We start from the raw sequence: 251,975 nt of genomic DNA, 5'->3' as shown, positions 1-251,975 counted from the left end.
AATAAACTAAAAAAAAAAAAAAAATTCTAGAGGGATGTCAAACTAAGTTTTTATGTGATTGGCATACATTTTTTAAAATTTCCGATTTAAATATAATATACATAACACCACTTTTTTGAAACCTGAGATTTCATTTTCTTCTATTGTTGCTGTAAGAATTTAGTTATGATAATGAGAGTTTGTGTTTTTTTAATGTTGGGGGGGGGGGGCTTTTCTGCCTTTTAAGAAATACCTGCAGTTACAGGATTGAAAATAAGGTGAATATATTAATGTGGAAATTCTTAAAACCTATCTTTTTTTAACTCTGTAAATTTAATTTATAAATCTGTTCTTCTGTTTATAAATCTGATAGTTTTATATGTAAACAAGCAATTTTTCTTTTTAATTTGTTGATTTTAAATTACATTTGTACATTTAAATATGTTTGATTTTCTTACATGTTTTAGTTACCTGACAGTAAACACAACACTTTCATAAGCAAAAAGCTTACAAAGTATTTAAACAACTTTTGAACATCTAATACCTTCCTGTATAGAATGCCTCTAAAGTCTTGTAACATTCAATGCAGTTTCTACATTGAATCAAATTCTCATGTCTTTTAACTTACAATTATGACAGACTGACAGATTCTCTTAAACATTGTAGACACACACAGATTCTCTTGAGTTAAATGAAAGTATTAATACTATGTGTTTAATTTAATTTATTTTCTCTGTAGTTAATTATAAATCTTCCCAGGACTAAAAAGCCACTCATCTAACTGAGGAGGGTTGTTTTAGCTTCTCAGGGAAGCGGAAGATACCGGGTCAAAAATTCGGGACTAGGAATCAGATGCATACCAGGGTTTGAGGACTCGGAGGTGCTTCCATGAGGATTCATGTCACTTATGTATATGCTAAGCAGTCTGTTACGGTCATGATGCCACTCTGTGTACTGGGGATTTGCTGGTCCATGCCTCTTAGAAACAATTTTTGTTGCCTAATTTGCATTACTAACTAACTTCCATCACCTGATTGTATTAAGACTCTGCTGCAGTGCTGACAATTTATATTCCTCTCATATTTTTCTCAAACTCTTGGCTTGGTAGCAACCCCACCATGGTTCTAAAAATAGGTTGTACCTAATTGACATATTTTCTGTTATACAGTTGACTTATTTTATTTGTTTTTTAAATGTTTATTTATTTTTGAGAGGGAGCGTGAGCCGGGGAGAGGCAGAGAGAGAGGGAGACACAGAATCCAAAGCAGGCTCCAGGCTCTGAGCTGTCAGCACAGAGCCTGATGCGAGCTCAAACTCACGAACCATGAGATCATGACCTGAGCCAAAGTCTGACACTTAATCAACTGAGCCACCCACGCACCCCAAAGTTTACTTATTTTACAAATAATTTATGCTCATTGTGAAAAATTTACAAGTACAGTCAAGTAAAAAGAAAATCAAAATTTACTGAAAGTAAAAAGTCTAAGCCAAATTAAACAGTTATGAATATCTTTATTGTGTTCCCATCTCTTTCTCTCTCTCTCAATATGTGGGGAGAGAGAGAGAGAGAGTGTGTGTGTGTGTGTGTGTGTGTGTGTGTGTGTGTAACAGGACGTTTTTGACTGTTTGAGGCCAGCAGTGACCTCACTGCAATTTCCCACCATCGTGTATTTGCATTATTGCAATGCTGAGGCTTTTATTTTGGAACTAGAGGAGAACATTTGGGTCGGAGGCAGGGTGAACAAAGACAAGGGAAAACAAAAGGGAACAGGATGGCACGTGTCTCATCCTACCCACTAACCTGGGAAGAGACACTCTGATCAGAGTCAGAAATAGAACAGACTGTTTGTAGTGAAGTCAGGTCTCCATCATTTTCCCCATCGCTTTTCACTAATGGGGGCATAGGAACAACCGTAGTTGGGAACTCATTCCCCAAAATAACCAGAGGACACTCCGACTGGGACTGTTTCTGCGTTGGGGAGGGGTGGCTCAGAGATACTGTATTTGGACATACATATAAAGCAATGATATTTTAATGTTTATTTATTTTTGAGACAGAGAGAGACAGAGCATGAGCGGAGGAGGGCAGAGAGAGAGAGGGAGACACAGAATCGGAAGCAGGCTCCAGGCTCTGAGCTGTCAGCACAGAGCCCAATGCAGGGCTCAAACTCACAAGCTGTGAGATCATGACCTGAGCTGAAGTCGGACACTCAACCGACTGAGCCACCCAGGTGTCCCTAAAGCAATGATATTTTAAATTCATTCAACCCTCTGACCCATACTTTCTGCACTATGTTAGTTTCCTATTGCTATTGTAACACATTACCACAAATCTGAAACAAACACAAATGTAATCTCTTACAATTCTGAAGGTCAGAAGTCTGTCTTATGGACCAAAATCAAGATGTCAGCAGAGCTGGTTCTTTCTGGAGGCTTCAGGGAAGAATATGCTTCCTGATCTTTTCCAGATTCTAGAGGCTGCCCACATTCTTGGCTCATGGCCATGTATCACATCGCCTTTTCTTCCCTTCTTCCATCAGCGCATCATTTTCTTCCTCCTTTAATCTTCCTGCCTCCCTCTTATTAAGAGCCCTTGTGATTACATTCAGAGCTCACCAGGGTATTCCAGGATACTCTCCCTGTTTTAGTCCATTGGGTCTGCTGTAACAAACTGTCATAGACTGGTGGTTTATGAATAACAAACACATTCCTCACTGTTCTGGAGTCTGGGAAGTCCAAGATCATGGTGTTGGCAAATTTGGTGTCTCGTGAGGACCAGCTTCCTCATTGATAGCCATCTTCTTACTGTAACTTCAGATGGCAGAAGGGCAAGCCAGCTCTCTGGAGTCTCTTTTGTAAGGACACTAATCCCTCTGCCCTCATGACCTAATCACCTCCCAAAGGCCTCACCTCCTAATACCATCACTTTGGGGGATTAGGGTTTCAACATATGAATTTTGGGGGCACACAAACATTCTTATCTCCTCATCTCAAGGTCCTTAAGTTAATTACATCTGCAAAGTCTCTTTGCCATATAAAGTAACATAGTTACAGGTTCCAGGTATTAGAATGTGGATATCTTTGGGGGCCATTATTCAGCTTACTACAAATATCTACTATTTGTCAGGCACTACTGTAAGTTCCAGAGAGATAGCAGTAATTAAAATAGAAAGGTCTGGGGCCCCTTGGGTGGCTCAGTCAGTTAAAAGTCTGACTCTTGATTTTGGCTCAGGTCATGATCCCAGGAGAGGTAAATAACTGACAGCAAGGAGCCTGCTTGGGATTCTCTCTCTTCCTCTCCCTCTGCCCCTCCCCTACTTGTGTTTTCTCCCTCTCTCTCAAAATAAATAAGTAAACTTAAAAAATAAAATGAAATAGAAAGCTCTGAGCCTGGACAGAGTCGGAGCTTAATGAGTATGTGGGGAGAGTAAGCAGGCCATGCAAATCTTATAAGCCATAACCACATGATTCAATTTTACTCCAAGTGCAATGGGAAGCCAGGAGATAGCATTCTTCAATTTGTGCTTTTAGGGGGAGGGTGGGTGATGCGTATGGAGGAGGGCACCTGTTGGGATGAGCACTGGGTGTTGTATGGAAACCAATTTGACAATACATTTCATATTTTAAAAAATGTGCTTTTAAAAGACCACTCTAATCGCTATAAATTGAATGAAAATTACTGGCAGGCTCCCCTTCACTATCTACCTTCTATGGCCAGCTGAGCGCTCAGGGCCATCTGACAGCCGTTAGGTGGTAGTATAGGAAGCAATCAAATGAGCCCGAGAAGAAGAGTCTGTGAGGCAGGAAGAAAAGTTGGATGCTGTGATGGCATCATTGAAACCAAGAGAAGGTTCTTCAAGGAGGGATTAATTAATTGTGTCAACGTGTTAAAGATGAGGACACAACATGGATTAGCAAAAAGGCTGGAGTCTACTATGATGCTGAATACAGCAGTCTCTCAGTAGTGTTGGGGGTAGAAGCCAGACTGGAGAAAGTTCAAGAGCAAATAGAATAAAGGCAAAGTCAGTATAAGGGATGAGTGGGTGAGGAGGTAAGAGCAACTGAATGTTGGAGAATGGAAAGCAGCTGGAGGCAGGGGACAGTGGAGATGGGCTGGCTGTAGGTTCTGCTGTGGTTCCTGACAAGACACTGAACTAGCCCCACAGCTGGCCTGTACCTCTCCCTGTGGGGACTCGGGGCTCTGGCCCAGATGTCAAGATTACACAGTGGGGCCAGAGTCTTCTGTGTGTGAGGAGGAAATAGATGGGATTGACTCCCTCTGAGCAATTACTTTCCCACCCTTCCCCTTCCAAACTCCAGGACCAGTGAGCAACAGTTTTGAAAGTATCTCTCCCAAATGCTTTTCACCCTGGGAGGAAAAGTTGGAGCTTTGACCTGAGAAATTATTTTGAAAAGTGAATGTGATTAGCTCAGACGTATTTGGTGCCAGGGCTCTCCACTCATTTCACGGTAACCAGGAGCTGACATGAGCACTGTCCTTCTCCCTGGTATGTTGCCTGATACGTACACAGGGGAAAATAAGCCCACAGGCCAAAATAACATGACATTGGAGAAAAATAACTATTTCAATTTTTTTTAATGTTTTATTTATTTTTAAGACAGAGAGAGATACAGCATGAGTGGGGATGGGGCAGAGAGAGATGGAGACACAGAATCCGAGCCCTGATGCGGGGTTGCACCCATGAACTGTGAGATCATGACCTGAGTTGAAGTCGGAAGCTTAGCCAACTGAGCCACCCAGGCGCCCCAGAAGAATAACTATTTCAAAAGAAAGACATGGACTTCTGGGTGGCTCAGTTGGTTAAGTTTCTGACTTCAGCTCAGGTCATGATCTCATGGTTTGTGAGTTCAAGCCCCACATTGGGCTCTCTGCTGTCAGCGCAGATCCTCTGATCCTGTCTGTCTATTCCTCTTGTACTTACTCACTCTCTCTAAAAGATAAATTAAACATCAAAAAACAAAAAAACAAAAACAACCAAAAGAAACCACAAGGAATATGCTGGATTATAAATTCTATCACAAGGTAACAGAGCAAATAGACCAGCAATTTTAAAGTAGTAAACATACTACTTTTAGTAAACATACTAAAAGAGATAAGAGAAGATGTTAATATCAAAGAAGAAGAAAATGTAAACAAAAATGGAATTAAGGAGAAATATTAGGTATGAAAAATAGGTGAAATAGCAGAATGGATAAAGCTGAGGAACAGCAGATTGAAGTTTTTCCAGAAAGCAATAAGAAAGGACAATAGAAAAGAGAGGTATGCTAATAAACTTTTGCCTGCTGCTCATTTTGTGTCCACTACTTCATTCTTTGAAGTGGGAGCAATGAATCCTGGGTATGGTGGTAAAAAAAATCCTGCAACAACATTGGGTTGGGGATCGCATGAGTTTTGGGGGGGACACAATTCAGTCCATAGCACTGGGTTGTTGAAAAGTGTTGGTAATAAAAATAAATAAGTAAATAAAAGGAGAGCCTGAGTGGCTCAGTCTGTTGAGCGTCTGAATCTTGATTTCAGTTCAGGTCATGATCTCACAGTTCGTGGGATTGAGCTTCTTGTTGGGCTCTGCGCTGCCTAGAATCCTGTTTGGGATTCTCTCTCTCCCTCTCTCTCTGCACCTTCCCTGCTCGTGCTCTCTTTCTCGTGCTCTCAAAATAAATTAAAAAGAAAAAAAAGGGGCGCCTGGGTGGCGCAGTCGGTTAAGCGTCCGACTTCGGCCAGGTCACGATCTCGCGGTCCGGGAGTTCGAGCCCCGCGTCGGGCTCTTGGCTGATGGCTCAGAGCCTGGAGCCTGTTTCCGACTCTGTGTCTCCCTCTCTCTCTGCCCCTCCCCCGTTCATGCTCTGTCTCTCTCTGTCCCCAAAAAATAAATAAACGTTGAAAAAAAAATTAAAAAAAAAAAAAAAAAAAGAAAAAAAAAGTATTGGGTAATGGACACTTCTTCCATCCTCCCCTCTGCAAGGGTAAAAACAGCCCATAACTTTGGAGTAAAATACAATAATCTCTTAACGAATCACCATCTGAGGGATCAAGAGAGTGCCTGTGTGCTGGGAATAGGACCACCTTTCAGCAAGACTCCACATCCATTTGCAAGAGGCAGGTGGGAGCCCAGACCTCTGTGTCTCTTAGCAAGACTCCAAAGTGACATTCTTTGAAGTCATAGTTTTGGACCTCCAGCACTGCTTATCCCTATCCTTTGGTCATCCAGTGGATGCTGTGGTGTGCGGTCGACATAATAGAGATCAAAATTATAAAAATATTAGTAATGTAAACATAGAATGTCACATGGCATAGAAACGTAGAAGACCAATTATGTGACTGTAACAGACACAACGTAGCTTTTTAGGAGAGTATGAAGTGAAGGGTGGCTTCTCTGAAAATTTGTGACTCTATCAGCTCTCAAGATTGCTGGCTCCCTGGACTAAAGCCACAAGCATGATCTGCAGAAATCGTACAGAGGGCATAACATAGTAGGCTCGGTGATCTGGGGAGAAGACAGAAGTGTGGGGAAGAAGAAAGACGTGGCAATGCTGAATGTCTATGAGGGAGGGGAAAGCTGAGGACAAGAGGAGGGAACTCTTTTCTGCAGAACACTCTCAGTCAGGCAGGGCTGGATAGCCTCACTCGGGGCAGTGTTCTCAAATGTGTCCCTAAGGGGGGCATAGTTAACAAAAGTAAGAACTTGCATTTCCAGAGAATTTTCCTCTGGAGATTCTGATTCACTAAGTCTAGAGCAGGGGCCATGGAACCTATATGCCTTATAGTTGACAAGTGATGTCACACTAGATAAAATACTTGACTAAAAGTAAGTATAAGTAAAGGAATTATGTTTAGCACACAAATAGCCCAATCTAGAGTTCGTGGAATATTTGAATGCATAGAGATAAAATAATAATCTTCTAGCGGAGCATTTGCAGGGAGCATAGACAAATGGTAACTAAAAAATCCTAAGCATCTTAATTTTGTCCTTCAGGAGAGCATTAAGCTCACCGTAAGTAGTTGGCCAGGTTTCTAAGAGTGAAATTGAAGATGTGACCAAAGAGTAATACAGTAGGGTACTCGGCAGTGAAGCTTTAGGAGACAAACTGGGGATCAAAGCATGTCACCTGCTGCCACCTTGTGGCAGAATTGTGTAGCTAACAAAGACAGGCCATAGGACAGGATAGCAAATGCTGGTCTACTGTTCATGAGGGCCAAACTTATTCTTCTAGGACTATTCTTTTCCCTCTCGATTAAGATGTTGATCAGGAGGTTGCTGGTTATAAATAGGGAATATGTTCTTTGAGAGAGGTCTCTGCCATCCTCCACTTTATCTATTGCGTATTCCCAATTCTTTATGGTGAGGCTACCTGTTTGAATCAGGACACCTACTTCAGATGTAAAGTAAAAAGTCTTATTCTCAAGGTGTCAGATGGCTGACTGGGACTTTCAGAAAAAGTAGTTTACCAGTAGCTGGAGGATATGGTTATCTACATGATTAGAATTGAAAGGTTCTACAAAGATGTGCCCTCTTCTCAGTTTTTCTCCAAAGTGTGCGTTGAAGTGAGGAGTGTCCTCACCACTTCCCTGAGATTCTCTTAGATCTTCCCACCTCTGTGTTGGCTTCATTATTAAGCTTGTTGGCAAGAAGGCTCCAGCAGTTTCAGTTCTCACACAAAAAAATTCAGAAATAAACTGCTTTGGTTGTAGTAGTCTAAGCAATTAACCCTGATTAATTGTCCACTGTTAAGACTAGGACTTTGTTGGGACGCCTGGGTGGCTCAGTTGGTTAAGTGTCCGACTTTGGCTCAGGTCATGATCTCGTGGTTCACGAGTTCGAGCCCCGCATCGGGCTCTGTGCTGACAGCTCTGTGGAGCCTGCTTCCGATTCTGTGTCTCCCTCTCTCTCTGACCCTCCCCCCATTCATGCTCTGTCTCTCTCTGTCTCAAAAATAAATAAACACTAAAAAAAAAATTAAAAATAATTAAAAAAAAAGACTAGGACTTTGCATGGGGCATGAGACTGTTTATATTAAGACAATCTTTGGAGATGAAAGTGAAGTTAGCTTTCTCTAAAACATAGGGAATGAAGGGGGCTAAATGGATACTTGAATAGAATCCTGCTTGTGTTCTATTAAGAAAGTGAGGGGGGGGATGGATTCTGGGTAGGCAACCAACAATGTTCATTTACAATCAGCGATTGATTTGTCGTAGTACGACACACAAGTGACGACACCCAAACGAAACTCAATTAGTGTGAGGGAACTGGTATTAGTGGGGATTACAGTAAACAGAAATAAAAGAGGAAGCACAACTCAGCCCTAGTCAACGTGACCACAGAATATAAGAATATGAAGATGCTAGAGTTTCAACATTTTCAAGAGAAATTGATAATCTGCATTTTTATGTCAAATATCCTATTTTAAATGTTGGATTTTGGGGGTGCCTGGGTGGCTCAGTCGGTTAAGCGGCCGACTTCGGCCTAGGTCATGATCTCGCGGCTTTGAGTTCGAGCCCCGCGTCGGGCTCTGTGCTGACAGCTCAGAGCCTGGAGCCTGTTTCAGATTCTGTGTCTCCCTCTCTCTGACCCTCCCCCCGTTCATGCTCTGTCTCTCTCTGTCTCAAAAATAAATAAACGTTAAAAAAAATTTTAAAAAAAATGTTGGATTTTGTTTTTAACCACAAAGGACAGCCAATACTGCCCAAAACAAACAAAGCTTAAACCATTGCTTGTCATTTAGTGGTTCTCTGAATGCAAGGCTTGCCAATAGAAGAGCAGCCAAAGGAGGAAGATGGGAGAATCAGTGTCATTATCTCACACAATACATTTCAGCAGGTGGGTCTGATGCCAGTAGGACCCCAGAGGGGTCCCTCAGGACCAGCCAAGAGGATCCTTGGCTTCTCAAAGGATGGAAATCAAACTCTGAGCTAGCAGGGGGTGAGAGCAGAGTTTATGAGGATATAAAGAGAGCAGAAACAGATGGAGTATCTGCATAGGAGATACCAGGAAACTCAGAAAGGAAAGGAGGATGAATCTTGTCTTTGTTTGGGGTCTGGGGGTTTTACTGGGGATTATTTATGATCTGGTGTATGTGTGCTCTTGTGGTAGAGCCCCTTCCTAAGGGATGTGGTGGAGGTCTCCTCAGAACAAAGTAAGGCAACGTGGCCCGATCAACTATACACATGTACATAGCTGTGACATGACTCTGTAACTTGGACTGTGTCCAGTCAGACTATATGTCACCCCATATGGGAGACAAGTAGAAATTGCATAAAAGGCTATACCCTGCTGCGCTTGGGGCTCAGTTTTTCAGGTAAGAACCCACTGAGCTCATGCTGGCATGACAAAGTTGCTTCCCGGACAGAAAAGCCTGTTTCCTGTCTCTCTGTGCGAGAATCTTGCTACACTCTCAGGCATCCAGGAACTAGTTAGAACAAGACAAGGTCCCAGGTGTTATTCCTTGGAGCTAGGGGGTCTTGGTGTTCAGATGTTTAGCTCTGGTGGTCTGGAATACGTATATCATAGCCTCTCCCAGTCATTCTCACTCGGTCCTTCCTTAGTAGTTATCTATACTAGAGAAATCCTTAACTCCTGGTCCCTTACAAGGAGTACATATGCTATTTGCATTACAAAGCATATGTAAAATGGGATGGGATGCAGGTCCTAACAAGAATAGAAGCAGAAAATAAGCAAAAAGCAGATTTTTATGGAGTCCTTCAGTTTCCTTATCTCAGGCCCCCAAACACAGTCCTTAGCCTTCTGCTTCACCTAGTAAAATCTGAATTCTATTGGAGCCAGTTACTCCTTTCCTGACCAGGCAAACTATTCTAATAACCCGAACCACAAACACTTGTTTACTTTCTCACTTCGTGCACAGGTAAGACCCTGTGGGTACAGGGACCAAAGTCTTCATACTACTAGAAATCCAACATGGACTAGGTTTGATCCTTTTTTCAAAGCTGCCTAAATCCCACTGGGTCTTTTTCCCTTCCTTCCTTCCTTTCTTATTTTTTTAAAGATACTGTAAGGATAGGGCTAACTGTAGCCTTAAGAGATAACATCTTTGTTTTAACACTATAGGTTAAGAGATAACAGCCTTATCCTATCAATCAAGGGATGGATTATCGCTTGATTGGATTGGGGCAAGGGCCTGTTTGAACTGTTTCCACCTGGGAACTAGTCCTTTGTTCTGTTCCCAGGTGATAATAATACGATGTGGTCGGCTATAAAAACAATGTACCCTGGCTGTTCGAGACCGCACTCTGGTCAAGAGTGTCGTCCTGATCGATCGGTTTGCCTTGCTTTTCATTGCAATAAACTTTGTTGTGACTGTCACTGGTGCCCGTAGCATTCTGTTTCAGGAGTCGTGTGGATACAACATTTGGTGCATTGGCCAGGAAAGTTAAAGGTCTGAAAGAGGGCCCTTTCCTCGGATTGCTCCACTGACCCCTGGAAGGAGGCTCGGGATTGGGAGAGGTAAGGATTGGGGCGCACCATTTGAATGACTCAAGAAGGGTCTGCTGGACACGGCTATAGACCCAGAGTCAGGGTTCCTACAGGGATGCCGGTGGATCCCATTTGGCTTGGTTTTTGTTAGAAAAGATCCTATTTTTATGTGGCTGCCGCGGCCCACTGGCTTTGAGATCTCGAACATGTGTTCTGTTCATGTCTTAATTATTTTCTTTCTGTTGATTGTGCATCCTACTTGGTTTTGCCTAATTGTTTTCTTTCTGTTGATTGTCTGGGCATCCTTCTTGGTTCTGCCTATCTTTGTCATGGGTCAAAATCAGAGTACCCCCACCTCTCAGAGTCTCATACTAGCCCATTTCCAGGACTATGGAAAGCTGCCTCAATTCTCGGCTTCCATGTCAAGAAGCCAGTCCTTCGAACTCTCTGCGAGGTGGAATGGACCAGCTTTCAGGTTGAATGGCCTCCTCAGGGGTCCTTTGACCTTACTCTGGCACATAAGGTTCATGCTATTGTCTATTCTAGGCACGAAAAGATCAAATCCCATACATTGAGGCATGGAGAACCCTCACTGAAAACCCTCCAGATTGGCTAAAACCTTTCCTTCCCCCTCACCTCCCTAAAGCACAGGTTTTGCCACTTAAAGGCCGTCCACCTGATAAGAATTTTGACCGGACTAAGCGGCCGCCCCCTTTACCATCTGCACCGGAGGAAGAAGAAGAAACTTGTAAATGGCCCTATAGTTCTCGCGCAGAGAATACGAGGCAAGCCCAAGTCGGGACACTCCCCTGAGCCTGTCTCACACCCAGTCAGGAACCTCCTTCCATCCCCCTCTCGCTGCCTTACTGCTTCGGCCAGGGCCACCCCTGCAGGGTGATGTCCGACCCTTTATGATTTATGTATCCTTTTCCACTAGTGGCCTTTATAACTGGAAGCTTCAACCCCCCCCCCCCCCGCCCCGTTCTCAGGAAAACCCCAAGCATTAACTTCTCTCCTTGAAACGATATTTGTGACCCATCAGCCAACCTGGGATGACTGCCAGCTCTTGCAGGCTCTCTTCACTACCGAGGAATGGGATAAGATCCGTACGTGAGGCCTGGAAATTGGTGATGGGGCCAAACGGGCATCCCACCGAGAATCCCGCCTTACTCAAGGAAGTCTTTCTTTCCTCACACCCTGAAGATTGGGATCCAAACACTCCTCGCGGTAGGCAATCATTGACCCTATTTCGCCAGACTCTACTGGGAGGTCTCCGAGCGGCCGCCCGCCGGCCCACAAACAAGTCTAAGGTAACTGAAGTAGTTCAAGGGACTGAGGAGAGCCCCTCAGCCTTCTTAGAAAGGCTCATGGAAGCGTACCGTACCTTTACCCCTATTGACCCTGAGGCACCTGAAAATAGAAGGGCATTAAACCTGGCCTTTGTCTCACAGGCAGCCCCAGACATTCGGAAGAAATTGCAAAGATTAGATGGGTTTGAAGGGAAAAAATTTATCTGAGTTAGTTGAAATAGCCCAAAAAGTTTTTAACAATAGGGATTCTCGGGAAGAGACAGACAAAAAAGTTGACTCGGGTGGTAGCGGCCGTCCTGGATGCCCGCGAGGGAAGGGGACCCCAAACACCCAAAGAATTCTGGTCTGGGGAAAAAGAAAAAAGACACAGGGTTAGAGTGCCACTAGGAAAAAACCGATGTGCATGTTGCAAGCGAGAGGGACACTGGAAAAAGGATTGCCCCAATAGCCTCACGTAAAACTCGGCCACCCCAGGTGTCTGTAATGGAAGCTGATTCCGACTGACATGGCCGCGGCTTGGTAGCCCCTTCTGAGCCGTTGGTTACTGTTAATATAGGGGACCAGCCGAAGACCTTCTTGGTGGACACTGGGGCAAACTTTTCCGTTCTAAAACAAGATCCTGGCCCCACCAGGCGAGGAGCAATCCTAGTGCAAGGAGTGACTGGGTCCCAAACTTGTAAATGAACCACTGAACGACAAGTAGACTTAGGCCGTAAAACAGTTACACATTCTTTCCTAATCATGCCTGAATGCCCCTACCCTGGATTACTGGGTAGAGACCTATTAAATAAACTAACTGCCTCTTTGAGATTCACTGAAGGGGGTATGCATGTTAAATTCGGCCAGGATGGCCCAACAATAGTAATGGTGACTGTGCCACTTGGGGAAGAGGGCCTATTTACCCCGGTGCCCAATGAAAATGTTCACACAGTCGATCCCCTGCTTGAAAGTCTCCAGGCAGACTTTCCCCAGGTATGGGCCGAGATCAATCCACCTGGACTAGTGATTCATCAAGCCCCGATAATTGTGGAACTTAAGTCGTCTGCGCTTCCGGTAAGACTGAAACAATATCCTATGTTCCGGGAGGCTAGGCGGGGAATCTCTGTTCACATCAAGCGTTTGCACACCTCGGGCATTCTGACCCCATGCAAGTCATCATGGAATACTTCACTTCTCCCTGTCTAACTCATCCCATTTTCGGCCAGTCCATGACCTGAGATCAGTAAACTCCAGAGTAGTGGATATTCATCCCACTGTACCCAACCTGTATACTCTCCTTAGTCTGCTTCCCCCTTCTCAGGTGTATTATACAGTTCTGGACTTAAAAAACTCCTTCTTTGCCATCCTGCTGGCCCCACAGAGCCAGCCACTGTTTGCATTTGAATGGACCAATCCTGAAGAGGGAAAAGCAGGACAGTTCACCTGGAGGCGACTTCCCCAGGGATTCAAACTCCCCTACTCTTCTTAATGAAGCCCTGCACCAGGATTTAGAACCATTTCAAATCTCCAAACCGCAGGTAACTCTGTTGCAGTATGTTGATTAGTTCTTGCTGGTGGCCCCCTCTAGTTCAGAATGCCTGAGTCCCACCAAGGAACTCTTGAGTCTTCTGCAAAAACTGGGATACTGAGTATCAGCCAGAACGCAGATCTGTCTCACTGCGGTCACTCATTTAGGTTACAACATTAAAAAGGTAAGTGCTATCTCGGTGACTCTATTTCTCATACTAAAACTTGCAAACAAGTTCGTGAGTTCCTGGGGGCAGCAGGCTACTGCAGACTATGGATACCTGGCTTTGCTGAACTGGCAGCCCCTTTGTATGCCACTCTCAAGGGGTCTCCGGAGTCCCTCACATGGGGGGAGACTCAAACTAAAGCCTTCCAAGCTTTGAGAGACTCTCATGACCCCACCGGCCTTGGCCCTGCCAGATCTCACTAAGCCATTCCATTTGTTTGTAGCCGAGAAAGGGGGGTTAGCCAAGGGAGTTCTGACTCAGGCCACTGGTTGGCGCCAAGGTCCCAGGCACTATTTAGCCAAAAGGCTAGACCCAGTTGCTTCCCGGTTGCCCACGTGCGTTCGACAGATTGCTGCCACCATGCTACTATTAAAAGACGCAGATAAACTAACCCTGGGACAGATGTTGTCTGTTACGGGGCCCCATGAAGTGGAGGCCTTACTGCAGGCTCCCCCAGAACTGTGGCTATCAAATGCTCAGATTACCCGGTATCAGGCATTGCTGCTTGACCAGCCCCGGATACATTTTTGTGCCCCTGCAGCCTTAAACCCAGCTACTTTGCTGCCCGAAGGACTAGGTCCCCCTCTACATTCTTGCCCAGAGACTTAGCGACAGTTTCGTCCCTCTGCTCTGATCTCACAGACGTTCCCCTACAGGATCCTGATATCAACATGTTTTCAGATGGCAGTAGTTTTGTGTTTCAAGGGCAAAGGCATGCTGGTGCTGCAGTTACCACAGACCACAAGGTTCTATGGCAACAGACCCTTCCCCTGGGAACCTCAGCCTAGCTCGCAGAGCTCATCGTGCTAACTAAAGCCCTGAAACTTGGGTAAAAAAAAGTCGGTTAATGACTCTGCAACTGTGCATGTACACGGTCCATCTATCAAGATGGACCTCACAGCGGAGGGCAAGGACCTCAAAAATAAAGCCGAAATTCTACACCTTCTAACAGCCATCTGGGAACCTGCGAGACTCCTGATCATTCAGGAAGTAGGATACTGGGACGAAAGTGGGTTCAGGATCCTGAAGGTAAGATACTCTTACCTGTTGTACTTGGGCGATGCATGGTGTGTCTGCTCCACCAAGGGACTCATCTGGGAAAAGCAAAGATGGCAGAATTGGTGCGGAAAAAGTTCAGGGTGCAAGGGCTGGGAAAAGAGATTGAGAAGACGGTTGAAAGATGTGTAAGTTGCGCCCAAGTAAATGAGGTGCAAATAAGGTTTCAGAAGCTAAAAGATAGAGGAACTGAGCCAGGCCGGTTTTGGGAAGTGGATTTTACTGAAATTAAACCAGGGAAATACAGAGACAAATATCTGCTTGTTTTTGTGGACACCTTTTCCGGGTGGGTTGAGGCGTTCCCCACTAAATCAGAAATGGCTCAGGTGACAGTTAAAAAAAAAAATTATTAAACGAACTAATTCCTAGATTCAGGCTGCCTCTGAGCATAGGATTGGACAATGGCCCAGCCTTCAGGGCACAGGTATCGCAGGTCTAGCCAGAGCATTGGGAATAAATTGGAAATTACATTGTGCATTATAGACCCCAGAGCTCGGGTCAAGTCGAAAGGATGAATCAGACTCTAAAGGAGACCTTAACCAAATTGTCCCTTGAGACTGGCGAAAATTGGCAAAATGTTCTACCTTTTGCCCTTTTGCGAGCGCGTTGTACTCCATTTCTCAAGGGATTGTCCCCTTACCAAATCTTAATTGGCAGACCTCCACCTATCTTGCCGAGGCTAGGGGACGACATAAAAGAACAGCTAGAACAGGACCACTTGTTGGCTTCACTCCTGGCCCTGCATCTTGTACAAAAGGAAATAACCAAGGCCCTGAAAGAAGCCTTTGCCCATCCTCCTGTACTTCCCTACCCTTTCAACCAGGAGACTTAGTTTGGGTGAAGAGGCATGAACCTAAAACCCTGGAGCTGCGCTGGAAAGGACCGCACACCGTGATCCTGACTACACCAACGGCTGTGAAGATAGACCGTGTCCGAACCTGGATTCATCACTTTCAGGTTAAGAAAAACTGCACGGAGGCGGAAACACCCAGGACTGATACGGGACCAGAGAACGAACAGTGACGGAAGGTCAAAAAGCACCCAGAGGATCCTTTAAAGATAAGACTGATGCGGGAATAACAGTTGTCTGGGTTTGTATAATAAGCTTGGGAGACTGTGCAGAACTGCACCCCTTGTCTTATTGGCCATACCTGTGACACTGTCACAGGGAAGGTGGTAACATCTAAAGCCTCGAGTACTATGCTTTGTTTCTTGTTCGACCTGTGTGACCTGGTAGAAGAAGAATGGGGGTTGCAAACCTAGGCAAGAGCTCTCAGGAACATTGGGGAGAACAATTGTGGATGAGGAAATAGGGCACTAGAGCGAAATTTGGCTAAGATGCAGATAGAAAAAATGGGAAGGAGAGGGTTAATACCACGGTGCCAAATGGGGTTGTGAGATGCTAGCCCCTTGGTTAACAGGACGGGACCTTGACCCCCTAATTACTCTCCTTAGAACCCCGAACCCCCAATGTGTGGCCCAAGGAAAATGTAACCCAACACCAGCTCATCTATTTTCTCATCATTCTGAGATACTGGGCAACTTGGGGCCTCCGAATGTATGATGTCATTGTGCACTTGGGGTTCACGACCAATTTTAACCCTATGGGGACCTCCAAGGGCAGGGTTGGTGCATAGTGTCTCATGCCAACAATTCCAGAGTAATTCGAGACACTGAGTTTAGTAAGGAACAATCTTAGAGCCAGGGAACATGCCAGGGAGGCCAGCAATAATTAGTATCACTCTTGGTCTGCCTGGCTCACATCGCTGCTCACCACCATAGCTGGGCCACTGCTATTGTTACTTCTCGGGTTAACTATTGGCCCATGCACTATCAATTGGTTAGTACAGTATGTCAAGAGGTGAGTTGGTGAAATAAAAATTTATGATTAGGTCTCACTATGTTGGCTTAGTTCCTAATGATGAATCAAGGGATTGATTCTCGGACAAGAAAAGGGAAATGTAAGGATAGGGCTAACCTGTAGCCTTAAGAGATAACGTCTATTGTTTTAACACTATAGGTTAAGAGAAAACAGCCTTATCCTATCAATCAAGGGATGGATTAGCGCTTGATTGGAGTGGGCAAGGGCCTGTTTGAACTGTTTCCACCTGGGAACTATTCCTTTGTTATGTTCCCAGGTGATAATATGATGTGGTTGGCTATAAAAACAATGTACCCTGGCTGTTCGAGACTGCACTCTGGTCAAGAGTGTCGGTCCTGATCGATCGGTTTGCCTTGCCTCTCATTGCAATAAACTGAATGTCTCTGGTGCCCATAGCATTCTGTTTCAGGAGTCGTGTGGATGCAGCAGATACAGTAATCGTTCTTGATCTCTGGACCCCTATCTGATGTCATTGGGTAGTTCATAGTTGTGTGAGGCATACAGCTTTTTATTGGCAAGTTACATTAATTACTTTTCCATCATTAAAAAGATAGGCATTTAGTTTAATTGAACGTGAAATAATTTATTGAATAAAAAAAATCAATGTCTAATTAGCTTAAACTAGACTAATGTTGATCAGAAACTACTTACTGATTTATGTTTCTTATCTTTTCTCTGGTCAATGTCTTGTTCCAAAGAAGCGAAAAAGCAGTAGCTGTCAACCCTGTTGCACCTCAGAATCATGGAGGTGGAAAAGGGATAGAGGAACGCTTTAAAAATTGCCCAATGCAGGCCCTAACCTAGAGGGACCAAAGTCCCAAGTAATTCTAATGTGTAGGGAGGGCTGTATATAATTCCCTGTAAGAAAAACTACAAGCCCCGAAACCCATCAAATAGTTTGGATTTTCTCCAGAACGCTTTACTTCTGCATTAATAGGCGCGGAGTAACATTTTCCTGAAGTGCCTGAGGCTAATGCTTTCGCGGGGAGATTGACGGGACCGTCAGCCAATCGGCAGTCTTAACGAGTCTCGACGGTGCCAGTAAGAGGCAACAGAGCAATGCACTTTTTTTCAGTAAAAACACTAGATCGTAGTAATAGAGGCCAACAAGCCGAAAATGTCAGGGACACTCTCACCAGCGACAGCGCGGAGGGCCGGGGGCCAGGGACTGGAGAGAGTGGTGTACACCCGGAGGTACCAGCCGCCTCGCGTTGCTACAGACGCTATTCTTACTTCCGGGCGCTCGGCGCCCTCGCGGTGCGTCACTTCCGCCCGGCCGGGTCGAAGCGACATCCTCTTTTCTTTCCCTTCTTCCTTTACCTGGCCCCGCCCCCCGGAAGCTTCTATGGGTCCTCGCCTGCGGGTCAGGGGTGAGAAGTAGTGCTGCAGAACGGACCCTGGTGAATAACTTCCCTGAGTTCCACTCCCCGGCGGCGCGAGTTGGAAGAACCTAGGTGAGATCTCGGCTACCGGCGCTGCGGGACTGTGCGGGTCCTCGGCAATCTCCGCCGTCTCTGGCTCTGGGGTTTCTCTCTCCTGGGCCTGCAGTTGGGCGCGCGGGAGGCTGGGGTCCTTGTCTTGCTCCTTAGTCTCCTCTCTCTCTAGGTGAGGTCCGACTCAGGTTACTGCCACCGATACCCTTTCTCCTGGAGTGTGAATTGGAAGCAGAGTAGCGTGTACTCTTGGTGATGGCAGGGCTGCTTTCTAAAGTAGCAAAGTGCCTTAGCGTTCGTTTCTCCTCCGTTGAGCTCTGAAACCCTTGGAAGCAGTTTAGGTAGACAGAATATTTGTTTGCCTCCACTGTACATATGAGGAAACTGAGGCTCTTGGAGAATTCCTTGAGGGCAACACAAGGCTCCCTAAGAGGTAGAATTGTGATTCACACTCAGATCTAGGTTCTGTAGCGTTGCACAAAATCACGAGGAGAACATTTGGAAATAGGGGAGAAACTAAATATGAAAAAGAGAGCTAGTATTTGAGTTCTTCGTGTCAGGCATTATGGTAAGTTCTTTCTAGACGTATTAATTCCTTGTAAGAGGCACAGTAATTCCTGGTTTAGGAAATTGGGTCTCAGAGATGATACATGACTTATTCAATATTAATGATTTAGCGGATATTTCCCAAGTGCCTTTCAGCTCTGTGATTTTTTCCAGCACAATAGAATTAGGTCCTGTCCTGATCAAACTATTTTTCTGATTCTGGCATTTCAGGAAGTGAAATTTCTGGCATTTTCCCTGGTCTCTTCATCCTTTGCCCATTGTCTTATTTGTTAGTATTCTGTTTAGAAATTGGTAGTTGTGTAAATTCAGCCCTGACTCTTACTCGACAATTTACTTTTTTCTTTCCAAGAGGAGTTTGGGGATTGTATTGCTTGGTATGAAATGAATGGATTTAGGTTTAAAAAGGCTGGCTGGAAAATTGCTAGGTTTTACATTATAGATGGTCTCTTTATTGTTATTCTTTTTGTATATCTTACCTAAGTTTCTGTTGGTTTGTTTGTTTGTTTGTTTGTTTTCCCCCTCTCCAGGAAAACTGCTTTCATCTGGCGCCAAGATGTCCGGAATTGGAAATAAAAGAGCAGCTGGAGAGCCTGGCACATCCATGCCTCCGGAGAAGAAGACAGCTGTTGAAGATTCAGGGACCACAGTGGAGACAATTAAGCTCGGGGGTGTCTCTTCAACGGTATGTGGAAACAGGGCTTTGAGAGTGTGCTTTTTTCTGAGTTGCAACCTGAAAGTAATAATTTATGGAAGCTTTCTGGAAGGCATTTTATGGAAGAGAAAACTTACGGAAGAGAAATTTATGGAAGAGAAATTTATTTGAAAAGAGGGAAATAAAAGAGCCAGAAGTAGGTGACGTGCTATGGTGGTCAGTTCTGAAAAGAGAAATATTAACATTTGATGTTTATTTTCAGAGGTGTGCTTCTAATCGCTGGAGAGTGTGGTGCTTGATACAAATTGATTATATGCATTTATCAGCGGGAAAACTGTACATTCATTCTTCATTCACTGAAAAGTTCGGTGCTAGTTACTAAGAGGCAGTGTAGTAAAATCACTGAAGGGTGGTGAAGGATAGGAGTCTGAGGCCAGACTACCTGGAATTGACTCAGCTTCACCACTTCCTAGCTGCATGGCCTTTTGTTATCCTCCCTGTGCCTCTTCTCCATGTCTGTAAATGTAATTCTAGTGCCCACCTATTGGGTTGTTGAGAGGATAAAATGAAAGAGTCTCTGCTAAGAGTTAAAACATTACCTCTACTTTAGTAAGTATTCTATATATGAGCTATTAATAATTATTGGGCTAGATATTATGAATATAACGGTGAATAAAGTAAGACACTGTCCTTGCTCTTAGGGAGTTGACCGTTTCATTAGATTGTTATACATCAGAAGCTTATAGTAATGTTATATTCCATTAGACATCAGAAGCTCACTATAATAGGTTTGGATCTAGATCAGGAGTCTATTCTGGAACTCCGCAATGGGGGTATGGTGTTAAAATGCTTTGCATTTGCATAGCTTATAAAACCACATCTTACTTTTTTGAATTCAGGCTCAGGATAGAATAATGGGAACATTCAGAGTAAATTGTTGATGAAGTGTCATTTCTGAGTCTGTCAGCGATTCAGGTACTCCATACTGCTGCCAAGAGGTGATTTTGTCTAAGCACTGTCTCACATCATGCATCCCAAGGACATTAGTTAATTCAATAAATATAAGTATTTGTTGTGTATCTGTGATTTGCCAGACAGTATGCGTTACCCTGAGGACAGCTGTTGGGCTTCAGTTTGTAAAGTGGCACAGACCAGAGAACAGAGTGTTCTAGTATTTATGAGTGGGATATGTGCTGTTCATAGGGATAAATAGCCACATGCTCCAAGGGAAGCTGAGAGGATACATCCTAGTTTGGACTTTATCCACAAGGCATTCAGGAGTCATTGGAAGGTCTTAAGTGGGAGAGTAACATGCTCTGACTTAGCTTGGAGAACAGATTGTAGAGGAGCAAGGGCTAGAAGTTCAGTTAGCAGAATTGTTCCCTTGTTGCTTCTCCCTCTTCTTCCCATTTCATCTCTCTAAGTGTGGGGAACTGGGGCTTGTCTCCACTGATTCCTGCCCCAGTTGGTTGAAGGTTGCCCTTAAAGGCAATAACTCTTCCTCTGCACTTCAAGGTTGCTGTAGTGAGCCAGCTGAGATCGTGTGGAACAAAAAATGAAGACTCCAGGTGTGCTTTAAGTCGGAACACTGGTGGTGCTAATGGAGCTGTCCACCACGGCTGTGCTGAAGTCTGGCAGGCTGACAGGACATGACATGAGACACAAAAGTGTCCACTATAGAAGGCTGTTGCAGTCATTTTGCTGAGGGATCATGGTGCCTTGGGTCACTGTAGTGTAGAGGTAGTATTGACAGGATTTACTGATGGATTGGATGAAGTTTATGAGATTCCAGAATTTTGGAAGTACAGACTGTTCAGATATTGAGCTAGGAAGTAGTATGAGAGAAGCATAGTTTTTGGGAGGCTGCAGAGGATGAATTAGGAGTTTGATTTTGGACCTGCAAGTTTGGGATACTTAATAGACCTCTGAATGGGTAGGTGGTTGGATACAGTCATCTGTAGTCTAGGGAGAGGTCTGGGCTAAAGCATTTGGGAGTCATCATTTTGTAGGACGTATGTATGTATGTATTTTCATGTTTATGTATTTTAGAGAGAGAGAGAGAGAGAGAGAGACAACATGAGTGGGGAAGGGGCAGAGAGAGAGAGGGAGACACAGAATCCAAAGCAGGCCCCAGACTCCGAAGTGTCTGAGCCTGATGCGGGGCTCAAACTCACAAGCCATGAGATCATGACCTGAGCTGAAATCAGATGCTTAACTGACTGAGCCACCCAGGCACCCCATGTAGGAGGTATTTAAATCCATGAGACTAGAGGCTCTAGGCTCTGAAAGCAGAGCCCTGGAACACTGATATTTTCATGTCAGGGAGATGAGAAGAGACTAACCAAAGAGACAGAAAATGAAGTAGGAGAACAAGAGAGTGAGGGCCCAGAAGCCAAATGAAGAAAAGTATTTCAGGAAGGAGTTACTCAGGTGCTGCTGATGGCTTGAGTAAGGGGAGCACTGGGTAAAGGGAGGACTGAGTCATTAGGTTTAGCAGTAGAAGGTTCTCAGGAGCCTCAGTGAGAATCTTGTTGGTGGAATGATGGTGCTAGAAGCCTGAATGCAGTGAGCTTAAGAGAATAGGAGAGGAGAGGAATTAGGGAAAAGGGGACAGAGCCAATGATTTGCAGGAGTGTTGATAGAAAACAAGACAAAGAAATGGGGCATTAGCTAGAGGGAAATGTGGGATTGAGGGAAGCTTGTTTTGATTTTAAAATAGGAGCTATTAGAGCATGTTGATTGAAATGATTTGGTAGAGTAGATTAAGCTGATGGGGTAGCAGAGGAGACTGTTGCTGGTGCGATTTCCACCAATAGGGGAGGGAGCATGTGATATAATGCACAACAGGAGGGCTGGCCTTAACTAGGAGCAAGGGCAGTTGATCCGTAGCAACAAAGAGGAAGGCAAAGAGTTCAGATGTAGGTAGGTTGGTAGCTGCATTTGTGGGAGATAGATGTGGACATTCTCTTCTGATTGCTTCTATTTTTTTTTCAGTGAAATCAGAAGCGCCTCATCTGAGAGTGAGGATGGGGGAGGAAGTGTTGAAGGTTTGAAGAGACAGGAGAAGGTATGAAGTAGTCATCTTGAAGAGGGAACGGACTAGAAAGATAGAGTATTGTTGCTGGGCAGTATTGTTGCTGAGGACTTACTTGACTCTGTGATCATGAGTTTAAAGTCAGCCCAGGCAGCATGGTGCTTTGTTTTTCTATTCATGTTCAGCTGCATGGATGTAGGCCTGGAGTAGTGGAGAGTTGGATGTTACCAGGGGTGGGGCTTTTCCTAGGCAAGGGTGAGGAAGGAGGAGGTTATGGAAGACATGATATTGACTGATTGTGGAATTCAATGCCAATAAAGAAGGGAGTGAGGAAGTGAGAGGAGTGAAGGACAGGAAAGTTTTATGGGGCAATGGATTGTAGATCCTGGGGGAGGTGAAGAATTGTGGGAGTCAGGAAACTAGAGAGCATGAGCTAGAAAAGTAGGTGGTAATTGTGGAGAAATTGAGTTTACAGAGAGCATACACATACAGATCAGGCGAAGAATAAGAATAACTGGGAGTTTGGTGGCCAAGGGAGGTAGAAGACAAGATCATTGGAGGAGAGGAGGTCAGTGACTTGATTTGAGATACAGGAAGGATCATCTATATGGGAATTGGAAATCAGTGAGGACTATGACAGGAGTAACATTGGAGAGTGATAATAAGCTAGGTGCTAAATCTTCAGGAAACGTGGGGAAGTGACCTGGGCATTTCTAGACAAGTGCAGCAAGGCAGGGTGGCAGGTGGGGCAGACCAGTGGCACGAGCTGCAGAGCTAGGAGGTTTTAGGGGGGAAGGTGGGATAATGGGTTGAAAGTGGCAGTGGAGAGCGAGGGGGTACCTACCTGCCTCTAGGCCCAGAGTGGTACTGGAGAAACTGCAGGGAAACAGTATTCTCATCCCGCTATCAGAGCAAGAAGAGGAAAGGAGTGTTCAGTGAAGAGATCGAGGATTTCATTTATTAATAGTATTAATGAACTGGTACAGTTGGGAAACTGTTGACTCTTTGGGCGTGTCAAGAATATTTTAATCAAAATACAAGAGAAAATAAAAGCAAAACAAGAAATTGGTGTTCTCATAAACAGTTCTTACTTTTTGAAATACTCATTAATTCCTAGGTAAGATAAAAATGTAATCCTCTCCAATCCTGTTTCTTTGCCTGGGGTCCTCCCCCACCCTCCCCCACCCCCACTTCCAGACTCCAACTTGTCCTAAGGAAGGAGCTAGGGAGAGAAATTAAAGATCCTGAGAGGGGTGTGGAACTATTGATGGAGTTCTATTTTTGCGGAAACAGAAGAGAATGGGATCCTGAGCGAAAGTTGAGGTCAGGGTGTGGAAGATAGTGGAGATAAGGGACCAACGAGGAAAATGGAGAGAATTTAAAATTCTGGGAGATCCAGATGAAAACTGGTATATGGGGATAAGGACATGAGGTACCTGGAAAGATAGGGTTTCATTTGAGGAATTTAAGATTTCAGTTGTGGCACAGTTGCGGATAATGACAGAAGTCCAAGATGCGGCTTTTGAAATGGGTGGCTGAAGCACAGGGAGTGAGATAATCACCAGAGTTAAGGGATTCAGAATGCAGCCTGGATGCTGGAGGATTAGATGGTTTGTCCGCATGTTTACATGTCCGTGTGTGTATTGTCACTGGACATAGTGGCAGGGACTGGGACAGAGAACAACCCAGGTGCCAAGGTCTTGAATGAGTGAGGGGCAGTGCTGAGGAGATAGATGGCAGTGTTGATCCGGGCAGAAGCTGGACAGTGGAGCCTTACAGTACTTTGTGGATATCCATGTGAAGAAAACAATGAGGTGGGTGAGGTCCAAGTTCTAGCATATTAGTGTCATTCTTCCTTCCCATCGTCATCATAGACTCTTTATTTCTTCTGTTCCTACTTTTTATCCAATTACTTGTTGTAAGATTTAAGAAATGAATAGCTTTGGTCAGAGGAAATATGACCTGGTAGAGTTTAACAGCTGGTTTGCCTAATTTCTTTGTGGAGACTAATAAGATTGGTTTTGTGGGGCAGGAGGAGCTAGACATTCGAACACTGCAAACCAAAAATCGCAAGCTGGCAGAGATGCTGGATCAACGGCAGGCCATTGAAGATGAACTCCGTGAGCACATTGAAAAACTGGAACGAAGACAGGCCACTGATGATGCCTCACTGCTGATTGTCAACCGGTACTGGAGTCAGGTAGCTACTTGTTTGTTTACTCAGATTTTCTTTGGAGCATTTTAGTTCTCCTTTGCATTCTCTTCACTTCCAAAGTTGTGTTCTGTTTTCTCATGACTGTACCTCCCCTTCTTCAGTTTGATGAAAACATCCGTATCATCCTTAAACGTTACGATCTGGAGCAAGGTTTGGGAGATCTCCTCACAGAAAGAAAAGCCCTTGTCGTGCCGGAACCAGAACCAGACTCCGATAGCAATCAGGAACGGAAAGATGACCGAGAGAGAGGCGAGTGTTTGTGGTGGATTCTACCACTGCATGCTCTGGGGTTTTAAAATAGATCTTGGCTTTCAGGCTTTCCATTTGAGGAAAAAAGGATTTTGATACTTCCACTTTTATAATGCTGACAGCTGCTTTTTTTCCCCCCTGTATCCTCAGGGGAAGGGCAAGAGCCAGCTTTCTCTTTCCTCGCTACCTTGGCCAGCAGTTCCAGTGAAGAAATGGAATCTCAGCTGCAGGAGCGTGTGGAGTCCTCCCGCCGAGCCGTGTCCCAGATTGTGACGGTCTATGATAAATTACAGGAAAAAGTAGAGCTCCTGTCGCGGAAGCTAAACAGCGGAGGTGAGGCAAGAATCAGACTGAGGACAGGGTGGGAGGAATAAGAGCTCAACTTTGCATGCTCCTTTGTAGTTTGCAAACTTATGTATTTAATTTTAATTAAATTCCTTGGAATCTAATCTCCAGTATTACCAGTAATACCAGTAATGCCATTGCTGTGGCAAGTTAGTATTTTACAAGTGTTTCATATTTTGAGCCGTGTGATAGTCCTGTAAGAAGCTGAGGAAAGCTTCATTCTGATACTTTCTATTAATAAAACACTTAAAAGTAGTAGAATTAATTTGATTTTTTAAGGAGTAGCTCTGTTTCTGGCTATTGATTTATAACTGATAGTAATTTAGTTTAAATATTTTAAATATTGGTAATCATATTTAAAAAATTTTTGTTTTAGATATTGAATTAAAAAAATTTTTTTTAATGTTTATTTATTTTTGAGAGAGGGAGAGAGTCAGAGTGCAAATGGGGGAGAGGCAGAGAGAGAGGGAGACACAGAATCTGAGGCAGGCTCCAGGTTCCGAGCTGTCAGCACAGAGTCTGATGTGGAGCTCGAACGCATGAACTGTGAGATCATGACCTGAGCTGAAGTCGGATGCTTAACCAACTGAGTTACCCAGGCGCCCCTAGATAGTGAAGTTTCACTTCAAAGAGTCAGTTTTAATACATTCTTTTTGTTGGTTTTTTTCTGTTATCTCTAATATTTTCAAAAAGAGTTGGCTTAGGTTTTAGAGTTGTTAGATGATCTGTGTTTAAAAAGAAAAAAGAGAATATTGTTGGAAAAGGGTCCATTTGAAATAATTATGTTACTAGTCAGTGTTAATGCAGAGACTTGTACAGTATAGTAAAGTATTTGTGTAGCTAGGTTGCATCTCCTTAAGTGCCCTGATTTTACATTTTCAGTAATAATCTTGGTCTAGTTGTAATACCTTAATTTATCTGATTATTATTTTGCTTTATTTTATTTCCTTTTTTTAATGTTTATTTTTGAGAGAGAGACAGAGCATGCAAGTGGGGGAGGGGAAGAGAGAGAGTGAGAGGGAGAATCCCAAGCATATCCCACACTGCCAGTGTGGAGCCCAACATGGGGCTCAAACCCATGAACTGTGAGATCATGACCTGAGCTGAAATTAAGAGCCTGATGTTTAACTGACTGAGACACCCAGGCACTTCTAATTCATTGATTATTATTAAAGGTGTATAGTGTTTCATTTCTGAAAGTAATGTGTTGAATGTAGTGGATGCTGAGCGATTGGGCAGGCAAATAAGAATTTTATTACTTTGTAATTTTTAAGGACACTTGGGCTAAGTTATCAACAATTAAAAGAGGAGGCATGTAAAAGACTTGTGAAAATTTGGGAAAGGGTTTCTTTTACTTTCCCATAAGTCTGTGTATGTATTATGTATTTTATTATTTGGGTAACAGTTTTAGAATACACAAATCAGAAATTATAGAAGTCTTCCTATCTCCCTTCTCAAAGGTAACCATTGTAAACAATGTGGTTCATGTCCTCCCAGACTTTTGTATTCATATATTCCATCTACTTTAGCTATATTCCAGCTAGACTTTGTCTCTTGGTGCAGTGCTTTGGCTTACTCTTCTTTGTTTCTCCAGTGTCTGTCTGGCACTGTATCTGGTATTGGTTACATACCTAATGTAAACTGAGCTGGGTGCTAGTTTTTTTCTCCCTTGGCTGTAGTTGAGTAGTTGGATGGTATGATTGAATCCTAATAATAGGCCACACCGGTAAACCATATATATATGCATGATGGTGCATACCATATGCGTGTTACATGCAGATAATATGCCATATGGAGAGCTTATGCCAGTGTTAAACTTGACTTTGTGAATGAATGTCAAGTAAAATAATTGCTGTATTTAAAAAGGAACTAAAATGAGTAGTATATTAAGCAGTACTTTAAAATTATTTTTGTTGGCATGCATTTTAAGGTAGAGTTTAAGTTAAAAAAAAAAATTAATTGTAAGTGGGCTGCCTGGGTGGCTCAGTTGGTTAAGCATCCAACTCCTGGTTTTGGCTCAGGTCATGATCTCACAGTTCTTGAGTTCGAGTCTTGCATCGGGATTTACACTGGTGGTAGAGAGCCTGCTTAGGATTCTCTCTGCCCCTCCCTTGCTCATGCTCTGTCTCTCTCAAAATAAATTTTTAAAAAACATTAATTATAAATTACAAATTACTGAGCTATTGATATTATAAAAAGTAATTGCCATTGATAAGCTGAACTTTCTAAGGATAAAGATCCATAAAGTATGAATTGTAGCATGAACTATACCTTTTTGTCAGTTCATTTCTCCCCATGTTTATTTTATCCTTGATTCAAAGGAATTGCAATTGTCAGCTTGTTAATTCAGTAAGTGTTTATCTAGCTCTTACTGTATTCTAGGCCTTGTTCTAAGTATGTTAGGATATTAAGAAGAGTAAATTTCAGCCTCTAGTTCTTAACTTCGGTTATGAATCAGTTCACTTTGAGAGCTTTTGGAGCATACTTTTTTTTTTTTTTTTTTTTTTTTTTTTTGGCCCTGCCCATGGGTATTCTTATTTACTATGTGTGGGATGGATGGGCCTTAGTGAAGTGTCTAATCTTTAAAGTTCCCAAAATCATTATGGGGCACCTGGGTGGCTCAGTCGGTTAAGCGTCCGACTTCGGCTCAGGTCACGATCTCGCGGTCCGTGAGTTCAAGCCCCGTGTCGGGCTCTGGGCTGATGGCTCAGAACCTGGAGCCTGCTCCCGATTCTGTGTCTCCCTCTCTCTCTACCCCTCCCCCGTTCATGCTCTGTCTCTCTGTCTCAAAAATAAACGTTAAAAAACAAAAAATTAAAGTTCCACAGGTGATTCTACAGGCAGTCTTGGTTGAAAACCACAAAACCTACCACATGACCAGCCTGTTCTGTATGGTGTTTCTGAGTGATGCCAAGGGGTAGGGAGTAGGAGAAAGCACAATTTTTCCTCCTGTTAACTGTCTCCAAACATGTTAATTGGTATAATAAGTTCTATAAATTTATCTACTTTCTTGGTAAATTGTAGTGTACCTTTTGGCTTTTGAGCTTTAGGAGTGCCCCTAGCATAGTATTCCAGAACATGGTAAGTAATTCTAGGCTCTTATCTTTATTCTTCATGATTCTATAGGTACTCATTTGAACAAGGAAATTGCTACTTTCTGCCCCCTTCTTCCTCCCAACAGAGATGCTTCATGTTGGTGTTCACTAATAGGAATTTGTGATAGCCTTATGAGATAGAATTTTATGGCTGTTAAGTCTGACACTGATTACAGATACCTCTATCTTGTCTACAATTCTAAAATGCAGTTTTTTAGTGATTGTGTCTTATCTGAATAGAGTTACAGAATCCTTCCATTTCTTCTCTCAGTACATTTGACTTTACAGAAAGGATGGGAGTTAGGTAATCTTGGCTCTGTGTCATCCTCTACTGAAGCACAGCTTTGGCTCATTTCCTTAAGCAAGTCATCTAACCTCTGGGTTCTTAGTCATGTAAAGATAATAAAAACCAGCCTACTTCTTAAAGGTTTTCGGGAAAATAAAGTGAGGGAGCGTGTTCATATTTTGGTGGGATGCACAGTTTTAAAATTGGACACTATAGATGCTAAACTAAAGGGCAGTTCTTTTCCCTCAGATAATCTGATAGTGGAGGAAGCGGTGCAGGAGCTGAATTCCTTCCTTGCTCAAGAGAATATGAGGCTACAGGAATTGACAGACCTCCTTCAGGAGAAGCATCGCACCATGTCTCAGGAGGTACTTGACCAGAAAGGACAGATGGTAGTTTCTAGTAGCCTGTGGCACACATTGACTCGGAATTTTGAATGCTTCAAAGGTTCATCTGACTCTAGAAAGCCTATTTTTATATTGAAGAGCATGAAGGGCAGGCCAAAGCAACCAGTTCTGAGAAATCAAGAGGAAAGATTAAGGGGAGAAAACAATTGAATACTTCTCGATTGTGCCTCTGTTAAACAGATACTACAGTGTTCGTTTTTAAGAAGAAATACCATCATATGAGGTTTTGTGAAACAATGCACCAAATTCCCAAATAAAAAAGATCATGTGCAATGTTACTGAGGAATGGGTTGGTAGAAATTCATCTGAGAATGGACAGTACGAACTACTATATTGATGGTATCCTGGGAGCTTGAGAAATGTGGATTTTCCAGCCAAACTTGGGTACGCGTAGTGCCATGACCAAACGGTGTCAAGATTTGGGTATTTGTGTGTGTGTGTGTGCGTACGTACACACACACACACACACACACACACACAGTGATTGAGGTAAAGAGATAAAAGGCCTTAAAAGATTTTTCTGCCAGTCCTGATTATCATTTTGGTTTAGTTCAAAGGATATTCTGCTGAAATTTGACCTACTTTAGTTTGACCACCCAATTCTTTCGCTTGTCGGTAGGTTAGTAGTTACCATCTCCTTAGTGACTAGCACTTAAGCACTTGATGAGTATTATCTATCTCTGATGGTCAGACAACTCCTATCTTGCTCTTCAGGGAACAAATTCAAGGAGGTTGGTAACTGTTCTGAGCACACAGACAAAGTAATTGAACTGTGATTCGGATGTAGGTCTGTTTTTATTTCAGAGCCCGTGTTCTTTATTATACCCTTGTTTTGTAAACTCCATTGCCAGGGTCCGTGCTGGCTGCTTGTATGAGAATCGTCTGGGAAGTTTATCGATACATGTAGATCCTCATCAGCCTTCAAAAGGGTTAGAGTATAGCAGTGCTTATAAATTAGATTGGAGTGTAGTGGAGAAATAGAATAACTTTCTGTCATGTTTAAGGTATAAACTAGGTACAACCAAAACGAGAAGGTCCACCTCTTCTGGCCCTTGACCAATCTCCTTTAGCATTACTAAGCTGGAGAGAGACAGTGCTTTGCTCAACTGAGCTGATGTCCACAGTGGCTCTTGTGGCTGGCTGCTATTACCTGCCAGCTGGGTGGGACCCCACCTTAGGCTCTTCACTGGAACATCTGCATGTTGCCTCTCCCATGTGGCAGTTTCAGGGTAGTGGGTCTTCTTACATGGCAGCTGTCTTCTTCCAGAGAATGAATGTCCCAAGAACATAAAGCAGAACCTGCATGGCCTTTCAGATGTAGCCTCTGCATCATTTTCATTGGGTCACTAAAGTTGACCCAGATTCAGGGGGAGGAGACAGTGCCACCACCTCTTGATGGGAGGAATATCAAAGATTTTGGGGGACGTATTTTTCAACCAGTACAAAGGTTATGTATAGATTAACGTGAGCATGTGATAGCATTGTAATTAAAGTATTAAATAGTGTTAGCTGTGGGAATGCAAGCTGGTGCAGCCACTCTGGAAAACAGTATGAAGATTCCTCAAAAAACTAAAAATAGAACTACCCTATGACCCAGCAATTGCACTGCTAGGTATTTATCCAGGGGATACAGGTGTGCTCTTTTGAAGGGACACATGCACCCCCAATGTTTATAGCAGCACTATCAACAATAGCCAAAGCATGGAAAGAGCCCAAATGTCCATCGATGGGTGAATGGATAAAGGTGTGTGTGTGTGTGTGTGTGTGTGTGTGTGTGTGTGTGTGTGTGTGTATATATATATATATGTATATATATATACACACAATGCAGTATTGCTCGGCAATCAAAAAGAATGAAATCTTGCCATTTGCAACTACATGGATGGAACTGGAGGGTATTATGCTAAGTGAAATTAGTGAGAGAAAGACAAATATCATATGACTTCACTCATATGAGGACTTTAAGAGACAAAGCAGATGAACATAAGGGAAGGGAAACAAAAATAATATAAAAACAGGGACGGGGACAAAGCATAAGAGACTCATAAATATGTAGAACAAACAGGGTTACTGGAGGGTTTGGGGAGGGGGGATGGGCTAAATGGGTAGGGGCATTAAGGAATCTCCTGAAATCATTGTTGCGCTATATGCTAACTAATTTGGATGTAAATTAAAAAAATAAAATTAATAAAAATAGCATTAGCTGGTGCGAAGTGCCCAAATAAAGAAAAACAGGTTTTTGTATCTTTAGAGTGTCTGGTTCAAGATTTCCTTGGGGTCAGCTTAAAGAGAATGGCCATTTTCCTTTCTTTCCCTTTGGTTTATCATTTGTGGGAATATGGAAAGGAAAAGTTGGGAGCAAAGATAGCTGTCTTCTGAATATATATTTGAATTTTTATCTCTGAAAATATTTGGTAAAAGCAAAGAAGTCACTATTTGCTTTTTTAAAGATAACATATTTTCTGATGGTTTGTGGTCTATAGAAGGAACTGGTGCTTCTCAGAAGTAGAAAAATTGTTGCATCCCAAGTGGTCTTTCTCTTATGAGAGTGAGAGTTCTTAGAGACCTTTACAGTTTTCATGATTGTAACTGACCCGGAATGGTTAAAGGAATCTATGATTTCATTTTTATACTCCTGCATTGGAAAGAGGGTAAAACATCCTCTATTTCAGTTTTGTCTATGATGATACATAAGCAGGGGTTAATTTTGTGAGATTTGGGATGTACAGTAGTGATGTAAGGCATTCCTTTCCTAACTTGGTCTTTTTTTGGCTTTATTTTTCTGAATGCCTGTCTATGGGATGTAGTTCTCCAAGTTGCAGAGTAAAGTGGAGACAGCTGAGTCACGAGTTTCTGTCCTGGAGTCCATGATCGATGACCTGCAGTGGGATATTGACAAAATCCGAAAGAGGGAACAGCGACTCAACCGACACTTAGCAGAAGTCCTAGAACGGGCAAGTGCTCTTTCAGTCATAGTTTAGAGACTAGAATCATTTTTAAGGAGTCTACTGAGAAAGGATGGACTTCGGGGTACCTGGGTGGCTCAGTTGGCTAAGTGTCCGACTTCAGCTCAGGTCATGATCTCACATCTGGTGGGTCCGAGCCGTGCGTCGGGCTTTGTGCTGACAGCTCAGGTCCTGGAGCCTGCTTCGACTTCTGTATCTCTGTCTCCCTCTGCCCCTCCCCTGCTTGTACTGTCTCTCTCAAAAAGGAATGTTAAAAAAAAAAAAAAAAAAAAAGGGGTTGATGGACTTGGGTAGTAGTACCTGGGGACACAATGGACTCTTTTGAAAGTGCTTTGATTATCAGACTAAAATCTTAGGGTCTCTCACTAAAGAATCTTTGTCCTTCCTATAGGTGAATTCGAAAGGTTATAAGGTCTATGGAGCGGGGAGCAGTCTCTATGGTGGCACAATCACTATCAATGCCCGGAAGGTAAAATCAATGACTCACTCAGGTCACATTTCCTACCTAGTGTCAGGTGTTGTGCGAGGTACTTAGGAGTTTACAAGAGGCAATGGGGTTTTGCTAGAAGAATGGATCAGTGAAGGTGGAAGCTTAGGAAGGGGAAGGATTTAAAAATTCTTTGTTTTTTATGCTTATTTTGTGACTTTCCTCTTTTCTCCAGTTTGAGGAAATGAATGCAGAGCTTGAGGAGAACAAAGAGTTGGCTCAGAACCGTCACTGTGAGCTGGAGAAACTTCGGCAAGACTTCGAGGAGGTCACTACACAAAATGAAAAGCTGAAGGTAGGAGACGCATCTCTGAAAGGCAGTACCATGAAACGTTTTGCTGGTCAATACACATACGTACTAGTGAGCTCTCATAATTTATGAGGGAAGAGGAAGATGTAAGTTTTGTTGGTGTGTCTACTTATTTACTTACTATTTGGCCCCCCCCCCGCCCCCCCCCGCCCCTTGGTCTCCAAAGGATTTCAAGCAACTTACAAAGATACATAGACTGAATCAGAGTGCTCTAACTTAGGAATTGTTGAGAAAAAAGACGAGTAGGGTAAACTAAAGTGATGATCCAAAATGGAGTTTACAAAATGGGGCTTGTATACAAGATATATGTAAGGAGCATGTACATACTGTAGTAGGGTAGGCTGCTCACGTGTTAGGAATTGCCAAATGTGGGTCACACGGTTTGCCTGTGCAGTTTCTAGCCGCCAGAGCAGAGAAACGATCAGTGACCGATTCTGTTGGTTTTTGAACATGCCTGTTAAAATTTTCTCTCCCCAGGTTCTTGGGGAAAGAAAGTGAATTCTAAGAGTCTTCCTACCCCTCTTTCAGTCATAGACACGTGTCTTTTACAATTTGATTTGTTTCTAGGTAAATATATGAATAAAGATGTTTGAAGTGAAAAAACAAACAGAAAAAAAACAACCTGACTTAAATTAATTGAAGTGTTTGGGTAATTCAAGCAAACCATTGCTTAAGAGAAGCCTAACTATTTTTGATACAATGTCAAAATATATCTCTCAGAGACTGTTAATACAGAGAACAAGTTAATGACAGAAATTCTCAATTATGTGTTAAAAACAAACATCCTGGGTTTTCCGTGTCTCTACATCTGACAGATTTCAGAGAGCTCTTCTAGTGTCCTTGGGTGTAGGCTGACACACAGTGTAGAACACATATCAATTAAAACAATTCTTGGGTGGAGACTAGAGGTCCCTGGTTTAATTTGATGCAGATTTTACAGAACTAGAAGAGTGGAGATATAATCCAGAATCTTCATAAAGCTTGTCTCCATCGCACAGGACATCACTATAAGGTTTTGTTTCCTGTCTAGTGTGTGGGGCACAGACGCTAGATTGTGCTTCTGACTTGTCTTCGGGCCCCTCAGGTGGAATTGCGGAGTGCGGTGGAAGAGGCGGTTAAGGAGACTCCGGAATACCGCTGTATGCAGTCACAGTTCTCCGTCCTGTACAACGAGAGCCTACAGTTGAAAGCACACTTGGACGAGGCCCGGACTCTGCTGCATGGCACCAGGGGGACCCACCAGCGCCAAGTTGAGCTCATCGAGGTAGCAGCCCAGCTTTGTCTTTTGCGCATCAGCTTTCCTGCCTCATAAATTTTATAATTTTTCCCCCTTGCAAGCAATTACTGGTCCTCCAGCAAACATGTATAGACGGGCCATAGGTCTTTACTCTGCCAGATGGTGGGCATCCTGCCATGAGAGATCATACAGCCTGGTGGGGAGAGTATAGTCCATTAGAATGCAGGTACAACAGAGGCATGGCCAGGAGAGGCAGTGATTAAGGAGACAGAGCATCTCATTTGACTGTGGAGACATCCTGATTCCACTTGCCAAAGTGAAGTGTGAATCTTAAGTTTGCTGATAAGAAAAAAATAGGAGAAGGGCATTTCCAGCAGTGAAAAGAGCAGATTTAAAAATAGTGTAGAATGGCTAGAGCTGTATGTGCATGGGAGAGAGAAGTGGGTGGAAGCTGCCTCACTTTACAAGCCCTTGTAGCATGCAAGGGCCAACGTACAAGCCGTTACGACATGCAAGGGCAAATGTGAATGCTTTTTTTTAAGGCAGCTTATTCACGTGTTCGCTTCTGTATCTTCCACAGTTGTTAAGGTAATGTTTGTAGTAGTTGGTCTTTTACTCTGTTTGCCAAAAGAATCGAATTTAATATGTCTTACCTTACATATGTTTATGTACTGTTTTATTGTTTAGTACTCCAAGTAAATGACTATGTTCTCAGAGTGAGGAGGCATGTCCTTTATTTCTTTAATATCCTGCCAGTCTGCAAATCAGTCTTTGTAGCTGCCTGGTGCTCATTAAATATCGACTGAATTGGAACTTTTCAGAGTAATCCCTTCTAGTAGATCCTTTTCTTCTTAGATCGGTCAAAATTAAGAAACCTAGTAACAGGATATGATGTCTTCACATTTTGACAAGAATTTTTGATTGGGTCCTTTTTCTGGGTGTAGCGAGATGAGGTTAGTCTTCATAAGAAGCTGAGGACTGAAGTGATCCAGCTGGAAGATACTCTGGCCCAGGTCCGCAAGGAGTATGAAATGCTGAGGATAGAGTTTGAGCAGACCCTTGCTGCCAACGAACAAGCAGGTATAATTATTCTCGCTCCATCCTGCGGTTTGCTGCAAGCGCCTTCCTTCAAAAACACAATGTGGTTCCCTGGATTTGTTGGTATGAATGGAGCTCGGGTGTCCCAAAGAACCTTAAATCACTGTAATTCATTTTGGCTCACAGCCTGGGTGTTTGTTTTTTAAGATTGGCCAGTTTTGTTTTCCTCTTCTGAGAAGGAATCTTGCTTTTGGTAATTTTCCCAGTTTCTCAGAGGTCCCTGATGGGTACTGCGCTTTCTATCCTTGTGCCTTTTTCCTTATCAGAGTTCTTCCTAACATTGCTGTTGCTGTATCTAAGGCCCCATAAACCGGGAGATGCGCCACCTCATCAGTAGCCTCCAGAATCACAATCACCAGCTGAAAGGGGAGGTCCTAAGGTATAAGCGGAAGTTGAGAGAAGCCCAGTCTGACCTGAACAAGGTAACCAGGAAGTGCAGAATGAGTGTGATTTGCTGTTGAGTTTGGAGACCTGGTTTTGAGTGAGGAGAGGAGTGTGGCTGCCACAGGTGATGTGCTGCTTTCTGCCTCTGTCCCCCAGACGCGCCTGCGCAGCGGCAGTGCCCTCCTGCAGTCTCAGTCTAGTACTGAGGACCCGAAGGACGAGCCTACGGAGCTGAAGCAAGATCCTGAGGACTTATCTGCCCAGTCCTCTGCATCGAAGGCAACTCAGGAGGAAGTCAACGAAATTAAGTCCAAACGGGATGAGGAAGAGCGAGAACGAGAAAGGAGGGAGAAAGAGAGGGAGCGAGAAAGAGAGCGGGAGAAGGAAAAGGAGAGAGAACGAGAGAAGCAGAAACTGAAAGAGTCAGAAAAAGAAAGAGACTCTGCTAAGGACAAAGAGAAAGGGAAACATGATGATGGAAGGAAAAAGGAAGCAGAAGTTATCAAACAATTGAAGATTGAACTCAAGTAAGAACAGAATTTAAAGTATCTGTTTCTGACTCAGAAGCTAAGGTTAGGACATCACGCATGAAATGTTGGGTTGATGGCCTGGCTTACAGATCATTGTAATATTTTGGGTGTAACTAAATGCACAGTTAATTATGATCTCAGTTCTTGATCAAGTGTACAGCCCAGATGGCTTGCATGGGCTACCGTGTAGTCTGGTTCAGTGGTCGGGTCTCCGTAACACTGCAGCTGTAGCCTCATTCTTCATGATTCCAAATTAAGGGGCAGTGTGTCATGACTTAAGTAATACTCATGAGAATTATTGAAACTAATTACTGGCAGCTTGCCGGCATGAATTTTAATTTAATTATACTGGGTTGAGTTTGTATCACTGTAACTTGAGCAATATTGATCTGTTTGCCTGGCAGTTAGCTGGTTTGTGTATGTATCAGGTCATTTAAGAGATTTCTTAGGAGGTTTACTCCTGCAGGCATTGAAATGGTAAGACGAACCTTGTGGTTAATGAAACACCCAACGTAATGTCACATACTGCTCCTTCTCTTCCTGCATAACCAATACTTTCTGTGGTAGATCTGGTTATTTCTTGCCTCCCAATGGTCGTGGTTGTGCCTTTATTGATACTTGGATTTGAAGGACAACTGTGCTCAAAACATTTGAACTTCTTTGGTATATAAAAGTATAGGTAAGAGGCCTGATAATTTAGTAAGAGATGGAAGTTTCAGCCTTAAGCTGATGGCTGATGACTCCACTATCAAATATAGTTTTCTCCCCTTTTTTTTCTTCCTTCCTCTTAATTGCTTTAAGGCAAATATTTTTTTTTTTCAAGTGTGGTATCGGAATCACCTGGATGACTTCTTTTTAAAATATGTTCCTGGACCCCATCACAGACCCACTGAATCTCAGTTTCTAAGAGTGGGGCACCAGAATTTTGCCTATTTAATTAGGGCCACGGCATGTATTTTATAACTTTATGTTGGAGAACGTGGTGTGAAGGGAGAAATGACTCCATTATCCAGCTTGCTTTTCTGTAGTTTCTGAGTGTATCCACAGGTCTCCTGATGGTCTGTGTGAAAGTTTTCTTTTAGATCTGTGACATAAGGTGTACATGGAACTGTTGTAAAATATTTTGCTCAATTCAAAATTCCCTTGCTCTGATGTCCTTTGTTTTCTCATTGCACCATCCCCCTCCCTCTATCACCCTCATCATAGGAAGGCACAGGAGAGCCAAAAGGAGATGAAACTATTGCTAGATATGTACCGCTCTGCCCCAAAGGAACAGAGAGACAAAGTTCAGCTAATGGCAGCTGAGAAGAAGTCTAAGGCAGAGGTAATCTAGTCTGCCATTACCTGTCATTCTGGTTAAAATCTTCATTTGTGGGATTTTCCTTCACATTTCTGAAGGATATAGTTTTCTTTCTTCATCTTTAAAGTTAGTGTTTAAAACTCAGGATTTTCTTCCCTTTCAGGGACCATCTAAAATAAAATAGATTTCTGTACTCTCCACTAGGTGGTAAGGTATATCACAATTTCTGGGAATAGGAGTAACCTTTTCAGACTTTTTTAGTACCTCTTTCCCATATAAATCATTGTTACGGTGAGTCTCTTTTCTGGTTATTTTTGGGAAGAGTGTCTTATTCTCTTAAAATTTGGGGGCCTTAAAAACAAATGGTGAGAGCCACCATCCCGAAGGAAGGTGCATGTGCGCTCCTCACCAGAGGTGCGTGTACAAGTGTGTGAAGTGTGATGGGTGCACTAGGATACCCTTTGTCTCTTCCCGGTTTGGCCAAGGTTTTCCTGGTTTGGGGCCCTCCATCTGTGCACAGGATTAACTGAACTTTGACATTATATCATAGCCTCTTCTTTTTGTGTGTGTGATTCCTTACTTTCTCTAGTTGGAAGACCTGAGGCAAAGACTCCGGGATCTAGAGGATAAGGAGAAAAAGGAGAATAAGAAAATGGCTGATGAGGATGCCTTGAGGAAGATCCGGGCAGTGGAGGAGCAGATAGAGTACCTGCAGAAGAAGCTGGCCATGGCCAAGCAGGTAGGTGCACTCTTTTGAGTTAGGTTTTTCAGTAAATGTTGCTTGACAGCTAAGTTATTGACAGTGAAATTTGCGCTTTCATTCTAGTCTTTTCTTTCTGTGAATGTCTTTTACCCTACACATATGTTTGTTTTTACATTGAAGTCTTTCATTCTTCAGTTATTTTGTTTCACATATTTGTGAGGCAGGAAATTTCCTGTTATTTTCAAATGGATAGCCAGTTGTTCAGACATGGTTTATTGGGGCATCTGTCCTTCCTCTGCTGATCTGGAATCAGGGATATAGTGAGTATTAATGAAAAAATATATAAATTTTTATATGCATTATGATTACAAATATCTGAAAATAAGAAAAACATGCCCCCAAATAGGTTATAAATAAGTAACCAGTATGTTAACTGTGGTTGTCCTCTGGGCCCTAGAACTGGAGAGACTTTTCCCCTACTCACCATGAACGTATATTTATTTTTAAGTCTCAGGGAATTATATTAACTTTGAGTAATAAAGATAACCAAAGATGGAAAAATGTATGTTCACTGTGAGGAACAGCTTCACTGTTTCTAAGAAATAGCAAAATGACAAAGTGAAGTGGTTTTAGTGGTGACTTGATGAAGTACCTTGAAGATGAACTTTATTAGAACATATATGCATTACAAAATTTTTGTAATGTTTATTTTGAGAGAGAGAGAGTGAATGTGAGTGGGGGAGGGGCAGAGAGAGAAGGACAGAGGATCCAAAGTGGGCTCTGCTCTGACAGCAGAGCCTGATGTGGGGCTCAAACCCACGAACCGTGAGATCATGACCTGAGCTGAAGTTGGATGCTCAATTGACTGAGCCACCCAGGCGCCTCCCCATATGCATTTCTTCTATAAAAAGTGGGGTTTTGGCTTTTAATAAATCCGTTGATTGCCAATTTGTCTCCATTGCTCTTTTTTAAGAAAAAAACTATCAGGAAATTGTACTGGTATAGGTTCTAGTACAAGTGGAGAGGCATACTGTGTTTTATATAGAATACCTTATCTTAAAAATGTTAATCGTGTCTAAGTTAATGTGTAAATTTAATATCCCAATAAAAATACTAAATTTTTGGTTTTGTTTCAGTATTTTTGGTTTTATTTTGGTACTAGACAGATCATATATGTTTATTTTTTTAAACAGTGATTTAAAAGTGTGGAAAAGTAAACAAGAAAGGTCAGGAAAAGCAGTGGGGTTGATGGGTGGCAGTTCCTATCTCTATCAGATGTAAAAATAGGAAGTTTCAGTAGATAAAGTACCTTGAGACTAATAGACTGTTCGAACTGAATAGAAAGTCCAGAAATAGACCAGAGTAACATGGCTATTTCATAAAAATGTGCCAAAGATACAGTTTTATGTCAGTGGGGGAAAAGAAAGACTACTAAATGTGGCAGGGCAGAAAGAAGCAAAATAATACTGGGAAAAAGTTGGATATATACTTGAACACTGTATACTGCGGTAATTTCCTGATGGATCACAGATAAAATATCAAAGAAATTAATCCATAAGAGTTAAAACAAAACAAATTCCTTTATAAATTTGGAATGGAAGAGACCTTTTTAACTATTAATAAAAGTCAAAAATATGAAAAAAATTGATAATTTTGACTTATGAAAACCCATGAAACTTCTACGTGGCAGAAACCACTATTAACAAAGCCAACAGATATATGATAAACAGAGAAAACATATTTCTGATTCTTAGCACAAAAGAGCTAATCTTTCTACTATATAGAAAAGACTCCAAAAATGATAGAGAAGAAAACCCAACACCCTAGTGGAAGAATAGGCAAAAGATCTGGCTAGTTCAGAGAAAAGAATACAAATAGTTCTTCAACATCTGAAAAGATGTCCAGTCTCATTTATAATAACAAATTAGGGACACCTCGGTGGCTCAGTCGGTTAAGCGTCCGACTTCGGCTCAGGTCACGATCTCGCGGGTTGTGAGTTCGAGCCCCGTGTCGGGCTCTGTACTGACAGCTCAGAGCCTGGAGCCTGTTTCAGATTCTGTGTCTCCCTCTCTGCCCCTCCCCTACTCGCGCTCTGTCTCCCTCTGTCTCAAAAATAAATAAACATTAAAAAAATTTTATAATAAATTCAAGTGAAAAATATTTTTAGAGACTGTTATTCACCTGTCAGATTGTTATGTGGTACTACTGGAAAGTCTCTGTAGTTAAAATCAATAACAGTGGTGGAAAACTATGAGAAAATGTGAGGTTTCATCATGAGAGAAGTTCTTGTAACCAACTGCTACTTGATCAGTTTGCTAGATTGTAGTATGTATAGTTTTTGTCTACCTTTTTTTTCTTAAGTTTATGTATTTTGAGAGAGTGAGTGAGCATAAGCTGGGGGGGGGGGGGCAGAGAGAGAGAGAGAAAGAGAGAGAGAGAGAGATGATCCTAAGCAGGCTTCATGTTGTCAACACAGAGCCCGATGCAGGGGTCGATCTCACGAACCATGAGATAAAGACCTGAGCTGAGATCAGGAGCTGGTGGCCCAACCACATGAGCCACCCAGGCACCCCTGAAGATTTTATTTTTAAGTAATCTCTGCACCCAACGTGGGGTTCAAACTCACAACCCTGAGATCAAGAGTCACACACTATACCGACTGAGACAGCCAGGTGCCTCTAGGTGAATTTATTTCTTAACGAATACTGGGAAAGTTTAGTTTCCAGTGCTCATTTCTTTGGAGTTAAAAGATTGTATTAACATAAGGGTTCTTTCTCTGTGTTTTATGTATGTATTTATTTATTTAGAGAGTTTATTTTTGAGTGGGGGGAGGGGCAGACAGGGGTGGGCAGAGGATCCGAAGTGGGCTTTGTGCTGACAGTTGAGAGCCCAATGTAGGGCTTGAACTCATGAATTGCAAGATTATGACCTCAGCTGAAGTCAGAAGCCTAACGGACTGAGCCACCCAGGTGCCCCTTATTTATTCAATTTTTTAAAGTTTTTATTTGCTTATTTTGAGAGAGTATGAGTGGGGGAGGGACAAGGAGAGAGGGAGAGAGAGAGAATCCCAAGGAGGCTCCATGCTGTCAGTGCACAGCCCAACACAGGGCTCCATCTCAGGACCTTGAGAATGTGACCTGAGCTGAAATCAAGAGTCTGATGCTTAACTGACTGAGCCACCCAGGCACTCCTCTTTCTCCATATTTTAGGAGGAAGAGGCTCTCCTCTCTGAGATGGATGTTACAGGCCAGGCCTTTGAAGACATGCAGGAGCAGAATATCCGTTTAATGCAGCAGTTGCGGGAGAAGGATGATGCAAATTTCAAGCTCATGTCAGAACGTATTAAGTCTAATCAGATCCACAAGTTACTTAAAGAAGAGAAGGAGGAGCTGGCTGACCAGGTTTTGACTCTAAAGACTCAGGTAACTCAGCTTTCCTGAATTCTGTTGAAGTAGGGCACTTTCTACATGCATTAAAGAATGATTATTGTGGCATTTTTTTAATAAGAAAAAACCCAACTTAATGTACTTTGTTAGCATTCTGGTAAATAAATTATACATCCCTGCAAAGGAGTACGGTATAGCTGTTAAAACAGATGTGGATCTGCTAATATGGAAAATGTTGTTGATTTGTTTTATTTTCCTTTCCTTTTGTGTTAAAAGTGTGTACATCTTTGTATGTACTGTGTATTTTATAAATTTTCTGGAAGGCTGTGTGAGGAACTATCACTGGTTACCTGACTACCTCTGGATGTTGGGATGAGGGTTCGCGGGTGTGTGACTTTACTTCTTACCCTTTGGTGTTTATTCTATTTTGTGCGTGAATTTCAAGAGAAAGACTACTTTAGAACTTCTAGCCATTCTGAAAACGATACACCTGGGCTTTTGTTTGAGCTGTAGTTTATGTGTTCTGATATGAATCGCTAGGCATGGAGAGTTAGTATGGCCGAAGGAGATGAATATCTAGAAATGTAATTTCCTTTGTTCTTGGCAATTTGGAGAGGGATATTTTCAGTGGTTTCTTAGACTCTTGCTTGAATCATCAACAGCATTTTTTTTTGTGTTTTGGTTTTTTGCATGAAAAGTGAAGCTTTTGATTATTGTAGTCTTTCATGTTTTTTGAAGGGTTCATGGGTAAAGACAGTGATGGCTTGAGATTTCTAACAAACTCTTTTCGTAGGCCTAACGGCACCTAGTCAGTTAATTTTTTTTTTCGTATTTGTTAAAAATCTGATTTTTTTTTTTTTTTCTTCAAAGGTTGATGCTCAGTTACAGGTAGTAAGGAAATTAGAAGAGAAGGAGCATCTGTTACAAAGCAACATTGGCACAGGGGAGAAGGAACTGGGTCTTAGGACTCAAGCCTTAGAGATGAATAAACGCAAGGTATGATTGCTTTACTCTGTAATCTAAAGTGATGATTGGTCTCAGGAGCAAATAAGTAGGACACTGATGAAATACAGGTTCACTTTCTTCCTTGGACTGGGTTAATGTTTTGCCTCACTAGCAATGAAGTGATGTGATTTGTACGTCCTGCCTAGGCGATGGAGGCAGCCCAGCTTGCAGATGACCTCAAAACACAACTGGAATTGGCTCAGAAGAAGCTACATGATTTTCAGGATGAGATTGTGGAGAACAGTGTCACCAAAGAAAAGGACATGTTCAATTTCAAACGAGCCCAGGTAAGAGTGATTATACTTTACATTTCACCTTTTAAGGTGTTTCCTGAGCTCTGAAATGACCCATGTTATGAAGAGTCATTGGTCTAATGTGTGTTGTTTCCTACTTGATTGTAAGTTCCTTGAGTGAAGAGACCAAGTCTGTTTTCTTCACTGTCATATCCCCAGAGCCTGTCATGGTGGGATGAAATAAATATTAAATGAATGACTTGGTGAATTTGTAAAGTAGCAGTGTATCAAATTAGAGGATTTTTAAATTCTATAATTTTTCTATATTTGGCATGTCAAATGATTCTAATGATGACTTCCTATCCTTATCCATATATCTGTAATTATTTTAATCCAGTCTACCTTCAGCTTGAAACTAATTACCTTAAAATTGACTTATCAAGTTATTAATTTTTTTTTTAATTCTTAGACTGTATTTTTATGGAACTGAATTGATAATAGGTGCAACTTAGGTTTGCTAATAGATTATGGTTTTGGGCTCTGGAACAAAAGATGATGGTTTTGTGTTCTAGGTTCAGTTCTCTGCATACCTATAAGATAATTGGACATAAAAGGACAGAAAATCCTTTCTTCCCACGCAGAAAGTTCAAGTTGAAGCAATTTTCTCTCCAAATTGGCAGGTCTTGGGGAGTGTGTCTAATGGGTATGCTGTCTTACCACAGGAGGACATCTCTAGACTTCGAAGGAAGCTGGAGACCACAAAGAAACCAGACAATGTACCCAAATGTGATGAGATCCTGATGGAGGAGATTAAGGATTACAAGGTTAGGAAAACTGCCACAGTGATTTCTCTGTGTTTTGTCCAGGCCTGAAGTGGCCTGCTAATAGAGTGGGAGAATAAATACTGGTCTTTACATGAAGGTAACCAGAGGATGGTTTATTTTATTTACTTATTTTAAAGTTTATTTATTTATTTATTTATTTATTTATTTATTTATTTATTTATTTTTTCAACATTTATTTTTGGGACAGAGAGAGACAGAGCATGAACGGGGGAGGGGCAGAGAGAGAGGGAGACACAGAATCGGAAACAGGCTCCAGGCTCTGAGCCATCAGCCCAGAGCCTGACGTGGGGCTCGAACTCACGGACCGCGAGATCGTGACCTGGCTGAAGTCGGACGCTTAACCGACTGCGCCACCCAGGCGCCCCTAAAGTTTATTTATTTTGAGAGAGAGATTGGGGGGGGGGGTGCAGAAAGAGGGAGAGGAAGAATCCCAAGCATGCCCTGTGCTGTAAGCACAGAGCCCAACATGGGGCTCAGTCTCATGAACAATGAGATCATGACCTGAGCTGAAATCAAGGGTTGGACACTCAACCGACTGAGCCACCCAGGCGCTCCAAGGATGGTTTACTGTACGTGTGTGGGGAAGTGGCACTCTTGGCAGTGGTTAGTGGGTTTCCTGGTTGGTTGTTTGCTTACATATGACAGCCATTTAAACTTTTATAGTTGATCAGATTCTGGCTTCTTTTTTTTAGGCACGCCTGACCTGTCCATGTTGCAACATGCGTAAAAAGGATGCCGTACTTACCAAGTGTTTTCACGTGTTTTGCTTTGAGTGTGTGAAGACACGCTATGACACCCGTCAGCGCAAATGTCCCAAGTGTAACGCTGCATTTGGTGCCAATGATTTCCATCGCATCTACATTGGTTGAGCCAAGCCAAGAGAAGAAGAGGGAATGGCTAGACAGGCACCTATTCAGTAACCATCAAACCTCTACCTCTTCTCACCTTGACTGTCACCTACGGGGCAGTTTATCTGTCAACTACCTTTCCTTCGCAGACTTTACGTCCAGGTTCTCCTCCCTAATAGCTACATGACTTCAGGGAAAAGGACTGGTAAAGGCAAGTCTTGGGTTTTAGAATGAATTAGAAACCTCTTATTTGTCTTCCCCACCAGCTTGTTTCTTTCCTGCTTTTAGATTTTTCAGCATTTTCTTCTTCAGGCTTAACTGCATAAATAATCGTGGATTGTTCATTCCTCCTGAAGAAGCAAGTTGGTACTCTTGACATGGAGAAGGGAACAAAGAAGAGTGGAGACACATGGCTATTTTGGGGAGTGAGGGTGATCTTTTAGAAATAAGCTATCCATGGGCACAAACATTTCTTGATTTGGGTAGTAAACTTTTTGTAGACTCGGATTATAAAATGGTATAATTGTGCTTTTTCCTGGATGGTTTGAAGCCTTAATGAAATTATGTCCAGGATGATTCAGTTCATTTCCTATTCACTAACAAAGTAACTTGTTAAGGTCAGCTGGTTTCCATGTTGAAGTTATTTAAGTTTTGAATGTTTGAAAGGTCTTTAAATTTCTTGAGGCCAGAATAATTTCAAATGCAATCGCCCCTTTTATCTTATAATGAAATCAAGATTGGAGAGGATGGGGAACAGGACTGAGATGGTGAAGAGATCTTCTGGGTATTCTGGGAACTTGATTACAGGGAGGTCTTGGTGAGCCATGAATTACTCTCATCTGCCTCTCTACAGGGATTCTTGTGATCCCTGTTCCCCAGAAGATTCTCTGTAATGTTTCTGTAGGACTTTATACTCCATAAGCTTCAATTAAAGCAGGATTCAATTTGCTTTAGTGTTTGTGTTTTTCTTGGGCAGTAGGTGGTTTGGGTTTGGATATTGACTGTTTATGACACTCGGCTAGGAAAGCTGGCCGCCCAGGATTGGGGGACTGCAGCCTGTGGAACATGGTGGAGGAAACCACTAGTCCCATGGGAAGCTGGGTTTAGGGGAAGGTCCTTTAGCTGGGAAGAGCAGGGAGTGCCTAGTCCCAACTAGTTTGAAGTCCTGGCAACATGGAGAGCTCTTATATTCATTTTGAGATAATTATCAAAAATGGTGGTGGTTTTTGGACAGTCTGGCTTCTTTTTACAGACAAAGCCAATGAATGGACTTCAGGGATACCCATAAATTGTGTACAAAATTTTGTTTGTGTTGTATGTACATTATTCATAGCTTTTTTCAGATTCTCAAAGGAATTTTGAAACTTCACAAATCCCAAAGAAGTTCAGACTTATTGGTGTAGATCCATAAGGAACTTTTTAGACAATTTCTTTAATGCCTAAATAGAATGCCAATTTCAAAGATTATTGGAAAAGTACTGGAGTCTTCTCTTTTTCTTTTTTCAGGTCTTATGGGGGATGGTCTCTTTTTTTCTTGACTTTCCTTTGTTATCTTGGAAATTGTCTTGGTAATTTGGACCAAAGTCTGGGTTGATCTGCTTTAAGGCATGTGTCTTTACATCTTACCCTCTAACTTCTGTAGGGATCTTTTTCAAAGGTGCTCAGCCATTTCTGCTAGTTGTGGCATTTGTACATGAATTTCCATTGGGATTCCTTATTTATTTTCTTAATCTCAATCCAGATCCAAAGGCATATTTTTCCTTTGAGGGCCATTCTGTGCACGTAGTACTCTATGCGTGTCACTTGAGTAATGAATGTGATTTGATCTTGTGGCGATTCAGGGGGAGCTTCTGGACAATAGAGAAGTGGTCATCGGGCTTCTTTTAGACCTAACTGGGATGGTGATGCTCACTTCTTGAAGGAAGCTGTGTGCTGCTCTCATCAGTTTCATGGTCGTTTGCTGGTGTGGAATGCCTTTACGCTTTGGTTATTAATTTTGTTGAGGACTGTCAATTGATAGATAAAGCCAAGTACCAGTGAGTCTGCAGAAAAATTTCGACTACTTGTTAACCATGAAACCTGACTTGAGACAATAAGACAGCTACACTGAGAGGATGTAGACACTGGTGGGTGGGGTGCATGTTGGATTGGTTTACACAGTAGGAAACCCCTGGTGTAGAAGTAACCTCAACATTTCCTGGATCTGTCATCGTCCCACCACAAAGAAAAATTGAGCTTTACTTTCTGGAGGTTTCTGTTCAAGTTTGGTCTCTTCCTAATAGTAGATATCAAGGTCTTATTTGTAGCATACTTCACAGATACTAAAATAAGGACACGGAAAGAACAGTGTCTTAACGTAGGTCCCAGTCCCCAGCAGAGGGCCTGGCACATAGCACTCCAGGAAGGTCCACGTGGTAGGTTAATTCAGCTCCTTGCTTCTGCTAACAGGTCCTCTGAAGTCTGCTGAATTGGACCAATGTGTAATTCAAACCCTACTCACGTTTTTTCACTGTCCAAGTGGAAACAATTTTTCCTCATATATATTGAAGTTACTCTTCAAATTTGATTTTCCTAAAATATATTACTATATTTTTAAATTTCCTTTTGTAGTGATAACAAAAGGAATTATTATGAATTCTAAAACTACTACCTCTGTTCAAGGCAACCCATGATAGCTAGGGTGTCTTCTGTAGGTTTAGTCTTGTTTTGAGGGAAATTATAGATAAAGTTGGAAGCAGTACATTTGCATTAATAAAATGCTATGCTTTGAGGATTCCAGGTTACTAAACTCTATGGAGTAGAATGATTGGAAAGATAGGATGTGGGAGCTGAAAGGAACTTTAAATAAACCATGTCCTTATTTTAAAGAGGAGGAAAGCGGTCCCAGGGCCACTCAGTTTAGTAGTAACAGCAGAATCAAAATGTGGCAATCAGACCTCTGTTTTCTTTTACCCTAAGTGGAGACCTGTACAAATAAGAGTGCATGTTATCAGGAAGATAATAAATTAAAATACTTTGAGTCTTCTTAGTCTTTTTGAAGACATACACGAACCTAGTATATTTATCTTTTTTTTTTTTAAGTTTATTTTGAGAGAGCGAGAGTGCGCACAAGTGGGGAAACAGCAGAGAGAGTGAGAGGGAGAGAGAATCCCATGCTCACAGCAGAGTCCAGTGTGGGGCTTGATCCCATAAACCATGAGATCATGACCTGAACTGAAATCAAGAGTCGGACGCTTCGCTGACAACCACCCAGGTGCCCCAAGGAAGACAAAGTTTTAAATATGCTAACATTAAAAAAGTCTTAGCTAGGTCTCTGCTGTGGACTGAATGTGTACCCCCAAAATTCGTGTATTAAAACCCTAATCCTCAACGTGATGGTATCTGGATATGGGGTTTGGGGGAGGTAATTAGGTTTTAGTGTTGAACTCTCATGCTGGGATTAGTGCCCTAACAAGAAGAGATGGGAGAGTGCTTGCTTCCTCTCTGCTTTACACACACACATGTGCGCGCGCGCGCGCACACACACACACACACACACACACACAGACGGTAAGTGTTTTTGTCTCCATAGTACCTGATGTGCATTTATCGGAATATACACCACATTGTTTTGCCAGTTTGTATCTCCCCACTGGACTGAGCTCTGTGGGGTCAGAATCTGCTGTTTGTCTTTCTCTTTCCAGCAGCTAGCACAACATCTGGCTCAAAATACGCATCCAATGAATGACTGAATGATGCAAAACAACCTTGGGTAAGCTGGTGGTTGAATTAGATTGCCATAGATTTGTATTTGTATGATATTCAACTTGGTTATATTCCCAAAGAATGTGTGTGAAGAATGCATCCTGCTAGCAGGTTCATGATGGCAAGGTTGCCAGCCACGAAAAGTGCGGGGTGTGTCACAAACTGCAGAGTGCCTGAGACTGTGGGACTGCTGCCTGATTTTCAGCTGTATTTGTACCAGTTTTTGGTTGGGCCAGAAAGCCAGAGATGCCTAAAACAGCTGTTTCTGTGAGCCTCGGGGGCTACAGTGTTGAGTTCAGTGGTGCAGTTAGTGCATTGGCTTCCTTTTCTGTGGAGCTGGGGACCAGGCTGAGGCAGGGGCTGGGGGAGCTGTGGGGGTTGGAGGAAGGAGAGGAGTTGTAAGGCAATGATCAGAATCCTGGCAATGGACAGTGGCTGTTCTGGAATTGTACCACCTGTGTGTCAGTCTCATCCTGCCACTACTCTCACTAGCTGTGTGACCTTGGGCAACTTCCATAATGCCCCGAGTTGTAGTTTTGCCATCTGTAAAATGGAGTTTACTTTAAGTTTTTTAAGTTTATTTTTGAGACAGAAACAGAGCATGAGTGGGAGAGGGGCAGAGAGCCCGATGCAGGGCTTGAACCCATGAACTGTGAGATCATGACCTGAGCCAAAGTCAGGCGCTTAACCAACTGAGCCACCCAGGGGCCCCATGGAGTTTATCTACTTTAGACCAGGTCTAGAGAACCTGTGCCATGGGGTTCTAACGAAGATTAAATAAGTGCTCAGTAAATGTTAGCTATGACAGTATTGTCTGTTCATAGGTAGGGAAAAGGGCAGATTATGAGAAGGTCTTCGAGCTTAGAGAGCATGCCCATCTTCTTCACTGCTGTGTCTCTAGCACTTGGCTGTTTAACAAGCAGAAGGCTGTTGAATTACCACACGAGGGTGGTCCGGGCAGAATTTTTTAGAGATCTCTCAATGTTGTGGATTTTCCTAGAATGTCTTTCAGACGAAGTCACTTCGATTCTACTTTGTGATGCCTGGGCTCGAATTTTCTCAGTATGTTTTGGGACCATGTTATCTCAACTAGGTAAATGTATAAATCACAGCATGATTGGGTCTCCTATGAGGAAGGGGCTGGTACCATGCCTGTATTTGAATCCCCAAAGATAATGCCAGCAGTACATTGGAAAATGAAGTTTCTATCTGAACATTTATTCCACAGTCATAGAAACTGAAGATGGAAAAGACCTGAGGACATCTAGTCCATCCACATGATTGTACAAGAAAAGTGGCTGGAGCAAAACAGCCTGTTCACTTCATGCTCACGAGACAGCATTTCAATTCTTCCTGGAGCGGAGCGATTGCGCGCACACAGTACAATGAAGACACAATGCAAACACTCTTTACAAACCTTAAGAAAATACTTCTAAATACGTTATTTTCATAAAACGATTGGGGACTAAACTGAAAAAGTGAAGGAGTCCTGGATTAGATGGGTGGTGTTGGTGAAGAAAGGAACAACTCAACAGAGCAGGTCGTGAAGCGGTTCTTTCCGTGACTACTGGATTTTCTGGTTTGCCTATCAAAAATGAGTTGGGAGGAAGAGAGGCTCTAAAGTACTTTCTTTCCCCTTCATTCTTTATCCACACCTAGGACGTGCGTATTAGCTCCAAGACTTTGTTGGACCCAGCACCAACACTGGAAGCCCCCAGCCTGGAAGAGACGGCTCAGTTTTACTTGGTGGCTGCTCTGGTTGGCACAGAAGCGGAAGCTCCCAGATAGGGCTTGTGCAACAGCAGGATCCATGAATAATGGAGAGTCCCCTCCAGGCATGTTGAAGAGCTCAACTGGTTGTATCCCTGTGGCTGCCTCACTTGTCTTCCCATTCTTCCAACTCCTCTTTAATGGCTGGAAGGATCCCCTTGCCTCTCCACCTCGAGGCATCCACACCCTGGGGCCCTTATTATTATTGACAGGAACCAAAGTGTAGCCCTATCAGTTCCTGATCACCCCAGTTCCTGATCACCCCTGATCACCCCGTCGTACTTGACTGTGTGCTTCCTGTGCCAGAGGAATTTCCCCTTGGGACACGGGATGGGGTGTGTAACACAATCAGGCTGTCACGTTCCAGGTTTCACCACACCAGAGCTTGGATTGGAAAAGAACGGGCCTTCCTGATCTCATGAAACAGAAGCCCAGAAGAGGAGGCAAGGTAGCATCCCTGATCTTTTTTCCTTATTAAAATACCACCCTCCACCTGAAGATTTTGATCTTTGTGGTTTTTGAGCCTAAGGGGAGCTGAAAGAACAGAGGTGGTGAACAGAAAGGAGGGTTTTCAAAGGACCCTCCATTTCATGAACTCTATAAAACACAACACACTGTTTCACACATTGCAAAACACTGTTCAATTACTACCGATAAAAACAATCATTGCTACTTAAGACAGCTTCATCTCACCACAAGCAATTACGCTGTTTCTTTTTATCCAGAAAATGGAAGCATTTTAAGCAATGCTGACAGCAGTAAGTCTGCTTTCAGCCCCTGCTGCTGCTTGTCGCATCCTGGCCACCATTTTGGCCAAGAAGTTCCTCAGAAGATATTCGAGAAGCTGTGCACTGGCCATCTACTTTGTGGATAGGCAGGGCCGTCTGGCATGTTACCACTGCTCAGAACGCCCCAGGAGAGAAGCTTAAGGTAAACCCGTTATACAAAAATCCAAACTTACAAAACAGATACGTTAGGGGATAACTGCATTACAAAAGGATTTTTTACAAAAGAATTCACCTCTGGGTTCCTTTAAATAGCCAGCTTCTCAAGTACAGTCAGAATATGAGCTGAGTTATAAAAATGTCTATGTACATTAGGAGCATGGCTGTTATGTGAGTTGAGGTACACCTGTACATCAGCCTTCCAGGCCGCGCAGAGGTTTGGGGAGCGCAGAGCATGATGGCAAGAGTCTACAGCATCATCAGCTGTTGCAGATGGGTAGGGATGGCTACCAGGCATAATTTTCCAAAGACAGTTGCAAACCTATTTCTGGGCCTGGGGCGAGAACATGGGAGGATAGGGCATTTCAAGGCAGAATTGTCCTGTTTCCAGGGCTCCCCATTCTGTTTCATCTGTGAGGCTGAAGTCCAACTAGACCCTTCCCACCTCTCATCAGTATCTCTGTGCCTACATCCACCCCAGGGCTTTCTCGGACAATTAACTAAAGTGTTATCTAATTACAGCTTAAGGAATTATCTTTCCCTGGGGACGGGGTAGTGCTTGGCAGAAACACAGGAGAAATTTTGTGATTGAGGAGACTTTCCAATGATGTGCAGCTGTTAGAGCACAGTGCTTTGGGACAGTGCTGTGAATTCATTGTGGGCGTTCCATTTGATATGAGGGCGGAGCAAAATAACTGGTAAGTAAAGCAGTCTAGTCCTGAATGGTGCCCTGGGGTGGAAGTGGCTGTATGGAAGGTCAGTCAGCAGCTGTGTGCTGCAACATAAACTCAAAAAGGCTCTTACTTCTCCCCAGGCCTGGAGCAGCCATACTTCTTGAAGTGTTTCTTGAAAAGTAATTGTTGGATCACACCTGTCAATCACCTGGGAGAGTTTGTTAAGAAGTAGGTTTCTGAGCTCCCCTCCAGACTCCCCAGCTCACCCCATCTGCTGGGGAAGGCCCTGGCAATCACGTTCTAATGGGTTCCTAGATGCTTCCTACCTACACTAGCCCTGGGAACTGATGTTCCATAGTTGGCCAGGACTTTCCCTTCCTGCACGCATGTCCACATCATGGCAACCAGGACAAGGATGCCGGCACAGAGGGGAAGCCAGGGTACTGGTATCACTTTCTAGGGGCATTGGGTGGGGCCTGGGGGAGAAGGGAGGGACCACACCTGGTCACAGCCCCTCAGGCATGAGTGGGTATGGGGCTGGGAGACGGACTTGGTAGTGACCAATATAGCTCTGGACAACAGGGGACAGTCCCAAATGTTAAAGCTTGGTGTTTGCAGGGGAGGTTTGATTTTGGGATTCCTAGAGCTGAGGCAAGTGCTGATTTGAAAATGGCCTGGAATGTGGTTTGCAGAGCATTTTCACTTCACCCACAGTGCCAGCTCACATGTCCCATACAGGCAATAAACAGGGATATTCCAGTATCATCCTAAGGCCACATCCGTGCTTTGCTTTTCTTTATAAAAGGCACACTCGAGTGGAGATGCTTAGATTGGAAGTACAGTCCTATTCATTCCTTAGCCAAAGAGCTTTTCTGGCCTGGAGCTTTTGTTCTTCAGCATGGTGTACATTTTTAATGTACTCACCTCTTCTGTCCTGTTCCCACTCACTCACCACATCCCTCTCCCCTTTCATAGTCCTACTAAATGTGGGTCAGGATGGTGTCGGAGATCCAGGACCCTCTCAAAAACATGGCTGTTGCCTGATCCAGTCAGTCCTTGGTCTGCTGTGATGCTAATGAGTTCACTTAATGTTTTACATACCCGCCTCACTGCCCTAAGTTTCTCTGGCCCTTATCTGGCTCTACATTCAGAATGCAGGAACAAATGCAGATGGGAGACTTGTATCAAAAGCCCCAACCCTGGATAATCCTGTTCTATACTAAGATTAAAACCAGGTATGAGGAACAGTTTTATCTCCTGTTGGTGTTAGGGCAGAGAAAGGGCTAAAACCCAGAACTATGTGTGTGGCACCTGATGAAAAGATTTTCAGGAGCTGGGGTTACCTGGTCATTTACAGACCCTTTACCACGCAGTTTACTCCTGACTAATTTACGATCCCTGCTCTTGAAATACCCCTACCCTGGAGAGCTAGAGAGCTTCTGAAGAGCTGTGGTTGCGTTTTAGGCTACGGGATGAGCAGACTTGACCTCTAAGAAGACTTAGACCTCACCTTCCCCACACTTGTGTCAGTAGTTACAAAAGAGCATTACAAAGTGTCTCAAGGGCTCAGAGGAATGCCAGGAACTGAGAAGGGGAGCAGCATGGTCACCTAGGACTCACAAGTCCGGTTTGTCCTTTGATACTCTTCCAGCTCCGTTTTCCTGCTCACAGCCAGCTGCAGCTCCTGCCGGATCACCTGAATCTGCTTCTCGAGCTCTGAGAGTTCCTGCATCACTGAGTTCCGAGCTCCATTTAGGGAGTCCGCCTTTCCATTGGTGGTCAGTGAGGCAGGGAGCTCTCTTCTTCTCGGAGGGAGTGGGATGTCCTGGTGGGCCTGGATGCCCAGCTGGTTTTGTCCTCTTTCGTCACTAAAGATGTATTTCCGTCGGTTGTCATGACTCAGACTGGAAGTATTCCACACACTGGAATGCTGACGGGGTCCCACATTGGACCTAGGAAACAAAGACACATCAGATTTACCTTCCATTCTGCAGCTCTTAGAGTGCTGTCCCCCGACTGTTGGCCATTTCAAACTGCAGCCGTGGAGTTGGTTATGCATTCAGAGGTGAAGCCACAAAGCCAGGGACAGACTCCTGCTGGAGTGGCACAGGGACAAAAAGAGTCAATACAGTTCTTTTTCAACTGCAGTTCAAGGTCTTACCAAATCGGAATGGGTGTGTCATCTGGAGGGCTGATGGACCAGGGTGTGGCATATTTAATGAAGTACCTTGGATGTCTTTCCATTCCCTTCCTGCTGGTGAGGCTCAGAGAGCAGCAGTGCCTTGAAACATTCTCTGGCCATAAAGATGGTGCTTTAGGAAAAGGGAGAATCTGTTGGACTCGAAGCAGCGATACTATAAAACGGCTCATCCTTAGTCCCACAGGACTACTCTGATGTTTACTACTTGAGTTTGAGGGGAATAAAAACATACAAGCTGCAGGTTTCAGCAAAAAGTTTTCCATTATAGGGATGACTTTACATGGGCTGAGAATGACAGCTCGTGTCTGAAGCTTAAAAAGAAACCCCAAGAAAGCCTCAAATTCTTGCTGGAATAAAGAAAGTCAATAGAAATAGATTCACAATCCTCCTTTAGGCTTCCATCAAAGCAACTACCCACCCCATCTCAGAGAGATGGCTGTAGACAGGAAGAGTGACTGTCGGACAGGCACAAGAGGAGGGGGATTTGGTGCCTGAAATCCACTGCCAGATGCAATGAGAAGAGTTTCTTGCTTCAAGAACAGACTGGAGCCCTAAGCAGGATAGCTTCTGCTTTCTTCTAGCCGGGGAGGAGGATGGCGGCGGGGAGGAGGAGGGTTATGACCACTTTTGCAATCTACCACAGGGCAAACCTAAGTAGAAACACTCTATTATAAAGTCCTTGTGTTTTTGTTCCCATCCATGTAACTGAATCAAGACTTTATTTCTGGATTCTTACTTTCCAGAAGAAGGGGAGGACCTCCAGAGGCAGGGGAACAGGGAGGGGTAATAAAGTCTTGATTCAGTTACATGGATGAGAACAGAAACACAAGGGCTTAATAGGATGATTCTGCTTCATCTTGCCCTGTGGTAGACTGCAAAAATAGTCACAATCCTTTGTTCCTCCTTTCCATCCATGTCCCTCTCTAATGTGACTTTGCAGCTCATCTTTATCAAGGGGGATTCAAGGGCAGGGGGGAAGTCTGGCTTTCCCTCCCCCTTGTGGTTTCATGACTTGTTTTGGCAACAGAAAATAGCAGAAATGGCACGTGGCAGTTCCAAGCCTAAACTTTTAAGAAGCCTCGTGCACCTTCACTGAGGGTCCCTCTCAGACCCTGCTGCTACAGTGGGAACCAGTCCAGACTAGTCTGCTGATATAACAGATCATGTGCAGAGAGTCCCCAGTCTTCCCAGTTGACCCAGCCGAGGCCATAGACCAGCCAGCTTAGCTGCTTTTCCCCTCCCCACGAGCTGGCTGCAGCCATGTGAGCAAATGTAGCCAAGCTCAGCCCAGTCTGGCCCAGATCAGGAAACTGCACAGCTGACCCACAGATTACTAAGCAACTTGCTGTTGTTGTAAAAAAGTTATTAGATCATTTTCTTACACAGCAAAAACTAAGAGATACATGCCCCAAGCCATTAAAATACATTCCAAACTACCCTGCGGTTCCTTTACATTTCTCATCTAAGTCTCATGTCAATGAGCAGGTGGCACCAGAGTTTAGCTTTCATGGGTCCTTGGCTGTGAAACAGCTCCACTGGCTTTACACCTAGATCAGACGTGCAGTTACAATTTTACTTCCAGCCCTACGGATCCCTTGAATTTTTGCTTCAAATCTTTTCCAATTGAATTTGAGAAATTTCAAGACCGTCTCATCTGGTTTACAGTTTTTGTGTATCTGGGGGTGAGGAGAAAGGGGAAATGGGGGTGTATTGGAGACCCAGTGGGGTGAAGTATAAACCAAAACTTACATGAAATCCCAGGTTCGATAAACCAAAGACTAGGCATAGTCTCTTGCAATATCTACTTTTTTTCTCTGCTTTAAATAGAAAAGGAACAACATCTACTTTAAGCCTTTCCTCAAATCCACATGTTAGTAATTCGTTCACCTTTCTTTTTTAACTCAAAGAAATCTTTATTCTCCAGCAGGTACACACACAATCCACCATCCCCGGTCCTCGGGGCCACACTCATCTGCATTCACCCACTAATTTATTGTTTTATTCAATAAATATGGGGCACACTGGAGGGACGCCAAGGTGTAGCAGACACAGGCATTTGCATAGATATTCTTCCAAGAAAAGAGGGAAAAAGTTTTCAACCCAACAGACCTAACTCTGGGACCACAGAATGATTCCTAAGGAAAACCTAGGAGAAGGGTGTCTGCAAATTCTCCTGGTATGTCTGGGCAACCACAGAAATCAGGTAAGTGGAGATAGCCCATGTGGCTTTCTCCAGAGCTTTGTACAGATATCTGGGAGTATATATAATACGGAAGAATAAGCAAAAGCTGGCTTCCATGACAAAGGCTGGTTGCCAGCATTTACAAGTGCCCTGGTAATCGACATGGGGCTCTGGGCTCCCTATGAATAGAAGATGACAGATACTGGTGTCTAATTGGAAGCCTCTACAGGGTTTAGGTTATGTTTTGTACTGAACCTTCCTCAGCCTTAGAGTGTAATGTGACCTGTGGGTGAACTGCATTTGACACTAAAAATGAGCAAAACGAGCTTCCACAGACCAATTATGCAACACTGAAGTTCAGTACTCCATGAGACTATTCCGAGGAGACGTGACAGCTGGGGGAACCTCAAACACTCAGGGCATCTGAAAGGTTACGTACAGCCGGGTGTAGGGAGGCGGCACAGCGAGCGTGGGCCCAGGATAGGCCATGAGGGCATGTTTTGTCTTAGCTCCTCAAAATAAGGGGCTCCAAAACAGAATCTGCCAAGAAAAATGGATCCATTGAGTGGAAGACACATTTGGTTCTCAACTGAGGTGAGAGAGAGGTGACTAGGGATCACGTCACGGTTGGAAATGGGATCACTGGGCTTCCTGTTTCTATTGTGGCTGGTAAACAAATGCTTTGTCATGAGATAATGTCTGTGCTGCTACGTCTTCTTGTGTTCCTCTAGTTAAAAAATTTGTGTTAAAAATAATTACAGAAAAAAAAGCCTATGTAACATGACATAGAACAGCTGTGACCTGATTAGTCTACAGCTTGTCGCTGACAGGGCTGCAATATGATCCAGGAATACCACAGACTGAGAGGGTGGGAGGTGCTCACTGACTGGAAAGAGGGGCTCCGAGAGATAACGGAAAGGATTCTGACAAGCTAGATGCAAACTGGAGACAATGGGATGGCAGCAGTCCCAGAGGAGGTACAGACGATGAAAAAAAATCATGCTTTTTCACCCCTTTTTCCTTCTCTGCTATTATGAGAAGCGTGAGTGGCAGATTTCAAAATTACCCAGAAAGCTGAACTTTGAGCTGAAGCTCTGCCCCAGAGCTGCCTGGAGGGGGTGCCCTGAACTGAGGCCTCTGGGCCTGAGAAAGAAGGAGGTGGGCGGCCCCAGGCAGCAAGCAGCAGAGGCCAGCCAGGAGCTGGGCCAAATGTTACCGGCATCTTCAGCCACAACAGCCATTCCCAGGCTGGATGTGGGGAAGGTGTGAAGCTTCGGTTTTCAGATGTCATCTATGCATTTAATGCTTTTTACTTCCTATTAACGAGATGCTTTTTCTAGGGAGTTTGTAGGAAGAGTGCCAGGAAATGGATTAAGCAGAACACGTCTGTTGCATATTTCAAATATTCCTAGGAGTGCTGGAAAGGAGTAGGGAGCAGAAACATGCCAGAAAGGCAATACTGTGTGAAACGAATTGCCTGCAGTACTCATGAATTAAGTCTTATGTGTACTCTGTGCATGATAACAAGAGCTAAAATGGCTTTGTTTTCAGGGCTTTACATGTATTATCTCATTTAATCCTGACAGCATCTCTAGGAAGTAGGTACTGCTTTTATCACAATCACAAATGAGGACACTGAGGCACAAAGAGGTTAAAGAAGTAACTTGCTCAAGGCCACATGTATAGCAAGTGTCTGTGACAGGATTTGGATCCAGATGCTTGACTTTAGAGACCACAGCCTCATTGCTAACCATGACATATATTGCCTATACTGCATTTCAGTGTCCATGTACATACAGATATATTTTTTATTCTCTGTTCTATTTCTGTTTGAAATCACATATACTTTTACTGAGGGTGCTATCATTAACTTGGTCCTGATTTGATCTGAATTATTTATACATTATTTCCCCTTGGAGCAGGGAGTCTCAGTTACACCTCTCCACTTGTATTATCTTTTAGAAATTTTTTTAAATGTTTGAGAGAGACAGAGAGAGAGAGCAAGCACACAAGTGGGAGAGGGGCAGAGAGACAGGGAGGGAGATACAGAGTACGAAGCAGACTCCAAGCTCCTCACTCTCAGCACAGATCCTGACATGTGGCTCAAGCTCACGAACCATGAGATCATGACTTGAGCCAAAGTCGGATGCTTCACCTACTGAGCCACCCAGACACCCCAACATCTCTCCACTTTTATTTTAACCAACATAAAGACACCTGGCGCTGGTCTCTTACCTTTTTTCCACACGTTTAGTCTTGAAACGCTGCTGCTTTTCCTCTACAAATGATGTGTTGAGTGCTCTATGTAATCTCTGGCAGAAAGAACAGATTCACGCATTAGAAACACACAGTCTGGGGGGCGCCTGGGTGGCGCAGTCGGTTGAGCGTCCGACTTCAGCCAGGTCACGATCTCGCGGTCCGGGAGTTCGAGCCCCGCGTCGGGCTCTGGGCTGATGGCTCAGAGCCTATGGCTCAGAGCCTGGAGCCTGTTTCCGATTCTGTGTCTCCCTCTCTCTCTGCCCCTCCCCCGTTCATGCTCTGTCTCTCTCTGTCCCAAAAATAAATAAACGTTGAAAAAAAAAAAAAAAAAAGAAACACACAGTCTGGGACAAAGTACCTCCTGAGATTCAACAGTGTATCTTGTTGTTACTAATATTTTAGCCTCTTTAAACACATTTCCAGGGATGCCCCAAAACAGATCAACAACCTTCAGCCCTAAATCTCAAAAGAACCAAATTCTGAGTTGTTATTCTACCTGGAGGGAAAAAAGTAATTTGATAGGTAGCTTAGAAACACTCTGGGTTGGGGGCACCAGGGTGGCTCAGTCGGTTGAGTATCTGACTTCAGCTCAGGTCCTGATCTCGAGGTTCGTGAGTTTGAGCCCTGCATCGGGCCCTGTGCTACCAGCTCAGAGCCTGGCGCCTGCTTCGGATTCTGTCTCCCTCTCTCTCTGCCCCTCCCCTGCTCATTCTTTCTCTCTCTCTCAAAAATAATAATAAAGATTTAAAAAAATTAAAAAAAAACACTCTGGGTTGTAAAAAGGTATGTGACAGAAAGAAGAGCTGTCACAACGTGTGTGGCAAAAGGCCTTGTGGAACTGCTAAAGGTGAGTCAGAAACTTAAGTCTGAACTTCTTGCCAGCCAAAACAAAGCAGGCAAGCATTCAGAATGAATGAAGCCAGTCACATTAGCACACAATGAAGGTAACTTGTCTGTGGAGTTCTCCTGAGGAGACCAAATACTTTGCAGGATGAAGCAGGAAGAACAGGGTTCCAAGTGAGGAAACCAAAGACAGTGACTTATCAAAAAAAAGGGGGGAGGGGAGGGGATGGTATTAACACAACGGAGAGGTTGGCATCTGGCCTGACAGCCAGACAGCCCAATGAGGCCCAGGAGGCTGGAGGGAGCCCCGAGGGAGCCCTTGGCAGGAGATCAAGATGGCACCGTGGGCCTCTGCCTCACCAGGGTCAGCTGATGCTGCTGCCAGACCTCTCCCCTTCTGATTCTCAGTACCCTTTGGATTCTTCTACTTTGGCCCTCCGTGCCAGCTGCCTTCAGGGGGCACTGTGCAAGGGAATGTGCCTGAAGGGCTGGTTGGCCTGGCGGTTTCAGTCCTCCCGTGAATGAGCGTGCTGGTGTCTGCCTTACCCGGCCGGCCTTCGATCCTGTGTGGCTCTGCCTTGGCACCAGTGGACTTGGCCCTTTGGGACTATTGAAAATGGGGACAGAATAGAGCTCAGTGGGTTCATCTAAAGGGAAACAGGGACTCGAAGCTCATTTAATGAGTTTCAATTTTAGCTAGAATGGAGTCTGTAGGAAATAAATCTTTCACACTATCTCTTCAGATTGTCGCTATTAAGTGAAATCAGGTTAAAAACAATTCTGTTGCTTCCAATGTGAGCAACAGTGGAAGTTTATAGGAAAGGACAGGTTGTTGTGGGATAGGCTAATTCAAGGGGAAAGTGAATTAATGGGATAGAAGAACTCCATCTTCTACACCGTCTAGACCACCCTAGGTCTCTTGGGAACTTGTCACCTGTCATTCTGACTTGGGGCTCTGGACTCTCCCACCACTGGGAATTCTGACAGTTAAGAATATTGGAGCAGGACACCTGTGGCACTCACCTGGCTGGTGTGGAGCCAGTACTGCAGCCTAGATTTGTTCTTGATTCGTGGAAGCAGCAGCCTGTACACTATGTGCTCACCAATGGTGGTCAAGATGGACAGACCAAATCCAACGCACAGCAGCACGAAGAGTCCAGAGAAGTGTTTGATGCCCATTTGCAAAGTCTGTGGCAGAACAGGAAAGGAAAGGCCATGAGTGTGATTCTCCTCCTGGCCCCAGGCTTGTTTAAAAAAAAATTTCTTTTAATCTTTATTTATGTATGAGACGGAGACAGACCGTGAGCAGGGGAGGGGCAGAGAGAGAGGGACAGCTGTCAGCACAGAGCCCGACGCGGGGCTCGAACTCACGAACTATGAGATCATGACCTGAGCTGAAGTTGGACGCTCAACTGACTGAGCCACCAGGCACCCCTAGGGTTGTTTTTAGATGCAGATACTTTTTCCTTGGACCCAAGCAGAGTAGGAGAGCATCCCTCCCTGCGAGCTCGGCAGCCTTCACCATACTACACGTTGTGAGAGGAACCCAGCCAGGACCAAGGGCTCCTGAGCAGCACACTTTCCAGGGAGCTGCACACACATAGTTCTATTTTATGAATGGTTCCTGCGTCTGGAAGGCCCCACAGTCACTACAGAGAGACTGAGAGAGCAGGAGAGACCAAGAATTGAGACAATTTAACAAACTAAAGCACTGAACAGTTATCAAGGAAAGAACCTTTCTCAGGGACACAGAATGAGAAGGTTTAAGGGAAGAGATGATGAATTCGATAATTTTGACATTCAGATCTGCAGGAACATAGAGATCATCTAGTTCAATGTCCTCATTTTTTATTTTTTTAATTTATTGTTTTTAATGTTTATTTTTGAGAGAGAGAGAGAGAGAGAGAGAGCGAGCACGCACAGGGGAAGGGCAGAGAGAGGGAGACACAGAATCCAAAGCAGGCTCCAGGCTGAGCTGTCAGCACACAGCTGATGCGAGGCTTGAACTCACAAGCTGTAAGATCATGACCTGAGCCAAAGTCGGTCACTTCAACGACTGAGCCACCCAGGCACCCCTCAATGTCCTCATTTTACAGATGAGGGACCTGGGACCAGGGAAGTGAAGTAAAATCAGGCAGGTCACAAAATTAGACAGCCACAGAGGAGAAAAAGGAAGGACCTAATATTTACCGATTGCTTACTTTTTTGCACTGAGATAGGCATTGAAACCACAATTCACAGTTGAAGAGACTTAAGTCCTTTCAGGTTTTAAGTGGCAGAGCTATTCTATAATTCCATGTTTGTTTAGCTGCAAAGACTGGGTTCTTTCTGCTGTACAACCCAAACAGCAGCAGTTACATAACAATAGTTACAACGACTATATGGGGCAGGCACTGTGCTAAGTGATTTACATATGAGATCTAACAAAATCCTCACAAATTCTCTATGAAATGGGTATTACTCGGTCACAGACATCAATGATGACAGTCAATCCTGCAGAAAGACTGACACACCGAGTGCCTACTACGTGTCAGGCACTCTTGAAGTACCATGGGATGAAGACAGGAGGGTTATGTCCCTGTTTGTTTTTTTTAACGTTTATTTATTTTTGAGACAGAGAGAGACAGAGCATGAATGGGGGAGGGTCAGGGAGAGAGGGAGACACAGAATCTGAAACAGGCTCCAGGCTCTGAGCTGTCAGCACAGAGCCCGACGCAGGGCTCGAACTCACGGACCCTGAGATCATGACCTGAGCCGAAGTCAGACGCTTAACCGACTGAGCCACCCAGGCGCCCCACGTCCCTGCCTTTAATCAGCTTGAGTCTAGGGAGGAAGCAAACATTTATATCCCATGATATGTACGCTGATCCAGGTCTCCTCAGTTTTGTAGAGGAGGTGGCTTGTGAGATAAGATTTAAAGTAAGAGAGGTAGAACGTGGAGGCTTGGTGAGAAAGTAAGCACTCTGAAGGCGGAAGAAACAGAGGGAAAGAAGTGACCTCTGGTGCAGTGGTGGAAGAGGTTGTGAAACAGACCAATATGGCTGAGGGGGAGAGTGCAGCAGGCGTGTGTCGTGAGGGAGAAACAGGGCCCACTTAGCATGTCAGTGCTAAGGAGCCTGGTGTCATCCCTCTGCTGAGGGGTTTTGATCACCATCATTGTCATCATCAATAATTATTTAGCAGTTAATTGTGGAAGGTGTAGCTCTGAACACTTTATCACTGTAGCAGCTTGCTTACTATTCATAACAACCTATGAGGTAGGTACTTAGGAACAAAATAGCTTAGCTATTGTCCAAGGTCCAATATACTTGTCCAAGGTCACATAACTAGCAAAGGTTAGAGCTGGGGTTCAAACCCAGGCAGTCTGGCTCCAGAGCCAATACTGTTAACCACCTCACTTGACTGATGTCAGTGTCCTCCCATTTTCTTTTTTTTTTTTGAGAGACAGCATGTGAGTTGGGGAGGGGCAGAGGAAGAGGGAGACAGAGAATCCTAAGTAGGCTCCACGCCCAGCATGGAGCCCAATGCAGGGCTCGATCCCATGACAGTGAAATCATGACCTGAGCCCAAATCAAGAGTCAGATGCTTAACCGACTGAGCCACCCAGGCGCCCCTTTTTTTTCCTCCCATTCTCTTCAGGGGTTTTCCTTTCTTGAATTCTCTCCATTTCTACCTCCAATCCTGAAGAAATAGCTAGCCAGATGTGATTCAGGCATGGGTCTGCCTCCTGGGTATACCGGGAAGTCCATCTGAGGGCAGCAGAGGTAGAGCTTGGGGATTTCAGATTCCAGTGGAGTCTCTTTTCTTCCATGACAGCACCTGCAGCAATGGCTCTGTATCAATGACAGCTTCTGGGATCCCTGGAGAAGTAATGGCTCTAGGTGAGCCAGGGCACAGAGCATGCCCCACGTATAGGAGCTTGAGCACAAGGCAGGACTAGGGAGACCACCTGAGATTGAGGCAGATGCCCAGCCGTAGGGAATAAAAGAATGCTGGTCTAGGAAAGGCAAGAGGTGTATCAGGTCCCGAGAGCTACACAGGTCCCATGGATTCTCCTGGGACATCTCTGTACCAGTGGTGACCACCCATATAATGCTGACCCCCAGAAAGTAGATTATGAATGTGTCTGAAAATAGTCCTTGGGCTAGACCTGTCGTAATGTGTATGGTATGGCTATTATATAAGGATTCAATGAGTTGTTACTACTACGGTAGAAGAATAAAATGGCGGAATTCATTTCCAACTTTAACACTAACATCGTCAAACATTCAGCAAAACACTTAACATACTGGCACTGCTTTCTTATAAGTTGCTGCCAAGATGAGGGTGACAAACATAACTTATGGCGAAACATCACATCTTGCCTTTGCACGCGTGGCTTCCCCCTCTTGTGCATGACAAGAACTGGTCTCATTTTCCTCTTATTGCCTCAATAACAAATAGGCTATATTCAGTTTATTTTACACATTTTTCTTTCGATTTCTGTTGTTTACCCCCACATACATTTAATAGACTAACAGATAGTTACCATCTATTGGGCGTCTAATGTGTGTGCCAGACATCATACGTGCATATTATGATCTTATGATAAACCTATTAGTATTATTATCCCCATTTCACATTCAAGGAAACTGAGTCTCATAGAGATTAACTACCTTACTCAAGATCTTACAAGCTAATAAACGAAGGAGTCTGGCTATGGATCCAGGACTGTTTGATGCTAAAGCCTGTGCTGCTTTTCAAGTGAACACTATTTACAGGTATCCCTTGTGATCTGAACTCTTAATATTTATTCCCTAGAACTTGCAGATATTTTAATTCAAAATCCACCATCTGAATTGAAAATCCACTATAATCTTCCTGTGAGCATCACTGAATGTGTTTAAATTGGGCCTGAGTCTGAGTGATAAGATGTCTTGCTGTTCTTCTCCCAGGATATTCAGCTGTTCTTCTCCCAGGATCATGTTGAATGAATGTGCTGTGCATTAGCTATGTGCATCTGCTCCACATATCACGCGAAAAATTTCTTTCTAATAAAGTGGAACTTGCTCAACTTCACATTTAACATTGGCCAGAGGAAGAAGAAGAGAAGCAGTGGATATTCAACGTCAAATCTTGACAATAAATTTAAGCAATGCAGACAAAATGATGGCGGTTGCAAGTGACGGGAGTATGGACATCACTCAGAAGTGCAGTCAGGGCCCAGGGGTGTGTTGTCAAGAGCTGCATAAGTGACGGCAAGGCAATGCCAACAGACATGAGGTTCGTGTTTTCCTCATCCCATTGCTTCTTCTGAAGCTTCATTTGATAGCTTGCAGCCACACACATCTGGGGGCTCCAGTGCCAAAGAGAGAAGACTGTCCTAGGATTTAGCCATGGGCAAATCTCACGCATTCGTGGCTTCACCTAGTCCTTCACATGCTCCTTCTAGGCCATCTGATGTCACTGAGCTACCTCTTTAATCAATAAGTAACCACTCAAAAATTTGCCTTGCTTGCTTATTTTATTTTACTAAATATTATTTGTATTTGTTATGCTTTTTTAACATTTTATTTTAGTATTTACGTTAGTATAAATTCATTGCATTGTGGAGGGAAAACATACTCCGCATACCGCACCTGTGAATATCCACTAATTATGCTTTCAAGAAGCGGTATTATAAATGCTTTATATTATGCAGAAATCGTTGATGGATTGTCATTTATAACAATCCATGCATCATGTCTAAGCTATTAAACATTTACATGTGTCTAAGACCGCTTTAGACAATTTAAAGAAATTGACTGGGGTTTTGGGTGAGGTGGGAATGCTTTGTGTCCTTTTTTGTTTTTGTTTTTCATTTTTCATTTAAAACAATGGAAAGGACTCCCACCATCTGGAAATTCACTAGCCAACATATTTCTAGGAATGGACTAGAATCAGATAAAGGGAGATGCCTGTACTGTCAAATGTCCTGAGTGGTCTCTGCCCACACCATCAGTGCTCCCAGTGATACACAGAGGCCAAGACCACCAATTTCGTTGCTGCCTAAACTGTGCTTTGCATCTTGCTCAGATGTGGACATTTGAAACATCTGACAGCTGGTTAGATAACTGACTAGTTCTGAAACCTCCAGCAGGAAATGCACTGAAAGTATTTCATGCACCATTTGCCTTAGATGTGACTAAGTCCCGAGCCCCCAGTGCACATCTCTCAACACACGACAACTACCACTTTCTGTATCCTCTAAGGAGTTGTCTATACTTGTTTTCAAGTCCTCTGTCCTCATTCTCTTTTGGATTCACTCCAATCAGGCTTTTTGTCCCAACCTATAACCTCGATGATTCCTGACGAAGCCATCAATAACCTCCACATTGCCAAGGCCAGATCAGTTTTCACCTTATTCATGTATCAGGTTGGACACCACTGATTATTTCATCCTCTTTCACATATTTTCTTCACTGTTTCAAGGATACCTTTATTCTACTTCAGTCTTGTTTACTGGTCCCTCCCCACCTTTCTGGTCATAAACATTGGCATGCCTTTGATTCTTTGGCTACGTTCACTTTCCTATCCAGACTCTTGGCTTTAAATACTACCTATATGTCAATGACTTGTACATTTACATCTTCCCCAACTCTCTATTCAGTCTCTCTACTTGGATATCTAATGGACATCTCAAACTTAACACGTTGAAATAAGCTAACTCCCCCCCCCCCCCCCCCCACGCACACACACTGGAAACTGCTTCTCATAGTCTTTCTCATCAAAGAATCTCCATCCTTGAAATTGCTCAGGCCAAAAACCTTAGAGTCATCTTTGACTCCTCTTTCTTTAGTCTTCCATACCTAGGGTGGCTGCAAATATGGTGGACCCTACCTTCAAAGTTTACCCAGAGTCTGATGGCTTTCCACCACCTCCACCGGCCACTCTGGTCTATGCCACCATCATCTCTTACCTAGCCTAATGAAATAGCCTTCTATTTGATTCCCTGACCCCCTCAATCTGTCTTCTGCACAGGATTCAGCTTAACCTCCTCAAAATACCATGTCATTCAATGACTGGTGACAGTATTCCATCTCATATAGAGTAAACATCAGAGTCCTTACAATGGTCTACACGACCTTCCATGATTTAGGCCCACACTTCCTGACTTCATATCCTTCTCTCACTTGTTCATTCTGCTTAGCTACTTGGGCTTCCTCATGCTTCTTTAAGTCTACAGAGCAGGCGAGGATCTTCGTTTTCTGTTCTCTCTGCCTATAACTCTTTAGCCAGTAATCAATACTGTTCCTTCCCCACATTTTCTGCAAGTCTCTATTTAAATGTTATTTATCAGTAAAGTCTACCCTAACCGTGTGGTTAAAAAGGCAAATCTTGGGGCCTCTGGGTGGCTCAGCCGGTTAAGCATCTGACTTCAGCTCAGGTAATGATCTCGAGGTTCGTGAGTTGGAGCCTTGCGTCGGGCTCTCTGCTGACAGCTCCAAGCCTTGAGCCTGCTGCGGATTCTGTGTCTCTCTCTCCCTCTCTGCCCCCTCCCCTGCTCACACTCTGTCTCTCAAAAATGAATAAATATTAAAAATTTTTATTTTTTAAAAAGACAAATCCTGCCCTTCTCCCTTTCTTTCCTGGATACAACCTATCCCCCTCGCTGTTCTTTTTCCCTACTGAGATAATATATATTAGTTTATTGCCTATTTTGCTCCTCAAGTAGAATGTAAGCTCTAAGAGGCCAGGGATTTTGCCCATTTTGTTCTGAGCATACACTAATTGCCTAGAGCAGTGCCTAGCATTTGCTAGGTGTTCAATTAATATTTTTTGAATGAATGGAGGAAAGTGTATGAAAACTGGAATCTTTTTTTTTTTTTAATAACGTAAATGTACACAAAATTTTACCCCAAACACTTTCGTATATCTCAGGAGATTTTTAGAATAATTCTGTGAAGGGAAAGACAGAGATGGATATTCTCAATTGACAGATAAGAAAACAGGCCCGGAGACCTTGGAGAACTTGCCATCCTGACTTCTAATGCCAGTGTTCATCATTCATCACTCTGGGGACCTCACTGGGGGGAAATATATTTACAATTAAAAAAGTAAAAAATTGGAGACAGAATGTAATGATTTTAGCTGGCTTGTGTATATTGCACTGATTTTATTCCCTTCATGTAGTTTGGTGGGTCTACCAATCACAGATTCCCTGTTCTTTGGTCCCCTAATGCCAAGCATGTGACCCAAGGTAAAACCAATTTGCATTTGAAGCAGAGACTTTTGGCATCAAAAGTGGGTGAGGCTGAGTCATTTCCAATGTCAGTGCCTCAAAGGCATAGGCCCCTATATCCTGCCACTAACATCCCTTGAATCCCCTCTCATCAGTTACTCTCTTTCTTACTCCAAAACGTCGAGTTCCCCGCTATTCTTTTGATAATCCCTTCTTTTCCCCTTGCTTAAATTAATCTGTTGCTTGCAACCAAAGAATCTGAGCTGACAGACTGCTTAAAGGATTAAGCTCCTCTAGCTCTGAGGTACAAATACTATCTCTCTTGATATAGACTTTATTTCTCATGCAGAACGCTGAAATGAATGGGTAAGCCTGTTCTAGGCAGATTTCTCTGACAGGGCGAGGCTTTGCTTTTCTCTGCCTCCAAAAGCTGTGTATAGTAGGTGCTCAATAAATAGCTTATTAAATACAGTATATATCTGAAAAGAAACTTAGTTATAATTACTCTCATGATTTCCAACACCTTGTAAATATGCTTCTCTCAGAGCAAAATAACTACAAGAACCAGGGGAGATCATTTCATATTTCAGTGATTTAGTGCTTTAAACTTTGCATGGTCTCCTCTTTGAGTCTGCAAAACCCAATCCTGGTGTTCACAATAATTTTCGTTGTTCTTAAAAAAATTTTTTTTAATTTATTTTTTGAGAGAGAGACAGAAAGAGCAAGCAGGGGAGAGAGAGCGAGAATCCCAAGCAGGCTCCACACTGTCAGCAGAGCTAGCCTAGATGTGGGGCTTGAATTCGCAAACCATGAGATCATGACCTAAGCTGAAATCAAGAGTTGGACGCTTAACAGACTGAGCCACTCAAGTGCCCCTTTCGATTTTCTTTCATAAGAACAGCTCCTACTCCTGTTCTTATTAAAGAAAAACAAAAGGGGTGCCTGGGTGGCTCAGTCGGTTAAATGTCTGACTTCAGCTCAGGTTATGATCTCACGGCTCGTGGATTTGAGCCCCGTGTCAGGCTCTGTGCTGACAGTGGAGCTTGCTTCAGATTCTGTGTTTCCCTCTCTCTCTCTCAAAAATAAACATTAAAAAAAAAAAAAAGAACAGGAGTAGGTGGGGGGATAATGGTTTTAGTGAGAGGTAAAGAAAAGAAAGGCTGTGGAGCTTCTGAAATATGGATGACTCCTAGATACTTGGAAGCAAGATGAGTAGGAAGCAAATGCTGTTTCTAATTTAGAAAACCTGATTTTTATATATATATATATATATATATATTTGCCACCCACTCTTTTGACCAGAAGAACAGCAGCTCAATAAATTTGGCAGATTCATTGTTGCGTCTATACATACTACCTCTGAGGGTAGTCTGAGCTGTCAGCACAAAGCCTGACACGGGGCTCAAACCCACAGACCACAAGATCATGACCTGAGCCCAACTGGGCTGCTTAACTGACTGAGCCACCCAGGAGCCCCTACCTCTGTCTTCTTTAACCTGGAATCTGCTTAATGGCTCTGTCACCATGGCACTGCCCATGCTGCTGAAGAAATTCTCTCTCTGTTGCTTACATTTCCCAAGCCCCTGTTCCTTCTAGGCTTTGACAACCATTTTTCAGCTTTGGACTTGGTGCTCAATTTGCCACATTAGCTCCATTGTGCAGTCTTTTGAAAATCTAAATTTATTATTAAAACAACTCAGAAAAATATTTCTAAAACTTAGAGATGATTAACCATAATCCTTTTCCTATACAAATACTTTCTTGTTTAAAAAAATATTTTAGGGGCACCTGGGTGGCCCAGGGGGTTGAGTGTCTGACTTCCAGTCAGGTCATGATCTCTCAGTTAGTGAGTTCAAGCCCCACATCAGGCTCACTGCTATCAGCCTGTCAGTGAAGTGCACTGCTTTGGACCCTCTGTCCCCCTCTCTCTATCCCTCTGCCTCTTGCACTCTCCCAAAAATAAATACAAAAAATTTTTTTAATTTTTCAGTAATCTCTACAACCCAACATGGGGCTTGTGAGAAATAAGCCACTGACCCAATCAAAGGAGGGACACGGATACTAGGAGCACAGTGAAGTGAGGCTTTAATCAACGTTCTTGCAAGAGTGTGTCTGATGGCCAGGCACACTTGGGGCAGTTACAGCAGACTATCTCCTAGCTTGCAAGTCCCTCCCCTGGCTCCTCATTGGCTGAGTACTACAGAGGTTACAGCCTTATGCAGACATCACCTATGTCCTATGCCTACTAAGGCAAAAAGTAGTCTGATTGGAACAAATGTACATTCCCTGAGGTGATGCAGAGACTTTTGGTCCCTCTCCCCTTTGTTCTTTGGTTCATGATTATTGCAAAGGCCATGAAAATAAGCCTGGTGAAGCAGAGATGGGAAGAAGAACCAGAAAGTGAAGGGCTCAAGGGTTTGGGACTCCATTATGGGGGAGGGAGAGCTTCATATATATATATATTTACAATAGGTTGTAAACCTACTGTTAATTAGACAGCACAGCTTTTGTTTGCTTTTTCTAAAAACGAATCATCTCCCTTCCTTCTCACAGGGCTCAAACTCACAAACCCAAGGTCAAGAGTCTCATGCTCTCCCAACTGAGCCAGCCAGACGACCCTACAAATACTTTCTTTCAATTCTTCATTTTCTCTTCTGAACTGCATATGAACCATACACATATGTATTTTCCAGAGTTATGTAACCATAACATATAACAATCATCCTTTTTAAAAAACAATACAATTTTTTAAAAATGTGAGTTTAGTCGTTTTATTAATTTTAATGACTCTATATTATCACCTATTATTTATCATAATTGACTTAACTAATCTCAAACTGTCAAGTGTTTCATTTTCTTTAATATTATTCATTATACATACACGATAAATATTGCTGCAACAAAAAATAATTTGTGTATAGCATTTAAAAATTGTTTGTGCTTCTCTGACATACATATTGCAATGGGTGATATTAACAGGTTAGAGAGTATAACCATTCTGATGCCTTGTAGTGTGTGAAACAGCCCTCACAAAATGTGAAGAAAATCATTCCCAGGGCTGCCACAATGCACAGATTGCTCACATTCTTGCCAAGCCTGTTTCTTTCTTTCTTTTTTTTTTTTAAGTTTATTTATTTTTGAGAGTGAGAGAGAGACAGAGTGTGAGTGGGGGAGGGGCAGAAAAAGGGAGACAGAATCTGAAGCAGGCTCCAGGCTCTGAGCTGTCAGCATAGAGCCTGATGTGGGGCTCGAACCCACAGACTGCGAGATCAAGAGCTGAGCCGAAATTGGATGCTCAACTGAGCCACCCAGGCACCCCAAGCCTGTTTCATAATTAATCATTTTTTCCTGTTTTAAATGTTCTGATTTGTATTTATTTAGTGAGGCTAACTATTTTTTGATGTTTGTTTTTCCTATCTCCTTTTGTATGAATACTGTATTTGTATCCTTTGCCAATTATAGATTTCAGACAAGGTGAGGCTTTTTACTAGAAAAAGCTATTAACCTCTTTCCAAACATGTTACTTATGTTTCTCTAATTTTTAAGTTTTACCGTTAGCTTTGTTTTGTGAGATTTTATTATCCAGAAGTTTGAAATTTTATATGGTACATTTATTTTGACTATTATAAATTCTTCTATTGTTTCTGTTGTTACAAGAGTATCAGTTGGGATACATGTTTTATGAGCAGTTGCTGTATTTCTGAAAAATAACAAGCACTTTAATCCATCCTGAGCTTTTGTACTAAAGAGTGGAACACGTTATTTTCTCTTTGTTGAGACTTTGCATTTCAGCTCCTTGCTTCAGAGGTGCCTTAGCCAATGAAAGCTCACACTCATCTCGGGGTGGCATGCATTCCTTTATGATATGGGCTTTGATTTAAAATTTTCAGATTTTAAAAATATTGGAAAATAAAAAAATTGTGAGGACGGGGACGCATGGGTGGCTCAGTCAGTTAAGTGTCCAAGTCTTGATTTTGGCTCAGGTCACGATCTCATGGCTCGTGAGATCGAGCCCCACATCAGCCTCTGTGCTAACACTGTGGAGCCTGTTTGGGATTCTCTCTTTCCCTCTTTCTCTGCCTCCCTCCTGCTCGCATGCCTGTGAGCTCTCTCTCTCTCTCTCTCTCTCTCTCTCAAAATAAATAAACAAACATTAAAAATTTGTGAGGACAAACATCATGTAAAGTGAACAACAAAAAATTCACTGCTGGGTCAGAGTAAGCCTCTGAACTGTCGGGTTGTATGCAGCTTTCTGGCTGCTGGTGTCCCTTCAGTGTTCTGTTTTTTCATTGTGAATCAGCTAATGCCTTTAAAGCTGACACATGATTTGCTGCTCTTCACACAGTCACCAGCCTTTAGGATAGCTACAGTAGCAAATATGAAAGGAGAGGGGTCCAGTTCTGATTCTCAGTCTAGTGGCCTGACTTTTATGATGTCACCTTGTCCTTAAAAACACCCAAACCTCTTCCTTTTTGAGGCATGCAAAATAGACAAAACACAGTAGCTGTACCAATGGCCTCCTACATGCTAACAGAGAGAATCAATAGCATAGAGAAGTGAAGAATAGAATTTGTAACTAAACAACACAAAAATTTCCTGAGTGTTTTCCCTGAGAATGTATCTAAAGCATGATAGACTTAAGAGGATAAACCAACAGTGCTAAGGCTGTATTTTCTCCTGTGTTTAAAAAAAAGAGGTGTTTAGTGGTTTGGGATTACAACATATGGTAGAGAGCAGAGACAATTCATTAATATAGGATTCCTAACAACATATTGTTACTGATCTGTACAGCTGCGGAGTATATTGGTTGCTGTTATCAGTTTAATCTAAATACTGTCACTTATTTTTCAAAATGAGATGAAGGTAGAAGATAAGACTGTCTTGCTTAAATGACATGTCAGATAAAGCGCTAGTATCCAAAATCTAGAAAGAACTTCTCAAACTCAACACCCAAAAAATGAATAATCCAGTGAAGAAATGGGCAAAAGACATGAATAGACACTTCTCCAAAGAAGACATCTAGATGGCTGACACATGAAAAAATGCTCCACATCACTCATCATCAGGGAAATACAAATCAAAACCACAATGAGATACCACCTCACAGCTGTCAGAATGGCAAACATTAACAACTCAGGCAACAACAGATGTTGGCGAGGATGGGGAGAAAGAGGATCTCTTTTGCACTGCTGGTGGGGATGCAAACTGGTGCAGCCACTCTGGAAAACAGTATGGAGGTTCCTCAAAAGATTAAAAATAGAACTACCCTACACCCAGCAATTGCACTACTAGGTATATATCCAAGGGATACAGGTGTGCTGTTTTGAAGGGGCACATGCACCCCAATGTTTATAGCAGCGCTACTGACAATAGCCAGAGTATGGAAAGAGCCCATAATGTCCATCGGCAGATGAACGGATAAAGATGTAGTATATATGTATACACACACACACACACACACATACACACACAAAATGGAGTATTACTTGACAATCAAAAAGGATGAAATCTTGCCATTTGCAACTATATAGATGGAACTGGAGGGTATTATGCTAAGCGAAATTAGTCAGAGAAAGGCAAATATCATATGACTTCACTCATATGAGGACTTTAGGAGAGAAAACAGATGGACATAAGGGAAGGGAAACAAAAATAATATAAAAACAGGGATAAAACCTAAAAGACTCCTAAATATAGAGAATAAAGAGGGTTGCTGGAGGGGTTGTGGGAGGGGTGATCGTCTAAATGGGTAAGGGGCATTAAGGAATCTACTCCTGAAATCATTGTTGCACCATGTGCTAACTTGGATGTAAATTGAACAATAAATTAAAAAACTTTTTTAATCTTTTCTAAAAAAAAAAAAAAAAAGAAAAAGGACTGCCTTGCCTAACTCTTCCCACCCGCCGCCCGCAATGTGCAGAATGAAAGTGGAGGGGGCTGCTTGCTTCTTGACAGTTCATACCTTTGGTGAAAACTGAGGCTTGATTACATTAACAAGACTATCAGAGGGGCGCCTGGGTTAAGTGTCCGACTGCCTGGGGCAGTCGGTTAAGTGTCCGACTTCGGCTCAGGTCATGACCTTGTTGTTCGTGGGTTCGAGCCCTGCATCGGGCTCTGTGTTGACAGCTCAGAGCCTGGAGCCTGCTTCAGATTCTGTTTCTCCCTCTCTCTGTCCCTCCCCCACTTGCTCTCTGTCTGTCTCTCAAAGATAAATAAATGTTAAAAAAAAAAAATCAAAAACAAAAAAAGACTATCAGAAATAATCTGAAGTGGGTAAATATATCTGAAGTGGGTAAATACAAGAACTATAAAAAATAGGTGGCAATGCGGTGAGGTGGAAAAAGCTCAGTGTTTGGGGTCAGAAAGCCTGGTTTAGGTTCTTGCTTTGCCGTTCACCAGCTGGGAGACCTTGGAGAAGATTCTAGATCTCTCTACAGCATCATCTGTTAAACTGAATGATGGCACCTACTTCACAGTGTTGTTATGACTAAATGATATAACAAATGTAATAATACCTGGGACAGGTGTTCAGTAAGTGTTAACTACCATTATCACCCCAAGAAGCTGTACAGAACTAGATTTGTTGGCAACTGACAATTAACAGAAAAATCAGAGTATTCTAACTTGGAAATGAATGTGATCTTTCTTCCCAAATATCCATACAACCAAACACCTATACAGTCAGATCTTTCCAATTGCTGAAGTTAGGAACAGGCTCTCAGTTCAAGGTCATTGCCATAAAGCCCTGACTGATTGAGCAATTAGCTTGTTAATTCTAGCCAGTCCAAAAGCTGAAATATTTTTCCTCTTCTTGTTAAATTTAAACATGTAACCCAACATGTTTCAAACCCTTGGTCATAATTTAAAATTTCTGTATTTTAATGTGCACATTGCAGAGTACATAAATAATGTCTCCGAGAGGCCTTCTTGGCTAACACTACCATGCTCGCTTTCCTCATGCAAAGTTTCCTCCACAAAAATCAAACAGGTTGGGCTTGAATGAGAATCTTTTATTTTTTAAAAAAAATTTTAATAGACTATTTGAAGAACAGGTTTACAGAAATGTGTAGAAAGTATAAAACGTTTGCATATATCCCTTCTTGCCTACACAGCTTCAGTTAGTAACTTCTTCAAGGGGTGCATTTCTTTCAAGTGATGGACCAACTTGATAGGTTTATTGTTAACTAAATTGCGTCATTTACATTAGGCCCACTCTTTGTGTCGTGCCTTTTATGGAGTCTTCCAAAATGGGCAATGTCATATATTCATCATTAGAGTATCATCCAGAACAGTTTTGCACTCCTAAATATGCCCTGTGCTCCACCTGTCATCTTCCTCTCCTTCGGGGCTTCTGGCAACCTCTGACCTGATCTTTTTATCAGAATGAGGGTCTTTCATTTTAACTTTCTCCAGTCAAGAAGTCTTTGTTCCTTCTGCAAATGAGAGGGTGGGAAGGACTATGACATTGCTTCCTTTCTGGATTAGGATTACCCAAATGTTCAGTTAATTTTAGAGTGGTGTGGCTGAGTACTAAGTAAGGGTTCAAAAAGAACCAATAGGCCTCCTGTTTCATATATATATATATATATATATATATATATATATATATATATGAATGGAATGGAAGGGAATTAGAATGAACCCATTGTGTTCTAGGCACTTTACATGTTTTATTTATTTTTATTTATTTTTTTAGTAGGCTCTACACCTACTCACAACGCCTAGATCAAGAATCGTATGGTCTACTGACCGAGACAACCATGTTTTATCTTTTCGAATCCTCTAAATAACCATAGGAGGGATCCTTGTTTTAATTAGGAGAAAGGACACTGAGAGGTTAAGTAACTTGCTCATGCTCACACAGCTAATAAGTGACTGTCATAAAAACCCAGTTGTAAATGAATCCAAACCCAGTTGTGTCTGAACCTTTGAATGATGTTATCCTGCAATAGGGGTATGACTCATAACACTACAGGGTTGGTACCATTTACTAACCATTAATACATTAGGACCGCACAGGAATTAAGGGGACAAAGAGTCCTATCTTTTGTGGTTCCAAGATAATCTACTAAATAAAAAGTAGGGGAGCCTTTGGCAGATGGGTGCCCTGACAGTAATTAAAATTGTGGACTTATTTTTCTTACTTTTGTTTTTTCAAGACTAGCTACTCTCTTCTTCAAAACATAGGAATGATAGTATCTTTCAAATAGATCTTCCTCATCCTGAGCAACGTCACCTGAGTTTTGTCCAGTGTAGGGAGAGTATGTCTCATTGTCCTGGTGTTTTGAGACCAGGGGGAGTGTCCACTCTGAGGAAGAGGATTGGTGGGAAGTGGCAGATGCTGGGACCAAGGACAGCTTGTTTTCTGAGAACTGACAGTAAGTGGGGCCTTGGAGAGCTGGTAACATCTGGTAGATTTACTGGTACGATGGTTCTCCAACAGAACAAAACAAAAACCTTTTGCTCCTTTCTGTGATATACTAGTTCCACCACAACCAATTTCAAACTATCGACATGACATCACTGAACACAGGGGTAGGAAGAGATGCATACACACTGATCCAGTGTGAACAGGCTCTGGTACACCCTTTGGCTGCAGATTTGTTAGGGTGTGAGGAATGAAAAGTCCTCCCTTCTCTCAGTTTCCCTGCCAGGCCCCAGGTCTTATGTTTAAAGCTAAGTTTTAGTCAGTGCAGACAGCATTCCCCCTGCCTGCTGCCGAGATATGTTTGCCCATCTCTTCATCTTTTGAGTACCAGGAGCAACACCACTTCAGCATCCCAGGGGAAGCCCGCTGCAGCTGAGATCTTCACTGACTCTGCCTTGTGGGAAGAACGACTCTGAATCTGTCCCCTTCCCTTTAATTGGGGGTTGGCGGGTGGTGGTGAGTTTTGGAGGTGAGAGCTTTCTAAGAAGGTCCCTGCCCTGTCTGTCTGGAAGCAACCTTAACCAAACTTAATATTGGGGGCGGGTAGTCCATCCTGAAAGACTGACCACCACTGAGGCTGATAGTTGGGCTGGGCATTCAGTCCAGGCTTAGTATTTCTTGCAAGAGCCCTGAGACCAGCCTCTGGGCAGGAGCTGGAACAATGAGAGAGGAGGAGCCCTTCAGACATGCTCAGGGATTTCTGGGTGAAGATGGGAAGGGGGCTGCAGCCTGGGAAAGGGAAGGATGGGCTTTCCCTATCCAGAGAGAGCTGCTTAAAAGGTGCTCAGCCAAGAGAAATATATTTATTCCTGTTGCCACAATAGGAAGTTAACAACCTGTCAAAAAATACCTGGATACCACAGATAAATGAAAGTAGTTCACCTAACACCTGACTGAAATTGTGCAGTTTTCTCCATGTACAAGCATGAGAAGTAGAGGCAAAGAAGTGTATATATTCTTATTTTTGAAGTTTTCAACTTCTTCTTGACTCTTTATAGTTTGGTTTCTGGATCAAAGCAAAGAAAAAGACGTTTATAAAAGCCATTTGTTTTTCTTTCCCCACCACGCTCCTCTAGAGTGTTACCCTGAATCACTGAGAGAGGAATTAATAACACTGAGCTGGTCATGAGGTTCACGTTAGACAATGTGGCTTCACAAAGAGAAACACTTCCAAATAAGTCAAGAGAGACAGGTGCTGGGCTGCCTGGAGCTCATCTTGAAAGAGACAGGTTAAGTGAGAGTTGGTGGGTGGTGCTCTTAAAAAAAAGCCTCACACAATTACCACCAACTTCTTGTGGACCTCCAGGTTTCCGACCACCGCACTGAATTCCTCGAAGGATATTCTCCCGTCGCCATCCCTGTCCAGGATGATGATGGTTTTGTCCACGATCTGCTGTAACTGCCAGTCTTGCAGGTTGTTCCCCACCATCATCTTCAGCACCTGGAACAGCTCCCCGTTGGAAATGTAGCCGTCTTTATCCATGTCATAGATGCTGAAGGCAAACCTCAACTTCTGCTCCTCGTCCCCCCTGACGCTGAACTGGGAGGTCCCCACGACGAACTCCTCAAAGTCCACCTCTCCATTGCCGTCGGTGTCGAAGACGTCGATCACTCGCTGCACCAACGGGTTCTGCCGCAGCTCGGGCAGGGACAAGAACTCGTCCACGCTCAGAGAGCCCGAACAGTCCAAGTCCAGCTTCTTAAATCTCTTGCTCAGCCTTTTAATTTCATCGTGGTTGAAGTGGGAGCACATCTCCGTCGGGTAACTAGCTTCATTTCCCATCGTGGATGCAGGCACCAGTTCGCAGGGGCGGTGGGCGCGGGCGGGTTCAGGCTGGACAGTTGCGCGGTGGGAGGGCGAGGCTGGCTTGGAGGGCTCGCGGGACACCCACGACCAGACGGAACAGGGAGGGAGCGGGGAGGGAACACGGAGCGGAGGGGGAGAAATCAGGAGGATGGGTAGGAGAGAGTGGAGGGTGGAGCGGGGTGGGGATAGGTGTGGGGGTTTGGGGGTGGTGGTGGTGGATGGATGCCCAGCACAGCAAGGCTGAGAGGATGCCACGCCCTCCTTCCTTCCCTCTGCCACTGGTGGTTTTCTCCCTAGCCCCCTTGCTAGTATTTTATCTTCTCACTTTCTCTCTTTTCCTTAGAAAGTAAATTCCAACGGGGCAGTATCCCCAGCACAGGGCCTGACATGCAGTATGTACTTAATAAACATACATATCAAATAACTGAGTGAGCAGCAGTCAAGGGCTCTTTATGCAAGCCTCGTGTAAGGTCTAAATGAGATGATACATCAAAGTCTTGGTGGTTATACATACTTCCTAAATTCTCCAGGGGAGGGGAAGCCACAATTGACATCCTTCCTTCCTATGGTGGTCACTGACCTGTTTCAGGACATGGGGTTCAGGGTCTTTGTAAGAGACCACCCGGATGTCACACATAATTTCTCACATGGATCACTTATAGGCAGTAACATATTCCTGAGGAGTACACACAATGCTGAACTCAGGGCATTTTTCAAGAAGACACAGTTCCCAAGAATACAGCCTTGGTCGTTCTATTACTTGGAATCCATCATCTTGGCCTTCATCTTTGTTGAACTGGTGCCTGGTGGCTCTCCTGCTTTGGGAATGGCTGTAATGTGCCCAGAGAAGCCTTTTGCAGGTTTTGAGAGTGACAGTGGCCCTTACACTGTCTCTTTTCCCTTTGCTTAAACTGGATTTGTCCTTTCTGTTAAAGATTAATCTCACACGCTGCCCCTCCCTCCCCATATTCCTTTTTCCTTTAGGAGCACATCAGTTATTCCAAATACATAAGAAATAAACATGATTCCAGAGCAAATTTGATTCAAAGGGACTAGGGGGAACCCCAGACCACTAAATCAAACTGAAGGGGGCAAACATTCACTTAAAAAATGTTAGCACCTCCTTTGTGCTTTAAGTAAAGCCAAAATAACACTCTAAAGGCAAGCATGCTTAAACTGGCACAAACAAAGCCATGGGATGAATACCTCACCACAAGATCTAGACAACTTAAGGAAAAGAAAGAAAAGGTCTGTAGGCTAAAATATTTAACTTACTAAATTATTATCCCAACTGATTGAATTAACGACATCTGAAAGAAACATGATAGGGTGGAAAAAAAAAAACATCAAAGAACCAACCAGCATCAGATCTGAAAACTGCCCACTTGGTAGCAGTAAATCCTTACACCTTGAAAAACATCAGTTTTCCCATCTGTAAAATGGGGCTAATAATACATTTTGTACAGCTGGATGAGGATTAAAGCTGATATTACCCAAAATTATAAAACATTATCGTTGTTGTTATTATTATTATTATTATTATTATTACTAATTTCAGTACTATTTAGCCTGCGGGTAGAGATAAGTTCTTAAAGAACAGCGGCGGCCTGGGCACTCATGTGTATGGATGTCATTTGATGAGCACCCTTGTGCGCCTTTTACAGTATGCTACTCACTGCTCTCACACTTTATCAGCAGCAACTTTGGCTTCCCTGGTTCAGCACACTCCTTGAGGACTGCCTGTAGACCTCCTATCTCAGGCTAGAGGAACACAGCGACCGACCTCACTGGCCCATCAAGCACCCTTACAGAGCCCTCACCAACTTTCCCCTGGTGGGCATCACTTGGAAAGGAGTTATTCGTGTGGGAAACTTTTAGTAAGCGTATTCCTCTATGTGTCTTATTAGGAAGTAGTGAGGGGTCGTGGAGAGAGCATAAGAATTCAATAGACCAAGTTCCAGTCTTTATTCTGCCCCGATTAGCTGTGAGCCCTTAGAGGAGCCATTACTGTCCCAGCCTCCGTGTCCTAAACCGTACAACGGTGATAGTAATTGTAACTGCCTTCTCCATTGCATGTGGTTATTCTGAGAGGAAGATGATGGAGTGCATGTAGAAATGTTACATAAGAGAAGTATTGTCACAAGAGTTACCTAATGGTCAAATAGACGGTATCAGGAAGATGGTACCACTTCACTAATTCAGTGTGCACCCAAGAAGTGCCCTACTCCTGCCTTGCAGAGGATGTAACCTCATGCTGATCTTAGGTGTTAGTCAATGTGCAGTTGAGTTCCCCACTGCGCCACTGTCCTCGAGCATTATTATGGGGCTCGGTGCCATGGTTTCAATTTTCTCTGGCTGTTATCCTCAGTCATTTTCACTGTTACTCTTTCTGTTTATTACTGTGGAGGGATCTGGACTGTCAGACATTCATTGCAGTAAGTAAATTAAAAGGGTTGACTGATTGTTTTGGAAGAAATCAGGAGCCTGATGGCACTTCCATTTCAGCAAGCCATTTCCCCCCCCCCCCCCCCTTCAAACGTTCAGGTAAAGAACTAGGAGATGGTTGTGTGCAAAAATAACGGACATTGGGAAGTAAAACCAACAGAAATGGAAGTGAGGAGTCCTGTGGCTCACTTAAACCTTCATCTTCCAAGTTAGTCAGGAGAATGGGTTTCCAAGCAGTATCACACAGCCATTCTGGGAGCTTCACAGGTGGTTGTTGACCTTGACCTGGAAGCCTTCACCTATCTGTGATGTTGCCAATCACCATACTGGCCCATCCTTACAGACTGTGGAACCACTCAGCCCTGAGGTTAAAACCTTTTCTAAGCATCAGATTTCTCATCTGCAAAAAGCAGGAATAATATAATGGTGTCACGGTGTTATTTTAGGTTTAGGTGAGAGAACATCTACAATAATAAAGCCATCTACATTAGCACACCAAAACACAGTAGGTGCTCAATACCTTTTGTACCCTATCTCCTTTCTTTTCCCTTTCTTCCTTCTTTATTTGCTTTCTCCAAAGCAGATGTTTGGCCCTGGCTATATGTGTTTATTTTTCACAAGGATGTGACAAACTTTTTTCAAGTATGTATCGAACACCTACCGTGTGCCAGGCCCTGTGCCAGCTAATGGGTCTTTAGTTGGTAAACAAGATACAGTCCCTTGAGAAATATACAGCTTTGCTACTGAGAAACCTACACTTTAATAAATAATGTGACTGCAAGGATGTAGCACTATCTGGTCAGTCTTTTATGTTTATCATGTGTATTCAAAAGGATCAAGGGTATTGTTTGATTTTCTTTTGTAATTCTGGCATGGTTTTAATATGGGCAATGGTTTTCAATCACCGTTTTGCTATTTAACAACTCTGTGATCTTGGGCAGAATTACTTATTTGAATCACTGCCCATCTCTAAAACAAGGACAATGATTGCTAACTCATAGCGTCATTTTCAGGATTCAATGAGATAGAGCACATAAAGAATTAGGCTCAAGGTCTAGCATACAGTAGGTACAAAAATTATAGGTGCTATAATTATTGCCTGCATTAGGTTTGACTGGAAAATTTTAATAGATTATTTGCACAAATGTAAATGCAGCTATACTCATCATTTGTTTTCTCCATGAATGTTTATTGAACACCTACTATAGGACAGGCATACAATAGTGATCTAAAGCAGATAATTTTCCAACTGTCTCTGTCCCCATAGAGCTTGTAGTTTTGCAGGGAATATGGACATTAACCAAATTACCATGACCAGAAATGTTAAAGGGGTGCCTGCAGTGAGTGTTGCAGGTAAGAGGTAACACAGTAGGAATTTGTGGTGCTGCAGGAGTTTACACAACAGGAATTTGATCTGGTCAGAAAGATAAACTAAACCTTTATTGGGGAAGTGATGGTCGAGCTGAAATGTCAAGGATTAGAAGAAATTAACTGGATGTTCTAGGCAGGGATGAGTGTTCCAGGAAGAAGGAACTACATGTACAAAGGCCCTGGGGCAGGGGGAGCATATCAAGTAGGAGACCTTAAAAAAGGCCACTGTGGCCAGAACAGGGAGGTCAAAGGAGAGCATGGTATTAGATGAAGTGAAGAAATGTCTGACTATTCCCTAGACACTGAAGAAAGTGCAACATTTATTCAATCATTCCTTACAGGGCATCATGTATCCAATCATGTTTCTTCAACATGTAGAGCATTGAGAGCATTCAGGGATGGTCCCTACTCAAAGCTTACTGACTGCTGAGTGAACGGAGGCATTAGAGTTATACTTAATTATAACACAAGATGGAAAAGATGTCATCAGAGGTATAAGAGCCAAGAGCTGTAAGAATTCAGAGAATTGAGAAATTGTTGGGAAATTCCTAGCATCCTTGCTGGGAACAAATGGAGGAAGACTTTTCTTTGTAAGAAGTATTGTTTGATTCTGATGAAGGCAAGGGGGAAAGGTACCCTAACCACACGAGTGGGAAAGGGAGGAGTGGAGTTAGTAGCAACCTGTGCAGTGTGGCTGAAGGACTTGAATAAAATATGAAAGTGAAATGGACAGAACCAGATCAACAAGAGTTCTGAACGTTTGGCCAAGACATCTGGTTTCTATAGGACACAGAAAGAGTAGCTGAAAGCACAGAAGAATGACTGAATCAGAATTTTGTTTCAGAAAGATTAATATGGCACTGTGAAGGGTGAGCTGAACAGGGGAGAGACCGACAGCTGGGAGAGCAGCTAGCAACCAAGGACCACTACATGTGCTTGTCTGGAAAATGAGAGCTTGTGCTAGGCTCTCGGCTCAACAGCTCAACAGCTAGGCTGAAAGAGGCGCTGGAGATGAAAGGAGAGGTGTATTTGTCTGCTCGGCTGTCACAGCAAAGTATCACAAACCGGGGGCTTAAGCAGAAGTTGATGGTCGCCCAGTTCTGGAGACTAGAAGTCTGAAGTCAAGATGTCAGCAGGACTATGTTCCCTCTGAGAGCCATAGAGGACTCCTCCTTTGCTTATTCCGAGCATCTGCCATTTTAATGGCAATCTTTGGCATCCCTTGGTTTGCAGCTGCATAAATCCAATTCTGCCTCACGGTCATGGTGTTCTCGCTGTGTCTATCTCTACAGAGGAACTGTCTTCTTATAAGGACATGGGTCATGCTGGATTAAGGAGCCATGCTTCTACAGTATGACCACATCTCAATTTAACTAACCGTGTCTGCAGTGACCCTATTTCCAAACCAGGACTTGTTCTGAGGTACCAGGGGATTAGTTCTTTAAGACCTCAACGTGTCTTTTTGGGGGACACAATTCAACCCATATCACCAGGCCTGAAGTCTTACTAGATAGAAGAATGAAAGGAGGGAGCAGAGGCGAGGCTCCAGATGTGATTGTATGGGCTTCTCTGGCTGACTAGTCCTGTGCTAAGATGTTGCAGGAAGCCATCTATAATGTGTGATAAGAGGGGCACATTTATGAGTCCCTGGGCTCCCCAATGATGCTGCCTTGTCATCTAGCATGTCCTGAAATCCCACCAATTCCTACAGCTGTATGGGGATAAAGTGTCTTCAGAGGCGTTGGATATGACAGAGGAAATGTGAAGGCATTTGTCACATTGTTAGACTTGGGAACAAAGGTGAGGAACAAAAAAGATGGCTTTTCTGATAGTTGGTGACACTTCACATCATAGCCACTAGATGGCAATCTTCACACATTTCCAAGCTTTCTGTTTTTTTTCCAAGCCAGAATCTTTAGAGCGTGGAAGCAAATACTTATTAGCACAGGGAATAATTAGGGAGGAGTCTCATTTCATGTGATTCGCCTATAGATTTCAGTGTGTGGAAATCTTAAAAAGTGGAAGGAAGACTCTCTCACAGTAGTCTTAACCAGTTTGAGCACTATTCATACCTTTTGGTTGCATAGTAAATAACTATTCATAAATATTCATGAGTCTACGGAACATAACCAGGGGAAAAGCAAAAACTGTTAACGGTATTTGGTCCCAGCTATAATTTATGCCCAAGCATCTCTGGTATATAAAGGAGGAGACCCTTATTCTAAGAGCTCTGTTTACTTGGTCATTAGCAAGGGTGAAGAGGGCACTCGCTAGAATTAGTTTTTCCTTGTAGTAAAATTCAAAACTTTTGTCATATATTGTAAGCAGAGAGCAACAGAGAAACAGCCCTACCTTTGTGAAGATGTAGCATGAGAGGAAAACAACACGGGAGAATGGTAGGTCTCCAGCCTGTCCGCCCAGCAACCGCACTTTGAAAAACCACTGACCACATTTAAAGAAAAAGAGTTCCTGCTGTTGGTTTAAACATCTGATTTCAGTGCATCTTAATGATCTGCATAAACTACCTTCAGGTTTCCCCACTCAAGTCTAGAAGCTGGTTTTGAAGAAAGGAATACTATGATATAATAGCTGGTTAATCCAGCACTTACAAGGTAGAAAATTCCAGAATCATGTCTTTCTCAAGTCCTCCAGTAAAACAGTCTTCAGTTTTATAACGTATGTAACTAATACATAAGAGTCTTTATGTTGGGATTGTAAGATGCTTGTAATTATAAGATGCTTATACTTCCTGACACTGCTTTTTTGGAGATGGGTCCAAAAGGGAGGGTGCACCAACTGGAATTTCTTGCATGTGCTTGTTATTTACCACATATTTTTTCTTCTGCACACGTAGCTCTATACTTAGGGAAAGAGGAGCGAACATTTATTAAGCTAAGTATTCTTCTGAAAATAGCTCATTAAATATATTTCACTACTTGTAAGTAGATTCTACTACTATCTATCCCCAGTTTGGGGGTAAGGATCTGAAGTTTTAGAAGTCGCATGGCTTGCATGGATACACAGTGATGGAGCAGGGCATCAAACCTCAGTATGTCTACTTTTGGAGCTGAAAGTCTTTTAGTTATTTCAGACTGCCTTCCATATGGAGATTTTAAAAGATGCCCGTGCTCTCCCGGGGGTAGCAGGGGGGCTATGAGGCAGAACACAAGGAAAGGTGGCCATCTGTGATTTCAGAATCCCAGAGGAGGGCACCACTAAAAGGACATAAAGTCGTGTCCATCCAGCATGATTGGGTGCAGTGTCTCTGGAGGATGGGGCCAAACTGCATTGCTTTCCCAGGCCTCAGTGCCTTGCTCATGCTCAGACTAGAAGGTTCCTCCTGCTACAAGGGTTACCTCCTCCAGGAAGCCTTCTCAGATTCCTTCTTCCTCTTCCATGAGTGATTCACAGGCTTGCCTGTGCTACCTCTCTCTCTTATATCTCCTGCTGCTGCCGCCCCTGTGACGGTGTCGGGTAGGGGGTTTGTTCGCAGATCTGTCTCCCTGCCTCTGGCTTCTGTATTCATCTCTGCATCAGCTGCACCTCGTGCAGGGCTGGCACACAGGAGTTCAGTACATGTTTGCTGATGAATGGCTGGCTGGCTGGATGGATGAATGAATCCGTTCTGGTAGCAGAGTAAAAGAAAGTGAGGCCTTTCGGAGACTGGCCTCCCTTTCTTCATGTGCAATCCCACTCCACATCATAAAAGGACACACGTAGAGCTTTGTGCTTCTTCAGGTTTCCAGAAAGCACTACCTGGATAGGTTCCATCTGACCTTATGCTTGGCTTAAATATTAAACTTAATTACTTAGGCTATTCCAGGGGAAGCACTCAGCTGTCAAGGTGGCTCCCGACATACACGGGTTTTCAATTTAAAGCAATCTACAGTCATTAACTCTCCTTGCCTCACCATAACTTTCATCAGGTTGAATAGCAGTGACATTTTAAATTGAAAAAGGAAGGGGTAGGGATGAGAGGGGCAGGAGGCTGTTGAGATGTGACCTAGTTGTCAAGAGCAGAACAGACTGCATGGAAACTCACCCCTCCCCCACCCCCATACTATTTCCTTTGGGTTTTTAAAGATAAACTGGAAAGAAAATTGACCAGTATTAAAGCTTCTTTTTCTTCTTTTTAATGTTTATTTATTTTGACAGAGAGAGAGAGGGAGAGAGAGAGAGAGAGAGAGAGACAGAGAGAGAGAGAGAGAGAGAGAGAGAGAGAGAGTGACCAGGGGAGGGGCAGAGAGAGATGGAGAGAGAGAATCCCAAGCAGGCTCTGCACTGTCAGCACAGAGCCTGATTGATGTGTGTGTGACCATGAGATCATGACCTGAGCTGAATCAAGAGTTGGGACATTTGGGGTGCCTGGGTGGCTCAGTTGGTTAAGCATCTCTGACTCTTGGTTTCAGCTCAGGTCGTGATCTCACGGTTCGTGAGTTCAAGCCCCACATCGGGCTCCACGCTGACACTGTGGAGCCTGCTTGGGAATCTCTCTCCCCCTCTCTCTGCCTCTCACCTTCTCACTTTCTCTGTCTCTCTCGAAATAAATAAATAAACATAAACAAATAATAAAAAAAAAAAGAGTTGGTATGCTTAACTGACCGAGCCACCCAGGTACCCCGGCACTGAAGCTTCTTGATGTGACCCATGCGATTTTTTTGGGTTTCAGTGTTCTAGTTGACTAACCCTTTCCTCTTCCCCCACCCCCAAAATTAATAGAGGGAAGAATGTATCTATCATGAGAAAACTGTTTTCTCCGTTAACAGTATTAGAAAGTTTTACATGGGATGCACGTTTTGGTGGTCTGGGGTAGTGGTCAGAGATAGAGAGCCCAGACTGGAGGCCAGTCAGTTCCCTGTCCTTCTTCCAGGACCCATCTCTTCAGCTAGTTAAGTCAGGATCCCTCTAAATGTATCAGCTTGAGAAGCACAGCATTCTCTAAGCTGCACAAGCTACGCAGCTCAATCTTAAGATGAGGAAACAAGCTTAAGAGAACCTAAGTGATTTCCTTATTAGATGACGTTCAGGATTGGGAAGGCCATGGATGGAGAAATTTCAGGGATGTAGTGAAAGTCAAGTTGAGGATGAGCTCAGGATGGAATGGTGGCAAGTTTCTTTTGGTGCACTTTCCTTGGTATTCAGAAACACCGAAAAGTACAATGATTTGCTTTTAGACTGCTCCAAAATTTACTTCTCCTTTTCCTTATACCATGTGTTCAAGGCCTCTGAATTCCTGAGATGGAACTCCTTTCATGGCAATGTCCAACTTCCTGCTTAGTATGTATTTGTTTCCCACATATAACAACACAAGGAGACACCTGGATTCAGAGGCAGAAAACCTTATAACAATCCGGGAAGATAGGGCTTCGACTGAGGTTGAGACACGTTAAGTAACTTTTCCAGACATAAAGCTGTTTCCTTGTAGTAATGGCAGAGCTAAGATGGTCTGGCTCCCAAGACCAGTGTTGTTCCAGTGGACCTGGTTGTACTCTCTCCTTTCTGACCAGGGCAAGGCATGAGCTGTCTGCCTGCAGGCTGGACCTCTGTGTTCTGGTACAGAAGCTACACATTCTCAGATGGTCAGGCTGCAGGCACTTTCCCCTAGCTATTCCATCCCCATCTTTGTCTGCTACCAGGGGCTGTGCCGTACATTCTTTTGGCCTTCCAGAACACTCTCCACCTTTTCCCACTGGGCTTTGTGCCCTGAGGAGGTCCTCTGTGGACCACATTGACAGGCTCCCTTGACCTAAGGCAGTGGTGGAAAATGAGAAGGTGGGAGGAAACTAAGGTCAGGTATTTATTCTCTGGCCATCTTCCAGCCAGGTCACCATTGGTTGGCTATGTCCCTCACCAAAGGCTATAGCTCCTGTTAGAAAACCCCCTTTGATCCCTTACTCCTGAGTTCTAGGAATGGCTCTCTCCATTTTTTCCCTTGAGCCTAGATGTGGTAATGACTCCTCACTTCACCTGCTCTGGGACACTACTATTTCTGTTGGTTTCCTTAACCCATACATTTGCAAATGTCTTCTTAAAAACTTTTCTCGGATTGTTTGAGAGTGCTATCCATTCTCTGCCAAGATCACTATTTCCTCTTCCTTCTTTACTGTTTCCATTTGGTTAAAAGGTAAAACCAATTATTTACTCAATCCATTATTTAAAAGAGACTTCTTTGGGGAGGGCACCTGGGTGGCTCAGTTGGTTGAGCATCCGACTTCGGCTCAGGTCATGATCTCACAGCAGCTTGTGAGTTGGAGCCCCGCGTCGGGCTCTGTGCTGACAGCTCAGAGCCTGGAGCCTGCTTCGGATTCTGTGTCTCCCTCTCTCTCTGCCCCTAACCCACTCACATTCTGTCTCTGTCTCTCTCAAAAATAAATACACATTAAAAAAAACATTTTTTTTAAATAAAAGAGACTTTTTTTTTTTTTTTTTAATAAAAAGGTATCATTGGGCGCCTGAGTCTCAGGTAAGCATCTGACTTTGGCTCAGGTCATGATTTCGTGGTTCATGAGTTTGAGCCCCACATCAGGTTCTGTGAGAATCCACTTTGGATCTTCTGTCCCCCTCTCTCTCTGCTCTTCCCCCGCTGAATCTCAAAAGAAAAAAAGGTATCATTATACACCTTAATAATTTCTTGGAGAATTTTGGGAGTTTGCTAAACTGTGATCTGCTGACTTCCTTTTCCTAGTTTGCAAATAACAGATTTTACAAAACTGTTGCCCTGGAACTCTAAGTTCACTCAGTGACTTTACCAAAAAATTACATTTTTTTCCTGAGTCAAAGGAAAACGGAGGAATTTAAAGTCTGCCATACGTTTTCCCCAGTGGAACTGATGGACAATAAGTTTACTGTGAGCGTAGGCACAACGGTGCTAGGAGCATCGTGAAGAAACATCTGAGGTCATTTAAAGTTCCTTTGAGAATTGCCGGAGTCTGGTCGGCAGAACTGGACGTGAGATTTTCTAGGTGACTCTGGGGGACCAGATAAAGCCCTGAAGTTCAAAAAAAATGAGTTTATCCTCCAGAGAGACTGCAGCTAGACAGCTCTGGGGTTGCCAAGAGATGGGAGGTGAATAGATCAAAGTCCTCACAGGGGATGAAATACTAATGTCCAATTACCAGATAGGAAGAAAACGCAGCTTTCATATAGTGTTACTAGGTGACCATATCGCTTACTAGCCAAAGTAGGTTATTTTTTCGGAGTGAAAGGGTGTTTAATTACTCTGTGGCAACATATGTAGACTAGGACTGGACATGGAAAATGGAGAGTCGGGCCAGAGATAAACGAAGGAATATCCTCCTCAAGGGCACCTGTCCGGAGAGGTACTGTGCAGAACTCCTCCCCCTGGGTGGTGAAGGAGGTGGGACACGTTCATTAAACCGCTATTTTATTTACTCCACCCAAGAAGCCCCTGAAGAGATGAAGAAGCTAAGATTGAGCTGAGTTAGTGATTTGCCCTAAGCAAGCTGATGGTAGATGCAGGCTTCTAATCTGGCTTGTCCGATTTCAGGGCTGGTCCTGGTTTCCACACTATCACAGCCCAGCAATGCACGGCATTTGAGGCAAAAGGTATGGGAAGCAAAGCACTTACGTAAATGCTTCCTTCTTCTGACCTTTTCTGAAAGCTTGGGGAAAAAAAAAAGCAGGTGGAAATTCATGGATTGAGCCAAGGGAAATCCAGCAGGCAGAGGGCCTTCACAGAGGAGCCCAAGCTCAGCCAATGAGATAAAGACTGGTTTCATTTAATTATATTCTGCCTTTGGGTCCGGTGAGGGAGACATCCTGAAATTCTGTCATAGGTTGTTCAAGACAAATGTGCCGGCTGGTGTACAAGGCTACGCACTGCTGTTTAAATGCACACAGGTGAGCATCATCATATGGCAGTTTGCTACTGCACAGACCAGGATGCACCATACTGCAGAGCACCGTTCCTGAGAAAGAACAGCTCCATGCGTGTTCAGAAGATTCCCCGAGGCTGGGGGCGGCCTGCTTACCTCTACACACACAGAATTTTTTTTTTTTCTTGTCTGAGGTTCCAATTAATGATACACTTCCCTTCCATTCTCCTCAGTCCTACCTCTCTCCCCCTTCCAAATTCAGCTGACCAGGAGAGAGGGCCCAGGGTGGTCTTAACTATAACTTGATCCTGATGTCAGTCTCTTATCCAACTGCTTCTAATTCACTACATCCAGAATTTCCCAAATGCTTCTCTCCTGAATTTGACCTGCTAAAAACCATGGTTAGAAAAAAAAAAATTTAGTGTATTTTGTATGCATGACCTGAACAGTTTATGGCTTCTAATGATTATTTGTTATTCAAAACTTATCTTCTTACTTGTCCACATGTAATTTGGTTTTGTTCAAAATTGCTGCTAAATTCATAAAAATCCTGGAACATTTATAGTGAAACCTCAAAATCCTTAACAACATAAGTGATCTTGTGGCTACCATATCTGGGCATAGTTCAGTATTTTACAAGCACTATCTACCTTAATTTTCACCATAATCCTATAAAGTAGATATTATCATCCCCAATTTGCAGAAGCTGAGGCTCAGAATGGCCAACTAACATGTCCTGTACCACATAGCCAATAGGGTTCAAATCCAGAACGGTCTCTGAAGCCCATGTTTTGAACCATTATGCTGTACTGTAAAGAATATTAATATTATCTCAGGATGATCCACTGGATCAAAGCTAGGAGGGCTCTTGCAGATGATAAAACCCAAACACCTCATTGTACAGATAAGAAGTGGTTGGGATGAGAGAGGAAGCAACTTTTCCATTTATGGAGTGGGTATGGAATAGGTGAGTGATTGCTTATTTGGCATCCATTCTCCCGTGTCCCTCTTCCTAAGGGAATGCTGCTTTTGTTTAGGTCTTCTCTATGTGACCATGTATTTCAAGGGAAGCCGTCCCATGATCAGTCCTAGGGGATGAGTCATGGTTGGTCTAATCCATCATGATGATTTCATTCTCCCTGCACTGATTGTATATTAATATTTCCATCATTTGCTACTTGTGTCAGGTTTCTTTTTTTTTTTTTTAGTTAGTTTATTTATTTATTTATTTTGAGAGAGAGAAGAGAGCGGGGGGGGGGAGAGAGGGGGAGAGAGAGAGAGAGAGAGAGAGAGAGAGACAGAGAATCTTAAGCAGGTTCTGCAATGCCAGTACAGAGCCTGACATGGGGCTTGAACTCAGGAACCGTGATCGTGACCTGAGCTGAAATCAAGAGTTGGATGCTGAACTGACCGAGCCACCCAGGTGCCCCTGTGTCAGGTGTCTTTCCATAAATGATCTCCTCTTCTCAGAACAAAATAGCAAGGCAGGTGTTATCATATTCATTCATGGATGAGGAAACTGAGACTTAATAGCAGCTAAGTCATTCAGTTGTTAACTGGTAGAGTCAGGATACAAGTCCAGAAATATATGGCTTCAAATTTATCATGCTTTGTGGTAGCTCTTTTCATACTGGAATAAATAGATTTATGTTAGTCTCCAGAAGGATGTTTCCCTCTATGTGCCTGGTGGAGTTAGGTTCTGAGTCTGCAGAGTCCTGTACCTCCAGTGGAGGTTTGTCCAGTGCAGTCAGATGGTCCCTCCAGCTGGTATCTCAGTCTGATGGTCCTCTGAAATGGCAACAGCCTAGAGGTGTTCATGTGATCAAGCAGGTTCAGATCATTCCATATGGCTGGCTTTGGGGACATGACTGAGAGGCTCCTTTTGCCTTGTCTAAGGTCTTTTTTGTCAACTTTGAATCACTTGGAAGTTTTGGCATGAGTTAACCACGGTCACAGCAAATGGTAGAAAACACCAAGTGAACTGCTGCTTTGCACAATTTAAGCAACTGTTTTTTTTCCTTTCTCGGCTGACTTAATTCAGCTACCAGTATCAGCCCAATTTTACTTCATTTAGAAAATGCCATGCAAACCTCTCCAAATAACGATAAAAATGCCTGCCTAACAGGGTTGTAGTGAGAACCAATGAATTAATGTCCCCAGTACAGCTTTTGTCACATAGTAAAAAACCAGAACATGCTAGTTCCCTAGTTCCCCATTTTCCTCTTTGCTTCCTTTAAATCTTTGTTCTATGACTATCTTCTCAGTGAGATATAATATGAGGTTAAAAAGGAAGATATGACTCAGATTGGCACAGGGATTATAGGCAGGCTCTGGAGAAGCAAGATTTCAGCTGGGAATTTATAATGAGAAGGCATTAGCTGGTAAATGCTAGGCGTAAGACTTTTGGGGAAGGAGGATGTAATAGCATGTGCTGAGATGCCAACGCACAGAAGCCACTGGCGTATCTCTATCTCAAATGGCCACTGTGGTGGGGCTGTAATGAGCCAGGGGAAAGTGGCATGAGACGAGGCTGAAGCTGTAGGCAGGATCAAGTCCCACAGGGCACTGTAGGCCATGTTCTGCATTTCAGATTGTTCCCTAATTAACACGGGAAGCCAATGCAGGCTTCTAAGTTGAAGAGTGATCTGCCACATGGAGAATAAATTGGAGAAAGGCAGACATGAAAACAGACAGCAGTTAGGAGGCTTTTGCAGTGGCCCAGATGAGGGATGATGGCTTGAACTAGAGCCATGACAGCAAAGATGGCAATAAACGGGCATACTTGAGACATATTTTATAGAAGGAAAAAATATGGCTTGTTGATGGATACGGAAGGTGAGATGTGGGAGGCATTAAGGATCCTTGGCAGTTTCTGGAATGGACAGAGGCGCCATTACCCAAGACGTGAAGCACAGGAGGAAAAGCAGATTTAGGAGAGAAGATCAAGGGTTCAGTTTTTGACAAGTTAAATGTGAGATGCCTGTAGGATATCCAAGTGGGGATGTCAAACGGGAAGGTAGACATATGGTTCTAGAGCTCAGAAGAGTCTGTGTAGAAATACAAATTTGGGAGGTGTTGATAAATAGAGGCTATATGAAGCCATTATTGTTGTTGGCTATAGTTTTTTTTTTTTTTTTTTTTTGGAAATGTCTGGCTGACCTTGTACTGATTTATTTGGCTTCTCTTTTAAATACCTGAACCCATGGTTCTTGTTATATCTTTTAGTCTCCTATCTTAATTATCCACTTTGATGGTTTCTTCCCCATTACATTGTAAAAGCAGAGCACTGCAATAGAAAGATGTAGATTCTGACTATTTGTTTGCCTTGGGCAAATCACTTAGGACCTTTGGGTATTAGTTTCCATCTGTAAAAGAAAGGTATTGGCTGTTTTCAGTTTAAAAAATCTATGATCCAGTAATGAAGAATTACTGGGTAAAGTGTGTCTATTTTTGTAAACCCACAAAGGATTCATCTTTGGACTATCGGGAAAATAGCTTTGATTGGATCTTGAAGGATAGTCTGAAGTCCACCTCGTGACCAGCAATTAACACTTAAACTGAACACTGTTTTTTTTTTTTATGTTTACTTTTGAGAGAGAGAGAGAGAGAGAGTGAGAATGGGGGAGGGACAGAGAGAGAGGGAGACACAGAATCTGAAACAGGCTCCAGGCTCTGAGCTGTCAGCACAGAGCCTGATGCAGGGCATGAACTCACGGACCGCGAGATCATGACCTGAGCCGAAGTTGGACGCTCAACTGACTGAGCCACCCAGATGCCCCTAAACCAAACATAGTTAATGAGAATCTCAGATACTATTGCTGTAATTTGAACAGCATTTCTTCTGCACTTGAGAATACTGCATATAGAAGAAAATGGAAATTCAGACATTTACTCATCAAAATAGCATCACATTTAAATATAAGACAAACTTGTGTTATTGCAAATTCCTATAGGAATGGGCACTCTTCAAGTGAAGGTAGGAGTCATTCAAATATCATGGTGAGTTCTAGTAGAGGTATGGCCTGGTTTGTACCACAAGACACATGTAACAGTGCATTTCGTCACATCCTTCAAAGTAAGGCTTTACGAAGCATCAACATTATCAGCACTTTTTCCCTTACCTCAGTGACAGCAAAGCTTCTCTTTCCACAGGGAACCACCTTGTACCACTTGTCATGCAGCACATCCATGAACCCATGAGACTTGTATTGACTGATTAGCTCGGATATATTGGAGGTCAGTGGAGAGTTGGGTGGAAGACCAATGCCATATCCTAGAAGAAAATATAATCTGAGATCAGCTTTTCGCCTGAGAGGTACCTAAGAGGTTGCCACCACAATTGTGTGATGCTGCCATCAGACCTGGTAACAAGGGTAGGGTGAGCTTTCACTATCTTTCCTTCAAAGGACTCAGAGATGTCCAAGGTATGATTACCTTGGATCTGCTGCCTTTCTGAGAAGGAGAGGAGTCTGGAAAGGAGAGGAATGGGCTGCACACTGTGTTCTAGTGGCACATTGTATTCCAAGGCCTTCTGCCCCTGCCTTCAAGGTAATTTTTTTTAATGTTTATTTATTTTTGAGAGAGAGAACAGGAGAGGGGCAAAGAGAGAGGGAGACACAGAATCCAAAGCAGGATCCAGGCTCTGAGCTGTCAGCACAGAGCCTGACGTGGGGCTCGAACTCATGAACTGTGAGATCATGACCTGAGACGAAGTCAGACATTTAACTGACTGAGCCACCCAGGCACCCCTACTCTTCAAGGTAATTTTGAGAAGCTATCTTTGAGGCCTTTACCAGGGCTAGGATTCCCTATCCACCTCTCCTAAACCCCTCCTCTGAACCTTGAACACACAAAATTGGATTAATTACTATCTCTTGTTTATGGCATTTTCTTATCATTGGTCACTTTTGTTAGTTTATTAATAATGAGACCATGTAAGCATAGAATATAGCATGAGCATTGAAACACCCACAAAAACATGTCAAAAAAAAAAAAAAGAGAGAGAGAATCTGGTAATACCAAGTGTTGGAGAAGATGTAGGTCAGTAAGATGTAGGTCACTTACATGTTGCTTCTGTGAATACAAACTGATATAACCATTTTGGAAAATAGTTTGCTATTATTTTGTATAGTTAAACATTTACATGCTCTAACATGAGCAATTTTAAGTACATTCCTAAAAGCTCCTCCACAACCACATGGGAATATGTACCAGAATGTTCCTAGAGGCACTGTATGTAATAGCAAAAACTGAAAACAACCCAAATGTTTTTTAAAAATATTTATTTATTTTTGAGACAGAGGCAGAGTGCTCAAGAGGGGGAGAGGAGCAGAGAGCCAGAGGGAGCCAGAGGATAGATGTGGGGCTCCAACTCACGAACAGTGAGATCATGACCTGAAGGGAAGTCAGACACCTAACCAACTGAGCCACTCAGGTGCCCCCCAAATTTTCTTTGACAAGAGAATGAGTAAATAAATTGTGGAATGTTTACACAATTGTAGTATTATACAGTGTGAAACATATAAACTAGAACTACATGGGATAATATGGATGATTTCTAGCAATAATGAATAAGAAAGATCAGTCCCAGAAGATTCCAGCATGATTCCATTGTGTAAATGTAAACACATTCACAACAAAACAGTCTATTTTTAGGAATTCGTATGTATGTGGCAAAAGTATAGTTAAAAGAAAATCAAGGAAATGATAAGCCAAATATCCAGGACAGTGGTTATTTAAGGCAAGAGAGGCAGGGGGGAAGACTAACGAGGAGCAAAAAGGTGGATGTAATGTGTTGTCAGAGTTTTATTTATCAGCATGGACTCTGTATTCTCACTCTGTGCGGCTTTACTTCCCTTCCAAGCTATTAATTCACTGTTCTTTTCTTTGATGAACCATGTGAAAAAGCTAATTAACTACATTTTGTCTTTCACTATTGGACAGCATGGTCAAAAAAAGATGTTTTGCCCTCAGGATGATTGAGGAAGATAAATTAAAGGTACAGCTAGCTCTTTTTTTCACCGATAAAGACTAAAATGCTGTCAAGAATTCAAAGATGCTTCATGAAAACAAACGCTCGCTATAATTATTCCATCCTACAATTTATTTCCAAGGACATTAGCTTTTGTTGTTGTTTTTTTATTGTGGATACACAAATCCTTTTTTTAAAAAATGAGGCTTGAGATACGTTTATAACCAATAAAAGACAAAAAAAAATAATGCAGAAAAAATTTGAGTTTTAAAGAGCTGTATGGTGTTTTTCCCTTGATAATTTTGTTTGTTCCCTAACAATGGCAAGTCAAGGAAATGATGACAATGTCAAGAGCATGATTAGAATTTTCCATCCAAAAAAAGCTATTTTGAGTGCCTACTTTGTGCCTAGTAGTTTAGGTTTGAAAAGCAAGACTGACAAGAAAAGACTTTAAATAGGCAGCCTGTTCTTCTGCTGATGTTATCATTAAATAACATTTTTTATAATAGGTAACTATAAGGAAGTAAGCAGTTTTCTTTAGAAACTTTTATTATAATGAATGCTATTGACAACTCAGTTGTACATTCACTCATTCAGCCCTTATTTACATGTCAGACACAATAATGGTCAAGTGTCTAATAACATTCAATGACTGACTGACTCATGCAATCATTCATTCACTGAACAAATATTTGAGTGAATAAGCACTGTGTTCAGTGGTCAGGATTTAGCAGTGAGCAAGGTAGATATATAGTCCCTGCGGTCATTGAGTATGTACCTTAACAGGGAGATAGTTTTCACTGCACCATGTAATGATTATACCATTACAAGTGAGATAAATGCCATGAGAGAGAACTGGGGCATATACAACATATAGCAGGAGGAATTGGAACTGTCTGGTAGAAATGGCTTGATGGTCAGGGTAAGTAGGCCAGGTTTGCTGAATATTACTGTATTTTCCCTGAGGCAGTAATTTTCCATGACAATTTCTAATGTGAATTGAGAGATGACTATATACCATGTTCTCTAATAAACTTTTTACGTACCTTACCCCATTTTGCATTTCATGCACTAGATGAATACTGTAGACTATGGTATACAGTTCAGTTAAATCACTCTGGAATTTAATAACAAGAACTAGAACATATTAAGCCCTACTGTGTACCAGATAATATTCCATATGTGTCTAGCCCTTATATGAACTTACGGCACAATACGTATTAGAGACTTAAAGATTGAGTAAGTAAACTGCCCAAGGTGACAGAGCTCATAGTTGTCAAAGCTAGCATTTGAAAGTAGGTCTGTTTGAGTCCAAAACCAATGCTCTTTCCATTGTGTCCAGGACAGCATGTGAGCAAGACAAGAGAATACATGGCTTATTTCCTCTTCAACACAGGCCCTATCACTACAGTCATATTGATGTCAACTCCCCAAACCAGGCAATTCAGTAAAAAAACACAATCATCTAAACTGGTGGTTTGTTTTTAGCAGACACGAGTATATATTATTCATAAGCAGATTTTGTTTATAAACTTTTCAATAAATTGTGTAAATATAGCATAAGCACAGCCCTAATAGGTATGTGATTGTACCTATATGAGGGAATTAATTAGCAAGGACACTCCCTGACTATATTGTTTCTCCTAAAAATCTTCTCAAAGCCAACAACTGCAGCCTAGGTTAGTGTAATAATGGCAGAACTGTTTTCAGTTCTCATTTGATAAGCATTTGTTGCACACCTATTCATCTGTTCATTAATTCCACAAATGTGTTGAATGCTTATTCTGTGCCGGATATTCTGCCAAGGGCTGTGGAGACTTCCAAGTTAAGTCAGACACTAATTCTATCCTCATGAAGCTCATGGTGGTAAGGGGGAGAGGAGACAGACATAAATAAGTACATAATGTGGTAGAAAGTTATAGGACTTTTCTGGAAGACAAGGTAGATGATGCATAAATTCAACAAGGTAAAGTATAAAAACCAGATGCGATGAGGAGGATGGATGAAACTCTATGGAGTTCAGAGGAATGCGATCTTGCTACCAGATGAGAAGGGTAAGAGGAGGCATCTTAGACTGATTATTGATAGTGGCATTTGGGGTAGATGAAACAAAATACATGATGTAAAATTTAAAAAGCTGAAATTAATACTTACGATGAATCTACATATTTTAAGAATAGTTTTTTGGCACTACAACAGAAGTATTAAAAACGCCTTGGGGAAAAAGCTATGTTGAATTTGCAGAGAGACATTTATAAAAAATTATCACACAGGAAATAATAAATATTAAATCACCCTATTCCATCATGTCAATTTGCAATTGACTGCTAAAAATAGATTACTGTCCTTTTTAATTTTCTATTTTAATATGTATATTGAGTATTGGCATTTAAATGATTATTGGCATTAATAATAATTACGAACCAATTAAAACAAACTATGCATACAGAACAAAGGGAGAAATAGGAAAAAAGTTAGTGGTGACTAGAAGAGGTATTTGTTAAAAGACATAAAAATCCACTTTATTCAGAAACATAAAATAGTAAAACCTTGAAGGTTTCATTTCTGTCCTTTTTATCAGTTGCTTTTCAAATTTGATTGTGTTCATTGGTCAAAGAATTCTGATTTTTAAATTGCTGACTCAACCTAGCAGCCTGAGTTGCTTTCATTATCATTAGAAACGTGGCTTCGCAATAAAGACGAGGTTGACTATTTTGTGGTTGATGGATGAAGCAAAATGGAATCCTTCAACCCTAAAGAAGAAGGCATCAGGCACCCTGGAAATTGGATACAGCTTAATAGCCCAAGAGAACAATTTTCAGAACAGAATCCTGATCTTTTCCCCATGGATAAATCAGCTTTACTCAGCTAAGAGTAGTAGAAATATATTTTGGCTAGGAAATGTATAGTTAGAAATTCATAGACTAAAAGAATCTTCCTGAAATATAGTTGGGAAATAGATATTTTGAAAATGAGATCTTAGATAGGGTTAAAAAGACTTCAGGAAGAAAGGTTAATTCATTTTTGCTGTCTGTCCTTAGAATACTGTATTTAGCTACGCTGGGGCAATGGCCATTGAGAACACATTGTAATAGCCCCAGGTATAAGGAAGACTTTAAAAATAGGTTTCTCTTACCCCCAGAACATCAAAGTGGAGAGAGAAGTGTGTGGGAGAAGTTGAGATATGTGAAGGCTATCTATCCGGAATAATTTTATAGGGAATTGGTCTCAATCTATGAATTCAATATACCGGATGATAATAATTTATTGGGCACTATTTGCTTGTCCATGCTTTACCTGTATTATTTTACTTAACCTTCACAATAGCTCCACTCTAGATGTACTATTCATAAACCCATCATGCAGATGAGGAGCCTGGAGAACAGATGAAATGACCAGACCAATGGGGCACAGTTAGTAACAGCAGCTCTCTTCTAACCCAAGTGCTCAGACTCCGGCACTATATTACGTATCAGCGGAAAGCAAGTAAAGGAACAAACTCAAAAACAGGCAAAGGTCTTTGGCAGAAAGGTCACAAATCATTACTGTGCAGTTCCATTACTCTTTCTTCTCATTTGACCTTTATTGTCAGCTAACTCCAATGCATAAATTTGGGACATGTATTCATTTATCTCAACACTTTCTTCTTTTCCAGAGCACCCTATATGTCTTTGTGTCCCTGATGTGTGGTATTTAATATGACGAAAGGCTTTCCACATGCTTCTGAATTCATAATAGTTTTGGTTTGCTGTGCTGAGTCCTCAGGAAAAGGTTTCAAAATCAAAGTGAAGCCACTGGCTCACATTTGCCTCAGTTTTACCTTTTAAGCCTAAATAAATGCAGAATGGTGAAGCTGGGAGGGGGAATCAGTAGTCACAAGCAGTTGGTGTGATATCAATACTATATAAAGTGAAGGTACATTCAACATGAAGCAATCCAAGGACTGTTTTCCCTCTTAAGTTCTCAAAGCCATTTAAGCACTTGGGAAAGTAGGTGCAGACTCTCAGGATCCTTTGACGAACTACATCAGTAAGTGAATTAAGTACTTATTTCAGATTTAACCTAATGAGTTACATCATAGGTAATACATCGTCTATTACATACCTGCTATAACACAGTTGATACAGATACATATATATAAAACATTTCTGTAAGCTAAAAGGGTAAGAATTGGTCATAAATTGCTTTCATGACATTTTTATATAACTATAAGGTCTGATTAATTAATAAGTCCACATCTTTATAAGTTCAAGAAACATATATGTTCTTAAAGCATATAATATTTTTTAAAATTGCATTGAGAGAAATATTCCCTAAAAAGTTAGGAGATTAATTTTTTTTTTAAAGCACCAATCAAGACTTTTACTAGTATCTCGATCACACCGTTTTTTGTAACTCATAAGTATCCTTCCTCCCTTTGTGTTTTACCAAGTTCTGTTTGTAAGCTGTGAACTTGTTGGCAGGGGCAGTACTGAATTAAATTTTCTGATTTGCACCTTATCCAGACTAAACCAGCAATGTTTTTTTTTTTCCTTTTAAAATAAACCAACAATGATGAGAATGTTTTCTATTCAAATTTGTAGTCTTTCTGTTCTCTTGCAGAGAGAGCTCTTCATGCGCCATTTTGTCCTCATCCCCTTTGAAAACAATGTGGTATGTGGAGATGATGGGAACTGTAAGACACTAAGTCTCAGGAGCACAGATGGAAATGTAAACAGGAAACCAGTGGGGAGTTAATTGTGTGGCATCTGGCACTGGGGTCTAGCAGAGGCAAAAAGCCATCTCACCACTGTCTTTTGACAAGATAGGGTTGCACCCTGAAGACAAAGGTGGAGAATGGAGTCCCTCATTCTTATGCCCGCTACAAATGATTCATTGTTAGTAGCTGCTAAAGGCAGAAGGGACCTCAATTACCCAGTGCATCTAGGACAGAAAAAAAAATCTAACATCTCTTCCATATCCCCAGATGCCACAAAAAATGGGATTTTTTTCCATTGTTACATCAAAATGGGTTTATATAATAAATGTTTTTGGTTTCTTGCTTTTCTTTTTCTTTTCTTTTTTTTTCAGACTTTGCTATTTCAGGTTGTAGTTTTAAGAGAAGACAACTACCACTAAATCTCTCTCTTCTTGAGTTCTATCCCTGGTTCAGGTGGAGGTCATTTTGCTTGGAGAAAAGATTGATTTCTCTTAGGAGAAGCTTGAAGAAACAGCATCAGCTCTTACATTCTCATTCATCACAAAAACAAAGACTGAAGTAAAAAATTTGCTGATACGTTTAGGGAAGACAGAAACCAACTGTGGCTGGGAAATTGGAATCAGAATAGTTTTGATACACTAGTTAACATATAGGAAAGAAGAGTTTTCTGGAAATAGGGCTTGTGCACCCCCATGGGACTGTTTCAAGTCAAAGTGTTTTCTGACAAGTGAGCATGGCTGTCTTGACAGCCAGCATGTACTGTCAGAGAAGGGAAGCTGGGAATTGGGAGATGTGAAATTTGCTGGTTCAAACTATCAGCTCCATGTATCAACTGCTGTCCAGAATGAAAGGAGAGACTGACAAAGCAATCCTTTGGTTCTGAAGTTTGACTGATTGGTTGATCACGTTGTGAGCCAAAATTTGCTGCCAGTGGGGAGAAAGGCAAACCTGAGGTCCCAAACAAGGTTTTGTTTAGGACTCTTAAAGGTTCCTAAGGTATAGAAGGAGATTTCTTTTTCTATTGTTTTCCCAGCTAGTGGAAAAGCATGTGTTTAGGAACCAGGAGGTTTAGACGATTATTCCAGGATAATCATCTAATTGTGTGATTATGTAAAAACGATGTAATGTCCCTGGATTTTCTTGTGGATAAAACAAGTAGATTGGAGTAAATCAACACTGAGGTCCTTCCAGTTGTAGAATGCAATCATTCTAGTTTTGTGCCGGATTCATTAAAGGATTTTGGTCATAAGAAAAAACAGGTTAAATGAAAATTGTTACACTGTCAGCTTGCCACCCCTCTCAGATAATCTGAAGCAACATCATTTGGGTAACAGCAATGTTTTTTGTTGTTGTTTTTTTAGTAATTGGGCAAATAAATTTTTGTGGGGTAGGTGAAAAATAAATTCCTAAGTTCAGCAACTTAATAGCTAAGTGCTTATGAGTTGAAAATGAAAACAGGGGAAGATGAATAGCATTTTGCCTCTGACTTTTGCGTTTCTGACTTGCGAGGTTGGCAAACTGAGCACATCCTGTGTTAAAGGGAATCGACAGTGACTGGCTAATACCTTCTATAGCAAATGGCTTCCCCACTGTTAGAAGTTTGCAGTCAGCATCTATTGACACTTCATAATCCAGAAGGGCTTTGTCCATGATGAAGGCGTCTAGTTTCTCTGGATCATTCCTATATTTAAGACCAAGAGAAGAAAAGAGAAAAATGATTTATTAATGGACAGAAAGGTTGACAGCTGGTTTTTGTTTAGGGGACAGAAACCTGGACACAAAGGGCAGCCCAATCTAGGTAGCTGCTGACTCAGCCTGTTGACAACTCCCTGACCCGTAGAGAACAGAGCAGGGGAAACAGATACTCTTCTAAGACAGCATGACATCTTTCCAATGGTTTATCTACCATTTCCTTTTATTACTACTAAATCCAACAACAAAGCCAGAGCGACTGTGAATTAAAGGGAAAGGTTCATTTCTCTCTCTTTTTAAAATTAATTTATTTACTTTGAGAAAGAGAGAGAGCACAAGCAGGGGAGGGGAAGAGAGAGAAAGAGGGAGAAAGAATCCCTAGCAGGCTCTGCACTGTTAGCGTGGAGCCTTACACAGGACTCAAACTCATGAACCTTGAGACCATGAGCTGAGCCAAAACTAAGAGCTGGACTCTTAACTGACTGACCACCTAGGTGCCCCACGGTTCATTTATCTTACATTAATTGAATGACTCCTTTGTGCGAGACATGGTATTTATTATTCTCTGCACCCTATATCACTCATAATGACTCTGAAGTGGTTGGTATTATCCCATTCTAGCAGATGACAAGGCTCAGAGAGTCAAAGTACAGGTTGCATGCAGGTTGATCCAGGTTACATAGCTAGTAAGTGTTGGAACCAGGTGGTCTCATTAATCAATATATGGAAAATTTTATTTCTTTCTGTTATGATCACTATCATATTGTTCAGAGATCAGACATCATGTCATATTTAGGAATATATATTAAGGAAATACAAATATGAGATCTGGCACCCCTAGGGAAAAGATGGTTGAGGTCTCTTTAAAGCCCATGAGCTAGCATTCAATAAATAGGGAGGGGAAGCACAGGTAATAGATCTCAGTGATCTGCTTTATTAATATATCTCCAGAGAATCACGTTTCACTCCCATCCTAGGAAGTGGTTCAGGCAAGAATCATTTAAGGTAGGTGTCCCTGGCCTGTATCAGTGAATCAGACGTGGACTGGGCTCAAGATGCCAACATATGCCTTGTGCGTTCTTCATGTGTTCTCCTCATTTTTTTGAATGTAGGCACAGAGATGGTGCAGAGGAAGAGGAAGATGTTTGAGCATTGGATGAGTTCCCATTTAGAAAGGAGGCAAGGAAGGAGGAGTTTCCAAAGTAACTATTTACAGTGTATGCAATGACTCTTGTTTTCAGCCACCTCAAATCCTTTTTGGAAAGTTGTAGGACATACATCCATTTGAGAAAGGCTTTCCGACCCTCAGGGCTGTCCAACCATTTTGGCAAAGAGAACAACCCTTCTCTATTCCATCTGGGCTCAGTCATTCCTCTCTTAGAGCCAAAGATGAGTCTATTGGAATTCGGTACAGTGGAGTGGCCTCAAACTCAGAATAGAACATGGCTAGGGCCCATCAAAAATCTAAAAGCAAAAGACATCCATAGACCCCTCTAAGATGCATCAGTGGGAAGGAAGTACATATTTACATGGACACAGAGTAAACAGATAAACTTCCCTTCTTAATGCTGCTTCCTCTTTTTACTCTTCCAGGATTTACTCTTCCAGGAAGTGAACAGCTTATTCAAATGCATTCCCTTTTCCAGGGGTATTGGATTTAAGTCGCAATGAGGACTGTCTTTAACGTTAACCAAAATAAAAAAACATCTCTCAGCTCCACAGCTGTGGGAAGCTTCAGAAAGGGTTGAGGATGTGAACTGTCTCCTAGGAGCTGATGATGAGGAACCTTAATGTAATCTTGGCAATAAAATAAAAATCAAGCTGAAAGATGTTTCTTCAATAAAAGTTTTACTGCCACAGAAACAGAATGTACCTTGGGAGCTACACAGCAACAAGTTACCATTTACCAACACTCTGCAAATATTTGAGGTAGCAATAACAATAGAAAAAAATTGGGGTTCAGTTTTTCTAACCAGTAATTGCTGAGGTCCAGTCTCAGTGGTATCCTTAAATAATTACTCTTGATTTTGGACTGCAAAGTGGAGTTAGTTATGACAGGTGTCTATGGCACAGGAAGGCAAGAAGCAATTAGCTCACAGACTCCCATGGGGCCCTGAATCACTGTGAGGATGTGGCTGGGTGTGATCCAGGTATAAGCAGCTTCTAGACTGGCTGAATCATCCTTACAGTTGGCAGGGCCCCTGGTTGTTTTTCCCATTATAGAATCCTGCTGTCTTTTTGAGAGTTCACTTAATAATACCCACGCCACAAAATAATACATACACGACAATAATACATATACTATAGGTGACTCTAGAGGTTGTGTTCTTCAGGTCAAGGCTCTGGGATATTGGGGCGGGGGCGGTAATACAAGGACTGTGGTTTCTTGGAGTCATGGCCGAGAGCATACCCAGTGACTGGGCCAAAAGTGGAGAGAGAAGCCCAAAGATAAGGAGTCAGAGGGCATTAATGGTAAATTCTGCCTGTATAACAATTTCACCTACCTCCATCAGTGAACCACCTGGGGAGCTTATTAAAATGCAGTTTCTGAGATGGGATCTGACTGTCTGCATTTCTCACAAACTCCCAAGTGCTAACTGGAACATGGATGTTGCTGGAACATGGACTATTCTTTGAATATCAAGGACCTGCTTTTCTGTTATGGTTCCTAGACTGGCCTGCAGCAGTGATTGGATTCTAGGCACCTGGTTCTAATCCAGACTCTGCCACTTGCTAGTTAGATTACCATGGACAAGTTGCTTCTTTAAGGTCTCAGTGTCTTCATCTGTGCCTGCTTTTCTTTTATTTATTTATTTATTTATTTATTTATTTAACACCCAAATCAGTTAGCATATAGTGCAACAATGATTTGCTATATATAATCTATATATATAGATATTATATATAATTACACATAATATCTATATATAATATAGATATATTATATATAGATTATTATATATATAGCTATATATAATCTATGAGTAGATTCCTTAATGCCCCTTACCCATTTAGCCCATCCCCCACCCACCCCCACCAGTAACCCTCTGTTTGTGCTCTATTTAACAGTCTGTTATGTTCTGTCCCCCTCCCTGTTTTTATATTATTTTTGCTTCCTTTATGTTCATCTGTTTTGTATCTTAAAGTCCTCATATGAGTGAAGTCATATGATATTTATCTTCCTCTGATTGACTAATTTCACTTAGCATAATACCCTCTAGTTCCATCCATGTAGTTGCAAATGGCAAGATTTCATTCTTTTTTTAATTTTTTTAATGTATTTTTATTTATTTTTTGAAGGAGAGAGAGAGACAGAGCATGAGCAGGGGAGGAGCAGAGAGAGAGGGAGACACAGAATTAGGAGCAGACTCTAGGCTCTATGCTGTCAGCACAGAGCCCAACACGGGGCTCGAACCCACAAACTGTGAGATCATGACCTGAGCTGAAGTCGGATGCTCAACTGACTGAGCCACCCAGGCGCCCCAAGATTTCATTCTTTTTGATCGCCAAGTAATACTCCATTGTATATATATACCACATCTTCTTTATCCATTCATCCATTGATGGACATTTGGTCTCTTTCCATACTTTGGATATTGTTGACAGTGCTGCTATAAACATTGGGGTGCATGTGCCCCTTCGAAACAGCACCTGTATCCCTTGGATAAATACCTAGTAGTGCAACTGTGGGGTCGTAGGGTAGTTCTATTTTTATTTTTTTGAGAAACCTCCATACTGTTTTCCAGAGTGGCCGTACCAGCTTTCATTCCCACCAGCAGTGCAAAAGAGAGCCTCTTTCTCCACATTCTTGCAACATCTGTTGTTGCCTGAGTTGTTAACATTAGCCATTTTGACAGGTGTGAGGTGGCATCTCATTGAGGTTTCGATTTGTATTTCCGTGATGATGAGTGATGTTGAGCATTTTTTCATGTGTCAGTTGTGTACCTGCTTTTCTAACGAGTTCATCTCTCCAGACTAGAGTGGAGACGACCCTGAGCACCAGGGCCTTCTCAGGTGAAGCTTCCAGAATAAATGAATAGCTTGAGTCAAGTGGACCTGGGGACTGCCACAGTAGTGGCTCATCTTGCTCTTTCACACTGCCAAAAGAGCCCAGTTTGTCAGATTACTATCTAGCTGGGAGCCACTGCCATCTCCCTGACATCTTACTCTCTCTCTCAGCCATGAATTTTCTTGAAGTACAGAAGAGTACTGAAGAAGGGCTGGAAGGCAAAGGAGCACTACACTCTGTGTTACAGATGGACTCTAACATTTTAGTGTTCTTGCAAAACTGATAGTGCCATTTCCTAGTGCTTACACACCTTACAGAATGTTATAAATCTGAGAACCCAAGGCTTCCTCTCTAGACTCTGTAAAAAGTCTGTAACTAGTTTTAGGGGCCTGTCACCAGAGTTCTTGAGAAACATAAAGCCCTTATGTCCCATGGAGCTATTTATTTATTTCTCTTATTTTTTTATAAAATTAATTTATTCTGGGGGGGGAGAGACAGAAAGAGAGAGAATGAGCAGGGGAGGGGCAGAGGATCTGAGGTGGGCTCTGCACTGACAGCAGAAAGCCTGATGTGGGGCTTGAACTCACAAACTCTAAGATCATGACCTGAGCTGAAGTCAGATGCTTAAGTGACTGAGCCACCCAGGTGCCCCTATTTCCCTTCTTCCTTAAAAGAGAATTTGAAGTGGCAAGTCCCTTCATCCATTGGGAGGATTACTGTGGTTGACCATAGATAAACCAGTTTCCTGGGCAGCACAATTTTAGGGGTTGGAGGCTTGAATGTATGTCATTGTCCTGAGACCATCAGGCACAAGGGAGATGGGACTGCTCACCCTCATGCTGTGGTGCCTATCAGGAGCCATTCATCCCCTTCTCCCAGGCAGACTACATGAGCGAATCCCTAACTGCACCATCCTCCTTTGCATTCAGCTTCGTTGAATTACAGGCTCTGATAATCTGCCATGGCAATGTGATTGCTCTTGATTGCTTCTCATAAATTCTGATGAGAAGAATGCAGGCATGGGAATCATTGCCTTTTATCTTATTTCCTTTCTACAGGAAATCTCTAAGATAAATTCCATTTCCTTATGGCCAAAGGAGACAGTCCATGGGCTTAGAGATTCACCGTGCAGGGAAGGGTTGCCTTGGGACACTTTATCCTCTGGCCACATTCCCTGACTGTTTGATCATTTCAGCACCATTGTTTCCTCGGTGATGTCAAGCCAACATTTACTTCCCCCACCATCTGCTACGCTAATGACCCCACTGGCACTTTGAGCAAAGCTACTGCCAACTGGGGACTATGCAGGTAACTAGTAATCTAGGTCACATAATTAAATGCACACTATTCCATACTGCCTTCTCAATCTCACACATTGTGAGGCATTACTGAACACAAAGTGGGTATATTTAGCTGTCATTTTAAAAAACCAACACATACTATATATATTGGTAGCTAAGACTTCTCTTTCAGTGAGAACTTTTTGAACCCAAGAGGTTGACACTCACTTCAAAAACTCCACTCCATCAGGGGTAGCTGGGACGTTGTACCTTCTCATATACTCATGCATCTCTGGGAAGCTTTGCCTCACATAATCTTCAGCACTGCTTTCCCGGACAGTTCCAAAGCGGAAGCCTTGAGAGGGATGATGTAGCTATGAGGGAAGGAAAAAAAAAAGGATATTTAATATAAACTGTTCTTAGAATTGTTTTCAAAATTTTCTTCTTCCATCATTCTTTGGGACCTAATAGTGATTTAGAATTTTCCAAACACACATCGTCATTAACATGTACATAGAAATGTGCAGATACGTACCTGCTCTTTCATATCCTAGCTTTCACGTAAGTAATTGTTCCAACTTCAGAAGCAAATGTATGGAAACAACGGACATAAAACAATTTTTTACTTTATGTTGAGAACCTATCAAAATTCTTCAGACACTGTATAAACTGGCATGTGGAGTCAGCCTATTATAAATTGCATATCAGACAAAGGTATAAAGATAATAAATTAAAGGTTGTGCTCCTTGGTTAGAACTACACAAAGGCCAAGATAAAACCTTGCATCTTGAGGGGTGCCTGGGTGGCTCAGTTGGTTAAGCGTCTGACTTTGGCTCAGGTCAAGACCTCACGGTTCGTGGGTTCAAGCCCTGCGTTGGGCTCTGTGCTGGCAGCTCAGAGCCCAGAGGATGCTTCGGATTCTGTGTCTCCCTCTCTCTCTGGCCATCTCCTGCTCATGCTCTGTCTCTCTCTCAAAAATAAATAAATGTTAAAAAAAATTTTAACAACAACAACAACAAACCCTTGGATCTTGAGATTGAAATATGCCCAATCCAAAGCAGTGAATACATCTGTTTATCTGTTTTATGCTATATTTTAGGTTTGTTGAATTTATATTTGGTATAATTATGAAATTATCTCTTTCCTTTAGATAACTGTATTTTTCAGTGCTGAATCATGCTGTATACTTGCTCAAATGGAATGGGATGTGGGACAGTTAGGAGCCACAGAGGAGAAGGGGAGCAGGGGTAGACACACTATTAATAGTTCTCACACTAATATAGTGCACAACCTTGCAGTGGGGAGAAGTAGCACCCTGGGAGCTCTGCAGAGGCTTTCTGTCACCAAGGATAATAAAGATACAGCACATGCAACACTATTTTTCATGAAAGTTGTACAGAAGTATTAATGTGGCATCTAAATTTAAGATTATTTCCAATATAAGATTGAACTGGGATTGGGCCACGTTATAAAAATAGTTGAATATCCTGTAGTCAGCAGTATTTTAGAGATGACACTTCTCCACAACTGTTAAATTATAGTTCCCGTACTTTGTGTTCTGCTTCATGTTAACATATTTGATATTATTGATTCTGACATGAAGTCCTGGGACAGGAATCCATGGTTGGGCTTCATGAAGTTTATAAAACTCCTGAAATTGTAGGCAGCATTTTATTTTATTTTTTTTTAATATTTTTTTTAATGTTTATTTATCTTTGAGAAACAGAGAGACAAAGCACTAGTGGGCAAGGGGCAGAGAGAGAGGGAGACACAGAATCTGAAGCAGGATCTGGGCTCTGAGCTGTCAGCACAGAGCCCAACATGGGGCTCGAACCCACGAGCCGTGAGATCATGACCTGAGCCAGAGTTGATTGCTTTACTGACTGAACCACCCAGGTGCCCCAGGCAGCATTTTATTTAAATAGGTAATTTTCTTTGATGATGAAAATAATACAGTTTCTTTTTTTTTTTTTAAGTTTATTTTGAGAGAGCCAGAGAAAGAGAAAGAGAGAGAACACAAGCAGGGAAGGGGTAGAGAGAGAGAAATCCCAAGCAGGCTCCACATTGTCAGTACAGAGGCCCACACGGGGCTTGAACTCATGAACCATGAGATCATGACTTGAGCCGAATTAAAGAGTTGGACAGTTAACCAACTGAGCCACCCAGGCACCCCTCTTTTTTTTTTTTACAGTTTTATTTATTTTTTAATAAATTAGGTTTTCAAGTTGTCAATAATGCCAAAAGGTTAAGGACTCACTAAATATGGTAACAACTTATATTTAAGATGAATTAGTTTTGTAACATGATAAAAATCTAACAATATGGCAATAAAATAAATAATAAATAAATTACATGGCCATCCTTATAGGATATTATGCAATGTATAATCATGTTTTAAAGCATATATATATATATATTATTGGAGAGAGAGATCATGAGCTGGGAGAGGGGCAGAGGGAGAGATAGAGATTGAGATCGAGATTAAGAAGGAAAGAGAGAGAGAGAGAGAGAGAGAGAGAGAGAGAGAGAATGAATATCTTAAGCAGGCTCCATGCTCACGGAGTTTGACATGGGGCTCAATCCAATGACCCTGGGATCATGAGCTGAGCCAAAATCAAGAGCTGGATGTTCAACCGACTGAACTGCCCTTGAACCACCCAGATGCCCTTGAAGCATATTTAATAAAACAATACAAATGCTCATATGACAAATGGAGAAAAAGCTTTTGTATGGTATGATCAAATTAAATATCTATATAGTTACTTTAAATGTTGTGATCCTCAACATATATCATATATGTTACACACACACATACACACAGACACACACAGACACACACACACTTTGGAAGAAAATGTATCAAGATACTAACAATGGTCGTCCCATTGCTGGTGAAATTACAGGGGTACTTATTTATTTATAGACTTACAGAAGTATGCCTCATGTCTATAACTAGAGAAAAGTTTATTTTATGATCAGTGAAACAAATTCCTCACTAATTTATTCAACATTTATTGAGGGCCTACTTTGTATGACTTTCAAAGTTATTGGGGCCACAGAGGTAGAAACCTGCAATCATTCCCACATAGGGGAATGTGGTGGTTTATGTTATATTTTGCAGATCCCACTGTTGAGTAGGTGATAAAGCATAAGGCATGTGTTTAATGTAACTGTCCATACACTAAACAAATTCTAATGTTCTCTGCCAGCATAACCTTAATGAGGCACCAACAATAACAGTAGCTAATATTTACTGAATATTTATTATGTGCCAAACATGTTTTACATGCATTATCTTGTTTATTCCTCATAGCAGCTTCATGAAGGGGGCACTATTATTACTTCCTTAAAAAAATTTTTTTTAACATTTATTCATTTTTTAGAGAGAGAGAGAGTGGAGGAGGGGCAGAGAGAGGGAGACAATAGAATCTGAAGCCCAGTTCTCTGAGCTGTCAGCACAGAGCCTGACTCAGGACTCAAACTCACAAACCGTGAGATCATGACCTGTGCTGAAGTTGGATGCTTAACCAACTGAGCCACCAAGGCGCCCCTATTACTTCCTTTTTAAAGATCAGTGATATGAAGCTTAGAGAAGCAAAGTAACTGGCATAAGATCACACAGTTATAAGCAGAAGGGACTGAGTTAGAACCCAAGCCTGTCTGATCCCGAAGCCCATGCTTAACCGACTGAGCCACCCAGGCGCCCTCCCCCCCTTTTTAAAAATTTTTTTAAATATTTATTTATTTTTGAGACAGAGAGAGACAGAGCATGAACAGGGAGGGTCAGAGAGAGAGGAAGACACAGAATCTGAAATAGGCTCCAGGCTCTGAGCTGTCAGCACAGAGCCCGACGCGGGGCTCGAACCCATGGACCGCGAGATCATGACCTGAGCCGAAGTCGGATGCTTAACCGACTGCTGAAGCCCATGCTATTATTAACCTGCCTTGTGGCTCATGGCAGCAACTGGAGAGAAGATGCTTATTACAATAAACTCACTAGTCTTTTAAAATATTCTCAGGGCACCTAAGCATCTGACTCTTGATTTCGGCTCAGGTCATAATCTCACACTTTGTGAGTTTAAACCCCATGTCGGGCTCCTAGCTGACAGCACGGAGCCTGCTTGGTATTTTCTCTCTCCCTGCACCTCCCCCACTTGCATGCATGCTCTCTTTCTCAAAATAAATCAATACACATTTAAAATATTCTCCTTAAGCCTTAGGCCCCTCTTGGCATTCTCACAGTTGCAAATTGCAGCCCTGTAGCTTGAGCAAGGCAAAGCTAACAGCATTCTGTCTGCTCAACACCTACTCATTTTTTAAGGCCCAGACCAAGTCTTTCTATCTGAAATCTCTGGTCTTAACTAGCTTCACCGTCCTATCTAGAACAAAACCATAAACAGTTTACTCTTTATCTGTGCTGGTATAGCACCTTGCATGTATATAATATGTAGTCTAGCTGTTTATTTAACCATCTTCCACTCTTCTTGTGCATTACTTCCTTTGGTTCTCCCAAGAAACTTATGAGGCATTTTTATTTTCTTCCTTTTATAGATGAAGACACTACTGATTAGATAGTTTGTCATTTGCCCAAGGTCATAGAGCTAGTAAATTTCAGACATGGATTTGAACGTAGGCAGTCTGATGGAAAACAGTGACTTTTTGAACAATGTGAACACTGCTTCTGATACTATGTCATACTGACTCTTGTGTGGCAAGAGTGTGGTCATTACAAAACTTGTGACTTAAGTGCCTGGCTCTAAATATTTTTAATTCTCGCAATAATCCTGCAAGATTGATGTGATTTTCTTGTTTTACAGATTAAGATGCTGAGGTTTGGGCAGTTAAAGTGACAATCTAATTCTCACAGCTAGCAATTAGCATGACTCAGCCCATGTTCTTCCCCCCCCCCCCACGTGCAGACTGAGTTTCATTCATTTGCATATCACGGTGACTTATATGACACTTGGCACCCAACAGGTGTGCTATACGTTTGTCAAATTAACTTGCTCTATCACTTCTCTATTTCTCTCCACCTGCCTGACATCTCAGTTCATTCACTTCCCTAACTAGGGAAGTTCATTCACTTCCCTAACTTGCTGCATGCACCACACCCTCCTTCTGTAAGCCCTCACAGCACACAGAATTTTCTTTGCTAGAATCTATCACAGTAGATCACTTCTTAAATTAAATTGCGTGACAGTTTAGTGTCTAGACTTTCAGCTTCTTCACTGGACTGGAAGCTGTGTGTGATAAACATGTGATTAACCACTGTATTCCAATGACTTTCATTGTATAGTTGCTCAATTAAAATGCTTGACCAATGATTGATAACTCTTCTTTGAACCCAGAGTGAAGCGAGGGCTTTGTCGTCCTACTTAGCACAAGAGGGGCTAACGATCTAGCTTACAACTCCAGCTTTCAAAATGAACCCTCCTTTTAAGGTAAAGGGATGTTAGGTCAGTAATTCAATACTTTTGTCTTATATATGAAAAGAATCCCTTTCAGAAGTTCATTTTCGCACATCACTCCGTGTGACAATACTTTTATGGCCTACAAACTGTTTCCAGACAAACTGAGCACATCAGTGCTTCTTTCCTTCCCATGTTGTGGGAAAGAGTCACAAACCAGCAGATCCAAGCTCATATTCCAGCGGAGAATTAGCCCTTTGTGTTTCTTCTTTTCCATGCCTTTGGGTTGCCTTTTGCTAATGGGCTCCCGAATCTGCCTCACGGGGCTCTAATGCCTATGAAGGGAAAGTTCCTTCAACACTAACACAAATAACCAGACTCCAATGGGAGGAAGCATTTTATTAGCCCAACAGAGGCCCTACTCTACTTTGGAGATGTTTTACAAATACTGCCACCTCTCTGGGCCAAGCCACCATCATTTCTGCCCCCTGCATACTTCCTCTCTTCCCCTGCAGTCCAGTCAGAGTAATCTTAGAGCCCAAAGCTGATCATATTACTCACTTGCTTATTAACACCTATCAGTGGCTCCCCATTGCCCTTGGGATAAACTGGCCTCCTCATGAGAACTCCGAGATTCTGCATAACCTTTCTCTGCCTTCTCTTCTCCAGTTTCATGTCCTCACTCTCTTCCTGGTCCTCTAAGCTTTAGTCAGTTCTCTCGGTTCTTCCAACATATACTTTTTGCTTGATCAGAGCTCTTGTCCATAGTCTTCACTCTGCCCAGAATGCTCTTTCTCCTCAACCGTTCCTTTGTGTAGCTAACTCTTAAACATTGCTTCCCCACAGAAGCTTTCACTGACCCTTAGTCTAGATTCTCCCACTATACCCTGCCATAGTACTGATAACACTTGGAATTATTTGTTCATGTCTGCTTTTCCTATTAGCTTGTAAGTTCCCACAAGGGCAGGGCCCATGCCTATCTCATTTGTATGGTCACAAGTCATCAACAAATGTTAGCTACTATTACTGTCATCATCATTATCATTATCATCATCATGGTTATGCAACAAACATAGTGCTTGGCACATAGCAGATGCCTGACAAAGAATGGTGTCATAAATCACCATTATTAATCTAACATTCTCTTAGGTTAGACACATTACAACTTGATACTTTTGTCACATTTCATGTTGTCTTTCCCCATAAAAATTATTTTTTTCCTTTTAATTCTTATCTTAATTCTTCTGAAACAATATATTCTTTTTAAATTTCTCCGTGTGCGATTCTAAGGGGAAAACGCAATGGGCTATTCAGCAGTCACAGAATAACGGAATAAGAAAAGGGATCTAAGAATGGATGCAACCGATGGGCCAGCACAGTCCATCCTGTGTGTCCATGTGGTGTGTAATTCAAACAGCCAGGGATGTCAGAAAGCCTGCATCAAGGAGGGAAGATAGAAGTATACAAAGAGCTGGAGCAGCTGAGCTGTGTTACAGCCATCACCGGGAAGTCCCAGAGAGAGAAAAATTTCTTTAAAGTTCCAGCTAAATATCTTGCCAGCTCTTCTAGTTCTGTTTATACTTGTTTCAACCTCTTCAGGCCTTGGGGAAATATTAAAGGTTAAACTATCCATCTGTATGTGACCTATTCAGCATTAATGGAACTCTATGCAGAGCACCTGCATGGAGAATAATCAGATACGCGTTTTGGAGAAAGCAGAGAAGGGCTCAAAACAAAATGGAAGTGAACTCAAGGAATAATCAAGGGGCTATGTTCAAGAAGATATGATGCTTTAGACTGAAAAACAGTCTTCATGGTGGGTATTTTCATTTAAGGTCTACATTGGTATTCTTCTGAGATTGTACTTTAATAAATGGCAGGTAGTCACTAGACTTGGTTTAATGTCCTTTGGAATTGAGTGGAGAGGGGAATTCTTAACCTGCCCGGTGGAATGGAATAAACTAGTTATTGAGACCATAGCTCCTCCCCATGCCATAATTCCATCCACTTAAAACCTGTGGCCTCTATAATATGGAGTGATCTCAGAGTTCAGAGGGGCTTTAAAAGTCACCTACTGTAATCATCCATTGATTTCTGAATCCTTTATAGCAAAGCTAAGCACACCACCTGGAATTACTTTAAGATGTAGATTTTGATTCACTATGTCTAGGTTGGAGCATGAGAGTTTGCATTTCTTTTTCTTTTTTTAATTTTTTTTAACATTTATTTATTTTTGAGAGAGGGAGAGTATGCGCGCACGCGTGTACACACACACACACACACACACACACACACACACACACGAGCGGGGGAAGGGCAGAGAGAGAGACAGAATCCAAAGCAGGCTCCAGGCTCCGAGCTGTCAGCACAGAGCCTGACACGGGGCTTGAACTCACAAACTATGAGATCATGACCTGAGCCGAAGTCAGACGCTTAACTGACTGAGCCACCTAGGTACCCCTACCCTTCAAGGTAATTTTGAGAAGTCATGAGATCATGGCCTGAGCTGTGATCAAGAGTCAGACGCTTAACCAACTGAGCCACCCAGGCACCCAAGAGTCTGCATTTCTAACAAGATCCCAGTTGATGCTGACCCTTGGTTCATGGACCACAGTTGGAGTAGCAAGGCTTTATTTATAACATCACTATTAAGTGCCTATTAAGTCTCTGCTTGGAAGTTTTCAGAGAAAAGGAAATCACTCCTCTTGAAGCCTATCTTCTGTATAGGAGAGATGACTCTATGCCCCACCTAATCAATCTACCCATTCGAATATAATAATGATAATAATAATAATAATAATAACAGTGAATATTTTCATATACTTACTGTATGCTAATACATTTAAATGTAATGAGATTGTTACTTTTATTATTTATTATTACCTCTGAAAGGTTAAGATTCAGGGAGATTCTGCATATTGTGTAAGACCAGCAGAAAGTGATAAATTAAGATTTGAATCTGACTCTGTATGACTTGCAGCTCTCACCCTGTCTAGTACTACATTCTGCTTTAATAGACTTGTGTTATTGTCCAAGTTTTAATTTTAAATAACACATGGAGTTAAAGCTTAACTTTAAATAACACATGCTACAATTTCAAAATCATTTTGGTTATTATAGGTGTGGCCATATAATGTATATTGCAAACCGGACACTTCTTCAAAAGGGGTCGCTACTGATTATTACAAAGGAAGAGCACACCCACCAAGACTCCTCCCAGCAAACAGGGATATGTGTTCACGGAGTTATTACTCATGCTCAGAACATCAGAATACAGAAAACTGAGGCTGGAAACAATGTTCCTGAGCCCCGCTCAGTCTCTCTCTAATGTGAATTACTGAGCACACTTTATGTTGTAATTCTTTTTTTCCATGTTAATCCTATTTTCTTCTACGAAAGCTGGGCTCTCCATTTAAATGTAAGGATTTTACTTCCTCTCTTGATTTTTAGTCTGAAGCCATCTATGTTAGGTCAGCTAATCTCTAGTCAACATCATTCTCTGACATCATGTTTAATTTATATGAGGTTTAGTCCAGATCCTTCTGACAACCTGAGTCATTGCATCCAAACCCTAACTAGAGGTTAGCAAACTATGCTGCATGGCCTAATTCCGGCCTGCTACTTGCTTTCGTAAATCAAGTTTTATTGGAACAAAAGCCGTGCCCTTCATTTACATATTGTCTATAGCTACTCTTGTTCTACAACAGTGGAGTTGAGTAGGTGTGAAAGAGACTATGGTTTCACAAAGCCTCACATATTACTATCTGGCCCAAACAGAAAATGTTTGCCAGCCCAGGGTATAGATAATATTGATCTATTTCATTGATTCCCGTACTTGAAACTTTACTCCATTCTAAAACCCCATCGATCATTTAAGGGATGCCACATTCACAGGTGAATGAACAGAAGTGGGGATGATAAATCTCTGCAGGCTTCCTGGCGCTGCACAGATTTAGGCTTTAGTTGGACAGCACATCTCACTTCGAGCTGCTTGGAGTATCAATGTACCGACAGGATGTTCCCGGCAACTACAAGTCCTCTGTGTCTTTTTAGGGCCAGTAATCGAAAAGCTCTGGTCACAGAATTCCAAATTGAAGCATTCGTATGATGCTGGGACTAATTCTGAATTAAATCTTAAATTCCAGGGCAGGTGCCATTGAAGCCGTCTGCACAGGCCTGAAGTTGTGAGAATTGGCCAGTGACACACCCGATCACTCTAGCGGAGAGGTTTCCTTCATTTCATTCTCTTCTTTGCCACGTGCCTCCAGTCCTCATCCTTTTGATGAAGACTTCATGTAGCTGCTGTTTCATCAAAGCTGCAGGTATTTATGAGTTCTATATTATTCCCTTCATTATTTTAATAATGGTAACAGCTGACCCTTATTGGGTATTTCCTTCATTCCAGGCATTGTGCCAAAATCTTAAATTCATCACCTCATGTAATCCTCACAGTGTCTTTTTGTGCTACATATAATCATTATCCCCATTTTAAAGATGAGGAAGGGGGTGGGGGAGTGGGAGGATGGGTGGACACTGAAATTTAAAGCAGTTTAGCAACTTGCCCCAGGCCATATAACCAGAAAATAGCAGACCAAGGAACTGAATCCAGAGAACCTGTGCTCTTAATCTCTAGTTTATACTGCCTTCAGGAAAGATTCGTCTTCTCTGAGAAACTATAGATATGATAGGCACTCCTCAAGACTTGTTCAGTTTAATGTGAACAAGTGCCAGTTTAAAGACATAAGACCGAGAGCCTATATACGCTTTGGGTTTTTAAACCGTATTTATCACGGTCATAACAACAGCAGCAAAAACAACAACATTTGAACTATGCTGTTTACAAAACTCATTCATGCATATTATCCCATTCACAAGGTGCAAGCAGTATGATATTTCTGTGTTCTATTCATAAAAGGCAAAAAATAAGCTAGATGATTTGGCCAAGCTCCCAAAAACAAGCACATTCATCCTGTATCCCACGGGGCCCAAATGCTTGTGCTCAATATCTAGCAGTCTTGGGGTGGCTGTAGAAGGACCGAACCCTGATCCTTCCCCTGCTTGCCAGTGTCCCCACATCTTCACACACACCTCTGCTGCCACAGCGGCCATCTTAATGCTCCTGTCACTGTAACGTGAGTTACAGGTGGGGCCTAGGGACTGAACTTGGAAAGAGACGCCAAAGTCGGGAAGGCTATAAAACTATGGAGTCCAGGCTGGAGGACATGCTACAGATCATTTAGTCCATTTACTTATTTTTATAGCTAACAATATAGGTAGCTTCTATTTATTATGCACTCTCTGTATGTCAAGCATTATGCTAAAACTTTATATATTTTAAGCCTCATAACAACCCTATGAGGTATTTATTCTCATCTCCAACTTTCATACAAGAACCTAAGACTTGCATTTAAATAAACTGTCCAAGATCACTCAGCCAATAAGCATACAGGAGGATTCTGAACTTAGTTAGAGTCCAGAGTCTTTGTATTTAAACATTCCTGATCTGTACCATAGGAAGATTTAGGCTCAAAATGAGAAAATGAAGGGACTTGCTCCAGGTCCCACAAATAAGGTAAAGGTAAGCTTGAAAAACCCTAACTCAGGCTCAAATATAATCCTGTTAAATAAATAATCCCTTCCCAAATGAATATGGCTGATAAAAGTAATTGTTATTTCTTCTTTTTGGTGTGTCATGTTCAGTAACACTTCCCCATCTACTATTTATGAAACTGTAAGTTCCCAGACTTTATTTCCTTCTTTAAACAATTAAATTTGTTCAGCAACACGCATGAAATGGCATTGCAGTACTCATTTACTAGGCCTCTGGAAGTCTGTGGTATATTTCTGAGTCATGTACAGTAAGACAAGGGAGGGCCTATTATCATGGCTTTTATAGTATCCAGCCTTTAAACACTAGAGAAAGTAACCCAAAGAATAATAGGATTTCTATAGGGGAATTATTGCTGTTGTGCTACAAATGTTCTACCTATGTGTTTTGTTTCCTGTTCCCTTTCCTTCATATGAGTCACTTTGTTGGTCTTTTCTGGCCCTGGTCTCAATGTCTTATGTATTCATCTGGAACTGCCTATCCTATTTTTTTGTTTGTTTTGTGTGTGTGTTTTGTTTTGACATTAGTTGATTTATTTCATTTATTTTCACCCCCCCTTTTTTTTTTTTTAATACTTTCACATTTTTATTGAAATTCCAGTTAGGGGGCGCCTCAGTGGCTAGGTCGGTTAAGCATCCGACTTCTGCTCAGGTCATGATCTCGTGGTCCGTGAGTTCAAGCCCCGCATCAGGCTCTGTGCTGACAGATCAGAGCCTGGAACTTGCTTCAGATTCTGTGTCTCCCTCTCTCTCTGCCCCTACTCTGATTGCGCTCTGTCTCTCTCTCAAAAGAAGAATAAGTAAGTAAATAAATAAATATTATAAACAAAATAAATTCCAATTAGTTAACATATAGTGTAATAATACTAGTTTCAGGAGCACAATTTAGCGATTCATCACTTACATATAACACCCAGTACTCATCACAAGTGCCCTCCTTAATACCCATCACCCATTTCATGCATCCCAGCCTATCCTATTCAGTTCACTGAGATCCTTCTGATTGTCTTATTCAAAATCCCCTTCAAACCCCATTTTACACTCAGTGATCTTGTGGAGCTAAGTCCATTTCTCCCTCATATGCCAGATGAATGATTTCACTACTGGTACTACCACACTAGTGGTGTTTCAACTGAAGAAGCATGGAATAATCATAAACACGATGGCGGTGATGATGATGACAATGACAATGATGATATAGCTCACCAAGTGCCGGGCATTATTTCAACACTTTAGACATACCAACTTTTTAAATCTTTACACCAGTCCTAAGAGACTGATTCTTTCAATCTGTCCATTTTATAGAAGAGAATCCTGAAGCACAGAGCCACTGACTTGTCTGTGCTTATGGAGCCAATGAATGACAGAGGTGGGTGGTCTGTGTGGCTCCATTTACGCTCTTGACCACTGTGGTTTTACCAGCTATCCCCTTAACTGCTGTGACTCAGTTCCCTTATCTGCAAAATGGTTAACTGAAAGAGTTCAGCCATTGTACACAGAGCTCAACAGCTGATTATGGGAGCTTAATTAGCTCTTAACAATCTGCTAATACCCATAGCTATCATTTACTGTGCTGATTATATATATATATATATATATATATATGCCCACATGCATCATCTCATTTCAGCCTTCCTATACCCCTACGAGGTAGCTTCTGTTAATAACTCCAGTTCATGGATGGAGAAGGAAGCTCAGAGCTATGAAATCACTTTCTTCAGCCCATAGTGCTAGAGTCGGTTGGTATGCATACTGATCAGCTGACACTAGAACCCAACTACATGTAAGATATTGTCTTAATGGGATTTTCAAAGGTAAATATGATCATAATGCAATAAGTCTAGAACCATAATTCCTCCAAAGATGTGATTCTACTGTAAGTGGCAGAACTGGGGCATGAACTGGGTCAGCCGAGGCCAGAACCAACGTCTCTGACGGAAAAGGGGAGGATTTCTTTAAGCCCGTGGCATCAGAATAACCCTGGCTTTTTGTTTATGTAATTGAGTGGCTATCCAGCCAACCTTCAAGGTGAAAAATGACCTTTGGACTGTGGAACTCAAACTTCTCACTTGAGTCATTGCCCATCACCAGTACTGTACCCTGCAGACTGAGCAGGCAGGCAGGTCCTTGCTGAACCTGGAGTCAGCAATTCTGGGCTGATTAAATGCAAATGAATGAAAACAGCAATGAATTTATCTCCAGGCTATGTGATGTAAGCTTTTTGGCACAACTCCACCCAAATCCTTGTGCATAGGAACTTGTTTTAATGCCAGTTTTTATTTAATTATAAAATTCAGAAGATTGAAATATTAAAGTATGTCCAATTTGGTCTTCATTCGGGGGGGGTTGGGTGTAAAACTACAGTAGGAGGTTTAGTGGAAAGGTCAGTAATCCCACAGCATGGACCGCAGGAAACCAGCCTCTTGGAGAAGCTGCCAAAGGAAAACATCAAACAAAAAGACACGCTCTGAGTAACAGTAAAAAGAGAAATCCTTTCCTTTTGCTTCATTTTTTTTTTTTTCCTAGGCTAGTTCTCGGGGATGACTTGGGCTGTATCCAATAATTTTATTTGCCATGGTTGAATAGGCAATCCGTCTTTGCTCTGGAGCTCAAGGGAGTCAGGGATTGAGCCCTTACGATGGAGGGGCCCTCAAAGATGCAAGCATCTATTCTGACTAAATGTATCCAGGAGACGATGCCTCTCCTCCCACCAGGGCGGCTTCCCTATACCATGGCTCCCAGCTTTTCTTTCCACTTGAGACCAACTTCCAGTTTATGACTGAGCTGGTGTTTGCTTATCTTTCTTTTCTGTTCAGCACATTTGCTCCTGTTAAATGAATCACAAAGTAGCGTTTTGCTTTTTGAGCTAAGCATCAGAGGGCAGCAGTCAGCTGAGATAAAAAGGCATTTTCTTTTTCCTTCTTCTGCAAATTTGAGAAAATTTTCATGTAGCAGTAAAAAAAAACAAAAACAAAAAAATACCAAAAAAAAAAAAAACCACATGCAACGATTCATAAAGTTTAGAGTTGAGAAAAATGAGGATCAGCAAGATTAAGCAATTTGGCCAAGAGTATGAACAGCTAGGTGGAGTTATGTCATACACGCATTTAACACAGTAAACTTGTGTGGTGCCTCTGGAATTGAACCTGAATGTAGGCTCTGATTCCACTACTTTAAGTAATCCTCACAGCAAACAAATTAGGAGAATGAAATGAATTTATAATTCATAGGCAGAAACTGGCTTGGTGCAAACTGGAAGAACAGATCCATGAAGTGTCTCTAGTGACTAGACAGTAGAAGTAAATGCTTAGTAAGTGATGAATTAATATACCCATAGTGCAGAGAATGAAAAAACAAAAGCTGACTCAGAACTGAAAATAAACTTATGATAATTAATCTACACTGGGTTTAAAAAACATACATTCTGGGGGCACCTGTGTGGCTCAGTCGGTTAAGCATCTGACTCTTGATTTAGGCTCAGATCACAACCTTGAGGTTCAGGAGATATGGAGCCCCACATCAGGCTCTGTGCTGACAGCAAGCAGTCTGCTTTGGATTCTCCCTCTCCTCTCTCTGCCCCTCCCCTACTCATGCTGCTCTCTCTCAAAATAAATAAACTTTTTACAGAAAATAAGCATATGGGTGTGCCTGGGTGGCTCAGTCGGTTAGGGATCTGACTTAGGTTCAGGTCATGATATCGCAGTTCGTGGGTTTGAGCCCCACATCAGGCTCTGTGCTGATAGCTCAGACCTGGAGGCTGCTTTGGATTCTGTGTCTCCCTCTCTCTCTGCTCCTCTGCTGCTCATGCTCTGTCTCTCTCTCTCTCTTAAAAATAAATGTAAAAAAAATTTTTTTTTAAGTAAAAATAAAAGCATACATTCTAAAACAAGTTAAATATGTTTCATCAGTTTAAAAGTAATTGTAAGTGGAGGGGTGCCAGGATGGCTCAGTCGGTTAAGGAGCCGACTTCAGCTCAGGTCATGATCTCGTGGTCCATAAGCTCGAGCCCCACATCAGGCTCTGAGCTGACAGCTTGGAGCATGGAGACTGCTTCGGATTCTGTGTCTGCCTCTCTCTCTAGCTCTCTGCCGTTTGTGCTCTCTTTCAAAAATGTGTAAATGTTAAAAAAAAAAGTAATTGTAAGTGGAAGCTATTTGATTATTTGAAAATCATCATCTGTTACATCAGTATACATTAAAAAATAATGAACTATTTGTAGCTAAAAATATTGATTTAAAAAAACTGTTTACTTATCAAACCCTGAATTAATACTTCCTCTTTTAAAAAAATTTTTTTTTTGGTTCATATACTGGCTGGTAATATTCAGATGAGCAGGCTTATTTGCAAATGGACCATTTCTTTCCAGAATTATAGAATGGTAGATCTAAGGTTATATTAGAACCATTTGATTCATAATCCTTAATTTGCAGATGAAGAGACTAGAGTTGACCACAGTTAAATGAATAATCCAAGACCACAGACTTGACTATGGCAAAGTTGAGAGAAGAACCAAGTTTCCTGGACTCTTGAGAATCCATGAGTCATACAAATAAAAATAAAGTGTGCATACACAGATATTTCAGAATGGAAAGTGAACAGAAACAATCCTGGATATCTGGATTAATGTTTAAACTGTTGAAATGGATATGATGGAAATACTTAACTAGTTTCACTTTATGAAAAAATTTCAAACACATATTCATTGGTTTAATGCTAAAAGTAATACATGAATCTATTCTCACTGTAAAATGCAAACAGAACTTTCATAGCATAAAACATTATAGTATCTCTTTTTCCTCCCTGATTCTATTGCTTCCTCTAGAAGTAGCTGTTACTGATATTTTAGGGGTTATCATGAGTATTCTTGTGCTTACCTTAAGCTCTAAGGGGCTGAATTTGGTATTTAGATGTCTTTTTTTTTAACTTTTTAAATATTTTATTTATTTTTAATAGAGAAAGACAGAGCACAAGTGGGGGAGGGGCAGAGAGAGAAGGAGACACAGAATCCAAAGCAGGCTCCAGGCTCCAAGCTATCAGCACAGAGCCCAACGCGGGGCTCGAACTCACAAACTGTGAGATCATGACCTGAGCTGAATTCAAGAGTCAGATGCTGAACCGACTGAGCCCCCCAGGTGCCCTTACTTGAATGTATTTCTTAAGGGAATATGAGTTTCCTTGAACTTCTTTAGGACCACCATAGTGCCTCATTATCATTTTAGGAATTCTATTAGTTGCTAGAAAGAACATGTAAGAAGAAATGATTTCTTTTTTTAAAATTTTTAATATTTTTATTTTAGAGAGGGAGATAGTGTGTCTGCGAGTGGGGGAGAGGGGCAGAGGGAAAGAGAGAGAATCTCCATGTTAATGTGATCTCACAACCCTGGGATCATGAGCAGAGCCCAAACCAAGAGTTGGATGCTCAACAGACTGAGCCACCCAGGCACCTCAAATGATTTTTTTTTAAAATTTTTTTAACGTTTATTTTGGAGAGACAGAGAGCGTGAGAAGGGGAGGGGCAGAGAGAGAGACACACACAGAATCTGAAGTGGGCTCCAGGCACTGAGCCATCATCACAGAGCCTAATGTGGGTCTCGAACCCATGAATCATAAGATCATGACCTGAGCCCAAGTTGGATGCTCAACTGACTGAGCCACCCAGGCACCCCCACCCCAAATGATTTTCTGCTAAAAGCTTTCAAAAATAGGGACGCCTGGGTGGCTCAGTCAGTTAAGGGTCCAATTTCAGCTCAGGTCATGATCTCACAGTTCGTGAGTTCAGAGCCCCTCATCAGGTTCTGGGCTAACAGCTCAGAGCCTGGAGCCTGCTTTGGGTCCTGTGTCTCCCTCTCTCTCTCCTTCTCTCCCACTCGCGCTCTCTCTCTCTCTTTCAAAAATAAATAATAAACACTAAAAAATAAAAAAAAAAAATTAAGGCTTTCTAGCATATTTCTGATTTAGTCTTTCCTACCATCTGAGTTAGGGCCCCTGGGTCAGGTGAACAAGGAACTCTTTGATTCAGCACATTTATATCATATATACTGTGTACCAGTTGATGATCACCATGAATAACATAGAAAATGTCTCTACTCCTATAGAAAAAAAAATAACAAAAAGCAAACCAGATAATTACAGATTAGTGATAAATTGAAGAGAACAAGAGAAAAAATGGTATAATGAGATAGAAAGTCAGGTGGGGAGGCCACTTCTCATAGGGCGGTCAGAGAAAGGGATATCCTCACTGGGTACTTGATGGTGAACACATTCCCTTCCCTAATTTAATGCAGTGTTGTTGTTTTTTTAAGTTTATTTATTTATTTTGAGAGAGAACAAGCAAGTGAGTGAGTACGGGAAGGGCAGAGCGAGAAGGACGGAGGAGAATCCCAAGCAGGCTCCACGTTGTCAGTGCAGAGCCCAATGCAGGGCTTGAACTCTCCAACTGTGAGATCATGACCTGAGAAGACATCGAGCCTGACATGTAACCGACTGAGCTACCCAGGTGCCCCTTACTGCAGTGTTTTAATCTCGACTTGATTACACATTTTCTGAGGACAAAAATTATGTGCACTGTTCTTTATGTTTTACTCTAGGCATGGAGAATAACTTGCTGGCTGATTTATTAATCTGATAACGAGAGGGCACAATAAGTTCATCGTCTGCGTGCACGCGCGTGTGTGTTCCTTTCAGATTTTAAAATTTATGCTATTTGCTTGGAGGGTTATTATAAGTCAGTAAATTCTACAAATAAATTTCATATTCCTTGGTAATACTTCTGGGCTTCTTCTGAGATTTTCTATTTAAAAATGGTCACTGGCTTTGCTTTAAAGATGTATGTCAAAGCATAAATCTTGAGTGCCATGAATGTTGGCTGTAATTCTGCCTGGAGAAGTCAAGGATGCATTTGGTCTTGGCCCGTTGTTAGATGTCTGAGAAAAGTACTAGAGTGATTCCTCAGCCTTTATGTTAGATATAATTTGTCCTTCATTCACCTGGTCATTTACAACTCTGGGATTATGGTCATCTATAGCTCTGGAGAATTTAGATTTAACAAATTATCACAGAACATTTTCAGAGGCCAGCATTGTGTTCAGGGATTTATATGCATTATCTCATAACTGCCTAAGGACAGTGCTATGAGTAGGAATTATTTTCATTTCTATTCCTTAGGTAAGGAATTTGAGGCTTAGACTTTAAGTACCTGGCCTAGGATCACAAAGCCCAGTTACACAGCAGAGATAAGGTTTAAACGCACATTTTCTGACTTGAAACAGAATTTAGAGATTTTTCACTTTTTTTTTTTTTTTTTTAAAGCAAACGTTTATCAAGTGCCACACTCTGCACTGGAAATACATAGATAATCAAAATGGCATGGGACAATTGTCATCAGATATTTTTTTTTTTAATTTTTTTTTTTCAACGTTTATTTATTTTTGGGACAGAGAGAGACAGAGCATGAATGGGGGAGGGGCAGAGAGAGAGGGAGACACACAATCGGAAACAGGCTCCAAGCTCTGAGCCATCAGCCCAGAGCCTGACGCGGGGCTCGAACTCCCGGACCGCGAGACCGTGACCTGGCTGAAGTCGGACGCTCAACCGACTGCGCCACCCAGGCGCCCCTTTCATCAGATACTTTTATGTCACCCTATGATCCTCAGAAAAGAGAAACCAAAAGAAACAGGAATGGGTTTGAGGTATTCTCTGTAGCAGTTTGTCTATTTAGAAGAGCAACTTTTGCACTGAATTCCCCGGAGAGCCAATAGATGCCAACGTTTCTTCTCCCACTCAAGGCACTGTCCCTTAGTGATGGAATTGACCACTGGTGCGTTGATTATGGACGCCAGGTAGTAAATGCTCTACAATGCCCAGGGGCTGGAATTTTTTTTTCCTCCAACCTCCTTGGACCAGGGCACTTGGGGTTTGGGAAGAAGGTTGGTTAGCTTTCATATTTCCCTTCACTGCAAACTAGTCAAGTAAACGTGTCTTTTACTGAGGCTTGATTTTCTATCAGTATTTAGTTTTTATGCATTCAAACTTTCTTCTAATATGCATAATTGCTGAAAGAAAAAGCTGTAGAACAGCCATGAATTATGGCTTTTAGGGGAATGAACATTGCAGTTAATGTTGCAAGACAGCTTCCATTATAATCCCGTTTTCACATCCTTGTGATTTCTTAGGGGGGAGGAAGAATTTTCCTTTGAGCTAAAATTTTCCATGGTTTGACTCAGCCCAAGGTGATTTTAAAAAATGAAACATTTGTACAAACGTTTCCATTTATTCTTGAGTTATTGTATTTGGAAAATGCTGTTCATTTTTACTCCAAGTATTATTAATGCATAAAAAATTCCAAGTATGAATGGCTATTAAAACTTCAGTCATTATATGACACTTGTCTTGGATGTCGGCTAGATTCTTTATAAAACTATATTATACCATTTACTGCAAAATGGTTAAAATATTTGTTTTCAGAGTTTTATTGTAATGCTTGGTTGACACACAGCTTTTCAGAGAGGAAATAAATATTTAGGTTACTTTCACTATTTTTTAATTTATGAAGAACTCTAAAGTAACAAAATACATTTAAAATAATTTTTATGCTTCTTGAATTATATTAATCAAGCTTCCAATTTTTTAGCCCAGGTCTGTTTTAAGGGTGCTTCTTGTAAATGTCACATTGTTGAGACTTTTTCTAAAAATGTCACTTTCTTAGTGAAACCAACTTTCAGGGAGAATTACCAATAGTTACCATAAAACCCAAACCAGTTCTTCCTATATCTAAGGATATCTACTTAGAGCGTGGGGCATGTGTTTAAGTATTTTGTCCTGTTGGTTTGTGTCTTTAATTTGTATTTTCCTTCCACCTATTATTTGATATTCTGAAACATAATCTTCATTGTGTCTACTTTTCATTTATTTTTTTTAATTTTTTTTTTTTTTAACGTTTATTTATTCTTGAGACAGAGAGAGACAGAGCATGAACGGGGTTGGGGCAGAGAGAGAGGGGACACAGAATAGGAAGCAGGCTCCGGGCTCTGAGCCATCAGCCCAGAGCCTGACGCGGGGCTCAAACTCACAGACCGCGAGATCGTGACCCGGGCTGAAGTCGGACGTTCAACCGACTGAGCCACCCAGGCGCCCCTCTACTTTTCATTTAAATGTGTATGACTTTAGATCACTTGTTTATATTTAACCATGCTAAAACTTTACTGTCAGTGTACCTCCTCACAAGATGAGGAAACATGTATACATAAAGTGTGATAACAAATGCAAATTATATTATCACTGAAAATAATAATAGAATTTAATTGTTTGAAATGATACTGAAATACTACTGAGAGGTGACCTGTGCAGTCAGTAAGTCTTGGGCCTTTCCCGTTTGGTGGCGATCTTTATATTCTCCAAGTGAATCACATGTGACATCTTCACTAGGTAACTGTTTCACATTAAATGACCTCTTGGTCGTCTCTCTTAGAATCTTGTACTTATTGTTCCATTCAACACAACCTTTTATTTATTTATTTTTAAATTCCAATTCCAATGTAGTTAACATACAGTGTTATATTAGTTTCAGGCAATACAGATTTTATGATCTTATCTGATTTTGTCATCCTAATTACTTACCCATTGAATATTGTCTCCCTAGTCTTTGCATCTTATTCTTTCCTTTTGTGACTGGAAATGAGGCATTTTATAAAAAATGGCCTGGTGTTGGGGCGCCTGGGTGGCTCAGTTGGTTAAGCATCTGCTTCGGCTCCGGTCATGATCTCGCTGTTCGTAAGTTTAAGCCCCACATCGCGGTCTATGCTGACAGCTCAGAGCCTGGAGCCTGTTTCTGATTCTGTGTCTCCCTCTCTCTCTCTGCTCCTCCCCTGCTCATGATCTGTCTCTCTCTCTCTCAAAAATAAACATTAAATGTTTTTTTTAAAGTGGCCTAGTGTTTTCTCATTGCAAATTCTGCTCTGGTGCACAAGCCTGTACATATATACATCCATACACACATATAAAATGTACATAATATATGTTATATTATATCTACTGTATACTTCTCATATACACATATATCACATACACATGTTATTACATTACACAGTATATCCACATAATATTTGTAACAGGTGTGTATATTCTGAGAAACGTGTATATACATTTTACTATACTGTATTCTTTTTCTTTTTTTAGCAAATATATGTAACATATAACATTGTGTAAATTTAAGGTGCACAACGTCTTACTTTGATACATTTATATATCGTAATGAGTGCCGGTTGTAGTGATTTTTATCACATTGCATAGTTATAGTACAATATTGTTATCTATACCATTATACTGTGCATTAGATCTCTATGGCTTATTTATTGCTTGTTGCAAGTTGGCATGCTTGAACAACATCAATTTTATCCCCCTAGATCCCTCTCCTCTAGTAACTACCATTTTAGTCTGTTTTTTACAAGCTTGACTTTTTAGACACCACATATAAGTGATATCATTCAGTACTTGTCTTTCTCTCCTGACTTATCTCAATTAGCACAATGTGCTGAAGGTATTATTTTCTGATTCCATTTCACTTTTTCCTCTAGCATATCCACCTAGTTGTTCCTACCATTTGGAGGGAGGTCAGATCACTGTATCTTACTCTCAATATTTGCTTGTTAAAGCTTCCCCATCTTCCTACCCTTTAAAATTCTGACTCATCATACAGAGTTTAGTTCTGCTTACTTCCTGAAGGAGGCCTTCTCTGACAGTGCCCCTCTTACCCCAGTTGGTCAGGCTCCTGTTAATACATTGGCATACCATTCTATTCATCATTATAACATTAAAAAATTTTTAATGATTTATTTTTGAGAGAGACAGAGATAGAGAGAGAGGAGTGGGGAGGGGGACAGGGGATCCAAGGTGGGCTCCACACTGACCTCACCAAACCCGATGCAGGGCTCAAACTCACAAACCACCAGATCATGACCTGAGCCAAAGTTGGACGCTCAACCGACTGAGCCACCCAGGCGCCCCTCATTATTATAACATTTATCTCAGTTATGGTTATTTAATGTCTGATTCCCCTGCTAAAATGAAAGCGCTTTGAGGGCAGGATTAGGGATCAGACTTGTCACTTGCTGTAACCCCAGCCCTTGTGTTAGAGTGGCAGACATATGGTGACTTATACATATTTATGGAATGGATGGATGAATGAATTGCCTGCCCAACATTCTCATTTTAAAAAATAATTTCTATATTTGAAGTCATTAGTCAATATGACTAGGCATTTAATATAGTTTTTCCTATAATTGCTATAGAGAACAGGCTAGTTATGGTACTCAATGGCTGAAAGCATTTCAACAACTCTTGCCCATGGGGAGCTATAATTTCACCTTATGATATCATAAACCACTCAAGGATTTCATGTAGTTACCAGAACCTTGGGCTAAAATTATAACCCTGAAAGCCCCTGCTGCCTATTAGTCATTTGGTACATGACACAAAGCAAAATATATTGTGCATTCTTGGACTTCAGGTTGCCTCTCAGTATATTGGCTGCTTGATTTTATATTTTACCTGTAAAATATTCAGCTTCCTGAAAGTTTAAACCATCTGAAAACCTAAGGTAATTCACAAGTACTAGATCTATATCAAGCGGTAAATAAATATATTATGAATTTCTTATTTGTTCTGATAATTACTTTCCTCAAATTGCAAAGCAAACCTTTGGGAGCTGTGAGTATTCCTTCCCTTGTATGCTTAATAAGTTTTTGAATATGGCTTATATGAGGTAGCACATTGTACTGAAATGATGACGGGTCTGAAATTAGGGGGCTTGGGTTTAGGTAGCAGCTTGAACTTTGGAAACAAGTCACTTAACTTTTCTGAGCCTTGGTCCTCTCCCTGTTTTACTTATTTACTAATTTCTTGCTTTAATGTTTATTCATTTTTGAGAGAGAGGGACAGAGACAGAGAGCAAGCAGGGGAGGGGCAGAGAGAGAGAGGGAGACACAGAATCCAAAGCAGGCTCCAGGCTCCAAGCTGTCAGCACAGAGCCCGATGCAGGGCTCGAACCCACAAACCACAAGATTGTGACCTGAGCCAAAGTCGGACATTTAACCGACTGAGCCACTCAGGTGCCCTGGTCTTTTCTCCATTTAAATGTCTTTTCTGCTGCAGAGATGCAGGAGATAAACTGAGGTGCTGGACTGCAGCATCTGGGAAGCAATGGATTGCTTTACAAATGGTTCACGTCGTTCTTATCTGTCATATTAGTGAAACAAAATGGTCATTTTCTAACAGTGTGTAAAAGTGAAAAGAAAAATGCTGGATCAGGATAAAAGCTTGAATTTCCTACATGTAATACTTCTTCTCTCAGTACTCAGTTGTAGCCAAGAACCTGTTACCTGCCTGCAGTTAACATGATGCAAAAACAGGGCCAGCACCCTTCATTCCTCCTGATGGGCTGGAAACCATGGCTTGTCAAGTGATTCACAAGATGTGAAGCGCAGGGTGAGAAATGGTTTAATAATGGTTCAAAGAAGAAGCTGACTGACTGGTTCCTATCTCCAAAGAGGAAAGAGCAAGAGTAAAAAGGCTTAAGAAGCAACATGAAGAACTTCGCACTGAGGGTAGAGTGGTGACAGAGACCAGGGATTCTTCTCTGAAAATTTTTTTTTTTAATTTTTTTAACGTTTACTTATTTTTTGAGACAAAGAGAGACAGAGCATGAACGGGGGAGGGGCAGAGAGAGAGGGAGACACAGAATCGGAAGCAGGCTCCAGGCTCTGAGCCATCAGCCCAGAGCATGATGCGGGGCTCGAACTCACAGACCACGAGATCATGACCTGAGCCGAAGTCGGACGCCCAACCGACTGAGCCACCCAGGCGCCCCTTCTCTGAAATTCTTTAGGTGGTGGACTGCTGTGTTGCTGGTTTGCCTAGAAGGCACGAAGTAGTATAGATCCGTTTGATGGTGACGCAGGTGGATGATGGACAGAACGGTATAGGTCCACTATCCAAGATGTTTACCAGCCGGGCTAAAGTTGTAGTTGGTGAGCTGGGCTTCTAAGTGAAAGCATCTCTCAGGTGTTGGGAGAGGACTGGAGCTAGAAATCACTGGAACTCTGAAACTGTCAATAAGGCATGATGCTAATTATAAGATGCCTGTGGAGCTTAGTCCTGGAACATGTCACTGCTGGAGGTGAAAAGTAAGAGTGGAACCACCAGCAAAGTAACCGGATGCTGGGGCAAGTGGGAACTGACTTGGCGATGCTTCTCCAATTGTCCTACAGAAATGAAACAGCCAGGGTCTCATTAATATGCAGATTCTGGTTCAGTAGGACTGGTGTAGGGCCTGAGATCCAGCCTGAAATTCTGCATTTCTAACAAGTCCCTGGAGATACTAAAACTGCTGGTCCTTGGACCCCACTTCTGAGGAGAAAGGATCTAGACAGGACATCTTAAATTCTCCCTGAATGAGAATGAGATTGGTTTCTGAGCTTCAGGGGCCAAAGTAAGGAAGAAGCCTGTGTCTGAACATGAGGCAAAAGTGTCCTCAACTCTGAGAAGTCGAGAGCGAGGGGGAGCTGGATCTTGGAGGCAAGCTATGCTGGCTGCCTCCTCCTTTGGGCTCTTGCACAGATTTGATGGTTGGTGTCTTCTCCCTAAAATTCATCAAGTGGTCCAATGCTACATATTTTCCTTGCTGTTTATGTAAGCAGAACTATCTAGTCTAAATTAATAACCCATACAGGAAACTAACAGAAGTCTCCCCTTCGTCTTATCTTGAAATGTATGCAGTATATATAGGAGCTACCTGGAGGAAAATTTCCTAATACAAAGAAATGGCTGTTGGAAGAATTTCAGGACCTGTGCCAGGAAGAAAGAGTTGAGGCGTCCCTGATACCACTGTATTCTAGTGGCCAGCAACCCTTGTACATAGATGCCAATTCAGTAAAACTAAAAATGTTAGTTTTTACAGATGGACTGTTTTATTTGATTTTTTAATGTTTACTTATTTTTGAGAGAGATAGAGAGCAAGCAGAGAAGGGGAGGAGAGAGAGGGAGACACAAAATCCGAAGCAGGCTCCAGGCTCTGAGCTGGCAGCACATAGCCCGACATGGGGCCTGAATCAGCGAGCCGTGAGATCACGACCTGAGCTGAAGTCGGACGGTCAACTGACTGAACCACCCATGCATCCCAGGAGTATTTCATTTTATATGCTTGTTTTGTATAATCTACTTTTTTTTACTTGACTATGTATCTAGCTCATTTTGTTTTCTATACAGCAACATTATATTTCAGGGAAAGAATGTACCCTGCTTTAGCCAATCTGTTAATGGCTAGAAATGATTTCTAGACTTTCAATAGTATAAACAATATCCGTTTTTTTTTTTTAAGATTTTATTTTTTTAGGGGCACCTGGGTGGTTCGGTCAGTTAAGTGTCTGACTGTTGATTTTGGTTCAGCTCATATTCTTATGTTTTATGAGTTCGGGCCTGGCATTGGGCTCTGCGCTATCATTGCAAAGCCTGCTTAGGGTTCTCTCTCTCCTCTCTCTGCCTCTCTCTCCTCTCTCTCTCCTCTCTCTCATGTTCTTTCTTTCAAAATAAATAAATAAATAAGCTTAAAAAAAAGATTTTATTTTTTTAAGTAATCTCTACATAGACCCAATGTGGGGCTTGAACCCACGACCCCCAGATCAAGAGTCTCACGCTCCACTGACTGAGTCAGCAAGGCGCCCCTCAGTAATATAAACAATATCTTGATGAACAGAGACTGATTTAGTCTCTCTTCTCTCTGAACAAAATTTATGTGAGTTGAGTAGTGCTCAGGGAGAGTGGAGTAACAGTTTGAGAGGTTTCCCAGAGACTAATTAGCACCAGGGTTCATACCTGGACACTATAGCTTCGTTTGGAGACTCTGAACTGTAGCCAAGAGGAGAGAAAGTGCCATTTTATAGGAGTGGTGTCAGGGGAGAAGGGCGGCATCTGCGACTGTGACAGTGTGCCACGGTGGTGCTGGGGAGAAGATACTCTGCAGATAAATAACCCCTCCTTAGTCTATGAGGTGCCCGGAAGGGCATATTCCTGCTGCAACACTTCCCTGGGTAGGGTGTTAGTGATGATGATGGGGAGGGTGGGGTGGAAGTTAATCTTTCCTGGATCTGTGTCTCTCACTTCTTCATCCCATACATACTGTGCGCACAAATTCAAATGTCACAGCCTCAGCAGGGGTCTCTGCCTTTGAATCACCTTTGTGTGTGAGCAGCTTTCCCAGACTAAGTCCAGGGGTGGGGAAAGGGCTACTTCAAATACACCAGGTTGGAAAGAACATTCTTACTACACGTGTAAATGAAATACTGAGTAGGAGTAATCAGTCAGATTTTGTTGGGTATGAATCCTGCCTCTACCATTCATTGGCTGTATGGCCTTGGACACGTTTCCTAATTTCTTTTAGCCCCATTTCCTCATCTGTATGGATGCAGTAAAATTTAAATGAGAAAAATCCATGTAAAGCAGTTAGCACAGTCCCTGGAACATGGCTGGTATCCAATAAATGTTATTATCATTATTACTTATTGATATTGTTTTCAGTTCCTGTCCCTGAAACTATATCAGTGGTCTTATTATGAAGCTAACATGTACATACATATGAAAGTTCATATGTATGACCCTCAGGGTTGATCATCACTTTAAATACGTAAATCATGGGAGATACATATATTTATATGCATATATTCACTTATATTCTTATTTGCCAATAGATTCACCTCCATTAATTTTATATCTTCAGATCACACATGAAAAAACCTCTAATTCAAACATAATTTAAGGAGACGTTGACAGGTCTTGTTTTGGCTGGATGAGAATTTTCTGTCATTTGGCATTTTTTAAGCAGGAGCTTCCTAATAAAATGCCATGGTAAGTGCAGTTCTTGAGTTTGAAAAATATTAATGGATTCTGAGAAACAAAACATCTTTCTGAACTCAAGCTATAAATAACATCATTTATGTTATATACATTATATATGATGTATACATTGCACATATACACACCTAATATATACATACATACATTATATACACAGTATATGTAATATACAACATATTTTATATGTGTGTGTGTACACACACACACACACACACACACACGTATCTGTGCATTTGGCTGGAGCAGGCTTGTACGCAGTTGCAGTTGGGAAAGTGAACCCTAACTTGGCTGAATTTCCCAGAGTTCACAATGGAGCTGAGCTCACAGTTAAGCCTCCTGACATGCCACTGGATGGATACCAAGGGTGGTTAGATCATGCTAGCTCCTGATCTGATTAAGAATCAAAATGTGAAATTGATGCTAAATCATAAAAACACAGCCCTCATCTTAATTCACACTGTGAGGAGCTAAAATGTGTATTTTAGACATAAAAGAAGCCCCTCAGGGGTTGCCTGCAACTTCTTAGGACACACAGAGATATTTATTAAGCATGAAAATGAGATTCTTCACAGGGCAAACCCTCAAACCTAAGATGCATCAAACTTTTATCTATCCAACACCAGGACTTTGTCCTCTGAATCATCCTACATTACCTCCTATTGGGGCTTTCCTTTTATTCATTCCATAGCATCTAATATGAGAGTGGTTCAAGTGCTTCTAAGACCAAGATGTGGCCAAGACATGTCCAGCAGGACAGAGGCAGAGGGTGGGAGCCCCTCTCACCTGCATTTGGAGGGTGTAGCCACAAGATGTCCACATTATGTCCAAAAATGACTTGGAGTGACTTAGCTCTCCCTAATTACAAATGTTATGTGTCCATTTAATATGTGTTTAATGTAAATATATGTGTATGAACACAGAGTTGGTAGATATCTGTACCAATTGTTTATAATTAATATGTGAATAGTCATAGATGTCCTATGATATATTTATTGGTACAGAAGTGTCTATGCATACAGATAGTGCTTGCTAGGCAGGCTAATAATGTAAACAAAGTTATAAGCCAATTTTCGCCTAATTTAAGAGAAACGTTTGTAAAAATTTGGCACATTCTCTGTATTCAAATGAAGGAAGTGATCTTAGACATTCATGAATGCAAACCCAGCAGGGTGTCTAGTTGAAGACACTTTGCTGCTGTTAGTATGAGTTACTGTATCTATTTGAAAGTAACAAAGCTGCAATTATTTTAAAAAATTCTGTAAAGAGGCTTTGTCAAAAATATTTTGGAAGTAGGTGAGGAAATAAACAGATGACATGCTCATTTGTTCAGTTTTCTATTTATCAATCTGAATTAGTAAAATCTTTTTGGTGTTCCAAAGTTTTTTGTATTGAAGAACAGGAAGGGAAGGGAAATAACCCAATTTTTCAACTCTGAATAGGTGTCAGGTACCGTGTGTCTGATCTTTACTGGAACACTAAATGTTTCTAACCCAACTCCATAATCTGCCACCAGGGACCCAGAACCACCCAGGGGAGGGCCCTGTGACCTGGCCTGGCTCATGCTCTCATTCGAGGATCCAACATCCCTGATCCTTGGCTCCAGTACAGGCATCATGGTCTTAGGTTTTCTTTGCTTTGATGATCTGATTAAACCAATCTCATGGCTCAAACACTCCAGGTCACTCTTGGATACAACTTGGAGTTCACTTGGGTATACTTTCTAATTGCAAGTGAGAGGTCCTCCTACCTTCTGCCTCTCTATTCTCCTGGACACATGTTGATCACTTCTGCTTGGCCTCATAACAAGTCCATGATTTACCCAACACTTAATGAGTGATTGCTATAGACTTAGACTCTAAGGATATAGGTGCTTTATTTTATTTTATTATTTATTTATTTTTTCCAATATATGAAATTTATTGTCAAATTGGTTTCCATAGGTGCTTTATTTTATATAGATCTGGTCACCACTCTGATGGAGTTTATAACTTAGTGGTAGATGCAATCAGAACTTCGGCTACATATTTCACATCCGTTTTCTCTTGTAATTTTTCCGAATGAGGTCGCAGAGGCCATGGCAAGTGACTTGCCAAACTTCACGCAGCTAACCTATGATTGAGGCATACTTCAAACCTGGATCTGTCCAACACTAGAATTTTGCCCTGTGGGTCATATGGTACATTGCCACTTACTGTGGCTTTCCTTCTATTTGTTCCATAGCATCTAGTAGGAGAATGGTTTTATTTAAAATTTTTAAATTTTATTTTAGACAGGGAGAGAGCACAAGTGGGGGAGAGAGGCAGAGAGAGGGAAGGGGAGAGGGAGGGAGGGAGAGAGAGACAGAGAGAGACAGAGAGAATCTTAAGCAGGCTCCATGCTCAGTGTGAAGTCCAATGAGGGGCTCAATCCCACGACCCTGGGACCATGACCTGAGCTGAAATCAAGAGTCAGATTGAGCCAACTGAGCCACCGAGGCAACCCAGGAGAATGGTTTTGAATGGTCTTTTTGAATGATGCTTCTCCCTACAGAAGGCTATAGCCCTATTCCAATGATGCTGACATTTTCCATTCATTTATTAATCGAACAACATTTACTGAATATATGGTGAGAATCCAGTGGTAAGCAAGACACAATAGGACAATTAACAAGTAAACAAATAGATGACATGACAGTTTCAGATTGTGCCAAGTCCTGTGAATAAACTGAGTGGGAATAAAAATTTGCTTCAGAAAGTCTCTGTGGAAAGCACAGCATCTTTATAGTTGTTATGTTTATTTATTTTTTAGAGAGACAGAAAGAGCAGGGTAGGGGCAGAGAGAAAGAGAAAGAGAGAGAGAGAGAGAGAGAGAGAGAGAGAGAGAGAGAGAGAGAGAGAATCCCAAGCAGGCTGTCAGTGCAGAGTCCGATGCAGGGCTCGATCTCACTAACCCAACCGTGAGATTGTGACCTATGCTGAAATCAAGAGTTGGGCACTTAACCAATTGAGCCACCCAGGTGCCCCAGCATCTTTAAAGTGTAAACATTTTACTACACGAGTGCCACTGATTGAGGACCTCACTCTGCCTGGATTCAAAAGTCTGCAGACAGCAGCAGTGAATGTGAATCAAACATCGCTGCTGTGAGTATGGTCTCATGTCTAAATTATTCTCATTCTTGGCTTATTATGTACTTTCTCATTACATAAATAAGCCATGAACACTGTAGAAAATATGGAGGGAAATACTAAAATATTTCCTGTAATTACACTGCTCAGATATCAGTGCTGTTAATACTGTATTATATTCCCTTCTGGTCACTTCTATAGTTTTATGTATGCATATTAAAAAATTAGAAATATAGTATATGGTTTTATATCCCAGCTTTTCACTTACTCATATTTTGATTTTTTCACATTTAATTATTATAATTTTTTTTAGTTGAAGTATGGTTGACATATATTATTATATTAGTTTCAGGTGTACGATTGTCTAACATTCTAAAAGCTCTTCAGAATCATCTCTACCGGCTACATTTTTATAGCACATAGGAATATTATAATGTATTCCTTGTGTTATTGTTAGACATTTACATGGTTTCCTAGTTTTTGCTATTTTGGGTAAGAGTGCAGTGAATCTTTGTAATAAATTACTGTCCATATATTAAGTTACTTCCTTTGGATGGATTCCTAGAAGTGGAAGGAAGTGAAGGGTGAAGGGGCATAAACCCTTTTAAGGCTCTTGATACAAATGGCCAAGGTGATTTATGAGCCTATTGTACCAACCTACCCTCCCAACAGCAGTATGTGCTGGTGCTCGTCTTAATGTATTTCAACCAAGACTGAAAATTATCAGTGAAAGATTCCTAATATGATAGATAAAATATCATCTCATTATTGTTTCAGTGATCATTTCTTCGATTATAAGTAATATTTAACTTTTTTTATATTTGTTGGTCATTGTATTTCTTTTTTGAATTGCTGTTAACATTCTTTCTTTTTTTTTTTTTTTGGTGGGGCCTGAACTCACGACTGTGACATCAAGACCTGAGATGAGATCAAGAGTTGGACGTGTAAACAACTGAGCCAGCCAGGCGCCCCTGAATTGCTGTTAATACTCTTATTTATTATCTGATTTTGACATTACTTAATGTATACCTTGCTCTCTTCCTGAAAAGATTTAAAGCGGCTTAAAGGTCACACAAAATACAAGACAGCATAAATTAAAATAGGATGAAGTAGGGGAAAAAAAAACAATATGAAGCCAGGAATGATGCTTTTTAAGATGCATAATGCAATGTAAGTAAATCTGCTATTAGTGGGCAAGCAATTGCCTCCAAACCTTCCAGAAGTTAGCTCAGAAAGAGAACCTTGCCATTTACCCAGTTCACAGTGAATGAGAAAGAGAGAGAGAGAGAGACAGAGAACTAATTGTTCAAGATAAATGTAATTAATATTCGTATTAAAATCTGACAAAACTTTTAACTATTCTTATTTTGTGCCTCCTAGTTGTCAGACACAATGCGACTTGTTTTACTTGGATTATTTTAATTTTCATGACTACTCAGTGGGAGCGGGTGCTGGATTAATGTCGTTTACAATAGTGCCTGGCATATCAGAGTGGTCAATGAGTATTAAATTTTCTGTTATTATTACTAAGATTAAGTATTTCAATATCTAGAAGAACAAATCCCTTGAATCTTCTTTTTTTAGATTAAATTCAATATATATAAAAGAAATCTATTCAAAGTCCGGACCCCTCCACTCCTTCCAGACAAGACAAAACTCACAGGTGTCTGTACTTGGCCCTAACTCTTTGTTTTCCTAGGTCATGGTGCCCTTCATTCTCAGAAAATAGAACCCAAATACAAAACATAATCTTCTCTAGCCTGACCACAGCCCACATCCTGGACCAGTCCCTGGATGGAGCCTTTTGAGAACCCCACCACCTCCTGCTCCACCTGGCCAAGAGCTGCCCCCCTCCCTACATGGACAAGCTCTAACCCTCTCACAGACTTCACACCCCCTTAAAAGGGCCCAGCCTGGGGGCACTCTTGTTTTTCTTTTTAAACGATTATTCATCTTTGAGAGAGACAGAGAGGGAGAGAGACACAGAATCCGAAGCAGGCTCCAGGTTCTGCGCTGTCAGCAACAGAGCCTGATGCAGGGCTCGAATTCATGAACCGCAAGATCATGACCTGAGCCGAAGTCGGACGCTTAACCGACTAAGCCACCCAGGTGCTTCAAGGGGCCGACTCTTGATTTCGGCTCAGGTAATGATCTCACGGTTGTGAGATTGAGTCCCCAGTAGGGCTCCACACTGGGAGTGGAGCCTGCTTGGGATTCTCTCTCTCCCTCTTTCTCTGCCCCCCCCCCCCCCACCACTGGCGGGTGTACAGGAACACACTCTCTTTAAAAAAAAAAAAAAAAAAAAAAAAAAGGCCCAGTCTCACAGAAACTTGGGGCAACATTTCTCTAGATGCCTGGCTCCTCTCCTCCCTTGGAGAGGGAATAAACTCTGCCCTGCTTGTTGTTCTACTCTTTGTCATGCATGTCACTGGCCACCCTAACAATATATATTTTAGAAGATTCAGCAACAAACAAGTCAACAAAAATGTCTTTTGGGGATTTTAATTGGATTTGCTTTACAACCTATTAACTAATCAAGCAGAAATTTACCATCTCTAAATATTCAGTCTTCCAATTCAGTAATATGGCAGTTTGCTTATTAATTTATAATTTATTAAAATGACTTTACTGAGATACAATTCACATACCATACAATTCACCCATTTAGAGTGTATAATTGGATAGGTTTTAGTATGTGCAAGATAGGTGCAACCATCGGCACGTTCTATTTTTTATCCAAACCATGTTGTGTTTTGTACATTAGAAAGTGTTTTGGGGTGCCTGGGTGGTACAGTCGGTTAAGCGTCCGACTTCAGCCAGGTCACGATCTCGCGGTCCGTGAGTTCGAGCCCCGCGTCGGGCTCTGGGCTGATGGCTCAGAGCCTGGAGCCTGTTTCCGATTCTGTGTCTCCCTCTCTCTCTGCCCCTCGCCCGTTCATGCTCTGTCTCTCTCTGTCCCAAAAATAAATAAACGTTGAAAAAAAATTTTTTTAAAAAAAGAAAGTGTTTTAATGCAGTTCCCACAGAGAACACTTCCCTGATCTATTAGGGTTTCTGCTGCCAGAGTGAATGGGATGTGTCTCCTATTATGTTTTCTAGCTGGAAGTACATGGAACCCATGGGAAGCTCTTCTCAGACTATAGCGTTCTCAGAATTTTCTTCTTTTAAGAGGTTTTCTCTCTAGAAGGACGGTCCCCTCTACCCATTTCTTGTCCTACTCTTGTCCCCCTTTTCCTGGCTTTCCAATCTCGTAGCTCATGACGGAGTAGTCATGACTGCGGTTCTCTCCCTCTGATCTTGGGGCTTCTCCACACGCTGCCATGTCACCCTGAGGTGCTCTTCTCCTAATACCCTCTCCGGCTCCTTGTTAGCTCATTTACATCCTTCAGATCTCAGCCAGACTGGAGGCTGAGATTCCCCATTCAGATCAGGTCTCCTGTGAGGCTCTCAGATTCTATTGTATTTTATTTTGCAGTAACTTAACACGGTTTACAACACTAGCTGATTTATGTGCTCCCTTGATTGATGTCTTTCTTTCCCACTAAACTCCATGTTGCAAAGGCAGCATCTGTTTTCTTGCTGCTAAATTCCCAGCCACCTAGCCTGGTGCCTGGAACAGAAGTTACTGTTACTGGCTGAATTACAGAAAGAACGAATGAATGGTTTGGTGTGGCTCAGTTTTCTTTCCCGTCCTCTCAAATTCCATTTTCGGTCTTGTTTGCCTTGGAGTTCTGGCATCCCTCCTTTGTTCAAGGCCAGCCTTTATTACATGAATTCATATGTTTTATTGGGCAGGCACATGCTGTTATATGAAGATCAATAAAGGTGGTTTTTATTATTTTGGGAAATGCTCATCATTTCCTACTAGGACTTCGAGAGTGTCCTTTACTTTAATATTTCTGGTTAAAGTTTGCTCTTGCCTTCACAGCAGGTCTATTTAATTATTAATATTTACTTGAATGTTCACCAGGCCAGGACTGTATTTCCTAAGCAGCACCATCATCTGCCTGTACAAAAATGACACTAGCCTCTTATTCCCTCTATGGAGCTGACTTTTTTTTTTTTTTTTTTTTTTAAGACACACGGAGTTAAGGGGGCATTGTATGTGAGAAGCTGGAAAAGAGCTAGAAGGTCCATTAAAATCAGCAAATAGTTCATTTCAAATGCTTATGTATCCTTTCAACTGGGCCAATTCAACTTGATGAGGGGAGGTGGGGCTTCATTTTTTAGTGTGCTTTGTGATTTGTGAAGGGATTTTCTCATCTTGTCCCATATCTCTGCAGATCGAATGTCAATGGCTGGAAGGTTCTAAGAACGTCCAATTCTGCACCTTACATCATAGGCCCAGATGAAGACTTTGCTGGATAAAAATAATACTGTGGTTTCTATCCACCTGTCAATCATCGCAAAATGCTAAGAGGAAATAACTCTGGATGATGAGGCAATGGGTATTTGCTTCCATCTGTCTGCTTTACTCTATTTTCTGCATTGCCTATAATGAATAGTGCTAGTTTTATGTCGGAGAAATACCCATGTAAGCTCTATTAAATATATCACTCATAAATTCTTGCTTTCATGGTCCCATGCTTCAAGAGCCCACCCGCTTTGAAGCATGGAGCTTGCTTCCCAGAAGAGTCGGTGGGAGGCTGGGAGAAGCTACATATATTACTTTTAGTGTAAAATAAATTATTCTGGCAAAAACAGTTAAGTGAAGATAGAACCATCCTTTTGAATTTCATTTGCACAGCAGTTCAGTCCCTCTTCCTTGGGGTTAGCTATGGGAGCAACCAGCAACAAGATGATTTCTTCCCTCCAACCCCAGTCAGAAAAAAAAAGAAGTATTCTAACCTGCCCCGGCTACTGTAACATGTAGTGAATCATAAACTGGTCTGTTCTGCCCAGCATTTTGCTTTTACTTGTTCAAATAGTTCGTTGAAGCCAGTGAATCTCAATTCTGAGATGGTGATAAAATATTCACGCTCTTAACAGTTTTATTAATTGTGATAAATGTATAGCCAGCATGCTAAACAATTATGATCACGAAGAAATATGGTGCCATTACATTCGCTCTAAGTTATCTAATATCATTTCATTCGCTCTAAGTTATCTAGTATCATGGAATACTTATGTGGCCAGGGCTCAATTTACTGATGGGTTGTGTATAAATACAGATCACAAATCTCACTTTTTAAGTCAATAGGTTTTCATCCAAACACTTTTATAAGTGGTGTTTGGATTCCAAGATGGACATTTTTTTGTTTAAAAAAAAAGATATAGTCAAAATTTGGGGTGAGAAATAGAAACCATTTACAAAACACCACTATTATTATAATTTAAAACATTATAATGCAAGGGAATGGTAAGAGGAAAAGGAAAGAAGAGATGGAACTTTGGGGAGTCCCTTTTTCAGATCGGGGGGCTTACACGGCCTCTAAGAGCTGAAGACATCTATTCCTAGGAGCATGTTTCTTCCTAAGGTGCTTCTAGAAGAGTCTGAGAGGTAGAATTCTCAAAGTGTTCAGGCACACAACTATAACAGGGAGGCATGGGGAGATTATCCTGAGGTAACTAAAGAAGAGTTGGAGAAGGAAAAGAGCATTCATGTGGAGGTACACTGAAATCTGTCTGAGGTGAATTAACTGAGCCAGAAGATTGCAACCGAGATGAAAATGGCAGCAAGGTATAATGTGGGCTGTCCTAACATCTAGCAAATGAGGAGCACAAAAGGAGATGAAAAGAAATAAGATAGTGAGTTGGGGGTGGAAGAATCTTCAGAGGGTGACCAATACACCATCCAGCAGACACACAAATGTCCCAAGAAAACTACAGACTTCTTTGTAAATGACATGTTTTCACTTATCTGAACTAAAATGCCACCAAGTGTATTGGAAAAGTGAAAATGGAGTCTGGAAAAATACTAGGAAAAAGCAAACCATATAAACCCAGTTTCATCAGACATAAAACACACCCACACACACACTAATAATTCTCACGGTTTGGACTGGGCGCTGGTCAGCCCTTGTCCTCTCTGATAACACTAGCAAGAAGCTAGACATGGCAGGTAGGATAATATCAATCTTTACCTCAAAAAAGTAAAAATTCAAGCTACAGAAAGAGGGGTCTGTGTGACTTCATTACAGGGCACCTTATCTCCTTATTTTCTACCTTGTCTCTCCTCAAATCCTCTTCTCCAACAGCTTGGGACTCCTTTATGCCTGTTGCTTTCCTTCAAATAGCAATTTTTCTCCCTACCACCTTCCCCCTTGGGAATCTCATACTCTCTTATGGCTTTAATACACAGGATCACCTTCTGGCCAGGAGTCCCACCAGCTTTCAATCTCACTCCTGAACTCGGGCTTCCAAATGCCTGCTGCATGTTGCCTGAATGTCCAAAACAGATTTTAAAATGCCAGGTATGAAACTGAACTGATCACTGTATTTTCTAGTCCACGACTTGCCTTTTCTGCTTCCTTGAATGGTACTGCCATGTCAGACACTCAGACCTGCAACTTTGAAGGAGGCTCTGTTGCCTCTCACACTCAGTTAACTGTCAAGTCCTAGTGACTTGATCACCACCATATTTCTTGCATCTGTCTTCTATCAGTGACTATAGCTACAACTTCAACTCTATTCATTGTCTTTCTCTTCTAATCTTATTTACATGCTGCTGCCAGAGCAACCATCCTCCTAAATGGTACCGTTCCACTCTGCTATTCTATTGTTCAAGAACGTCAGTGAATGGGGAGCCTGGGTGGCTCATTTGGTTGAGCGTCCGACTTTGGCTCAGGTCATGATCTCACAGCTTGGGAGTTAGAGCCCAGCGTTGGGCTCTGAGATCTGCTTCAGATTATGTCTCTCTTTCTCTGCCCCTCCCCTGCTTGCTCACTGTCTCTCTCTCTCAAATATAAACAAACATTAAAAAAAATTTTTTTTAAATGTCAGTAGATCTCTACTGTGAGGTGAAGTTCACCTGTCTTAGCTTGATGTCAGAGATCTTCTGTTATCTCAAGTGGACTTAATTTTTATTATTTTATTATTATTTTTTAATGTTTATTTTATTCTGAGGGGGGAGGGGCAGAAAGAGATGGGGGCAGAGGATCCGAAGTGGGCTCCACACTGACAGCAATGAACCCGATGCAGGCAGGGCTTGAACTCATAAACCGTGAGATCACTACCTGAGCCGAAGTTGGATGCTCAACTGACTGAGCCACTCAGGCGCCACTGAACTTAACTTTTAGACAAGGACTTCACCTCCTTCGTTTCGTGGAACATATGCTATGGCTAAATTGAACTCAATATATCCTGATTGTGCCTTGTACTTTCCACCTCAAAGTAGTTCATTCTGTTGCTTTGCTTGGAATGACCATTCCTATGTCCTTGACACACATACATGTCCAACTTCCAAGTGTTTTTCAAGAATAAGCACACATTTTTATCTTGTTAATTAAGCTTTCCTTTGGTATACTAAAGTGGAAGGTGATCACCCTTTCCTTGAACTTTGACAGTACTTCATGTTTTTAAACTTCAGCATGTTTACAACTTTCTAAGTTGTTTTCTCCTATACCGGTCTTATTTACTTCTGAATTTCGTGACATCATTTAGTACAAGAAAAAGATAAGTCCCCTAAAGAGCTTAGCATCGGTAGGACGAAAAGTGCCCGTGAGTAACTGCAATACACTTAAGAATGAATACTGATGACTGAAAGGGCATGAAAATGATTTTAATCATATCTCTCTGTGGGAGGGTGAATACATTCTATCATTTGCATAATACCACATATCTGGATGAAAACTGAACAATTCTGTCACTAATGGCATTCGCCCAAAGTCCAGAATGTCAAGTACTTCTTAGTCAAATAACCTGGGTATCTTTATGTGACCAAAACCTATAAATGAGAGACTTTGCAACATAGAAACAACACTAGGGAAGAAACACATATTACTGGGGGGAACTTTAGTGGAAATTCATTTATTATCTAAAATTGAAAGCATTTTAGATTTAGGCTTGTCCCACTGCATTAAGAACTTACTAGCTATAACACATAGTCGGCTTTGTCTAGTTCTGCTCACTTTGTCTTGGGGGTGGGGTTAGATTTATAAAAACTTCACCTTTTATTCTGGTGGAGTTGGGGATGGAATGAGTGTCTCTTTTTGCTTAAAGAAATTGTTTTACTGCTGTGTACAGTTTATCTTCATGTTTTTTTATTTAATCCCCTAAAATAATCATTGCTTCAGGCTTCTCGCACACAGGATCCGTGACTTCATTCTGATAATCCTTGGTTTTGATTAATGAAACTTTAGTCAGTATTGTATTCACCTTTTTACGTTAGATAATGGTCTGGAATCTTCACGACAGCCATATATTAGTTTGTTTTTTGTACTAGATTGCATTGAATGGTTCCCACTCTGAGTTTGTAATTTAAGCATCGTATTGGCAAGATTCATGTAAAAAATCTAGGTAAGCCTCTAACAAGACAATGAATCTTTGGAAGGTCTACAGGTCTAGTCAGGCAAAGAATAAACAGAGGCTGCTAATACCACTGCAAAGCACAAATGCTGAAGCATCATGAAAATCTCTCTTAAGGGTGACACATTTACTTATGCTACAGACTTACTGGTGTTCACTAAATTCCAGCTCCTAACCTAAAACCCTGAGTGTGAATTAAAAGGCAAAGCAGTTCCTTGCCTAATCAGTAAGCCATTGTTTGTTGAACCTTCTCATGAGGTTCATGTCACTTACCAGGAGGTTTGCAGTGTATGGGTCAAGTTTCTCATATACATTTGTTTGCAGAACAGATCATATATCTTAGTACAAACCATTTATGAGAATTCTCTAAAGCTGCCACCAGCCCTCTGGGCCACTCCATCATTTGATAAAGACAGTTACAAATGTCTTATATGTTGGTGATCTATGAAATTAATTTTAAATGTTTAATGGAGGGGCGCCTGGGTGGCTCAGTCGCTTAAGCATCTGATTTGGCTCAGGTCATGATCTCACGGTTCATGAGTTTGAGCCCTGCGTTGGGCTCTGTGCTGACAGCTTATCCTGGAGCCTGCTTTGTTTTTTTTAATTTCTCTCTGATTTTATTTTTTATTTTTTAAATATAATTTATTGTCAGATTGGTTTCCCTACAACACCCAGTGCTCATCCCAACAAGTGCCCTTCTCCCAGCCCATAGCCTGCTTTGGATTCTGTGTCTCCATCTCTCTCTGCCCCTGCCCCACTCACACTCCAACTCTCCCTCAAAAATAAATAAAACACTAAAAAAACTAAAAAAATAAATGTTTAATATAAATTTATAGTAAAGGTTCAATACCTTGAGACTTGGTGTGAAAGGAGTATTTGAAAAGGCATCAGTATTTCCCAATTTGAAATGCTCAGCTGAGCTCAAGTTGTTTTAAACACAGTGTATCCCAGGAACGCCCACTGAATTACAACTTTCTCTAATCTCTCTCCTAGGTGGGTCGTGCACATTGGAACACTCTTGTCCTGGATCTGAATTCTGTTCCTTGTCAGGAATGTAGTGCTCCCTTGGGTCTTACTCCAATTTCCTTGAACCCTGACAACCACCTCCTCGCTACGAGTCAGGTTGGACTAGGTTCTCCATACTCCTAGTCACTGGAAGGGGTCCTGTTTTAATCCAGAGAGAACACAAATATGGCTCTCCTTGAGTATCACCACTGCTTTACCTATTTGCCCGAACTCCATCCATCTCCTCCCTTCAACCCTTAGGGTCAGGTAGATATCTAGGATATCAAAGGCAGCCTAGAATAGATATACTTCTTTGAATGTCCTTGGACATTATAATGTGACTGTTGGCATCATCCCCTCAGCCAAGGTGGCCAGCTGTACAGCTTTCCGTATTGTGTAAAGACACCCTGTTCATAACTAATCTTGCCACTTCAGTTAGTTTAGTACTCCTTATTCTATGCCCATTGAGTTCTGTCGTGTCTGACTAAATGTTAGTTCTTTAATTTTAACTCTCTTTAATTCTAACTCTTCTTTACAATTTAAAACACAGATCCTACTATTTATTTTCATTAATTCCCAAGAGAAGTAATAAATCAGTTTTTGCGGTCTGCGTTGGGTAAAAAAACTTTGTAAGTCTATTCTTTGATGGACATTCTGTCAGATGCACAAATAACACAAGAGAGACTTACTAATAGACGCTCTTACAAAAAGACCTTCTCCAGCACAAACACCCCAGAACCCCCTCACTTTTTTTGTCTCATTCAATAAAACAATAAAATATTGAATTTAGTTCTTAGTCTCTATAGATGGCTGAGAGAATATTCTTGTGTTAGATGAAAGAACACAGACATACCACAGCTTAAGACACAATATATGGAGTTACAATGGGTGATAAAGAAAGCTAGAGTAAAAAGGAGTATTACCTTAGGATCATGTATTCCAGAAAGCTCTTCATAGATCTTCTCGCCTACCATGACAGCAGCCAAGTTCGCCGTGTATGTAGAGAGGCAAAACATACAGAAAATGGCCCAAAGGTTCATTAGAAACCTGCCAGTCCAGCATTTGGGGGGTTTGATGGCTGCTGTTCTACCAAACAAGAGGGCATAACAGACGTTCAAGGCTGAAGAGAAGGAGAAGACTTTACTTCTATTTCGCCCCTTGGGAGTCATACCAAAGGGGCTCTTCCATTCATACAGAGTGAGGAAGATGGCAGTGATGTGCAGAGCCACAAAAATCCCCAGCCACATTGTCCAGTGCAGTGGCCACATGAAGGCTCCAATGGGAGCCGCTGTGTCTCGGGTCCTCACTAAGATGCCCAAGCTGGTGGAAAAGAAAGGGCTGGTAAAATCGATCACCTGGCTTCGTGCAGTATTGATGCTGAAGGAAGTGACTGCCAGGTGGGCTGACCCACTCAGAAGATCACCCACCAGCCCAGTCCAGTGCCCATTTTTCCAGGCTCCATACTTGCCATCCCCAACAATATAGAGGTCAAAGTCAAAGTTCATGTCTTCCGCTAGCTTTTCCAGCAGATCAATGCAATATCCATAGCAGCACTTCTTGAATTTGATGGGCACTGTATCATTACTGCTATGGAGGCTGCTAAAAAGGCCGTCCAATACAGAAGAGTCATTAGTCAAGGGGTTTAGACAGAGTTGGCCAGCAGGACACAAGCCTTCATCATCTACCTCCCGCGTGAAGACAAATGGATGCTCGATCAGGGTAACCACTCTCAGGTGTAGTTTACTTGGATGTTGGAAGTGGGTTTTGTGCCTCTGGGCCTGCTCTGGCCATATTCCATAGTCCATGACAATCTTCCCCCCTTGCCATCTGCCCAGGCGGGTCCACATTGGCTTTCCCATGGGGTCATGTTGCAGATTCCAGATGAAAAAGTTGTTTTCTGAGCTGATGATAGTGGAACCTTTTACTCTGATGGAACCACTGAGGCCTCTGAAAGTGGTGTTAGCTAGAAACCTGGCAAAGAGGAGCAAAGGCAAAAAGTAAGGAAGAGAGGTGAGGCCAAAGACAGGAAACTGCTCATCTTTGCTTCCCTATCTTAATAAAAAGAAACTCTAAATTTTTTAAAGGCATTGCCTGTAACTCCTTCTGGAATTAATAAATTGGACTCCTTCTAAGAAAAGAGTCCTATTTCACTGAGCAAATGAGATCTCACCCTCAGGTTCTAACATCTGGGTTAGGTGCTTGGCTCTTGGTCTTACTCCAGATACCTTTCTTCTCAGTTAAGGGATGTGTTAATTGTTTCCCGTTGTAAACTGTTTATTCTATATTCTTACAACTTTCTAAGCTATGGAGGTTCTCAGCATCTTTAACATGTTTCATTTCTACTCTTCACTATATTCTGTTGCAATGAAATCAGCTCACCAAATCTTTTTTGGTGCAGGAATGAGTTTTAATAAGTATGCTTATACTTTTATAATTACTTAAAAATTGCATCCGTAATTCCAGAAAACAGCCAAATTTTACTTTCAATACTTCTCTTTTCAGAGTGGAACACATTTGTCCCCATGAGGCCAGTCAAAGCAGCAGGCATGTTGGATATCATCCATGGAACAAAGTGAAAGATGATAAATAGACTTGCAGATCTCAGGATAGCCTCGGGCTGCCCTCCCTCTAAAATCATTAGACAAAAACAATTGGCTCTGGCTCTGGAGAGAGCTTCTCTGCCCAAGTCAAAGAAAGGAAAATTACCAAGTGAATGATATCCTGATTCTTAACCCTGAAACCAGACACTGTCAAGTATGTTCTGATATGGGCAAGACAGGAAAATGCTTGGTCACAGTCTGGGAAGATAAGGCACTACAAGGTAACATACAAGCTTGGGCACTTTTGTACTCTTAATTATGGCCTGTGACAGAAGAAAAGCCTAGACTTTAACGTCAGACACATAATCTCTGTTTGAATTTTGGTCCAGCCACCTTCTAGCATTGTCCTTGGAGACCAATTTACTAAACTCTTAAGATTCAGTTTTGTCTTCAGCAAAATGGGGAAAATAGTACTTCCTCCACTACAAGAGTTGGAAATAATGCATGTAAAATATATACCACACCTTTTTACACAGGGCGAATGTTTTGGATATGGTAGCTATTATTTAATGTCATTCAAGTTGTTTCAATCAAGGCTGTCCCCAGGTCACTTTTCCCTATCATCTAATAGGATTTCTCTTGTTGGAGACACAAAGTACTGCATTATGAGAAACTCATAGAGGTTACCCAAGACCTATGTTAAACTAAAAGGAATTACAATGAAACGTGGAATATAACATAGAGGTTTTTTTGAGGAATCAGCGGATACAAGTCTAGGTTCTCGGCAAAACACATTCATCCATTACCTGCCACCAGCATTACTCAGTAATTGACAAATGCATACACAAGTATTAAGAAGTTATGCTGCCACAGAAGAGGCATAGAAAAATCAGCAAGTGTGAAGAATGTACTAATTTTCATTAGAGATATAAATGTAAATCACATTTGAAGATTGCTACTATCACTAAATGCAATGAAACTGCTCATTTTGGTAGACTGCATGTAACGGTTAATTATTCATGTTAGCACTCCCCAGTGGGACTCTACCAGTTAGAATAAATTCTATTTTGCAACAAGTAATGAAGTCTCAGTTATCTTAGATTTTAACATAGTTTTATGTTTCTTTAGACAAGTAGGAACCAAATCATTAAAATATACAAATCAATCAATCGATAATTACCTAGGTACTATAAAGGGTGACTACAATTGTGTTTTTAATGAGCAATCTACTATTAGCTGTGTTCACGCGCACACACACATACACGCTGACAGCCTAGGGAACAAAATGGTTTGTAGTAAATAGGTTAATTTCATCTGGTCAATTTGTTGATCAGGAAAGTAAATCTGGAGTTGTAGGAGACACCCTTTACTATTTTAAGAATATCTGGGGCTTAATGAGTATAGATTTTTAGCTGGATGGACCCTTGAAGGACTGCCACTGAAAAAATACATACTTAAATCATCTCCGAAAAGAAATCTTTCAGAGATTATGTAACTCTCTCGTTCCAGTAAAAAGTATGTTTCATCAATATGTTAAGTCACATTCAATATGGCCGTAACTGAAGGGCAATGCTCAGTTGTCTCTGAGGCATTCATTTCTCACAGAAAGACTAATCAATCTGCATGTAAATGTCTTCAATTTTCCCAGGCCAGAAAACCCAGTGCCTGCTTCATTATGCAATTGACACCAAGAAATTGGGTCTCAGAGAATCCCCATTTACAGATCATCTGTCTATTTTATTTCCGTTTAATGGAGAAGGCAAATTAAAATAATCTCACTGATAGCTTTTAGTTATAGTCACCCTCACTATGTATTCTTTGTAATGTAATAAGAGTGTGTAGCAAAGTTTCAGTGCCTCCCTATACTAGTTAAAAAAATTAAAAGGGTGAAATCTTACTCTTGCTTAAATCAGTTTCTATCATGTTCCTTTTTATTCTGCCCTACATTCTTCTTGGATGAACAAGAAAAAGAAAAATTGGGAATAATTTTATTGGCAGGAAAAACTGATAAAAGCACTGTTCTTAACATTAGAGTTACAGAGATGAAAGGCACACTCATTCTCAAGGACCTTAAAGTCTACCGATGGGGAGAAAGAAAAGCAAACAGGCAATGCTCAACCAGTATAATGAGTGTCATGTTAGAGGTAAATCTGGGTGCCATTGGAACAGAGAGCAAAGGCACTTGCACATTCTACTGTAGAGATGATAGGAAATCTTAGAGGAGGAGGTGCCAGAGTTGAGTCTGTAAGAATGAATAGTTAGCCAGGAAGAGAAGCTGGGGACTGATGCTATTCACTCAGGGATACGTGTGTGCAAAAGCCAGAGTGCAAGCTGCGTGATGATAAGTGGTGTGAAATAAGGTTGGAGATGAAGGTGGGAAATGAATTTCAAAAGGTCTGAGGTTATGATGAAGGTAATGGGGAGCCATTGCAGAGATTTTATCTGGGGAAGGGCATGACCATCAGATTTGATTTTAAAAAGTTGTTTTTTTCCCAGTCAGCTATATAGGCAATGATCTATAAGAAGGAAGGGGCTGAGCACACTTTCATTATGTGGGAAAAATGCTCCTTCCCTTTCTCTTGCTTCTCTCTCTGCTAGCTTCATAAGGGGCTTAAGGTGGCAAAAGCTAAGGTAATAGCAGTGTAAGTGGAGAAAAGATGGCAGAGGCAGGAGACATATATTCTTCAAAAAGAAAAGTAGTGATTTTAAGGCACCAAATGTATAGCATTGCATTTAGCACACAAACCACACCAAGAATGTGTGAAACTCAGTTTGATGGAAGGTCACATATATAAGTCCTGGAGTATTTAGCTGAATATCAGCTCAGTGTAAGCCCATATAGCAATGTGGGTATTAAAAAAGAGAAATGTGATCTTAAATTCTTTCAACAGAAATTTAGAGCCTGAGTCACAGGGACCAATAATATCACCACACTCTGTGTTGATCACACTACTGCTCTAGCCTAGAAATGAATTCTAAATAAAACTTCCGGCTTCCAGAATGTTCTGAGGAAAGGTAGGGAGGTGGCAAATATAACAAGGGGTAGAAGGCAGAACAATCGAATTAGAGACCAGGGTAGAAAAATATGAGAAAATAATGGTAGGAAAAGCAGACTGCAACTAGACTGTAGAGGTTTTCCATGTCCATTTTATGAGATTGGATTTTATTTAATAGGAAAAGGGGACCCGTGAAGACTTCTGAGCAGAGTAATGGATATAACCAGAGGTCTGCATTGTTAATATTGATCTAGAGACAGGTACACTGGGCATATAGAAAGGAAGAGATGGTGACCAGGAGACCACTTAGAAGAATATTACAATAGCTTTGTCATGTATGGTAAGGGCTTGGATCTCACTCTGAGTAAGAACCTAGTTTAGCACCATGCCTTTCGTGTGGGCTGTTTAACAAAGCAGTCAGGTATCCATGTTTTTTTATCAGTACACCTCCCAAGATACCACTCTGCTTGAAAGAATGAAGCTCATTAGTTAATTTGCATTGAGGTAACTTATCACTTTAGTAAAAGCTCCCAATTATCTCACTAATTAAGAATATGTGTTGAGTTGTACAGGAACCGAGATAAAATGTGTACTTTGCAAATTATGTAAAAACTGTTTTTGAGACAGTTCACGGTGATGGCAAGATCAGTGTCAACTACATTTAAGATACATTTTAGAAGCCACATTTGCACACAAGACTTGACATGCTAATTAAAGGATTTTCTTATTCATGAAAACAAATGAACAAGGATACTAAAAATAACACGTCCCCCATTCACTCATTGATTCATTCAACAGTACTATGTGCCAGGCACTGTGCTAGGTGCTAGGTAGGGAATATAGTAGTGAGCAAAACAGATGCAAATCTATGTAGCTTATAGTCTACTGAAAGAGACAGAATAAATGTGGTAAGTAGGTACTGTGTATGGGATATTAGAGCTGCTAAGGGCAAAGGAGGAAAAATAAAGCAGAGTAAGGAGAGAAGATGTGCCTGGGGCGGCCATAGTGGGGTGAAATTTTAAATGAGAGAGGCCAACAAAGGCCTCTCAGAGAAAGAAGTATTTGAGTAAAGAAGTAAAGAGTAAAGAAAGGGAAGGAGCTAACCGGGAGGAGAAGATCCGGGTAGAGCATTCCCTGTAGAGTGAGCATCAGGTTCAGCTTTCTTGAAGTGGGGTCGTATCTGATGTGTGAGAAACACAGAGGGGAGTGAGGGGGCATGAAAGTTTAAGACAAAGTCAGAGAAAATTTATGGGTAGTGAAAGCTGAGGAAAACACATGTTGTGGGTCACTGTAAGGACTTTGTTTCTTCTCTGCATGAGACAGAAAGCCAGTGGTGGGTTTTGAGCTGAGAAGCAATATGACATGACTTCCATTTTAACAGGATCACCACAGTGCTGTGTTGACAAAGAACTGAAAAAAGACAAGAGCAGCAGCAGAAGGACCAGTTAAGGGGCTGTTTCCAACACCCATACAAAAGGTGATGATGGCTTAGCCAGAGGTGGTAGCAGTGAAGGTGTGAAGAATTAGTCAGATTTTTGAAGGGGGGGGGGGGGAAGGGATGACAGGATTTGCTGATGGCTCAGATATGGTTGCTAGGAAAAGGAGAGGAAAGACTGACACCAAAGTTTTTGCCCCAAACAAGTGGAGGCCTGGAGTTTCCACTGAGAGAAAACTGTCAGGAGAACCAGGTTTGAGGTAGGTGAGAACCACCAGTTCAGTTTGCTCAGGTTAAGTTAGAGATAACTTACAGAAATTGAAGTGTAGATGTCAGGTAGGTGGTTAGAGATGGTGTGGAGCTCAGGAATGAGGTGGGACTGGAGCTACAAAATTGGAAGCCTTCCCTCTGGACACGATATTTTTGCAGATGAGAAGTCCGAGGAGTAAATCTGGGGCTCTCTAACACTCGAAGGTGGTGCCGTTGAGGAAGGACTAGCAAAGGGAACTGAGAAGTAACCAGAGAAATAAGAGAAGAGCAGGCTGTTTTGGGTGCTTGAAGCCAAGCAAAAAAGATGTTTCAAGAAGGGGCAGTGATCAAGTGTGTCAAATGCTTCTACATTCCTTAATAATAGAATGTTAACTGCAGTGTTTATCTAATTACATCATTCACGTACTATTTTTACTTTTTAAAAAGTTGTTCTAAAATTTACCGAAGTTAAAGAAAAATCTCTCACCAAAAATAATGTCATGTTCTTATAGATTTTAAGATCTGCTGCCCCCTGACTTCTCATTCATAGCATGTAGTTTTACCAGTAATATGTTTTTATATTTATCATAAATCTGGATCTTTTCTTGCTTTTGAACTAGTCCTGGAATAACCCCATTGTTTCCAGTCTTCATTTTCACCCCATAGGAACCAAACCATTGTTTAAATACATCTTCCTCCTCCTGTGTCTTCTTCCTTGGCCCAGTTGTTTATAGGTCATATGTTTATTTCTGCTTTGATCTTTTCTTCACTCAACTTATCTTTGTATATCTACTGCCCTCCTTTGTTTTGTATTTCTTTTTTAAATTAAAAAAAATGTTTATTTATTTTTGAAGGAGAGAGAGACAGAGTGTGAGTGGAGGGGGGGTGGGGGGGAAGAGAGAGGGAGACACAGAATCTGAAGCAGGCTCCAGGCTCTGAGCTGTCAGCACAGAGCCTGACGTGGGGCTCAAACTCAGACCGCAAGATCGTGACCTGAGCCGAAGTTGGATGCTTAACCGACTGAGCCACCCAGATACCCCTGTTTTTTATTTCTTTTTAAATTGTCCTCTTATCTTTCTTCCTCCCCCACCATTGCCACCTTCCATTAATCTTATTTGTACATGAGGAAATCTATTTTGCTCTGTAGAGCCATAAAATTTATTTTTCCCTTTGGGAACTTTCTTTGTATCATTAAAAAAATCTGTATCCTCATTCTCGTATGTCTTGAAAAATGAGCTGAATCTCTTTTTCCATGATCATCTCATCATATTTAATATTCCGCCCCTGAGGAATGAGAGATTTGTTCATCCTCCACAAAGCTTCATAACATTTTTTAGCCTGTGAGAACTTCATTTTGACTTTTTGCCTTTGCCTGTATTACTGTTGGTGATATTCTCTCCAACTTCCCTCCCACCAACACCACCTAATTCTTGTCAGGTTGACTTGTTCCTATGCAGTGAATCTAAATATTTATTTTGTGGTCACTTTTAATTTAGCTCCAGAGCTACTGACTACACCAGAAGCTCAATAAAGCCCTTTGAGTATGAAAGAAGGGAATACTTCTTTTTATATTTATTTATTTTTGAGAGAGAGCACGCACAAGAGCGGGGAGGAGCAGAGAAAGTGGGGGAGGACAGAGGATCCAAAGCGGGCTCCATCTAACAGCAGAGAACCTGATGTGGGGCTCGAACTCACAAACTGTGAGATCATGACCTGAGCTGAAGTTGGAGGCTTAACAACTGAGCCACCCAGGTGCCCCACAAATGAATATTCTTAAAGTTTCTGTTCTTCTTTTACTGGGGGTGGGGGAAAAAAGGAGAGTTGGGAAGAGATCTACTAATGTTCAGAAATCCCATCTTTTCTCCATGTGACTCATTATCTACAATCATGTTAACTGCCAATCAAAACTCACATTCTCCAAAGTTCCAGACTTTGACATTTGTCACAAATTCGTACTCACAGTTTTTTTTCCCTGTTCTTTATCATTGGAGGGCCCCAAACTATTCTTTCTTTGGATAGTCTTGTCTTTTATTTACACCCAGTTCTGATCTTTTACAACCACTATAGAGATCCAGTTGTCTGAATTATTGGCTATTTATATTTGATGTTTCTATTTTAATCCATGTGTGTGATTTTTCATAATTCTTCAAGACTTTTTTCTATTCCTCCTTATTCTCTAAATTATCTTCATTTTGTGTCTCTTCCCCGGGATCTAGATGGTTTCCCCTTCCTCCATGTTTCTTAGTTTCTGGCACGTGGGTTAATCCATGGTTATCTCATTATTTCTTTTTGTTTTTTCTCTTATTATTTAAAAAAAATTTTTTTTTAATGTTTATTTATTTTTGAGAGAGACAGAGACAGAATGTGAGTGGGTTGGGGCAGAGAGAGAGGGATGCATAGAATCCAAAGCAGGCTCCAGGCTCCGAGCTGTCAGCACAGAGCCTGATGCGGGGCTTAAACTCATGAGCTGTGAGATCACGACCTGAGCCGAAGTCGGACGCTCAACCGACTGAGCCACCCAAGCGCCCCTTTCTCTCTCTTTTTTTTTCTGAATTTTCTCTTCTTTCTCTCTTTCCCTCTCTTCCTGTCGGTGGACTTTGTATAACAGAATTGTCAATATTTTGTCATGTTAAAAGGAGATCTTATGTTCAATGAGCTCTTGACCATCCTCAGTTAATCAATGAGTTAACAGTAATAGTTAATTACTATTTTGTTGTTGCTGTTGTTGCCACTCTAGGCCCCCTCCCATTCCCTCTGAAATCCATCAATTTACTTCCCTTTATTATTTTCAATGTTTCTTTTACCATCTAGCCACCCCTCCCCCCATCCCCATTTTTTTTCAATAACGCCGGAGACCCGTTTCCTATTTGTATGGCCAGCTATTATTAGTTCAGTTTCACTTTGTGGCCTCTTTCATTGCAGCAGACCCTTGCCTGATGACATGAATTTGTCACCTTAGCCACAGAGTTACCCAAGGTACAATTCTATCAAAGGACATTGCTTTCATTTTGTTCTCCGTGCATGGGACAGCACTCCAAATTAAACATTAAATGTAGACAATTTCTTGACCTGTATGTGAAAGATGCCTTAACTGTTCTTTCTAATCCTTCTTAGTGATCCTAAAGTGCAAGTATTTGGCAGATGATTACCTCCATCTTTGACTTTTCTAACCCTAAGCCTGTGAGGGTGTGGATTTTGACATTCTCCGCATTCCAGAAAGCAGTCTCTTCCACAGAGTGACTGGTAGGAATAAATAAATCCTTTCTTCCTACTGCTCTGCTTCCTAACACTGCAGGCTGTCAAGCTGAAAGAGACTTCAGCGTTCATCTAAGCACCCAGAGTACTGAGTCATCTTTGAATCTGCCTGGCCAGAGTTACTGCTTAGTAATGTTTGTGGGGTAAATGCAATTAGACCCATGTCTTCTGCTTGGATCGGACATGAGAGCTATTCATCACTTTGCCAAAAGAATAGGGCTCAGCCAGCCAGCAAGTATTTGTATCTGCAATTTACAAATTGTTCAAAGAATTAAAATTCTAATACATTTTCCCCCGAATGATGGACAGTATCAAAAATAGAAATTGGTTCAATGGGAAACCTCTCTGAGGATAAGGAATTTAAAAGGAATTAGAAATTGCTAAATTTCCTTTGAAAAGAGGGCCCCACATATTTTAATCATTGATCACATCAACTTATAAAGCTCACCTTTTAAAATAAATTTCTATCAGTTAAGGGACAAGAGCAACAGGAATTTAATAACATATTAAATATACATATGTACCAACAGGAATCATGTGGGTCTATGCTTTGCCAACATCAGCAAAACTCAGTTACTTACAAGTGAAACTGCAGAGTGGAAGGACAGTTCCTGTCCTTCTTGGCTTTTTTCCCAAGAGGAGGAAAATAGTAACCTATGTGATTGTGTTAATATACATTCTGGGCTGTGTTACTATTGGTGTGAATAGTACACCTCAAAAAATCAGACACATGGATATAACTCTCCCTTTTCTTGCTTTCGTGAGCCACAAGCGACAGGCTGGCGCCTTTTGCTTTCTGTGTTTTTCTCTCACATTTGTGTTAGAGTTGTTCCATCCTCGTAAGCTGTTTTCCTTTCCTTCTGCATTTTGGTATGGACCTTGACTCTTCTCCACAATTGTGGTCTGTGCCCAGCCCTTGGATTGCTCCTGGTTGCTTTGTGTAATACCCCAAATGAATTCATTCTAGCTCTCCGGATCTGGCTCCAGCACTAACCCAGGTGTTGATATCCCTTCAGTAATAGCATAGCCCTTGCATTGGCACATCATGCAGTATTTACCAGTCATTCATCCATCCAGAGATTGAAGATTTGGAGGCTGAAGTGGCCTGAGAGATAGATCTGGAATTCAGAGTGGAGCTGCAGTATTGCCCTCTATACTTTCATACCTCTTCTTGACATATTTCCAAATTTTATAGTAGATGCATACAAAGGAAAAAGTCAACAAAGAGCACAATATCCTCTTTGGCAAATAAAAGCTTGGAAGCTCTCCTCATTTGGAAAAATTCCATAGTTTAAAACTTGCTGGATGCTGGACTAAGCAAATTTGAGTTGTTTTTATCAAAATAGGGTCCTGAGGGAATACCTCTTTTCTAATGTTCCTTATTTGAGGCTTCCATGACTTAGTGAAAATTTCAGACTCAGCTCTTGGCATGATTTAAGTGACACAGAGAGAGCAGCAAGTTCAAAGGATTTCAGTGAAGTTAGTTCAGTGGCAGGGGTTCCTACTGGAAACATCTGGAAACACAGACCTTAAGCGTAGGTCCCTAAGATTCATGACACCAAGGCATGTGCTTTCTAGAAGTACTGACACCTTGGATGCCCTAGCAGACAGGGCTAACTTAGGAGTAACAGTTGGACACACTAGGTCACCACACAGCAATGGATTCTGCTTGAAGATACAAGGAACCAGAGTTACCAGCATTCAACCCCTGGCTCCTATGCTGAAAGCAACTGCATCTTCTCTAAGTACAACTGAAACATACAGGCTAACTAGTTTGGCTCAGTAGGGTCCTTCGGACAAGAATGCTTATACAAGAGTAGTCACGCCTCCTGATTTATGTAGCTTTTGACTGAAAGAATATGAATTACAAAGTAATGGAATCCCAATTAAGGAAGGTTTATATCAATTCTGAATTGAGAATTTGGATTTAGATGAACTGGTTTAAACCTTCCCTTATAAAGTACTAGCTGAATGACCGTAGGTATACCACTTGACTTTTCAAGGTGGGAATCCTTATTGTTATGGAAATTAAAGTTTCCAAAGATTAAATAACTTCGCTAGGGTCATGGTGCCAGCAAATTATTGTAAACATGGGTAAGAATATTCAAAATTAGAATTCTATCCTGCAGCCTCAAATTCTTCTGGACTTCTTTTAACATCCAAGAGTAAAATGGGGCCCGTCAATTTATATCTTGGGATTTTTTTAATAGAGATTGTTTTAGCCTTTTTTTTCTGAAGTTTCCTAGTGCCTCACAATACCTGGCACATAGTAGGCTGTACACAATATGTGCAGAATCAATAAGTAAAGCAACATTTGTTATTAATGAAAGCCTAGTGAATCTTGGTATTGTCTTGGTATTGCTTGACTATGCAAGTATAAAGATGAACACAGCTTGGACGAGTCTCTAGCATGCTGGACCATTCTTCAAGGACAGATGAAGAGAGGGCCTCACAATGCCAGCTAATGCAAGAGAATAATCACTAGTAGAATGGGTGTTATCTCACGAACGATAAGCAGCTCAGTCAAAGAAAGTGGATTAAAAAATACATGGGGGGGGGGGGGGGGGACCTGGATGGCTCAGTTGATTCAGCATCCGACTACTGATTTTGGCTCAGGTCAGGATCTCACAGTTCGTGAGATCGAGGCCTGTGTCGGGCTGTGTGCTGACAGTGCAGAGCCTGCTTGGGATTCTCTCTCCCTCTCTGTCCCTCCCCTGCTAGTGCGCTCTCTGTTTCTCTCAAAAATAAATGAACAAACTTACAAAAAATACGGATAATTAGAGGAGCATATCCTCTCTTAGTGAGAGAACAGAAGGGGGGTTGTAAGCTTCCTGAGATCAAGGTCCCAGTTTTCTACTCTTTATGTCTCCAGCATTAGCCAAGGGCCTCGCCTGATATTCACAACAAATGTTTTTGAATGTACAAATGAATTAATCATGGCTACCTGATAGAGAACTGACCTGCAGAAGCTGTTCAAAGAATAAAGGCAAGATTCTATGGCCTGTTTAGAAGCTAGACTAACTATCAGGACTGTAATTAGTAAGCCAAAGGGTCAGGGACTTCTTGGGCCAAGAGAATGAGGGGTCTGTCAGTGACTAGACTCTTGGAATTCTTAAAGACCCAGTAACAGTCTTTGTTCATGCTAAGACTAACCCAAGGGAGCTCTTTCTCTAACAACAATAGATTCATTAGCATGCAGGGCCCAAAGAGAAGCATGGGCAAAAGCCTAACCCTAGGAACAGCAGGTCAAACTACTCACTTTCACTAGAGTCTGGTGTTTACAGTGCAATAAGGAGTAAAGGTGGGCAAGGCTAAAACCAATTTTGAGAAATAAAAACAATTGTGTTATTGTAATGGTCTAAAAAATTGCTTTCTAGGTTTTTATGCTGTATTACTTTATTTGGTTAATTTGTTACAGTTTGGTTAATTGGTTAATTTGGAAATACATCATGGCTAGTGTTCTGCCATTCAGGTGACATCCAGTATGCATACAAAGTGCAAACTTCTTAGCTTGGCATAAAAGCCCTGTGTGGCATGCTATCAAATTAACTACTTTTGCACAACCATGTTGAATCCCTTTCATATTCAATGTATGCTCCAACAGTACCAAATTGCTCTTTTAGGTCTTGGTTCATTTACATATGCCATTTCCTATGCTTATGAATTTGTTCCAAACTGGAAAATGACTTGTTTATCGTAAGACCCGATTCCAGTGTTTCTCCCTCAGTCTTTGTCTATATGGACACATCTCTATTTTTAAGAATCACGTATCCTTTTGTTTTACAATCATTTCCCTACTTTTCAACGTCATGCACTAGGCTGTCAGCTTGAAAATGGCAGGATGCATGTCTTCATTCTGTCTACCTCACCCTAGTTTAACAAAGAGTTATTGGCTGCACAAAAACACTGACACATATGCACTTAGGAAGTTATTACTGAATAATATACTAGATACCATCACTTCAAATAATTAACATTTAATAAAACAACTTGCAAATAAATTGTTAAAGATTACACTATGAACTTAGTCCCCAAGTGGTTTTGTCTACATTTACATATTATTATTATTATTTTATGAGAGAGAGAGAGAGAGAGAGAGAGAGAGAGAGAGAGAGAAAGCAAGCACACTGTGAGCAGGGTAGAGGGGTGGAGGGAGAGTGGGAGAATCTCAAGCAGGTTCAGGCTCCACACTCAGCAAGGAGCCTGATGCGGGGCTCGATCCCATGATCCTGGGATCCTTGACACGAGCCAAAAATCAAGAGTCAGACAATCCGCTGACTGAGCCACCAGGCGCCCCTACATTTAGTTATGATGGGCATTTGCTCTGGCATGTGGGGACCGTGGAAGAATAAAATCCCTTACACCTGTAATCACATCTATGTACTCTGTCTTGAGAACTGTTTTTTCTAGTCTAAAAGCCTATGCTCAAAAGTCCATGTTTTTGGGTGATTTCATTAACATTTTAAAACGCTAACAATTCTGTCAGCCCAAACTAAAAATGGCTGTGTGAGAAATGAGAGCTTGCATAACTGACACTCGCTATTCATGGCTCATTATCCTTGGGACTTTTCATTATGCCGTGAAGAAGTGGGGTCAGCCTCACAAAATTTAGGAACAATTAAGAAAATTATTATATGCAGATGTGACTTATGGACTGAGAATAACGAACTTCCTAAAAGACTGTATTCAACAAAATAAATAAGACTGATGGAAATTCCACAGATGTTTTATGGCTTCAGGCAGTTTTTCAGTTATGCATTATAAAGACTCCTTCCAGAGATTAGCCCACTTCTCTTGAACCTTTCCTGAACACTCTGAAACTTTCTCTTTGACTGTACTCTTCAGGGAGTCTAAGAAGTCCTAGGCCTATTTCCTGAAGTTCTTGGAGTTTGCTCTCAAACACATTCATGGACGTGAAAATACTGCCACTGACCCTCATACATTGTGAATTGCTGCCAGGCACCAAACTTTACATTCTTCTTTTAAACTTTCAAATTTTGTGGGATAAACATGTAGAAACAGCCACAAGGGCAAAAGTTATCCAAGACCCTCACATTTCATCAAAAAGGTAAAACAAAAAACAAAAAACAAAACCATGTTTTTAATTTAGACAAAATTTTATTTGTCTACCAGCACCTATTTTTCTTCTACAGCAGCAGATAATGTAGGATGTAAATATAATAAGAAATTTCCTTTCCTTCTTTCTGTTCCAATAAATGTCTATTAAGTGGCTGCTATGTGCTAGGCATTAAACTATGCTGAATAATAGTGTCTCAACAGAATTTCTACTTTAGCTCAGAAGTCAGGCACATGGACAAATAATGATGATGGAATGGGCTAAGTACCATCATCTAATTTCATGTACAAAGTGCCATGGGATCCTTGTGAAAGGAGGCATATAACTTTAATATAAATTAAACCTTGAGGAGCCAGAAAGACCAGTTTGATCTTGATAAAATGAACCCCTAGGGTATATACAACCCAAGTCACCAAATCCTTGTAGTTTGTAAACGTTTTTAAGATCCAAACAGAATCATTTTCCTTGTGCTCTCCATTGCACATGAGACAGAAAGACACTAAATAACTTAATGTAGGTTTCATAGGGTTTTTTTCTTATCTGCTGTTTATGATTATCTTTCCAAAATGATGACTATTCAAAATTATAAATAAAGGTTTTGCTTAGATTTTGTTATGAAGGAGAATTTTCTTATCCCAGTTAAAATCCTGGGCCTCAATTATGTGTTAGTTCAAAAATAGTAGATTAAATCTTAATAGTGGCTGCAAAATAAAATATGCAAAGACTTTAATCTTGTGTAAATTAAAATACAACATGGGGAAAACAGAAAGTTCAGGTGATGACAGAATACCCAATTTTATCATCAGTAGATTCCTAATAAATGACTTTTGAATTATTTTATTGTTTTAACAACATTCTGTAGGGAGTGTATAGGCTGTGGGTAAACTGCCAATACATGGCATTTGGCACGTTGCCTTGTACCTAATAGGTGCTCAGTCCATATATATAGGATTCAGTGTAAAATGCTTACGACCTCCTCACATCTTATCATATAGTCATGTCTTCTTAAAAGGCAAGACACTATACAATGGTCTTCTGTTTCTCAATATAGTAAGATGTCCTTGTTCCAAGGTCTGCCTGCTCAGTCAGAAAAGCATGCGACTCTTGATCTCAGGGTTGTGAGTTCAAGCCCCACATTGGGTGTTGACATTACTAAAAGTAAATAAACTTTAAAAATGGGACCAGCCTAGAGCTAAGACCTCACCTCCAAAATAGCCAAAAATTCTCTGATTTGGTCTCTCTGATCACAGGTGGTCCTTTTCAGGAAAAAAAATCTAGGTCCCTATAAAATATCTTCTAAGGATATTCTCCTTTTCCCAAGTATCATGAAAACCAGTTCCAAATGATGGGTTATTCTTTAAATTAAATGGACTTTTTCATTCTATCTTCGAACCAGATTGAGAAACTGGAGAAGAAAGGTACCTAATTAAAAAGAATGTGTGTGTGTGTGTGTGTGTGTGTGTGTGTGTGTGTGGTGTGTGCGCGTGCATATATGTATTTAAATAAAACCCTTGTGGAACCCTAGTGCTGACTCTGTCTATCTATCTATCTATCTATCACAAGGACCCCATGGATAGTAGGATCTATTGTTATGCCCATTTTACATAAATGGATATAAGACAGGAAACTAAGCCTCAGAGAAGTTAAGTAACTCGGCCAAGTCACACAAACAGTAAGTGGCAGAGCCAAATTTCAAGCTCAGAGTGTCTGGCTCCAGGGTCCATGTCTTTAACTACTACTCTATACTGCCTTAAGTATCACAGCCTGGGAGGAAAATGAAAAATCCATTGCTTGCTTGACTAATTTTTTTTCTCTATATAGATTCAGAGAGATTTGTCCAAGTCTGTTGATATGAGAAAGAGTGGGCAGGGACAGAAACATTTGTTGTGTTTCTGCTATGAGCCGAGCAGTGTTAGGTACTTTTCATATATAGTTTCATATCTTAATGATCATAGGTCAAGCTATTCAATATAATCCTAGCTTATTAATTAGAAAACTGAGGGTCAGAGTTTTAAAATAACTTGCCAAGAACAAATAGCTAGTAAGCAACTAAGCCAGGGTTTAAAAGCAGGACTGTGTGTTCCCTATTGTACACCACGTGCTTTCAAATCTACAGATCAAATTCCAGATGACAGATCATGGGATACTAGCCTATGTAACCAGAAAGCCTCTCAGAAATATTATTAGAGTTTAAAGCTACTCAAAATCGAGATTTCTACAAAGGAGATAGATAGGGAAATTCTGCTTCTTCTCAAAACCCTATGAATGGGAATATAACACAGGCCTCGCATCCTACCTTGATAAATATTGTCCTGAAGTGAGATTTGCAGTTTCCACATCCATGCAGTTCATCGTGCTGGGAATAAGAGCAAGTTCTGGCTGGATCATGGTGGCTGTGGCTACAGCTCTTGCGACCAGCTCCATGGCATCTTGTACATAGTACTCAAAGATGGACTGTGTTGTTTTTCCATGAGCAATGAGCCCTAGGGGCAGACCTTCTGTCCTCAGTTCCTCGACGTTTTGAGAATCCCCTAGCACCCAACGAAGCTCAGGGGGAATTACTCCAAACTGGGTGGTAATTTCAAAAATCCGTCGGATACTTTCCATGTCACAGCCAAACATCACCATTGTGGGCGTGGTGTTCTTAATACTCTCAAGCTGGACCTGCAGGAAGCTCAAGAGGTCCTCAGTGGAGGAGAGGTTGGTGGTGATGTTGATGATAGACCCGAGGTGGAACTTGGAATTATTCTGGGTAAGGATGAGGAAGTCGGTGATGTTCCAGTCTTCCTGGCACAGCAACAAGCTAAAATTGTACCAGTTGTTCATGGTCAGGACTGAGACAGTGACATCAGCGTCAGAACTTAATGAATTTTCTAAACTCAGCTGTAGGTGAAGGGGATTCTGTATTTAAAGATATGAAAAAGAAGAATTAGAAAGCATTGGCCAAAGATGGTAACATAGGGTACGTTTGCTTTCTTAAGAGGCTTAATCCTTTATTTTTCCCTGAGATATTCAAATGCTTCTGGGATAAAATTCCCATCATCTGGAAAATTATGTTTCCTATCTAATGGAATTATTGATTCCTGACAACTGATTTCCTTGCTAAGGGTACCAGAGGGTAAATGATTTCTGATGTAAATGTCAGGGCTGATGCAACCGGTCTTACATTTTTATCAGGCTTGCCTACCTCCTTATAGTTTGTCCCCTTCATGTACTCCATTTCTAACTATGGCTGTTATTAACTTATTGGTTAAATTCTCCTCTCAAGTGAAATGTAATTACTTTAAATAATAAGAAATAAGAAATTATGTTTGCTTTCCTTTAAAACGAATAGCAGGGAAATCTCAAAACAGTGCAGGCACTTGTATAAAGGTGGTGTGGAAAATGGATACATCCTTTTCCTAAACTTTTAGCCTCTGAGGATGGCATTTTTCAATATATATGGTGTTATAGTCTGAATGTTTGTGTTCCCCCCAAAGTCATGTTGAAATGCTAGTGCTCAATGTGATGGTATGAGGAGGTGAGGACATGGGGCCTATAGGAAGTGATGAAGTCATGAGGGCAGAATCATCATGAATGAGATTAATGCCCAAGATGCTTGAGAGAGTTCATTGGCCCCTTCTACATGTGAGTACACAGTGAGAAGTTGGCAGGCTGTGACCTAGAAGAGGGCCCTTACTCGATCATACTGGCACCCTGATCTCAGACTTCCAATCTCTAGAACTGTAAGAAATCAATTTCTGTTGCTTACAAGCCACCCACTCTGTGGTATTTTGTTATAGCAGCCCGGATGGATTAAGACATTTGGTATAATTAGCCATATATACATTGGATAGTTGTACTGAAGGCTTGATTACATTTGTGTCTACTGAGACTGCACTTTTGCTGTGAAATGTGAAATGTGTGCCATTTAAACACATTTATGCAACTTCCATCATGATTTCACTTACTTATGAAACTCACCAAATCAATGAAGGAAGAGTATCTTATTTGAAAAGTCACAAATTAATATTACAGGCAAAGTGGAAATAGCTCTCCACTGAATAAATTTAATTGTTCTTCCTGAGAGCAGACATTTGACTTACTTATCCTTCAACATTGGCATCCTGAGAATGTTTAGCACAATACCTTACACATATTAGGTACACAATAAATATTGGCTGAATTGAACTCAACACGTTCCCACTGGAAACTATTAGACTACTGGACTATTTCTGAGAACTTGGCAAAGATTCAGGCAAATAATATATGTAGAGAAATGAGGAGGGCTTTCTCAATAAAGCATCAAACGCTGAACAAAAGGGACGTATGGCCTCCCCTTACCCACCTAAAAAACATGTCACGAGAAATAGAATTTGAGCTGAAGTTTTAATTCTATGAGGGACCGAAAGAATTTTGATATGAGTGGACTAAGGAGTGGACTATGGGAGGAATACTATGGCCAAAGACTCTAAATGAGAACAATCATGCTGGTAGGTAGGATGAAAATTTTTTTTTTTTTAATTTTTTTTCCTCAATGTTTTTATTTATTTTTGGGACAGAGAGAGACAGACCATGAACAGGGGAGGGGCAGAGAGAGGGAGACACAGAATCGGAAACAGGCTCCAGGCTCTGAGCCATCAGCCCAGAGCCTGATGCGGGGCTCGAACTCACAGACCGCGAGATCGTGACCTGGCTGAAGTCGGACGCTTAACCGACTGCACCACCCAGGCGCCCTGAAATTTTAAAATTTAGTCTACGAATTTAACTTCTGTCCTTCAAATTAAGCTTTTAAGCAGGGTTTGTAATGATAAAAGCAGAACTTTTAGAGGATCATCTATGAGCAACACTCAACAGTGAGAGAGAAAATAAGCCCCTCAGGATCTTGGTTAGCTGCTAAGTGTTTAAACTGGAAGCCAGTGTTGGTAATGGTAAGAAGGGCATGAGAAAACGTGTTGCTTTTTTTTTTTTTAATTAAAATTTAGTGACAAAATCAGATGTGACAGGCAAAAAAGGGAGAGGTGTTAGAAACCGGGAGACAATATCCAGTAGGTAGCTCCAGGTTTCCAGGCTTGAGATGCCATACAAGATCTTGAGATGAGAACAATGGAAGATTCCTCACTCCTACTACTGATTAAAATAAATTCCTCCAGAGAGTTTTTCTTGTCTTCTTCTGGTTTTCTTCCTATTTCCTCCTCCATTTTAACCCTCTTCCAGAAGCAAAGAGGAATGGAAGGCAAACTCTACATTTAGCTGGCAGGAACAAATTCTTCCCAACTATTTCTTGGCATTGGCTCCCTACTCTGTTGCCAGCTTTCTTTCTAAAACATAAATATGACCATATCATTCTTCTGCACCATAACCTCTGAGTCACCCAGAGAACAAATTTCAAAATCAGTAGTATGGCTTAGGAGCCCAATCCTAGTCTTTAACTTCACCTTCAACACTCCAAACATGCACACCAAGATGAGTCATAGTGGACAATTTATTTTTCTTGTATCAGAGTAGGCATTTTCACACCTACACAAATTGGGTATGCTGATCTTTCAACATCTCCAGGATGTTTTCGTCTGTATTCATATTCATCCTTCAAAACTCAGCTCTTCCATGCAGATTTCCAGAAACTAGTTCATGTAGCATTTACTACTGTTTCTGCTGTTGCTAAATTTCAAATTTTTTTTGTATTTAAAAAAAATTAAAAATTGAAGTATAGTCGACAAAACTGCTGATCTTTTTTTTTCCACAATATTTTGGCATGTTGATTTCCTGTAATGGTGAATTGAGATTTTGTTCATTTGATTGTTCCTCTAACTCCTGACCAAGCAGAAGTAATCATCTCATGTCTGTGTAATGGTCTAATTTTGGTCATCCTTCTAATACAGAACTCTTCACACCATAACATAGTTATTTGATTAACTGTTTATCTCCCACACTAGACTGGAAGCTTCTTTAGGATAAGGAACAAATCACAGCCATCTCTTATCGCATGGCTCTTAGTTAATCAGAGATAGTATTTGTCAACCGTGGTTTTCTTTTGCTCGCCTCAAGTCCTGGACTATGGTCATAATCTCTGCACTGAAAGACTAAGAAAAAGGCCATTTCTAGCAGAACTTCAAGAACTAATATTGCCCCTAGTTGGAACAAAGTCCCATCCATACACTTCCTCAGGAGGGATTCATTACATTGGTACGTTAAGGAGCAAGCTTTAATGGAGGCAGGGATGGAAGTGAAATTAGCTAATCATATTGAGCATTTAGCACCAGACACAAACAAATGCATTTGGCATGAGAAGGACATGGTAATAAAATGAAGGACAACCTCCCCACCCCACCTTGGATAATTATTAATCCATATAATCACACTCATCTCTACAAACAATTCTATTAAGAAATTCCAGTTGTTGAAGTTAATCTTTTAACAGACTTGAGGAACACCATGCTTCAAACAAATATTTATGAAATAATAGTGTGGAAACATCTTGTGATATTATCTTTATCTAGCCACCTCAGATGCAGCATCTCCCAATTTCTCTCCAAATAATAATAAAAGCACAGGTGCATGCAAGTGCGCGCGCGTGCGCGCGCACACACACACACACACACACACACACACACACACACACACACAGATATGAAAACTTAGGACACTAAAATTCAAGCCTAATCATAAAACTTCCATCAAAATCCTGGACAAAATATAAAAAAGACTCATCAAACCAAATTGAGAATCAAAGTCTATGTCTTACCTATAGTTTGCTGTTTGCAAAAGAGCAAACCCATGACCTGAAAGAAGATACACTTTTTTAATGATTTTATTTATTTTTTTAATGTTTATTTATTATTGAGAGACAGAGAGACACAGAGCGTGAGCAGGGGAGGGGTAGAGAGAGGGGGAGACACAGAATCTGAAGTAGGCTCCAGGCTCTGAGCTGTCAGCACAGAGCCCGACACGGGGCTTGAACTCACAAACCATGAGATCATGACCTGAGCCGAAGCTGGTCACCCAACCAAATGAGCCACCCAGGCGCCCCAAGAAGATATACTTAAAAAAAAAAGAATTTGTGCATTGCTTACCTCCTAAATCGGAGGCTCAATAACAAAACAGCCTAAGAATTAGGAAGCATCTCTCAACCATGCAGACAGAGTGAAGCAGCCTCTTAAGTGCATTTAATTTATATAAATTTTTAAAACAGAGACTCAATAGGGGAAGGTAGGAAGAGAGAAAATATGTTAAATAGTACTGATAATTCTGACTCCCCTAAATGAGTGTACTCTTTATTATATACGACATTATAGATATCATTACACATTGTAATATATGTATGTCATTGCCCATAGTTGTGTACACAAAACCCTATATGCCAAACTAAACAGATAATTTAAGGGGCTTTCAAATATAATTTTCCTACATGTTGAATTGAATCTTTATTTCTACCTACGATGACATGCCACTTCGCTCCATTGATTTTTAAAATTTTATTCCCATCATAATCTGTTTCTACATTATTTTGGAGGCTTAAATTCCCAAAAGTATAAGGCAAAAATGGTCATGTTGAAATGCACTCATGGAATGAAATCTCAACAAGTGCAGAGCTGGAGGGAGAGAGGAGTTGCCAAGATGGCAATGCAGTTGCCTGTGTCAGAGGACTGCAAGAATGTCCAGGAATCATTCAATGGTGTAAGGAAAGATTGCTTCATTGGCTATGATCAGACTCGATTTAAATATTAAAGTCATTAAATAGTAAATAGTAAAATAAGTAAAATATTAAAATTCCACAGAAAGTAAAATCAGGCAAGAATGGTAAGAAAATTTGGAAACAGAAAAATGATAGAGCAGTCTTGCCTTAAAAGATATTGGAATACACCAGAAAGTACAATTTTTATAAAACAATAATTAAAACAAGGAAGTACAAACAAAAGGATTAACAGGTAAATAAGTAGAACAGATGTGATGTATGTAAAGAACTACATTAATTTAATAGACTGTATTAGTATATTATAGATTGCAAATCATAAAGGAATATGTAAGAAATATATACGAGATTAGGAGTTGAGAAAATAGATCACTACTGGAAATACTTTCATTTAAATTCCTAATTCCACCATATATTAAAAATCAACTCCAGACCATTTAAAAGTACAATGAGAAATCATTAAAAGATAGACCTAGTTGGTACATAGGTTTCAGAAATCATAATGATGAAAAAATACAGTAAACTGAACATTACAATATATCTTATTTCTAGCATTAAATACCTATCATAAACAAACAAAAAAACCCAAAGGGAACATAAGAAATAAGAGAATATGTGCAACAAATCTGAATAGACAAAGAGTTAATGGTTACAAAATATGAAGAACATTTACTGATCCATCAGGAAATAGAATCCTCAACTGAGCACTCATTCAATCAAGGAAAACAGTTTTAAGCTTCTACTGTTGAGCCATGCCCCTGCAAGAAATTTCCCATTGTCTGCGTAGGGGGTGAGGGATAGACTATACATAGGTATGTAGACAAATAAAGACTAGTTATAAATGATCAAAATTACTGTAGATGAAACTAGGAGGGAGTGGCAAGAGTGGGAAAGGGGGAAGAGGGTCCGAAGAAAAGTGTACTAATCATGATTCATAGGGTAGGTGGACGCAAGTATCTATACTATACAAGCACTCTGCAATTGGGAATTTAGCAAAAATAAGGAATGTATATAAAATGAATAATCACTATATATAGGTAAACATATATAATGATTTATAAAAACACAGACATTTAACTAAAATTGTGGCCTCATTTTGACCATCCGTTCTCCTTCGACTAGGTACTATCTCTCTAGTCCCAGATAAATGGTTGGAGCCATCACAAGATTCTGTGTTCCCTCTGATTCTTTACTCTCCTGTTTTGTAATGTCTGCAATATTTTCCCTTAAGTCCTACATGATGAGGGAGCATGAGGCAGGCTGAGGGGCAAAAACAGCACAAGCTAGCATCCCACCCCCACCCCAAGTGGGATCTATGTGTGTCCTTGGACACTCCCAGATACTCGAGAGCAAGGGAAAGGGGTTTAACAGTGCTTGCCATGGTAATGTGGGTAACTAAGGCAAATGAAAAATTAAATTCCCTTACTGCCTACAGCCCATTGACAAGTCCTTGAAACTGGCAGAGTGACCTCTCTCTAGGAGCTCAGCTGCCTAGATGATGACACTTTGCTAGGGGCAAAAGAGTACCTTAGCTTAACAGTATCCCAACCTCCAGAATCCTGTAAGTCTACTTCCTTTATCTCAACTGCCCCAAGACATATGCTGGCAATCATACTCCAAGTTTATAGCTCTCTGATATACATTTAAAGGGTCTCATGACTGAGGTTTTATTAAATGGTAATAAATGGCATTTCCCCTAGCAACAGCTAGCCCCTCAAGGTCCTGGAAACCTCGCTTCCAAAATTCCTTAGAGACTTACTCCATCCCTGACCCCCTCTCAACCTGAGGGCATATAATGAGTCACCCATTTGGACCCCAGTGCAGTTCCTCCTGCCCATCCGTCCTGTCCCCATGCTTTAATAAAATCACCTTTTTGCACCAAAGACGTCTTCAAGAATTCTTTCTTGGTAGTTGGCTCTGGACCACCCGACCATCACCCCAAAACTTCATCATTAAACACTCCTTGCTGGCTTGGCTACTGCCTTCTTCAGTCAACTGAGCTTTTCTCTCCTTTTCTGAGGCAATAAGTATAACAGTTAGGGTTTAGTAATCCTGGTAAACTACTTTTGGGCTGCCTGGCTGGCTCAGTTGATAGAGCATGCACCTCTTGATCTCAGGGTTGTGAGTTCAAGCCCCATGCTGGGTATAGAGATTACTTAAGGAAATTAAAAACAAAACAAACAAAAGTACGGTTAAAAAAAACCCAAACTACTCTTAAATTCTGGCTCCATCATTTATGAGCCAAGTGGCCTTCTGCAAGTCACTTAGTGTTTCTGAGTCATAAATTCCTCATCTCTAAAACGAAGATCATTTTACCTCTTCCCTTACAGATTCATTGGGAGAATTAAATGTGAGAAGGTGATAATGCATGCAAAGTGCCTGGCACAGAGCAAGGGCCTAGTAAGTGAGAGCTGTTGCAATTTGCTTAGAGTGAAGTCATTGTGATGGACGTGCTTTTTTTTAAAGTGACTGCAATGTAATTTTTGTCTTTGCTATTGTTCTTTTCCCTTTCATCTACTTACACACAACAGCCCCTGCAATAGGTATCTTTTGCAAACACCAATTACACTAACTCGCTAGCGGGAAAACAGCAGCTCTGTCTCAGGCTGGAGGAGGCTATTTATTTGGGAGACATTATGTTCACAGCAGAGTACCGGCCTCTCCCCCTCCCCCCAACCCTTCTTTCTTTGGTACTGGTGCTAGTGTCACTTCTACAGGTTAAGGAATTTTTGGCACCAACTGCTGGAAATCCCCCATCAATCTTTGTTCTTCCCGAGAGCACAGATTCAGCTATTTTCTGGATCAGTAAAAGTTTCAAAAACAGCATTGGCTGCAGTAAAGAGCTTGCCAGCTGCTTTGAGACGTTCCCTGACAGAAGAAAAGAGGAAACGAAGCCAGGTTTGCTTTGAGAGTGAAGAAAGGGTGAAATTCTCTCAGCTCTTTCCTGGGCAAGCAAACCATTTAGTTTTGCCTTCTAGGCCAAAGCTCGGAAATCTCAAATGAGCATAATACTTCGACTACTTTTAACAGAGATGAAATTCCCTTCCTTTCGTAAGTCTGTTGATGACTGAAAGTGTTCAAGGGGCTCAGAACTGGCGTTCCCCCCTGCTCTCGTTTCTCTGCAGCCAAAGAGGCTGCTGGAGGTTTGTGGTTTCTCATTATCTCACACCTCATTTGACCTATATTATACAGAAGGGTTTTTTTTTTTTCTGAAAATTAAAGCTTATTCCTTTAGAAGCCCAGGCTTTTAAATAAATTAACTGTTTTTTTTTTTTTTACTGTTGCATTAGGGATTCAGGCAAACAAAAGGCATAGTTCCTGCCCAGAAATTGTAATCTAATAATACAAATGAAGAGCTAATCTCTACCAATGGCCATAGTGCTGTATGCAGATTATCTCATTTTATCCTCACAACGGCCTCATGAGGTGAATACGATGATTAGCCTTTTTAAATAAACTACAAAAATGAGGCTCAGAAAGAGTAATTTTTCCAAGGTTGCGCAGTTACTAAGAAATAGAAACCTGGATCCAAAACCCAACTTTGTAGGATGGGAAAGCCTGTGCTTTTGGCTTTTCTATACTGCTTCTTCCACTTGAGAAGAATATCATATGAAGAAGAGCACTGACATTTATGGATCTAATATTTATAGTTCTGTTTGTTTGCAAGTAATCCTAAAGGCTCAAGGAATCAAGTCACTTTTAAGATGTGTCATGGCATGGGTTAGAATGACGTGTCCTGTGTGGCAGGCACTTGGATGCCAGTGGGGGTGCTGGCCTGCTGTCCCGCACACACATGGCTTCCTAGCAGTTTTCTTCATCCATCCTTCCATTTGTAGCAACTCTTGTGAGATGACAACACTTGTATTTCTTCATTAACAGAAATTTAACAAGCTAGTTATATAATTAGTGACATCAGTTTTGTGTTTGGTAGAATAAGAAAAGTTTGGAAAGCCTAACAAATTTTTCATTTAGAGTCTACTGAATTTCATGGTTGAAACTATAATCTATAATGGTGGTCAACTATCATGTATGGGGATGTCAGTAATGATCTTGGAACACATCCCTCAGGATTTTTAAGTGACATATAAAACAATATATAACAAAGTAGTAAAATACAATGAATGCTTCAGAAAGCAGGATTTTGGATGTATGGTGCAGTTGGCATAATATTTATTGCCCATCAGGCTAGGTGCGGTCTATTTCACTGCAGCAGTATGGGGAAGACTAGAATTCACCTCCTGGAATAGAGATGACACTGGTAGGCTGACTTGGTCGTAGGAGGAAGTGTTGGTATGTGTAACATTGTCTTCAAAAACAACTGGCTGATTTATTCATCCAACAATACACATTGAAAGCCTATCATGTGCCAGGCCACTGACAGAGTGATATATGTCTTCAAGCAGAAGAAACACTGGAAGTATGCATGTTATACCCTTTGAACCAATTCAATCCTTCTTCATCCCACACCGTTTTCCAAAAATGGAAGTCAGGGGCATAGCAGGTTGGTTTGTGGTGGCCACTCAAATTTCCTACACTGGGCTTTTGATCACACATGTTTTTCTCATTCTAGTTCCATTTAATTATTGATACCCAATTTGTTCATCCAGGTTCCACCCCATTTATGCCTTTTGTCCTAGATGATTATAATTTGTTTCTCTCACCTGACCCTTTGTAATCTTGAAAGCCTTTGGCTCCCACTCACTCTCTGAGCCCTGCTCTCCTAGACTGCTCGCATAAGTTTACCCTCCCCAGGTGCAACCTCTGGTGCTTAAAACTGTCACTTGGTATACTTGGGGAAGGGAGGGCTTCAATCAAAAGGATGTGGCTATGGAAGATACATAGTCATATGGTGCTCAGGAATGTCCCAACGCAGGAAAGGGTGAACCAAGGACAGGTAGACATTGGAAATGTGGGCATCTGACATCAGGAAAGACTATCAGCAAGCAACAAGGTCCAAAGCCTTGGTCTGAGGTTCAGAAGGTCACTGCAATTCCCAGGAGAGTCCAGAGGAGAACATGGTGGCTCTATTTGCCGTAACTCAGATCTTTGAACTGTGGTTCACTTACCATTTGTGTCTGACAGACTTTGTGAAAATCAATTAGCCTCATGGAGCTTCATTTTCCTTTCTGTGTGATTAAAATGATAATACCTACCTTGCAAAGTTCGTGAGGATTAAATAACATAATATATATAAAGCATCAGCACACAGTAAATAATAAGTGATAGTTTATAATAATGCTGCTGCTGCAGCATTAGGAACATTACACTAAGAGAATCTAAGTATAAGGGCCAGCTAGACTGGTGGTAAATTTGGTTTATTTAACAAACAATTGAATACCTATTTCATGCCAGTAATTGGGTGCTGACTATTGAGACTACAGTGCTGAATAAGACCAATATTGTCTTTTCTTTCATGAACTTTAAAGTCTACCAGGTACTATCATCACCACCAGGACACAAACTGATAGTTTGAAACAAAGCAGGAGATGAGATGAGAAATAGGTCCCAAAGTTTAAGCCAGACTAAGAAGAATGGTGACTTGGTTTTTGAGTTTTAAATTGTGAGGCAAATATCATCACGGCTTTCTTGCCTGCATTTTGGACAAGGCCTGGACACTGGGGAAAGACCAAGTCTATAGATGGAGTCAAGGGACCATGGATGAATGGGAAGAGAAGAGGAGGGAGGCTAGAATGACACAGAACATGATGATTAGGGAGGCTTTACCACAAGCCTAATGTGTAGGAAATATCTGGTAAATATCAGCCTTATTATTATTAATTATTATTATTATTATTAGCATTGTGAATAAAATTAGCACACTTCCTTGAGCTGGCATAGTTAATCCTTCCTTGATGACTCACACATTCTGATGTCAGCACTAGTCATTGTACCAGGCTACAGGACCATGATGTGTTTGGGGGCTATGGCATCAGTGGGTGTCCATGTTGACTGAACCACAGGAGCTGAGCTTACGGCAATGCAGGAACTCTTGAGTCTTTTCAGAAAGTGTATTTTCTCTCTTTCCTGCCACAGTGTAAGGCTATCTATTATCCCTTTTCACTGTGTCGGTGTGCCCGTCTTCATCAACTTCTTGCAGCCCCCTTTCAGATACTTTGACAGAGAAAAAGAGGATAGCTCTCATGTCACAATTTTATCTAAAATAAGAATATAAAATATATCAATACCATCCTATAAGCAAAATGGATCAGCTTTAGCAGTATTGAAGAGGCTGTGGACTGTTTTGAGATCAAGACTGTGCTGGGGATTGTGGTTTCCATTTCTTCAAGTGTAACAAGAGACTAACAGTCAACCAACTACTTCAGGGCAGCGGGGGCCTCATGATGTTATGTATGTGAAGGTGCTTTTATGCAGCACTATGAAAATAGAAGACACGATGTGTTCGCATATCTGTTTCCTGGACAGTAGGAGGTGGCAGGATCTTATAACCTAGAGAGAGGTAAAGGAAGCATTTCTGGAGTAGAATATTTTTTGTTGGTTTGTTTTCATGTCTTCAACTATACAGACATTAATATAACATATTTACCATAACAGGAAGTGGGAAGCCTTCCAGAGACTGAGCTTTGAGTAATTCTGTGTGATCTCTGGAATAAGATATTAAAGCTAGATTTAATTGTCATATTCTATGCCAATTTTTTAAAGTTCATATTATAAAACGACAAGATTATTTGTTATACTTTAAGAACTTATGGAATAAAGATGTTAATTTAAGACTAATTTTAGTTACTGTTTCACCACCCAGTTTTGGTCAAATTAAGTAATATTTGAATGAATGTACACATTTATATGTATCAGCAGGCAGATGATTTATAAGATAATTAAAATTTATTGAAGTGTTCAAACTATTGTTATAGACACTCTCAGTGACAAACTCTGGCATATTTTCTTATAATGGAAACTATTGAAATGTGCACCAGATAATTAAACTGTCTAGCATGCAAGTTAAATTTCCTATGGAAATTTGATTACTTTATGTCAATGCAGCTTGAAACTATTATTAAGAGATGGCTTATGTCACATGCTAATTTGCTTCATTACAGTAAGAATGAAAACTCAGCTAAATGTTGATTATTTTTATTTTTAAATACCCTCAAGGACTGACACCACAGTTGGCATAAGCTTTTTTTCTCAGTTCCTTCAGCCAGTCTTTTTTTTTTTTTTTTTAACTGATACAAGTATATGTTTTACACATTTAAACTATGGTTCAGCTAATTGTGATGTAATATGGCTTTTATATATACTGGTTTAGCATCCTGGATTAATTTCATAATTATAAAATCAGTTTACTTGCACACAACAGCTTCTCATTTCATATGGAAATTTAAAAAATTTGTACAGCCTCACATTCATTGCTGCTACCAGACTCTGATCGGTTTAACACTATAAAGAGTATTAGCAGGCCATGAAGCAGTATCTCAGTGTTCCCATTTTAGTACCTTATTTCAAAACCTGTGATCCACTAATTATGATTAAGCTTTGCTGCAATGACATTTTATTTCACTTGCATTGCTAGGCACACATTAGCATAATTAATTCTTCATACCTTTCAAATCCTGGTTCAAAGTAAGAAGGCATTGGGAATATTGATTTTAGTTCATAAAGTCCCTAGTCACAGAGGCAGTACCTTCTTATGAATTAGTGATCAAATTCAGGGGCTCTTTAAGCAGTTCTGGTGACCTCAGGTCCAGGTCAATGAATCCTGAATGAATGGGTCTATGTTCTTTCAGGATGGTCCATGTGAGCATAGTCGATGATTACGAAATGAAAAAAGACCTAGTTGGTTAGTCATCAAATTTAAGATTTGGATTGCCTCTGTCCCTTTGTGAACTCACTCGTCAAATTATTGTCAGTATTCATTCAAGCCCATTAATAATCAGATAGGACAGGACTATTAAGTTTGAATGAACTACCAAAAGCCAATTAGTGTACTTATGATTTTATCATCTTGTTTAGAAAGGACCTAAAGTTTACCTGACCCAAACTCCTGTACAGTTTGAAGAATGCCATGAATTGAGAGGTAAGAATGAGTTAAAGTCATTTCTCAAATTAGAAATGTTACTAGTTTGTTTAATTGACGTGGTCTGTCTTCCTTGTGATCTTAAATGAATATGACTACATTTTAATATTTATGAATACCTGCTTGTGTTTAATTTTATTCTTGAATTGTAAAGGAAACATTTAGGCTCAGTCCAAACTTTCACACTCTAATTTCTCTCTGTAGTCCTCAACCCACAAATAACTGCCCTTTATAAAAGAGGTATAGAGTGCATTGATTTATGAATTCAATAATTTTTCTTCCCCACTGTGACAAACATATATAATCACATCGTATCTTGAGAGCACAGAAACATTAATTACTAATATATTTAGTGCTAAAAAGAATCAAATCAAATGCAATTAATTTTCTGGGTTTCCAACTGATTTACTATATGAGCCCTGGAATTGTGTCTTTCTGGAACTATTTACTGTCCCTATATTGTCATTCCATTAACATTTTTTTAGCCTCTATTGGCATTATTTTCTTTGAAACTCTTGCATGCCACACCAAAAGCTTTTAGGCTTTAAAATGGGAAGAACCTCCAAAGCCCATCATTGTTTTCTAAGTCAGATGTGTAGCACAGACCCAAAAAGAGAACAGGGACCATGAGAGGCCCTTATTTTTTCCAGAAAAAAGGGAATTGATAACTGTGGCTTTATAATATAGACCAGCACTCAAAACGCTAAATTCACAATGTTGATGATTTTCTCTTTCTGTGTGTGTCCTGGATGATCCTGGAGAGCTCTAATATCCTATCTCTTGCCTCCCTTCCCAGATTACACAGGATCTATCAGAGCAGACAGTGACATCTCTATGTGTTCTAGCCCTCACGCTTATCTCCTCTGAAGCACAACAGTGGTGTCATCTTGTCCTGCTTATTCAATTGTCTAAACATATCAGTTTCCTTTTATCTTGGAAGCCCATCCCCCAAAACTTGGAAACCACCAAGTGCTCCAGCTGTGTTGCCTCCACATGCGTGGGTGGGTCATTCTCTCTGCCCAGAACACTCTTTACTTCTCTTTTGGCTTCACAAACTTACAGCCAGCTTTCCTGCAGTTAAACATTGCTAACTTGCCTCATACTCAAGTGGTATTACTTGTCTAACTTTTATATGCTTCCCTCCCACACTGTGTACATCCCCCCAATCATTTATTACATGGCATAGTTAATATTCCTTTCCTCATCTCTCTCCTTCCCTGGACTATTTGGGGGCTAGATATGTTGTCTCTTGTAGTAAAATCCTGAGCAACAGTGCCCAGAAAATAAGACATTCACAGTGAAGATGTGTTGGTTGAATGAATAAATACTGATGTGTAGTTTAGATTTAGACAGAGATACCTGACCTTTGGCTGAGATGTGGGTCTATTTTCTATGAGTCATTTTCCTTCCTATTTGACTAATAGGGTTTCTCTCTAGAGGCAAGAGTAATTATGATCTGCCTTCCCATAAAATCTTATCCTTCCAGATGACACAAATTTCCTCTGATGTCAATCACAAAACTGGCACCTGAATGCTGATAGGATTGACAGAATTGCTCAAGTGCTTATGTGCCCAAGGCACTGTTTAGAAATACAAGTGCATCATGACATGTGCAAACTGAATGTGTGTCACTCATATTCTTTACACTAAAGATGGTTGCAGGGACATATTTACTGTGCTTTATAAATTATTCATGATTGACTTTGTTTAAATGTTCAACACCGATGCATTTAAAACAGAGTTGAATATACAAAGGTATCAGTATGGAGGCAATTGTTCGGTTACTCATCTGTTATTTAAAGTGAAGTACCGTAACAGAACTGCAGAAATGACTCTGAAATCTCAGTGATTAACTGAGAATGTGGGACCAACTGAGAATGGTACTCTAACAAAGTAAATGGAAAGGATAGTAAATAAAGAAGACTAAGGAAAAGAAGAGGACAGATAAAGGAAGATGACAGAAGTTTTATCAGGATTTTGAAACTTAAAATAACATACCTATTATTACTATGCACAACTGAAAATATCTTAGTATTTAGCATAAAAAAGCAAGTAATCAGACTTCTATTTACTTGAATTCAGAGACACAGCTATACATGGCATAGAGGATGGAGAGAGGGGAAAGTGGACAACCAAATTACAGTACAATTCTTGCTGCTCCTTTTTTATGCAAAGTGAGAGCACTTCCCCCAGATGGCTGATTCCTTCTCAACATTCAGGCTCAAATTTCTAGGCTTTCTATTTAACATTAGCAACCTTCCCACTGTATTGCCCACCCTCAAATCCACTACCTTCCTCTTCTTGAGCACTGGTCAGTGATGGAAATTATGTTATTTGTTGATGTGTTTGTTGAACATTCACTCACCATGAAACTGAAAGTTTCTAGAGAATCCAGACACTACATCTCAGGGCGTAGAATAATGTTTAATGGCATTTGTTGGCTGACTGATGCTGACTCAAGACGTCTCCTTATCACATATTAAAATCTGTCTTTAAAAAAAATGTATTTATTTATTTTTGTTTTTGGGTTTTTTTTTTGGTATTTATTTATTTATTTATTTTTGAAAGAGAGTGAGAGTGAGTGTAGGGGAGGGGCAAAGAAACTGGGAGATAGAGAATCCTAAGTAGTCTCTGCACTGTCAGCAGAGAGCCCAACATGGGACTCGAACTCACCAACTGTGAGATCATGACCTGAGCCAATATCAAGAGTCGGTCGCTCAACTGACTGAGCAACCCAGGCACCCCTAAAACTTGTCTTTCTACTAAAAACCTTCAAAAGCTGATTTTTTGACTGGTAAGACATATCCTAGAAATTGTCCCTGTGGAATTAATTTGAGGTGGGTGACCTATAGAAATCTGTCTTTCTTTGCTACCTCTGTCTCCATCCAAGCCCATCTGGTGCTCCCTTTGCCACCACGTCCACCTCCATCCCTGTCTCTGTTGTTGATCTTGATCTCTATCTTCTCTCTAACTTTCTTTATCTTAACATTTGCCTCCTTTGTGGCCCTATCTCTAGTTTTCTCTCGTTTAAACACAGGGAAAGGCCTTTCTTTAAAAGAAGCATCCTAATGGGAAGTGACTGTATTTACTGAACATTAGAAACAATTATCATCGTATTCAAACAGTTTGCTGCTTTGGCTATTGTCCTAAAAAGATGAGACCTTTTAGATATTATTTTTAAAAACTCATTATGGCATAGCTCTTTACTGCAAAATTGGTTAACTGTGGATGAAATCATGTTTCCTAAAATATTCTCATACAGTATTTGCTGATAAAATATGGCTCATTCATTCACTACGTTAATGTAATGTTATGGAGGCAAAATTTAATCCTTTGGTGTTTGAGGTCATATTCACTTCCAGAGAATCTCATATTTCTACACTATATATGTGCGTATACACACACACACACACACACACACACACACACACACACACACATATATATTCAGAGAGAGAGTGCAAGCAGGGACAAGGCAGAGAGAGAGGGAGAGAGAGAAACTTATGCAGGCTATGCACTGTCATGGTGGAGCTCTATCTGGGGCTCGAACTCATGAGCTGTGAGATCATGACCTGAGCAGAAACCAAGAGTCGGATGCTTGACTGACTGAACCATCCAGGAGCCCCTTAGATACATATTTATTCAGAAAATATTTGTTGAAAATCGCTACTATGTGCCAGGCACTGTAACATAAGTTGGAAATGTAATGGGAATGAACAAAACATACATGCCCTCTGTCTTTACGGAGCTTAGAGTCTTAGGGGGAGGCAGATATTAATAAAATAAAACATGGGCACCTGGGTGACTCAGTTGGTTAAGCATCCAACTTCAGCTCAGGTCATGATCTCAGGGTTCATGAGTTTGAGCCCCCCACCAGGTAAGCTCAAGCCCCACTTTGGGCTCTGTGCTCATAGTGCCTGCGTGGGATTCTCTCTCTCTCTCCCTCTCTCTCTCAAAATTAAATAAATAAATAAATAAATAAATAAATAAATAGTTTAAGAATAATAAAAAATGCTAATAGGTATATTTAGTAGATGAATGTTTACTGTGTGCCAGGCAGTGTTCTAAGGGTTTTACAACTTCTTTAAAAAATTTTTTTAATGTTTATTTATATTTGAGAGAGAGAGAGACAGAGTGTGAGTTGGGAAGGGGCAGAGAGAGAGGGAGACACAGAATGTGAAGCAGGCTCCAGACTCCGAGGTGTCAGCACAGAGCCCGACACAGGGCTTAAACCCACCAATGGTGAGATCATGATCTGAGCCCAAGTCAGACGCTTAACCAACTAAGCCACCCAGGTGCCCCTAAGTGTTTAACAACTATTAATTCATTCAATCCTTAAAATAATTCTATGATGTAGGAACTACTAATGTGACCATTTTAGAGAGAAAGAAACTTAGGACATACAACCGGTAAGAAGCCAAGAAGGGATTCAGAATGAGTCTCTAGAAGTCATCCTTTTAAAATACATTGCACTGCCTGGTGTGACTTGTTAAAAAAAAATGAGAGGTGAGATTCATTCCAAGTAAATTTATAATTATAATGATAAATTCCATGAATCTAAAGTAAAGAGTATGGAGAAATATTCTAGAGTGACCTAGTCTGGGGAATCAGGCAAGATTTTCTTAGAGAAAAGGTGTTAGAATTGAGATGGGAAGGATTGAATTAATTTATATTTAATTCCCTTCAACTCAGTTCTGCCCAACCTAATCCTACTAGAACCTCCTTTTCAAAGGATTACAGAGGCTGCTCGTTGACAATTTGGTAGCTACTTCATCCTTCTGACCTTTCCACTTCCTGCAAAATAATCAATCTCTGCTGTTGCTTAACATAATGCAAAGTCAGAACAAATGAATATGGGTCAGATGCATGTAAAAACTCCCTGGGTGGCCATGGTCTGTCTCAGGATGAATATGAATTCAGGATGAATGTGATACCTTCAATAATAACCCTAAGAGGTAAATAATATTAACTATGATTCTTTTGTAACCCATTCTAGCCAGTTGTAAATAAAGCTACAGTTTGGAGAGGAATTATTTAAGAACAACACAATCAGATTATGCAATCAGGGAGCTGGAAGGACTGACATTATTGCATTTAATTCATGACACATTATGTAGTAACCCATTTCAGGGAAATGGAGCCTCTCCTTTTAATGCAGGTCATTAGGAAAACACTCCTCACTGTCCATGTGGCAGAACACTAGAATGTGCTGCCAGAGGAGGTCATCACACGTTCTTTTTAAGCAACAGCTCATTTAATTCCCAGATAGGCCAGGAAGCTTCAATTTGTTCCTTGGACACAAATTTCATTCTTCAGCCCAGCACTTATCTAAAAATGTAGAACGTTGCACACAAGGGAGACCAAGAGAAAGAACAAGAATGAATGTGTTGCCAAATGACCAAATTTTATAGTCTCTCAAGTCTGAGAGGATTGATCTCCTTTTTTTTTTCCACTTGCAGATGAAATTTACAGATTTCAGAAAAGAAATCACAGACTTGTAATGAGATGGTGAAACTAAATCAGCAAATGAGAAGCAAGAAACATCCCAACAGCAATTATTCAACAGCCACTGAAATTTGCAAAAGATGCCAGTATCTCCCAGGAGAACAAACAATCATGATGTTGAAATGTCAACTGTGGAAATAGTATGTTAAAAATGCAGTGGAAAATTTCCCAGCAGTATATTTTGTCTTATGGAGTGTAGCATCTTGCACAATAGTCCATAAGTAGCCCCAGGGTTGTAGCTACATCAGCAGAAACCTCTGTTTCTCTGTCCATGCTAATAGTTAATGAACTGAACTGGGAACATGCTTGCTAGCCTAATTTATTATCACCAATAACTGTCCACATTTAATAAGGTTAAACAACAGAACTCAATCCAAATCCCATATATACCCATCTGACCACTCCTCTTTATGGCTGGTTTACTGTGAGATCCTGCATATCTTGGGCACAGTACAGAGGCCTCCCTTTTGGTTGCCCTTGTGATGCCTTCTTCATATGTGTTTTAAAATATCCCAGATTGGCAGCTTCTCAGATATAAGACATAGGTATAAATGGAGTTCATATTATTTTAAAAATAGACTAATTATTAATACACTTTCCTCTCTAGGTTAAGTAAGCATTGTTTTTGTTTTTAGATTTCTACAGATGCTCCCAGTACTAACAGAGACATTTTCAACATTGCATAATATGCCTACAGTTTTAAGATAATATCAGTGCAATTGTTCTTATTCTTAACTCTAGCAGATAATCTATCCTAAGGATTTTAGATTAGTAGACAGTGAACTTTTATTCCTCTCTCGGAATGCTAGGTACATCCAGCCAAGGGTGATGTTCTACTCTTCTCAAGTTGAATATTTCTGCAGAGGAGGAGAGTGGAAAGGAGCATGAAGTAAGAAGTTGCTCTTTTGATAGTTCTTTGGCAAGACCTTCCCTTTAATGTCACCAATTGTATCTTGCTGAATATCTGGTGAAGAAAAGAGGCAGTTTCTCAATGCAAAAGGTTGGGGTGGGGGTGGTGCTGAGAGGTACTGAATATGTAATAGATTTCGATAAAAAGAGAATGAAAACAACCCGGCCATTTGGATGAAGAGTATAAAATGAGTTCGCTAATGAGGATAAAATATTTTTCATTCTAAAAGGTCCTGAGGCCATGTCAGTGATTGAGTGCTAAGAGTAGTCAATAGATCACTAAGTGACTAATGCAATCGCATTTTAAGACTTGAAATAGCTAATTGGATTTTATGATTTGCAGAGTTAACATTACTTACTATGGGCAATGGGTTGTCCAATGGTTGGGGGAGACGGGCATTATATGCCCTTTAAATATCTTTTCAAACAAGATAATATGGTTTTTGTGATGGCTTTATGGATAGAACTGATTAAAGCGTATTTTGCTCCACTGACAATGGGGATCTATGTGATAGTATTGCTGAGCCACAGTGTGGGAGTAGAATGCTCTGAACGAAAGGAGAGATGGGGTATGGGGGTGTTAGCCCCCAATTAGCTCAAGGTCAAGATATTAATAAGGCCTAGGAATTATCTATGTGATACCTACTATGATAGGGTTCTACTTATATAATTATAGTTAATAATGAGTGAGCAATTTTGATTTAGAGATCCAGAATTTATCATCTGCTTAAAGCATAAATCTTCAGAAATAATGGGATAATGATTTGTCTTATGCACTTCTATGGCTAACCTGACATTTTTATACCAGATGAGTGAGCATCCAGCTCCAAAATTATAAGGTCTACACCAATGTCTCCCAAATGCTTATTAAAAGTCCTCAAAGTAACTTTGCAGACTCTCACATAAAATTTTGCAGTAAATCTCCAACATATGAATATGTCATAGAACGTATTTTATGAATCCCATATAATATAGAAAGCTCAAGATTAAAATTTTAACTTGTAAATGTTTTCATAAACCTTTGAAAAAAACTCAAAATGACCATAACACACAGGCAATTCCAAAATGCTCCACTGACCCTTGGCAATGGATCTACACTTTTAACTGTATGTTCTTATTTTCCCAGTCACAACCTGTGTTGCAACTCTTTAAGTATTTTTTTTTCTCTTTTGAAACTGATTTTTCCTGAGAAGATGGGTTGCTTAAGATACCTAGAAGCTGAACATGAATAAGGGAAGCTAATGATAAATATGTTAGCATGTACTCAAGGTCAAATAGGTCTCAGAAAATTCAAACAATCTTTTCCAGAAAGAAATAAGATTATTTATCCATCTCAGCAGCTTCAGGTGATAGTAAATAACATTTTAAGATGCCAAAGGGGTCATCTAAAGGCAGTTTTAAAGAATATAGCATTTATTGAAACAGAGTACACCTTTCTGCTTATAGGATCTTTGGTGGAATATCCCTGGTTTTGGTGAGAGAGCAGAACCTGGTGATTAGTCTCAAGAGAGGAGTCAGGACTTTGGATTTTGAAGTTGGTGCCATAGTAGCTCATACACTCATTACTAAGCTCTCAGAAGCAGACTCTCTTAATCCACAGTGATTTAGAGGACAGAGGACTGGACTTAAAATCAGCAAATTTCTTTTTAATACTTGCTTTTTAAAACTACCTGAGGTTCGGTTTCTTAATAACTTTATTTGTAATTTGGGGGAGTAACTCTTTCCTCCCAGAATTGTTGTAGGCTGTTATGTGTACATGAGGTTATGCGTACTGAAATTACTTTGTAAATTGTAAAATCCTCATGAAATGAGAGTGTTTGTCTTATTATACACAAACCAAAAAAGGTCCATGCCCTGTACCCAAGACCTAAGGGGAATGAGCCACTCTACCCTAAATTCACATTGCACTTATTAAAATACTTCTTTCAGTTATGATAGAGTCTAAGAGAAAATATAGGAATGGTACTTCTATAATCTATCAATATGATGATGTAAAGAAAGGACCTTTGAAAAAGTGTTACTTGCATATCCCTAACTTAAACTTACTCTATACACAATTTTACTATTATTCCTTTAAATTGTTTTTCATGAAAATCCTTTATTTTAGAGGATTCTGAATGAACTCCAGTAATTTGGGAGGCCAGAAGAAGAGCTATAAAGAGATTAGATTTGAAGTATTGGCAGTATTAGTCCGGTCTTTAAAAACTGGAGAAATATTGGGGTGCCTGGTTGGCTCAGTCGGTTAGATGTTGGACTTTGGCACAGGTCATGATCTCGTGGTTCGTGAATTCAAGGCCCGCAAGAGGCTCTGTGCTGACAGCTCAGAGCCTGAAGCCTGCTTTAGATTCTGTGTCTCCCTCTTTCTCTGTCCCTCCCCAACTCATGCTCTGTCTGTCTCTCTTTCTTTCAAAAATACATAAACATTAAAAAAACAAAAAAAAAACCTGGAGAAGTATTCATAGGTAGACAAAAACTGGGAGTCTGGGCAGAGTAGGGGTGAGTGAGTGGAAACTAGGGAGCTAACATATTTAAGGATCTAAATCCCAACTGCCAAAAAATCTTGAATAACAGATAATAGTGACTTTGTATTCCTACCAAATTTCCTATGTCAGAGAATGCTTCTTATTTTTTTTGAGTCTCAAACAGAAATACAAATTAAGATAAATATTCATTTATTGTTGCATGGAGAATGCCAAAATATGTGCAAATATTAGCAATCTTTTGCAGATATTAGTGGGTATATTAAGGTTTGAAGGTGACTGATGTCCTAAGTCTATTCTCAAAAGCAGTAATTTATTATCTAAAAAGAGATCTCTACTAGTCTAGAGATCTATAATAGGTTAATTCTTTCCAATTTCTACCCTGTTCCATAGATCCATATTATAACTCAGAGATTTCTATTTATGGCAAAAATGTATAATCAGTTTATCCAACTTGCTTTTCTAATGGAGAGGCTACTGAGGACAGTCAACCGTTGGTGATGAGGTACCCGAGAGAGGAATTTTGCCAAGTAATTACAGTGACATTACAAGGCATAAAGTCAATTGGCAACCAGGCATTGTTCCAGGCAATCTGAAAGACAAAGTACATGGCCAAAGCAAATAATTCACATTAATATATTTTCCTAAACTTCGTATTGTCTGATTCAACTATCTGTTTAGTTCAGATGAATTGGAAAATTGCCCAGTCTCCACAGCTCTCAGCAGTTAGGCACACATGCCTAACATAACAAGTTAAATAATAAGTTAAATGTTGTGAAATAATAATTTTATTGAGAATAAAACAAAATCAAACAATGTTGAGCAAAGAGACATTAATTACTCACAAACACATCTCAGAGTTGGAAGAAATCATAGCATCAATGCCATACACAACAGAAGGCAGAGCTGCACAGAAACTTTGGAGCTACAAAGAACAAACCTGACTCCTAGCTATGGCTTTCGAGTTGAGTGACCTTGAGCAAGTTAGGTCCTTAAATAAGTGACCTTAACTGAGTAACTCCTAATTTCTTCACCAATAGCATGGGGGCGAAAAATAGTGGTTACCTGAGAAGATTTAGTAAGAATTAAATACGAAAATGCGTGATGCCTAGTACATAGTAATGGTGCAATGAATGCTGGCAATCAATACTACTATTTCTTTGATACTTTTTTTTTTAATTTTTTTTTTTTATAACGTTTATTTATTTTTGGGACAGAGAGAGACAGAGCATGAATGGGGGAGGGGCAGAGAGAGAGGGAGACACAGAATTGGAAACAGGCTCCAGGCTCTGAGCCATCAGCCCAGAGCCTGACGCGGGGCTCAAACTCACGGAGCAAGATCGTGACCTGGCTGAAGCCGGACGCTTAACCGACTGCGCCACCCAGGCGCCCCTATTTCTTTGATACTTTGAATGACCCACTGTGTGCCTATGGCTATTGTCTCTCTAAACCCACCTCTCCCTTCTCTGCGTTGGGATGGGAGAGCTAGTACTCTAGTACATATCACACTTCTGCTTTGCCAGGAGGATCCTGGTAGGCTCTGCCATGACCTGGGACTTGCTTACTCCTGTCTGTTCTCTCTTTACTTCCTGGGGATTTTTTGTCTGCTTCTGATTCTTTTCAGCATCCCTGCAGCAGTTCCTTTTCAGGGCAGCATTAAATCTAGTGCAGCTTTTCTAACACTTGCAGAAACACCTTATCCTGCACCCTCAGAGATACCAGCACCAACAGGCCAGTTTGCGGTTTGGATCTGGGCCCCTTAGGTCCCTAGTTAGAGTTCAGAGATACATACCATCACCAACTGAATAGTCCCACTTTTCTCAGGTATCTGAGTTTCAGCTTCACAGGTCTTTTCCTCTAATATTTTAGTGTTAGTATCTGCAGCCTCCCCCTATTGTTTCCTCAGCTTTGGGATGGTAACACTCCAAGATTTGCTATCTTCAGACCATGGAGTTCTCTTATTATCCTTCCAGTTATCTAACAACTTTGTGCCTACTTCATTATTCGTTATATTAAAATTTCTCTTTGAATACTTGTGGTTTCTATGTACTGAGTGGCCCTCACTGATACACTCAGTTCTATTACAATTTATTTAATCACTTGGACAGCTTTGAAAGATCTCGCTTTTGAGCTAAACTTTCCTCCTTGTGACTAGCACCCACGGGGGCCTTTTGAACCTCACAGGACAACTTTCTTCCTGAATGTCACTAGCTCATCCAGTGTTGGCATGTTTCAAACCAGGTTACTGCTCCAAAGTCACAGAACTAGGTAGAAGAAGAAATGAGGTAGACAAGGCACCAGTAGGAAATGGCATGAAGGCATGGATAGAAATAAAATGATTGATTGTCTGTTCAAGCCAAAACCACAGTGATGGATAACCATTCTAGAACTTACTCATAAAATTCCAATTAAATGCACAAACTGATCTGATGCAGCATTTCTCAACTTTACACTAAAATGTCAAATAAGACATAAAAATATGAAAGCTCACAGCTCTAAAAACTTCAATTAGCAATTAACTTATTGCTACAAAAGGATGTTGCACAAACTGCAAGCTGGTGGAACCAGAAAAAATATTAAATGGATATTATGTCTCTAAATAATAGTAGATAATATTTCTTGAACATTTAATATTACTAGGCATTTCTTAACACTTTCTATAGGTTATTTCATTTAATCTTTTTAAAACTCAGTGGGAAAGATCTTATTATCCTTATCTCAAAAATGAGGAAACTAAAGCATGGAGAGGTTAAGTGACTTGCCTAGTTGCATTTAGCTAATGTAAGCAGCAGGATGGGATTCAAATTTGGGTAATCTGGGCCCTCTAGCTCTTAACTGGTACACTGACTATAATATCTTTTCTTCTACCACATAGTTCAATTAGAAGAGTCACGATGGCCTCTCTACTGTATGTCTTGCGTTTTGAGGTAGTCAGAATGAAATTCAATCATTTCCTTCCTCTGATTAGTGGGTGGGCACCTGGAAACAGCTGGGATTTTTTTTTTTTTTTTTTTTTAACATTCACAAGCCTATGTTTCCTAAGGTTTTGAGCCAGGAGATCTAGGATGGAGCCTAAGTGTGAATTTTGAAAAGGCTGCCTAGGTTGAGGAATTGATTAAGAGCCATTGGTTCATATCATCAAAAAGCAACTCAGCAGGGGACAAGCAGATTCCAGCTGGTTCAGCAGAGTCAGACCACATGCTAATGGCTGCTAAAAACTGGGATTTGTCTTACATGTTATACACAGCAACTTCACATCCACCTGTATTTATTAGACAGAGATGCAGCCAGACCATAACTGAATTCAAAGTAAGGCATTTAGCAATCTAAGCAGCTAGTCTATTGGCAAACAGAGGGTATAGATAGATTTCTTATTGTTCTACAGTAAGAACTCTCCTACCCAACAAAAACACAAAAACATGGACCCTATGCAAATGCTATAGAATAGGCAAAGAAAAGGATGTTTATTAAAAAAAAATGAAAAATTAGAAAAACAAACACAAAATCTAACCTTTAAACATTAGCAAGATAACAGGACTTTTATGAAACATGAGTAATTCACAAGAGAGGACATGTTGAGATGAATAATAGGATGGAATGAAAAAGAACAGTGTTATATGTAAAGAAACAGGGAAACTAAAAGTCCAACAACAAAATCCAAGATTTCAAATATGCTTTGGAAGTATAAAAGGTAAAATAAATATTGTGAAGGACTGAATTAGTGATATGGAACACAAAATATAGAAAATCAGGATACAGAAAAGGATCAAGAACTATAAAATGAAAAAAATGGCAGGGAGGCTATGTCTCAGTTCCTGATTTATCACTATTGTCCTGTGAAATTATTAACCCCTTTCACTTTCAAAACTGTCCTGGTTTGAATATAAGCTATTTGGTCACCTAAATATGAGGGATAAACCTAAGAATTATGGTTTACCTAAGAAAGAAACCATAACCACAAGACCCGAAGGACTAATCAAAGACTTACCTGAAGAAAAATTTTCTGCTTAAAAAAATTAAATCTTGATCTGATGGATTTACTTCATTCTTGGCATAATTAATAAAAATGAATTAGACATAGCTGCCAAAGGGTTTTAATTAAAAAAACTATCAAGCACACAGGAGGAAAGAAAAGGGAAAAAAGTAGCCTTCCAAAGAATTATAAATATCATGGGTTTCTCATTTTTGCTACAGTAAATGCTCAAAGACAATAAAAGGATATCTAACTGAATTTGTTTGGGAATTTTATGTCTTGTTACCCAGTCTTTTATGTGTAAGAGAAATAACAAAGACATGCTGAGATATATAGGTGTGTAGAAAATATGCCATTCATATACCCCAACTAAGTAGCCTTTATTTTCCTCTTCTAGGAATCGATGCTACAATGTGGACAAAAAGTCTATGAACTAAGATATTTTTATTTTTTCATTTTTTTTCAACATCTACTCATTTTTGAGAGACAGAGAGAAACAGAGCATGAGCGGGGGAGGGCCAGAGACAGACGAAGACACAGAATATGAAGCAGGCTCCAGGCTCTGAGCTATCAGCACAGAGTCTGACATGGGGCTCAAATCCATGAACCACGAGATCATGACCTGAGCCGAAGTTGTAAGCTTAACTGACTGAGCCACCCAGACGCCCGTGAACTAAGATTTTTAATGTGGAAAATTTTATGACAAAAATTGGAAAAAACCTAAATGTCAAGATTCTAGACATATCCAAAAGCATAGGATAATATGCAGTTAATGAAATAATTAACAGTGACCATGGATTTCCCATGATATGAGGAAACACTAGGAATGTCACATCAAATGAAAGAATCTGAAAAGAAATTCTCCATGTTTAAAGCAAAAGTTTTATGTCACAAAACTAGGAGAAACATCTCAGCAAATTAAAAGTGAGTGTCTCTGGATAGCAAGATTAAGACGGTTTTTCCTAGGCTTTCATATTTTCTTGATTTTATAATTAGAAGAAAATCAATAGAATAGGTAGAGAAATATGACTTGTTTGAAGTTTGTGGAGACTTAAGATTCATGACTTAATGGGAGTGAGAATACAAAATGGATTGTACATTTATCATTCAGAAGTGCATTAATTCTTTCCTTAAATAAATATTTAAGTGACTACAATGTGCAAAGGACTTCAATAGGCCCTTGGATGGTAATGGCAAGTAAAACAGAAAACACTGACCTCACAGAGATAAAAATGTACACAAGAGGATAAAAACTGGAAGGAAATAGATGTGAAGGTGATGAATTTATTAGTCTTTAAAACTGTGAATACATTTTTTTAACATTACCATTACACTGTTTTCATATTAAAATGTTCTTTATTTTTTTAAACATGTCTTTATTCTGAGAAAGAAAGTGTGAGCAGAGAAGGGGCAGAGAGAGAGGAAGAGAGAGAATCCCAAGGGATTCCACACTGTTACATTATCACATTGTCACACACTGTCACACTGTGTGGAGCCTGATGTGGGACTCGAGCCCACAAACTATGAGATCATGACCTGGCCCAAGTCGGACAGTTAACTGACTAAGCCACCCAGGCGTCGCTCAAATTATTATTTTTAAAAATTATTATTATTTTTTTTTAAAGTCAACAAATAACAGAGTGCTATAAAGTGAAGGCAATCTTCCTAGACCACAGTGTTATCAGCTCTCTCAGAATTACCCACAATTCTTCAGGCCATTCGTTTAGTAATTTCCTTTCCACAGGATTTAGAATCACTGAACCCATGGTAGAGGGAAGAATCCCAGGGATGAGATGCAAGGGCATATCTGCATTCTGAAATGACATTTCTTATGAGGGACTGGAATCACTTTGTCATCACTACTTTGTTAATTATCTCATTACAGAAGTATTATCAGTTATCTCTAAAACAAAAACAAGAATACCAAGGGAATTTGTCAGCTTTTTGCCATGAGCTTGCTTTTCTTTAGTGTCTGTTGAATTTTAATGGGAGGAAAGAGTGGCTTAAGGAACAAGAAAATAAGAGCAGTAGCATATTCTTTTTTTTTTTTTTAATTGGGTGCCTACTTTGTTTCAGATGATATTGCTAACCCACTTGATATAAACTATTCTTCCTAATCAATACCTCAGACACTATGAGTAGTTATCATTCTCTCATTATCTCTATTTTATGAGTGAGGTTTCTAAGAGTTCATTTATGACCACACCTGGAATTGATTACATTCATTATCTTTTAGTGCCTTTTTTTCTCTCTTGTTCTCTTGCTTTTAAATGAGGTTAGCCACCTCTCCTTTATGATATGTGTTTTATTTTAGTTCTTTCTAGCTGCACCTTAAAGCTACACTACTTACAGTGACAGGCCTATGTCACCTCCTATTGCTTAGCCAGTCACTGAAGATTTCTGGTTAATACTTGTCTATGACAAATGCCTTGACATTTCCCAGTCCAGAAGTGTCAAACAGGTGACCCTCCAGCCCTAGTGGGCCTGCGGATTATATTTTAAAATGTGAGTTACTTAATATATTTGATGGGAGGAATCCTTTCACAATGTATACATCTATCAAATCATCATGATGTATGCTTTCAATATCTTACAATTTTATTGTCAATTACACCTCAGTAAAGCTGAAAAAAAGATGAGTTCCTTGTCAACATTTAAGGAAATGTTTATATTAACAAAAAATCACAGCCTGGCTTCCTTTGAAAATTCCAAGTATCTGGCAACATCCTCATGGGTGAATAGCTGGTTGCAGCTGAGTGATGGTAGCTGCCTCCTTTAGAAAGGTCACTCTTCAGTTGCCTACAGTTTTTACTATTCCCTACTGTATTATCTGGGATTATTTTTCACATTTCCATTACCTTCCTGGCCCCTATAAGGCATCTGAGCTTGAGACCTCTGCCCCAGGTCATTGATTCTCAAACTGTACTATAAATAAATGAATCACCCAGGGGGAGTTTCTTTAAAACAAAAACAAAAACAAACAAACAAACAAACAAACCCACAGCATATATGAGGCCATAGCATATAATTTAGTGGAGCTCAGTGAGGTCGATCTACACTTCAGATCTACACTTTAAAAATTACCTTGGGCTTGGGCAGGGGGCAAGATGGTGGAAGAGCATGGAAGTTGTTTTGCATCTCTCATCCCTGAAATACATCCAGATCAACACTAAACCATCCTGCACATCTAGAAAACTGATTTGAGGATTAACACAACAATCTGCACAACCTGAACCAGAGAACTCAGCAGGTATGTGGTATGGAGAGGTGAATTGGGGGAAAAAGCCATGGAGGGCAAGGAGGGGTTTTTGCTTGAGGAGGGAAGATGGAGACAGGGGGAGAGTACGGAAAGCATCGCCCCCCCTCCCCACCTGAAAGCAGCTGGAGAGAAAATAAAGAGTACACAAGGGACTGAACAAAAAAGGGAGAAAGGAGAAAGGAGCAGGCTTAAATTCCATTAAGACTCTATACACAGGGGGAGTGCAGAGTCTAAACTCCGCAGCTTGACACCTGGTGGTACCCTGTTGGGAAGGGTGAATCCCCAGGAGTAGAGAGCAAGGTCCTCAGGGTCCTCGGGCCACATGGGGAGAGGCGGTTCCCTGTTGGGAGGACATTTGGTAAAGGCTGTGAGGCCACCTCGCAGGCAAAGGTCCCAGTGGACCCCAGAGAACAACCACATTCACTGGTGCTGGAACAAGGACATTAAGGGGGATGAAAAGAACAGCTTTAAATCCAAATGACAGCCCTGCCTTAGTTTAAAGCTAAAGTTCTCTTTTCTGCTTATTATGGATCTTTGATAAGAAATACAATTGCTGAGAAGTCTGTTTTGCTTGCTGTTTGCTACGAGCATTGTGAGGCCTTTCCTGAATGTAACCCGCTGTGTAGTAGAATGGGTTGTAAACCTTCCTAAATGTAGTCTGATATGTGATGGAATGAGTGATTGTACATAAACTAACTGGCATTTCTCGCTTCTGTAAACCTGCTTGCTTAGCACATTCCTCACCTAGCCTACCCCCTTCCCCCTTCCCCCTTTTTTCTCCCGCCACAAATAACGGACAAAGCCTTCCCGCCAAAGGACAGACAAAGGACGCCCAATCAGAGAACAACAAATGTCCTTACTTTAAAATCAACTAATCAGGCCCCTCATAATTTGAAACCTCCCCTGTGCTATTTGTCTCTGTCTATAAAAACGCTGTACCAACCCTGATCGTGGCCTCTTGCGTCACCGGCGACGAGTGCGCAGAGGACCAGGTTCGAACCTGCAATAAACGACCCTTGCCGCTTGGCTTTGACTTACGACTCTGGTGGACTTTTGTGGGAGGTTTCGGAACTTCGGGCATTACAGGGAAGCCTGGCGCTAGATGTGTGTTGTGATTTTCCATAATCCCTGAAACGCTGCTGCTACATGATCATGTGAACTTTTTCTGGGGTGGGCTGGCACCCTGCAGCAGTCTCTGGGCATTGGCAGCAGCGTGGTCTCTCGAACATTCCTGGAGGTGGGCCAGCACCCGTCCATTGCTCAGTGAGACCCTCCCCCAGAAGGTCTAAGTGGGTCAAAGCCACTCAGAAGTGAGGGGTTGGGAAACACAGCTGCATCTGAGATAAAACTCAGGAGGGAGGTGCTGCCTGGCAACCTGATGGCTTGGTCATGGACAGTGTAAAAGCAGGGAGTGGACGAGAGCTGGAGACAAAGGAGAGGTGTGCGATTGCTGGTCGGGGAGAGCACAGAGTTCTGATACTAGACACTGGGTAGCAGGGGGACGCCATTTTAACCCCTCCCACCCATGCGCATACACACCTACAGGTGCCACAACAATCCAGGCGCTAAGTAGCACCACTGAGTGTAGAACGGTGCTGTTACACTAAGCCCTGCCCAACTGGGCCAACCTTGCTCTTCGGGAACAACACAAGTCTCTCCACCTGCTTAGTTTACAGACTATAAAGTGCTTCATAGTTTGACTTCTAGGGGAAACCGACGTAATTTCAATCATACTTCAGTCTGTTTACTGCTCCATTTTTTTTCTTATTATTGAATACAGAAAGAGAAAAAATTTACTTTTATTTTCCATATCTATTAAAAATATTTTTATTTTTTTCTACTATATTTTTTACTTTTTTGTAAATTTTTCAAATCCTATTTTTTTACTTCCATCATTTTTTATTCCATTTCATTGTATTTATTTTTTCAAATTATCATTTTTCTTTCTTTTCTTTTCTTCTCTTTTCTAACTTCTCCTTTTTTCTCTAATCTATCAAGCTACTTTCAACAACCAGACCAGAACACACCTAGGATCTAGCATCCTTTATTTGATTTTTTTGTTTGGTTTTTAATTTTTTAATTTTTTTACCTTATTAATTCCTTTTCTCCCTTCAAAATGATGAAACGAAGGAATTCACCCCAAAGAAAGAACAGGAAGAAATGACAGCCAAGGACTTAACCAACACAGATACAAGCAAGTTGCTGAACCAGAATTTAGAATCACGATAATAAGAATACTAGCTGGGGTTGAAAACACATTAGAATCCCTTTCTGTGGAGATAAAAGATAGTCAGGATGAAATAAAAAATGTTGTAACTGAGCTGCAATCTCGAACAGATGCCACTGCAGCAAGGATGGATGAGGCAGAACAACAAATCAGCAATATAGAGGACAAGCTTATGGAGAACAATGAAGCAGAAAAAAGATGGAGACTAAGGCAAAAGAGCACGATTTAAGAATTAGAGAAATCAGTGACTCGTTGAAAAGGAACAACATCAGAATCATAGGGGTTCCAGAAGATGAAGAGAGAAAAGAGGTAGAAGGGTTATGTGAGCAAATCATAGCAGAAAACTTTCCTAACCTGGGGAAAGACACAGACATCAAAATCCAGGAAGCACAGAGGACTCCCATTAGATTCAACAAAAACCGAACATCAACAAGGCATATCATAGTCAAATTCACAAAATATTCAGGCAAGGAAAGAATTATGGAAGCAACAAGGGAAAAAAAAATCCTTAACCTACAAGGGAAGACAGATCAGGTTTGCAGCAGACCTATCCACAGAAACTTGGCAGGCAAGAAAGGAGTGGCAGGATATATTCAATGTGCTGAATTGGAAAAATAGGCAGCCAAGAATTCTTTATCCAGCAAGGTTGTCATTCAAAATAGGAGAGCTTAAAAGTTTCCCAGTCAAACAAAAATTAAAGGAGTTCGTGATCACTACACCAGCCCTGCAAGAAATTTTAAGGGGGACTCTCAGAGGGGAGAAAAGACAAAAAAAAAAAAAAGACCAAAAGCAAGAAAAACTAGAGAGGACAAGAGAACACAACCAGAAACTCCAACTCTACAGGCAACATAATGGCAATAAATTCATTTCTTTCAGTACTCACTCTAAACATCAATGGACTCAGTGGTCTAATCAAAAGACACAGGGTAACAGAATGGATAAGAAAAACAAGATCCCTCTATATGTTGTTTATAAGAAACCCATTTTAGACCTAAAGACGCCTTCAGATTGAAAGTAAGGGGATGGAGAACCATCTAACATGTTAATGGTCACCAAAAGAAAGCCAGAGTAGCTATACTTATATTAGACAATCTAGACTTTAAAATAAAAACTGTAACAAGACAGAAAGAAGGGCATTATATCATAATTAAGGGGTCTATCCACCAAATAGATCTAACAATTGTAAACACTTAGGCTTCAAATGTGGAAACATCCAGGGGCGCCTGGGTGGCTCAGTTGGTTAAGCGGCTGACTTCGGCTCAGGTCGTGATCTCACGGTCCGTGAGTTCGGGCCCCGCGTCGGGCTCTGTGCTGACAGCTCGGAGCCTGGAGCCTGCTTCTGTTTCTGTGCCTCCCTCTGTCTCTGCCCCTCCCCCATTTGCGGTCTCTCTCTGCCTTTCAAAAATGAATAAATGTTAAAAAAAAATTTTTTTTAAATGTGGAAACATCCAAATCTATAAATCAATTAATCACAAACATAAAAAAAAACCTCATTGATAATAATACCATAATAGTATGGGACTTCAACACCCCATTTACAGCAATGGACAGATGATCTAAACAGAAAATCAACATGGAAACAATGGCTTTGAATGACACACTGGACCCGACAGACTTAACAGATATATTCAGAACATTTCATCCTAAGGCACTGGAATACACATTCTTCTCGAGTGCACACGGAACGTTCTCCAGAATAGATCACATACTGGCACACAAATCATCCCTCAACAAGTACAAAAAGATCGAGATCATACTGGGCATATTTTCAGACCACAACACTATGAAACTCAAATTCAACCACAAGAAAAAAAGTGGAATGACAACAAATACTTGGAGACTAAAGAACATCCTACTAAAGAATGAATGGGCTAACCAAGAAGTTAAAAAGGAAATTAAAAAGTACATAGAAGTCAATGAAAATGATAACACTACAGCCGAAAACCTCTGGGATGCAGCAAGGGCTGTCAGAAGAGGGAAGTGTATAGTAATCCGGGCCTTCCTAAAGAAGGAAGAAAGGTCACAGATATACAACCTAACCTTACACCTTAAAGACCTGGAAAAAGAACAGCAAATAAAACCTCAAACCAGCAGAAGACAGGAAATAATAAAGATTAGAGCAGAAATCAATGCTATCAAAACCAAAAAAACAGTAGAACAGATCAAGGAAACCAGAAGCTGGTTCTTTGAAAGAATTAACAAAATTGATAAACCACTAGCCAGTTTGATCAAAAAGAAAAAGGAAAGGACCAAATAAATAAAATCAAGAATGAAAGAGGAGAGACCACAACCCACACAGCAGAAATAAAAACAATAATAAGAATATTATGAGCAATTATACACCAATAAAATGGGCAATCTGGAAGAAATGGACAAATTCCTAGAAACATATAAACTACCAAAACTGAAACAGGAAGCAATATAAAATTTGAATAGACCCATAACGGGTAAAGAATTAGTAATTAGTAATCAAAAATCTCCAAAAAAACAAGAGTCTGGGGCCAGATGGCTTTCCAGGGAATTCTACCAAACATTTAAGGAAGATTTAACACCTATTCTCTTGAAAGTGTTCCAAAAAATAGAAATGGAAGGAAAACTTCCAAACTCTTTCCATGAAGCCAGCATTACCTTGATTCCAAAACCAGACAAACACCCACTAAAAAGGAGAATTATAGACCAATTTCCCTGATGAACACAGATGCAAAAATCCTCAACAAGACACTAGCCCACCGGACCCAACAATACATCAAAAAAAGTATCTATCAAGACTAAGTGGAATTTATACCTGGGAGGCAGGGACACAAAACAATCAATGTAATATATCACATCAATAAAAGGAAGGACAAGAACCATATGATCCTCTCAGTAGGTGCAGAGAAAGCATTTAACAAAATACAGCATCCTTTCTTGGTAAAAACCCTCAAGAAAGTAGGGACAGAAGGATCATACCTCAAGATCATAAACGTCATATATGAAAGACCCACCGCTAATATCATCCTCAATGGGGAAAAACTGAGAGCTTTCCCCCTAAGGTCAGGAACCAGACAGGGATGTCCACTCTTGCCACTGTTATTCAACATAGTATTGGAAGTCTTAGCCTCTGCAATCAGGCAACATAAAGAAATGAAAGGCATGCAAAGTGTCCAGGAGGAGGTCAAACTTTCAGTCTTCACAGATGACATGATACTCTATATGGAAAACCCCAAAGATTCCACCAAAATACTGCTAGAACTGATCCATGAATTCAGCAAAGTTGCAGGAAATAAAAATCAATGCACAGAAATTGGTTGCATTCCTATACACCAATAATGAAGCAACAGAAAGAGAAATCAATTGCACCAAAACCCATAAAATATGTAGGAATAAATCTAACCAAAGAGGTGAAAAATCTATACACTGAAAACTATAGAAACTTTAAGAAAGAAATTGAAGAAGACACAAAAGAATGGAAAAAGAAATACATGAGCATGATTCCATGCTCCTGGATAGGAAGAACAAATATTGTTAAAATGTCGATACTACCCAAAACAATCTACATATTCAACACAATCCCTATCAAAATAACACCAGCATTCTTCACAGAGCTAGAACAAATAATCCTAAAATTTGTATGGAACCAGAAAAGACCCCCAATAGCCAAAGCAATCTTGAAAAAGAAAACCAAACCAGAAGGCATCACAATCCCACTCTTCAAGCTATACTACAAGCTGTAATCATCAAGACAGTATGGTACTGGCACAAGAACAGACACTCAGATCAATGGAACAGAATAGAGAACCCAGAAATGGACCCACAAACTATGGCCAACTAATCTTTGATAAAGCAGGGAAGACTATCCAACAGAATAAAGACAGTCTCTTCAGCAAATGGTGTTGGGAAAACTGGACAGTGACATACAAGAAAATGAACCTGGACCACTTTCTTTCACCATTCACAAAAATAAACTCAAAATGGATGAAAGACCTAAATGTAAGACAGGAAGCCATCAGAATGCTCGAGGAGAAAGCAGGCATAAGCCTCTTTGACCCCGCATGCAGCAACTTCTTACTCAACATGTCTCTGGAGGCAAAGGAAACCAAAGCAAAAATGAACTATTGGGACCTCATCAAAATAAAAAGCTTCTGCACAGCGAAGGAAACAATCAGCAACAGTAAAAGGCAACCAACGGAATGGGAGAAGATATTTGCAAACGAAATATCAGATAAAGGGTTAGAATCCAAAATCTACAGAGAACTTAATCAAACTCAACACCCAAAAAACAAATAATCCAGTGAAGAAATGGGTAAAAGAGATGAATAGACACTTCTCCAAAGACATCCAGATGGCAAACACACAAATGAAAAAATGCTCAACATCATTCATCATCAGGGAAATACAAATCAAAACCACATTGAGATACCACCTCACACCTGTCAGAATGGCTAACATTAACGATTCAGGCAACAACAGATGTTGGCGAGGATGTGGAGAAAGAGGATCTCTTTTGCACTGCTGGTGGGAATGCAAACTGGTGCAGCCACTCTGGGAAACAGTATGGAGGTTCCTCAAAAAATTATAAATAGAACTACCCTACGACCCCACAATTGCACTACTAGGTATTTATCCAAGGGAGACATAGCATGCTTATTTGAAGGGACACATGTACCCCAATGTTTACAGCAGTGCTATCAACAATAGCCAAAGTATGGAAAGAGCCCAAATGTCCATCGATGGATGAATGGATAAAGAGGATGTGGTATATATATACAATGGGGTATTACTCGGCAATCAAAAAGAATGAAATCCTGCCATTTGCAACTACATGGATGGAACTAGAGGGTATTATGCTAAGCGAAGTTAGTCAGTGAGAGAAAGACAAATATCGTATGACTTCACTCATATGAGGACTTTAAGATACAAAACAGATGAACATAAGGGAAGGGAAGCAAAAATAATATAAAAACAGGGAGGGAAACAAAACATAAGAGACTCTTAAATATAGAGAATAAACAGAGGGTTGCTGATGGGGTTGTGGGAAGGGGTATGGGCTAAATGGGTAAGGGGCATTAAGGAATCTACTCCTGAAATCATTGTTGGAGCATATGCTAACTAACTTGGATGTAAATTATAAAAAATAAATAAATTATGGAAAGTAAGAAAAAATTTCCTTGGGCTTTTGTTTCAGGTGGTGCCTGGTCACAATGTGAAAATCACTTTAGTGGGGGGACTCTTAGGATAATGGTGTCCCAAAATATGATACTCTGAATCACCTGTGGACACAATCACCTGTGAAGTTGTTGGTTTTTAGACAGATTTCTGTGCTCCAAACCCAGGGGAATAAGTTGGGCTTTCATAAGTTTGGGAATCTACATTTTGAAAAGTTATCTGGGTATTGCTAACACACAGATGGCCACCACTCCAGAGGTCTGAAAGCCTAAGGAGTTATACTTAATGAAAGAAACTGAGCCAGGAATAGAACTGGTTAGTCTTAGAACTGAACTCTTGTCTGATTTCCTGATTATTTTGTTTGACAAGGGATGACAGGATGAAATACAATTCTAGAGTTTTCTCTTCTTAACTGGTGATTATTTCCAGTAACTTTACTTTTCATCAGCTCTGACTTTCTTTAATTTTATATGTCAAGAATCTTTTGTCTATACAATATAGTGAAATTGGCTGAAGGGGGGATTAAAATTTGGGAAAGCAGTGGCTCACAGAAATGAGAACAATGTCATTTTCCTGTCACTTGTGGTCTCTAGGAAATTGAAAACCGATTTGGGGACAATGAAAGATATATAAAAAATTTAATAGGGTGGTAGAAACAGGTTTTCTACTTCTTACAAAATCAATTTCCCCAAGGCCTTACTCCTCCAGCTTTGTTCTACATAACAGTAAATTCTGGGTGGTCATGAACTCTATCCACCACAGTGAATGAGCATCCTTTTTCATAAGGTGGTACACTTTCTTAGGTTCACATCATCCCATCTGAACAGTCAGTGGGTTTCCCATAGGGATTACTGTACTTAGTTCTGTTACACTGGAAGGGATGGATATGTACCATTCATTCACTTTAGTCAACAGTCACTGAACATCTATTATGAGCCATGCACTATATTAGAAGCTTAGGATTTAATTCAATGGAGGACGGAGACACATGTTAATAAATAATTACCCTGCTGTTTGATAGATCTACAAAAGAAGGATGTCCCACAAAAGTGGAATTGGCTAACTGTGGCAGGGAGAGGATGGGCAGTCAACGGGGCATATGTGATATTTGAGCAAAGGTTTGAAGGTTGAATAGGAGTTTCAGGCAGACACAAGGGGAAAGATCATTCCAAAGAGTGAGAGTAGCATGTGCCAAGGCTTGGAACAGCATTGTGCATTTAGGCACTGTTGAGCAGAGTGCAAGGGCAGAGGGTTAGTATCAAGAAGAAATGAGAAGAGGGGCACCGGGGTGGCTCAGTTGGTTAAATATCTGACACTTGGTTTCAGCTCAGGTCATGATCTCACAGTTTGTGAGTTGGAGCCCCATGTCAGGCTCTGTGATGATAACACAGAGCCTGGAGCCTGCTTCGGACTCTGTGTGTCTCTCTCTCTCTCTGCCCCTTCCCCAGATTCTGTGTCCCTCTCTCTCTCTCTGCCGCCTTCCCTGCTTGCACTCTGTCTCTCTCTCAAAAATAAAGAAACATTTGAAAAAATTTTTAAAAAAAGAAGCTAATCAAGGCTCAGATAATGAAGGGTCTTGAATGCCGCACTAAGCTGCTTAGAATTCAACCTATAGGTGAGAGGCTGGCAGAGTGTAGGCGGTTCATGAGAGGATCTTGATCAGGGACTTGACATTAAGTAACACTGAATCACACAGTGAGAATGTTAATCCCTTCTCAATTAGTGTTTAATCCTTCTGCTAAATCTAGGAGAAAGCCTCCATTTGGTGTCAATATGCCTTCAACACTTCCCTAACACCTGGAAATTTTCCCTTTTGAAGAAGGGCTCAGGCACAGCTACCTACCCAGCTAGAACGATTTTATTTTCATGCTGTACTTACTTCATTGTGTACTTATTTCTTAAGAATCTTTTTTTTTTAATGTTTATTTTTGAGAGAGAGAAAGAGAGAGCACAAGCTAGGGATGGGCAGAGAAAGAGGGAGACAGAGGACTGAAAGTGGGCTCTGCACTGATAGCAGAGAGCCCAATGCGGGGCTCGGATTCCTGAACTGTGAGATCATGACCTGAGTTGAAGTGGGACGCTTAACCAACTGAGCCACCCATGTGTCCCTTTTGTGTACTTATTTCTATTTATGGAAAGGGGGACTGGTTTCTCACTAATGTGATGATAAAAAAATGTTTTTTAATACACTTATTTAAGTAAAAAGAGTGATTTTAAAATTTAATGGCTGGGGCGCCTGGGTGGCGCAGTCGGTTAGGCGTCCGACTTCAGCCAGGTCACGATCTCGCGGTCCGTGAGTTCGAGCCCCGCGTCAGGCTCTGGGCTGATGGCTCAGAGCCTGGAGCCTGTTTCCGATTCTGTGTCTCCCTCTCTCTCTGCCCCTCCCCCGTTCATGCTCTGTCTCTCTCTGTCCCAAAAATAAATAAATGTTGAAAAAAAAATTAAAAAAAAATTAATGGCAACAGGTGATGCAGAGATATGGCAAAACTTATGAAGGCAGTACACAATCCCTGAAATGGGAAACTAGGCTGTAGTTTTTAGGGAGGAGCGACCAGGTTTAAGCAGGCCAGTGAACTGTTTCTTTTTCTGACAGTCGCTTGGAGAATGTAACTGAAGAGCCAAAACTGGAGGCAGAGAAGTCAGCTAGGAGGACAGTGAAATACTGTAGGCATGGATGGTGTGGCTAAGGGTAAGCCTGCTGGTTTATTCCTGACCTTTCCCAGCATTACTTTGCATAAAGAGGATCCTAAGGGCTCTCCTGGCCTGGGGTGGGCGTGGGGCGGTGAATCCAGAACTGGTTCTGACCTAAGGAAAGGAAAAGATTTTTAAGTGGCTGCTGTCCAGCAAGTGCTAAAGGCAGACTTGGAATGAACGCTAGAATGAGGTTTGATTATTTTCCAGGATCCCACTCCATTATGAAATATTATTTAGAAACTGATGAAACCTTAAATCTGAACTAATGTGTTTTTATGAATATTAGCAGGCAATCTGAGCTTTAATATTTGATTTCCAAAGTGTCTCTCATTCCAACCTGTGTCCTGGCTGTAGCTTTCCTATCCTGTCAGATCCTCAAAGCCCTTTCTTCCCCTCCTCAGGCCTGAGACGAGCAGCTAGGATGAGCACTTTTTTGTTTATTTATTTATTTATTTATTTATTTATTTATTTATTTATTTATTTATTTATTTATTGAGAGAGAGAGAGAGAGAGAGAGACAGTGAATGAGGGAAGGTCAGAGAGAACAGGAGAGAGAGAATCCCAGCACAAGGCTCGAGCCCATGAACCGTGAGACGGTGACCTGAGTCGAAATCGGATGCTTAACTGACTGAGCCACCCAGATGCCCTGAGCACTTTTTAGAGTCTCCATTTGGAAAGTGTGAAACCACCCTGCCCTCCTTTCCTCCCTTTCCAGCTGCTGGTGACCATTGAAGTTACAGTGGGATTACTGTGGTTCAGTGTAGGAGGGCAGGACAAGGGTGGGCTATTCCCATGGCCAAATTAGCACTGGAGAAGATATGTCCTGGCTTTCCAAAAGCGGAACTACAAGTGTCTTCGTGATGAAACAGATGCTTCAGTAAGAATGCTTCTCATCTGTTTTTTAAATTTGAATTTACAAAGTGTTTTTATGTATGCTGATTTGCTGCAACCCATATCGATTCTTTAAAACAGCATAGTAAGTACACAACCAATACCTGCTTAATGAGGGACTATTTATTTATAATTTATAATATTAAAAAACTGAGACTCAGAAGACATTTTCCAAGACTGTACAGATGACTCTGGAATGATAATTTAAAGTCAGTTCTTCTGGTTGGCCTCCTCACTCCATATCCCCTTGGTCTCAAACAAAAAGAGCCTGTAACAGATAGTGTTCAGCATCTGCAGAAACACTATTACCAGAATTCTCTTATAGCATGGGTCAAACAGGCTTTTGTGGCCTGGCCTGAGGTCTTAACAGCCACAGATAACATTGTTTCAATGGAAAAATCAATTCTGAATAGGAGCTTAATTCATCTGCAAATCATGACAACTTGGGTATATACCTGTCTTTCTATATAGATATATAATGGAGAAATGCTTTTTAATATAATAATTTACATCTATTGATTTTTTTTTTATGTCACACACACATTTCTATTCCTAGAGATTTTATGCTTTCTGGGCACCTGAATCTCAAAAGAATGTCATGAATTGGAAAGAGTTATTTGCATGTGTTTGTGAAAGGTCTTGAGGACCAGATTCTGTAAGTTTGCTCATCATTAACCTGTGTTTCTCTGGCTTCAGGGGAGGCATGTCAGAATCTTGAGAATGAGGGATGGAATACTCTTGAACTATACTAACAAAGCTTGGAGAATCTGATACATTCTCTTAAGCTCAGTGTACCCTGCTTCAATTCTGTGAATTACTCTTGTAGTGCATCATTGTGATTAAGTGTGTGTTTCATCCCTCAGGAGTGTTGGGACATGGAAAAAGGATGATGATATTGCAATAGTAAGATGGCCATTGAGCAGGGAGTTGGCATGAAGCTTAGTGTGTTATACTTGAATAAAAAATGAAGAATGAAGAGGCACCTGGGTGGCTCAGTTGGTTGAGCGCCCGACTCTTAATTTTGGCTCAGGTCGTGATCTCATGGGTTGTGAGTTCGAGCCCCGCAACAGGCCCATACTGACAGTGCAGAGTCTGGTTGGGATTCTCTCTCTCTCTCTCTCTCTCTCTCTCTCTCTCTCTCTCTCTGCCCCTCCCTCACTTGCTCTCACAGACACACACACACACACACACACACATACACACACACACACACTCTCTCTCTCAAAAATAAATAAACTTAAAAAAATTTTAAATAAAGAATGAATAAATGAATGGAAGTTGCTTTGCTTTCAGAAGATTGTAGAATGGCTTGGGGGAAAGAAACTAGAGATCTAGAGGCTACTCAAGAATATTGATGGGAGCAGCTAATGTCTTGTGAAAAGAAGGAAGGATGAAGGTATGGAAAGTATTCAAAGGAAGGCAACAGAACCTGATGAGAAGAAGGGAGAGGTCCAAGATGGTATGAGAATTCTTGTTTATAGGTAAGAGGGGGCACAACCTTAGGATATCTTTAGATATTTTGAGTTTAAGGTGAGAATGAGATAGAACTGGAAATTCCAGTTAGAAATTCCTGGTATTGCCCTATGCCAGGACACAAATTCAGGGGTCCAAACCTTGGGAAATACCCATGTATATGAGTACCCCAGATCTGGGTACTGCCTCACTAGTTATATACCTTCTTTGAAACTGTGCCCACTCACAAATGTCATAAAGGATAGTACCTAAGGATAGCCCATTTTTTCATTTATTCAACAAACATTTCTTGCTCTGCTCATTCCTACCTCAGGAGCTTTGTACTTTTGTTCTCTCTGCTTACAATGCTCTTCCCTTAGAAACTTGCATGATTCACTTCTTACTTCATTCTATGTTCAGATGTCACCTCTTCAGATAGGCCTTGGTGACGAACCATAGTCATTCTCTAATTCCTTACCCTGCTCAGATGATTAGAGCTGTAAATCCTACTGAGTTCAGGCTACATTTAATCATCATAGTAAATCAGAACCACATTCATGCAGAAGTCATGGCAGGGCAGAGGAAGAAGCTGGTATCCAGAGAGAAGGATGGAGCAGATGTGAAGAAAGGAGCCAAGAGAAGAAGAGCTTTTGGGCCCCAGGAGACGGGCAGAGAGTAGCTGCCCTACCACTTTCCAGCAGCTCCTGCAATTTTCTTCCTTGTCATTTTCCTGCAGTTTTCAGCATAAACTCCTCACTTTTGAGCTCCACAGAATGAGTTTCTGCTTCTTACAACTGCATGCCCTTTGACAGCAATAGAATGTCCAATGGGAACTTTCTATGAAGACAGAAAATGTTGTGTACCCGTGGTGTCAAATACAGTAGCCACTACCCACATGTGGCCACTGAGCACTTGAAATGGGGTGAGAGCATCTGAGATAGTTCTAAATTTTATATCATTTTAATTAATTTAAATGTATTTAAATGTTTTCATACAGAGCTAGTAGCTATCATTTTAGCACAGCCTTAGGATTGTTACTACAAGTGGTCAAAGACAGCAAGTAAAATCAGTGAAAGATAATGAAAGAGCCGGAAAAAAAAAAGACACACACAATAAACCCCAACCATGATGATGTCCTAGAACTCAAGTAGTGGATGTTCCATAGCACCAAAAACTACAAGAAGGACCAGGCTGGTAAAGTCTCATTAGTTAAAGTGTTACTGATTTTTTGGGGGGAAATACCTGGATTCAAACAACAGTGGTCAAACAAATGAAACAATCTATTCCAAGGCAAATTATATAGCCATTAAAAATAATGAAAAAAATATTAATGACACAGAAAGATGTTTATAATATACATTTTAAAAATCATAAAATAGCATGGATCCCAATTTTACCACACATACATATGTCTAAATCTCTGGGTTGTGGGTTTATGGGTGATTTTTATTTTATTCTTTGGTATTTTTTTATTTTTGGAATTATCCACAAAGGACATAAAGTTTTTATAGTTGGACATAAAGGAGCAAATGATATGCTTAACACAATAAAATGGCTACATCTTTTCAAGTTGCTTTATAAACGAAAGTGATAGTAAATACAGTTACTACAACAATTAGCCACTGCCTTCCTACAGTTGGTAAAAGCCATTGACATTTGCCTCCCAACCCCTCGAAACATACACTTTCAGATAGTCTTACTTTAAGGTTTATAACTGCAACTATAGGTACGGTGGCCAAAGAACAGAGATTGTTGGATCTTCTTAGAAGGCAAAAGAAGGTCCTTTCTGTGGTGGATTAACCTAGATTTCCCACAGACTTAAAAGGCTGGGACATGGACTAAAAGCTCTTTGGAATCCTTTTCCTGCCTTGTCAGGTTGGATATCTAGGATGCTTTACCTAAAAGCTGTATTTTAGGGAACACTAGATGGCTCTCTGTGCCTGCAACCAGATGAAGGCACACTGGATTGATTCAGGCATGGATTTATCATTCATTTTCAGGTATATACTGAAGCTTTTCTTTGTGTGTATAACACAGTGTGTGACGTGACTCAAATGAATTTCTTGTATAGTATCAAAACAATAACAGCTCTCTGTCTGAACCTATTAAATTCATAATATATAGAAGCAAATTCTTTGTTTAATGGAATCCCTATTTAAATACCTCCAGTTGGGACTGAACAAATGGAATTCTGCAACAGGCAGATTGTGATTCTGTTAGATGAAGACATGCTGAGCAGCTCACTTTGTTTATGAGATAAAATTTCTTTATTTTTAATCTGGAGAGTATTAACCCCACTTTTGTTTGGCTTTGGGTTGGGGCCTTCAATACAAAAAACAGCAAGAGACTGCATGTAGGTTGTGTGGCCCTGAAAGTGCTTGACACTGGAAGTTCTGCTAATGACCATCCCAAACTGAGAAGAGAGTAGTGGCAACCCATTTCCAAGTCATTCTTAGGAATGGCACTGAAAGATCCAGACCAAGCCATTGTTTGGAACCGTACAGACACAGCCACTTGTAGAATGTTGACAATATAAAGCTAGGTTGCACATACAAAGGAAAATACCACCTTTTAATATAGAAATACCATCAATTCAGAGTGCCCAAGTTTCAAAAGGCCCTATCAACTCTGACTTTTTGGAAAGTTAACAAAAAAAAATTTTTCCCCTCTCCTGTCCTTTTGTCCAGCCCATTTGGACTGACAGTAAGGCTTTAACTGTACCCAATGGTTTATAAAAATTTTAAACCATTAGCCTTGAGAGAATAAAATATATCAAAATGTAACTCAAGGTCATCTGTGGACACCCATGCGAAGCAGTGCACATGTATCCATGACTTTTATAATCAGAACAGCAATATGCATTTAAAAAGTCCCTCAAAGGGGTGCCTGGGTGGCTCAGTTGGTTAAAAAGTCCCTCAAAGCTGTATGCATCAGTTTTGATATCGTCAGCATTCAATAAACCACAGTTTGCCTTATGGGTATCTTTTTTGGGTAAGCCTTAGTATATAATAGTGCTATTGTCCCTAAACTTTTGAGCTAATATATGCCACAAATCAGTTACTTTAGTACAGATAAATCCTGTATGAAATGGGAAACTTCTGAACCTTCAATCCATGTCAAGTGAGACTCTGCCCTTTCTAACAACCTCATTTTCCTCTAGAAGTCTAAAATATCAATTGGCTCATGGTTCTACTATTTCTTAAGTTTAATTTCTGGGAGCCTCCTATGAGAAATTAGGTTAGTAGATAAAGGCAAGAGTTATGAATTCCTCACTTACACCGACTAATAGAAATAGAGCATTATTTTTTACCTCTGACATAACCAGTCCAAAGATCCAGTCATTGAGAACCAATACAAAGGAGCAACTAGTTGAAACTAGACCTCGAAGTTCACCTCATTGCTGACCAACTTTACATATACCTAAGCTGAGAATGCACTTCAGTGAATTGGACCCCTAAGTGGGGTTTCAAAACAGCATATTTCTTTGCTTTGCTTAGGGTTGGTCCACTGGAACTGGATCTCCTAAGCTTGACTATCATGTGCATACTGAAAATGCATTCGGAGGTACTCTGGAGAGCAACCCAGGATATTTGAGGACTTACTCTGATAGTTTTAGTTTTTATTAAACATGCCAATCCTTTGTATTAAAAGAATGATCACTGACATAGTAAGAACACACAGTGCTCTAGGTACCGTGCTTAGAACTTCGCATACATGGTGTTGTCTTCACCGTAACTTTCTGAGATAGTCGTATTTCGTGGATCAAGAAATTGAGGCATATTTCCCAAGGTAAAATGTCTAGAAAGTTGTAAAGCTAAGATTCAGACATAGGTCTGTGCTTCTCAGAAACCTTTTCCCTTAACGCTTACTTTGTATTTCTTTCATTTATGTTATTATTATCTCACTTGCAAAACAAAGGTACACTATTTGTCCTGCTTACCTTACAAAGTAATTGTGAGAATAAAATGAAAAAAAAAAAAGATGGGAAAGGACTTTGATAAATGTAAACATGCTCTACAATTTACTTTTTCCTAAAATCTATATTTTCATATTGAAGTATTGAAAGCATTGGTGAGGAAAGGTGAAGGTAACTTGTCTTTTTTTCCTCTTAATATTTTTAATCATGTAGGTAATACATACTTTAAAAAAAACTGGAGCACAGATAGGGAAGCATAGATCATCCAGTTACAATCACATTTATCATTTTTATAAATAAAATTCTAGACTTCATCGTTTACAGGATCAAGGTCACACTTTACACACATTATAAAAATTTTTTCTCTATATATGTCAATATATTTTCATTTGAATGGGTATATAGAACTCCACTGTAAAACTGTATCATGATTCATTTAATTCAATTCCCATTATTGGTTATTTAGTGTGAAATATGCTTTTAACAATCAAACCTGAAGCATATATTGCTCTCTTTTATCCACTTTCTGAGGTAATTCAAAAGCAGTGATGGATCCAGTCTGTTCTTGGATTGTAGGCTAACAAATACACTGAATGTAGAAGAAGCTATTAGTCTGTTTTTCTTCTTGGTGACTCTTCACTTCCTATAATGCATAGCTTTCTCTAGTACCCTATATGTTTTCTATACATTGTTCTCTACTTCACAAGGCTGTTAGGAGGATTCTGTGAGCACATTTGTGAAGACTTGAAAAGCATAAATGCTACAAAAATATGTATGATTTAGTTTGTTCCTAAATGTATGACTCAAAGACTAACAATTGGGCATAATTCAGCCTGACTAAAAATGAAGTCATCCTGCTTAATTCTTTACTACTTGAACTTCTGAAGGCTCATCTCTACCAGTAGACCATCGCTGGCTAAACCAGATACTAGCCTTTCAGTATCAGTATTCACTCCAGTTGACGCAATACCAGTCCAGGTCCGTGTGATCAACCTGCTCCTTCAATGCAGAAGATCACAGTGTCCTCTGAAAGTGACTGAATCATGCCCATTCAGAAGGAGACCTGAAAATCTGGCTGAGGTGTTAGGTTAGGCGAAGGGGAGGGAAGAGGCAAGAGTGGGGGCAGATAGCTAGCTTACTCTTTGCTCACCTTTTCCCCATTGCTCTTTTCTCCCACTACCCCATAAAGAAAAGATCTGAGAAAGACAAATCAGTGGCTTAAAGATTTCCATTAGTTTGTTATTCATGCATTCTCTCCAAAAGTAACATGGCAGATGCTGAGATGTTCTTTCCTCCTTCTTGCCTACTTTTATAGATGTAGCGTCTCATTTCTGGTGCTCTACACTTCCTCTAATTTTCTGTGTATGTGAGTGGCAGAAGCTAGGGTAGGCAGGAGAAGAGACGATGAGGTGCTCATCTCTACATTTAGTGATGCCACCAAATTGAGCAATACCTTGCTATGAGAGCCCCACATAATTGTCTAGGGCCGTGGTACTCAAAGTAGCTGGTTTGCAAACTCTTTGTAATCTATCCATGATGAGATAAGGAGCTTGTGCCAGAATGGACCAACACACTGCTGTTCTCATCAAGAAAGACTTGCTGTGAAAATAATGTCAGATGAGCCAACCAGTGTGGTTACTGACACAGTAGGTGGAGTGGGTTAACTATATGGCCATAGTCTCATAAACAATCTATTATTGTAAGTTTGCTCACAGGAAAAACTTATGACCAACGTGAGAGACCAACATTTCTGAAAAACCTTGAGCATCTTATTGAGGCTTCTACCTAAGGCAATACGTAAGGCTCTAGAAACTGTGTTAGATGTGCGAAAGGTAAAAATTTGCCATCAGTATAGAAATAGTACCTATGGCATGTCCTCTATCTTGGGGCAAGTGTGCAACATACTTAAAAGTTTTTTCTTTTCCCCCTTTTTGGGGGAGGACTAAACCTACTTACTATTTTTTTTCTCTAAGGAGGAAGAAAATGAGGGAGTAGATAGTAAGGTGGAGAATGAAGACACGTTACTGTGAATCACATCCCAATTTGATCAGTAACTACTAATGAGAATTAGTGAAGAATTAAGACTTGGATGATTCTTATCAGATCATAACCAACACCTCTCTACCAGTCATTGGGCTAATACTATAAATTTTCCCAAAGTACTTCATTTTCTTATTTGATTTATAAAACAACTGTGTCAGATTGGTAAGTACCTTCTTTTGACTGATAAGCATGGAGCTCAGCAACACATTTTCATTTTCATTTGAATGGGTATATAGAACTTGGGCACTTGCCCAAGATTACATGGCCAGTAAAAGGCAGAAGTAGACTGAGAGTCTTGACTATTATTTAATATACCTTCCATTATATTGTGCCCTTTTAACCAACATTATTGGAATTTGACTGGAGGTATTCATGAAATAAGATCTAATGGCACAAAATCCATGGTGGATTGCACAACACCAAAAGATAAAACATTAAGGGATATTGAAATTGGTCTTCAGATGATTCAGATACTCAGTTCAGTTGATTCATCATAAATTAACTCCAAGATGAGTCAAAGAAGGTCAAAACCAAATATTCTCTATGATTATACTGAGGAAGGCACAAAGAAAAGTGGGTGAGACAGATTAATTGCCCAACGAATGTATCTGCTAGTCTGTTCTGATCTATTTATCTGGAAAAAAATTTTAAGTACTATTTAAAAAATCCCCAAATTAAAAATAAAAACTTCCAAATTAGTCCCAAGTCTCTGTTCCTCAAGAGGAATCTGTAAAAGATCACTTCTAAGAAAAGTTTTGTATCACTTGACATTTAATTTGAAATCATTTATCTTCAAGTCAGCAACAATTAGGTGCTACTATCAGCCATTCATCATGAATTGCAGAAGAATATATTTCCCTCAGAGGACAGACAGCAGTGCTTTGCATGAAGCAAGTCAAGGAAAACCAATACAGTTGAGAGAAAATCTGTTAAAAATAAATGTCCTTTACTTGTCCCCTAATAATGCACCTAAGTTATATATAGTAGTGCCCCTCCCTTATCTGTGGGGCATACATTCCAAGAGCCCCAGTGAATATCTGAAACCAGGGATAGTACCTATACTATGAATACTGTGGGTTTTCCTGTACATACATACCTATGATAAAATTTAATTTATAAATTAGGCACATTAAGAGATTAACAATAGGGGCGCCTGGGTGGCTCAGTCGGTTGGGCGTCCGACTTCGGCTCAGGTCATGATCTCACGGTTTGTGAGTTCGAGCCCCGCGTCAGGCTCTGTGCTGACAGCTCAGAGCCTGGAGCCTGTTTCGGATTCTGTCTCCCCCTCTCTGTGCCCCTCCCCTGCTCCTGCTGTGTCTCTGTCTCTCTCAAAAAATAAATAAACATTAAAAAAAAATTTAAAAAAAGAGATTAACTATAGCTAATAATAAAACAATTATAACAGTATGCTATAATAAAAGTTAAGTGAATGTGGTCTCTCTCTCAAAACATCTTATTGTACTAAATTCACTTTTTTCTTGTGATGATGTGAAATGATAAAATGCCTATGTAATAATATGAAGTGAGGAGAAAGACATAGGCGTTGTGATGCAGTGAGGCTACTATTGACCTTTGGACACTAAGTCAGGGGAGGAGAGATCTGCTTCCAGACCATGATTGACAGTGGAAAGCAAAACCTTGGGTAAAGGGGCACTACAGGTATCTCTCACTTTCTGAAACTCTACATTATGCCACTTTGTTTTCATAAAAGTGAAAATCCTCTTCTGATTTTTTTTTCCATTATGGAAAACAGGTGCTAATGTAGGTCTTTCCTTAAAGCGAAGTGACATTACATGAACTTTTGGAAAGTGGAGAATACTCTTCACTTTATGCCATTTTGGCTTACAAAAGGTTTCATAGGAATGTTTTACTTTCAGATAGTAAAGTATACTTTCAGATAGAGGGAAAACCTGCACCTTAGTGGTATCATTGTTCTGGTCCCTGTATCATACAAAAGTGGCACTATGCTAGCCAAATTCTAATAAATAAGCTTCTGTACTTAGCACTGTGTTGTCAGAGAAAGGGGAACATCTGAAATACTTATATTTCCATGGGACTAAACAGCATATATGACTGATTACACCATGTATGACTCATGAGACAGGCAAACTACAGTTGGTATGTTCAACTGGAGTTGAAAATAGTGACCCAGTCACTTTTTAATTGCATGAGAGTTTGGATCTAAGCAAATTATATCACTCCATTAACCCTACCTAAGGGAACCAATATGGAATTAACAGGAGATAAACATTTTAGAAAGAAATATGTATCTGTCACTACCTGAGCAGGTGAATTTCAAGAAGTTAACTTTGGAGAAACTATACAAAAACCCTAAAAGAAAAAGTAGTTTGGGGATGAAGAGAAAGAAAGAACAATTATAGGAACTTTATATATAACTTAAATGTAAACGTAACTGGATCCATATGCAACATTATTTGAAGGTCATGGGAACAGAATTTAGAAGAAATTATCATTTTAATATAAGGAATTAGCCTCAAGTGGAGATTTGAGTGTGTAGTAAAGTCAATTTTTTGGATGGAAACGTGTTTTGACCCTATCCTATGTGTAATGCTGTCTGAAGCTTTTATTTATGCGGTGATGATACATATGGCTTCCAAAGTGGCTAGTTTACTATCTTACTCATAATGGATTTCCCACACTGAATAAAGTTGGTTCCTTACAAGCTGATGATCTAATGTGTTTGTTTCCATAAATAGTTAATTAAATAAAACTATTATGCTTTTCTCAGGGTTTTAATCATTTCAGGGGTATCTCTTTCCATTCATGAGCTGTGGTAGAATACTATCAAAACTATTATTTATTAATTAAAGGTTTCATATGAAGGAAACTAGCAGTACAAAAGAAAGTGAGAGAAATACTGCTGCGATTGCTCCAAGCAATTCTGACTTGTCTGAATAAGAGACACAATTTTATTCTACTTGGTTGTGTAGACAATTCCACTTTCTGCTAGCATCCTTTATTCAGTCACTGGCCCAATCAATGTATTAGGTCACTGGGCAGTAGAATTCACTGAGAATGGTGGCTAAATTAAGTCCATTTTATTTAATGCCTAAAAGGACTCTGACATTGTTTTATATTTTGAAAGTTGTCTTGTGTGTGTGTGTGTTTAAATCACACACAAGTGTGTGTATGGGTCTGCTTTTTAGGAGAAGCAAGGGAAAGAAAGATCAGTTTATTTTTGCTGAAAGCAGATTATGGTCCTCTCCTAAAATTACATATTATAGTGACTTGGCATTGAGTTGGACATTCTTAATATAGAACATTGTAGAATGACATTTAAATGATATACTAAAAGCAAGACAAGTTAGATATGTTTGAATATAAAATACAAAGACAAATAAAAGAAAACGTCACTTGGGCAAACAAGATCTGAGTTAATAGAATAATCTCTCCCTTTCAAGATGTGTACCATGAAAATAACAGTGACAAATGTGATTTAAAATACATTTCTGATTTGAAATACAGAAGTAAATGTGCTTGGCAGAGTGTTCATTTTATTGTCAGCTTGTAAGGGTTGTCCCTGGAAGACTGTTCCCACAGTGGTCCTAAAGCTTTGAAGTTGTCCAATTCTAGACGCTGCTTCATGGTTTCTCTGGTCCCCTTGTACTGTGCTATATCTGCACAAACCCATCATGGAACACAATCTCCTTCCTGACAACCACTAATTTGGGGAAAATTCTTGCTATTTATGATTTGCCAAACAATCTACAAATGGAATGGAGTCTGGAGACTGAACACTATTGGCAACTTATGAAGTATTAATAAAGAAGCAATGATGAGAAGCAAGCGATGCTGACTCTCTCATTTCGTTCAATCTGATTCTGCATATATATTAATAATGATGCACCCTATGGATGCAACTTCATGTTTATAACACTTTGGCCATTGGCAGCCTGGTGCACCGGTGTTTTCCATGCCTTCCCATCTGCTGCCTATAGTCATTCAGATTCAGGTGACGGAAATGTTTTAGATAAAAGTTAATTAGCCTGCACTCTGCAGATCAAATCTCTATAGTTCAGCATTAAATAGCAATATTCTGGGCAACTGCTGAAAGTAACGGGTGCCCGGCCTTCCTAAGATTAAAAATGTAAGATCCATTTTTCTAGAAAAAGAAACCTTTAGTGCTCTCTTGATATTTTATGCATAGATTCTATCAAACTTTTCACTTGTATTTGGCCTTACTCATTTGAGCTTTTATCTCTGTATATATATATATCAAAAGTGGAGGAACAGAGATTAGAATTTTTTTTCAGCCAAAGGGATAGTAAAATGATATATAGTCAGAAATTCTCCAGTGTCTGAACTCTTTTATCAACACACTGACCAAAACTTTCCTTAGTTTCTCAATCTTTAACATGAGGCCAACAACAATTACCTACTTGTTTCATAAATACTTTGTGCAAGGCTAAATTTAGCTTGATATTTTCATAAAAATAATGAGCAAAATGCAGAAAACTCCTATTGCTGAAAGGACTCTGCCCTCAGGTCCTCAATATCACTATCTTCAACAGTAAGTTCACAAATAGCTTCTTTTCTTGAAAATATATTCAATTTTTTAACCCCTAAGAAATGGAATCATTAGATTTTTTTTTATTACTAGATAATTGAGACAGAAATGGGCTCAACACGGCAACTGCATACAACCAGTCTCTGAGCCCACATCACACAGAAAGAAGATAGGGGAAAACAAACAAACAAACCAAAAACCACCAATCCCAAATGCGTTCCTCCCATCCATTCAGATATTTCTAATGCATTCCAATGCCTAAGCCTAATTAACCACACATCTTTACCGCTTGCTTCCGTAGTAGTTGCAGATTTTCTATTGACTGACTCAAAGGAATTCTGAGGGATGTTTTCTTCCTTCCACCCCCGCCCAAGCCTCAGGCACACCTTCTACAGGAATCGGAGCAGATGCTGCGTTTCCCGCCACGTGCTCTCAATTCCTCTAGGGAATGAAAGGCTCTCGCTTTGCCTGAGATCTTCCATCCCCACCCCACCCCCCACCCCCGCGCTAGTCTTTAGAACCTCTATTGCTCTCCACGATCCAGAACTTTGAGTTCTAACTTCCCTCCAGCATCCACTAGGGTTGCTCAGCTGGTCAAAACAGGAGGATTTTTTTCGCTTATTCCCCCCACTTCCTTTCTTCCATCTGCTACCCCTACCTCTCATTTTCTTTCCATCCGCACTTAAACTGTCTTATTTTACTTTTACTGAGGTTCTTCTACCAACCATCTACGGATATGGTCCGACCCCTATAACATTATCAAAGTTGTAAAGCCCCAAGTCCCCCCTCCCCTCCACAAGGTCCCGGCCCCCAAACGGCGTCCCCACTCCTCTCACCTGACTCTCCCGCGGAAACTCGTGGCGCACGATGCTAATCACTGGAATGTGCAGGACAGAGCTGACCAAGTCGAGCTCCATCATCTCGCCCTGGCTCTGGGGGAAGGCGAGCAGCGCCGACACCCCTTGCACGACCACGGTGTGGCACACGCTCTGCAGAAAGGAGAAAGGGTCACTGCTCCACGGCGAGCTTGGGGAGGAGAAGGGCAAGAGCGGCAGATCGCCCAGGCCCGCCTCGATGGCCATCACTACTTCCAAAGACAGGTTGTAGGGCAGCAGCCCTTCCACGCGGTTCAGGTTGTCCACGGCGAAGAGGAGGGCGTCCCGAGGCCACAGGGTCTCCGCCGCGGCGCCCTCCCCCGGCTTCCGGGCGCGCGGCGGGCCCCGGCCGTGCAGGGCGCTCCCCAACCAGCGTGCGCCCGGCGAGGGCGCCGGGGGTCGCCAAGTCCCTGGCTCGGGCTCATCCCGCTGGGCGCCTGCTCGGCTGCCGTCCAGAGCGCGGCTGGCGGCGCGGGGGGCCGTGGTCCAGGGCTGCAAGTGCACCGCGCCCACCCTCACCGCGTGCCCGATGCGCTTGAGGATCTGGCAGGGCTGCGGGTGCGAGGAGGATCCGGGCACCCCGGCCAGCACCAGAGCGCAGGGCGGCGGCAGCAGCAGACAGACCCTGCTCAGCAGCCACCACAAACTCAGTCTCCTCATTACTGAGACCCGCAGGGAGAAAGCGCGCCCCCTCGTGCGCCCGGCTCGCCCCCCTGCAGCCGCTGCCTCACGTCTCCGCCCCCAGGTCCCGCCGGCGGCTCACTCCTCGCGGCGAAGCGCTCCCAGGAGCCGAAGCGGTCCCGGGGCCATCCAAGTTGGAGCCTAGCGCGCCCAGGTCCCTCCGCCGCGCATCCTCCGCCCGCCCGGTCCCTGCGCGGAGCCAGGCAGGCGGGCGGGCCGGCGCCGGTCACCCGCGGCTTGGACGCCCGTTCTCTGCCCGCCCCATCTGCAGGGCGGCTCGGGCACTGCGTCCGGCCACGCGGGGAGGTTGGGCTGAGAGGCGGCCCGAGTTCCTAGGGGCCAACGCGACCCAGGAGGCGATGCGCTCACTTGGATTCTTTTCTTTCCCTTTTCTGCCCGGGCGAGACCCCCTTATTTCCTTGGGGTCGCTCAGGAGAAGGCGTTCACGCCCGGGGTGCGAAAAACAAGCCAAATCGTCCTTGCTCCGCCGTCGGCCACCCTCCGGCGGGGCCCCCCAGCGCTGGCTTCATCTTTCTTCCTGTCTCGCTACTTCCTCCCTTCCTTGCTCCGCTCCCTTTTCCGCCCAGTGGCCGCCGCCGCCTGCTTCCTCGGCGGAGCGACGCGACTGGCCAGCAAAGGGTGGTTCTGCTCGGAGCGCAAAGTTCTCCCCGCCTCAACCGGCGCCTCCCTGTTTCTGAGCCCTGGCGCCAGCCTGTCGCTTGGCTGCGCCAAACGCCCGCTGATGGGGAGATTCCCGGGTGGCGCTTCCCGCGCCCCCGGAAAGTCCGCTCCCCGCAACCGCGACGCGTCTCGGTTTGCGAAATTCCTTGCGACCCCAGAGGGCGAGGTCTCGGAGCCGCGGAGAATTCCGAGTTCGGAGTTGTGCCTGAGGAATCCGAAATCCAGTGGTTCGCTGGGATAGGTTCTGAGAAGCTGCAACTTGAACGAGCTTCTTCTCTTCGATGTGTCGCTTTAAAGATTTTTCTAGTAAGGGCACGAAAGCCAGAATCATTTACACATTTAATCTCCGCTTCCTTCTCTCGGGCACGTGGGCCTTTGCGGTTTTGAAGGGTTCCCTACGTTTTGGGGTTCTCGGAATTAAAAAGTGAATTGGAAGCAATGATTTGATCCAGAAATTAAAGAGATTCAAAATACTTTTAGAGTTTCAAGCACAGTCAACAGTAGTTTCTAGTTTAGACCAAGAGCCCATCCAGATCACCGTTTCTAGTAAGTTCTTTCATTTGTATGGTAATACAGTGGAGTCAGTGGGTTATGATTTGGTCTCTTCCTCCAGGATCTGAATCATATGAAATTAGAAGCAAAAGAGAGGGGTAAGGGCAGGACTGTGGTTTCCACGCGTACAGTAAATTTATTTTATGCCTTGGTATCCTTTAGAAGGAGGGTAGGAGACACATCCTTGGGCGGGGGAGCAAGGCTGGGGACCAACAGTTCTGAATTTCAATACCACTTCAAGAGAACCATGACCTTGGCAATTTATTTCACCTCACCTTGCCCTGCTGTTTGGAGCTGCTAAATTGTTATGCAAATACAGCTAGCTTTTAGCTCTGGAGGGCTGTTTTGATTCATGAGCTAAAGTTTCCATCAGGCTTTAAATCCTTGGGATGAAGAGGCTCTAGCTAAATAAAATTCCCAACAAGGATAAAAAGTGCATGCCGTTTCCCTCAAAACAGACCTTTAAAGGCATCTCAGTGCAAAACCTATCTGATAACCAAAATGGCTGCTGCAAGGCTGGGGTGCCAGAGAAGAAAAGAGTGAGAGTCATCATAAAGGATGAACCACAAGGGACAGGGGCCCCCCTGAGGCCCTAGAGTGCGTCCCGTGGGTGGGTCCTGGAGACTCTTTCTTGTTTCAGCAGAGTCCATCAGTTGGGATCTGAATAAGAAAAGTATAGAATTTCCTGCCCCGTGCACTGCGGGAAATTGGGAATCTCTTAGTTGTGTAGTGAGAAGATGTGTTTGTGTATATGTTCACTGAGGAGTGTAACAGACCGTGCGCTAAAGTGGTTACCTTAGTATGTACTTCGCATTACATACATGTTTAGATGGTGAAGAATAGATGGGTCTGATTGTTAATTTGATCTTAAGAGTCACTGGCATTCTTTAGGCCTCTCAAGTCCATGACCACCTTGAGGGAACAGATGAACTGCTTGTTCACAGAAGAAGGGAAGATTCCCAAGGCTCCCAGGAAAGAGCGGTACCAGCTCAGGATAAACCACAGCTACATCTTGCAAATACGGAGTGAACAGTGAAGAACAGCCCTTCCTTCCAGGGCTTCTTTTTTTGTTTCTTTCTGGGCTTTTCAATGATGATACACTGGTTCCCTTTCTATTTTCTTTTGCTGCTTGGTTCTTTTCTTATTAGTATTTTTAAAAACTTTTTTAAAAAGTTTATTTATTTTGAGAGAGAGTGTGTGTGCATGCAAGCAGGGGAAGGGCCGAGAGAGAGAGGGAGGGAGAGAGAGAATCCCAAGCAGGCTTTGCACTGTCAGCACAAAGCCCCATGGGGGGCTCCATCTCATGAACCATGAGACCACGGCCTGTGCCGAATTAAGAGTTGGCTGCTCAACAGACTGAGCCACCCAGGCCTGCTGCTTGGTTCTTTTTATCCATATCACTATAATCTGAACATCTATGGCATGATTCTTTTCTCTCCTTTCCTCACATTTCCCTTTTTTCTTTTCCTTCTCCTCTTTTTTCATGGTTCAATGGTCATAATGTTGAAAGCTCTTCTAGAGTCAATCATCAGTTCAAACAACCATTTATTAAGTTCCTACTCTGTGCCAGACATTGCTGCAGAACTCTGCCGGAGGTAGATGAATAAACTCTAGATCAGAGAAGTTGAGGGTTTTCCCCCCTCAAAGTCACATATTTAATGAGCGAACAAAATGCTGACATTGAATTTATAGTCTAGTGGGAGAGACAGACAGTAAAACATATAAAGAAGTAAATGTGGGATATGTCATTTGATGCAAAGGAGAAAAGTAAACCAGCAAAGAGGAAAAATGAAGAGGAGAATGGGCTTTAATTTTAGATAGGGGAACCAGGGTAAACCCCTCTGAGAAGATAACTTTTGAATAAAAACTTAAAGGAGGTGAGGTTAAAGGAGGTGAGGGGATGATTCATATAAACATTCAAGACAAGAATTTCCAAGTAGAGGAACCAGCAAGTGCAAAGACCCTGAGGAAGGAGTATTTCTGGTATGTGTGAGGAATAGCAAGGAGCCCAGAATTGTTGGAGCAACATGCTCCGGGGTTAAGAGTGGTGACAGGTCAGGCCAGAGAGGCAATGAGAAGGTGGCAGATAATACAAGCCAGTGAAGAATTTTGGTTTCTATTCTCAAGGGGATGAGAAGGTATGGGGGCAGGTGTTAAGCAGAAGGGTGACAGGACTTATGTTTTAACAGGACTACTCTAGCTGCTCTTTTGATAATAGATGAAACGTGGGCAAGAGTAGAAGTCAGGAGACCAGATATAAGGCTGTTGGCAATAATGCGTATGAGAGATAACATTACTGTCAAATCAGAAAACCATCTTACCAGATTAGTGTTATTATTCCCATCCTATAGAACAGGAAATTGTATTTGAGAAAAATTGAATTACTTGCACAAAGTCAGTGCATAGTTAGTGAGTGGCAGCATGGATTCAAGATTCTAAGTTCACCCCAGCTGCATTATTGGTAGCAAGAATCAGCCAAATTTCAAAATTGGCTCACCCAGAGAAGATGAAGCTCTTTTTATTACCAGATTCTAAATGAGAACTACTGATCTAAGAACCCATGTTGGAGAGTCAACTAAACAAAAACAAATCCAAATGCTCACAATTTAAAATGTGCTTTTGTGCACATCTGTGCTTTGTGGTACCAGCAACGGGTAAACTAAAAGCGGAGATATTCTGGAAGTAGCCCAGGAAAGGCTGTGGTGAAGGATGCTGTGGGAGTCAGAAACTTGGATTCTATTTTCAGCACCGTTTCCCTATGGGTGTGACATTTAACCTCCTGAAGCGTAGATTCCTCCTTTGTACTGGGGCTGTGGTGACAGCTCTTGGCGTTGTCTACATGGCAGCGTGTGGACTCCTGTGAACCCTTTGAAGTTCCATGGGAGTGGGCGGCTTTTTGTAGGGCTTTCAGTTCAGTCACATTTTTATAAAGGTTTGGAAAATGACCTTTTTTTCTTTCTTTTTGCCTATACCCTGACAAATTTTCAAGTTCTACCCATATTTAGCTTTGTTTTTATGGATGGAAATAATATCAAATGACATGTTCCTATCTCTGGGTCAGCCTTGTATGCAATATTAGCAATTGTAGGGGTTTTTAAAAAATCAATATTCAGATGAAAAACATGCTCACCTCTAGCTAATAATACCCCTAAGCCCAAATTGTGGCCCTCTCCCACATCAACTTCTTTGTCTCTATTGCCAGGGACCCTGTTGTTATGAGCGTCCTTCTGGGTAAAAACAAGCAAACAAAACAAATGAACAAACATACCCAAACCAGAAACAGAATCATAAATATAGAGAATGAAGTGGTCGTTGCCAGAAGGGAGGGGGCTGGGGGGATAGGCAAAATAAATGAAGGGGATGAAGAGGCGCAAACTTCCAGTCTGTTTATAAAATAAATAAGTCACAGGGATGAAAAGTACAGCATTGGGAATATAGGCAACAACACCATAACAACATTGTGTGGTGACAGATGCTAGCTACACTTGTGGTGAGTATTGTGTAATGTATAGAATACTGTGGAATCACCATGTTGTGCACCCGAAACTAATAAAACATTGTATATCAACTATACTTAATAATAAAAATTTAAAAGATATGTGTGGAGTTGGTAGAGAAGTGATGGTAACAGAATTTGAGGAGGGAATGAATCATGAAAAAATTGGATCAAGTTCCAATTTTTAGAAGAGGCAGATCCTAACGGCTCATCTACTTAAAGCCTAATTATTCTTTTTTTATGTCCCCCAATTTAAAAAAAGGCTATATTCACTTGGTACCTTGTAACACTGTTCTCTATTCTACTAACTAGGCATTAATTTTGGCAATAGTCATCCTCTTCAAAAAATGTAAGTATGGGATCCCCTCATCATTATGGGATTATTAGGATAAATTATTTTACCCTGATTGTTGCAAAATGAATATCCTGTTGGGAATTTTTTTTTGATGAGGGAGGAGGAGTTCATTTCACATTATAAGGGGATTTGGGGACATAAGAAAGGACCAGGTAGGATCTTTAGGCAACCCAAGGAACTGGAATAAGAGGGAAAAAAAGCATCAGGAGCTAGGAAAATGGGGTGAAGAAAAGGAAGCAAAAAATTAGTTTGTCTTATCTCTTTCAAGCAGTGCTCAGGCATTGCCATGACACTGGAAAATATAAAGGGGAATGTCTCCTCTCTTGTACCACATGATCACCTACACCCAGGAAACCAAATTCAGGCCAGGACTATTACCTATCTGTAAATTATGTACTTCCAATAGTTGTTTGGCTTTCAGCTATGAAAAAGAACACTGTGGTGTCTTGAGTCTAGTTATTGTCAGGGGAGTAAGTTATCAGTTGTGACAAGTGTGTGGCCTTTTCAACATCCACCAGGATTATTAGCTGAGTGTTTGGATTTTCTGATTCTTCTCCTAAAGGACACACTACAGGAAACTCAAAGAGGACTTGGAAAGGCCAATATGGCAGGCTCTCTCAGTCTCTCTCTCTCTCTCTCTCTCTCTCTCTCGGTCACTCTCTCTCTCTCTTTTTGTAATAATCATCCCAAGTTAGTGTTTATCCAAATGAGTTTTGGAATAAAACTTGGCCCATCACTGACTGCAACATTTTTAAGGGCGTTTTTTGGTGCCCCATTGCTACACAAATTTTACAGCTGTAGCCAAAGAATTAGGAACTTTTGTAAAGGCTACTTCCTTCATACTTCTTATGCTTTGTGTCTGTAAAAGCATTTTGTTTAAGAAAAAACAGTTTTTGTTTCTTTAGAAAGAGGCTTTCAGGAAGGCTTTTCACCAGAAGATAAGAATTATGAAATCTTTATCATCCTAGAGCTTATTATCTTGAGTGACTTCTACATGCTGGACACGTTGATTACATGATCTCCTAAATATGTAAATAGATGGTATTATCCTTATTTTATAGATGATGAAACTTGTACTTGGTGAAGTTGAGTCATTTGCTAAGAACTGGGAAGCAAAATCAGATTTGATCTTCTGACTCCGAAGTCCATACTCTTCATTGCCATTTCCAAGTGTGAATGGAAGCATAATGATCAGGCCTGGCTGACTCTGGGATCACTATCTAGCTAATGTACAAGGATGAACATAATCATAAAGTTACTTGACTCTCACTGTCTGAGTATATTAGTGCAAACTCTAGAAGTCTTAATCCTTAAGGAGATCTTAGGAAATGGTTTCCTTACTGTTTAATACTACACATAAACAGGCATGAATCATTATGATTTTCCATTTTCTTATTGGCCACAAACTTTCCAGCAGATGTTTTGTTTTGTTTTTGTCTATTTCATATGTGAAATGACTTTTACCTTGGCTACAGTTTTAAATGTCATTGAAAATATTATCTTATAATTAATCATCTTCCTTAGGATCTCTTTTTAGCAGCCTACACTCAGGATCTCAAGGAATATGTTAATATATGAAAATCTATGTGATGTGAGATGGCGCTTCTGGAATGTCCTCATTGGGAGAAGTTCAATTCACAGGGAACCTTTATTCTCTCTAAGGCAGATGGGAGCATCCTCTTCACATACTGTAATTGGCAAGACTTCTATCTTGCTCAAAGGATTGAAGACTTTGCATGGTATAAGGCAGATCACTCAAAAATGAGTTTGAATATACTTAATATTGTGACGTGTGACCTTTTGCTAAACAGAACGGTTCTCCATGCCATTTCTAGGTGTTAGAATTGATGCAGACCGAAAAAAAATCTCATGATTATGCTGAAGGAGAACCTTATGAGAACTGAACCTCTCTTTGAAATGAGGGCTAATCATCTAGAAATTGTTATTCTCTTCCAGAATTTGAAATCCCCTCAGTATACACTGTACCTTTTCTTTTGGTGTTCCAAAAGAAAGTCAGTTGGCCCCTACCCCCAACAGTACTATCGCTGCAGGGTGCACTATGGAAAGCAGACTGAGCAAGACTGAGACAATAGCAGCAATGATTAGCTCGTGATCACATGGAACCCTACCAAGAACTCAATGGGAAAACATTACATTCATTAAGAATGCTGGTACAATGACACTGATTAGGATGAGGCAGGATAAAAATAATAACTACTGTACTCTGGAATGGGATGACACCTCTTTGTTTGAAGAGCTTAATGCTTTCTTGCAGAATTTTTCTTTTAATTCTCTCTCAAGTAGAAGAGAGTAGACATATTAATATATTTATATAGTTTTAAATCAATTATGAATAGCTGATGCCTGAGGCGGAGAGTCAATAAATGATAGCCCAAGGTTCCACAGCTTAAGGCAGACATAGAACTAAAACCCCATTTCTTTTGCAGTAATCAAAATGCGGAGGCAGCATATACTACTATGACCACAGATGGTGGAGCTGGTGCTGTGTAAGCTGGTGTTTGTCCTCTAATCTGCTCCTGGGCAGAAAGACCTCTGCTCGGTTCTGACCTGACGTTTGATGCCATTAAGGTGAGGGCTCAGCTTTTCTGATAATGAAAGCACTTGCAGCCCATTTGTTTATAATGGCCATATCTGCCTTAATCTTCATTCATGTTTAACTGGGAGATTTGCAGTTTCCTCCCACCTTAGTATGGCTTCTTCCTAAAGTCCTTCATCTGGCTGGTGGCACAGTCATGTTTCTGTGGAGTTTCGAAATGGTTTTCAGCAAAAGCAATCTTCTTTTCTATTGTACCAGCTATTCAATCTTCCTCTTTAAGTCTCCCTACTAGCTCCCTGCTGCTTTCTAAATCAAGCAGTGAGTTTCCTGGTTTATCAGCCTCTCCATCATGGGGTTTAAATTTGCTATTACAGATTTTTTTTTTTTTTTTACTGGTATCTTCCCCAGTGCTAAAATACATCATCCTCATTCCAGAAGTGGGTGGCCAGAAACCTCTTCCTGGCAGCATCCACGGTTAGTGCTGCTGGCCTCTGTATGTGTATGGGATGGCTAGCGGGGTTGCCTATAGCTTGTTCCCTTTGGCATCCAGTTTTCAGTTGACTACAATGTCTATAGGTTGCCATGCATTATTTCATTCTGCTTCTGCTAATGCCAGCAAGTCTTTGCCTACATGGTCAAGGGATATGGCTTAAGGAAATGAAACTAGCTGATAAAATCTTTGACTATATTTATCACAAGATCAGAAAATATGATGATAGTGAGAGTACACTGAATCCTATGAGTACAGCAGGAAAGGCTTTAGCAATGCATTCACATATAATATAATGTAAAATGTAACATATGTATAATAAAAATATAATTTAGCAAGATGTACAAGTTAAGTCATTAGTCTCAATTCTGTCTTTCCCTATAGTAGTAGTATGGCCTCATTCTAGGGAGGAGTACATTTACCTAGGCTTTGACTTAGGGCTTGGATAACTCATTGCTTTGATCAATGGATCAGTGGAAGTTTAGTGGACAGGATGCAAACAAAGGCTTGAAATGTGCTTGCCCAGCTGAACTTGTTTTCTTGGGCTCCTACCTTTAGCCCATAGAAGAACATTCTTTGAATGGCTGCTGTTCCAAAGACCATGAGAGGTTTGTAAAACAGACCCAGGCCCAGCTGCAGGTGGAAGCCAAGTCCAACTGACCTCAGCCTAGGTCAGCTGAACCCCAGTGGACAAGAGTCTGGTGAGTGACAAATACATGCTATGTTCTGCATTGCTGAGATTTTCTTGGTATCTGTTTTGCAGCAAAGTGACTGACACGTATGTATAAATCTGTGGGAAACACTTTAATTAGATGCATCTTGTTTGCTTTTAAGAGAAATATCCCAAGGTAAAGCAGAGATTTATGGGTTAAGAAGAAAAAAACCCTCAAGTGTCTCCAGAGTAGATTCTGAGGATAGTTCACATTCAGTCTAAGCACTTATATTTATTTCTACATTCTCACGTGGTGAAAATTCACCTCTTTGCATGATCCAACACAACAAAGGTCTTAAGCCATCATGAAATTGAACATACTCAGCATGTCCTTATAAAAAAACATTCCACGTATTCATATAGTGCCTAGTATAAGTGGCATCGAGGTTAAAATGAACACATCCAGTCACAAAATCATCTTAAAATAACAAATATTTTATTTGCATTTTTTTCAAATAGCATGAAGATATACATACACTGCGTAATATTTTACATTTTTCTTCATCTTTCTCATTCATTTCCTTTCTTCACTGTAAGTGCTTCCACATTTCTTTCATCCTAAATTGTCCCTAAAATCTGCCAGCCTTTCTTTATTTGAAGATTTCCTCAGTGCTAGCATGTTTCTCGCCTCTAGCTTTCTTCCTCATTCTGCATAACAAACCCCAAAAGAACCAGGCCTAATCCAGTTGTCAGGTGACTGAAGAGGTCAAACCAGAATCTTACTCAGTAGCCAGAGTTAGTTAAAGCCTAATGCTCATAGTTTAATAACTGTTGACACATCACATGTCATGGTTCTCTCTGTGTTAGGGACATGATACTATAGAATGCAGAAACAAATGAAAAGGTCCCTGCTTTGGGATCTCAGTAGTGTTGGAAAATTTTGTCATTCCAACAAAGAGTTAAAAACATTTGAGGACTAAAGCTTGAAATGGAAGATATTTCTTGAGTTGCAGTTGGGTTCTTTGTAAGGACATCAAACATAAGGAATCAACAGAAGAATGACAGATAAAAGAAAATATAATATATGCCAGAAATCATGAGGCCAAACTAATAGGATATAATAAAGCCTAAATATTAGGCTAACTGATGTATACACACATATAAATCTATATTTTGTATTTGTCATACTAACTATAGGCGTTTCCAAATTTTATCGTTTCCAAAGAGGTGGCATCTTGGGTTGTAAAAATGTCACTTTACTTCTGTATAAATAAAATTTAATTTAACTTTCAAAGTTACATTTCTACTGATGGTGAAAAACTTAAATTGGCCAATTTAAGGAAAATTAATTATCAAGAAGAAAAAATATATCAAAATATAATTCTTTTCCATAGGTGTAAAAAACTGTGGGCAATGCTATTATTAAGCGACTGCTTCTTGGAACCTTGCATATTAACGTTGAGAAAACTCACTCTTTACCTGATGTACGTCAGTTAAAGAGCTAAGTATAATCACATGGGAAAATTAAAATATATAGATCAAAGTACTTAAGGCCATGTTGTTGATGCTTTGAAGAAACAGGAATACTTTTATGCTGGTTGCAACATCAGGTTGTCAACACATATGGGGGAATCACACAACTTTTCATTCTTTTTGATAAAATGATCTGCTTTATGGAAATTAAGACCAAAAAAAAAACAAACAAGAGAAAAAACACAGAAGGAAGGAAAAAAGGAAGAAAAACCAGAAGTATACGTAGAAAGGTATTTGGCAGCACAACTGAAACATTGCGGAAACCTGGAAAGCAACATAAATATTTAACAATAGGGGAATGAATATGTTTTTTTTTAAATTTTTTAACGTTTATTTATTTTTGAGACAGAGAGAGACCGAGCATGAACAGGGGAGGGTCAGAGAGAGAGGGAGACACAGAATCTGAAGCAGGCTCCAGGCTCTGAGCTGTCAGCACAGAGCCTGACGTGGGGCTCGAACTCACGGACCGCGAGATCATGACCTGAGCCGAAGTCGGACACTTAACCAACTGAGCCACCCAGGCACCCCTGAATATGTTTTTTAAGGCATGTTAATTCTATGTTATTTCATTTAGTCAGTAAAAATGATGAACATAAAAATTTTAGCATTTGGTAAATTACCTACAAATATGAAAAAAAATCAAGTAAGGATTATACACACTTGAATTATAATTTTGTATATAGAACCTCCATTTCCACATTGGAAAGAATTATTAATAGAAAATAATGGTTATCATTTTTTAAAAATTAGCAGCACCTCATTTACACACTTTAATGTAAAGTGATATGCAAATTAAAGTTATAACTAATTTAGCAAGTAATTACCCAGTAACCTCTCATATTTGAAACATATTTGGGAACCAGAAAATAGGCAAGTGCATTTCTATGGAGCCAAAAAACAAAAACCAAAAAATATTGGAGCGCGGATGCTCTTGAAGTTCACACATTTTATTTATAGAGAAACACTTCCAACTTTTCCTGAAAGCATTCTAATGAGGCTGATTCCTATACCAGTGCAGATTTGAAGAGATAATCAGAAGCCAGGGAACAAATCTCAGGAAATTAATGATAATAATAAGAGCCACACAGTATTTCATGCTATTGATAAAATGCATTCACATGCAGTTCATTTGATCTATACAAAAACTTTGAGATACTATTTTTTCATTGTGTCCATCTTATAGACGAGCACGTGTCTGTCCATGAGCACATGACTTAAGCTCAGGTGTCCTAAACTGAAATTCCTATATCTCTTTCCTTCACTGCATCCTCTGTCCTGCAATCGTGTGAAGTGACATCTGATCATCTGCCACCTTGGAATGTCAGCATAGCTTCCTCATCACTCAGATTGAAGTAAGTCTCCTGATTTATCTGCTTTGTGACAATTTTAAGCTTCAGCGTCTTCATTTGTAAAATGGGGAAAGCATTTACAAGGTTTGTATGATGATTAAATGAGAAGAGCCAGGTGAAGTGCTTGGTAGAGTGTCCAGCTAGTGGTATGGAAAATTTTAAATGCCCACAGTAAGCATGTAAAGTTAGGACACAGTACGGAATTAACTGAATAGACAGATTACTGTGTATCCATTTTGGGATTTGGCATTATTTTAAGGTGAAATATCTTCAAGGGTCATACAATTGTACAGATGTTGGTTTCTCTTCTTTTAGAACATGCCCGTGCTTCTGAATCTTCACACCTCTCTTGGCCTTCATGGTATTCATTCTAATCATGGAATTAAAAAAATTAGGAACACTGAGCTTTTTCATATACAGGTGCCAATTTTCATTCCAGAACATCTTAATGAATGGAAATATGTAGAATTCTACTTGGTGCTGCTTTATTTCATGGGTTGGAGAAAGAAGGCAAGGTCCTGAATAAATGGACATTAAAAGCTTCCACCATAAGCAAAGACTTCCGTGATCTATGGAAACCTGATTCAAATGATACTCCTTTGAAGTGAGCTTGAGGCATCATGTTATCCTTTCTCATGTTGTCTTTTGGCTTTATGAGGTACTTAATATTTTCTGAAGTCCTTTGGCCAAATGAATTGATATTTTCTAGATTCATTTGAACCCATAAAAGGACTGGTCGGGGAAACAGTTTTGGTGCTGGTAATTTTTCAACACACACACACACACACACACACACCACATAGCACTGGCATTTATATTCTTAAATGCATTGCATTGCATTTTTGGCATGCCTTTGTTTTAGTAAGTGAAACTTTGCACCCAGTAAAATAGGTTTGATTGTACAAAAAGGTAATGGAATCCACACTTCCTTGGATGATATATACGAACTTAACTCTTTGGTCTCTCCCCCAACTTGCTTATGATACCAAATAAATGTGCAATAACAGGTGGCAGACTTTCCTACCTCTAGTACACCAGGTACTAGCTGTATTTCCCACATTTTACTTGCTTTCTAGCAAGTATAGATGTATCACATACATGGACTGATGCATAAAAAATTGGTAGGGGTTACTAGAGGTTTTCAGCTTTGGTTCTTCACACCCTCCACCCCTGGTCTGCAAGAGGATAAAAGTGATTCATAACAAAAACAAAACAGTAGAATGACAGCAAAACAAAAATCCTCACCCACAAACAAACAAGGCAAAGAAGCACCTGCTAGAAGCTGCTGGAAGCAGGACCTACAAACGTAGACAATCTCTCTAAAATGCCAATCCTGGGGCGCCTGGGTGGCTCAGTCGGTTAAGCGGCCGACTTCGGCTCAGGTCATGATCTCGCGGTCCGTGAGTTCAAGCCCCGCGTCAGGCTCTGTGCTGACAGCTCAGAGCCTGGAGCCTGTTTCAGATTCTGTGTCTCCCTTTTTCTGACCCTCCCCCATTCATGTTTTGTCTCTCTCTGTCTCAAAAATAAATAAACGTTAAAAAAATTTTTTTTAAATAAAATGCCAATCCTAATAAAGAAAGAAAGAAAGAAAGAAAATGCCAATCCTTATACACATATGAGCTTATGTCTGTGGCCAAATAGACTCAGCCACAGCCGGGAACTAATCTTAGGTTGAAATGTTCTAGTACATATTTCTTTGTGTTAAGATGACATAAGTGTCCATCTTAACACAAATGGGAGGTGATGAGAAGTGTTTCTGGTGATTTTGGAAAATTCATAAAGAGAAAGTTAACCCTAGTGGTGCACAGAGTGATGTGAATTGGTCAATCATCAGCCCCAGGACCTAACATCTGAGTAGGAAAGAAGTCTCAAATTTTGAGTGGAGTAACCTTTCTGAACTTCTGCATTGTATACCATAAAAACTCACCACCACCAAAACTCTGAAAAGTGTAGGGCTTCAGTATATATGCAAACGGTTGTTACTTAACTCAAAAGTCTTTGAAAGCATCTCTGCATTGCAATTGAGTGCAATAGGGAGGCACAGATCACTTTATTCTCAATTAGATTCAATCACCACATATCTATACATTTGGATTGCGTTGGCTGTTTCCCTTTAAGAATTGCATATAATAAATTATATTTAATATTATGCACTTGTCTTTTCTTGTTACAACAAAATTTGCTAAAGCATTTGCTGGAAATAAGGTTGAAGATTTTCTCTACTATCTAATTTAGTTGTGCTTATATAAAATTACCTGTGAGTAACTCTTTTAGAAATAATTTATAGAAAAATCTCGGTTTCCCTTTAAGAACTGTCATTATTTCCCCCTTTCTAGAAATAAGAAAAATAATTGGTTCTAATTACCCCTTTCACTGTCTTTACCAGAAGGCTCAGTACTGATTTAGAGATTCAGGTAAAGCAAGCATACTGACATTATTATTATTTTTTTTTGCCTTTTCAGAAAAATGTTTATTTTGAGAGAGAGAGACAGAGAGAGACAGAGAGACAGAGTGTGAGCAGGGTAGGGGCAGAGAGACAGGGAGACACAGAATCCTAAGCAGGCTCCAGGCTCTACGCTGTCAGCACAGAGCCCAATGTGTGGCTGGAACTGGGAGATGGTGACCTGAATCAAAGTCCGACCCATAACCAACCGAGCCACCCAGGGACCCCGCCTTTTTTGTTTTAATTTCATGATTTTGCGTTTGACATCCATTTATATCCCACAGTTGCATTTCATGGTTTTTGCTTGCCAGTTGTCTCAAATCCTTTGTGTGAAAAAATAGATAAAAATTCAATCATCCAATCAATGAATCAATGAATCAATCCCAACATGTTCTCTGTATTCTGTTTGAATTTAGAGAGAAGGGTGCAAATGACACATTATGCATTTATCTAAATTTATTACATTTGATAAGGGAAACACTCAACCCGAATGCAAACAAAGAACTTCTAGATGTTAGACTCTTATAAATGAGAGCACTTCAGAGGTCATCTATTTGTAATTTCACTCTCAGCTTTTGCATTCTTGTTGAGGCCATATATTCTAAAGATTTTTAATAGTGTTTTTATTTATTTTTATTATGTTTTTATTTTTAAGTCCATTATAATTAACACGCAGTGTTGTGTTAGTTTCAGGTGTACAACATAGTGATTCAATAATCCCACACATCACCCAGTACTCGTCGCCAAGTGCACTCCTTAATCCCCATCACCTGTTTAACCCATCCCCTCCCCCCACCCCTCTGGTCACCATCAGTTTCTTCTCTATAGTTAATAATCTGTTTCTTGGTTTGTTTCTGAAGATTTTTTAATGCTTAGTGTATAATTCTTCCATGTAAAAACTCTGTGATAACCAAACATTTTAAAAATACACTCATTTAAATTAAGGCGAAATGCTCAATACCGATAATGCACATTGCAGCACATTGGATACTTTTAACTAAAAGAGAAAGTATCTTGATCCCTTTTTATTTTTCTCATAATTTATATATTTATAAAAATATCCTAAGGTTCATTCCAACCACCTGTTTCTAAATTACTTCTATGCATCTGAATGCTGTAGGTAAGAGTTATCTGCTATTTAAAAACAGTGTCTAATTTGTGTCTTTGTAAACTTTTCTAAGATCTGGAAAAAGAAAAGGTAAAGCAATTTATTTTATCATTATTTACATTTTGTCCTGAGCTTAAAATGTAGTATATTTTAAAAATTTAGAAACTTGGTAAATAGTTAATCCCAAACGCAGGGGCCTGTATACCCTTAGCTGTAAAGAATAACGGAAGCTGTAGAGAATACAGTCAGTTAACTACATCCCACCTCCCTAACACCCTGTCAACTTGCAGATAATATGGAAAGATTGTTTAGCAGCTCTGGACAAATTAACTGAGGAATTGGGAACATCTGAATCATAAAAGGAGCTGCCAATGAAAATAAAACTGCTAGTTCTGGCTGGTTCTGTGTAGGAATGGGCAGTCATCACAGCTGGGGTTGCTGGACCATACTGAGAGAAGAAGCTTCTGTAGTTTGCTGGGGTAGAATCCTGCCCTTGGAATCATCCACTTTCTGGATTCAGTGAGCCTCTTCCCAGGCACTGTTTTGTGGAAACACTTCCTTCTAAAGGTCATGTGTAGATGGTTGTGACATTCCCTTTCCCTGATAAGGAAAGGGAAAAAAGTTTCACTTATTTATTTTGGGTAAACTGAAAGTACTCCTTCTGTGGGGGAGAGTGTCTGTGGATACTTAGAGAAGTTATCTTTAGATGTGAGAAACTGTCTTAGTCCAATGTGCTGCTGTGACAAGATACCACAGACTGGATAGTTTGTGTACAACAGAGATTTATTTCTCATGGTTCTGGAGGCTGGAAGTTCAAGAACAGCCTGGTGGTTAGGTGAGGACCCTCTTCTGGGTGGCAGATTTCCCCTTGTATCTTTACATGGTGGAAGAGTCTAAGGAGCCCTGTGAGGTCTCTTTTATAAGGGCACCCATCCCATTCATGAGACCTCCACCCTCATGACCGAATCACCTCCCAAAAGTTCCTCCTACTAATAACATCACCTTTGGGGGTGAGGATTTCAACATATGAATCTGGGGGGTGAGGATACACAAACATTCAACCTTAGCAAACCCTCTGCAAAACAGTCCTTCTGTTTCTCCATTTAAATGTATACCAGTACCAAAAATAGCCTGAGCGATACCCACATATGGAGGACCATGGGCATCAATTTCTTCATGGGCAAATGTCTGCCGCATTTCCTCCGAGGACTGTAGTCTTGGAATGACAGCTTGTGTTTGCTCTTTTCTTTCTCTTATGTTTGCGCTTTGTTAGTATCACTTCAGCACATCACATGTTCAGTTAGCCAATTAGTGTAAAATTGCCTTATTGTCATATGAGCAAGTGTTTGGATATAGATAAGATACACATACACATACAGGCTTTTTATTTTCAAAATAACATCAATCCGAGCTCACTCAAAAGTTGATATTCCAGTCAGACTTGATCAATTGTTAGGTGAAATAATACCACTTCCTGGAGCATGGCAAGTGAACCACATAATTCTGTTGCAAGAACTAGGAGTGAATGTTTGTATCCTTATGCTCAGGCATTGAAGAATCATGAGCATTTCTTTTTCCCATTTTTTCCCTTGGTTAATTCCATTAACCTATACATAACTCTTTGCATAACTTGTCGAGGTTGGAGACTGTTTGGCCCAGGTCAGAAAAGCTCAACTCACAGGGCGCTTACTTGTTGGGATGAGCACTGGATGTTGTATGTAAGCCAATGTGACAATAAATTATATTAAGAAAGAAAGAAAGAAAGAAAGAGAAAATCTCAACTCAGCCAATCCAGAGCATATAAAATTGTAGCCTCACTTGGGCTCCAGCAAGGGGTAAAGTGAGATGGAGACTCTGTTTTTACAGTATGATTGAGGGAAATTGCAAGATTATTATAAACTTTGTATTAATAACTTGAGTTTTTTAAGCTACAAACATAAGAATTAATATTTCCTTGTGCATAACCTAAATTGAGATTACTTTGAGGATGATGCTCCTATTTAGGCACCAAAATTAAGAGATGAATGTAAGGACATTTTAAATTGGATTCAAGTTTACACTTCCTTGAAAACTAGTTTTGGCATGTTTTAATGTTTTTATTATAATGGATAAATTGACTCCGTACTTGTTAAGTAATTTTATATACCTTTGTCATCAGCTTGTCAACAAGAGTTTATGACAAATTCAATATGGAAACAGGTGGGTAGAGAAAAGTATGTATCAGGAAAAGTGTTTGGGTAGGAATGTAACAAAGATGATTCCAGAAAGAGTGGGTCCATCACGGGAGAGTTCCACTCTCCTGGGTCTATAAGAGATCTGGGATACAATTCTCTGTGCGAAACCAAGCACTCATGGAGCATCCCATGGCTTCAGGAAGCTGTGAGGTACTGGGAGTCTTTTATTGTTTTAGGCTAGGTTTTCTGGAAACAGACTCTCACATGGAGATCTGAAATACTGATCTGAAAGATCTGCAAGAAATATTGGAGTATGTGCTCAGGAACTGCCCCAAAGGGGATGAGGGAAGCAAGATTGTGCAGAGGGAGGTGATGCAGTTGTGACAGAAGTCTCAGGAGATGCCACAGGAAGCTCTGGAGCATGGCTAGTCTTTCAGGTTTGTCCCAAATTGAGGCAAGGGGACAGAGCCTTTGTTCCCTCTCCCCCTCCCTTCCCTTATCAACCAGACATTGAAAGAGAACTGCTCCGAAAGGGTGTGAATCTCGGTGAGGTTTCTTACTTTAGACTGGGTCATGAGTTATCAGCCATCGACATTCCTCGTAGCTGGGTTCATGAGGTCTTTGTTCTGAAGGGGGATTAGGCAGCCTAACCACAGCATTCCCTGTGGTTACCATGCTCTGTTGAATGCACAGCATGCAATTGTTATGTTATTATTGATTAGACCTAGCATTTATTGAGACGTCTTTATGTATTGGACACTGTGCTTAATGCTTCATGAAGCTGGCCACTTTAAGCATGACCATGCTGTGAGGCAATATACAGCACTGGTTACAAATACAGGCTTTGCAGTATTTGCAAAGCTGCTTCCCAGCTGCACAGACCAGAGCAAGATCCTTAAGTTCGTAGATGCTATCTCACAGGGTGTCTGGGAATGTTAAGTGAACTTAACTGTATAAAGCATTTAGAACAGTGCCTGTCATATAATTTATACTGAAGAAAGGTTACTTAGAACTATTGTCTTATCCATTTTACAGATGAAGAAGCTGAGGCTTGGAGAGTAAATGCCCAGGCACATGAGCTCAGGCAACTTGACTACTGCATCCATTCTCCTACCTTTATTGAACATTTTGTGTAATGAACTACTAAGCATACTTGACAGGTAAAGGTCCAGGAAATCTAATAGATTATGTTCTCCATGCCTTCTGGATGAGAGGGTCAAACCAAGTGAAGGTTAACTTCACAAAATAATATGGGTTCTCCAGACATTGCAGAAAGATTCTAACTTTAAAGAGAACATAATCATTTATTTGTTTATTCACTCATTATTCAACAATATTGTTTTGAGCTGGGCCATTGTTCCAGCTATTCTGCTGGATTCTCGGGTAAAGTCATTAGTAGGACAGTCATTGTCCCTGCCCTTGGGGACTTACAGTCAAATAAGTGTGTTAAATATTATAAAACATAAATATAAACTATGTGGATATGAGAGAGAAAGCTTCAGATTTAGTTAATATTTAAGTACTTAGTACAGTTATGGCAAAAACTGCTACCCATATCATTATACCCTACATGAATCATTAATGACTATGCTATTTCCCCCAACCCTTGATGTAGCCTCACGTCATGTAGTAGAAGCACATTACATGTGTTCAAAAGAAAAAAAAAGTAAAAATTTAGTAGCACAGGTGAGCCATTGCATTCAATGGCTATATGCCTGGAGAGAGCATGAAATGGGAAGCATTACTTTGCTATTCAGTCAGTTGGCTTCAGTTTCCATTTACTTCTTATAATATGAACACTTTATTGAGCTGGGCATGATTCTTATGTTAAAGACACTTACTTTTCAAAAACATGGCCTCTAAACATAAACTAACTATTTCATCTGTGCTCAAATGAAGAAACAGCAATCTGTTCCAGTCCTGGAGGAAAAATTTCTGGTGTTGCATTTATGGGTCCCCATAGTAGTATAGACTATGTCCATATATGGTACTTGATCTGTGATTAAAGGAACTTTTAGTGGTAGCTTTGATTATATGCAATTTTTGCCTTATAGGCTGACGTTAGAACTTAATCCCTGAATAAGATGTGACTCTGTATAGCACTGTCTTTAAGCAAATGGACTCTGGAGGCTGGTGAATTTGAATTCCAAGGATGGTTTCCACATACCTAACTGTGTGATATTGGGGAATTCAATTAACTTCTCTGTTTCATTTTCCTCCTCTGTAAAATGGGGATAACTCTATAATACACGATTGTTATGAGGAGTAAGTGAAAACATCTGAAACAGCACAATGTTTTATTGAGCAATAGTGGTCTATTAAGAAAAATCCTTGTCAAAGAGAGAGTTCTTGAGAGGCAGAGTTGGCACAACAGCGGAAAGTTATTTTGTGCTGATATGTTTAGCAGGAGCCAATGAAACATGGAAGAAAGTAGTGTATAAAGCAGTGATTAAGTTTAATTTTGGAGTTAGTGCTGAGCTTGAAACCCCACTTACTACACTTACAAGCATTGTAGCTTTGGGCAAGTTATTTGATTTCTCCAAGCTGTTCATCTGTAAAATGATGCAACTAATAATTCCCAACTCGCAGGGTTGTTGGAAGGATTAAATGAAATGATCCATATAATGCACTTAGCTGAGTTCTTGGCACATAGTATGCACTCCAAAGTGTTAGCTGTTATTATTATGGAAAATTTTTACACATATTAGCTTTTTAATCCCCACAGTTATTTATTGTACAAATGTAAGAAAGGAAGTTTAATGATTTGCCTAGGTGGGAAGTGGTGATACTTGTCTCAGTCACAGAGTTTTGACTCCAGTTACAGGGCCTTTTCCACAACCTGCTTCCCTCCTCCCACTCCCCTTGCCCCCCTCACACCTCGCTCTCCCCTCCCCAACAAAATATGGGCAAGATGCTGTTACAATGTATGCTGTTGATATAATTTTATAATAGCACACACCTGATGCTCAAAATTAATACTATCACTAAAATCACTCATGGAAATCTCTGCAAGGTTTCAATAACATACATATATGTCAAACTGTGAATGGTCACCATACAAGAATGAGTCTCCAGAAATAACTCAGAGGATATGTCAAACTTAAATATTCAGACAGAATTTTAAGAAGAAAATGAAAGATACCTTTCTGCAAATACAAAGCATAGACTAAAATCTGCAGGAGAAGAGCATGGAAGCAAACCCTTCATTGCAGTTGTCTTAGTTTAGGAAGAATTCTCCATGATTTCAACTTCATGGTTTAGGAAAGCAAATATAATCTCTTGCTCTCTCATTAATGTCATTTTTTTTGCTAGTTATAGAAGCCTCTTTACATTTTTAAAATCCATTTTAATGTTAAGATTATCAATGGGGAGTGGAGTTAATGTTGGATGTATGTTGGTTAGATACTATATAAAACTGATTTATGTCTTTGACTGCAGTTTGATGAGCAGATCCTCAGTGTGATATGCTTGCTGCATATCACGTCTATGGCACAAAACAACAATATACACACTCAAGATCATGGTGGTTTTAGTCTAGTTAACCTAGATCATGGTAATTGTTCATCTGGTTTCAGTGCTGAATCTTTTTGTCCTATGTGTGTGAGCCTGTCTAACATCCACTGACTCATAAAAGTGAGGCATATAGTTCAAGCAAGAGTGAAGTAATTGTCTCATTTCCTCTTTAATTCCTCCCTGCTCTCATTCCGACTCAATTCCTGTCCAGTTTCTGGGACTGGGCTGAGTCCTTTCCACTCTTCACATTGTGTCTGAGGAGCTCCTAACTTTCATGTCATTCTTAAAGATTTCGACTTGGATGTTTCACTAGTGCTCCCTGCTTTGAATGTCCTCCAATAGGACACCCTGTCCTAGTTGGCTTTTTGCTCCTGACACATGCACCTACCTGCACTTCAGGAAGAGAATTATAACCAAAATAGCCAGATGGCAGCATCAGGTAGCCTTCTCAGATGCCTCTTCCTCTCTTGGAAGATTTCATAATTATTGCTTACCACCCGATTCCCCACTCACATAATGAGAAATTCTCATTATGCATATGTAAATATATATGTATAATGTAACTCTTGAATTGCTCTTCAAATCACCATTTTCCACACACATTCTATTCAACTGTACATGTGCAATGAGTTATTTGCACAATCTTCTTCTTGGAGCAATTACTATAGACCAGGCACTATTCCAAGCACTTTATATACATCAAATTCACATAATCCTCAAAACAATCTATCCGGGGGGGCGCCTGGGTGGCTCAGTCGGTTAAGCATCTGACTTCGGCTCAGGTCATGATCTCATGGTCCGTGAGTTCGAGCCCCGCGTCGGGCTCTGTGCTGACAGCTCAGAGCCTGGAGCCCGTTTCAGATTCTGTGTCTCCCTCTCTCTCTGCCCCTCCCCTGTTCATGCTCTGTCTCTCTCTGTCTCAATAAATAAACATTAAAAAATAAATAAATAAACATTAAATTAATTAAACATTAAATAAATAAACATTAAAAAATTTTAAAAAACCAATCTATCAGGTAGGTAAGATTTCTCCATTTTACAGATGAGATAACTAAGCTGTAGAGAAGTTAAGTAATTTGTCAAAGGTTACTGAAATACCATTAAGTAAAACTTACACAGGATTCTGAATTTTAGAATTTATGTTATTTTATGTTAGTACATTAAATCCACTCAATTAATAGTCATTAATTCTGTTTATCCACAAGTGGTTCTGGGTTAAAACATTCAGTAATAATATGAGATATGTTTGTCCAGGGTTTCTCATTTCCCTATTAAAGTACCTTTCCCTCAAAGCTCAGCTCTTTGAATTGTCTTATCAGGAGAAAACAGTCCTAATAGAAGACGTATAGTAACAAGTAATGGGATTTCGAAGACGTGCAAATGCCCCATAAACACATGAAAGGATACTCAGCCTCACTAGGAATCAGGAAAATACAGATACAAATAATAAGATATTTTCACCCCACACGTTGGCAAATTTTAATCACGATAATCACGGGGTATAAGGGACTGGGAAGTTCCATTTCTGCTGTGCTGCTGGGTATATAAATTGGTATATAGCCTTTTTGGATGGTAGTTTGGCAGCATCTCATAAAGATTTAAATATGTGTAATCTTCAAGGTAGCAATCCCACTTTTAGGTATGTACCTTAGACAACTATTCAGATGTGGGTTTGGTAAATAGAAGTATGTTTACCACAGCATTATTGGTAAGAACAAAATCCATCAATTGGTAATTAGTTGAATATGTGGTGGTGCTCACATTCATAGAACACCATGTCTGTGGCAATTCTGAAGAATCAGGTAGATATATATGTACTGACATTTGAAAAGCTCTAGGATATATTATTAGGCCAAAAAGAAACTTTTAGAAAAATAAATAAAGTCACCAGTTAACCTAAAAAGGAAATGTAAAATTACATATCTCTACATGAACACGTGTGCCATATGCTTTGAAACCAAATAGAGTAGCAGCTGTCTTGGAGAAAGCATCTGGAAAGTGGAGACACTATTCTTTGAAGTTTTTATACCTACATACACAAAAACATTCATGGCTTTTTGTGTGTGTAAATTTTAAAAATAAAATAAATGTATAGTATGTCTTTGTAGAGCGAATTTGTGTCTTTCATGCTATCCTTCCCTGTTTTATTTGCTTTTTAAATGATGGCTACAGACGAGGGCTATTCTTTGATCTTTTTCTATATTCTCAGAAGAGGCTATTCTACCATCAAGGCAGATTAACGACAAAGGCTTCCTGGTGTTTGTACATCACTTTCAAGGCAGGTGGACTTAAATGATAGTGGGGTGGTACTACAAGAAACCCTGCAATCCCAGGATTTAGAATGATCAAATTCTCAGTATTAGTCAAACATTATATGGAGTTACGAAATACAGTGTAGTATATTTTGAATTTTTGGAAAAAGCAATACAATAGATATTCTACCATTAATTTAGGTAGTGGCCCCTGGGCTTATTATTTAATTGACTGGACTATTACCCTAAATGCTCCTGAATAAATTCAGTAGAGTTGTTTATTCATAGCACATCTTCCCAATTGTGAAGATCCTGTTGTTGTAAAGATTTTTTTCTTTAAATTGGTATACATGCAGGTACCCAATAAAGACATTCTTTGTACTTTTCAGAAGCAGTAATTTGACAACAAATACGTAGACAATGTATTCACATTTTTTTTCTGTATAAGCTTTAAAATAACCCAATGTGTTCAAACCCAGGGCATTTACAGTATTTGTTTTCCTATCTATAGTCATTGAACTTTGTTTTCTTTCTCATTTAGATTGATAAGATTTGGCCCAACACCCAAGTCTCTGGGTGCACGTGTTAACACGATTTGGAGGCAATAGAGTGCTTAGAAACCATGGTGATTTGTGTTGTTAATACAGATTTTTAAAGTAATAACAACTCTTGAACTTAAGTTCCACTCTGGCAAAAGCTTGATTAAAAAGAAAGCATTTGCAGCTTGAAAATCAACTTATTATTTGTGCTCTAAGGATAATGAAAAGAAGCACTCAGCATAACCAACCAATAATCTTCCAGATTTAATGGAATGCAATGAGAGTGAACAACAGTTATGAAGTGCATCACGTTCCTAGAAATTTAAACACAACAGTCATTGTTCTCCCCAAACTATACCTTGTTTGATCATTTCCTCTATGTTATTGTTCCTATCATATATTAACAGGATCATTTTCAAAGACAATCAAGGGAATAAAAATGATTTTGAAGCCCCCACTAGGAGACACCTAATTTTAGCCCTGATTCAATTATAATGTGAGTCAAATAATTTGCTCTTTGTACATAATTTCTGTTGCAGCTTTTAAAACACAACGTGAAAAGCCTCTAAATGCTTGGCTTGGTTCTTCATTATAGTGGCATATTTTTAGCCCAGAGACAATTAAAATTAAAGAAATAATGGCAGCTAACATTTATTGAGTGCTTACTATATGCCTATTACTTTCACTGATGGAATATGTATGTATATATACATATATAATATAATATAATAATTATATATATACACATACACATAGCAACTGACTTTTTGGTACTGGCCTCTCTAACTTGACAAAGACTCTCTTCCTGAGAATTCTTCCTCTCAGTTTCAGACTAAATTATATCTTTTTCCTGGATGGGTCCCAGATCCTCCAGCAAACACTCCGGTTATCTACTGGGAGGCATGACGATAACAATTACACATGGTCACTGCCTTGTGAATACTTACTTAGATGCTGCATATTAAGTAGGACATAGAAAGCTATCGCATGCTTATCACAGCTTATAGGCATAGATTTTTAGTTGTCTGTCTTTCTTGTTAGACAATAAACTTCTTGAGTTCAGAGACCATTCTATGTTGCCCAGTGTTGCATATCAGATTCCTAGCATAGTGCTTGGCTCAAAAAATATTTATTGAATTGATGGTCTAGTGGAAGAAATAGAGATATAAATATAATAATAAATGGTACAGGAACAAGAAGGAGAGATGATGCTGAAAGATGATGTTTGAAGACCACAGTATTATCCTTCTCTCTGAAATATGATAGCAATATGGTGGAATTCTGTTGTTATATCTTAAATTTGATGATGGTAATAGTATTTAGGGTATAATAATACCTGAATCATAATATGTGACTTTTAACTTTTTTACGTGATTTCAGAACCCACGTCTCATATTATAATCATAATTTTTCGGAAGGAAGTAAAGGGGGCCGTGCCCTCATTTGTAAATGAGGAAATTGAGGGAGCAATGTTCTTTCATTTTTATTTTATTTTTTTCCAAGCTTTATTTAATACACTTGACATCTATAACATTATGTAAGTTTAAGATGTACAACATGTTGATTTAATAGACTTATATATTGTGAAATTATTACTACAGTAGGAAGAGGTAATTCCTTTCCACCTCACATAATTACCATTTCTTTTTTTTTGTGGTGAGAAAGTTTAAGATCTACTCTGTCAGGTACTTTTGAGTATATAACACAGTATTGTTAATTATCGTTTCCATGCAGCACATTATATTTCCAGAACTTATTCATCTTAACTGGAAGTTTATACCTTTTGACCAACATCTTCCCTGCACTCCCCAACCCCTCATAGTTACCATTCTTTTCTGTCTCAGCTTGGCTTTTTTACATTCCACATATAAGCAAGATCATACAACATTTGTTTTTCTCTGTCTGACTGATTTCACTTAGCTTAATGCCCTCAATGTCTATCCATGTTGTCCTAAATGGAAGGATTTTTTTCTTCTCATGACTGAATAGTATTCTATTGTGTGTGTGTATATACACAGTTGTATATCTATCTATCTATCTATCTATCACATTTCCTTTATCCATTCATCTGTAGATAGACACTTAGGTCATTTGTCTCTCTTGGCTATTGTGAATAATGCTTCAATGGAACAAGAAGTGGAACATGAAGTGTGCATATCTCTTTGAGATTCTGATTTCATTTCCTTTGGATATATGCAGAAAATTGGGATAGCTGAATGATATGGTAGCTCCATTTTTAATTTTTTGAGGAACATGGTTATACCAATTAACATTCCCACCAATAGTCCTTTTTATTCACATCCTTGCCAGTGTTTGTAATCTCCTGTATTTTTGATGATAGCCATTCTAACAGTTGTGAGGTGATATCCTTTAACCCTTATCAGATATATAATTTGCACATATTTATTCCCAATCCATAGGTTGCCTTTTCATTTTGTTGATTGTTTCCTTTGCTGTGTAGAAGCTTCTTAGTTTGATGCACTCTAACATATTTAGTTTTTGCTTTTATTGCTTGCACTTTGGGTGCCATATTTTAAAAATCATTGCCAACACCATTGCCAAGCAGTTTTTTTCTCTATGTTTTCTTCTAGGAGTTTTATGGTTTCAGGACCTATGTTTAAGTCCTTATTCCATTTTGAGTTCACTTTTGGGAGTGAAGTATGATAGGGGTACAATTTCAATCTTCTGCATGTGATTATCCAGTTTCCCCAATGTTAGTTATTAAAGAAACTATCCTTTTTCCATGGAGTATTCTTGGCTTCCTTGTTAAATATTATTTGATTTTACATCGGAAGGTTTATTTCTGGGTTCCTGATTTGGTTCCATTAGCCTGTGTCTATTTTTATGCCAGTACCATACTGTTTTAATTACCATAGCTTTGTAGTATAGTTTGAAATCACGAAGGGCAGCAATATTTTTGACATCAGATTCCATGCTTTCTGGACATAGCTGATGGGATTAAAGGATGATACTCATCCAAGTTCAAGTAATCAATAAGCTGGTCTGATGCAAAAAGACAAATTGAGCCTATCAGATTCTATCTCTAGAGAATACTGAGAAAACATGGCAGAATCACACAGAACAAAATTTACAAGGGAGAAGCTATGGGTATTAGACACAATGGCACAGCTGGTAAAGAAGCTGGGAGATAAAAGCATGGAGAGAGTAGCCATGTTATATAAATGGATGAGCTTTTGAGGGGAGAGGCATAATGTTCCTAGAGCTGCCATGAACTGAACACAAGTCTCTAGTTTCTTTGGTTCCTGAGACCTAGATGTCCACATTTTAAAAGCCACTCCTATTGCCTGCAGGAACTTGGATGAATTGCTGTTCTTTATAACCCTAGAGTGTAGTACAATACAGTGTTTAAGCATGGTGCAGAGGTTTGATGGTCAGCTCAGAGGCACTGCCAGTGCCAGGCTGACCTCAGGCCCAGCAGAACCAGAAACACTGATGGAAGTCCTCAGTATAGGACTCAGGCAAAGAATAAAATGGCAGGTGACTCATTACTCAAATGGAGATATAGGGTTGAACTTGTGACCATGGGTATGCCAGCAGTGAGATCATACTACCTGTCAGTGGACCAGTGAGTCTCTGTTCTGGGGCATCCTTTTTCTTCCAAGCCAGGAACAACAGTGGCTTCTGAACCTAGGGCAATACTGAGATGGTTGCAGGAATTGACATGGATCCAGTTGTTATCTCTCCTGTCTCACTTCATCCTCTGCCCTGACTCATTATACTTTCTAGCCATATTGGCCTTTTTCAGCAACTTTTGCCCAATTTTCCCCCCAAAGATCTTATTTTCTCCTCATTACTAGTGTCTACTCATTTTTTAGGTACTGAGTTAATATTTCCTTCCTCTGAATGCCTTCCTTTACTAATAATTCCCCAATACACCACATCTCTACTTTATCTTAGAGCCCTTAACAAAATTTGTAATCTTTATTTGCATGTTTATATGTTAAATGTATGTTTTCCTTCTAGACGTTACATTTCACAAAGGTAGGGACTATGTTTGCCATAGTAATGTATGTATCCTTAACACCTAACCCTACTGGCACAGAATTAATCTTTAATAATATCTGATGAATGCATAAATAAATATGTGGAAATTAAAGTGATATAGGAATAGCTGAACAGTCCATTATTGAACTACTTATTTACTTTCGTTCAATACAAGATCCTTATGGTCACCTAATGAAAATTTTATTCTTACTACAAAACTGTATTGCATTTTTAGTGATTTTAGTCTCTCTGAATACCTTTTTTAAAGCTCCTAATCAAAGTAATGTCTTTTCTTGGGTGAATTTTCTTGGTGACTGACATCTACTGCATGATTCTATTAATGACAGACTTAAAAGTTGCGTTTTAAATAATTTTTCCAAAAAGCTTCCTATAACATACAATGTCATTTGTAAATAATGTCACCCTTTCCTTGAAAAATTCTACATTTCCTGATTTCAGTTGGAGACTGAGTATCATGAGCAGGAGTGACTCAGAAGTTTTTCTTCTTTTAGAATGTGCGTTTAATTCTGATAGTCTAGTTTATGCTGGCCCTGTAGAATTCAGCATGTCAAGAACAATTTTATCTGTTTTTCATATCAGATTCTATAGCAAATTCACAGTTGGATCTAGCAGAAGGGAAGACAGGGATGTCAAAGAAACAGATGTTGGCATTGTAAAAAGCAGATGCTCTATGCTTAATTTTACATGCCAAAAAAATTCTATTATTAAAATTCAACATCTGTCTTTTTAGAGGAGTTACTCACTCTCAACCAGGTTGAAACTAAGCCCTAGTATTCAATTACAGGAATTTTTTTTCCACTCAGAATGTTATACATTTGAAAATCAAGTCAATAAACCAGATGCAAACTTCTCCCAAATATTAGAAGGCCTTTGTAGCGAAGTATGTAAGTAGCTTCAGACGTGAAATTTTTCTTATACGAATTGCATCTAATTTCTGTCTCCTGAACACTCCCTACTCCCTTGAAGAACCTGGCAATGACAGGGATGCTAGTATGAGACTACCCATTAGAAGGAAGCATGAAAAGGCAGCTTTGGTTTTTGAGGAACTGAAGTCTGAGCCCAGGAGTGTTCCTGGGGAGACTTTTGATCAGTAATGAAGGAAGACCTAGCTAAGCTTGTGCTTTGAAATCCTGCATCCTTGATAAGGTCAAAGATACAGAGCTAGCTGCCCTAGGAACCTAATTAAAGCCTTGCCTATCTGAGAGAAATTAAACATTGGCAGGAAGGAATGTACCAGCAGCTGTCAGGAAGCCATTTCTTCAAGGACAGCCGCACCTTGACAGCACTTTAAAAGTGTTTTCCTCATCTGCTCTGTGAACTCCTAAAAAATCAGTCCTTTCATCTCTGATTTGACAGCTGGCCCTGAACAACTTAGTGAGCTGGGGCTGCTTTTTCCATGTAGGGAACTATGTTCATGCAAAGGCCTTCTCATTTGTGGCAACTCAAAGTTGCATGATTGGACAACGAGGCAACGGATGGCCCATTCATTAGGAGAAAGGTGAAGGGGGAGCATCATGTTAATCAAGAAACCTGTGCTTCCACTGCAGTGCATGTTTAAACAGACTTTTAGAGCTTCAGTGCAGCTTTTCACTTGTTTTTTATAGGAGAGGGTTGCAGAGGTTTAACCTCACCTAAACTAGCTGGCAGAAGGGTACTTGGGCACTCAGCATGTGTTGATTTGTTTTCAGACAGCCTGAAGGCTTAGAGGAAAGGGTGTAATTCCTTCTAAGTTTCCATAATATTTCCCAATGTGGCTTCTTGCGAGTCCACTGTGACTCTCATCAGGGAACTTCAGGAGGAAATTGCTTGTCATCTGTGGGTTCAGTATCTAGATATCGGTGCCTGTAAGAAGTATTAGAGTTTGACAGTAGCTTGAGGATGAGAAACCCCCAAGGGAGTATTCTGAGGACAAAAGAGAGAAATCAAAAACTTGTTAGGTAAGTCAGAGAAAAATATATTTCTTCTACCAGAAACCGTCAAACGTATACTTCACTTCCTGCTGAAATGAAGACTGAATTTGAAAGTTGAGCAGCATGAACTTTATAAATATGCAAGATAGTGATGTACTTGAAAGAAATCCACAGGGTAATGATTATAGTGGGGAGACTTCTCTCTCAAGACTATTGGGAAAGTTTAAGAAGACATCGGTAGCTGTCCAGGGTAGTGTCTATTACATAGCATTGAGATCAGCATTGGAGGCAACAAACAAAAACCAAACATAAAAACATTTATTATATATAGCCCTTTCTTTTAGCACTTGATATTTTAAAGCTCTCCTTTTAACTTGTATGTACTGAATTTTAGGATAAATTTTCTCTAGCATGTTGGCTTTATATAGAAATGACTATGACCTCTTTAAAAGTGCAACTGATTCTTTCATCCAGCTTCAACATGGGAAGCTGGAGTAAATTGAGACAGAGTGACAGTAGCAACATTTTCTCTAGTATATAAAGAAAAATAACACAGACACCAGAAACATACATTATTCTCTGATCCTTCCAAAGGACTGTGGGCCTTAACAATGTGCTCTGATTCCCTCGGATGCAATGGGATTTCTGGAGGAAAAAGTACTCAGATCTTCCTGGGTAAATGACAAGAGGTTTCACAGAGGTGCGAATATTTTAGCTGAGATCTAAAGGATGAGAAAAGTTTGCTGAAGTTGTAAAATAGAGATGTGTGGGCAAGCGTGGTATGCTCAGGAACCTACAAATTCTGCTCCTCCCTTTGTTCCCTATAATTCACTCCTTACCCAGCACCCAAAGTGCCCCTTTTAAAACAAAAATCTGTTATATCACTCCCTTGTTTGGTACCCTCTTTTGGCTTTACAATGCCAAATCTCTTATTTGTCCCAGTAGACTCTATCCCTGCCCGAGGCTCTTCAAAGACACCAGCCTTCTTTCTGTTTCTTGAACCTGCTGACCTCCTTTCCCCTCAGTCTTTGTCTTTGTTCCCTCTCCTAGAAAATTCTCTCCAAATGCTCAAAAGTTGACTTCTTATTATTCAGGCCTTTCCTGCCCACCTTTCCAATCTAGTTACTCTGTAACAGTTTCTGATTTATCTTATTCATAGCATTTATCTCTCTTTGAGTATATTAATTTTGCCACTTACTATCTCAATAAAGAAATATAATAAGCACCATGAGAATAGGGACAATGATCTGGCTTCATTAAATTTCTTGTTAAGACAGAATTTTCACACGTGGGTAGGTGCTCCACAAATGCTTAGTGAATGGCTAAGTAAAGAATGAAGAAATGGGTATTTTCGTAAAGTTGAAAGATAGTGGGAGTTTCAGAAAATAAAGCTGAGAGGTAGATAGACACTGGATAATTAGGGAAGTATGCGGTGTTAGGAACTTTGAACTTTATTCTGAAAAAGACAGAATAAAGAAAAAGAAGGATTGGATAATTTTGAGGATAGCAAGTCGGTTGTAGCTGGAGGAGAAGGAGAAGGGAAAGAGCAGAAGGGGATGAAAGAAGTGTATTCATTTCCCAGGGCTGCCATACCAAAGTACCACCAAGTTGTTTTAAGGGTGGCTTAAAACAACATAAATGTATTCTCTCATGGTTCTGGAGACTAGAAGTCTGAAATATAAGGGCTGGCAGGTTGATTCCTTCTGGAGCTTCTGTTTTATGCCTCTCTCCTAACTTCTGGTGGTTGCCAGCAATTCTTGACATTTCTTGGTTTGTAGATGTACCACTCCAGTCTCTGCCTCCCATGCCTTTCTCTCTTCTCTTCCTACCCCTTTTGTGTCTCTATCTCTGTTTCTCTTCCTGAGGACATCAGTCATTGATTAGGGCTCACCCTAATCCAGTATGACCTTCTCCTAACTATGTCTGCAAAGACCTTATTTCCAAATAAGGTCAGATTCTGAGGTTCCAGGTAGACAATGAATTTTGGGGGAATACTATACAACCCAATATAGGAAATGACAAGGAACAAAATAATGCAGGTCTCTGTGACATATTTGGCCTTTACTCTGAGGGAGATGGGAAGCCATAGGAGGGTTTTGAGCCAAGAAGTGACATGATCCAAATTAGCTTTTAAAAGGATTGGTTTGGATGGTGCCTTTAGAATGGACTGTAGGGGGCAGGGGTGGGAAGAGGGGGACTAGCTGGAAAACCATGTCATCCTATTATTACTAAAATAATTCAGATGCCAGAAGCTGATGTTTTGGATTTGAGTAGGACCAAAGGAATGGAAAGTGATTATATTCTGGACGTTTTGAAGTTGTAAAGACAACAGGATATTCCAATGGACTGGAGGTGACATGGGAGAAATAGGAGTAAAGATTACTCAAAATGTTTGACCACAGTCACTGAGGAAAGAAGTTGCCATCAACCAAAATGAGAAAGGCTGTGGGCAGGACAGGTTTACAGGAAATATTGGATTATCCATTTTTGATATAATTTCAGATGCCAATTAGATATGGAAGTGAATATGTCATACAGTAACTGGCTACGTAAGTCTCAGTGCAATGAAGATGACTTGGATGGAGACACGAGACTAAGAGTCATGAATACACAGATGGTATTTACATCTGTAGGATTGGATGAGTGCCAATAGAAAAAATGGGGAGAGAAAAGAGGCTCAAAAACCGAATCTTAGGCCACTTCACCAAGATCAGAGATTGGAAAGAAAGTGAGAAGGAGCAGCTCATAAGAGAATATGAAAATCAGGTGAGTGAGGTGTCCTATTACCCAAATGAAGAAAATGTTTGAAGGAGGAGGGAGAGATCAACTCTGTCAAATGTGAAGAGGAACATAAGGGAGACCAAACATTGAACACTGAATTTAGTAATGGGGAAGTTACTAGTGATCTTAATAAAAGCCCCTTTAGTGGGGTGGTGGAGGTGAACGCCAGACAGGAAAGCCATGAAAAAACAGGAGGAAAGGAATTGAATAGAATGGACAATTTGGTGTGAAGTTTTGCGGTAGAGCAATGGTTATCAATTGGGGCAATTCTCCTGAGGGGAAATTTGGTAATGTCTGGAGATATTTTTAATTGCCAGAACTGGGGCCACGGGTACTACTGGCAACTGGGTGATAGAGGACAAGAGTTCTTCTAACATTTTACAATATACAGGACAGCCTTCACCAATGCATCCAGACTATTCTCCACCCTTCCTCACTAAAACTTGGCTTTGGAACTATTGCTATCTATCTCTAACACCATCATCTCTTTTTTAAACATTTTTTAAAAGTTTATTTATTTTGGGGGCGCCTGGGTGGCGCAGTCGGTTAAGCGTCCGACTTCAGCCAGGTCACAATCTCGCGGTCCGTGAGTTCGAGCCCCGCGTCAGGCTCTGGGCTGATGGCTCAGAGCCTGGAGCCTGTTTCCGATTCTGTGTCTCCCTCTCTCTCTGCCCCTCCCCCGTTCGTGCTCTGTCTCTCTCTGTCCCAAAAATAAATAAACGTTGAAAAAAAAATTAAAAAAAAAATAAAGTTTATTTATTTTGAAAGATAGAGAGAATGTGAATGGGGAGAAGCAGAGAGACAGGGAGAGAAGGAGAATCCCAAGCAGGCTCCACACTCTCAGCGTAGAGCTCGACATGGGGCTTGAACTCATGAGAACTGTGAGATCATGACCTGAGCTGAAATCAAGAGTCAGAAGCTAAACTGACTGAGCCACTCAGGCGCCCCATCTAACATCCACTATCTCTATGAGGCAGTCATCTAACATCCTCTAGATCATTATCCTTCATTTTTAGAAAGTTTAACTCTTGGTTCACTGTCACTCTAACAATTCCCATCCTAAATGTTACTGATTTCAGTATCAACATAGAAAATCCATCCAACATTCTTGGCCTCTCAGTTCCTTGAATTTCAACAATAGAAGAGAAATACTAATACTGTAAGGCAGGGTTCTCTACAAGCTAGGGGTCATGGGCCAAATCGAGTACACTGCCTCTTTCAAATGGCCTATGAGCTAAGAATAATTTTAATACTTTACAAGCATAAAAAAAGGCAGAATATTATTTTGTGATGTGAAAATTTCATGAAATTCAAATTTCGGCATCCTTAAGTGAAGTTTTTTTGGAATACATCCAAGCCCATTTGTTTTTGGGTTGTCTATAGCTGCTTTAACACCACAGTGGCACAATTGAGTTATTGAGACAGGTACAGTATGGCCCCCACAGCCTAAAATATTTACTATTTGGTCTTTTGTGAAAAAAAAAAAATTATAGACCGCAGCTGTAAAGCAACACCTTTTGGGTTTACTCAATACAGGGAGCTAAGGAGTAAAATTGCTAAGGAAGGAATAATAGTTCCTTTGTAATTCATGAGCATACGTGTTTATTTTTCCCAAGTTCTTTTTTAAAATAATTTTTAAATTTGAGTATAGTTGACATGCATTGTTACATTGGTTTCAGGTGTACAACATAGTGATTTAACTTCTCTATATGTTTACTATGCTCACCATAAGTACAGTTACCATCTGTCACCATGCAGTGCTATTCCAATATCATTGAGCATATTCCCAATGCTGTGCCTTTTAGTACTGTGAGTTATTCATTCCATAACTGGAAGCCTGTATCTCCCACTCTCCTTT

The 251,975-nt window shown here is 40.7% G+C and overlaps 3 protein-coding genes across 5 annotated transcripts; 1 reads left to right on the top strand and 2 right to left on the bottom strand.

Moving 5' to 3' along the window:
- Nucleotides 1–17,717: 17,717 nt before the first annotated feature.
- RNF20 (ring finger protein 20) lies at nucleotides 17,718–44,976 on the top strand. 2 transcript variants are annotated; one of them, XM_047829607.1, is made up of 20 exons: nucleotides 17,718–17,862; nucleotides 18,936–19,090; nucleotides 24,127–24,294; nucleotides 24,411–24,558; nucleotides 24,709–24,891; nucleotides 28,534–28,652; nucleotides 31,499–31,645; nucleotides 32,049–32,126; nucleotides 32,320–32,439; nucleotides 33,539–33,718; nucleotides 34,636–34,771; nucleotides 35,090–35,211; nucleotides 35,330–35,700; nucleotides 36,910–37,027; nucleotides 37,593–37,742; nucleotides 40,916–41,128; nucleotides 41,963–42,088; nucleotides 42,244–42,384; nucleotides 43,053–43,154; nucleotides 43,868–44,976. In XM_047829607.1, the coding sequence occupies exons 2-20, from the start codon at nucleotides 18,962–18,964 to the stop codon at nucleotides 44,042–44,044; spliced, it is 2,928 nt and encodes a 975-aa protein (XP_047685563.1). In that variant the 5' UTR covers nucleotides 17,718–17,862; nucleotides 18,936–18,961; the 3' UTR covers nucleotides 44,045–44,976. The 2 variants fall into 2 exon arrangements, with proteins under 2 accessions (XP_047685563.1, XP_047685564.1); XM_047829608.1 differs by lacking the exon at nucleotides 17,718–17,862 and adding an exon at nucleotides 17,958–18,013.
- A 3,988-nt stretch (nucleotides 44,977–48,964) lies between these two features.
- On the bottom strand, nucleotides 48,965–218,297 carry GRIN3A (glutamate ionotropic receptor NMDA type subunit 3A). Of its 2 annotated transcripts, XM_047829605.1 has the most exons (9): nucleotides 216,987–218,297; nucleotides 163,718–164,322; nucleotides 146,793–147,840; nucleotides 106,605–106,750; nucleotides 100,961–101,076; nucleotides 92,847–92,998; nucleotides 59,663–59,827; nucleotides 57,773–57,849; nucleotides 48,965–53,107 (listed from the first exon to the last, which is right to left on the bottom strand). In XM_047829605.1, exons 1-9 carry the CDS (start codon nucleotides 217,683–217,685, stop codon nucleotides 52,765–52,767), a joined length of 3,351 nt encoding a protein of 1,116 aa, XP_047685561.1. In that variant the 5' UTR covers nucleotides 217,686–218,297; the 3' UTR covers nucleotides 48,965–52,764. The 2 variants fall into 2 exon arrangements, with proteins under 2 accessions (XP_047685561.1, XP_047685562.1); XM_047829606.1 differs by lacking the exons at nucleotides 48,965–53,107; nucleotides 57,773–57,849; nucleotides 59,663–59,827 and adding an exon at nucleotides 62,336–62,458.
- On the bottom strand, nucleotides 76,057–77,198 carry PPP3R2 (protein phosphatase 3 regulatory subunit B, beta). The gene has a single exon (XM_047829610.1). The coding sequence runs from the start codon at nucleotides 77,048–77,050 to the stop codon at nucleotides 76,538–76,540; it is 513 nt and encodes a 170-aa protein (XP_047685566.1). The 5' UTR covers nucleotides 77,051–77,198; the 3' UTR covers nucleotides 76,057–76,537.
- Nucleotides 218,298–251,975: the final 33,678 nt, after the last annotated feature.

Source organism: Prionailurus viverrinus, chromosome D4 (assembly GCF_022837055.1).
Source record: "Prionailurus viverrinus isolate Anna chromosome D4, UM_Priviv_1.0, whole genome shotgun sequence".
Lineage (NCBI taxonomy): Eukaryota > Metazoa > Chordata > Mammalia > Carnivora > Felidae > Prionailurus > Prionailurus viverrinus.
This window is presented reverse-complemented; position numbering and strand designations above follow the sequence as displayed.

Bases quoted from the DNA above. Each gene is read 5' to 3' on its own strand.
- PPP3R2 (XM_047829610.1), bottom strand. From the start codon at position 77,050: ATGGGAAATGAAGCTAGTTACCCGACGGAGATGTGCTCCCACTTCAAC.
- RNF20 (XM_047829607.1), top strand. From the start codon at position 18,962: ATGTCCGGAATTGGAAATAAAAGAGCAGCTGGAGAGCCTGGCACATCC. The intron at 28,653-31,498 runs GTACTTGACCAG...TATGGGATGTAG, and splicing joins ATCGCACCATGTCTCAGGAG to TTCTCCAAGTTGCAGAGTAA. The intron at 42,385-43,052 runs GTAAGAGTGATT...GTCTTACCACAG, and splicing joins TCAATTTCAAACGAGCCCAG to GAGGACATCTCTAGACTTCG.
- GRIN3A (XM_047829605.1), bottom strand. From the start codon at position 217,685: ATGAGGAGACTGAGTTTGTGGTGGCTGCTGAGCAGGGTCTGTCTGCTG. The intron at 106,751-146,792 runs GTAATACTCCTT...CTTCCCTCATAG, and splicing joins CTGGAATACATGATCCTAAG to CTACATCATCCCTCTCAAGG. The intron at 59,828-92,846 runs GTAAGGGAAAAA...GTTCTGCCACAG, and splicing joins GAAGCTTTGCTGTCACTGAG to ACTTTGCAAATGGGCATCAA.